The sequence below is a fragment of the Panthera tigris genome, chromosome C2, assembly GCF_018350195.1.
Source record: "Panthera tigris isolate Pti1 chromosome C2, P.tigris_Pti1_mat1.1, whole genome shotgun sequence".
Taxonomy (NCBI): Eukaryota; Metazoa; Chordata; class Mammalia; order Carnivora; family Felidae; genus Panthera; species Panthera tigris.
The window spans coordinates 25,227,100-25,515,457 of record NC_056668.1 but is presented as its reverse complement, the minus strand read 5'-3'; the positions used below and the strand labels follow the sequence as shown (position 1 = coordinate 25,515,457).

The 288,358-nt window shown below is 36.2% G+C and overlaps 2 protein-coding genes across 4 annotated transcripts; one reads left to right on the top strand and one right to left on the bottom strand.

Moving 5' to 3' along the window:
* The first annotated feature begins 109,706 nt into the window (after nt 1-109,706).
* CHODL (chondrolectin) lies at nt 109,707-141,717 on the top strand. 3 transcript variants are annotated; one of them, XM_042999238.1, is made up of 7 exons: nt 109,707-109,836; nt 109,937-110,008; nt 129,665-129,974; nt 130,857-131,014; nt 134,838-134,924; nt 136,802-136,904; nt 140,317-141,717. In XM_042999238.1, exons 3-7 carry the CDS (start codon nt 129,709-129,711, stop codon nt 140,399-140,401), a joined length of 699 nt encoding a protein of 232 aa, XP_042855172.1. In that variant the 5' UTR covers nt 109,707-109,836; nt 109,937-110,008; nt 129,665-129,708; the 3' UTR covers nt 140,402-141,717. The 3 variants fall into 3 exon arrangements, with proteins under 3 accessions (XP_042855172.1, XP_042855171.1, XP_042855170.1); XM_042999237.1 differs by lacking the exons at nt 109,707-109,836; nt 109,937-110,008 and adding exons at nt 117,316-117,875; nt 138,924-139,002 and having other exon boundaries at nt 140,317-140,402; XM_042999236.1 differs by lacking the exons at nt 109,707-109,836; nt 109,937-110,008 and adding an exon at nt 117,316-117,875.
* Nucleotides 141,718-143,832: 2,115 nt separating this feature from the next.
* Nucleotides 143,833-269,808, bottom strand: TMPRSS15 (transmembrane serine protease 15). Its single transcript, XM_042956532.1, has 25 exons — nt 269,664-269,808; nt 266,995-267,125; nt 266,617-266,684; nt 255,598-255,749; nt 250,074-250,109; nt 243,266-243,397; nt 236,950-237,058; nt 231,376-231,482; nt 230,168-230,308; nt 229,399-229,548; nt 212,917-213,022; nt 212,472-212,622; nt 209,920-210,055; nt 202,364-202,453; nt 200,718-200,843; nt 198,622-198,762; nt 186,883-186,993; nt 185,224-185,356; nt 173,584-173,679; nt 169,109-169,158; nt 168,743-168,917; nt 154,092-154,273; nt 152,733-152,828; nt 149,102-149,241; nt 143,833-144,051 (listed from the first exon to the last, which is right to left on the bottom strand). The coding sequence occupies exons 1-25, from the start codon at nt 269,806-269,808 to the stop codon at nt 143,896-143,898; spliced, it is 3,060 nt and encodes a 1,019-aa protein (XP_042812466.1). The 3' UTR covers nt 143,833-143,895.
* Nucleotides 269,809-288,358: the final 18,550 nt, after the last annotated feature.

The following is a 288,358-nucleotide window of genomic DNA, read 5'->3' as shown; positions in this document are numbered from 1 at the left end:
TGGCCTTGTGTGGTTTAAAAGCATTTTAGAAAGTCAGTTTCAGAGCTGAAGGGTGACATGGGGTGACAAGAACCTCCAAAGATTTTAGGGGACTTAAAGTTTACCCTCAAGTCAAAATGAAGTTATTCATTCATTCTTTCATTCAACATTCAGTGGAGTGTAGCATGAAGAGCCGTAATGAGTGGCCACAGTAACAGACACTAACCAATCTGTTTGAAAAAATTTATTCTTCAGATTATCTGAAGGAAGCACAAGATCAAATTATAAAAAGATCTATATTATCCAAAAACTCCAGGTTGGCAAATGGTTTTTCCATTATTTGGGATAGGTAGAGATAGCTTGGTTGTCAAAGAACAGTATTGCTTATCCCAATTATTTACATACTTATGGAATACTTTCAAATATTGAAACACGTTGAAGGATCTTCTTGGTCTGCCATATCTGCACTCCTATTTATTTTGTAACAAACCTGTCTTAGTATAAGCTACCATAATGAAATGCCATAGACTGAGTGGCTTATACAACATAAATTTATTTTCTCACAGTTCTGGATGTCAGAAGTCAGTGTGCCAGCATGGTTAAATTTTGGTAAGGGCTCTCTTCCTGGATTACACATACCACCTACATGACGAATAATTATGTGCTGTCTCTTCTTATAAGAACACCAGACCAGGGCCCTGTCTTCCTTATCTAACTACCTCCCAAAGACCTCATTTCTAAATACCAACACACTGGGGGCTAGGACTTCAATATATGAATTTTGAGGGCACATGGACATTCAGTCACAACGGTATCTTAAAATAGTGAGGTAGAAACATTTGCTTCATAGATAGGCAGTCCCACAAATTATTAGAAACATTCCAATAGGGGTGTCTGGGTGGTTTAGTTGGTTAAGTGGCCAACTTTTGATTTCAGCTTGGGTCATGACCTCATGGCATCAGGCTCCCTGCTGATGGTGTGGAGCCTGCTTGGCTGTCTCTCTGTCTCTCTCTCTCAAAATAAATAAATAAACTTAAAAAAGGAAACATTCCAATATAAATATACTCTAACAATTTTGGTATGCGTTACAAGTTATAACCCTTTTATTTAATGTAACAATAAATTAGAATATTGTAAGTGCTAATATATTGACCCTACATAAACAGCTGAATTTTCACATAGGGAAAATTTATCTTTAGTAACAATTTCTCCTATTACTTCCATCCTATAATTAAAATATTCAATATTTGGGGCACCTAGGTGACTCAGTCAGTTAAGCCTCCAACTTCAGCTCAGGTCATGATCTCACAGTTTGTGAGTTCAAGCCCTGTGCAGGGCTCTGTGCTGACAGCCTGGAGCCTGCTTCGGATTCTGTGCCTCCCTCTCTGTTCCTCCCCTACTTGCACTCTGTCTCTATCTCTCAAAAATAAATAAAGATTAAAAAAATTAAAATATTCAATATTTGATGTTCCCATCATCTTTGTTTTAAAAATTCTTAGATACTGTTTCTTTAATAATGATGAAAGTTATAGCACTACAGGTCCTGCACCAGTACTGGATTTGCCTCCCAGCAATCTCTCATCATTATTATTTAAGTTTATTTATTTATTTATTTATTTATTTTGACAAAGAGACAGAGAAAGCGAGTGGTGGAGGAGCAGAGAGAGAGAGGAGAGAGAGAATCCCAAGCAGGTTCCACACTGTCAGCACAGAGCCGGAAGTGGGCCTTGAACCCACGAACCACGGGATCATGACCTGAGCCACATTCAAGAGTCAGACGCCTAACCGACTGAGCCACCCAGACACCCCTCTCATTATTTTTTTTATATAGATGACAGCAAGAGCCTTGTAGCTGGCCTCTCTCTATCTCTAGTCCAGTCCATCTCTAACTTACTACCAACACAGCAGCTAAATCTCCTTCTTTTTCCCTCCCTTCCATTTTTCCTTTATTTCTTCCTTTCTTCTTTCTTTTATTCTTACATCATTTTTAAAAAGAATCACTTTTTCTTCTTCTTAAAAGTTATATTTGTTATAATTTTATTACTGTTCCTACTTGTTCTCCTTACCATACCTAAAAATAGATTATACAACCTTACCTCATTGACTTTATTAGTGGTCATTTGTTTAGCCAATGATGTATAAAAGAAAGCCATGTATGCAGGGCTTATGAAGAAAATGCAAATGTGTAAGGGCCATTTTGTAGCTTGCTGATTGTTCTTTTTTTCTTTGCCGTGAAAAGCCTATATTATGAGTAGCTCGTATTTTTCCAGCTTATATACTGGAATGTGGAGCAGAACCACAGTGAACCCAGCATAATTGAGTTAGAAATAAAAATTTATTGTTGTTTACTAATAATTTGGGATTCTTTGTAAACTCATCATCACCCAGAGAAAGCTAATACATGCATAAGTAACCCATAAATTTGTTTTGTTTGTATAAGAGGTAGACAATGTAAAAAAATAAAAATGAAAGCCCTTTGCAAGCCCTCACTTCTAGAGCTCTCTTCTATAGGTATCCACTGCCAACTGCTTGATGTTCATTATTTCTGGTCTCTTTTCCACGCCTGCATATACACACGTATAAATATAGAAGTTGAATAGTCTAATTCTCTGTTTTATTTAGGATGCTTTTGCTATGTGTCCCAGAAAACATCTGAGAACTTACATAAAAATAAAGTCTGTATGGATTAAAGAACCTAACAGTAAAAATTAAAAAATAATTAGAAGAAAATGCATTTACACACATATGTATAATTCACCATGTATCTCTTTCATTTCTGCATATCTTCTATCAGCTTTTATTCTGGACAATTTGTACAAAAACTATGCAACCAAATGGCCACAAAGCTCTCAGAATGTTATTACATGGACTGAGAACAAAGATAGACACAGGATAGACTTAGTAGCCTTCTGAATTATGCAAGTGAAAACATTTCCAGGCTGAGGCCAATAGTTCCTTTTACCTTTCCTTCCTCCTTCTATCCATTTAAATCCATCATGCTGGAGCTTTTATCACTTCCCTCAATGTACTTCATCTTCCTCACAAAAGGAGGAAATTCTACCTTAAGTCTTAGGAACTTAGATGACACGTCAAGTCTCAGCCAAATGCTAAGGAATCCCTCCTCTAATTAAGCTATAGAGTATCTAGGATGGTGTTTTAGTCCTTTTGGCTGCTGTAACAAAAATATTTCACACTGGATGGCTTAAAAATAACAGACATTTATTTCTCAAAGTTCTGGGGACTGGGAAGTCCAAGATCAAAACACCTACAGCTTTGGTGTCTGGTGAAGTCCTGCTTCTTGGTTCATAGATGGCCACCTTTTTACATGTCCTTACATGGCAAAAGGGGGCAGGGGAGCTCTAAGGGGTCTCTTTTATAGCAACACTAATCCCTATCCTGAGGCTGCATCCTCATGACCTAATCATCTTCTACAACTTCTACTCCTAAAACTATCACTGGGGTTGGGGGCTAAGATTTCCATACACGGATTTGGCAAGACACAAAAATTCAGTCTACAGTGAATGGAAAGTGGCATTAATTCAATTTTTATCTTGAGAGAGTTAGTCTTTGTATGGTTAGTTATGATGTAAACGTATCACACCAAGATGAAAATTCATATGGAAAAAAATTAAGTTAAAAAAATTTTCTTATTAGCCTAGCTTTGATCTTGCTTTTTTTTTTTTGGAATAGATTTTACCATTATTGTGAATAATAAGAATTTTGCTTTTTCTTGATCCCAAGCCACACTTGCTTTATAAGAGAAACCATACTTACTGTAAGTAAATCTCTCTCTCTTTTTTTCTATTAAGGTGTGATGGTGCCAGTTCTGATTAAAGTATTTTATCCTTATACAAGAGGAATGTTACATTTCATCCTGTTACACTTAGGTTCTCATTTAATCAAGTTTGCAATTTGGCCTTTGTCAATCTTGTTAATTTAATTTTCTAGCATTTTTACACACGCCCTCTTAGTTCCTGCTATTTTAAACTCCTCACAAACTCCTTACTATAAGATCTGGACATGTTTTATTTTCATGAAGCTTAACTCAAATAAAGTCTTAGATGAAACTCAAAAATACAGAACAGATAGAAACAGAGTTGCTTTTGTGGAAAAAAAAGAACCCTAGAACTCTACCCAGACATCTTCTTCCATCCCCAATTCATATGCTATCATCATATGAATTGCATATGATGCATCAGGCATCTCTTGCATCAGGCAAGACTTCTTGGAAATCTCATCTGAAGTGCAATATTCTTTAAGATGTCACAACAGTCCATTCTACTTCTATCACAGTGCAACACGCTGCTCTGTTAGAGGGAGTTCTCTCTCAATAATACAAGACCAGATAGTGCTTGAGAACAGGTACAACTTCTCCATTTTTGTCTTCCTTGTACCCCCTATAGTACTCAAGACATAGTAGGCATTCAATAAGCATTTGCTGAAAGAATTAATAGATGAATAATAATTTCTAAAATATCATCTCTGCATTAATGCTTATCTCCTTTGTATGTTAGATTTACTCACACAAATACAATCAACTTTGTATTCTTCAACATCACGGAAGAAGAATGAAATGCACAGTATTAAACTACTTTGGTTTGGAATTAGGATTCATCTCTATTCTTAATGAATAATTATCTTTGGTTTTGGGGGCAGTTGCAGTGTTTAGGTTAAGACAGTTGGACCTCATTACAGAGTTGACTCAGAAGGAACTTGTACCATGTCTAGGTTCACTGTGTATATCTTATTTAAAAACACTTTCTATATACCATATTCAGTCTGGGGATGGGGAGAATCACTTCTTAGATGAATGCTAATCCTTACTGTAAGAAAAACCACCTCCTAGTGTTTTGTCTGAACCTTGAGCCTCCCCAGAAAAATTGTTACAATTTACATTTTCACTTAGTAGTTTATCCTGCATTTGTGTGCAAGTGTGTACGTTTGTGTGTATATATGTGCTGGGGCAGAAAGTGTGTAAAATATAAGCTGTGTAGAGTTTTTACAGAGAAGCAGATATCCTTCATAAAGAAGTTGCATATATGCACATATATATGCTCATTTATGTATATGTATATTGCATATATATGGATAATAAAAATATGTAAGTAGTTTTTATTTTGAGGCACTGCTATTAACTGAATTATGTCCTTCCCAGTTTATATGAAGCCTAGCCTCCAGTGTGGTGGTGTTTAGGGGTGGGGCCTTTAGAGGTAATTAGGTTTAGATGAAGTCACAATGGTGGAGTCCTCATGATGAAATTCGTATCTCTTTGAAAAGAGACATCAGAGAGTTTGCTCCTTCGTTCTTTGCCATGTGAGAACCCAGCAAGAAGTGGGTTGTTTAGAAGGCAGGAAGAAAGCCTTCACCAGAACTAGACCATGCTGGGCATCCTGAACTCGAACCTCCCAGTCTCCAGAACTATGAGAAATAAATATCTATTGTTTAAGCCTCCAAATCTGTGGTATTTTATTATAGCAGCCAGAATTAAGACAGGCACATTGTATACTCTGTCTCAATGTGATAATCCAATTAGATGTGCTTAACTTGAACTCCAAATGCCACTTATTATGAGGCATAGAAAAAAAATTCTCCATTCATCTCATTTGACATTTGCATCACACTAAATTATCAGCTTTTATAAGATGGCAATGGCTGGTGCTTGGTATCTCCAGTGCTAAAGATGAACGATGGGTGTTTTGAGTATCCTGAGTAGCCCCAAGTCTCTTCCAATATCCACTAAAATGGAATGGCTTAAGTTCTCTGCCCACGTACGGTGTAAAACCAGCACCCTCTTCATTATTTCTTAGGGTTTTCAGGGCAATTGTGTCGTCGACGCACCTGTAATTCTGAATTTCTTCTCCCACAGTATTTTCGCTTATCCTTCTGCCATTGGGATAGGCTGTTTTCCCTCCACCCAACTTTTTCTTCGTTATTTCCCTCCTCTAAAGAAGCCAGCTCAAACTAGCTGTTTTTATGAGCATTTTAAAATTGAAATTCAGGATAATAGATGAGAACTGCAACACAGCCAACTACTTCAAGTTGAATGTGTGAAATATCTTTTCTTATGTCTCCCTACTTACAGCACTTCAACAGGCGACTTTCTCTAATAATCCACCCTGATGGTCAAGGTTTTTCTTCCTAAATTCTCTTAAATTACCTCTCTCAACCCAAAATTCTTTATTCTTCGAGAGAGTTTTACTTTCAACCTTCTAGGCTCTGGGGCTGTAAATCTAAGATGATCTATGAATGACATTCCTAAGTAAAGTTGTCATCCACCTGTGGAAAAAGTGTCGCATTTGCTTGAAAGGCGTAAATGTACTTCATTAAAAAAAATGACAATGGGATGAATGAGTCACATCAAAACAAAACAAAACAAAAAAGACAATCATAGTGTATAGGTGTATGTGTGTGTGTGTGTGTGTGTGTGTGCGTGCGTGTATCCCTTTCTAATACACCTGGAAGTGCTGGCTTTTCTAGGAGAAATGGTTCATTTAGATGGCCATTTCTTTACCATTATGCTGACTTGTGAGTATGAACATCTTCCCCCATTATACATTCATGTATAAAGATACAGTGTGTATTTTTATGTTTATCCGCAGGAAGAACATTCTCTTGCTGAGTAAAATTGCAAAAACTCAATTTGTCGCTGAGAATTTAAATATAAAAACTCCAAGAAAAAATAATTTTGTCTGAGTAATTATGCATGAATTAAAAGATGTGTTGTCAGGTTCAATTTCACTTTTTGTATGAAAAAGCATTTTGTTATACAACTTCGTCATTAAAATAAATTATTTTCCCATATATACAACAATTTATATTCTGAATCATTTTTTTCCTTTACAATACTTCCAAAATTACAACCAATCGAAAAAAGTGTCCCTTACTCTATTTTCCACTGAAAAGTACCCGTTTATTCGATTTCTTCCGTATCTGTATATATTTGGAATTTGATCACATATAAGCCCAAGGTAGGGAAATGTTTTCATACATCTTTAACTTAATATATGGAATCTTAAAGAGCTTTAATTAAACTTCAGTTGATGTAATACCTAGCTTATTTTTATAGTAATTACATTATTTTTTTGAAGTAAAATTCGATCTTCATGATAGAATTACCGCCCCCCACCTTTGGTTTAAATTACCATCAGTTAAAATATGACAAGTTTTTCTGTTATCATATTTATAGTCATATTGATAGAAATTTACTTTATTTACAGAATTATATTGATTTTGCAAGTTCCTAAAAGGCTCTTGGAAAGAACAGTAATGGAGTGGATGGGTACGTTGCCTTGTAGATCAATCAGTGAGAATTTCATGGATTGTAAAGTGAGGACTAATGTACCGAGGTCAGCATTTTTATTCCTGCTGCTCTCTCTGGAACTCCAGCCAGCGACTTATTAGTACTAGTTGCATACTTTCTGGAATGGCAAGCGAAGGAGAGCACAATACAGCAGAGTTTCTTGGCAAGGAGCTACATTTTCTTAACTGCTTTAATTCTGGTGATTGCATTAGGTGCAGTTCATCTCTGATGAAATGCTCTCAGCCAAACCCTAGGAATATATCAAATAGGAGCCGATGCCTCATTACTTTGAGCAGGGCTCCCGTTCACAGACACAGGCATGGACAGACTTAAGTGCAATTGCACTAGAAATGAAAAGGCTAAAAATAGTTTCGGTAAAATTTTACTTTATTTCCTTTAATGTTATTTCATGGAAGATAATAATGTAACAACCAGGCTGGTGTGTGTGTGTGTGTGTGTGTGTGTGTGTGTGTGTGTGTACAAGTCTGTGAATAAAATATGGGAATCTGTTCATACATGTGTTTATATCCAAAAAAAAACCTGTGTCTAATTGCAGTCATATGGCAGTTATATGTAGAAAAACATAGTTGAATCTGATGTTCAACAGTATAGGTAGGAATTTCTGTATTCTCTGGAAATTACAAGCATAATAAGACTGTGATTTAGGGAAAAGATATAGAGTGTCGGCAATGGAGGAGGACTGATTGTGTAGGTCAAGAGCCATTAGAGAAACTATAGGAGAGGAAACTGACTCTATGGCAAAAAAAAAAAAGAAAGAAAGAAAAAAAAAGAGAGAAAGAAGAAAGAAAGAAAGAAAGAAAGAAAGAAAGAAAGAAAGAAAGAAAGAAAAAAAAAAGAAAATGAAAAACAAATGGCAGCTATCAATGAAACTGATACAGCTCCCCTGATTTGGGGTGAAATTAGAGGGTTATGTGCTATAAAATGTATTATTGGAATTTGAGACATGAAAGTTCACAGCCCAAGCAACCTGAGAGCAGAGGCTGAGCCAATAGAAAGGCAATGTAATAGTTAATGGCTCATCCCAGGCAGAACTGAGCATGACCTCCCGACTGCATACAAGATTCACTGCAATGGAGTCCTGGAAAAATTGGGAAGCTAAATTCTGGTACCCTGAGGTTTTGCAAGCCCATTTAGAAAGCTAAATAAAGGATCAATGATTACAGATAATGACAATGAGTTTTGTAGCTAAAAACATCTATGAAAAGTCAATGTGTATTCCAGGCTAGAAGTTTAATGTTTGTTGTATGTGCTGTGTATTATTTTATGTTAATTATATTTATTAATTAATTTAAAAATTTTAATGTTTATTTATTTTTTAGAGAAAGAGGGAGACAGAGCACAAGCCAGGGAAGAGGAAGAGAGAGAGAGAGGGAGACACAGCATCCAAAGTAGGCTCCAGGCTCTGAGCTGTCAGCACAGAGCCCGATATGGGGCTCAAACCCATGAACCATGAGATCATGACCTGAGCTGAAGTCGGATGCTTAACTGACTGAGCCACCCAAAAACCCCTGTTAATTAAATTTTTAAAGAATACTATACTTGAATGACCAGAATTCGTAGGAAAAAAAGGGTAGCAATGGGACCGAGAAACTGTACCAATACTTAATGACTCTAAATACTAGAGAAAACTAAGGAACTATCACATGTGCTATCATATGGTGCTAAAAAGGGCTCTGTTATCCAATTAAATTATTTGTCCCAATCTCTTTCTTCTTCCTTATCTCATTGCACTTTTCCATCTTCTACTGCTTAAATTCACAGAAACAAAGTGTTAGTAAATGCCTCTCTTTTCTTTGACTTCCCAGCTTAATTTAATAAAAATGGTTAGATTTCTGGGAAAAGAACATCCTTTTCGAATCCATTCTCTTAGAATACTTTTTCTAGGATCTGAGAGTAAATGGGGAGATTGAAAAGGAATGAAAGATCTTGAACATAGATAATTAGCTTCTTGATTTTTGGACTATTTACTTAACCTCTTTAAACCTCAATCACTTTTTTACAAAATGAAGGGGTAAACTTGATAATCCCTAAAGTTTAAAAGGCCTATAATATGCACAAAGGGGATGGTAGTAAACAGGACTGTTATCCTTTCTATAAGCTTAGAATTTTATATATGTCAAATATATAACCCTTTTTATGTACCACTGTTTACTGTTTGACTTTGCCAATAGTTTGCCAATATTCCTCTTGCCATACAGCTTATAAAATTATATGAAGAGGCCTTGTGGACCCATTCCATTGAGGTGGAAGAGAAGATATGAAGCATGAAAACTGAATATTACCTTGAGAGTCTTTCCACATGGTTCACTGCTTGTTCCAGAATTAGAAAATTTCTCAGTATAATAAAAGCTTGAAAAATAGAGTCAGCCAATGGGACTGTAGGAGGGACTTTACTAATCTACATTCTTTCTGTCTGTTAGTAATGTGGGAAGTTGGTAATGGTGGTGGTATTGATGGAGCTATATGCATGTGTATATAATTATATAGAACATATAAGTATACACTGTGTACATGTATATGTTTATATAATTATATACTACAGTAATAACTATATATATAATTACATAAATTAATTACATTAATATATTAAGTTAAGCTTCTTTAAAGTATAAGAGGTATATAGGATATATGTACATGGGATATATGTAAAAATGACTAAAATAATTTAAGAAATTATAATAATTGCTAGAATTATATTGATAAAGAAATATATAGTTTCTAGAGGTAGAGTTGAATTTTAGTTGATGAGAGTAGACAGTTGATGGGGAAGAGGGATGAGAGAACTTAAGAAAGGAGCATGGAACCTAGAATATTTGAGATGAATCTTAAAGGAAAGGTAAACCTGAATTACTTTCCTTTATATGTTTCAGGTTTAATGGTACTTTCAGAGCTCCTACATTTTAGTAAAATAACCATCTGTTTGTTAATATTCCTATATTGGAGTACTTTTTTCACATTTGAAAATGTGAATTTGATGTAAAGACTTAGGTATTTGTTGCTTCATGTTAGGTGTCTACATTGAGTATGACATGAGCTATTTATTTATTTATATATTTGTAAATTTTATTTATTTTGAGAGAGAGATAGAGAGATAGGGAGAGACAGGTAGATAAGGAGAGGGAGAGAATCCTAAGCAGGCTCTACACTGTCAGCGTGAAGCCTGATGCAGGGTTCAAGTTCATGAACCGGGAGATAATGACTTGAGCTGAAATCAAGAGTTGAACACTTAACCAACTGAGCCAACCAGTAGCCCCTGACATGAGCTATTTCGATACTGCCATCAAATAGAATTATTTTCCGTAGATGTTATTGGATTAACCCAACTTGGAGTTCAGGATATTTCAGATAATGACAAAAGCATGAGGTAGAACAATGCACCAAGCATAAAATGAAGAATATCAAAGTAAGGAAAAGTAATGGAGATGAACCCAGAAAGATGGGTTTGGAGCAATCACAGGGACCTTTGAACTTTAATGGTAGTAGGTGAGGTTTAAAGCTACTGAAATTTTCTCTATGGGAAGGTTGTTTTATCATCTCTGTGTTTTAGGAATAATTTAGCAGAAGTATATAAAATAAAATCAAATATAGAGATACTGAAAATAAGGAGTATAATTAAGAAGATATTTCCATAGCCCCATCAAATATGTGAAAAAGAATTTAAAAAATTAAAAAAACCCCTGGGACACCTGGGTGGCTCAGTTGGTTGGGCATCCAACTTCGGCTGAGGTCAAGATCTCATGGTTTGTGGGTTTGAGCCCCGCATTGGGCTCTGTGCTGACAGCTCGGAGTCTGGAGCCTGCTTCAGATTCTGTGTCTCCCTCTCTCTGCCCCGCCCCCTCTCACTCTGTCTCTGTCTCTCAAAAACGAATAAACGTTAAAAAACAATTAAAAATTAAAAAAAAACAAACCCACAACATTATACCCTGGAATGGAATGGATAACAGTAGAGAAAAGACATTCTCTGAGTGTCCTTGTCTTAGTGTCTGAGAATAGAGCGAACATTAGAAGTGGGAAACACAGGGGCACCTGGGTAGCTCAGTCGATTAAGCATCCGACTTCAGTTCAGGTTACGATCTCGCGGTCTGTGAGTTTGAGCCCCGCGTCAGGCTCTGGGCTGATGGCTCAGAGCCTGGAGCCTGCTTCCGATTCTGTGTCTCCCTCTCTCCTGCCCCTCCCCCGTTCATGCTCTGTCTCGTTCTGTCCCACAAATAAATAAACGTTAAAGAAAAATTAAAAAAAAAAAAAGTGGGAAACACAGAGGATGATTGAATTTTATGGACTTTAAAGGAAAATGGTGAATGTTGGAGATTAGCAGTTGGAGGTAATAGCATGCTATGCATGGAAAACTTCCCTCTAGATATTTTTAAATGCTGGGAAAAGGTGTGTGAAATACAGATCACCTTTATGAATGTAGTGATTGGAAGAGATCTTCCTTGAGAAACAGTAGTAAGAAAAAGGAAAATGGTAATATGATATTAGAGGAAACGCACACATTTATAGATCAACAAGAGAAATGCAGCCAGAGAAACAAACTGAGGGCGAAAACTTAGAAACATTTCAAGAAATTGCATTGACTCTGACTAGCCTGCATGGAGCCAATGGCAGTTGCCGAGGTATAATTGATTTTCTGTGAATTGACCTGGACTTTACATCAAACTTGAATTCCTTAACCTTATATATCAATCACATCATATAAGGGGGTATGAATAATGAGGGTTGTAAGAAGGTACCTCCAAAGAACTTAGAGATAATAGAAACATGTTTGCTTTTGAGAGTAAAACAAAATAAAACAAAAATCAAAGTCTATTGAGAATAAAAATCATATTCTCTAGACCTACTTAGAAAAATGTAGTTAAATAAGTGGATTGGTTTGTACAGAGAAGGTCCTTTCAGAGAGTCCAATTTTAGACTTTCAGCTCCAGCAGTGTCCAGGAAGAGAGATGCAGCATTCAGGGTCTCAGCTCATCCATGAGCAAAATGTGTTCTTTGCTGTGGGCAGATGTATTTCTTTAGACCTCATCATGGTTTGAGTAAAATACTCCCCATGTCAATCCTTGAGTTTTGCCTTAATTCAGTGCCATCAATCAGCCTCCTGATCTAATTATTGGCTATAAATATTGGAGGAAATATGGACATTAGAGGTGGTATCTTCAGCTATAAATTAATAAGTTAATATTCCTTTTTTAAAAAGTAGGCTTCACGCTCAGTGTGGAGCCCAACAAAGGGCCTGAATTCACAACCCTGAGATCAAGACCCAAGCTAAGATCAAGAGTCAAATGCTTTACTGAATGAGCCACCCAGGTACCTTAATAATTATACACCTGTTTTGTGAGAATTTAGTTAGAGTCATTTTATCACTTATTTTGGGGTATAGTATTAAGTCTAAATTTCTGGCCTTGAGAGATTGAAGCCAAACTCCAGATCATGGCAAATCCACCTAAGTATATCACCCTGTGAGGCCACTTTGTGTCCACTTGCACTGAGGTTCTCTTCCTTCTCAACTTCCTACCACCCATTTTCTATTCCAAGAATTTCCAAATATGGAGTTCCTTGGTGTTCAAATGGTCTTTTCTTATTAAATAGATATGCAAATATGCTGGAAGAATCATCAGGTGTTATATGATTTTCTGACAAATATATGCAGACGATAGTTGGCTGAATGCCTAGGTCAAGTATATGATAAACACAGCTGGCTGATTGACCGGGATCTACTTTGCATTTGATGGTTGCAGAATACTTGAGTGCTTTTCACATCTCTTTGTTAGAGAGGCTCAAATATAGAAATTCCTAAGGTTTTAGATACCCAGTATAAATATATTTCAGAGTAGGAGAAATATAACCGAACTGTAGTTAAGATTTCACTAAAACCAAAGGATCCAGCAATTCTGACAGCCTGATTAACTTACCCATCTTCCCATTCCATATTTGTGTTCTCTTTCAGTGGATAATACTGATTGACTCCTAGTAAACCCTAGGGAAAAACACTTTATAAATGAATTGATAGTTACATAAATATGGTATTTGTCAAGGGACTAAGTGCTAGGAGCACATTCTCCAAGCTAAGCACCCCTAAGTTACTCCATACATATTAAACAGTCAAGGGGAGGAATACTGTAGCTATGTATGTATTCAGCTGACATGTTTATGTTAGTTGATCCTTTTTACTTTTCTGCAATATCCAATATTTCTCCAGTATCTATTTGTCCAACACCCCCTTCATTTCATTAATTATGAGATTAATGAAATTCTCATGAAATTCATGAGAAATTCTCATGATTTTAATTTTTATGGCTAGTAGTGCTTTTAATGTAGTGAGATGAAGTCCCTTAACTGTTTCTGTTAATTACTATCACAAGTGAATGGTCGTTTTAAAATGTTTATGGTTAAGTACATGGATTCTAGAGCGAGATGATTGGAGTTTGAATCCTAGTTTTCCCAAATACTACCTGTGCGACTTTGGGCAAGTTGCTTAAACTCAATGGGGTCTTGGTGTCTTTATCCATAAGATGAGAATAATAATAGCTCCTACTCCCTAGTGTTGTTTTGAGATAAAATGATTTAAAATATGTAAGTCATTTAGTATGATGTCTGGAACATGATTAATGATATATAATCATTATCATATCATTATGGCTGTTATTATTATTCAATTTGTATTTATTTGGCTATTCAGCCAATAACATCCAATTGATGAAAAATGATTTCTTGCTTATGGGTATCAATTAGGTCAGTCTTTTACAAAATTATGTACTCAACATTTATTCACTATAGTTGAATATTTCCTTCCCCCTCTCTTTTCATATTGAAGCATTATAATTCCATGAACTTTTCTAACAAAACCTAAATGACTATATTGAGACAATAACATAACTAAGATCATCAGGACTTGTAACACTGATCTAGCAATTTGATGGCAACCCAGACTTATCTGGAAGATATTTGCTTGTATTCAGTTAGAAGGCTTGCATATGATCAATAACATCATCTCTGATGGAACAGCACAAAGACTGTTTCTGTGCAAAGACTGTTTTATTTAAAATTTTTGCAGTTGTTCATAGTAAAGAAAATCACACCAGAGTTACTTGATATCTGAGAAGATAGTTCTTTATATTTGAAAATTATTACATTGCATTGTGCCACTTACAGAAATGTCCTCTGTTAATGTCTTAGCTTAAGGAACTGAAATGCTATGTGGAATATCATATTAATGTAAAGCAATAGAGGAATTTAATTTTGCCATTAGGAGAATTAGTGCAGCTTTTTCCAGTTATCACTCTTGATTTTACATACGCAACTAACCTTAAGGCCACGTTTACATGGAAGTTGGTTCGCTTTGAACCTATGTTGTTGTCACTTGCAATGATTTCTAGTCTACATCACATAAAGCAATTTCAGTAAGTGCCTACCTTAAGGTGATTTACATTCACACATAGACCACAGAGATCCCACTTAAACATTCCATCACACAACAAGCTTTCGTAAGTATTTCTCTGGAAAGCACATTTTAGATATCAGGTCTTGTTATGTAAAATGTTTACCTTTCTTCTCGCCTCTTCCTTCTCTGGAGGTTAGAAGGAAAACGCCATCTTTTCTTGAGTGTATGAAGATGCTTTCATTTTTCTTTTTACAGTATTATTGAATTCAGGAAGGCATGCTTCCTAAATGAGTTTAGAAAGAATACTGAGGAATTCTGTAATAGAAAAGATAAAAAGCCTTAAAGAAAGCAGATTATATACAGAATCATATTAACAAAGTAAAGGTGCAAAACAGTTTTGCTTTTAAGTGAAAAAAGTGTAACTTTGAAGCTTTGGAAATAAATCATTTGCCTGTCAATTATAAATGACATAATGACATATCATAAATAACTTTATTTAAATTAAGTTATTATTTACAGTAACAGAAACTTAGAGTAGTGATCTTTATCTTGTTAAAACCCTGCTTTTATTTACAACAAATACATTTTGTGGATTAACGGAAAATGTTTAACTCAGTAAAATAGAATGCTTCTATAATACTGTTAATTAAAAGCAGAGGACAGTATGATGTTGAGTTCATCTTAAACCTGTATGAGGAGTGACAGACATCCAAAAGGTGTTTTTTTCTTAAAGCTTGGTTCGATAGTGCAGAATAGAGAGGAACTGCTACAGAGAGGCAGTAAACTATCTCATTCGGAGTCAATGTGTTCGAGCAAGAAAGCCTGGGTTTTGCCAAGTTTTATGAAATATATCACTGTGTTTCTAAGACTTCATAAAGTATCTCAGAAGCTCCCAGTTTGGAGCCTGAGAGTCTGGTTTGAATGTGTTTATTGATCAAAGAAGCCAGATGATGGCTAATTTTCCTTTCACTTTGTGATGATTCCATGGATTGAGAAAGAGCTTTACACTCATGCACACTTAGACACACACACATGCACTAATGGCTCCCATGCCTCTCAACCTAGTACTCAGAGTTGTGTCTGAATGAGTCTAAGTGACTGTGAGCGTGGAAAATAATCCTGTACACATCAAGAAAAGTTTTAAAACAGGGATGGAATTTGATTAGTGCACTGTACCTACACATTGTTTGCTTATGTCTCTGATCTCTTTTACACCAAGAAAGCCTTTTTCTTATCCTCTTCTATCAGCTGTTGTAAAGAAGAATGTTTTAGAATCCGTGGCTCCATCAAAATTATTTGCAGCTTGTTGGCTTTTCTAGCATTTCTGATTAATATTATTTTGATCAAACCTGAAATGTCTACCTTCTTCCTCTCAAATTGCTAGTGTTTGGGGATCTTGGAAGAGGGAGAACAGTGACTCATCATTTTTTCCAATCCTTTTCTGATCCTTTTAGCCACATCTTCTTGGCCTTCTGTACTCTACTTGGCAAAGGGAAAGGGGCTTCATGTTCTTAGCATTGGAAAACAGTTGTCATATGTTTTAAATATATTACTGTTCTCTGGTGCTATGTTACTAGACAGGATTTAATTTGAGTTCTTCTGCCTCCTGCGTTTGAGCTTAAAAATCACTTGGAAGAGTAACTTTGTTACAGTAACATTCTGTTTGGTTACAGGGGCACAGAGAACAGGCATGATGTATGCTGCAGAGTCAACAAGCTATTCTAGGGAAGGCTTATGGTCATTTTGAAAGTGCCTAGTCTTCCACACCTATCTCCTCTCCAAATGTTAGTTGTCTGTCCTCATGACACTTCTTGTTCTTCCTTATTCCAACTGTATTCCCAATTATCTGTTGAATAATTAACAACTGGCTAAATTCATTACATAAAAAGACAAGATTCTAAAGTAGTAAGTCTTTCTGAGGATGGCTTGTAGACATAATGTCAATTATTTTCTTCTCCTAATTATAGTATGGAGTCTGCAAAGGGCCAGGTAGTAAATAATGTAGCTTTTGTTAAATATACAATCTCTGTGACATCTACTCAACTCTGCTATTGTAGCATGAAGGAGTCTTAGCCGATGTGTAAATAAATGAGTGTAGCTAACACCTGTCCTATCTGATAGCTTCTCCCTTCTTTCTTTCTGAAATGCAGTTTTTTTTCCCATTATTATGTTGGTGAGCACATGCTCAGGAAAGTAGGCTCCTTTCTCAGCTTCAAGTGATGTATTATGACTGATCTAAACCAGCAGGGATCCCCTTTTGCCAGAGATTGGTTTAGGGGTAGGCGTGTATCCCATGTGTGAACACTGAAACAGAAAGGGAAATCTGTTGGGGCCTTCTGGTAACTATTTTTCAGGAAGCCACATAAGGAAAGCATGTTCCTTAGTCAGCTACATCATGAAGATATCACATTTATTATCAATGATGACGATAGTCATGGTTTGTGCTAACTTCAAGTAAATTATCATTTTGTTCCCAAATCTGTGACACACATTGGTACTACTGTTTTTTGTGGGGTTTTTTTGGTAGATTTTTTTAAACATTTAAGAATGGATACTTTTAATTTGTTTCCTAAGCAACCAAACTCATATCAAAGATACACTTTATGTCTCCAGAAACCTAATTAAAAATCTCATGAAAAGCATAAGTACCTTAAAAAGCTATCTTTTTTAAAAATATCATTTTGAAATAACTAAATGCTTCTTTCAAGATCCCTTAGGGAATGTAGCAGTGCCACTTAATGTAATTTTTATACATATAGAAGAATATTTTCTAAGATTTAAGAGAAATGATAGAATAAAATTTAATTAAAAAGTTGGGGATTTTTGCAGAGATTTTGCAGAGGTTTTTTGGTATGTATGCACATGCATACAATATTCTTTAATTGGAAAATGGATATAGTACATCTCATATTGAGAAATTGATGAGGTGTGAGGCCATATAAACCAGCTTCCAAATATCCCTATTTATGTAAATTTCCTTGTTGGATCATTCCTTCTTTGTCCAAGAAGTATTTACTTCTGTGGCCATTTACATTACTTACATTTATAATGTTCACATGTCATTTTATTTTGAAACTCCCTACAATTGAGCAGTTTACTTGCTGACAGTGAAATCTTTCTATCAACCCCCAAATATGTCTGTTTTTGTACTTATTGTCAACACTGAAATGGAAATTTATTTCACATGTACCGCAGGTTTAAATCTTACTTCAGAATCTTGGCTGTCAAGGCGAAAAAGTTCAGATAAGGCTCCCTTACCCACTTGTTAATCATGGGATAAAGTCACCAATTTATTTTAAAAGCAGGCTTTTTTTTTTTTTTTTTTTGGCTTGGAGTGAGTAGTTTTGCTGTTAATAACTGGCTTTCCTGCTTTCTAATTAGAGAATTTATTTTTTCCTTGCTGAACATTCTGTTTGCATTTGTTTCCCTGTCCTGTTTAATTTCTTACTGATTTATAAAAGTAAAACATAACCATAAGAGTCAGATTTTGGATTCAGCTTTAATGACATTTGAAGAGAAAAACAAGAAAAGGAATGCTGTGCTTTTAAGATGAATTTTTCTCTTGCCTTTGTTTATTGTTATTCCATCTGGCAGGGTAATTGGCGGTCATGGTCAGCCTCAGGAAAAAGGGTCCTGACACTGAAAGGACCATCTTTGTACATATGCTCCTACACCTAAGTGCTGATGGAAGAAGCCTGTGCTTGGGATGTGTGCACAGCGGCTCTGTGGCCCTGGTGTTCACACCAGTGGGTGTTACCTATCGATAACCGTATCTATTAAACATTTACATAAATTTAAAGTTTTTTTTTTTTTTTTTGAGAGAAGGAATCTCTTGGACCTGTCTGCATGAAGATTCTCCTTTTGCTTATGAACACTGCAGAAGGTCCAGTCTCTCAGCTATCCTGAGCTACTTTAATGCTACAAAGTCTAAGTAGGCAAGGGGTATCTAAACTTCTATGTGGCAATTCACATCTTCATGAGAATATCAACTCAGTTACACATACTCAAAAGCTAAAAATTCCTTGAGTAGAATTGCACCATTTTGTAAAAGTTAATACCACCCACGGTCCCAAGTGACTCTCCAGTGAGTTAGGTTGTCCTTTTATAGGAAGCTGGCTAACTGGGATGAGACGATATGTATGTAATTGTGTGTCTCTTTGTGTATATACAAGTGTGTATGACTTATTGGTATCTTAGTGTAATAAATATATTTATGAAGTTTGATCAAACAGACTGTAGAATGGTTTGGAATATATGAATAATCCATTCAACAGAGAATAGCTGTGTAAAACGTGGAAGCACAAAACCAAAATGTGGCTTTTAGTCCCAATGCTACAACTTAACAGCAGTTTTGTCTTTGAAGGGTGTTTGCTCTACCTATCATCACCTATAAAATGATAGCCTTCTACTAAATAAACAAATCTGTATCAGTTTTATACTGTTGCATGACAGATTATCACCCCAAACTTCATGGCTTAACATACACCTATTTATCTTCACACAGTACTGAGTTATAGAGTGTGAGCCCTGCTCAACTGAGTCCTCTCCTCAGGGTCTCACTGGGCTGAAATCAATGTGTAGGCCAGGGCTAGGTTCTCATGTGGAGCTCAGGGTCATTTCCCAAGCTCATCAAGAATGTTGGCAGAATTCTGTTCCTTGCAGTTATAAGACAGAAGTGCCTATTTAATTGCTGGCTACAGGACAGGGAGGGGTTGCTGTTAGTTCCTAGAGGCCCCCTTCAGATGCCGGCCACACTGCCTTCTCATGATAGCTTATTTCTTTAAAGTCAGTGGGAAACCCCACTCCAGCCTGCTATGGTGGATCTTCCATGATGTAACATAATCGAAAGTAACTACCCCTCTATATTTATAGGTTTCACCAACATTCCAGAGGAGAGGATGTGCACAGGGCTTGGGGATCTTAGGCACCATCTTAGAATACAGTCTCACAATGAACATATTCATATTCAAGTTGCTACAATAATTATGAGACTTCTAGCAAATATTCTGACAGGAAGTTAAGAGGGTCTCCCAGCAAGGATGATGAGCCCTGATTTGGGGCTATATCATGGTCTTGATGTCATTGGTGATCTCTGTATTTATCTTAAGTGTCCCCTTAAATATAGCAGCCTACACGTGTTATGATTGATTGTTATTCTGGCTAATACCCTCTGTATGAGTTTTCTATCACTGCTATAACAAACTACCACAGATTTGGCAGTTAAAAAAAAGCCCACCCATTTACTAACAGTAATGGCTGAAAGTGCAGGTCCAGCCTGGCTTAATTGGTTCTCTGCCATGGGATTAATGAGGCCAAATCAAGATGTCAGCAAGGCTGATTTCTCTTCTAGAGGCTGCGGGGAGAAATCCACTTCTGGGCTCTGTTGGAATGTTGGCAAAACTCTGTTCCGCATGACTGCGGGACTGGGGCCCCAGGTTCCTCATTGGCTGTTGGCTGCGGGTCATTTTCAGCTTCTGAAAGCTGCCAAATTCCTTGGCTCATGGCCGCCTTCCTCTATCTTCAACTCACAACGGTGGACTGAATCATTTTCATGCTTTAATTCTCTTTGACCTCCCTTTTGCATCCAATCTCCTCTGACTACCACTTTTGCACTGTATTTCTGATTGCCTCTTCTCCTTTTTTTTTTGTCTGCTTTTAAGGGCTCATGTGACCATACTGGCTCCATCTAGGTAAATCTAGGTAAAGTTAGCTGACTAGTAACCTTAATTCCATATACAAAGTCCCTTCATAGCAGTAGTTAGAATAGTTAGTATTTGATTGACTGACCAGGGGACAGGGAACTTGGGGAGATAGCTTTAGAATTCATCCTTCATGCCTAAAATGAATTAACAAATGTTTGTGGCATGCCTTCTATATTTAATATTCTGCATTAAATATAGGGGACAAAAATGAGAATGATGTGTTTACTGTCCTCTAAGAGCTTAAAGTTGATGGTAGAAAAGTCAAGTCTGTATAAGAGATGGTGTGATGGAGATATGCAGACGCTGAATTTGGGAAGGATGAGAGAAGCAGACTGGGATGTAATAGTGGGCAGGCACATGGACCTCAGAATATAGTAGGGCATAGCTGCAGTCTAAAGGACAACATTAAATTAATAATGGGGATGAAAGACTTAGGAGAAGCATTTAGCAGATCTGTAGTGTGTATTGTTGTGTTATAGAGAATTAGACTGACATATTTGTTCATCCTGTTGACCCTAGAAGGGACCATTTGTAATGTCCCTGCTCCCCATCAGAATTTGGAACCAAATGAGAGATAGGATAAAAGTCAGGTTGAAAAGATCAAAGTGGCATCAACAGAATGATAAAGAAAGCAAGTTAGTATGTTAATATGTTGGACTCACCCAGTCACAGTCCCCAAGTTTGTGACGTCTCCAATCTTCCCTTGGGGGAATGTGTGCTAATTAACCCAATGGCATGGAGGAACCCAGAATTTATTTACCTTGTGGATACACTGACCATACACCATCCCCCCCACACCCCACCCAATAAAGTTTCTTACCTATTCCTCTCCAGAGAGGAGGGAATGAGAGGGTGGGACAAGAGGCCAGGAGTGTTATTCTAGCTGAACTTCCTCCATTGTGAAACCTGAGCCAGGAGAGAAGAGGTTATTCTCCACTAATTCCCCAAACTTTTGCCTTCAACTAATACTATCCACTCTCAACACATCCTCCAGGAATAATTTAAATTTAAATATGATAAAACACAAAGGAAGCTCTTTGAGGTTGTTAGAGAAACAACCTGGTGATATAAATATACAGCCACTGAGTTTGGCTAAATCATGTTACTCATGGAACACTGGGGCCAAGAAGTTAGTTATTGAGCCATCGTCTGCAATCGGATCTTCTCAGGTTATCAGCATTAGAAAGGCAGCCATGGAAACAATGATTTTGACTAGAATTGTTCTTTCAGACTGAGCCTTTAGGCTTCAATATTTCAGTCTTGGGAAGGGGCTATTGGGAGTAGGCTACTTGGTAGGAGACTACTAGATTTGATTCTAGTCCTTCTGAGCCTAGTTTAAATTGCTAAGCAATGTCAGACTAAAGACACATACTAAATAGCTTTAAAGTCTCAGGGTCATCAGTCTACGAAAAGGAAATCCTGGAACGAAGTAATTTAAAGGCATTATGAACATGGAGTACTTTTGCAGAGGCCAAGTGCTGCTATTGATGCACTGTCTGTAGTGTTAGATACTCAGAGAGCAATTGGGGGATTCTCTGCTGAAATATGGCCTAACATATTTCTTTTGACTTTGTACTCTAGGAGGGAAGCCGAAGTGACTCATTTTACCCAGAGATCTGATGAAAGCTTTGTGTGGATAAAAAGACAATAAAAAGGCAACCAATTTTCAGTTAATTTATCTTTGAGAGAAAAAGCTGCAATTAAAAATTAGTATTGACTTACAAATTCAGGCTTTGAAATGCTTATCATTTATTAAAAATCATTTTAATAAAAAAATTACCACCTGCATAATTGATAAAGCAAAATTTGTAGAGATCTGATTTTAAAGTTTACTTTCTGGATAAATGTAGAATCAATGAAGTTTAATACTAGCCATAGATTTGTTGCTGTCTTGTTTAATTTAGTGTGAGCATCGTATTAAAATGTTTGCTTATGGTTGGCCCATTTGTTCTAGTCACTTTTGCTGTGAAACAAACTAGCTCAAACTTGGTAAGTTGGTATAAAACAAGCTTTTATTGTGCTCATGGCTTCTGTTGGTCAAGAATTTCTTTTTTTTTAATGTTTATTTAATTTTGAGAGAGAAAGAGAGAGAGAGAGAAGGGGAGGGGCAGAGAGAGAGAGAGGGAGACACACAATCCCAAGCAGGCTACAGGCTCTGAGCTGTCAACACAGGACCTGACATGGGGTTTCAACTCATGAACCTCAAGATCATGACCTGAGCCAAAGTCAGACGCTTAACCGACTGAGCCATCCAGGCGCCCCTGTGGTTCAAGAATTTCTAAAGGGAGTAGGGGGGATGATCTGTCTGTAATCCACAATGTCTGGCACCTCAGCCAGAGGACTCAATGGCTGGGAGGGAGGGTGTAACTTGATGATGAGGTGTACTCACCTGATGGCTTGTTCAGTCACATGTTGCCCATGGGCAGGCAGGACCCAAAGTCTAAGTGTGCCAAACCTTGGCCTCTCTGAGTGGCTTGACTTCTTCAAGTCATGGCAGCTTACAGGCAAATTCAAGGTTTCAAGTGCAAATATTCCGGTGAACAAGATACAAGCTGCCTCAGAAACCATGCAGTGCCTGTCCCATCTCTGCTACCATCGCTATTGATTATAAGAGAGTCACACACCTGCTCACACTCAAGGGGAATGGATATAGGCACCATCTCCCAATTGGAGGAGTACCAAGGTCATATTGCAGAAGCAAGGGTATGTGTACTGAAAGATCTACCACAGCTATTTTTGAAAGTGCAATCTGTCATGATGTTTATGGTATGCATATTTATTATCCAATCGAGAGTATCTTTGTAGCTACAGTCTGTCTTGCTTACCTGCCATTATGCATTTGGGAACTATTCAGAAAAATCTTTGTGGCCACAAAATAAATGAAATGACATATTTTGATAGTAATGATGAGAAGAACAAATGTTAAATTGAAAAATGCAATGATATTTTTATTATTCAGTTTACTAGTAACATTATAGACCTATTTCATTAAAATTTCCATTTGTACATATCTCCATGAAGACTTTATTTTACTCTTTTTTTCAGGCAGGTTGTGTCAGCCAAACGGCAGATGGCATGCCCATAATGCATTTGGGCAGATGTTCTCATTTGGGCCATAATATGTGAATAAAAAATGTCATATTGCAAGCCATCTCATCATCTGTAGTAATTACTGGATAAAGTCCAATGTTTACACAGGTCTTTTCTGACTGTGTGTTATATTGGCTAGGGCTAGTACAGGAAGCTTGGTTTGTAGTAACACTATGTTGCTAAGTTTCAGAATGGATTATTTCACACTGTTCAATTTGACGTTTACCAAATGGTCACAAATCTATATACTTTTCTGTATATAGAATTTAGGCATAAGATTAATAACATTGTTTTATTCCAACTTTCTGGTTTTACCATCTTAAAAGCTATTATATTGCCAAAATAAATGCACATAATTACTGGATCATGTGATAGATTAGAAAACTGAAAACAAGTCTATTCCAGAAAAGAAGTGGAAAAAGAAAAAGAAAAGCCAGTAATCAATTGGGCAATCAGGAGAAACATTAAAGATAGTTTTACTGTATGTTTTATTTGAGGACTCTTTTCAATCACATAAGACCCTAAGAATCTTTCTTTCTTTCTTTCTTTCTTTCTTGCTTTCTTGCTTTCTTGCTTTCTTGCTTTCTCGCTTTCTTGCTTTCTTTTCTCTCTCTCTCTCTCTCTCTCTCTCTCTCTCTCTCTTTGTTTGAGTTAGCGAGGGAGAGAGCATGCACCTGTGTGAACAGGGAAGGGGAAGAAACAGGGAGAGAGAGAATCCCAAACAAGCTCCACGCTGAGCCTGGAGCCCAATGAGGGGCTCAGTCTCATTCTCATAAACTGTGAGATATCTGAGCGGAAATCAAGGGTTGGATGCTTGACCTACTGAGCCATCCAGATGCCCCAAGACTCCAGTAGCTTTTTGTTTTGTTTTGGTGTTTGTGTTTTTTTTTTTTGAAAATTCAGGTGTTTGTCATTGGTGGAACTTCTAGAGATACTAGAGTTATCCCATCTCGAGTGGTGGGAGTGAAAATGGAAGACAATGATTCCATTTCATGAGAGAGGAAAACGTTCAGAGACTGATATACAATAGGTTTTGTGTACATCATTTTCTTTCTTTCAATCTTGAATACAATTCAATCATGCATACTTTTTTCAATCCAACATTAGCATCTGCCTGAAGCTTTAAAAGGGGCAACAGAAGGTACTACATATAAAAAGTCTTTACTAGCGTTGCTTTGCTAGATATAAGACAGAAGTACAGATTATTCAAAAGACTGAATTAGAAGACAGACTAATGTTACTTTGCACCTGCATCCATCTCCATTTCCTATTCACTTCACCTACACGCTCAGGCAATATTCCTGAGAAAAAGGACATTTTAAGGAAAGCAAGCATCAGAATATGCATTTCCTTTTGAATTTTATTAGTGTATTATGCATCTAGACAAATGGAAGCTAGTATATATCACAAATACATTCATTTTTTTACAAACAGTTTGGCAGTGTGTCTGGCTTTTGTTTTCTGTGCTGTTTCGTAAATGTGACTCCATTAAACAGAGTTTATATATTTAAGTTCAGAGTACTGGTTCTCAGTTACAGGCAATTTTGAGGCTGCAGTGGACATTTGGCAATATCTGGAGATATTTTTGTTGTCACACCTGGGGGATGGGCAGTGCTACCAGCATCTATTTGACTCATATATGTCAATTAATTCTTGGGCAAACATTTGTGTTTGAATATGCTCTATAAGTATTCATCCCCTGTACCAGGGTTTGTCAACAATGGCGCTATTGACATTTGTGCTGGATAATTTTTTGTTGGGTGCGAGAGACAGCTTTCCTATCCAGTATAGGATTGGTGTATAAGGTTGGCAATTGTGGCAATTTAATATGGGATCTATTTTGTTTCTCTCTACCACCATTTAAGGTTGTCTACTGATTTGAGGGTTTTTTTTTTCAAAAAAAGGCCTTTTCAGATATTGAAAACTTGAGATTTTTAGGATAATTACTGGAGTGAATTTTCCATGCCAATGGCTTGTTTATTAACCATGAGTTGATTATTTAAAAAAAATTTTTTTTATATTATTGGAGTGAAGTTTCCATGCCAATGGCTTGTTTATAAATTCTGACTTGATTGTTGTTTTGTTTTTGTTTTTGTTTTGAAAACCAATTTACACAATGTTGTATGTCAGCTATATCTCAATAAAGCTAGGGAAATATAAATATTTATATTTATAAATATATATATTTAATTTAATATATATAAATTTAATTTTATTTTATTTATTAAATTTAATAAATTTATTAAATTTAATAAGTTTAATTAATATATATAAATTATATATATTATATAAATTTAATATAACAAATTATATTTATTATATAAATAAAATATTTTTATATTTATATATATTTTATAAATTTTATAATTTATTTTAATATAAATATATATTTAATAAAAAATTAAAATAAATACAAAATGACAACTTTCTGAAGCTTCCTATAATTGGGCATTGTTTTCAGTAATGTAGTAGACAGAATAATGCCCCCCCACCCCGGGCCCCTGACATCCATGTCCTAATTCTCAGAACCTGTGAATCTCTTGCTTTAAATGGCAAAAGAGGTTTTGCACATGTGGTTGAGATTAAGGACCTTGAGTTGGAGGTTATTTTGGTGGGTCCACTCTAATCACATGAGTGTTTAAAACTGGAGCATTTTCCCCAGTTGGAGTCAGGGCCAGATGGATGGTGGCATGAGAGGAATTCAATTTGCTGAGGCTGGCTTTGAAGATGGAGTAAGGAGGCCAAGAGCCAAAGAATACATACAGATTCTAGAAGCTAGAAAAGGTAAAAAAAATGGATTCTTCCCTACAATCTCCAGAAAGGTACATACCTTGACAATACCCTGCTTTTAGCCTAGTGAGACCCTCATCAGACTTCATACATACCTAGAGAACTGCAAGATAAAAAATTTTGTGTTTATGGGGTGCCTGGGTGGCTCAGTAGGTTAAAGCATCTGACTCTTGATTTCAGCTCAGACCATGAACTCATGGTTGGTGAGTCCAAGCCCCACGTTGGGCCCTGTGCTGACAGCATGGAGCCTGCTTAGGATTCTCTCTCTCTCTCTGTCCCTCCCCTTCTCTCTCTTTCTTTCTCTCTCTTTCTCTCTCAGATATAAATAGACATTTATAAAAAAATGGTGTTTATTTAAATCATTAAAACAGGTTTGAAAATATTAGAATTAACAAAGTTTTTTTTTGTTTGTTCTTCTTAGTTACACTGCAAGACTTTTTCCAAGCTTTAAAATGGTAATGTGAATTGTGTTTCTCTTAGAGAGTGAATATTAAAGGCAGTATTTCTCAAATTTGTTTGACAGGGAAGATTTTGTTTTTTATAAATGTGTTTTGGGCAAGTATATCTAGGAACAAAAATTCCATTAGGCTCTATACTTACTAAACAGGTACTGGATTTTTTTAAACTTTTTTTTGAATGTTTACTTATTTTTGAGAGAGATTGACAGAATGTGAGAAGGAGAGGGGAAGAAAGAGAGGGAGACACAGAATCTGAAACAGGCTCTAGGCTCTGAGCTGTCAGTACAGAGCCGGATGCGGGCCTCAAACTTACGAACCGTGAGATCATGACCTGAGTTGAAGTCTGACGCTTAACGGACTGAGCCACTTAAGCACTCCTAGATTTTTTTTCAGATGTGATATGAACTCAATTGGTAAATTGCTTAAACCTAAGAATCTCAGGAGGATGAAAATATGGTTTGGACCATAGTCTATCTACTAACTTAAATCTTGATAACGAAATATTTTGTTTTTATTTTGATTTGTTGCTCTTGTTTGAAGGATAACAAATTTCTTGAACTGTCGTCTATATTCCAATGATATACCATAGTTTGTATTTCTATAAGGGCTTCTCTGCATGCACAGCATTTCTGTGATAAAAGAGCTGTCTCTTAGAAGAGAAGCCTCAAATCTCAGCAAGAATAGTGATCAATCAGCTAGGGCTAAGCACATGCTATCGTTTTACTGATCTGGGTGTGATTAATGCTTAAAAAGGAGGAACAGCCCCATTTCAATTCCCTTTACAACTTTATTCTTAGCAGCACAATGGATTAAATGCTTGCAAAAGGAGTTGTTTCTATTGTACATCTTAAAAGAATTAAATTTTAATTACCAAATGCATTAAACCTGTGTATTAATTAAGTGGTTTGGGGTTGCTGTGCTTCAGACATCAGCACTTTCCCTGATGTCTCATTTTGCTGACTGCAGTCTGAAGGGAAGCTCATCCCAGACAGAGGCAACAGGACCAGGGCTGCCAAACAGCACTGTGTCCAAACAAAAGGGCTTGCACCCCAATTAAGTTAAAAGTCTCTGAACTGCTCTTGCATTCCAGATGGCAAGTAAATTCAAATTTACAGAGGGATTTAATTAAGATACTTTGATTGCAAGCATGAAGCCAGAAATGCAATCTCAAGCACACACACACACACACACACACACAAATGCAGTGGGGCTTAAAAATGACTGCAGTGTAAGTAGGATCTAGACCACAGTCAAAAGTCAGGAATCTGACACCGAGTAGCACTTCTGTACTTTTTGCTATCTAGACAACTTAGAAGGCTGGTTCTTGCGGCTGCTGGAGTCATTTCAGTTTTTTGTTCTGGGTGGCTAAAAGCAAAGTCTTTGGAATTAGGCACATTTGGTTTCAAATGCTAGACTTGGCAATTATTAACTTTATGGTTTAATTTCTCCCCGAGACTGTTTTCTCAACTATTGGATGAAAGTAATGCCTACATCATACGACTGTGGGGATTGAGTAAAAAAAAAAAAAATGACATTCTTTTTCTTTTTATTAAGATTTAATTTTTAAGTAATCTTTATACCCAACGCAGGGCTCAAACCCATAACCTGGAGATTAAGAGTTGTACAATCTAACTGGGTGAGCCAGCCAGGTGCCCTGAATAAAAACATTTTAATGGTTCTAAATGTCTGTCAATGGTCCCAGTCTTTCTACAGCTCTAAACTTGTCCATCCAACTGCTTAACTGCCATCTCTACTTAGATTTAATCTAATAGGCATTTTAACATTTATTTATTTTTGAGAGACAGAAGGAGACAAAGTATGAGCAGGGGAGGGACAGAGAGAGAGAGGGAGACAGAATCCCAAGCAGGCTCTGGGCTCTGAGCTGTCAGCACAGAGTCAGATGCGGGGCTCTAATCCATGAACTCTGAGATCATGACCTGAGCCGAAGTCAGATGCTTAACCCACTGAGCTACCCTGGCGCCCCTATAATAGGTGTTTTGAACTTACATTGGCTAAAACAAAACTGTTGATTACCACAAACACTGAGATCTGCCTGTCGCCAGTTTAGTTGTGGTTCCACCATCCATCTGGCTGCTCAAGGCAAAGACCCAGGAGTTAGTCATTATTCTTCTCTTCCCATCATCTCCCACGGGCAATTCTGTTAACTCTGCCTCTGATCCATATCTTGAATATGCCCACCTCTTTCCATTTTCATTGCCATTACACTAGTCCAGTGTTTCTCAAGCTTGCTACTATTGATATTTTGGATCAGGTAGTTCCTTATTATAGTGCATTGTCCTATGCATTGGAAGATGTTTAGCCATATCCCTGGTCTTTACCCACTAGATGCCTGTAGTGCTCCCAATATGAACCCAATATGTCTCTAGACATTGACAAATGTCCTCTGGAGGGAGAAAGTCAATCTCTATTGAGAACTACTCCACTTGTTGTTTTCTTTTTTCCCCATTTTTACCACATTGCTTTATTATCAATCTAGGGTTTTCTTTCCTTTCTTTCTTTCTTTCTTTCTTTCTTTCTTTCTGTCAGGTATTTCTTTTTTTTTTTAATTTTTTTAATTTTTAAAATTTATATCCAAGTTAGTTAGCATATAGTGCAACAATGATTTCAGGGGTTAGATTCCTTAATGCCCCTTACCCATTTAGCCCATACCCCCTCCCACAAACCCTCCAGTAACCCTCTGTTTGTACTCCATATTTAAGAGTCTTTTATGTTTTATCCCCCTCCCTGTTTTTATATTATTTTTGCTTCCCTTCCCTTATGTTCATCTGTTCTATGTCTTAAAGTACTTGTATGAGTGAAGTCATATACATTTGTCTTTCTCTGACTAATTTCACTTAGCATAATACGCTCTAGTTCCATCCACATAGTTGTGAATGGCAAGACTTCATTCTTTTTGATTGCTGAGTAATAGTCCATTGTATATATATATACCACATTTTCTTTATCCACTCATCCATTGATGGACATTTGGGCTCTTTCCATACTTTGGCTATTGTTTATCGTATAAACACTGGGGTGCATATGTCCCTGTGGAATAGCATACCTGTATCCCTTGGATAAGTACCTAGTAGTGCAATTGCTGGGTCGTAGGGTAGTGCTATTTTTAATTTTTTGAGGAACCTCCATACTGTTTTCCAAAGTGGCTGCACCAGCTTGCATTCCCACCAGCAATGCAAAAGAAATCCTCTTTTTCCACATCCTCTCCAACATCTGTTGTTGCCTGAGTTGTTAATGTTCGCCATTCTGACGAATGTAAGACGCCTCTGACAAGGTGTAAGGTGGTATCTCATTGTGGTTTTGGTTTGTATTTCCCTGATGATGAGTGATGTTGAGCATTTTTTCATGTGTCGGTTGGCCATCTGAATGTCTTCTTTGGAGAAGTGTCTGTTCATGTCTTTTGCCCATTTCTTCACTGGATTATTTGTTTTCTTGGGTGTTGAGTTTGATAAGTTCTTTATAGATTTTGGATACTAACACTTTATCTGATATGTTGTTTGCAAATATCTTCTCCCATTCTGTTGGTCGCCTTTTAGTTTTGCTGATGTTCCTTCGCTGTGCAGAAGCTTTTTATTTTGATGAGGTCCCAATAGTTCATTTTTGCTTTTGTTTCTCTTGCCTCTGGAGACGCATTGAGTAAGAAGTTGCTGTGGCCAAGATCAGAGAGGTTTTTGCCTGCTGAGAACTGCTCCACTTGTACAAGTCATTATTAACTCTTGACATATTAAATTAACTATCACAAAGACCACTTGAAGTATTTTATGTTTGATATTTTGATCTATTTAGATTTTTTATAATGTAATTTACCATTTCAAATAAATATAATTTTGCCACATTTCAATCTTTATCTTTATTTTATTATTTATTCTGGTCATTACTGCTGCATTTAACGAAAATCCCTCAAAACTTAATGGTTTAAAACAGCAATAACACTTATTTGGCTTACAAGTCTGCAGTTGGGCAGTAATTGGCAAAGGCAGTTCTTCTCTGCTCTACTCATGGCAACAGAAGTGGCTAGAAGTTCAGAGAATAGACTTTTTTTTTTTACAACATGGTGTCTGGCTTCCAAGAATGAGTGTTGGAAGAGGGGGAGAACTAGGTGAAAGTCAAAATGCCTATTAAGACCTAATCTTAGAATTCATATAGTGTTACTTCTGTAGTATCTTATTCACCAAGAAAGTCACACAAATCTACCAAGTTTCAAAGGCAGAAAAAATAATCTCCTACCTCTGGAAGAAGGAATGATGAAGTCCTAGAAGAGTGTATGGGCTTAAATTACTACTGTGATCTTTGTTTTGTTTGTTTTTGGTGTGTGTGGAGGGAGATTACTAACTGCCACCATATTTCAAGATGAATATTAAGTTGGAAGCAAAGATTTTTTTCTTAACTTTAACGAGAATGTGTGTTGGTTGTTCTATTCTGTATTATAAGTTATCACAGATTTAGGGCTTAAAGAAACAAAAATTCATTTTATGTTTCTATAGGTTAGAAATATTGGCTCCATTTAGCTGGATTCTCTGCTCAGTTTCACAAGGCTGAAATTATTAGCCAGGCTGCATCCTTTCTAGAACTTGAATTGCTCTTTTAAGTTCACATGATTGTTGGTAGCAATCAGTTCTTGGTGGGAACAGAAATCTTAAGGTCTGTATTAGAATTCTGCCCACCAAAGAATGTTTATAATATTTCTTCATGAAACATGACAATGATTCTGGTTTTAAGTTGTATGTGTGTGTGCGTGTGTCTAGATTTATTTATATTTCATAATAGACATTTTACTTGAATTATTATGCTAAATTGTATTAATAGATTTTCAAATACTATCATCCTGATATTTCTGAAATGAACTTGCTTGGTGTTACTGAATTCTATTTACTTTTTATTTTTTTACATTTTTATTTAGAAGTTTGTGTCATTATTTGCTGACAAGCCTGATCCCATGGAATCCTTTTATTGTGCTGTTAGTGTTAGGATTAATTTTATATTGGTCCTATAAGGAATTTTCCATCTTGTGTTCTGAATGCTTTAAATAGCAATGGAGTTTTCTCATCCATGAAGATTTGCTAATGTGGACATATGAAAATATTTAAGCCTAGTAATGTTTTAAATTTAAATTTGTGTGTGTGAGTGTGTGTGTGTGTGTGTGTGTGTGTGTGTGTGTGTGTTGGTGGTGGTGGGGAGTTGGGATAGATTTTCTTTAATTTCTTCTTTGGTAAGATAACTTGCTTAGTTTTTCTGTTTTGGGGTCACTTTGGTCATATTTAAAAAAATATTTTATCAGGTTTTCAAATGCAACTGTATACAGATAAAAAAAAGATCAATATTGGTATTCATTAGGTTTTTTTTTAAATAAAGAGTTATTTACCATTCTCACTTCTAATTCCATGTTTTGTGTATCTTTTTTCGACAGGGTGGTATTGATTTTCTTGTGAGGTGTGTTAAGATAACTTAAAGAATCAGCTTTTTAATGTCTGCCATTTAAAAATTCAATACTTTCTCTTTTTACTGGGTTATTATTTTTTTTATACTTGTTATTTAGATTGCTCTCAAAACTAGCCTATGGGGGAAGTAGGTTATTAGAACAATGTTGCCAATGAAAACACCGAGGTCCAGTGAGGCTGGATGACTAACTAGTCTGTGGTCTTATTTAGTAGGTGGCAGCACTTGCATTTGAATTCAAACATTCTGGTTCCAGAGCTTGTGTTGCCAACACTAGAACATGTGTGTGAAATGGTATCTTGTAGTTCTGATTTGCATTTCCTTAATGACTAATACTATTAAAAATCTTTTCATGTGCTTGTTGAATAGAAAGGTGTATTCAAATTATTTGCCCATATTAAAATTGGTTTTTTGATTGTTGAATCGTAAGAGTTCTTTTATATTCTGGATACCAGTTTCTTATCAGATATATGAATTGCAAATATTTCCTTGATCCCCTGGGTTATCTTTTTTACTTTCTTGATGATGTCCTTTAAATCAGTGCATTTTGTTTTTGTTTTTAAGTATCGACAAAGTCCAATTTATCTGTGTTTTTGCTTTTGTCATTGTGCTTTTGTGTTATGTCTAAGAAACAAACTCAAGTCATAAAAATTTACTCATGTACTTTCTTTAAAGAATTCTATAGTTTTAGCTCTTACATTTAGCAATAGTGATCCTTTTTGAGTTAACTTTTTATATGTTATAAGATTCTTTTCTTTGTGTATATCTTCTTGTCCAAGTCTTATTTAAATAAGGTTTTTTAATGTTTATTTATTTTTGAAGGAGAGAGAGAGAGACAGAGAGTGAGCAGGGGAAGAGTAGAGAGAGAGGGAGACAGAATCTGAAGCAGGCTCCAGACTCTGAGCTGTAAGCACAGAGCCCGACAGGGGGCTTGAACTCACGAGCCATGAGATCATGACCTGAGCCAAAGTCGGATGCTCAACTGACTGAGCCACTGAGGCATCCCTGTCAAAGTCTTATTAAAAAGACCTTCTTAGGGTGCATCCAACTTCAGCTCAGGTCATGATCCCAAGATTTGTGGGTTCGAGCCCCGCATCAGACTCTGTGCTGACAGCTCAGAGCCTGGATCTTGCTTCGGATTCTGTGTCTCCATCTGTCTCTCACTTCCGTGGCTTACACTATTTCTCTCTCTCTCTTTCAAGAATAAACAAACAAACAAACAAACAAACAAAAGACCTTTCTCCATGGTGTTAAGGTGTATTAGGTTGATTTCATATAATGAATCAACATGTGTTCTTAAGATAAACCCCAGCTGGTCGTGTTTTACGATTTTATATTTTGCTGGATTCAGTTTTCTAGTGTTTTGTTGAGAATTTGTGTCTCTATTCATAAGGGAGATTAAACTTTACTTTTATTTACTTATGATGTCTTTGTTTGGTGTTGAAATTCTGGGTAAGACTGGTCTCATGGAGTGACTTGGGATTCCCTCTCCAATTTTTTTGTAGGAGTTTGTGAAAGATTTCTGTTACTTCTTTAAATGTTTGACAGAATTCACCAGCAAAGCCATCCAAGACTTATGTTTTCTTTGTCAGAGTGTTTTGGTTACAAATTTAATCTCTTTACTTGTTATAGGTAAATTCAGATATTTTCTTTACTCAGTTTTAGTTCTTTGTGTCTTTCTAGAAATTTATCCATTTCCATTTATTTAATTTGTTGGCATGATTGTGAATAGTATTCCTGTAATCTTTACTTCTGTAAGGAGGCAGTAATGTCATCTCTTTTCTTTCCTGTTTTAGTAATTTGAGCCTTCTCACTTTCTTGATTAGTCTAGCTACAGTTTTGGTACTTACTTGATCTTTTCTCTTATATTGATATAAATCTATTCTTATGCTGGGACCACACTGTCTTGATTATTCTAGTGTCATAGTAACTTTTTCTTTTTTAATGTTTATTTATTTTTGAGACAGAGAGAGACCGAGCATGAATGAGGGGGGTGGGCAGAGGGAGAGAGGGAGACACAGAATCCAATGCAGGCTCCAGGCTCCGAGCTGTTAGCACAGAGCCTGATGTGGGGCTTGAACTCACAGACCATGAGATCATGACCTGAGCCAAAGTCAGACACTTAACTGACTGAGCCACCCAGGCACCCCCATAGTAACTTTTTTTTAAATGTCTATTTATTCTTGAGAGAGAGCATGAGTAGAGGAGGGGCAGACAGAGAGGGAGACAGAGAATCCCAAGCAGTTTCTGTGCTGTCAGCTCAGAGCCCGATGTGGGGCTGGAACTCATAAACCATGAAATCATGTCCTGAGCTGAAATCAAGAGTCAGTCACTTAACCAAATAAACCACCCAGGCACCCCTATAGTAACTTTTGAAGCCAGAAAGTGTGAGTCCTTGAAACCATGTGATTCAAAGGACAACTTCTGTTTGTTGATTGTTTCTGTTTTTCTTTCCTTTATTTCTGCTCTAATCTTTATTTCTTACTGTTGCCTACTTTTGGTTTTATTGATCATCTTTTTTTTAATCTGTAGAATTTCTATTTCGTTCTTTTTTTTAAGATTTCTATTTATTGATATTCTCTATTTCATGGGATATGATTCACATACTTGTTCTTTAGACATGGTTTCCTTTAGTTCTTTTGGCATTTGTAGTAGCTGTTTTAAAATTTTTGTTTAGTAACTCAAACATCTAGGTATCCTCAGGATGATTTCTACTGATTTCTGCCTCCCACCCCCACCACCAATGGATAGCAATACAACCTGTTTCTTTCCATGTCTTGAATTGTTTTTGTTTGAAAATTGGACATTTTAAATACTGTGACATCTCTGAAAATCGGATCCTCTCTGCATGATCTCTCCATTGTTTCTTGGTTTTGCTGGTGATTGCTGCTGCTGCTGCTCTGTATTCTTTGGCATGTGCAGCCATTGGTTTATTTGCTCGGTTAGCTTAGGGGTCAGCTAATATTGGAGAGAATTTTTCTCAAATTCCTTGAAAGTGTAAGTCCCTCTCCCACCACCTTGCCTTTTTCTTTTTTGTTTTTCTTTATTTTTTTAATTTTTTTTAAGAGTTTATTTAGAGAGTGTGTGAGAGAGAGAGAGAGAGACAGAGTGTGAGTGGGGGAGGGGCAGAGAGAGAGAGAGGGAGACACAGAATCCGAAGCAGGCTCCAGGGTCTGAGCTGTTAACTCAGAGCCCGATGCGGGGCTCAAACTCACAAATGGCGAGATCATGACCTGAGCCAAAGTCTGATGCTTAACCAATTGAACCACCCAGGTGCACTTCTTTTTTTTTAATTAAAAAAAATTAATTTTTTTAATTTTTAAATTTTTGTCTATTTATTTAGTTTATTGAAAGCTTAAACAAATTTTTTAATGTTTATTTATTTTTGAGACACAGAGAGAGACAGAGCGTGAGTGGGGAAGGGGCAGAGAGAGGGAGACACAGAATCTGGAGCAGGCTCCAGCTCTGAGCTGTCAGCACAGAGCCCGACAAGGGGCTCGGGCTACGAATGGTGAGATCATGACCTGAACCAAAGTTGGACACTTAATTGACTGAGCAACCCAGGCACTGTATTAAAAAGAAATTTTTAACGTTTATTTATTGTTGAGAGACAGAGACAGAGCCTGAGTGGGGGACGGGCAGAGAGAGAGGGAGACACAGAACCTGAAGCAGGCCCCAGACTGAGCTGTCAGCACAGAGCCTGATATGGGGCTCAAACCCACAAACCGTGAGATCATGACCTGAGCCGAAGTCAGGTGCTTAACCAACTGAGCCCCTCAGGCGCCTCATCCTGTCTTTTCCTAAAGTGGTAATCTCTGTGAGGATTGAGCCACACTTTCACTTTCTCCAACAGTTCACAATTTTGCTTTAGCCTTCACATCCTGCTTGGGAAGACTCTCCAGATTAGCTGCAGATGACAGATTAGAGACTTCTCAGGCCTTTCCTAGAAATGACCAATTTTCATGACCTTCTAGGTTCAGGAATGTCATTCTTCTAAATTCCCCTATAGCATTCTCATCCCATAACCTTTCCTTTAAAATTTTTGCACCATTTTTTTATTTTTTTAATTTTTAAAATTTTTTTAATATATGAAATTTATTGTTAAATTGGTTTCCATACAACACCCAGTGCTCATCCCAAAAGATGCCCTCTTCAATGCCCATTACCTACCCTCCCCTCCCTCCCACCCCCCATCAACCCTCAGTTTGTTCTCAGTTTTTAAGAGTCTCTTATGCTTTGGCTCTCTCCCACACCATTTCTTTTTTAAAATTTCCCCCTCTTGTATGCTTTTGTAGTTATTTCTGCCTTATGCAGGTGTATTAGACAATTAAAACTGTTTTTATTGTTCTTTTGACAAAAAAAAAAAACTAAGGATGAGACTGTTTGCACTGAGAGAGCTCTGAATCAGGTTGAATAAAGACAAGTCCTGTAAGTAAAGGTTTCTAGGAAGTAACTAGATAGATAAAATAATGCTAGTTCTCTGGGAGTGAGGCTTTTGGGTCAAAAATGATACTAACCCTATTTTTTTCCCATACAGTGGTTGCTAGGCTGCCAGTTTTTATAGCTGTCTTTGTTGTCAGGCTGTTGATTTTCAAAGGCTACTGCCAAGCTGGGGAGAAGGTGATGGGATGGGATAATGCAAGTTAAAATACAACAAGGCCAGCTGTTCTTACCAAGATTTAGCTGTTTTTCACTCCTCAGACTGGTGATTGGTGAAGTCTTTGGTTCTTTCCAGAGTTCTGAAAGTTAATTTTGAGAATTTGTTAGTGTTCTTATTGCTTTTATGGAGGATGTCCATTTTTTGGATGTCCTTATTCCCCTATAAGTCCTAGAAGATGGGACTGAAATATACTAACTCTATGTGATTAACAACCACAACTTTCAAGGCTTAAAAGATACCCCTTTAACTGTTTTGTAGGTCTAAGATCTGAACACTGCTCAACAGGGTTCTCTGCTCACTCTCACAAGGCTCACTCTCCAGATGTCCTCTTTAGCTGGCTTCTCATTTAGAGGTTGTGGTCCTCTCCCAAGCTCGTTCAGACTGTCTGTACAATTTGGTTCCTTCTAATTGTAAGACTGAGGTTCTCAGCTCCTAGGGACATTGACTCCATGGGCAGTTCACAACATGGCAGTTTGCTTCTTTGACACCATCAAGAAAGTAGCTCTCTGACTACTTATGGCCCTGACCTATAGGCCACTGTTAAAAAGCTTACTTGCTTATGCAGTCCCATCCAGGATAATTTCCCCTCTGATAACTTAAATTGATTAGGGACCTTAATTACATCTGCCAGCTTTCTTTACCTTTGCCATATAAGATAGCATAACCTAATTGCAGGAGCGATATCCCATTGCCTTTGCCATATTATACTCTTTAGAGGCAAGTTACAGGTCCTGCCCACACTCACGGGGGGTTATTATTCAAGGATCATCCTAAAATTCTGTTACCACATATAGTAATTTCTAAAAAGTTCTCATTCCACTAGTTGGTTTGGTCATTTTTAGTTCATAATCTGATCTTAATAATCTAATAATGACTTCAAGCATTATTGTAGAGTGGTAGTGGGCTGAAGGGATTCCAGCTGCCAATACAGTCAATATCCAACACCCAGTGTGACCAGAGCAAGTTCTTGTACTGTCCTTACAAGGCTTGCTTATGTTGGGGATTTGCTATGACTTACAAATATGTGCTGCCACTCTCATGGTACCTTCAACACCCTAGCCAATACTCTTCAGTCATGCTGTCTATTCTTCCAGTGGATATGCTTTGTTTTTGTAAGAGAAGATGAGAAAAATGTAAGCATACCTAATACCAAGGTTCCCATGAGTGGACAATTTTCTCAGGGTGTATTATGTGGGGGATAATACTGAGCTTCACAGGAGGATGGTGTACTTTTAGACCTAAGTAAAGGCTTTGATTTAAATGTACGTAACTAAATAAAAGTTGAAATGTACATGTTTAGCCCCACGTTGATTTGTTTATAAGGTACTTACTTATGACACTGTTATATATCCCTGATTAAAAATTTAAAAGGAAACAAAGAGTACCTTATAAAATGGAATGCCAAAATAACTTTACACAGAAAAAATTGAAATAACCAAAAATAGTATTCCTAAAAATTTTTTAAGCCAGAGTGTATGTGCTAAGCCTTTCAAAATAGCGATGCTTAGTTTTTCATTCACATTACAAGGGAATCCTTTGTTTTAAAAAAATAATGCAACCCTAGATATAGAGATTATATTTGAAAATCATATAAGTGACACACAAAGGAATTATTTCTTGCAATTAAGTCTTTTTTTCTTTTAATACTAGGTAAAGTGCTATTCCAAGAATTGGATTCAATATCTACTAGTTTTCCTTGAATCTTAATGCTAAAGTTCTAATTAAGTTAAATTTTTATTGCATCAATAATTCTAAAATTCCTTAAGGACCACATTGGATTATGGAACACAGTTGCTCTTAGCCATTAACTTTCATATTTAAGACCAAGTCTATAAGCTTTTCTTACTTTGTCATTTTTTTGAAGATACAATTTTTGCTGACAGAGCTTTTGGAAATAACTAATGGATGCATATATGATTGTGCAAAAAAAAATGTTAAATGATGAAATGGATTTTTCTAATTAGAAAGGATTAGACCAAACAGGTTCCACTTAAGTCAATGAGGGGAAAAAAATGCTCACCTCTAACCTGGCAGAGCTTGTCAGGACTGGGCAGGGATACGGTCATACTTTAATTTATGCCACAGATGTTGTCCTACAGGCTTACCTGCATGTTACATTTTTTCCCCCAAATCAAACTACATTTAAAATACTAAAAGAAATGCCTACATATTGAGATACTTGGCAGAATTGTTGTTTTAGCACACAGACTCTGAAGCCAGAATATGCTCAAATCCTGGATTTTCCCACTTTTAACTGTGTAACTTTAGACAAGACATGGATATGCCCCTTGGTTTATTTGTAAAATGCACATAATACTGCTACCCCATGTTTATAGAACAGATTAAGTAGTAATATCTGTAGTAAAGCATTTAAACCAAAGGAATACTGAATGAAATAACTACCATCTTTTATTAAAACAATTATTTTTAATGTCACTTTTCTGTTTTTATATTTTAGGTTTTCTTTTTTTAATTAAATTTTTTTTAATGTTTATTTTTGAGAGAGAGAGAGGAGAGAGCGAGCACAAGCAGGGGAGGGGCAGAGAGAGAGGGAGGCACAGAATCTGAAGCAGGCTGCAGGCTCTGAGCTGTCAGCACAGAGCCTGATGCAGGGCTCCAACTCAAGAACCGCGAGATCATGACCTGAACTGTAGTCAGACGCTCAACCGACCAAGCTACCCAGCGCCCCATATTTTTAGGTTTTCTAAATTATAATGCAGATATACTTGAAATGTAGCTGGTAAGGGCATTCTCATTTATGGTGAATGATAACTTACATGTTCATTCAGTGCTTTATTTTGCATCTATTTAGTCACTTAGCAAATGTTTTCAGAGATACCCCTATGCACCAGGTACTGTGCAAGATGCTAGATCTGTATTATTGAACAGGAAAGATATGGTTCTTGCCCTCATGGAATTTATAATCAGATAAAGGAGACCAAAGAAAAAGCACCTGATAAATGAAATATTTAATACTTGTAACAAATTCTGTGAAATGCAATACTGAGAGTATATCAGAGGAAGGTACTTTATTTTAGTAAAAAATCAGGAATGGCCTCTTTGAGGGGGTCACAGCCAAACTAACCTTGAATTTTGAAGAACTGGAGTGGTTGGCAGAGCATTCTGGACATGTGAAAGATTTATGCAGGCATGAAAGTTCCTGGCTAATTAAAAATATTAAACAAAAACTAAAGAAGATATGGTGTTGTGGGGGGAACACACTTTTTAGTGGTGGAAAAGGAAATCAAAAGTACAGTTTGGGACGTGTTAATTTTGTTAAATTTAAGACCTCTATACAGGGGCGCCTGGGTGGCTCAGTCGGTTAAGTGGCCGACTTCGGCTCAGGTCATGATCTCGCTGTCCGTGAGTTCAAGCCCCACGTCGGGCTCTGTGCTGACAGCTCAGAGCCTGGAGCCTGTTTCAGATTCTGTGTCTCCCTCTCTTTGACCCTCCCCTGTTCATGCTCTGTCTCTCCCTGTCTCAAAAATAAATAAAAAACGTTAAAAAAATTAAAAAAAAAAGACCTCTATACAGAGATGTCTAGTAGGTGGTTGACTACATAAATTTGGACCTAGGAAAAGTCTGAACATAGACAGTAGTGGGAAATAACTGTATGTGGTTTATATTTAAATCTATATGAATGAATAAGATCACCTCGGGAGAGAAAGGAGGTGAAAAGAAAGAGGATCAAGGACTGACACAGGAGGAACAGAAGCATTTAGAGATCAGTCAGAAGATGAAGAGCTGGCAAAGGAATATAAGGAAAAGCTGGTGAGATGAAGAAAACTTGGAGGGTATGAAGTCAGGTACTCTAGACCCATTATTAGGGGTAATGCTAAGACCACTGTACAGTCTATCAGTTCTATTCTTCTCACAAAATCAAATACTAGAGCCCGTTAAAAGAGTACAGTGGAATTTCATGGTCATTGTGTTTGTCTATAGATTATAAAGACTTCAATAGTTACTAGCAACAAGAGATAAAAAATATGAACTTAAACATGTAAGGTTTCCCTTTACCCTTTATACATGTCCAAGACGTGTCTACTAGAATGGGCCATTGCCTCTTTTGCACTGGCATGTGTAATTCTATCAGAGTAATAACTTAAGTTTTTGTTTGAGTTTTTTTAAGGCTTCTTTATCTGATGCCATCTATTGTCCTTGAGATCAAGCAAAATTATTTTTTTCCAAAGACAAATAAGTATTGCAGAAAAACGTACTTGAAGCAAATGTGTTTTTAAAGCAAGGCTAAAGAGTTTAAACTTCGTCAGCAATTGGGAGGCCAAAAGGGTTTATTGAAACAGAAGAACATTATAAGAGTTGTGATGTAGGAAAATTACTGTCTGGACAGGCTGAAGGAGGGAAAGAAGAAGGGAGATTGGAGGCTCAGATAACAATTGGAAGGGTGGCCATGATGTGATGAGGGTGTGACCTACATGGCAAGCAACATGAGGAAGGCAAAAGGAAGGAAATAGGAAATATGACTGTGCAAACATTCATTGCAGAAAGAAAACAAAAATGTCTTAATTGTAGGTTGTGTGGGGCTGAGGGATTAGAAGGAATTTATTATTTCCAGAGTGTTGAGCTCGGAGGTGGGTGGGTGATAACCCACAAACACAGTATGGGAAATAGGTTTGAGGAATGGAGTTAGAGGTTCTAAGTCAGATAAGATTTGTGTTCATTGGAGGTGCTGACAACTATTAATAGAAGGGCATTAATTTCCCAGCAGGAAGCCAGATTCAATCCTTACCACCCTAACATTTGTGAGTAAACCATAGAATAGCATCCACTTAGTTTGAGAAACAAGTGTATGTTGAATCACAATCCATTAATTGTTTTCTGTTTATTCATTTGAGTTTATTTCACATTGAACAGACTATAGAATTTTGCCATTCTTTATGGTATCTATTATGATTTCAGCTTCATCTGCCTGATTTGTTACCAGAATAATCCTTTTTTTTCTAAGTAATTTCATTTTCATTTGTTACATACTTCATATTATCAGAAAAAAAAAGGTATAACTGTAGTTTTCATGTATTCTCGCGGCACCTTGAACCTCTCCATAGCATGTCAATTGAACATTTGTATCCCACCCTGGACTGTAAACCCCAAAAGTATAGCTGTTTTTTCATTTGTACCCATTGAGCCTAATACAATGTTTGGGCCACAGTCCCAAACTTATATTCTAATTAATGGGGAAAAGTAAAATTTTACTCATTAATAAATATGAAAGTATTTGATACTAAAAAGTGCTCATGGTAATATTTCTAGGTACATATGATAAAAGGGAATTGTAAGTCATTTAAATAAGGGTTTTTATTATGCAAGCTCAGAAGAAAGAGTTAGAATTGGAAAAAGATTCACTACTTGCTTACCAGAGAGAATAAAAGATTTAGATGTTAATAACACACAATATTATTAAAATTAGATTAAGAGAATTTAAATGACAAGTACAACACAATTTCTGATTTATCAAAAGAGTCCAAAGTAAGGTAATAATGGTGCAAATATTAGCAAGAAAATAAATTTCTATAGCTTTCATTGTGTGCTTAAGTGCCTTGCTAAAGGATTTACATAAACTATTGTCAATCCTTCTAACAACTCTGCAAGGCAAGCATTATTAAACCTATTTTTCAGTTGAATAAACTGAGTTGAAAAAAGGTTATGTAAATTCTTAAAATTCTGAAGCAGCAAAAATGTTGAAGAGCTGAGATTTAAATCTAGGTCTTTATTACTCCCTAGTCTGGTTCCTCCCACTGCACAGATATTTGTCATTTGGTGCTTTTATTTTTCTGATATGCATTTTAACATAATTCTTGACATGCAGAATTTACCAAATTATATTTTGACCTCATCTTGATGGAATTCATGAAGGTATGAGCTTTGAGAAATTTAGTATTCACCTACTTTAGAAAGGGAATAATTTTTTTCTTGACTCAAAACTGAAATGATCAAACACCTCGTGGACAACTCATAATGCCGGAAAATGTGCCAACATTTATCAACAAAATGATGCCATAGTCAGTATATTGATTCTCTAGATTTAACTAATTACCAAAATTTTGCTGATCTTAAACTTATATAACACTATATCAATTATCTATGTTACAACATTAGTTAGTTTAAATATTGTATTTATTCAACTGGTTTAGAGTGCTCCATCAACAGTAAATTATTTAGAATGCACTTTCAGGAATAAACTTTGAGTTTATTCAGTTGGTTTAGAATGTCACTTTATAAACAAATTTGCTAACCTTTGAAAAAGCTACTGGTTTTGTCCAAATGAAAATACTTATTTTTCAAAAAGAGCACTGCACTTTTGTTTTTCAATACATTGTTTCCCAGTCCAATTCCCAGAATAGAAATGAACTTTGAGAAGTTGGCTAGGGATAAATCTCGGTCATCAAACTTAGGCTTGGTAATAATTAATTCAGGGGCCTTCTGCCTAATTGTTTACTGTAATGCCACATTTTGTATAATAGAATTCAAATTATACTTTGTGATATAAATTTCATAATTATGTATACTGGATACAAGTTATTTTCACAAGACTATTGGATAATCTATATTTTATGGGATCCCTTTAAGATTCTCTGTGTGTTTTGGGGTGCCTGGGTGGCTCAGTTGGTTAGCATCCAACTCTGGATTTTGGCTCAGGTCACGATCTCACCTTTTTTTCCCTTTCATGTCCAAAAATAACTTTCATGAGCTTTAATTTTAGATAATCACCAATTCATATCACACTCATAACTATAGTTTCATAAAAGCATGTTAGAAAAGTATTGTGGTTATCTTAATTTTGTTACTGTTAAGTTTTATCTTTATGGTACAAACTATATTAGGTTAGTGGGAAATTATACCATGTGGGGGGAAATAAAGTAATGTCTTCCGAAAGCTTCTCATTTCTCACCAATCTTCCTAAATTCTGTCTTCTGTGGAAAAGAATTGAATATTTTTAAAAAGAAAGCTGACCACGACCAAACACCCAGATCCATGCTTAGAAACTGCTTATAAGTAATTGAAACCTCAACAAACTCAAGGCCTCCAGCTGAAAATCTCCATTTGTGGAGTTTTGAAGTGGTGCAGGACACCTGGCTGCCTGGAAAAATCTCAGCCATGTTTCTGCTTTGCCCTTTATTTGTTCTACTTGCCCCTTCACCCATTTCTGGTCCATTTCTACCTCTACTCCTAATTCCTGGATTCTGCCTCATTCATTGATTCCTGTCTTACTTTGGTTTTCAGACTATAAGTGTGAAATTGTTGCTGCCATTATACTCACCATTCTGAACTGATTTAGTTTTGCCAAGTGGTTTACAATTTCAGGTGTATAACAACCAGTCCACGTCTGTTTTGTGGCACTTGCTTCAGAATTTCTCAGCAACCTACCCCAGACTCCTAGAAATTTGTCTTCGTTCCTTTATTCTTAGCTGTGTAAAGTCTGGGCAGTTTTACCCTTAAGTTAAACCCAAGAACAGCTTTTTAAAAATATATTAAATATAATTTATTGTTAAATTGGTTTCCGTACAACACCCAGTGCTCATCCTAACAGGTGCCCTCCTCAATGCCATCACCCACTTTCCCCTCCCCCCACCCCCCATCAGCCCTCAGTTTGTTCTCAGTATTTAAGAGTCTCTTATGGTTTTGGGATTAATAAATTGAGGGGCTTTCATTTCATCTTGATTCTCCTATTCTTATTACTATGGGGGGAATCAATTAGGTGTGATACTAGAATTTCTTTTCCCTCCACTTTCCTATTTTAGTTCACAAAGAACTTAGGAGATTCCTAATAAGCAAGATCTTATTATAAGATTCTTACAATCTTATAAGATTCCTAATAAACAAGGTCTTTCAGAAAATATTTAGGTATACATTTTACAAATGAATCAAAATATCTAAAAATTCTATTTATTTGGGAAATGTCTGTCTCAACACTGAAAATTTTGCTTTCTTAGACAAAAACCTTCTTGAACATGGATTTTATAATATTTAATGATTTTTATTAACTGAAACTAAATCTTAAGCGTTTGGATTTGAATAGTGGCTGACAGTATGGACTATCAACTAGTCTGTCTGATATCTTGGGTCTGGATAATAATAGTATCTGGTATATAGTATTGTTTGGGGATTAAATGAGATCAATGTAAACAACAATACTAGGTTATAGTTAGCATTTTTATGAATGTTAACTTCTATTGTTGTTGGCAACATTTTTATAGTTTTTAATTTAAATTCCAGTTAACATACAATATATTAGGTTCAGGTGTACAATATAGTGATTCAACATTTTCATACAAAACCTGGTGCTCATCACAACAAGTGCCCTCCTTAATCCCCATCACCTATTTAACCCATCCCTCCACCTACCTCTCTTCTAGTAACAATCAGTTTGTTCTCTATAGTTAAGAGTTTGTTTCTTGGCTTTTCTCTCTCTTTTTCCCCCTTTGCTTATTTGTTTTGTTTATTAAATTCCACATATAAGTGAAATCATATGGTAAGGTATGGTATGGTATGTCTTTCTCAGACAATTTCTTTTCTCTTAGCATAATACTGTCTAGCTCCATCCACATCATTACTCATGGCAAGATTTCATTCTTTTCATGGCTAAGTATTATCCCGTTTTATATGCATACTGAATCTTTTTTTAAAATTTTTTTAACGTTTATTTATTTTTGAGACAGAGACAGACAGAGCATGAACGGGGGAGGGTCAGAGAGAGGGAGACACAGAATCTGAAACAGGCTCCAGGCTCTGAGCTGTCAGCACAGAGCCCGACACGGGGCTCGAACTCACGGATGGCGAAATCATGACCTGAGCCGAAGTCGGCCGGTTAACCCACTGAGCCACCCAGGCGCCCCCATGCTGCATCTTTATCCATTCATCAGCCGATGGACAGTTGGGCTTCTTCCATAATGGGCTAATTGTAAATAATGCTGCTATAAATATAAGGGTGCATACATCCCTTTGAATTAGTGTTTTTGTATTTTTTGAGTAAATATCCAGTAGTGTGATTCCTGCATTGTAAGGTAGCTCTATATTTAATTTTTTTGAGAAATCTCCATACTGTTTTCCACAGTGGCTACACCAGTTTGCATTCTTGCTAACAGTGCAAGATGTTCCTCTTTTTATTCATCCTTGCCAAGACTTGTTTCTTGTGTTGTTGATTTTGACCATTCTGACAGCTATAAGGTGATATCTTGTTGTAGTTTTGATTTTTATTTCCCTGATGATGAGTGATGTTGATCATCTTTTCATGTGTCTGTTGGCCATTTGGATGTCACCTTTGGAGAAATGTCTGTTCAGGTCTTCTGCCCATTTTTTTTAGTTGGCTTATTTGTTTGAGTATTGAATTGTATTAGCTCTTTATATATTTTGGATACTAACCCTGTATCTGATATGTCATTTGCAAATACCTTCTTCCATTCTGTAGGTTTCCTTAGTTTTGTTGGTTGTTTCCTTTGCTTTGCAGAAATTTTTATTTTGATGCAGTCCTAACAGTTTATTTTTGCTTTTATTTCCCTTGACGCAGGAGACCTATCTAGAAAGAAGTTGCTATAGACGACACAAAAGAGATTACTGCCTGTGTTCTCTTCTAGGATTTTTATGGTTTCAGGTCTCATGTTTAGGTCTTTAAACCATTTGGGGTTTATTTTTGTGTATGGTGAATGAGAACGGTCCAGTTTCATTCTTTTGCATGTGGATATCCAGTTTTCCCAACACCATTTGTTGAGACTGTCTTTTTCCCATTGGATATTCATTCCTTCTTTGTCAAAGATTGACCATATAATTGTGGCTTTATTTCTGGGTTTTCTATTCTATTCTACTATCTATGTGTCTATTTTTATGCCAGTACCATACTGTTTTAATTACTACTTCTTTGTAATATAACCTCAAATCTGGAGTTGTGATGCCTCCAGTTTTGTTTTTCTTTTTCAAGGTTTGCTTTAGCTATTTTAGGTCTTTTGTGGTTTCATACAAATTTTAGGATTGTTTGTTCTAGTTCTTTGAAAAATGCTGTTTGTATTCTGATAAGGATTGCATTAAATCTGTACATTACTTTGGATAGTATAGACATTTTAACAATATTTGTTCCATGGTACAAGAGTTTTCTATTTCAAATACACCCTTTTTTCCCCCTATGATTTATATTCCACATCTTAATAGAGCCTAATTAAAAATACACTTATGGAAAGACATAAAATCTTATTTCAATCTTATATCTAAGGTGGAAAAAGAAAATTCACACCCTTTCAGTCATTTTATATGAACTGATTCCAAAATAAAAGCAAGGGCATTAGTCCTTTATAGTGATGGATTATTCCTTTATTTTTTTCTTTTTCTCTTTTTTTAATACAAGGCAAAAATCCCTGGCCACACTCTTATTATTCTATGGATTTTGTATAAGAGGAAGTATTCTGGGTGCTTCCCTGCCTCCTACTCACTGTCTCCACATTTGTACTAAAAGGCTTTGTTTCAACTAAAGCATATGGAGGTAGGCCAAGAGGGTAGCTTCCTGAAACTATAATTCTGAGATCACAAAACCTCTATCATACATCGTCTACAGTACAGAAAAGAAAATATTATGTCCTATTGATTAAATACAAAAGCTGTTCTCCAAAATATTTTGAAAATAGGGCAGCCATTAAAACTTTCTCATCTTGCCTTCTAAATACACTTTTTAAAGGTATTAGAATAGATAAATTTTGGGGTTGCTTTCTCACAGAATACACTCTACTTTTCACATCGGTCCATAAGTTTTTTTTTTAGGGTGGAGGAAGGGTCCTAGAACACATATTTATATTATATCTATGTTGTCCCAGTTCCTTGTGATAATAGGAGATTGAACCAGGAGTTGGCCCATCCCGTGCCAAATCATGCCCCTTCCCTGGAATTTAAAACTGGATCCGAGGGATTACAGCTGTAATTTGTGATAAATTATACTTGTTAGGGATTGTGGCATAATAATTTTCTGTTATACTAAGTGCAGAAAGAAAGTAATAAAAAGATATATAAAAGACTGGTAAGGTAGGAGGGAGGGAGATTGAGATATTAGTCCTTGAGAAGCCTGCTCTGATATCTGCCTTTGTTCACTAGACACTCATAATTTTTCTTAATTTCCTCTCTCTTCTCCCCCCCCTTACATCCTGTAAGCTGGCTTGAGTTTCTACCACTTGCAGTCAAAAAGCACTGATGATTCAAGCTCCCTAGAGCCACAAAAGGAAGGAAACAATGCTTTTCCCCTTTTTCCTTGCATTTGCTGATAGTATTTATATATCTAAGATGTCCTAATTCTATGCACACAAATGGAACAAAGAGAAATCCTTTAGTCAGGGAGTATTTGTGATAGCTTATGTATTATGCTGATGGGGAAAGTGGTTACAGAATAAGCAAGGGACCCTATATTCAACATTAGAAATTAAAAAAAAATAATAATTTGGCTGTTGTGGTGATTTGTCATCTGAAGTGAATTCTTTTGCAACAAAGTCCTAACTTTTTGAAAGTCTGTTACTTTTTTTACCCACAGAAACACCTTTCTCATGACTTAAAAAAAAATCTCATTAAAAGCATAATAGTAAAGGTTTACTTTTCCAAAGCTATTATTCTTGCATTGGACTCATGAGATTTAGGTATGTAAATTATTCATATTTGGAATTCATACTTTCTAATAATGCACTCTATATTATCTTACATAATTTTATAATTTTTTTTTGCCAAAAATATCACAAAAGGAAATTTCAACTTTATTTGATTTTAAGGGAAAAAAAGGTTTAGAGTTAAAAAGCAACTAGAAGAGTGATTTCTCCAGACGTAACTCATTTTAGTAATTGAAAGGCCTTAGGTATATATTTATCTGGTAACATTGGAATCTGGATGGTTTGCCTCTTATTTTTGAAACATAGAATATATGTAAAGACAGTATAATAAGTAAAATTCAGGCTAAGAAATTTAACTGAGAAAAATCAAGTTACAGTGCTTACTAAAAGCACATCTTTGAAGAATTAAATGAAAATATTAGGAATAAACACATTTACCTTTTGCAAAGTCTCAAGCAAACGTTGGTTTAATAAATATGTATTTGTTATGAATTTTCTCTTTAATACCAAGTGTATAAACTCATGACACTATTTAGGTTGCACTGAATCTGACTTCAAGTTTGTGCACTGCCCCATATCAAATACTATGGGAATGGAGAAATGTTTGCAAAGTTTTTGTAAGTCCCTGTATTTGAAGGACTCTGATTCTTCAATACAATAGGGGCAGGGGTGAGCCACCCTCCTTCTGAACCAACTGGGGACAGGGACTTTCACCATGATTTTTAATGCCCAGTAGCTAGTATCCAGACTTCCTAGGTGTATCTTTCAAACCATTTCTGTCTGGAGAGCCGTGGACAAATCTTCATCACTTACAAAAACTTTCAAATCTCCATGTTCCCCCTGGCCCCCTGGCACCCCTGACTTAGAAATAAATACTCACATGCGCTCTCAATTTTTGAGTTACTTTTCAAGGAACTGCCAGCAATTGCTTCTCTCTTTTCTCAATGGACCTCCAACTTCCAGATATTCTTGGTAGTGGCTTACATGTTTCAGGCTCATTCATTTGCAACCAAACTCCTTTAAAAACATAAAAGGAGTTTATTGGCTTAAGGAAATGGGAACTCCTGGGGTGCCTGGGTGGCTCAGTTGGTTAAGCGTCCAACTCTTGATTTCAACTCAGGTCATGATCTGACAGCTTGGGAGATCAAGCCCTGTGTCTGGCTCTGTGTTGACAGTGCAGAGCTTGCTTGGGATTTTCTCTCTCCTCCTCCTCCTCCTCCTCCTCCTCCTCCTCCTCCTCCTCCTCCTCTTCCTTCATTTTGCTCTCTCTCCCTTTCTCTCTCTCTCTCTTTCAAAAATAAATAAACATTAAAAATAATAATAAATGGGAACTCTCTAGGCACCATTGACTTCAGATGTGGCTGGCCTAGAGGTTGAAACAGTTTCCCTCTCTATTCCTTGCTCTGATCTTCTTGTTGGCTGCTTCTGCTTCTTCTTCTTCTTCTTCTTCTTCTTCTTCTTCTTCTTTTCAAGAGGTTTATCTCTACTAGTAGATCACCTCTAGAACAACTTGGCCGCTAATAACAGGTAATTTCTTATTAGATTTTGCAAAAGTCTCAGAATGCTGAGTATAAGCTCATAGCTAAAGTGATCATTGTGGCCAGGGAACATACTTGTTCAGACCAGGAAATAGGGAGTATGATAAATTCCATCTGAATTATGGGAATGAGAAAGAATGTGGCTCCTTGGAGAGTAACAATAGGGGGTGGGGGCATTTTCACTAAGCGTCCTCTTTAGTAGGGCCCTGAAATATAAAGAATCTATTTTTCTTTGCCTCTACAGAACACAAATGTTTGCCTACTCACTTAGGATATGGAAGGGCAAAATAGCTCTCATTTTTATCTTAGCAGTAAAATAAAAATACATATTACATCTCAATTGGTTATCCTATCATATTTTTAAGTGGATTGCATACTTGAAGACTCTCACTGCTAAACATTAAAAGGTTCTATTTGTTAGCATTTTGCTTAGTCATAGTAAATACACACAATATATCTGGTTAGGTTAGACCTCAATCTCCCTGGGACTCAGGAAGTCCCCTGCTAATTGGTGGCTTTTCCCTCAATCACCCTTTCAAATACTTTCAACAGATTGGTGCTAGATAAGTCCTCACAATGTCCAGGCTTTGACTATTTGTTTATAAAATAAAATTCATGCATTTATTTTCCAGAAGGCATGCAAGGCTCTAGGGCTCAGGGGATGTGACATGATGCCTTTGGAGAGCTTTCAATCTGTTGAAAACAGATTTATGATCAGATAACTAACAGTGAAAGTGGCAAGGACTGTAATCAAGTCATAAATGCAAAGTTTGGGCAGAATGGAGCGAGGATAATTGGTTTCTCATTTTCATGGAAATAAGGTCAAAATCATTAAAGTGATATTTGGAGACTTCAGTGTTGTAGCTCCGTTCTTCCTTTTGAGTCGGCTTCTCCTTCCTACATGCCCTGCACTCCAGTCGGATGGGGTGGGATGGGGTGGCTTGCTGCTGGACTGTCACCATTGTTACCCTCTCCTGCCTGCACTCTTTCTCATTCTGTTCCTTTGGCCAGATTGTACTTCCCATGTTATGCCTGCCACTGACAATCCTACTTCCTTTAATACCCAGCTCAAAATGCTTTCCCTTCCTTCAAAGTCTTTCACTTTCCTTTTTTTACATTTGCTTTCTCTTGGTGACACTGTAGCATTTGATGTTAGAGAGGCATTTACCATGTCATTTTGTGTCACAACTGTTGTGCTGGTTCCAGTTTACCACTTTCCCTTATTCTCCCCACCCACTCAGACCTCCTGCAGGGATCCTTCTCTTAACTCACAGTCTGAATTTTCAATGAGGAAATAGAAGCTGACAGCAGTTCCCCCTTATTCTCACCCCAAAATGACTATCTGTGCTCTCTACCTTTCTTTCCATTACCTGATGTAGAGTTATTTCTGCTCTGTTCTAAATCTCATTCCTCCATGATTTAGTAAATACTCTGGCCATGAACTCCTCTGTGCTGCCTTTACACCATTGGTTTCTTATCTGTTCTGTTTAATTTCCATCAGCCTATAAACGTTCCTTGCTGTCCTATATTTTAGAACTCTTTAACTTGAAATCTCATTTTCTCTACTTAATGTAAAACCACAAATCAGGAAGTGACCTCAACACTAACAGATTTTACTCTTGTTAAGATTGCCTATCCATCTAGGGGTGCCTGGGTGGCTCAGTCAGTTAAGCATCTGACTTCAGTTTAGGTCATGATCTCGCAGTTCATGGGTTCGAGCTCCGTATTGGGCTCTGTGCTGACAGCCTGGAGCCTGCTTTGGATTCCATGTCTCTGTCTCTCTCTGCCCCTCCCCCGCTCATGCACTGTCTCTGAAAAATAAATAAAACATTAAAAAAATTGCCTATCCATCTAAAACCCACACACACCTCTCCTTCTCTTTCCTGATGTTTAGCAGCATTAGTTAAAATTAACCACTCTCTCCTTTTTGGAACATGTTTTTCTCTTGGATTTTATGAAAATACCCTAAACTGTCTTTCTCACTGGCCACCCCATCTAAGTCTACTTTGATTGTTCCTTGCTCTCATTTCATTCTTAAAGTATTGTAGTATCACAGCCTTAATTCCTGAACTCTTTTTCCCTATGTTATTTCATTCATCCTTATGTTTGTAAATATATACAGTTCTGACTTGCACTGGGTTATTAGATTTTTTGCTATTGAATTATAGGAGTTCCTAAGTGAAATAAACCAGTTGCAAAAAAACAGACACTGCATGAATCTACATATATGAGATATCTAAAATAGTTAAATTCTTAGGATTAGGGAGTAGAATTATGGTTGCCAAGGGCTGGGGACAGGGAATTGGGGAGGTGCTAATCAGCAGTCATAACATCTCAATTGTGCAAAATGAGTAAGTTCTAGAGATCTGCTGTACAGCATTGTCCTTATAGTTAAAAGTAAGTATAACTACAGTATAATACTGTATTGCACACTTACAAATTTGTTAAAAGCATTAAAAAAAAAGGAAGCTGAAACCTTGTGAAAATCACATTGCAAATGAAAATCTTGTTTCCATTGCGGCTTGGGTGTGAGTGGAAGGCAAGAATTGAGAAAAGGTAAATGTCAAGTGTTGGGTCTTATGAAACCACCTGGGAGAACTGATGACATTGAACTATCCCTGTCGTTCAGCACAAGTATATGAAAGGGGAGGATCATTTTTCTGACTCACCTGCTTAGCTTGGAAACTTGACTTTAAGAGAAAACTGCAATTTGATCATACACCCAGTGTGAGATTTGCTGATCTGCCTCGAGATAAGTTCTGGATTTCTGTAAAGGGTATCCAGCCATTCACAGAACAGCAAGGAACATTTTGCTGTAGTTTCTAACTTGTTACATATATAAGCAAGAGAGTTCATATAAGTATTATGAACAAAGAAGAAAATAATATTATTTCATTTGAAAAAATGTGTGTACTTACCTGAAGTTTGCAGCATAAATATTCATTTTGGGTCAAAAATCTCCCATAGGGGTGACTGGGTGGCTCAATCGGTTAAATGTCTGACTTCAGCTCACGTTATGATCTTGCGGTTTGTGAGTTCGAACCCCGCATCAGGCTCTGTGCTGACAACTCAGGGCCTGGAGCTTGCTTTGGAATCTGTGACTCCCTCTTTCTCTGCCTCTCTCCTGCTCACACTATGTCTGTCTCTGTCTCTCAAAAAATAAATGTTAAAAAAATTAAAAATATATCTCCCACAATTTCACATTAAAAATGTAAATTTGGGGGGCATATGGGGTGGTGCAGTTGGGCTTCTGACTCTTGATTTTGGCTCAGCTCATGATCTCATGGTTAGTGAGATCGAGCCCTACATCTAACTCTACACTGACAGTGCAGGGCCTGCTTAGGATTCTCTCTCCCTCTCTTGCTCTCTGGTCTTCCCTCACTTGCTCTCTCCCTCTCTCTCTCAAAATAAATAAATAAATAATGTAAATTTTGAGGGTGCGTGGGTGGCTCAGTTGGTTAAGCCTCTGACTCTTGATTTCAGCTCAGGTCATGATCCCAGGAACACGGGATCAAGCCCCATATCAGGTTCCATGCTGGTCATGGAGCCTACTTGGGATTTTCTCTTTCTCTCTCTCTCTCTCTCTCTCTCTCTCTCTCTCTCTCTCTCTCTCTGTGTGTGTGTTTCTCCCTTGCTTGCATGTGCACTCTCTCTCCCTTTAAAAAAACAAAACAAAACAACAAAAATGGAACTTTTTGTCTTTATTTTTGATTTAAAACATACCTCTCATGGTTTTATAGCCTAACTTAAAAATATCAAAAAACCCAATAAATTTGTATAATCTTGCTTCTTCTATGTCTGAAACTGAATCTATCCTTTATCAAGAAGTTTCTTTCAAAGTCTTATATAAAGGGAGGCCTTAGATTATATTTTTGTTTGTATTAGTTGAGCTTATGGTTTCAAAAGCTTTCCTATTTGCTACTTTCAATAGCTTTTACTTTTTTTCCTTTTTATTTAAATCCTTGTTAGTTAACATATCATGTAATATTGAAATCAGGAGTGTAATTTACTGATTCATCACTTGTATATAGCACCCAGTGCTCATCACAACAAGTGCCCTTCTTAATACCCATCACCCATTTAGTCCACCCCATGCCCACCTTCCCTTTATCAACTCTCAGTTTGTTCTCTGTAGTTGAGAGACTCTTATGGTTTACTTCCCCTTCTTTTTTTTCCCTTCCCCTATGCTCATCTGTTTTGTTTCTTAAATTCCCCATGTAAGTGAAATCATATGGTATTTGTCTTTGTCTGACTGACTTACTTCACTTAGCATAATATCCTCTAGCTTAATCCATGTCATTGCAAATGGCAAGATTTTGTTTATTTTTTGATGACTGAGTAATTTCACACACATACCCCCCCCCCCACACACACACACACACTACAACTTCTTCGTTCATCAGTTGATGGACATTTGGGCTCTTTCCATGATTTCGCTATTGTAGATAATGCTGCCATAAACATCGGGGTGCGTGTGCTCCTTTGAATCAGTATTTTTGTTTCCTTTAGGTAAATACCTAGTAGTGCAATTGGTGGGTTTTAGGATAGTTTTATTTTTAACTTTTTGAGGAACCTCCATATTGTTTTCCAAAGTGGCTGCACCAGTTTGCATTCCCACTAACAGTGTAAGAGGGTTCCCCTTTCTTTTCATCCTCATCAACATCTGTTGTTTCCTGTGTTGTTAACTGTAGCTATTCTGACAGGTGTGAGGTGGTATCTCATCATGGTTTTGATTTGTATTTTCCTAATGATAAATAATATTGAGAATCTTTTCATGTCTTCTGGCCATCTGGATATCTGCTTTGGAAAAGTGTTCATTCATGTCTTCTGACCACTTCTTAACTGGATTAGTGTTGAATTTGGTAAATTCTTTATATATTTTGGATACTAAATATGTCATTTGCAAATATTATCTCCCATTCTGTTGGTTGATTTGTTTTAGTTTTGTTGATTTGTTTCCTTTGCTGTGTAGAAGCTTTTTATCTTGATGAAGTCCCAATAGTTCATGTTTGCTTTTGTTTCCCTTGCTTCTGGTGACATGCCTAGTGAGAAGCTGCTGTGGCCTCTAGTAAGACATTGGTGCCTGTTCTCTCCTCTAGGTTTTTTATAGTTGCTTATCTCACATTTAGGCCTTTTATTCATTTTGAATTTATTTTTGTGTATGGTGTAAGAAAGTGGCCCAGGTTTATTCTTCTGCATGTGGTTGTCCTGTTTTCCCAACATCATTTGTTGAAAAGACTCTTTTTTTCCATTGGATATTCTTTCCTGCTTTGTCAAAGATTAGTTGACTATATAGTAGTGCATCTGTTTTGGGGGTAATTTTCTGTTCCATTGATCTATGTGCCTGTTTTTGTGCCAGTACAATATTGTCTTGGTGATTATAGTTTTGTAATATAGCTTGCAATCTGGAATCATGATGCCTCCAGCTTTGCTTTTCTTTTTCAAGATTGCTTTGGCCATTTGGGGTCTTTTGTGGTTCCATACAAATTTTAGGATTGTGTGTTCTAGCTCTGTGAAAAATGCTCTTGGTATTTGGATAGGGATTACATTGAATGTGTAGATTGCTTTGGATAGTACAGACATTTTAACAATGTTTATTCTTCCAATCCATCATGGGATGCTTTTCCATTTTTTTGTGTCCTCTTCCATTTCTTTCATAAGTGTTCTATAGTTTTCAGAGCACAGATCTTTTACCTCTTTTGTCAGGCTTATTCCTAGATATCTTATGATTTTTGATGCAATTGTAAATTGTAAATTAATTGATTCCTTGATTTCTCTTTCTGCTGCTTCATTATTGATGTATAGAAATGCAACCGATTTTTGCATGTTGATTTTATATCCTGTGACTTTGCTGAATTCGTGTATCAGTTTTAGTAATTTTTGTTGGAGTCTTTGATTTTTCTACATAGAGTATCATGTATCTGCAAATAGTGAAAGTTTGACTTCTTCCTTGCTGATTTGGATGCCTTTTATTTCTTTTTGTTGTCTGATTGCTGAGGCTAGGACTTCCAGTACTATGTGAAATAGCAATGGTAAAAGTGAACATCCCTGTCTTGTTCCTGACCGTCGAGGTAAAGCTCTCAGTTTTTCCCATTTGAGGATGACATTAGCTGTCATCCTTCATATATTGCCTTTAGGATGTTGAGGTATGTTCCCTCCATCTCTACTTTGTTGAGGGTTTTTATCACAAATGGGTGCTGTGTTTTGTCAAATGCTTTTTCTGCGTTTATTGATAGTGTCTTATGGTTCTTCTCCTTTTATTAATGTGGTATATCACATTGACTGATTTGTGAGTATTGAACTAGCCCTGCATCCCAGGAATAAATCCCACTTGATTGTGGTGAATAATCCTTTTAATGTACTGTTGTATTTGTTTTGCTAGTATCCTGTTGAGAATTTTTGCATCCATGCTCATCAGGGATATTGGTCTGTAATTTTCCTTTTTAGTGGTGTCTTTGGTTTTGGAATCAAGGTAATGCTAGGCTTGTAGGATGAATTTGGAAGTTTTCTTCCATTTCTATTTTATGGAATAGTTTGAGAACATTTGGAACTCTTTAAATGTTTGTTAGAATTCCCCTGGGAAGCTATATAGCCCTGGACTTTTGCTTGTTGGGAGATTTTTGATTGCTAATTCAATTTCTTTGCTAGTCATGGGTCTGTTCAAATTTTCTATTTCTTCTTGTTTCAGTTTTGGTGGTTTTTATGTTTCTAAGAATTTATGCATTTCTTCCAGATTGCCTAATTTTTTGGCATTTAATTTTTCATAGTATTTTCTTGTAATTGTTTGTATCTCTGTGGTGTTGGTTGTGATCTCTCATCTCTCATTTATGATTTTATTTATTTGGGTCGTTTCTTTTTTCTTTTTGATACATCTGGCTAGGAGTTAATTAATTTCATTAATTCTTTCAAAGAACCAACTCCTAGTTTTGTTGATTTATTTTACCATTTTTTAAAAAATTTTATATCATTTATTTCTGCTATAATATGTTTTTTAAAATGTTTATTTATTTTTGAAAGAGAGAGAGAGACACAGAGAGAGAGAGAGACAGAGTGTAACTGGGGGAGACGCAGAGAGAGAGGGAGACAGAGAATATGAAACAGTCTCCAAGCTCTGAGCTGTCAGCACAGAGCCCGATGCAGGGCTCGAACTCAAGAACTGTGAGATCATGACCTGAGCCGAAGTTGGACACCCAACTGACTGAACCACCCAGGCGCCCCTGCTGTAATCACTATTACACTCCTTCTTCTGCTGTTTTTAGGTATTATTTGCTGTACTTTTTCCAGCTCCTTTAGGTGTAAGGTTAGGTTGTGTATTTGAGACTTTTCTTGCTTCTTGATATAGGCCTGTATTGCTATATACTTTCTTCTTAGGACTGCCTTTACTGCATCCCAAAGATTTTAAACTGCTATGTTTTCATTTTCATTGCTTCTGTGTGTTTAATTTCTTCTTTAATTTCCTAGTTAATCCATTCACTCTTTAGTAAGATGTTCTTTCACCTCCATATATTTGTGGTCTTTACAAATTTAGTGCCTGATATAATGCCCTTCTTCATCTCTTGTTACAGTCTTTCATTTAAAATCTAGTTTGTTTGATATAAGTATGGCTGCCCTGGCTTTCTTTTGGCATACATTAGAATGATAAATGGGTTCTCCATCCCCTCACTGTCAATCTGCTGATGTCTTTAGGTCTAAAAAAATGAGTCTCCTGTAGAGGGCGTATAGATGGGTCTTGTTTATTTATTTATTTTGATCCATTCTGATACCCTGTGTCTTTAATTGGAGCATTTAGTCTATTTACACTCAGAATGATTATTGGTAGATAAGAATTTAGTGCCATTGTGTTACCTGTAAAGTCATTGTTTCTGGAGATTTTCTCTGTTCCTTTTTAGTGTTTGTTGCTTTTGGCCTTTCTCTCCCACTCAAATGTCTCCTTTAATATTTCTTACACGGCTGGTTTAGTGGTCACAAATTCCTTTAGTTTTTGTTTGGGATACTCTTTATCTCTCCTTCTATTCTGAATGATAGCCTTGCTGGATAAAGTATTCTTGGCTGCATATTTTTCTTATTCAGCACATTGAATATATCATGCCACTCCTTTCTGGCCTGCCAGGTTTCTCTGGAGATATCTGCTGCTAATCTGATTTGTCTTCCCTTATAGGTTAGGGTTTCTTTTCCCCTTGCTGCCTTCAGGATTCTTTCCTTATCCTTGTATTTTTAAATTTTACTACAATATGTCTTGGCATTGGCCTGCTTTTGTTGGTTTTGAGGGGAGTTTTCTGTGCCTCCTGGATCTGGATGTCTGTTTCCATCCCCAGATTAGGGAAGTTTTCAGGTATAATTTGCTAAAATAAATCTGCCCTTCTTCCCCTCTCTTCTTCTTTTGGGATTTCTATGATACAAATGTTATTATGATTTACAGAGTAACTGATTTCCCTAAGTCTAAATTCATGATGCAATATTTTTCTTTCCCTCTTTTCAGCTTCATTATTTTCTATAATTTTCTCTTCTATATCACTTATTCATTCCTCTACTTCTTCCATCCATGTGGTAATTACATTCAATTGTTTTTGTATCTCAGTTACAGCATTCTTTATTTTGGACTGATTAGTCGTTAGGTCATTTATCTCCGGGGTAAGGGTCTCCCTGGTTTCTTCTATGCTTTTCTGAAGCCTAGCTAGTATTATTATGATTGTTGTTTTAAATTCCAGTTCTGGCATATTACTTATATCTGTTTTGATTATCCCCCCGGCCATGATCTCTTCCTCTTTCTTTTTGGATGAATTCGTGTGTCTTGGCATTTGGTCTAGGTTTCTGTCTTTTGTGTGTTAGGAAAACCTGTTATGTTTCCCGCTTCTGAGAGTAATTGCTATATTAAGAAGAGGTCATATGCTATCTATGCCTGGTGCTTCAAGAAGTGGTTCTGGTGTACCCTGTGTGCACTCTGCTATTGTGTTTTGGCTGCTCTTTACCTCAGGCCAGTCCTCTGCAGAGTTTCTCCTTGCCTGCAGTAGAGAGTGTTTGGGCCCTGTTCACTGTGTGGCGAGTTTTAACTAGGTGTGCTTTGGTCTGCTTGGTAAAATAAACCTGATCCTATTTCCACTAGAGCTGAAGCCCTGCAGCACTCTATGGTCTGTAGACTTGGTGGATGCCGAGGGTTCGTGCTGGTGTTCTGGAGGAGGGTACCACTGGTGCTCTGGTTCTCAGGTACAACTGCCCTAGTAAAGATACACCTGCAGAGTGCCGGGGGTGGGGCTTGGTGTAAGTGCCTCATGCTGTGCTACTTGCTGAAGTCTGTCTGTGCTAATGGGAGGGGTGAAAATGGCCTCAGCCCACTCTTATGCCCGGAGAGGGGAGCTTGCACTTTCTGATGTTTAGGAAACCCTTATGGAAGAGCAAACAATCTCTGCTCTTATGTCTCAGGCTTCTGTCAGATCCTTCCCTTCACCCTGTCTGTGTCTGAACCATCAGCCCACACAGCATCACTGTGCTCTTGTGTTTTATCTCAGGTGTGAGGCTGGGTTTCAAAACCAAATTCAGGGACCCAGTGTGGCACAGAACTGTGCTGATCCTCTAGGGGAGGGTCTCACTGCTGTGGCTGGTGCCAGTTTGTCCCAGAACATCAGTAACATGACCACGCAGGGGTTTGGAGTTTATGGTAAAGGACAGCAAAGAGCTGGTGTCCAGGTTAGCTGCCCTCAGCAAGTACCTTTGCTGCTGTGCCAATGAACGGGGCAGCTCAATGGCACCTGCAGGCTCTTTTGTCTCTTGAGAGTCAGTGCCACCTCTCCTAAATGCACTCTAAGAAGTAGAATTGTCTCTCCTAGTGAAACCTAGGGGATCCTCAGGGGACACATTATTTTAATAGAGGTTAACTTTAATTTTAGTCTACAACTGGAGAGATCACTACTCTTATACTATATGCTATGGCTTACTAACATTTTGTATAGTAGAAATTTGTCATAAGAGTTTTAGGCCTACTTGGATAAAGTTTTAAAAAAGTCAAGTATGAATTAAAGAAAAGTTGAAGAAAAATCCAAATACTGATTTGTATTATAACTGATATCCTGGGGGAGGGGAAATCACACAAAAAGTTAAGTTGGCCAAAAACAACACATTTAATTATTACCGGAGTATTATACCTCCCACTTATTGATTGTTAATATATGAGATACTGAGATACTAGTATTTATGTCAGGGTTCCCTGAGGTATAAAATGTTTTTTCAAGGTTGCTTCAGGATAAACATTTTGACAAAGGCTGATCTAGACAGCGCACGTTTATCCTGCTGAAAACATTTTGTAGTAATCAGTACATGGCAAATTTGATGAGACCCTTGTTTATCTTCCAGCTAGTGAATTTGTGGTCAAAATTTACAATGGTCCTAAACTTCCTTAGTTTTATGAGAAGAGAATTTGACATTCAGACCTACTGATAAAACTTTTCTTCCTCACTCTAAAAAGCTGCTACTTAGGTTTTCCTCTTGGTAAATGGCACCGTCATCCATCCACCCAATTTCCAAGTGGAAAGCTCTTCATTCTCCTGCTGCCATTTAGTAGAGGAGATCCAATCCACCCTATCTCAAAAGGATATCCAGAATCCACACATACTTCTGTCCATCTCCACTGCTACCCCCCCATGCCAACCACCACTACGTCTTACCATGATTATTCAAATAGCTCGTGAAATAGTCTCTGCTTTCACCGTTGTCCTCTGCCTGTCCATACTTCTCATTAAAGAAACCAGAAACATTGTCAAAATCTCAAACCAGATTATACTTTTGGGCCCTCCAATCTCCTCCTCAAATTAAGATTATTCAATGGTTTCCCATCATATTTAAAATAAAATAGGTTTCTTACCCTGAAGTCCCATATGATCAGCCCCTGCCCCCATCTGACTTTATCTCCTATGTTTCCCCTGACCATTGTCTCCAGGCTTCAGACAGCCTTGGCATCCTTTATGTTCCCTGAAAAAGCCAAGTTCATCCCCAGCTTAGCATCTTTGCACTATCTGTTTCATTTTCCTAGAAATATCTCCTCCTTGATCTTCTCATGGATTGCTGCTTTTTGTCTCTTAAGTCCTACCTTAAATTTCGCCTATCAGAAAGGCTTTCCCTGAGCTCCAATTTAAAGTACTCACCAAACCATTTTTTATTATATCTCTCCATTTCAATTCTCTGCCTAGCACTGGTATTCATTTGATTTATTATTATATTATACAGTATTTGATTATATCTAACATATATAATTACATAATATTATAGGATTCTGATTTACATATGACTTATTTGCTTTTGGTTTCTTCCCAAGAGAGGGAAAACTCAATGAAAATAGGGATATTATCTATTATCTGTGTTCACCACTATATCTGCAGCCAATAGTAGTGCCCGGTACAGAAAAGTACTTAAAGGATAAATAAACTTTTTTATTAATGACTGCACTAAAAAAAAAAAAAGCATATAGGTAGTGACTGGTATATCCTCTCTCATCCACCTAGGTTGGAGGTCAGAAATCTGTGTGATTCTTCTAAGCATGGTAAATTTCATATGACCTTTACAAATTATATCCTGGTCACCTTACTTTGTCATGTGTAATAAGAGGGTGTTGAATCAGAATGATGTTCAAGGCCTTTTTCAGCTCTGCAGATATATATTTTATAATTAATGTGGTAAACTCTATTTTAGGATATCAGTAGCTTTAATTACTAAATATTCATACATTAATCTCAACTTTAAACTTGATAATAAAAAAATTGTATGGTAACAACAAGAATATCATGCCTATCCTAATATTAATCCTTGGTGTCTGAGATTTTTTAAATCACTAAAATTATATTCCCTCATATGGTTTGTTACAAACTGTATCTCAGACAGATATTGGTATAAAATTTTCAACATGAAACTTTTGTTAGCATTGTAAAATCTTAGGATATTTTCCCTCTTTTATTGATATGGGAGACTTTTAAAAAAGTATTTCCTACAGCACTGATATGTTATAATTAACTGAGTGGTGACTGTTGCGTATAATTGAAGGAACACATTTTTTGGGAAGGCAGAAGCATTCACAAAAACAACATGAATCCATTTACGAAAGTGGAGTTGTTTAGAGAAATATAAATATCTTCACTCAATTTTTGTCCATTTATTGAAAACACAGTTTGAAACTAAATAAAAAAACCAATGTTCTATATATCTGCACACTAAATATTTTACCATATTAAAGCATGGTTCGATGTCTATTATTACAAATATTTTCCTCCTACTTAGTAATTTCTTCATTCCCTGGTGGCTAACTGCATCAGTTTTAGCAAGGATTCCTTAAAGGGAATTCATAACATTGTCTAGAATCTTAGATATTATTTTAGTGTAAACTATACTATTAACTATTCCTTTATATCAAAATAGATATTAAATTCTATATCAATCAGAATATCTTTGGATTTTTTTGTACTTTAATATCAGCCTTTACTTTTCCTCAGAATAATAAACAATAGTTCTTTGTAGCTGCTGATTTATGGAGCTAAGCAACAAAGCCAAAAACTAATCTCTCCCCATATTAGCAAAAGGCCAAATGAAATGTCGACTTTTATTCAAGACTCTAGTACTGATGATTGTATGCTAAGAAACACTTTCATTATTTCTTCCAAAGATGTGTGTCATTGTTTTTTTCTTTATAGTAAGAAGCTAGTTTGCTTTTGCCATTTTAATTCTCTCCAGCGTTCATGTCACTAAAACCTATGGCTGTAATCCAAAGCTCAAGTTTACATTGCCAGAAGTGTATCAAAATGTTCCTTTGGGAAGTCCAATCCCGCTTCAATCTCCATACATCCCTAAACTGAAATAATCATTGTCGATCCTCAGGTCAGCTTCCATTGTCAATGTTCCCCATCATGAGATTACTTTCCTCCTAGTCTTCATGGATAGTTTTAGGAAATATAGTCTGAACACTTGTTGTGTCTTAGGACCTGCACCAAACACTGGGAGTATAACAGACAAGATCCTTGTAGTAATGATGTATTCATACTTAAGAGGCTTCACACCAACATTAGTCTATTACAGTTCCAAGTGGTGGGAGGCAAAGAAGGCTAAGTTCCAGGTGTTATGGGTACATAAGAAGGAACACCTAACTTGGTGTTTAGATGTCAGAGGTTTTGTGAATAAAGGATATCTAAGTGGCACTGTAAAAGGATTAGTAGGAGAAGGCAAGTGAAGGAAGAAGTAGAGGTGTTGAAGTAGAGTTCCAGTGTTGATAATCTTGTGCAAAAGTTTAGATGCAGAAGAACACTTGCATATGTAGACAACTGGCAGTATGGCTGAACAGAATACAAGAGGACATGTGGTGGAAGGTATGTCTGGAAAGGTAGGTCTGGAATTGGGATTTTAGTTACTATTGAATATTTTTAAGGGGATTGGCCTTAATAGATCGATATTTTCGAAATATTCTCAATGAATCGTGAATAGCGTATTTAAGATCTGCAAGAAAGAAGGCTGTTAAACCAGTTATATGGCTGTAGCATAGAGGAAGATGACGACAGTCTTCCCAAGATTAGGGATCGTAGAGAGAGGATTGAATGGATTTAACTGGTGTTACAGGTCTGATGTCAACACACTTGGTGATCGAATTCATGTGAGTTATGATGAGACATGAGTAAATTCACTCTTGTTGGGTATCGAGGTGGAAAATGGCATATTCTCTAAGATAAACAATGCATGAGGACTTTTTAGGAAACATGGAATTATTGGGCAGACTGGAAATGTAAATAGAGGTGTTAATCAAGAGTAGAATATGTAGGTTGATATTCAGAAGCTGGAATGTCTACAGTTTCCAGGTTTGGAGTAATCAGAATATATAAGGTAGTTGAAGACCTCACAATGGGGAAGTAGCCAGAGAGGATGAAAAATGAGAAGAAAAATGGCTTAATGAGAACACTGAGTTTAGGGAATGAGCAGAAGGAGATTTAAGAGAGACTGATTAAAAGTATCCAGAAGGGTAGAAGGAAAATCATAAAGTATTGTAGCATTATGGAGACCAGAGAAAGCGAGTGTTTCAGAAATTCTCAAGATTTTCCTTCACTAAAATTCCTTTGTGTATAACACATGACTCGCTTTCCCTAATACTTAATTCCAATTTTTATTTTATACTTCTTGGCATATGTATTTCTCTATAGATTTAGTATTAAATAATTTTATAAACTTGTTAATTTCCTTTAAAATTTAGAAACAGAACATAATCTTGTATTATAGTATACATTTTTGGTAAAATATCATTTTTCTAATAATCAGATGAAAGTAATGATTACACTTTTTTTTTCCATACAGAATTTTATAATTAAATCCCTGCTATCTAAAACATACTATTGTTGGGGCGCATGGGTGGCTCAGTTGTTTAAGCATCCGACTTTGGCTCAGGTCATGATCTGGCAGTTTGTGGGTTTGAGCCCTGCATCAGGCTCTGTGCTGACAGCTCAGAACCTGGAGCCTGCTTCAATTCTGTGTCTCCCTCTCTCTGCCCCTCCCCTGCTCATGTTCTTTCTCTCTTAAAAATAAATAAACATTAAAAAAATTTTTTTTAATAAATAAAACATACTATTGTTATGGAAAACATACCATTGTTAAAGTCTGCAGCTTGCTCGCATCACCTACTAGTAATTCAATTATACCAATAATTCAATTTTACCAGTAATCATAAATTTTTTTTTTTTGGTCTAAATCCTTTAATCTATTCTAAAGCAATCATATTAGAAACCGAAAGGAAGTGAGAACTTACGTATGCAAGTCAATTCAGGAATACATATATGTGTTTGTGTGTGTGTATATGTACATGTATGTGCTTAGGCATACATATATGTGCATGTATATATATACATATACACATGCACACAAGCATAATGCTATATTTCTTCCTTAAAATAAGAAACTAATTTCTTATGTGTGTGTATATATATATATATTTACATGTATATATCTGTATATATATATTTAATGTGTATATATAGTATATGCGTATATATTAATATTGTATGATTTGAGAAGCATTTTGTAAAAGGTATAGCATCTTATAATTAACAGCAGCAATATGTTTCTGAAAATCTGATGTTTTTGATGAAAGTGCTAACTAAGAGCTTATTTCTAGTTCCTATTATTTTAAATGGGCAAACCTAGAATATATATCAACCCAAAAATCCAAACAAATTTCCTAGCACATAACTTTAAAAAGATGGTATGGCCATCTATGTGTGTGTTCAGATGTGAAATGCTTACAGCACTGTTTTCTGCTCATCAGATATTAATATTTAAAAGATTGCTTTGGGGAAACAATCAACAAAACTAAGAGGCAACCGATGGAATGGGAAAAGATATTTGCAAATAACATATCGGACAAAGGGCTAGTATTCAAAATCTATAAAGAACTCACCAAACTCCACACCTGAGAAACAAATAATCCAGTGAAGAAATGGGCAGAAAACATGAATAGACACTTCTCTAAAGAAGACATCCAGATGGCCAACAGGCACATGAAAAGATGCTCAACATCACTCCTCATCAGGGAAATACAACTCAAACCACACTGAGATACCACCTCACACCAGTAAAAGTGGCTAAAATGAACAAATCAGGAGACCATAGATGCTGGCAAGGATGTGGAGAAACAGGAACCCTCTTGCACCGTTGGTGGGAGTGCAAACTGGTATAGCCACTCTGGAAAACAGTGTGGAGGTTCCTCTAAAAATTAAAAATAGATCTACCCTGTGACCCAGGAATAGCACTGCTAGAGATTTACCCAAGGGATACAGGAGTGCTGATGCATAGGGGCCTTGTACCCCAATGTTTAGAGCAGCACTTTCAACACTAGCCAAATTATGGAAAGAGCCTAAATGTCCACCAATTGATGAATGGATAAAAAAGTTGTGGTTTATATACACAATGGAATACTACTTGGCAATGAGAAAGAATGAAATATGGCCTTTTGTAGCAACGTGGATGGAACTGGAGAGTGTGATGCTAAGTGAAAGAAGTCATACAGAGAAGGACAGATACCATATGATTTTACTTTTATGTGTATCCTGAGAAACTTAACAGAAGACCAGGGGGGAGGGGAAGGGGAAAAAAAAGTTACAGAGAGGGAAGGAGGCAAACCATAAGAAACTCTTAAAAACTGAGAATAAACTGAGGGTTGATGGGGGGTGGGAGGGAGGGGAAAGTGGGTGATGAGCATTGAGGAGGGCACCTGTTGGGATGAGCACTGGGTGTTGTATGGAAACCAATTTGACAATAAATTTCATATTAAAAAAAAGCCAATAAATGGATGCTCAGCATTACCAGAAAAAATAAAAAAATAATAATAAATTGCTTTGGGCATATTAACATGTAGACAGTTTGTATATGAAATCACAAACATATTTATAATTAAGTAAATTAAGTATAAAGTAAACTTACTTTAAAAGCAGACAAAAATGTATAATAAAATATCTGGGAGGTTTCATGAAATGAATGTTTGCCTACCAAGGGAAGCTGAAACTTGAGGCTTGAATGAAGTTAAAAAGCAAGTTGGGGAGGCAGGTTGAGGATGTTTTTATCATTTTTGAAAGAGCAGAACATGATCATGTGGATGAGTTGGGATAAAAAGGAACATTATCAGCAAACTATCAAAAGCAGAACTGTAGAGATTATCTGATTAAAATTTTTAAAATACTTATTTGTTTTTAAGAGAGAGAGAGAGAGAGAGATCAGGGGAGGGGCAGAGAGAGAGGCAGACACAGAACTTGAAGCAGGCTCCAGGCTCTGAGCTGTCAGCACAGCCTGATGCAGAGCTCGAACTCACAAACTGGAGACCATGACCTGAGCCAAAGTCAGAGGCTTAACCGACTGAGCCACCCAGGCACCCTGAAATTAATCTGATTTTTTAAGCACTTCTTGAGGGGTGATGCTGTAGATTTTCTTACTATGAAAGTTTTCCTGTATATAATATGAAATATAATATATATGTATATTTTTTATTATTTATTTATTTATTTATTTTGAGTGAGAGAGAGAGAGAGAGTGTGTGTGTGTGTGAATCCCAAGCAGGCTCTGCGTTGTCAGTACAGAGCCTGATGTGGGGCTCGGAGTCACCAACCTTGAGATCATGACCTGAGCCTAGATCAAGAAGAGCCCATGCTTAACTGAGTGAGCCTTGCAGGTGCCCCAGTTTTCCTATTCCTTTAAAGTAGGGGGTCAATGATTGAAAATGAAAACATTGCAGAATGGATTTTCCCCTTTTCTGGTGATTACGTTTCATAAAACAAGAGCCCGTTTTTAGGAGTATCTTCATCATATGACTGTCACTTTCAAGGGTGTCTACCTAGCATCCATTAGGCATCTATGTCCCCTTCAGTTTCAGCAATATCTCCGATATACCTGCCTTATTTGATACTTGGAATTCTTTTAAAAATGTCTACACATAATTCTGATGTCATCTTAATTATATCTGGATTCTAATTGAGGAATTTTCCCACACATCACTTTGTTGTGTTTTGGGAACATAGTTACAAACTTCTACGTAGACATCAACTGATTAACACTGTATTAGGGGAAAAATATACATTCTATGAAATTTGAATGTTAAAGCCTAAAAGACAGTTCTCAGGAAAACATTACTGAGGGGGATGATTTGTCAAGTGTGCATTATTGGTGTACCACTTTGTGTGGTGTTGGTCACTGTTACTCATGCATTGTGGGTGAATAAATTTATAACTACTCCAATTACCATACAACTATGACTAGATATGTTTCAAGATGTTAGATTGAGCACAGTGTTCCTTAGGGTCTTTGAGGGTACCAGACAAATTGCATCTTTTTTCTACCTCACTAGGTTCAGAAAAATAATGCAACAAAGTGTAAGGAAAACATAAAGCAGAAATATCAACTTTATTGCTATTAAAGTTTAAGATATAGTATGCAGCTTAGTGTGAGAGCCAAATGGACCTGGCAAATGAAACTTAGAATTATATAGATGTACCTGTTCAGTTATGGTAACAGGACCAGAAGAAGGCTCCCACCATGAAAGCCAAATTCTGCTGTCCTAGGAGCACAGGAGGAAGCCTTCATCCTGCAGGCAAGGCAGCTCCTAAAAGAAAAAGGGAGAGTGATATTATCATCACATTTACCAATTAGAAAAGTCACTGCATCTCCTTGTGGTCAGAGTGAGTAAAGAGTGTGGAGAGAGACCAGATATTACATTCTGATACTTCTGTGTGGGAGGAAACAATCATTTTCTTTTAATAGTTGCCAAATTTCTGTATCGTTAAATTTTCCAAAAAGATAGCATCCCCCCCCCCTCAAATGCCCTTTTCCTAGAGGAGATCATATGCATAGGTGGTTGTTATCCAGAGATGGTAAATCCTCAGTGCCAGAATTACCTTGTCCATCCTCGTGTATTTATCCCTCAGTAGACCAGATCAGCTGAATCTCCATCTCCAGCTGCCGCCATCATGAGGCCACTCCCCTGATTCCAGCCATGCCTACTTTTGGTATATTTCTGGGAACAAAGGGTTCTAAGATGGATCAGAATGGGACAATATTGAAATTCACTCCACTGTCCCATGCAACCAACACTGAGCCTTCATTCTTCAATTTCTCATCTAAAACTTTAGTTGCATCAAAGGTTCTTTATTGGAATCAAATTATAGCATAAAGAAGTTTCAAGAAAAATGCTTCTCATCCAGTAATGCTAGCAACACAGGAATATAACAAATTTGAATATAAGTCTACTCATTAATTTCATGGAGAAAATTAATATCCAGTTAATTCCTTTTGCAAGTTAAAGTCCAGAGACCAAAGGGCAGAAGTCCAAAGTTGAATTCTCTTTCTTTTGTGAGTGAAAAGTCCAAAGTACTTTGTAGTGTCTTTTCTCTGAGTCTCAACTAGAGATGTTGCCAATAGAGAGAAAGCTGGGCTTCTTCAATAGCCACGATGGTAGGCTGGAGTGGGTTCAATTACACAGGGGCTTCCACATTCACACACACACACAAGGAAACTTTCTGACATGCTTCCTAAAGAGACCAGAGTTAATAAGACAGAATTGTCACAGCACTCACTTAATCACACTAGGTTTAGAAAACAAATTACCTGGGCACCTGGGTGACTCAGTTGAGTGTCTGACTTCTGCTCAGGTCATGATCTCATCTCCTGGTTTGTGAATCCCAGCCCCACATTGGACTCTTGCTGTCAGCCTTTTGGTGCAGACCCCACTTAGGATCCTCTGTCCCCCTCTCTCTGCCCCTCCCGTTCTTGCACTCTCTCAAAAAAATAAACATTTTTTTAAAGGAAAGCAAATTGCCAACCTTTTAAAAAGGTTTATTTATTTTTCCAGTTAACATACAGTGTAATATTAGTTTCAGGTGTACAATTTATTCAATACTTCCATGCAACACCCAGTGTTCATCATAGCCTCTGCCCTCCTTAATCCCCATCGTTTATTTAACTCATCCCCCTACCAACCTCCCCTTTGGTAACTATACAAATTACCATCTTCCTGAGCAGTTATGTTCAGGCCAATTTATGTTTTCCGACCACAGTATCTTTTGCCAAGGATCATAATAGGTACTCAATGGTATTTGAGGATAACTTCTTAGTGTTATTTTTTGCCAGGATGCAAATTGCCATCAATTTTCCATAATCCACAGTTTAAAAATAAACTGGAACTCTTCTGTGAGAGGTTGGTTAGAGCACTATGGCTCTACCATAGCTGGATACATAGGGTTCCATGTATCCTGCCTGTGCATACTATCCCCTCTCTCATCCCCTCTCTCCAAAGAACATTTGGAAACAATGTTGTCTTATTGCGAAGTTTAAAATGTGCAGTGTTGGAAACCCCCTATCAGAGGTCTTATTTGTGGTTTCTTTGTTTTCCATTATGCATATTTTTAAAAGGCTTTTAACTTAATTTTTGTTTAAACTCTTGTTTCTGACATGCCAGTACTGAACTGAGTGTAGTTTGTATCTAATTAATGAAACTTGGGTCATCTCTCATGAGCAGACATTTTTCGTCCCATGACACACTGACTATTTCTACTATCTGTTCCCAAGGAGTCACTTAAGGCTAGCAAAGACACGTCCTTGGGAAGTTTACTTTCTCATGTATACTGAAACTGTATTAGAGAAGTGAGACCATGTGATGGAGAGATCTTTGATCTCTCTCTATGGACGAGCAAAAGGAATCCAAATTCAGCTCCCCTAAAGTTCATTCTTAATCTTGAAGATGGATAGTTCAAGACAACATAAGGGAGTAACTGGGTCCCTCAATGAAGGGCCTTCAAACAGGAGGGGAAAAACAAATGTAAGAGCTGAAAGGGAAGCTTTGTCTCACAAGTATTCACATGAGTATATTATTTGCAAATGCAACCAAATAAATATTTCATGGTAGTTTAAACTTACCTAAGCACTTTGGGTCACCATTAAGGAGAGAGACCTACAGTTGAGTTGATGATCACAGGGCACTTAGTTAATGAAAAGCCATTGTTATTAGTGGACTTTATTATTTATTTGAAAATAGCAAGCTGAAAGTTATCTACTGGTCAGCAAATAACAGACAATTGAAAGCACGTAGGTTCCTTTAGCATCCTCAGTTCTACTTAATTAGGTTTTTCAGTTAGATGCTATGCAGTACATTATACAAAGAACTCCACTATTCCCTAGGTAGGTATAATAGTTCGTAGAGACTTTACATTCTATTAATCTTACAGTAAAGGGGAATCAGTAAGTTATGCTTCATGTCATAGAAGATCAACAAGGTTAAAATAGGCTATTTAATCAACTATTTGTACTATTTCTTGCTTTACATCTCAAATCCTAACATAATTTATAAACTTCTATTGCTATAAGATGTTTAAAAAACAGCATTTAGTTATTTAAAATAAATAATATAATTTCACCTGAAACCATAATAAATTTAGTCCATATGATTTGACATTGTTTAGCAAAATGTATTTTCATATAAAACAAAATCTCCAAACCCCCAAAGAGTAGGGTTTCTCAATGATATGCACTTTAAAAATTTTGGTGGTGTTTGTGGTAACATTGTGGCAGGATAAAAAAAAAATATATTCTGGAGGAAAGAAACTAATATTTTTCTGGGTGAATCCAAGATGTGCTCTCAATATTAATGTCCTGTATTACTGCACAAATATGGAGATCACCAACCAAAAAAAATTGCAGTAATAACATTACCAAAAGGGAAAAAGTACATTCTATGAAATTGGACAACCCTGGAACCAAAAGAGAGGAAATAAAAAAAATAAGCACATGTTAGAGTATCGATGCTCTCATTTAACATGTACAATTTTTCTTGAAGATAAAATATTATAAAATTAATAGAATGGCATTTTTTAAAAAAAAGAAAATTTCTGCTGCTGTCTAATATCATTTTAAAGATATTGAGAGAGATCTCACAGGCCAAGGAATTAAATTAAGTAATTTCCTGTAGGATAGAAAACTTAAAATCTTAATAAGTTTATATTCAGAGATTTCATTCTCAAGTAACAGATTTGATTTATTTGCTGGCTTTTAGATATCATTGTAGCAGAGCTCCAGAAAATATGGAAAAGAGGAAAATAGAATGATTGCTCATAAATCAGGCATCAGGTCAGGAGGGTAATCCCAGATGACTCACGAGCGCTGCATTGTTTCAATCAAACTTGATTTAGGATAAAAAGAAGCACAACTTTAATAATAGATTTTAATTTTTACAACAATTTTAGATATGCAGAAAATTGACTACAGAGAATTTCCTTCCCATATATCCTCTTTCCCCACAGCCTCCCCTACTAACGTCTTCATTATTGTAATACATTTGTTACAATTGATAAACCAATATTGATATAGTTTTAACTAAATGCCATTGTTTACGTTAGGGTTCACTCTGTATCGTGCAGTTCTGCTTTTTGACGAGGTATGATGTCATGTATTCACCATTACAGTATCATAGAGCGTACTTTTATTGCCTTAAAAATCCCCTGTCCTTTACTTACTCATCCATCTTTTCCTACCCTGAACCTCTGGAAATCATGTATTTTTTTTTCTTTTACTGTCAATTTTTTCTTTTGCTGTCAATTTTCTTTTACTGTCAATATAGTTTGACTTTGTAATGCAGTATGTTTGGAATCATACAGTATGTAGCCTTTTCAGATTGGCTTCTTTCATTTAGCCATCTCCTTTTAAGTTTCCTCCATACCTTTTTGTGGCTGGATACCTCTGTTCTTTTTATTGTTGAATAATGCTCTATTGTCTGGATGCACCACAGTTTATCACTTTACTGTTTGAAGGACATCCTGGTTACTTCCAGTTTTAAGCAATTATTAATAAAGCTGCTAGAATCATTCATGTGCAGATTTTTTTGTGCGGATGTAAATCTTCAACTCCTTTAGATAAATATGTAGGAGCAGAATTGCTGGATCTTCTGGTACGACTACATTTACTTTTGTAAGAAACTGTCCAACTGTCTTGCAAAGCCTCTGTGCCATGTTGCATTTCCACAAGCAATGAATGGGTGTTCCTCTTCCTCTGCATCCTTGCCAGTATTTTGGATTTTAACCACTGGAGATTTTGGCTTTATGTTGACTCTTAGGGTATTAAAAAAAAATCTTTTCAATTTATATAGTCATAATACCATTAAGGCAATAAAATCTATTGACTCAGATAACAACAAAAAAGGTAGATACAATTATATCTAAAGAATTACATTGAAAATATGTGTAAAATTAAGAATATAAATGAATTCAATAATCTCTCCAATCGAACTTCCAAGTAAGCTGTTTACACTAAGGTAATAACCTTAGCACAGAATATTTCCACTCATTCATTTTGTTTCTTTCACAAGGAATGCACTAAGTCAGATACTTTTTCTTCTTTTTATCCTACTAGAAATATAGTTTCAGAGAGAATAAAATGAACATAAAAGTAATTATAAACAAAGATAACTAATTTTCGTCTTTATATTCTCATCCATCTCATTTCACATGTATTTTAGACATTTGATACATTTAGAAAAATCTTAACAATTCTTAGAATAGGGATTGAATCAGTTCAGTTTTTTATTCTAATTACTTAATTAGAGACTGTAGCCCATTGAATTTTGCGTCTCCACCCTCCCCAACCCATATGTTCAAATCCTAACTCCCAGTACCTGCGAATGTGATCTCATTTGAAAATAGTGTCTCTGTAGATTTAATTAGTTAAGGATTTAATTAGTTCTTATAAGAAGGGGAAAGGACACACACACACAGAGAAAGGGAGAAGGCTGTGTAAAGACAGGGGCAGGGCTTAGAGTGATGAAGCTCGGAGCCACCAGAAGCTAGGAAGAAGCGAGGAAGAATTCTCTAGACTCTTCAGAGAGAGCATTGCTCTGTCAGCACTTTGATTTCGGACTTGTAGGACTTATAGTTTCAAGCACAGTAAGAGAATAAATTTCTAAAGTTACTAAGTATATAGTAATTTCTTATGGTAGCCCCTAGAAACAGATACAGAGCATTTTTAATATCTGGAAAATATCTGGTTAATATTTCATTACCAGTAACACAATGATATAAAGAAGCAGGCTATCGGTTTAATGAAGTTGTTTAGACCTTAAAATAAAGTCACTGATCACTTTGTCATTGGTAATCGTTCCTTTATTTTTTTTTTAATTTTTTTTTAACATTTATTTATTTTTGAGACAGAGAGAGACAGAGCATGAACGGGGGAGGGGCAGAGAGAGAGGGAGACACAGAATCGGAAACAGGCTCCAGGCTCTGAGCTGTCAGCACAGAGCCCAACGCGGGGCTCCAACTCACGGACGGTGAGATCATGACCTGAGCCGAAGTTGGACGCTCAACTGACTGAGCCACCCAGGCGCCCCGGTAATCGTTCCTTTAAAAAAACAATTAATGTTTATTTATTTTTGAGAGAAAGAGAGAGACAGGGCATAAGTTGGGGAGGGCAGAGAGACAGGGAGACATAGAATCTGATGTGGGCTCCAGCCTCTGAGCTGTCCACATAGAGAGTTTGACGTGGGACTCGAAATCATGAACCATGAGATCATGACCTGAGGTAAAGTTGGATGCTTAACCAACTGAGCCACTCGGGCACCCTGGTAATCATTCTTTATTTCACTACTGTAAGTATGTTACTGCTTAAAAATTACAATACTTAGATTTAATAAACAGGAAACTGTTTAATGTTCATATAAATTTTTATTTTAATAAACTCTTCTGGTACAAGCTCTTTGATTTGAAAAAGGTAATACAAATTTAGCCTTATCACATTTGAACCCAGTTCCCAAAAGGGTAATTTGCTTATTAATTTGGTGCTAATTTGATAAGCCAGAAGATATACTGATTTGGCGAACTTCCTTGACTAAGGAAATGAACAACCAAGCATTTCACCGATACTTGTCTTGAAAAGTACTTTCTTTCCTTGACAGACTAAATGAGGACAGGAACCATTTCCAATATGACAGTAAACAACTGACATAAATTGACTAAATTCATATGTATTCTAAAAGCTCCATCCTTTAAATGCAGAGAATCATTTGAATTTTAGAGATTGTGCCCATTCCCCAATTTTTCATTTAGGGGTGGGTTTTTTTAATTCCTTTTTCAATTATATGTTGTGACTCCTCACTTATATACCAGAGAAAGGCAGAACCACATTTTGATGAAGTTTATATTTTGTAAACAATTTTTATTAAAGTTCATACAGCTGCTACGGTAACTTCCTTTGTTAGAAAGTTATATTTTCATTCTAACAATTTCTGAGAAAATAGAAAATTAGTTAGATTCTGAAATAGTTTATTTAATACATTTTAAGTTGATTCACTGATAATGTAAATGAAAAATAGAAAGCATGTAACCACATGGAATTGGTCCTTAATTGAATGCTTTATATTTCTTAGTAGTTTTAACTTTTTAACTCACTCTTAACTGAATGACTGATGCTAATAGAAAAGATGTTTGGTTTTCAACAAAGCGAGATCAGATTTTCATCTTCATTCTTCTTAGTCCTTAAAAGTATAACATCCTGTACTATTTAACATAGGTGGTAAATATTCTGCATATGTCTACACATCTTCCAAAGCTAGGTTATCATTCAATGTCAGTGATTAAGTTGAATAATTTAAAAGGAAAGTTCATCTTATAAAGTCATTGTTAGAGAACAGCATCTGATATAAATCAAAAATAATATTTTAAGTGGTAAAGATTAATCCGGTCATTAAATGAAATTCAGAGTTTTAAATTCAGTGAGTTTTAAACTTGCAAATGAAATTAGTTTTAAAACTACCAAGATTATTAATTTATATTATTTAGTGATCTTTTGGTTACAAAGAACTTTGTTTTTGATTCAATCTGAGAGAATCCTGGCTCAGATGTAATTTTTGGGATCATAAAGGAAAGCTGAGATTGAAGCAAATTCTTTAAGAGCCATTTGAATATCTAGTGGCTTTTGACACATGAAGGAGAGAGCTGAATTATCCTTCTTTTCAATCAAATTTTGGATGGAAGTTCTGCAATATTCTAAAGTGATTGCCAAAAAATGTACAAGTAAAAATGTATGCATGCATAAAAAGTAGGCATACTGTTTGCTTAAAATTTCAAACACTCTTCCAAGTTGCGTTTAAATTACCATGGAAAACATCATTATGGGTTTATAATTTCAAGTTTTGTTTCTAGCTGCACATTCCATTTCCTTGTTGTAAGTGAATTTATAAAGGACTTTCAATTATATTAATTAAAAGTCTTTAATTTGGCTTCTTAAAACTCTGCCATTCCCAAGTTTTCCATTTAATGGTCTTTTTAGATTACTTTCTTTCATCTACCACATATTTTGGAAGCTTTTGATCACCAACTAAATAGCATTTTAGAAAATAATGCATAACAAATTTTATATTAATGAAAAGCATGTAGAAGGCAGTTAAGATGGCAGAGGAGTAGGGGGACCCTGGGCATGCCTCATCCCTTGAACACAGCTAGGTGAACATCAAATCATTTTGAACACCTAGGAAACCAATCTGAGGATTAGGAGAACAGTCTGCACAATTAGAGGGATAGAACATGGCAGTGCAAGGAGCAGAGACATGAATTGGGGGAGAGAAAAGCTGCAGTGCCAGGGAGTGGAGAGAGATCTTTTTGAGAATGAGAGAGGGAGAGAAACAGCACTGGATCAGGTTTGTGCAAGAAAAACACTTCCCCCAAACCATTGACTGGGGAATCAAGAGGAACTAACTATCGCAAGTTTTTGTAAGTAGTGGAGCTCAAATTCTGAGGTTTTAGAAGTCTCAGCCATTTGCTGGAGTTGAGCCAGGCAAGCGTAACAGTGCTCCTAGGGAAGAGAATGGAGGCCCAGGAGTGGATAGCATGGTATAGGGATCTCCGGGTTGCACTGGGAGGGAATGTATACATTCTAGTTTGAGAATAATAGTGAAAAGCCATGCCAAAATGAGAATACAATGGCACTAAATTCATAGCTATCAATAATTACTGTGAATGTAAAGGGACTAATCAAAAGACAAAGGGCATCAGAATGGATAAAAAAGGATCCATTGATATGCTGCTTACAAGAGATTCATTTTAGGCCCAAAGACACCTCCAGAATGGAAGTGAAGGGATGCAGAACTATTTATCATTTTTTTTTTTAATTTTTTTTTCAACGTTTTTTATTTATTTTTGGGACAGAGAGAGACAGAGCATGAACGGGGGAGGGGCAGAGAGAGAGGGAGACACAGAATCGGAAACAGGCTCCAGGCTCCGAGCCATCAGCCCAGAGCCTGACGCGGGGCTCGAACTCACGGACCGCGAGATCGTGACCTGGCTGAAGTCGGACGCTTAACCGACTGCGCCACCCAGGCGCCCCGTCATTCTAATGGACATCAAACGAAAGCTGGAGTAGCCATACTTATATCAGGCAAACTAGATTTTAAATGAAAGACTGTAACAAGAGATGAAGAAGGGCACTATGTCATAATAGAGGGGTCTATCCCACAAGAAGGTGTAAATATTTATGCCTCCAAATTTGGAGCAGCCAAAGATATAAGTTAATTAATAACATGCTTAAAGAAACTCATTGATTGGGGCTCCTGGGTGGCTCAGTTGGTAAAGCGTCTGACTTCGGCCTGGGTCATGATCTTGTGGTTCATGGGTTTGAGCCCCGCATGGGGCTCTGTGCTGACAGCTCAGAGCCTGGAGCCTGCTTCAGATTTTGTGTCTCCCTCTCTCTCTGCCCCTCCCCTGCTCACACTCTGTCTCTGTCTCTCAAAATAAATGTTAAAAAAAAGTTTAAAAAAGGGAACTCATTGACAATAATACAATAATAGTAGGGGACTTTAACACCTCACTTAGAGCAATGGCAAAATATCTAAGTAGATTGATAAGGTAACAATGGCGTTGAATGACACACTGGACCAGATGGACTTAACAAATGTATTCAAGGCATTTCATTCTAAATCAGCAGAATACACTTCTTTTCAAGGGCACATGGAACAGTCTCCAGAATAGATCACATACTGAGTCACAAATCAGGCCTCAATGAGGACAAAAAGATTGAGATCATATCATGCATACAATGCTATGAAACCTGAAGTCAACCACAGGAAAAAATTTGGAAAGACCACAAATACGTAAAGTTAAAGAGCATCCTACTAAAGAATGAATGGGTTAACCAGGAAACTGAAGAAATAAAAAAATACATGGAAGTAATACATGGAAGTAAATGAAAATGAAAATATTACAATCCAAAACCTTTGACATGCAGCAAAGGCTATTATTAATAGGGAAGTACATAGCAACACAGGGCTTCCTCAAGAAGCAAGAAAATCTCAAATACACAACCTAACCTTACGGCTAAAGGAGCTGGAAAAAGAACAGCAAATAAAGCCTAAAAACAGCAGAAGAAGGGAAATAATGAAGATTAGAGCCGAAATAAATGATATAGACACCAAACAAACAAACAAAAACCCAGAACAGATCAATGAAACTGGGAGCTGCTTCTTTAAAAAGAACTAACAAAATTGATAAACTCTGTCAAGTTGTATTACAAAGCTTTAATCATCAAGACAGTATGATACTAGCACATAGTTCCATAGATAAATGGAATAGAATAGAGAACCCAGACATGGAACCACAACTATATGGTCAACTAATCTTCAACAAAGCAGGAAAGAATATCCAATGGAAAACAAAAAGATGGTCTCTTCAATAAATAGTGTTGGGAAAACTGGACATCAACGTGCAGAAGAATGGGGCTGGACTACTTTCTTACACCATACAAAAAATAAATTCAAAATGGATGAAAGACATAAATGTTAGGAAGGAAACCATCAGAATCCTATAGGAGAACACAGAGAGCAACCTTTTTGACTTTGGTTGGATCAATGTCTTACTAGACACATCTCCGGAAGCAAGGGAAACAAAAGCAAAAATGAACAATTGGAAATTCATCAAGATAAAAAGCTTCTTCACAGCAAAGGAAACAATCAACAAAACTAAAGGCAACTGAGAGCATGGGAGAAGATATTTGCAAATGACATATCGATAAAAGGCCAGTATCCAAAATCTATAGAGAACTTATCAAACTCAACACCCCAAAATAAATAATGCAATTAAGAAATGGGCAGAAGACATGAAAAGACATTTCTCCAAAGAAGACATACAAATGGCTAACAAACACATGAAAAAAATGCTCAACATCACTCATCATCAGACAGATACAAATAAAAACCACAACAAGATACCAACTCACACTTGTCAAAATGGCTAAAATTAGCAACCCAGGAAACAACAGATGTTGGTGAGGATGTGGAGAAAGGAGAACCCTCTTATACTCTGGGAATTCAAACTGGTGCAGCCACTCCAGAACACAGATGGAGGTTCCTCAAAAAGTTAAAAATAGAACTACCCTATGACCCAGCAATTGCATTACTAGGTATTTATCTAAAGGATACAAAAATACTGATTCAAAGGGGCACATGCACCCCAATGTTTATAGCAGCATTATCAACAATAGCCAAATTATGGAAAGAGCCCAAATGTCCACTGACCGATGAATGGATAAAGAAGACACACACACACACACACACACACACACACACACCCCACACACACAATGGAATATTACTCAGCCATCAAAAAAATGAAATCTTGCCATTTGCAAGTGTATCATGAGTGTATGATGCTTAGTGAAATAAGTCAGAAAAAGACCAATAATGTATGATTTCACTCATATGAGGAATTTAAGAAACAATATGAACACAGGGGAAGGGAAGGAAAACTAAAATATGATAAAAACAGAGGGATACAAACCTTAAGAACTATTAATTATAGAGAACAAACTGAGGGTAGCTGGAGGGGTGTTGGGTGGGGTAATGGGCTAAATGGGTGATGGGAATTAAGGAGGGCACTTGTGATGAGCACTGGGTGTTATATGTGAGTGATGAATTACTTAATCCTAATCCTGAAACCAATACTACACTATGTGTTAGCTAACTTCAATTTTCATAAAAAAGTTGGAAGAAAAAAAAAGCATGTATTACTCTGCTTTGCTCAGCCACTAAGAATCTCAGTCACTAAGTTGGTATAATTTTAGTTACAAGGAAGACCACCTAGTACCTAAGACAATCTGGGTAGCTTGATCCATAGCAAAGTTAAGCAAAGGTATGACTGTGATTGATACTTATGAAATATTAATTGTGTGCTCCATTCTTCATAGAGTCTCTCATGGAATGATACCATCTTGAGGACAACTGATACAAATCTTAGATTCTATTTGCATATCAAAATAACATATGATGTTGTTTAACGTCCAATTTTTACCCCAAACCTGCTATGGTATTTGAGAAGTGGACTCAACAAGCATATTGCAACTAAAAGGAACAAATTAAAGTCTACTATTACATGTTTTTAATATTCTTAAAAGTGATAGATCAGGGAGAAGTCAGTGACGGAAAAAAAATTTTAGAAATCTATCATCTTGCTGAAAAAATGAAACTCTGCTTCTATTTTGTGTTTTGTAAGAAATTAATTTTTAAAACTTTAGAATAAAAATCTCAAGGCATCTCTGTAGTTTACCATTTAAGATTCTGTGTACTTAAAAAATATAACTATTGAAATGGAAAAGAGATTCATAAAATCTGTCATCTTACCAAAAACTGTTAAGATATCACTATGGATGCTTGACTTGAAATCATACCATGGTCCTATAAGATTGCTTTAAAATGAGTACTACAGTTATCCAGAGAACAGGAAAATATATGATGGTAATAATACTCATACTTTCACAAACATATTGCAACTACATTAAGTGTCAGATATGCCATTATGACATTTAGTTTATTTTTAAGATAAAACAGGCCATTTTTCCCACTATAGTTTCTTATTTCCACCTGAGACACTGTACCTGGAAACATACTCAGCATCCCTGAGTGAATTTCAAAGCACAAAACACTGGAATTTGGACTGCTTTATAATAACACAGATGGAATTTCCTTTTAATAAAATATATAGAACTATTATTTTCCTTACCTTCCTTCACTTGTGGGTGCAAACAAAGCAATTCTTGGAAACTATTTTTCTGTGTTCATAATGAGACTAACTTCTATAAAGAAAACAACCTGGTCACCCCCTGTTTATGTTTTCACAGAAGATCACTGACTAAGGTTTCCGTTGAGAAAATCAGATTGCTTTGTTTAAGTGAGACTTAAATTTTCTAGAAAGGGTTTAATTTACTTAATAGGTATCATTTGGACTTTTTCTTCTTTCTTTTTCTTTAAGTTTTTTACTTATTTTTGGAGAGAGAGAGAGAGAGAGTGAACAGGGGAGGGGCAGAGGGAGAAGGAGAGAGAGAATTCCAAGCAGGCTCTGCAGCTGTCAGCGCAGAGCCCAATGTGGGGCTCAATCCCATGACCTTGAGATCATGACCTGAGCCAAAACCAAGAGGCAGATACTTAACTGACTGTGCCACCCAGGTATCCCATGGACTTTTCTTTTTTAAATTAACTTCAAAAAGAATAAATTTTTCAGGCTACAGATGATAGTATGAAATAGTAGATGCAGAGTCTATTAGTACTGTGTAATTCCAGAGGCTCAATAAGCATATGGAGAATGGAATAGAATAAAGGACAGGGAACAAGTTTGCTGTCCTAATAGTTACCCCCCACCCAGTTTTACTGAGATATAACATGTGTTAATTTGAGGTGTACACACATGATTTAATATATGCATATAGCGACATGATTAGCACAATAATTTTTTTTAACATTCATAACCTCACAGTTACAAATTTTTTTCTTGCAATGAGAACTTTTATTAAAATCTGTCTTTTAGCAACTTGCAAATCTATGATACAACATTATAGTTTAACTGTCCCACCCATGTATTTCAGGTGGATATAGTGGTAACATCTCAGTTTTTGGAATGGCAAAGGTGGACATCCCAGAATAGATCTTTAAAGTTACTGAAAATTACAGTTTTCATTAATAAAATGTTTATATGCACACCTTTAGAGTGGAACACTTTCTAAAATGTATTTCACATTTTCTGTGATGAACCTGTATTTTGAACATTACACAATGTCTTTCTTCTTCAAGGAATTAATGGTCATCCTGTGGTCCTTACCTGTTGTACTGTGATATTCTCAGGTGCCATTAAACAACATTAGTTTCCCTTTTCTCTTCCCTGAGAAGTAGGCTTTTCCAGGAAATATCTTTCACCTCACTTTAATCATGGGCAAATCTACACCTGTTATGCCCATTTGTATCCCTCTGTTTCTAGTTGTCCCCCCGTAATATCTGGGTTCCATGTAGAGTTTAGATGTTGATGGCTCTGAAATTTATGTTTGTAGTTCCAACCTCTTTTTTGAACTCTAGAATTTTTTTTAAGTTTATTTATTTTTGAAAGAGAGAGAGAGAGAGCCAGCACAAGTCAGGGAGGGGCAGAGAGAGAGAGGGAAAGAGAGAAAATCTCAAGCAGGCTCCATGCTGTCAGTGCAGAACCCCATTTGGGGCTTGATCTCATAAACTGTGAGACCATGACCTGAGCCAAAATCAAGAGTTAGATGCTGAACTGACTGAGTCACCAGCTGCCCCTGAACTCTAGAATTTGTAGAATCAATGACTACACACAGTTATCTAAGAAATCTCTCAAATCAAACAAATTCGAAATTTGGTTCCTAATATTCCCTTCCCAGAGCACCACTCTCCAGTTGCCTCCATCTCAGTAAATACACTCCTTCCATTCAGTTGTTCAGGTTAAAAATCTTGACTTCTATTCCTTGAATCTATAGTAGATCCACCCAGTACATCTTGTGCCTTAGTTCTGTTAAAAACCATATCTAGAAATTGATCATTTCTCACAACCTCTGTAGGTACCACCTTGGTTCAAGCTACCATCATGTCTTACCTGGGCTACTATAAAGTCTCCCAAACTGGATCTCTTTGTTTTTGCTCTTGACCCAACTATCAGAAGTCAAGTTACTTCAGGTTTTCCCATATTAGGCAGAGCAAAGGCTAGTCTGTGATGTAGCCTTCAAAGTCCACACTATCTGGCCCCTATTATGTCTCTGATCTGCTTCCTACTGTTCTCCTATGGCATTATGTTGCACCTACAGTTTCCTTGCTTTGCCTCAAAACTAGGCATGCTTCCTTCTCAGAGACTTGCATATCTCACCCTTTTACTTACCTCTACATGACATGTTCTTCCTCCACATATTCACATGGCTTGCTCCTTTCGATCCTACACACACACACACACACACACACACACACACACACACATATTCTTAGTTCTATTCTTGCTTTATTTTGTTCCATAGCACTTGACATTCACAAGCCTATGTTCATTTTCTGCATCCCCCTCCCTACTCTAATCTTTGGGAGGCAGATATTTTGGTCTGCTTTTGTTCAGACCTAGATCTCAGTACCTAGAACACTAAACAGGATGTGGGTGATATTCAATAACTATTGAATGAATAGATTACTTAAACTAGAGGAAAGTAAGTCGGATTAAAAGCAATCAATGGCCGGGGCGACTGGGTGGCTCAGTTGGTTGGGCGTCCGACCGGCTCAGTTCGAGCCGGCTGAGTTCGGGCCCCTCGTTGGGCTCTGTGCTGACAGCTCGGAGCCTGGAGCCTGTTTCAGATTCTGTGTCTCCCTCTCTTTCTGACCTTCCCCCATTCATGCTCTGTCTCAAAAATGAATAAACGTTAAAAAAATTGAAAAAAAAAAAAATAAAAGCAATCAATAGCCAAACAGTGAGTCCTAAGGGGATAAAATTAGCATTAGAGTTTAAGCAGATCAGAGGGAGATTTGGTGGTATGGCAGATGGGCATTGTGACTTACATTCTGGAAATTCATGCTTGAAACCTGAAGATTTCAAGATGAATAAGTGCTGATAATAGTAACTGCTTTCTAGTAGCCAGTTCTTTTGGCCATCACTCTCTTTGCATTTAATTTTCTTTTTTTTGAGGGGGTATTCCATCTGTCTACTTAAGTTGACTTTTGCTCTGGAGTTCAGTAATTAATTTTTGCTTCTACTTCAAGTGATTTTTGCTGCCTAGCTCAGGAATTAATTGTGAGAGTGAATGACATCCACTGCAGGGCCTTTAGATGTGGTTATTGAATATCTTCTCTTTATTTAGCAATTTGGTATTTTTTGATCTTTATCGATAAAAAATTGACTATGACACATGTCTCATAGCTGTAGAGTGACCTTTGGTTGAATCCCACTTTGTACTTCTGACTTATAACATTTGGAAGGAAAATTATCTACACTTTTGAAAGATTGCCAAAGTTTATTCCTTAAAGAACCTCTAGAAATGTACTGTCCAATACAGTAGCCACTAACTAGATGTACCTTTATATTTCAGTTTACTTCTTTAAAACTGAATAAAATTTAAAATTCCATGGCAGTAACCACATATCAAATGTGTAATAATCACATAAGGTTAGTGGTTCCTATATTAAAAAATATTTTTTTTCATTTTAATTTATTTTTGAGAAAAAGAGAGAAAGAATGAGCAAGGGAGGGGCAGATAAAGAGGGAGACAGAGGATCCAAAGCAGCATCATGTTATTTGCTGTAAGAGTGAGAGCCCTGTGGGGCTTGAACTTATGAGCTGTGAGATCATGAAGTTGGATGTCCAACCAACTGAGTCACCCAGGTGCCCCTATATTAGACAGCACTATTCTAGAACATTTCAGTCATCCACGAAGTTTTATTGAATATGCCCTGTAGACTTGTTTTTGCTGGTTGAAATTTTTTCATTGTAAATTTATTTGTTTGAAATTATTTATTCCATGACAAATATTTGAGAGCTTCTATGTTAAGTGTGCTACTGAAATTTAAAGAACTTAAAATTCATGTACAAAAATAAACCATAATATTATGCAATAAATGTTACATTAGAGGCACATATAGAGTGCTCTTTGGACATAAAAAAAGCAGTAATTAATTTTGCTTCAGATATGGCATTGGTTGTAAAACACATGGTTTGAGTGTCTCTTTTTGCTAGTGCTATAATAGAAAAGAAATAGTTGAACACTGGAGTCTAGTAAGTTTATATTTATTGTTGAAAAAGCCGATCAATAACAGTCTGAACATTAACTAATAGCATGGCTTTGCCACTGCCCAACAATATCGTAGTTAATAGCAATTTTAACGTCTGAAACCACCATAATTGCCCTCAGAAATCAATAGATCAATAAGAGACTCTTTTTGGTTTTAGATACAGGTATTGAACCATACATCATATTTTGAAAAGGTTACTTTTGATCATGACAGCCCAGACAAATTTAAAATTAGTTTCAAAACTAAATAGAACAAAAGAATTCTTATTTTTAAAGTCTGTAAATTCAGATTTATAACAGGACAAACATCCATTTACACTGTTGTTATATACTATTTAAACTTAATAAGCTTTTGAATGTTTTCACTGGAAATATAAGTGTATTAATACTTAGCCACAGCTAATCAATTTATCTAAATACATTTAAAACATATAAATTATAGTTAAAATAGTAAGTTATCAAAATGTATTAAGACAGATATTTTGAACTTCAATAAGAAATTTGATCATGAAACCAATTTATAGAAAGCTTTCTTTAAATATTCTTTTGCAATGAGAATAAATGTATTTAGTCCTTTTATTCTTTGTGCATAAACTTTATATTGAAGATTCTCCTATGATGAAATCACATTCAAAAATATTTGTCTCCAAAGGGAAGTTGCTAATGATCCTGCAGTGAAAATGTGTAAACACTATGTCTATTTTAGCAAGACATCCAAACCAAGATGGAAGCGGATAGCCGAAAACCATCATGTTATTTGGAGGAAGTGCTGGCATTATCATTTAAAGAGCAATCACTTACATTGATTGCATTCAGCATCCAGGAAACACTAGCAGGGATGCAATGGTTTGTTTGTTTTCTAAGTTGTTAGGTGATGTCAAACAAATTATTTGGATCCAATCTCTAACATGAAAAATTCTTCTTTTGGCATGTGTTACTGGAATTGTGAGTAACATCTTGATTGAAGGTACATCTTTTGAGACACTCTTATAATTTAGCCAGCCTCTCTGCTTTAGATTGCTCTTTGGACATTTTCTGCCTTTAATATCTGTGGGGCTTGTACCAGTGCAGACTACTTAGAGTGTTTACTAAATGGTTATTAACATGATCAAAATGCCTATAATATGAAAGGAGGCAGAAAGCAATCTTTTCTGATCTAATATCCAAACAAAATGTCCAAAAGGGTTGGATCATTGTGTTTTATTTAGTATATACCAACAAAACAACAGAATGCTATTATTGTCCACTTCTTTTTGTCTATGTTGGGACACAAAGAACACTTCTTTGCTATTACAACCAACAGGGTTTGGATATCTTAGCATGGTACCAGTCATTTGGTGGGCTAAACCTAGAGGTAGAGGAAATTAGTAAGAAGATAAAGGAAATGAAAATGTTGGGGTAGGTGTTGGTGTGAAGGGAGCCCAGCAGAGATTATATAAATTTGAACACTGTTGGGATAAGCAAGATCAGATGCTAAGAACCCTGGGGCATCTGATCTAATATGAATGTCCATCTTAAAAGCCATCTGGCATAGGTCATGGAGATTTCATCTGGGATCTTTATAAAATCAAGGCACTGGAACAAGAGCTGAGCCCAGTCAGTGGGAAATGGGTCAGGTCAAAATGAATGTATTCATCTTGTCAGGGTTTAGGTGGAACTGTATTCTCATCTCTGCAGTGAACTGGACTGAGAAAGTTGGGCAGATAGAGAGACCCACTGTAAGTGAATCGGCTAGTTACTCCTTCTCCACTGGGAAAGGTTCAACTTAGAAATTCTCAAATGTGTGGGGGCTAGGGAAAGGCTCTTCTCAAAAATGTCAAAGAATCTACCATTACTGAATTTTTTTCTATCTATGGATTCTAATAAATTTGTGACGCCAACTTTTCATCACTTATTTTCTCCCCATATCCAATTTCCTTAAACTTTCACTGCCTTGAATTATGTCTTGGGTTATTACATTAGCCCAGCATTCTCCCTTCTTTGTCTCTGAAAGTCATACTTATCCATTAAGGGAATATTAAAAGTCATCTCACTTTGAAAGGTCTTTATGAGGTTTGTTCATCATAATGAATCACACCTTCCTCTGAACTTCCTGTTACTTTACCTCTAAGTAGTACTTCGTGCTCTGGTTCAATTTGTTTCTACATTTCCCAATTAGATTGTATGCTTAGAATGAATAGAATAGAAATAGTATATTGTCTATCTCCCTAGATCCTAGCAAAGTGGTTTGCATACAGTAAGGATCTATAAATGTCTATTCAATCAAGTTACATGATATTCACACAAATTCTAAACCTGGCTTAATGAATCACCTATTGGTCTCACATAGGTTACTTAGCCTGTCTTGCTCCCGTTCTTTCATTTGTAAATTGGGGGGACAATTCACTCTCACTGAATTTGTAGATTAATTTTATATTTAAGGAATTCCTGTAAGAAACAAGAAAGACTGTTTTTGACTCAACACACATTTATTGAACATTGAAATTTGTCATGACTCTTCTTGGTATCATTCATTACTAGAGGACTTTCTGCAGGGCCAGCTTGGTGCAGACAGCATTTGAACTCTGTGCCTGGGACTGCTACATCATATTTCTGAATTACAGTGTACACCAACTTCACATCTGCCCCTGCTATAACTGTTTTATTTGACAGATGCTTTTAAAAAAAATAGTACGGAAATAGCAAAAATTAGCAACCTATGTATTATAAAAGGTACAAAGTAGATTCCAAAAGGATAAAGGTGGTAAGTTAAAATTATATTAAACAAGAAAATATAAGCAAGGATAATCACGATAAAGCAACCACAATAAGCCTAAGAAAAATAAAGCATAATTTTGGCAAAGAAGGTGCTGTGTTCTGTCATTCCATAACAACCTTGCTCAGTTTGGATAGGGCTAACCTTTCTATTCACCAATCACCACCTTAGGAGATGGGGCAATTGACCTTCACCAGGTGGATTGCAGAAATAATCTGGACTGGAAGCATTTGTTGCATGTTGAGAGAAATGTTTAAGAATGAGGCTGAGCAGAGAGGTATATAGAGTGACATGGTCTTGATACCTTTTGAATCCCTTCATCTAGCTATGCTCTGATTTAGTTCAATTCCTTGACCTGCCAGTTATGTTAGGCTACTGTAGTCTCTTTTGCCTTAGGCTAGTATGAGTTGATAAATATGTGTGTGTGCGTGTATATAATGTATAAATGTATGTATATTTTATTTACACCTGAAGGAATCCAAGTTAATATGTTCTTTTTAGTGTAACATTAGGATATTCAGTTTGGCCCCAAGTCATCTATGATTCAGAGGCCAAGTTAATTCTTGAGTTTGCCATCTGGTTTGGGTTTCTTCCTAAAGTATTTGTTTGGTTCTGGAATCTTGGAGCCCTTACTATTATCAAACACCTGTTTGTCAGGAATCTTCTGGATCAAGGCTAAAACAGTAAAGGTACCCTGTGGACTATCCGAAAAAGAAAAATCCTGAAGAAGCATAACATCTGAAAAACTTACTATTTCTAGTCTACATGTATATACCCTCAAACATCTCTTGAAGTCTCAATTAAATTACTCCCTGTACAGGGAGGTCAGAGTAGTGTTTTCATTTGGGGAAATTATTATTAAACTCCATTTAAGTAATTAACAAAGGGATATTTTTAATACTATTCAGCTTTGGAAGTGGAGTCAAATAATTAGTTTTGAATGAAACCAAGTAAGATAAAGCTTCTGAAAACACCATAATACAAGGACGTGAGGGGACTCCCTGCCATTAAATTCTATATTAATGATATGAAACTTGCAATATTTCATTTGAAGAGGAATTAAATAGAAAAGATATTAAAAAGTAAAAAGAGCCAATGTCTTGAAGGTATGTAACCACATAAGTGGAATAAAATGGTCAGAAATTACAGAATGTTAATCAGTAAAAACATGGAAATTTAGAATCAAAGCTGTTAGTTAGAAGAGCTCAATCAGTATATTTTCTAGGCTGTTCTATCTCCAACACCTTTAAAGTTCTATCACTACCACTAGGAGAAAATCATAAGAAATTTTTTTTCCTGCATTACAAAATTAAATTAATTCAAATTAAAATATGTTAAAACTTTTTAGAATGTTTTTAAAATAAATTAAAATGTGTGTGTTGGTTTTTTTGCATTTTTTGGGTGTTTTTTGTTTGTTTGTTTATTTGTTTAGAAAAGAGGGTTATGTCCACATTGGGATATGACAGCATTCCCCACCAGAAATACAATTTGTAAAAGGGCTTGGAGGCTCTCCAGGAGAAATGGCCAATGAAATTTGAGACTCACCCAGAATGCCAACATCAATACTCTAGAGTAAGGAAAGGTAACAGGAATGTCTGTAACTCCTGAAAAGTAAGCTGCACGTGGTAGGCAGACATGGTTCACTAAATACCCGTATGTGGCACTGTAATTCTCAGCTTCCTTTGCAATTAGGACTTACAGGCTGCAGCTGTTCTCAGTAGGTGTGCTTCTTCCATGTTTTTGTCAGTTTTCCATGGTGACCACCAATGCCAGATGATATAACTAGAAGATAAAGTCTATTCACATACGATTTTATGATTATGATATAAACTTGTTGCCAAAAGCCATTGAAATATACACATTAATATGTTTGTATATTATTATTATTATTATTATCATTATTATTAAGATAGTAATACCAGAAGGCAAGGAACTCTTTTCTCAAACAGAAGAGAATATATGTCTGAGCCTTGTTGGAATAATACCTCAGTGGCAAAGCCCACGGAACTAAATGAAGCCTGTCATTATCAAGAGTCCAGTGTTAGAGACTGACTGAGGGAATATCCATTGTTGGAGGAAAATTGTCTCAATTTTGGAGATTCTCTGAATTATCTGTAATACTTGTTAGAGAGGATCACAGTGGAAGAGCTGAGGAAGAACCCAACACTACCATGCTAAATCTCCTCGAACTTTGAAGAAGGACTGGGCTCCAGTTCCCTGAGTCATTGTGCCTGGAGTCCTATTACAACCTGCTGTCTGACTGAGGTCTCTCATATGCTCCACTACTTCTTGCCAAGCTGATTCTTAGGTTCTTTCAGATACTCATTCTGAGGCACTGTGGTGCTGGAGTAGACTGACTGGCTTTGAATCCTACCTCTGACACTTCCAAGTTGGATGAAATACCCTAAATTGTTTTTATCATACTAGTTCCTCTCTACCTTACTTTGCCCATCTGTAAAATGGGGATAATTATACTTAACTCATACAGTTGATATGGAGATTCAGTAAGACAATCATGTAAAGTGCTTAGAACAGTTTGTATCATACCAAAATGCTAAATAATGGTTCTCTCTCCTCATTGTTATTATGATTGCCTGGGTGACGAAAAGATGTTGAAATCTAGCATGCACCCGAAACCCTACATTTGGGATCTAATCTGTGAGATTTAAATTCTAGACACAAATATTATATTCTCTTGGTATTGGGAACTTGGACTTTTATGCCTTCTTAAATATGCAGCACTCTTTACAGTTGCATGTGCCTGTGATTTCAAACATGAACTATTTTTATAGCACTTGATAGGAAAGCTGAGAGGGCAGAAAGGTATAGACAGTGACACAGTAGAGTTAATATTTTCAGAAGTTTAGTAATTTTTCTTCAACTTCTCATAAGAGGTATCTTCCTATTTTCAGTCAGGATAATACATCTGTGTACTCTTTTCATGAGGATGGCTTTCAGAATTCTGGTAAATATTCCATTTCTTTATTAGCATACTGGTGATACAGGTAGGCTCACTTCGTGAAAATGCATAGACTGGATATTTATGATTTGTGCACTTCTTAAATTTTACATTTAAAAAAGCTTGGGGCACCTGAGTGGCTCAGTCGGTTCAGTGTTCAACTCTTGATTTCAGCTCAAGTAATGATCTCATGGTTCGTGAGTTCTAGCCCCACGGCAGGCTCTCTGCTCTGACAGTGCAAGACCTGCTTGGGATTCTGTCTCCTTCTCTCTCTGCCCCTCCCCTGCTCAACATCTCTCTCTCTTTCTCTCTTTCTGTCTCTTTCTCTCAAAATAAATAAATAAACATTAAAAAAATAAGTAAGTAAAAAGGCTTGAATAGAAGTGCAGGCCAGTGTTCTTTACACTCTGCTAAATTGGAAAATTTTTACATGCATGCTTATTTTATGATGTGTGGTATTACATAAAATCGTTACTTCTGTAATAATCCTAAACATGCACTTATTAAGAAATGATGTATTTCATTTGAATCAAACACATATGCTCAATAAAAATGTATCATTTAAAAAAGTCTAGCTCTTTTGTTTGCTTTTGAGTGTGTGTCTCTTTGATCTTGTATTGAAGAACAATTGCTTATTAATTATAGACATTATCTTATAGACTCAAAGTTGTCCACCACTGGAAAAACATCTGGTAAACTGATTATGCAACTTGATTATGTATTATGATTCTATTTTATATTTTAACTACACTTAGACCCATACAGACTTTCTTTTATTTTTTATTTGAGAGAGAGAGAGCATGAGTTGGGGAAAGGGGCAGAGGGAGATAAATTTTTAAGTGGGCTCCACACTTATCATGGACCCTGGTGCAGGGCTGGATCCCATGACCCTGAGATCATAACCGGAGCCAAAGTCAAGAGTTGGATGCTCAACTGACTAAGCCACCCAGGTGACCTGACCTTCTTTTTTATTTTTTAAAGTTTATTTATTTTGACAGAGAGAGAGAGAGAGAGAGAGAGAGAGAGAGAGAGAGAATATGAGCAGAGGAGGAGCAGAGAGAGAGAGAGAGAGAGAGAGAGAATACCAAACAGGATCCACGCTGAGTGTGCTCTAATGTGGGGCTCCAACTCACTGAGCCCCCCAGGCGCCCAATCCAACCTTCTTATATTAATATAACTAAAGCATATTTTAGTAATTTAAAAGAATTTCCTCTGGAGTTGAATGAAAAATCATCCAAATATATTCTGAATTGAAAAAAAGGCAACATAAAAAACATTACATCTGTTATCTTATTATGTGAGTAAAAAATTGGAAGAGAGACTATATATTTATTTTTCTTATATATGCTTAAAATATACCTGAAAGAACACAAGAGACTAACAAAGGTGACTTTTCTTGTGTGTGATGTAAGTGGGAAACAGGTAAATTGGGAACAAATTGGAACAAGACACTTTATAGTATCTTTATGATTTCAATTTAATGAAAAATATAGATTGCCTAGTCAAAATTAAATAAAAGACATACAAGCATACAATAACTTTCCTAAAATCTTGATTCTTTAGGTTTTAGGTCATTCATCCTCAAGATCCATATAAAACACACACCCCCAGACAATACACTCCACCTGGAGGGAGAATACTGTTAGCAAGGGAAACAAACACATTCCATAGAAAAGGCATGGAGAGAGGGGAAGTAGAAAGGGACAGGAGCCAAAGGTAAACTTTGCTGCCTTGTAAGGTATATCTTTTTAATGACTGTGAAGGCTGCCAACTTTGGGGGAGAGCTGAGGTACATCATTTTCACAAAGCTTCTTCCCCTTCATGCTTGGGAAGATGAATTGTTTGTTCCTCCCAGAGTTCCATGAGATGAACTCATTATGTTAAGTTGAAATGAGTTGAGATGGAAAGAAAATGTTTTTGCATTTTATATACTAAATAGATGAGACTCTTCCTGTCTCTTAGCAATACTCATTGAAGTGTTGCTATAATATCTTTTTTTAAAAAGTAAATTGATTTTTTTATTATAGTCCTCTGGAACTTCTCATGTTTCCTGTCATTTATAATAACACACATGCATGGAATCACATTTTTTAAACAGTTGTTTAAAGTTTATTTTAAAGCAGTAAAACTTTTTTTTTTTCTCCTGGAAATGGAGGGAGAGAGGGTGAGGGAGGGAAAAAGAAATTATGGTTACTGCCTCTGAGAAAAAGTTCAACCCTTTTCACCTAAAGCCTTTAAAAATTCTTAGGTTAGCCAGTTTTACTTATCTGCATCTTCATGCCAAAGAGATTTTAAGAAAAATATTTGACCTGGGGCGCCTGGGTGGCTCAGTCGGTTAAGCCTCCGACTTGGCTCAGGTCATGATCTCACGGCTTGTGAGTTCCAGCCCCGCGTCAAGCCCCCATAGGGCTCTGTGCTGACAGCTCAGAGCCTGGAGCCTCTTCAGATTCTGTGTCTTTCTCTCTCTCTCTGCCCCTTCCCCGCTCACACTCTGTCTCTCTCAGAAATAAATAAACATTAAAAAATTTTTTTCTTTAAAAGAAAAATAATTGACCTAAATAACATAAAATTTTCTAATTGTAATAAGTGTAATAAGCCAAAATAAATAGTTTGGCTATGAAATCAAGATTCTTCACATGAAAATTGTCAAGATTTCCTGTGCCTGATATTTACATTAAAATGCTGTTTAAAATTATTGCTTAAAATTATAGAGCATATCTGTTGTACCTTTTGGCCTGTCAGCGTAATATTCACATGAAGAGGGAAAACAATATTTTAACCTAACCAATAAATAAAATCACCTCTTATTGCAAAGTCAATTTGATTTGGATTGAGAAAATCTGGTTTCAAGTCTATTCTCTTCCAATTGCCAGTTCTGTGATGGAGTGGGAAGGCAGGGACTTGCCTCTTTCCGTGTCTTAGGTGTCTCCTGGTTAAATGCAGATGGTAGTATATAATATACTGGGTAGCCAATAGAATCAAATATGAAATTGTATATAAACATTTTCTAAATTTTGGTGACCTATAAAATATTGTTCGCTCAATTATAGATCATCTAGAAAGTTTATAAGTCTCCACAATATGTTGCTGTATAGATATAGCTACAAAGTAAGAGATAGTAACAACATCTAAATGAAAATACTGCTTTGTCATAAAAGCAGATACTCTTTTCCCCAAATTCTGATGTTCTAGAACACCAAGATTTTTGTGTTGAAGTTATTATGATGAGTATTGCTATTATAAAAACACTCAGAATCATGAATTGGCTGTGGTTGGATTATACTAATTTTTCAGTTTTGTACCTTTTCATTTGATAGAAACAAACTTAGCTATTCTATATGGTAGTTCCATTTGTTCATGGTTTTTAAAAACTATTGCAATTAATCTGACTTTCCTCAAGGCTTCTTATACCTCACATCAACATTTCACATTAATAAATTAATTTGATGGCGACTACTGCCAGTAATTTAATTTCTCAAACTGCTGGGGTTACATACATAATGTGTGGATGGTGCAACATAAGGCAGCATTGTAATAGTTTCAGATTTATGGAGGTGTAGTCATTAGGGCGTGTCTGCTTATCAAAACCTCCCCGTGTAAATTTCTTTGCGTGCCATGTTTTTTTCTTAATGCACATCTAAAGTGACAAAATGGTAGATGAATAAGCCAACAGATGGTTTTCTCTCAATGGCTGCATCATGAGATGCGTCATTAGTTTCACGCCTGTGCTACACTAGGAATGCTGGCTTTACTGTGGGCATCTGGCTGGCAGTTCCTTGGGGGGTTGTCACACACATAACCTAAGCATCCCAGCTGTGTTTTCAGTTCCCTGGTGTTTAGTCTGGCATGAAAAGGTGTTCATGAGCCAACCTAATCCTCGTGTTAATTCTGCTAGCAGCTAGCTAAAAGAGGACTTTTAAATCCTAAACCCCTAATATCTATCCTGACTTCCTTCTTTCATTTAAATTGGTTTATTTGTCAATTTTTTTTTCCTTTAGCTTGATCAATGATATCAGGATTATTGCAAAATAGAAGATACTTTATTTCAAGTAAAAACATTGATTTAATGAGATGAACATACAGGATAATTAAATAATGAGACCACCACTACATGTAATTACAAAGGGTTTGTTTAGATCACCAAATAAAAGTAATGGCTAATGCAATTTTTAGCAGTACCTTTCGAACTTGCCATACAGATTAAATGTCTATAAAACCTATTTAGGGAAATAACAAGGTTGACCTCATGAGCTCAACAGTTTATGAAATCTCCTGAAACTTCTTGAATGTCCTAGGAAAGTATGGTTAAACAATAGACACCAACAAAAAAGTATGTATTTTTTTGTAATAAAAAAGTTTTAACTGTAATAAAATAACAAGAATTACACATATCAAATATATAAAAATGGGAGAAAGGGAGAAGGCAAGCAGGTGAAATATCACTTTTGCTCTCTCAGGAGTATAGATTACTGATTTGACACGCATTGTTATGGACTTTTATATTAGTGACATTTTTGGTGATAATAGTCCAATGGCTTACATCAGAAAACATTTTTCCCTACTCACAGGTTGACAAGATAGCTGAGGCATTTTTTCTCTGGGCTATGGGTGCATTGAAATGTGTTCATTATAGCTGTCATTCTGAGATTCAGGCTAACTAGGGCATGTTCCTCTCATGGCAGAAAGGAATAGATAAAGGCCAAGCCAAAACACATAGTGTGTGTTTAAAACCTCTTTATCAATAGCTTATATGTCACATCCCATTATATTTCTTTGATCAAGGGAAACGACATTATCAATCTGAACATCAATACAGTGAAAATATATTCTCCAGTGGTGCAGTGGGGAGAATAAATATTTGTGGTGTAATTACACAACCTACACATAATTTTTTTTCTTTTGATAACAAATATTAACTTTCTTTCACCCACAGAATATATTCAGTACTATGCAGTGAAGACACCTTCCTCCCCTCAAAGTTTTATGCTTTTATGGCATCAGACTTGAAGTTCAAAATCTTGAGATAATCTCTGTATCATATCTGCCCCTCCCCTCAACCAACTTCAGTGGTGGAGTTGGGATATAATAATCTCCAAAAATGTACAGTTTCTTGGCCACCCACATCTGGTCCCAAAGCCAATGTCATAAATTTAACATTTTTCTTCAGGCAACTACCTACTTCTGGTATCAATTTATATATTAGTTTGCTTTTGCTGTATTGATGATGTATAGCAATGGATGGAGCATGCCAATGATTTACAACAACACATAGTTCTCACAAATGGTCATACGGGTTGGCTGTGTGGGCTTTGCTCTAGACTGTTGATAAAAATCAAATTGGTGCCACATGTCTGTTATCTTGTGACACAGGCTGAAGGAGTATCACCACCTCGCGAAAATCTTTACTTGTGGAGCAAAACGAGGAACTTAGAAAGAAGCACTTTAAGTTTTTCCATGGGATGTGGCTTATGTCTTACCCTTTCACATTCTGTTGGTCAAAGTACGTCAGGTGGCTGGCCAAAATTGGTGAAGTAGGGAATTCTACTCCTCCCAAAGAAATGTGCAAAAGAAGAGTAAATATTTGTGAAAGTAATACAACCTACCTCAAATGGTTAAGTTGAATACAAATGGTTGTAGCTGAATAAAATGTAATTGTGGACTTCAGGGGGAACATGTTTCGAAACTTACCTGAGAGGAAACTGTTACCTTTAGAATATCTCCCTTTGTTCTCTTGAATAATGTTCTCTTGAATAATTTTCTTAATGCCATTCAGGGTCCTCAGAGTTCTAGTTTCACACAAACTTTGCTTTGCTAGAAGATTCCTTGTAGAGAAAAGTGCTGGGAAGAGGTAGAACCATACAAATGTAAATCACTCAAATTGTAGGCCACAGGTAGTTATTCTTTTATTACATTGAAAAAATTATTTTCAATGAGGCAATCATGCATTTTAGAATTCTAAAATTAGTATTATTAGTTCCTTGGGAGATTATGACCTTTTAAATAGCTTTACATTTCTGTGATTATTAGAAAAGGGAAAGGAAATAAAAACTAAATAGAATTTCAAGTATTTAGGCTTGTGATTACTTAGATTTGATTGAATCCATATAATATGGCTTTATAATTTATTATACAATATTAAAAGACAAAGTAGGGGAAATACTAACAAATGCGAAGAAATTAACTAAGTTTGTCTAGTATCATTCATAAATAAAGAGCTTGGTTAAAGAAAATTGGAGTTTAAAGGTGGGTTAATATGCTTCTTACTAGCAGCATTATATGTTAAAATATCATTCAAAAAGGTAAAATGTATCAATCATTGACTAAACAAGGTTATAATTTTGGCATAATTTTTGTCATTATTGACCAAAGTTATTTTTATGAAAATTACGTTCTCAAAAGATAGCTGTAAAAGAAGATAAATACAAACCGCTAGAAACACAAATGTTTTTATCTTACAATTTTTCTTTCACTTAAACTTAGAGGAGGTGCGTTTCTTTGTACATATGTTCCAACCTTTATGATGACTTCGATTCAGTTCAACAAACATGTGTATAGCCTCACACATGGGCAAGACACCATGGAAATAGGAAGACAAAAAAAAAAATACCTTTTTCATTGATGATATTAAGATTCACTGGGGACAGTATGTCTGCTGTGGTTTGTCTTCAAAGAAACAACTTTACCCAGCTTTTAAGATTTAAAAAAGTGCTAATCTGTGTCAGAACAAAGTAGCAGTACTTCTAATAAAGATTCTGACAAGCTAACTGCCAGCTGCTTTCCCTTCCTGCCTACTAAAATGCTCAATATTTTTGATTCCAACATCATGAAATGACACTGCTTGGAGAGTTCTCTGCTTATTTTATAACCTATTCAGCAGAAATTATTTCCATGGCTGCCGGCCATTGGGCGTGTAGTAACTCTGTGACTTGGCACAACAATGCTTCCTTCCATTTGGCCTAATTTAAGCATCTTTTCCAGCTACACCTTCCAGTGAACCCCCGCACCTTTCTGCAAAGGGTGCTAGAAAGAGCACCCAACTGATCATTTGAATATCCACGTTGTAGCTCCGGGTGCATGGCCATGCGGCTCTGCTTTACTTTTGAATCTATTAAAATGAGGATTTGATATATATCTTTTCAAGGTCTCTTTCAATGTTATTCATCCTCTATGATTGCTTCCCTTCGTCAGTCTCTACTGCACAGTACACAAGTCCTCCAGCTTCAGAATGAAGGAAGCCTGCATATGCACACCCTGCCTACCTTGTGGGTTTGGATTTCCTTGTCTGTTAAAAAGAAGCAATGACCTTCATCTCAGAGTTATTAGGAAAAGCAACCAAATGAAGTTACTACAATACTTAAGATACTGGTTAGCACAAAGCAGTACCTTCCCTTTCCGACCCACAAGTGGGACAGTTCTCCATTTTTTTTCCATCTTTGTGCATGTTTACTTGTTTGCTCCTGGGGTTTTTACAAAAGAATATGGCCAGGTGTTCTGAGGATAGGAGGCTCATGAGATCCACTGCGCTCTACATGGGCTTTTGGTTGGTAAGACTACAGCTGAACAATGGCTATGACTGCCTTGGTGCCCCTGCATTGTTGTGATGGGAGAAAAGTTGTGGTTTTATGTAAGAAAATGGTGGGGAAGTCTAGCTACACTGGCACGGCTAGAATAATTCTGCCTTAGTTTTGCTGAGATACTCCAGGGCTGGTCTACAGGATACTTAGCTTTCTAAGAAAAGCACTACTTAGGTTAAATTTTAGCAGAATTCCATCAGTCAAATGCAGTCTTCATGGATTTTGCCCCATTTGTTTACCACCGGTCTTACTATTTTTTTACTTTAAAATGACCTGAATTATTCACTATTTTATGCAGTCTTGTTGAAGCACTATCTGTCAGGTTATATTTTTGATGTGGTAATTATGTTGATTTTTTTTAACCTTTTGACCCCCACCCCTTCATTCATTTCTTCCTCCACCTCCACCCCTCGCCTCTGGCTACCACCAATCTGTTCTCTGTACGAGCATTTTTTCCCTAGTTTTTTTGAGATTCTACATATAATTAAGATCATATGGTATTTTTTTCTCTGTATGACTTATTTCACTTGGCATTATGCTCTTGAGGTCTATCTATGTTGTAGCAAAATGGCAAGATTTCATTCTTTTTATGGCTGAATAATATTCCATTATATAAATATGTCTCTGTGTGTGTATTATATAAACTTAGCATATATATGCTTAGCATATTATATACACACAAACAATTTCATTATTCATTCATCCATCAATGGACACTTAGGTTGTTTGCATATCTTAGCTATTATAAATAATGCTGCAGTGAACATGAGGATGCAGATAATCTTTTCAAGCTAGTGTTTTCATTTTCTTCAGATAAATACCCAGAAGTAGGATTGCTGGATTATATGGTAGTTCTGTTTTTAATTTTTTGAAGAACTTCTCTACTGTTTTCCATAGCGGCTGTACCAGTTTACATTCCCACCAACAGTTTATAAGGGTTCCTATGTTAATTTCTTAATACACATACAAGTAAATATATCCATATTTCACTTATTATCATCTCAATCACCTTTGGGAAACATTGGTTTAGTTTTCCATGGAGTTGGCCAATGGGTGGGTGATGGATGAAGAACTAGGTATATGAAGTGGGAGAAAAAAAAAATCTACTGTCTTAAGAAACTAAATGGATGCTGTAGTCTTTTTTACTTCTGTAGCACAGGAGAGCGTAGGCCTGATGTTGTGTTTAAGAGTACAGATTCTACAGCTTGACTGCATAGGTTCAAATCACATCTGTCCTCTTTTAGCCATGTGTGACCATGGGCAAGTTACTTAGCATCCTTGTGACTCAGTCTTCTTATCTTTAAGAATGGGGATAGCAAGAGTGTCATAAGACCTTTATGAGGATACACGGAATTATATATATAAAACTTTCAGAAGGTAGGGGCATGTAGTAACTGTAACGTGGTATTATTCTCCTAAGAAAGAGAAGAGCAAATAAATCTCAGAATTTCCAATAGCATCCAGTGGGAAGACCTGAGTTTAACTTTAAAAACCCAGCCAAGGGGCGCCTGGGTGGCGCAGTCGGTTAAGCGTCCGACTTCAGCCAGGTCACGATCTCGCGGTCCGTGAGTTCGAGCCCCACGTCAGGCTCTGGGCTGATGGCTCGGAGCCTGGAGCCTGTTTCCGATTCTGTGTCTCCCTCTCTCTCTGCCCCTCCCCCGTTCATGCTCTGTCTCTCTCTGTCCCAAAAATAAAAAAACAAAAAATAAATAAAAAAAAAACAACCCAGCCAATATTTACTAAGCACCAAACTGAATATTTTGGATCTTTTCTTTCTTTTTTTTTTTTTTACTAAGATAATTTGGCCTTAATTCATAATGGTTAGGCTGCTTCTGGTAAAACTTTATGCATTCCCTTTTCTGCTCCTCTAAAGTGCCAGTGTAAAGATTTCATATTTAAAATTGCATTCTGTATTACTTTATATTGTGACTTAAAACAATAAATCTATCAAGGTTTAAAAGTTCACGTCTATAAAATACTGTCTGTATTCCAACCACAACTTTTAAAAAACACATTATGCTGAATGCCTGATATTTTAATTCTTTGGTGATATATTGAAGGATGATATTCCAAATTATATTATTTATAAAATGAATCAATAGAGCTTAACTTTTTAAAATGCTGGAATAACGAAAGAGATTTACTATGCTCTAAGCTATTGGTTAATTGTGTACATTAATATAAGGGCAGGAAAGCAAATCACACCTTATTTTTTTAAACTTTAAAGACAACAAATAAGCTACTTTGTGTGAAAATTGATGTGTGTCCTCATTCAAACACTCTACTTTTACTTTGTGATTGCTGTCAGAGTTGCCCTGTGAGTGAGGGTGGGCATTTGCCATACAAATGTAGATATTTATTCTCCACAGTGGGTTACCTGCTTAGGTAAACCTGTTTGTAGAAGGATATCAGGGGACTTCTTAGGTGTGTGGGGAAAAATGGGAGTATAGAATATTTTCTTTTCCTTGCCTGGTCATGAAATCTCAAGACAGCATAGCTGATGGTTAAGCAGGGAAGAAACACCTGTTTTTGTAATTGTTTCTTGACCTTTTAGCCCCTTTGCCAGCTTTCTTTATGTGCACATTTTGAGAGTATGCTAAAGTCTCTTGATGGACAACTCATGAACTAAGGGATTTTTATAACATTTATGCAATATTTGGGTTAAGAGAAGGTAATACAATTAAAAGAAAAGTCAGGGAGGGGCACCTGGTGGCTCAGTTGGTTGAGAGCGCCCTACTCTTGGTTTCGGCTCAGGTCATAATCTCATGGTTCATGAGTTCAAGCCCCACAATGGGCTCTGTACTGACAGCATGAAGCCTGTTTGAGATTCTCTCCCTGTTTTTCTGCCCCTCCCCCCGCTTGTTCTCTCTCTCTCTCTCTCTCACTCTCAAAATGAATAAATAAACTTAAAAAATATACTAAAAAAGAAGAAAAGCCAGGGAACAATACATTTCATCTTTCATTCCCCACAGGGTTTCCATACATATTATATGGGTATAAAGTGAATTAACAACGTGTCTCACTGGAAGGCACTAAGTGTCTGGATTGTGAGTTCTGCTCTGAAGGCTTTTTTTGTTTGTTTGTTTGAAAATTTTTATTTGTCCTTTATTTTTTATTGTTATTATATTTTAAAATTTAAATCCAAGTCAGTTAATATACAGTGTAATAATGATCTCAGGATTGGATTTAGTGATTCATCACTTACATATAACACCCAGTGCTCACCCCAACAAGTGTCCTCCTTAATGCTCCTTGCCCGTTTAGCCCATCCCCCACCCACAATCCCTCCAGCAACCCTCAGTTTGTTCTCTATATTTAAGAGCCTCTTATGGTTTGTCTTCCTCTCTGTTTTCATATTATTTTTGCTTCTCTTCCCTTATGTTCATCTGTTTTGTTTCTTAAATTCCACATATGAGTGAAATCATATGATATTTGTCTTTCTCTGACTGATTTCGCTTAGCATAATACCCTCTAGTTCCATCCACGTTGTTGCAAATGGCAAGATTTCATTCTTTTTGATCACTAAGTAATATTGCATTGTATATACCTACCACATCTTCTTTATCCATTCATCAGTTGATGGACATTTGGGCTCTTTTCATACTTTGGCTGTTGTTGATAGTGCTGCTATAAATACTGGGGTGCATGTGCCATTTGAATCAGCACTCCTGTATCCTTTGGATAAATGCTTAGTAGTGCAATTGGTGGGTCATATGATAGTTCTATGTGAGGAAACTCCATACTGTTTTCCATAGTGGCTGCACCAGTTTGCATTCCCACCAGTAGTGCAAAAGGGCTCCCCTTTCTCTGCATCCTTGCCAACACCTGTTTCCTGAGGTGTTAATTTTAGCCATTTTGACAGGTGTGAGGTGGTATCTCAATGTGGATTTGATTTGTATTTTCCTGATGACGAGTGATGTTGAGCATTTTTTCAATGTGTCTGTTAGCCATCTGGATGTCTTCTTTGGAAAAGTGTCTATGTCTTTTGCCCATTTCTTCACTGGATTATTTGGTTTTTTGGGGTGTTGAATTTTGTAAGTTCTTTATAGATCTTGGCTACTAACCCTTTATCTGATATGTCATTTGCAAATATTTTCTCCCATCCTGTCAGTTGCCTTTTAGTTTTGTTGATTGTTTCCTTTGCTGTGCAGAAGCTTTTTATTTTGATGAGGTTCCAATAGTTCATTTTTGCTTTTATTTCCCTTGTCTCCAGAGACATGTCAGGTAAGAAGTTGCTGTAGCTGACGTCAAATAGGTTGTTGCCTGTTTTCTCCTCTAGGATTTTGATGACTTCCTGTCTTACATTTTGGTTTTTCATCTATTTTGAATTTATTTTTGTGTATGGTATAAGAAAGTGGTCCGGGTTAATTCTTCTGCATGTTACTGTCCAATTTTCCCAACACCATTTGCTAAAGAGACTGTCTTTATTCCATTGGATATTTTTCCCTTCTTTGTCAAAGATTAGTTGGCCATATATTTGTGGGCCCATTTCTGGGTTTTTATTCTGTTCCATTGATCTATGATGTGTCTATTTTTGTACCAATACCATACTATCTTGATGATTACAGCTTTGCAATTACAGCTAGTAGTTTTTTGGTGGAGTCTTTTGGGTTTCACAGAGTATAATGTCGTCTGTGAAGGGTGAAAGTTTGACTTCTTCCTGGCTGATTGGATGCCTTTCATTTCTTTTTGTTGTCTGATTGCTGAGGCTAGGACTTCCAATACTATGTTTAATAACAGTGGTGAGAGTGGACAGCCCTGTCATGTTCCTGACCTTAGGGGGAAAGCTCTAATTTTTTCCCCATTGAAGATTATATTAGCTGTGGGACTTTCATATATGGTCTTTATGATCTTGAGGTATGATCATTCTATTCCCACTTTCTTGAGGGTTTTTATCAAGAAAGATAGTGTATTTGCCAAATGTTTTCTCTGCATCTATTGAGAGGATCATGTGGTTCTTATTCTTTCTTTGATTAATATAATCTATGTATTGATTGATTTGCACATATTGACCTAGCCCTGCATCCCAAGAATAAATGCCACTTGATTGTGGTGAATAATTCTTTTAATGTATTATTGGATTTGGTTTGCTAGTATCTTTTTGAGGATTTTTGTATCCATGTTCATCAGGGAAATTGGCCTGTAGTTCTTCTTTATAGTGGGGTCTTTGTATGGTTTGGGAATTAAGGTAATGCTGGCCTTGTAGAATGAGTTTGGGAGTTTTCCTTCCATTTCTATTTTTTGGAACAGCTTCAAAAGAGTAAGTGTTAAGTCTTCTTTAAATGTTGGTAGAATTCACCTGGAAAGCCATCCAGCCCTGGACTCTGGTTTCTTAGGAGATTTTTGATTACTGATTCGATTTCTTTACTGGTTATGGGACTCTTCAAATTTTCTATTTCTTCCTGTTTCATGTTTGGTAGTTTATGTTTCTAGGAATTTGTCCATTTCTTCCAGATTGTGCAATTTGTTGGCATATAATTTTTCATAATATTCTTTTATTATTGTTTGTATTTTTGCAGTGTTGGTTTTGATCTCTCTTCTTTCATTCATGATTTTATTTATTTAGGTCCTTTCCTTTTTCTTGTTGATCGATCTGGCTAGGGATTTATCAATTTTGTTAATTCTTTCAAGGAACCAGCTCCTGGTTTCACTGATCTGTTCTCCTGTGTCATTGATTTCCATATCATTGATTTTCTGCTCTAATCTTTATTTCCTTTTTTCTGCTGGTTTTGAGACTTATTTGCTGTTATTTTACATCTTTTAGGTGCAAAGTTAGGTTGTGTATTTGAGACCTTCCTTCCTTCTTTGGGAAGGCCTGGATTATTACAAACTTCCCTCTTATGACTGCCTTTGCTGCATCCCAGAGGTTTTGAGCTATTGTGTTTTCATTTTCATTGCCTTTCATGTACTTTTTAATTTCCTCTTTAATTTCTTGGTTAACCCATCATTCTTTAGTAGGATGCTCTTTAGTCTCGAAATATTCATGGTCTTTCCAATTTTTTTTTCTTGTGGTTGATTTTAAGTTTCATAGCATTGTGGTCCAAAAATATGCAAAGTATGATCTCTATCTTTTTGACTTATTGAGGGCTGGTTGTGACCTACTATGTGATCAATTCTGGAGAATGTCCTATGTGCACTTGAGAAGAAAGTGTATTCTGCTGCTTTAGGATGAAATATTCTTAATATATCTGTTAAGTCCATCTGGTTCAGTGTGTCATTCAAAGCCATTGTTTCCTTGTTGATTTTCTGCTTACATGATCTGTCCATTGCTGTAAGTGGAGTGTTGAAGTCCCCTACTATTATGGTATTATTGTCAATGAGCTCCTTTATGTTTGTGATTAACTGATTTATATATTTGGGTTCTCTCATGTTGGGGGCATAAATATTTACAATTGTTAGATCTTCTTGGTGGATAGACCCTTTCATTATGATATAATGCTCTTCTTCATCTCTTGTTACAGTCTTTATTTTAAAACCTAGTTTGTCTGATATAAGTATGGCTACTCCAGCTTTCTTTTGATGATCATAAGCATGATAGATGTTTCTCCATCCCCTTACTTTCAATCTGCAGTTGTCTTTAGGTCTAAAAGGAGCCTCTTGTAAGCAGAATACAGATGAGTCTTATAATTTCTTATCCATTCTGATACCCTATGTCTTTTTATTGAAGCATTTAGTCCATTGACATTTAGAGTGAGTACTGAAAGATATGAATGTAGTGCCACTGTGTTGACTGTAGAGTTGGTGTTTCTAGTGGTGTTCTCCGATCCTTTCTAGTCTTTGTTGTTTTTGGTCTTTTTTGTTTTGTTTTGTCTTTTCTCTACTCAAAGAATCCCCCATAAAATTTCTCACAGGGTTGGTTTAGTGTTCATGAACTCCTTTAGTTTTTGTTTGTCTGGGAAACCCTTTATCTCTCCTTCTATTTTGAATGACAGCCTTGTTGGATAAAGAATTCTTTGGCTGCATATTTTTCTGATTTAGCACATTGAATATATCCTGCCACTCCTTTCTGGCTTGCCAAGTTTCTGTGGGTAGGTCTGCTGCAGACCTGATCTGTCTTCCCCTATAAGTTAGGGACTTTTTCCTTTGCTGCTTTCATAATTCTTTCCTTGTCTCTGTATTTTGTGAATTTGAGTATGAGATGCCTTGTTATGGTCAGTTTTTGTTGAATCTAATGGGCGTTCTGTGTGCTTCTTGGATTTTGATGTCCTGTCCTTTCCCAGATTTGGAAAGTTTTCTGCTATAATTTGCTCACATAAACCTTCCTCTTTTTCTCTCTCTTTATCTTCTGGGACTCCTATGATTTAGATGTTAATCCTTTTTAATAAGTCACTGAGTTCTCTAAGTCTTATATTGCAATCTTTTGCCTTTGTTTCCCTCCTTTTTTCTGCTTCATTATTCTCCATAATTTTATCTTCTATATCACTGATTTCCTGCTCTTTGTCCATACTTGCCTCCATGGCATCCATTCGAGAATGCATCTCCATTATAGCATTTTAAATTTTGTCCTGACTAGATGTTATTTCTTTTATCTCTGCATAAAGGGATTCTATGCTGTTTTCAACCCCAGTTAATATTCTTATTATCATGGTTCTAAATTCTAGTTCAGTCATCTTGTGTATATCTGTGTTAACTGAGTCTCTGGCTGTCATTACCTCCTGTTCTTTCTTTTGGGGTGAATTCCTTTGTTTTGTCATTTTTGAGGAAGAAAAAATTAATAAAATTAAAAAATTAAAATAAAAAAATTAAAAACAAAACAAAAAATCAAATAAAGGAAGCTAGATCCTAGGTGTGTTTTGGTCTGCTTGTTGAAAGAAGCTTAATAGAGAAAAAAGGGAAAGGAAAGAAAAAAAAAACAGAAAGAAAAACTTTAAAAATTAAAAAAATATATATAATAAAATAAAATAAAGTGAAATAGAATTTAAAAAATTTAAAAATAAAGTAAAAAAAAAAGAGTAATAATTTTTTCTCTTTCTGTGTCCAAGAAAGAGGGAGAAAAGGAAGAAAAAAGAAAACAATTTAAGCAAAAACAGAAGCAAAGAAAATGAACAAATAAATGAACCAGCAAACAGAATGAAACCCAAATGAAGTTACATCCAGTTTCCCCTAGAACTGAAACTATGAAGCCCTCTATAGTCTGTACACTAAATAGGTGGAGTGTATTGTTCTGGTCTTCTAGGGGATGTGCTTTGAGGGTGCAGTTGGTTGGGGCTTGGTGTAACAGCTCCACTCCCCACTCAGCAGGTGCTGCTTAGCTTCCTGGGGTGCACAAGAGAGGCGGAAATGGCTTCACCCAGCTCCTGAGTCCCTGGTATAGGAACTTCACACTCTCACTGTCCCACAATCAAGCCCCTCCTTTGTCTCAGGCATCTGTCCACTTCCTTCTTCTACCCTGTCCATGTCCAAGCTGTCCACGTGCCAGGTGGCACCTCCCCCAGCCCCAGAGTTTTATCTCAGATAAGGTTGTGTTTCAAAACCCCACATTTCAGAAACCTCTGCGGCTTGGACCCGTGCCAACTCTCTGGGGGAGGGTGTCACTGAGCAATGGTCGGGGGCCAGCTTGCCCCAGAAAACATTCGTGTGACTGCGAAGTGGCAGAAGTTCAGAGATTATAGAAAATCATAACACACAGCTGGAGCCAGGTTTCACCATACTCTGGCATCTTTGTCCCAATACCAGCAAACATGGCTGCTCTCTGGGGTTCCTGGGACCTTTGCCTGAGGGGAGATTGTATGGCCTCTACCAAATGCTCTCTCAGCAGGGGAACTGCTTCTCTCCATGTGGCACATGGACCCTCTCACCCTGCTGCCTGCCTTTGGGGATTCACCCTTCTTCACCAGAGCACCAGCAAGCACTGAGCTCTGAAACTTTAGGCTCTGCACTCCACTCTTTATAGAGTCCTCATGGTATCAAAACTCTCTCCTTTCTTCCTGTCAATGGTTGTGGGGAACAAATTTCTTGTTGAGTCCCCTGTGAGTGTTTTCACCCTTTCTGTCTCTTTCTCTTCCTTTCTCTCCAGCTACTTTTGGAGGAGTGTTTTTCTTGAATGATCCTGATACACCACACTCTCCCCCTTTCTCTTTCTCTGCCCTCTCTCTGCAAAAATGGCTCCCTACCCTCTGTGGCTTTTTTTCTCTTTCAGTATGGGTTCAAGCCACAGGGGTCTCTGAAGTGTGGGGTTTTGAAACATAATTCCATATGAGATAAAAATCTGGAGGGAGGTGCCACCTGGCAGGTGGACAACTTGGACACAGAAAGGGTAGAGGTGGGTAGTGGATGGAGGCTTTTCTCTCCCCTGTTCACCTCTCTGTGCCATGTACCTGCCAAGTTCTGTGGCTCAAGTTATGCAGATTGTTGTGTTAATCATTAGATCAATTTCCTAGGTGTTCAAAATGGTTTGGCACTGATCTAGCTGTGTTTCAGGGATGAGAGAAGCTCAGAGTCTCCATGCCGCTCTGCCATCTTAACTCCTCCACCTGAAGGTCTTTTTTTAAATTAAATGAAGTCCACAATGTTGGTGTTGGGTTAAAAAAGATGTACCAGACATAGTTCTGTTTATCAATGAACTTAGCTTCCAACTGTGCAGGCAAAATAGATACATGTAAACAGCTGAGTGATTTGTGGCAATTGATAGCATGAAACATTTCATAAAGTAATAAATATATGAGATATATTCATATAGTAATAAATATATAAGGACTCTATATTTTAGGCGAAAGAGTGTGGCGATGGTGGGTGGGATAATTGGATGAACTGAGGCTGGGGAGCCTACAACCTAAATCCCAGTCAACCCTTTGGATTAATTACAGGCATGTCTGAGTTGAAGTTATTCCTTTTATTGCCTATGAACCTTAAGAGTTGTTTTAAGTCATAAAAGGGTTAAGAAGTAGTAGTCATCAGGAATAATATGATCCCATAATTTTTGTAAAAATAGAAAAATCTGTCATACATATAGCCAACTTACCATATTCCACTTATAACAAATTAGGTGTTCTAAACAGGTTTTCTACCAAAACTTTTTGAAAATAACTTTGTTGCTATGACAACTGAGAACAGCAATTGGAAACTAGAAAGTTAAAGGTGAGACAGAAAAGACAGACAAATAGTTCATATTTAGCTAGATGGTATTCCTTTTGAGTTTTTATAAATCCAGGGAGGAATTTGAAACTCTCAGGGGTTCAAAAATGAATAGTTTTTCCTCTTAAAATAATATAGATTTAGAATGTCCACTTATATTTGCATCATATGTTGGTTATTAAATGAGTCAAATCTCCTTCATTTTTTCGGAATCTCAAAAGCCTTCTCCATATTTGAGCTATGATTGCCTTTGGTAGATTCTGAACATTTTCACCCTTATCTAGGGCTTTATAGCTATTTATTGATTGAAATTCTGATTTTCAAAGTGTGCTTTATGAATCCCACGGGCTCAACAAAGTATCTCTGAGGTTTCTTTGGAAAGAAATATGGTCATGATGGCCACTTTATTTGGATGTTTTTATTTCTTTTAGGCCTCACCTCAATACCACACTAAAAATGGCAATTGTGGAGTTCAGCAAATGAGCAAGTAGCTTCATAATTCAGAAAGGTTGCGGCCACTTGATGAAAAATTATAAAATATTTTAAATCCTAATAATTTTGACATGAATTTCAGATAACATTTGAACAATAAATGCATGTTCCTATTTCTATTTATAGCTTCAATATCTGACAGTCAAATAGTGAACATTATATAAGAAAACATTCAGGTAAAATTTTATTCTACAATTACTATCTGTAGGCTTTTGAAAAATCTTAATTGATGTCAACATGTATTGAATTCCTAATACTAGGTACTGGGATACAGTATCTTTTCTAATGTGGTATCTGCCCTAAAGTGAACTGATGTGTGCTAATGTGGTATCTGCCCTAAAGGAGACTGATGTGGGCACATAAAGGGACATAATGTACTTGCCTGACTACTGGGGGAGAAGTATAATGTAATATTTTTAAAAACCAGAGCAAGAAAATATTCTTTTCTGGCTATTAAAAAATAAATTTCAGGGTGCCTGGCTGGCTCCATATGTTAAGTGTCTGACTCTTGATATGGGCTCAGATTGTGATCTTGTGGTCCTGAGTTCAAGCCCTGCATTGGGCTCCACGCTGAGTGTGGATCCTGCTTGGGGTTCTCTCTCTCCATTTCTTTCTGCCTCTCGCCACCCTCTCAAAAAAATAAACTTAAAAAAATATACAAATAAGTTTCATATAGATATGAGGTGATAGTCACATGCAACATATCAAGGTGTAGGTGGGCACTATTTGGGGCAAATTAAAAGTTTACCAGGCAAATTGGGACATGTGGTCATTGTATTCGTGGAAGATGTTACTGACAGGAGCATATAGCTGTGTGATAGTAAAAAACAAAATTTAGAGTGTCTGACACTAAATTCAGATGGCTGAATTTTGGACTCATGTGCACACCGTCTCATTAAGAATACTTACAGCTGGGGCGCCTGGGTGGCGCAGTCGGTTAAGCGTCCGACTTCAGCCAGGTCACGATCTCGCGGTCCGTGAGTTCGAGCCCCGCGTCAGGCTCTGGGCTGATGGCTCGGAGCCTGGAGCCTGTTTCCGATTCTGTGTCTCCTTCTCTCTCTGCCCCTCCCCCGTTCATGCTCTGTCTCTCTCTGTCCCAAAAATAAATAAAAAATGTTGAAAAAAAAATTAAAAAAAAAAAAAAAAAAGAATACTTACAGCTGAAGTCACACTGATTCCACATTTCTGCAGAATAGGAAGATATATTTAAACTAAGATTCTTGAATCCAAGTGACATGGATTACACTTGAAAACTTCCCCCCTTGCAAGTCTGACATCCTTTACTATTAGTAAAGGAAAGGAAAGTTTGGAAATTTAGAAGACTTTCATCTCTGCCACAGGAGTAACCAAGTGTGGAGGAGAGGAAGGTGTCTTATGCTGGATGAAGTTATCCAAGTTTCCTCCCTACCCACCATTCACGTAAGCAGGAAAAGAAAAAGGAGAAGTTACAAAACCTGACTTCAGGTGAAGGTAAAAAACTTAATTCAGAGATTCATTCATTCTTTCATTTATTTATTTATTCATTTATTTCATTTATTTATTTATTATTGTTTATTTATTTATTTATCAGGCACCTACAGATAAGGAATAAAATCAGCTCAAATCTCATACCATCTAGTGGGAAAAGGCAAACATTAAACAGGTAAACAAGTATAGCCCCAGTTGTAACAATAAGTGTGATATGTGCTCACTAAATGTATGTTGAATGAATAACAGCTGCAGTCATAAATATAGGCTGAGAGACGGATAAGCAGGGGAGGATTTGGATTATATTACAGAGAAGGTCATTCTGTAGATGTACGCAGAGGTAGAAGGACAGTGTCATCTTTTCTATCATGATCATCATAAAGAGAAGAATTCTTAGTGCCCTGAACTTTTAACTTGAGTTAAGGAAAACAATACAGAGTGTGGGAGAAGATTGCAGGGTTCCGGTGGCCCTCAACAGGTTAGAATAAACCATGCGGAGTAACATGTTTAGGGAGACGTTGAAGAGTACAGGTGGGAGGATTGATTAAGGGATTAAGATATTGAGGCTTTCATTTTATTGCCAATAAGTGTTTTTTCAAAAGTCATTAGAATTACGTGGTAACGAGCTCTAGTGGAGATGAACTTGAATTCACAATGATTACCCCAGTCTTGTTTAGAGAACTTTATATCTTTTTGTAACTGTTGTATTACTTGACTTCATAAATATTTAAAAATATAATCCATTCTTCATCCTTTTAGTTTCAGATTAAATGACTCCAACCTGTTAGGGACAATAGGAGGTACTTAGCTACCTACATTCATGATGATTTCTTGTCTCTCTGATCTTGAAAGCTCTTGAAAGTTAAAGCTGCCTTATGAATCTTTGTGTTCATTCTCTAGACAGCAATCTTATAGCATCATTTTTTTAAAATGTAATATGGTAATTAATTAATTAATTTTGGGGGGTATAAAGAATTTCACAATAGAAATGTACTTACTTTTATTATTTTTTTTCCCTTTCTTCAGGTTTCTTTCAAAGGGGTTTCTTTGGAATACAGAATATATAGACTATATTACAGGTAGATGGTAACTTTTACATATAAAAAAGTGTAGTCCAGAGGATAAAGAGACTTTTATGGGTGCTGATATCTATGAGTTATCTGACACCATGTTCCTTGCTGCTCCCCAAATTTCCATTTTGCTGTGCTGCAGTATACGCACGCATTTGGCATGTAAGCCACTTACCCTTAGAAACAAACAGTATATGAATAAATAGTGAAGCGACAGATGTACCTCCAGAAGGATATTTAAATTGATTTTTTGTCCTAATACCTTTGTTTTCTTTCCCAAATTCCCTCTAACTTGATATGTAATCCTACATTCCCCAGATTATTGCTATTGTGGTTGCTTTGACACCAGTGTTTTGTAGTTACTTGGTATTTTTGGAGAAATGCTGAATATTTGTGAATATCATAAAGGCATATTTTATGTTTTCTAGGTCTTTAGCTATTTCTCTTCCTGACACACTTTCCTTTTCAATAAAGTAGAGCACTTTTATGGAAAAAAATCTTGGCTTATCAAATATTCATTCATAGTTTTATGGTCTCTTAGCTGGATTTTCTTTCACTCGACACTCAGTTTCAGTTTGCTTTGTTTGAATTTTCCATTTATATGGCATTTGTGGATATGTTGATCTGTTACTCAAAGGACCATAGCAGATTTTCCAGGACTGCTCTTTTCTGATGTATTTGGAAATCAAATAAGAGAGTGTACCCATTCATTATAAATTGGCATAGTCTTTTTTATAGAAACAGAGAAAGAGAGGGAGGGAGGGAGGAAGGTAGAAAAGGAGGGAAAGAAGGAAGAGGGGGATGAAAAAAAGAGGAAAATTGTTAGTCTTTCTTAATGTTAAAGAAATAGAACTTTATGCAAAGCTGAAAAGGCTTTAGAAATAACCTAGCTTAGTGTTTCCCAACTTCTTTGAGCATTTTTAACATGCATATTTTTCCACGATACCTACATAATAACTATTGTTTTTCAACAAGTTTTAATAAAAAAATGTGGAAAAAAGTTTTATGAATTTAGTGACATTTAAAGATTTAATTTTCATCTGTATATATTTGAAAAATTAGTGAATATATGCAGATAAGACTTATTATGGCTGGGGATGATTTAGTGCACATAAAGATTAAGATTTGAAAAATTTGTGAAATAACAATATTTCTGGGGCAGAATGCCATCCAGTCAGGAAGCACAGCATTTCTCCAACTCATTCTTTTTATATTTTATTTATTTTAACTTTTATTTATTTATTTTTTTTTATTTTAGAGAGAGAGAGCATGAGCAGAGGAAAGGGGCAGAAAGAGACAGAAAGAGAGAGAGAGAGATAGAGAATCTCAAGCAGGCTCCGTGCTTGGCACAGAGTTTGAAATGGGGCTCAATCCCACTACCCTGGGATCATGACTTGAGCCAAAATCAACAGTTGGACGCTAAACCAACTGAGCCATCCAAGCACCCCTGCATTCTTTTTATATTTTAAAAGTAAAAACTAAAAAGGTGAAGAAATGTGCCCCAAATTATATTAACGGAAAATTTAGATTATGATTCTGCTAGTTAAGTAATTCTCCATAGCACAATACTCAATGAAGATTTTGTCAACTACATACCTAGATAATTCAGGCCAGACTCTTGAAGTAAGGATGACCACAGTTTATCCTTTCTTTTTTTTTTCAGTTTAATTATCTCACTTTTGTTTACTTGTATACATGTATATTAACACCAGATTCAGTAATTGAGAAGTATTGGTTCATGCTAGATTGATAGCAATGGTACCCAATTGCATTGCTTTAAATTAATAAAGAAGCGTTAAAAGGAAAATTTAATTTACTGAGTTGATATTTAGTTAGACATTCACATAAATTCTGATAAGATATAATTGAACTTTACAAATATTTTTAACTGCTCACCTGAATGGTCAGAGCATGTAACAGACTCAGTAGTTCCTAAATTTAAACTTCAAAGGATAGGAAAGCATGTTTTTGAAGTGTATATAATTCTTCATTAAATCTCTAACAACCTTATGAACATTAACACTGTCTTAAAAAGCGCTGTCAAGGCTAAAACTTCTACTGGAATTATAAAGAAGAGTCGGACTGGCTCCTGAATGAGGTAGGTCATGTATCCTATTGCACAGACGTGTTTTGAAAAGAACGAGTAAATCATGGGGGAATTGGTCCAACTGTTCATTCTTACAATGAGCCAATTACATGCCTGCACAGATGTCAAGGTGTCATTTCTGAAGAATAGGGAGGATAAACCTTGGATTCAATGCTGTCTTCCTGGAAATGACAACTATTATTTAGAAAATAATAAACTGTTTTTGCCTACTGCAAAAATGGTTATATTGTAGTCATTTTATTTTTTGACTTTCAAACATTTGTTTTATTATCTCACGGCAATATTTTGATAGTTGTCAAGAGAGTTATTAACCATCATTAAATAAAGTGTAATAGAATGAATAAATTAGTTAATATTGGATTTCAATACCATTTCAGATATATTAGTTATAATAAGTTTAAGCATTCTAATAAATCTCTTTTGTAGGCCAGTGCTCTGGACTGAATGTTTATATGCTCCCCCCAAATTCATATGTTGAAATCTAACCCCCCAGTGTGATGATATTAGGAGGTGGGGCCTTTGGGAGACAATTAGATCATGAGAGTGGAGACCTCTTGCGTGGGACTGTGCCCACAGAGAGCTCTTTAGTTCCCTTTTCATCATATAAATATCTAACCGCAAGTTGGCAGTTTGTAACCCAGAAGAGGGTCCTCAATGGAACCCTACCATGCTGGTACCCTGATCTCTGATTTCCAGCCTCAATGACCGTAAGAAATAAAGTGCTGTTGTTTGTAAGTCACTCCGTCTATAATTCTTTATTATAGGAGTCTGAACTAAGACAACCATATTGGTCACTTTTTGCTGTAGAACAAATATGAATGAACCCTGCTGTGGCTGTGGCTAAAACCACTGTACAGAGCTGCTCAAGTGAGAAGCCACTGAATGCAAATTGGTGCCTGGAATTCAGACTGTCTGTCCTTGAGGCTTATTAATGGACATAAGAAACAGATGCTCACCGGGAGTTGCAAACATCTGAAAGGAAATAGGGACAGTGAAGGAGTAAGTTGTATATTTGGGACAGACAGATTCCACAGCACACTATTAAGAGGCCTGATGTCACTTTTCAAAACTTTGGATGTTGCTTAATTGATGTTTTAGAGCCTCTGGAGACTCAGTGGTTGAATAATGCCTGAGATTTCTTTGGGACCATTCTTATTGAGATTACCTGTCTATTTTGGGGCTTGAAAAGACACATTTTAAGTTGTTGAGTCAACGTTGAACTTTTTAGCTTAAACAGTTTGAAGTTCTTGTTTGATTTTTTTTTTTTTAAGTGGTCAGAGAATCTTAACTTGAAACCTCTCAGGATTGTCACTGATGTGGTGTTATCACACCTTGGTTTCAGGAAATCTGGAGGCTGAACTCTACACATGTGCAAAAATTCCTCACATAACCCTAGTTTCTCTTGGTTGCCCTTAAGGGAACTCTTATCTCCTGATTGATCAGAAAGCAGTTCTTAAATTTCTGGAACTGAAATGTGTTTGCTATAAGAAAGTCCTTTGTCTTTTATGATAACTTATGCATACTCACAGGGAAAAACAGCCATTTCTTTAAAAAATTAATATCTGTTGCTATCCCCTAAACCCCAGGTTTTTTAAAATGGAATTTTGTTGAAAATTTTAAATTTATATCTCCCACTTTGCTATATAAAAAAAATTATTTCAGAGAGTTTCCCCCCCTCCCATACTCTCCGAAGAGAATATCAGGTGCCACTAAAATTCCATATTTATGACTATCCAAAATGTGCTCTCTGAATTTATTTTAATGATGATTCATCCAGATGTTTTCTGGTGATGGAGAAACAAAGAAAAAAGCTGGTATTATTAACCAATCCCTTTAAAAGCATTACATCTAAAAAGACCTTTTAATGATTTGTTGTCTTGATAAGTCAGACAGCTCCTAGGATAACTTCTGAGTAGCCTTAGTTAATGGGTGCAGCCACTCTGAACCGATATAATCGTAGCCTAAAGATAACAAACTATATTTTAGAAGTCTGTGCAACCATATTGAGGATACAGTTTTTACTGCAATTTGGATTTTCTGGAGTACTAAAACAACAGAGCTCCCTCTTGCCAATAGTAGCTTCATGGACTGGCTAACTTTTTTGGCATCTGAGCCATTTAGGACATTGGGGTGTATGGATATGTAGGAAATCCACTGGTATTCCTTCCCAAATAGAGAACTTTCCACGACAGCCCTGGGCCATGTGAATATCTGGGAATAGGATGGCACAGGAGAAACGAGCCCCTGTCAAGAATCCTAATTCCGTAGGCATGTGGGGCACTCAGGTAATCAATCAGCCATTGAGGGTTATCATGCTCAACCTGGACAAATGCTAGAGAACGCCTACGAAAATACCTAATTCCTCATTCCTCTATGCTAACCATGACACTGCATTCAGACTTCCACTCCAGTCATTATTACATTTCTTTCTCCACACTGGACTCTGAGTCCCTGGAGCAGCTTTCTGACCACAGCCACACCCAGTGACACTATGACAGGATTTACAGGGCTGAGCTATATACATCTCCATGCCTTTGAGGATTTATATTTTCCATTTCCATTCAAAATCCCAGCAGTTCCTGCTTCTTTTGGACATCCAGCTAGTAGTGAAACAATATCCATACTCTCTGTAAGATTTACTAATTGCCCATGGCCCTGTGACAAATTAGTAATTTAATAGTGATACAAGGAAAAATAAAGTGATAGACATTATTATGATTATTGTGAAATTACACTTTCTTGAGTAGGGTGGATTTAATAATCCTTAAGGTCTTTATAAGTGAAATTTTTATTCTGCAAGACTTGTTCTTACTGTAGCAAGATTTACCTTCTTTTTCCCAAGAAAGCCATTCAATAAATATTCAGAGTGTACTTGTGGCTTATGAAAACCAAAGACAGGGAGGTGTTATTGGAAAATGCACCACCCATTAAAACCAAAGGATTTTATTTCACAAATCTTGGTGCATTAATTTTTTTTAAATTTTTTTTAATGTTTATTTATTTTTGAGACAGAGAGAGACAGAGCATGAACAGGGAAGGGGCAGAGAGAGAGGGAGACACAGAATCTGAAACAGGCTCCAGGCTCTGAGCTGTCAGCACAGAACCCGACGCCGGGCTTGAACTCACGGACAGTGAGATCATGACCTGAGCCGAATCGGACGCTTAACCGATCAAGCCACCCAGGCGCCCCAAATCTTGGTGCATTTAAAGCATCATAATGAGAAAATACCAATTCTACCGAAGCTCATTATAAGAGTATCCTCAGGGTTCCTATCAGGGACTAGATATAGATGAAACACCTTTTTTTAAAAAAAGTTTGTTATTATTGAGAAAGAGAGAGAGACAGAGACTGCAAGTGGGGGAGGGGCAGAGAGAGAGGGAGACAGAATCCCAAGCAAGCTCCACACTGTCAGCGCGGAGCCCCAATGGTGGGCATGAACTCACAAACTGCCCAGATCATGACCCGAGCAGAAATCAAGAGTCCAGTGCTTAACCAACTGAGCCACCCAGATGCCCCTCGATATAGATGAAACGCTTGGGAACTTCTTTCCAATACTGCAGGTTAAAATCTAGCATCCTTGGCGGGACTGAAACAATGAAGACAAGTCAGGTAAGGGAAAAAAAATGTCTTTGTGGGTTTTAGAATGCTTTACTTTTAATAGAAACCACAGGTCAGGGAGAGATGAGTGCAAAGAAATACATACATTTACATCCAAGAAATTCCCAAGTATTCAGAATATTTGCGTTAATGGTTTTCTCTGGAGCTGCAAATACTGAGATGGAAATCATTTGGGAAAACCGTGCTTTAAATATTCTTCTCTTCAATTTGCTCCTGTGGCAATTTAGTTAAACAACCTGCTTGGAAGTAATCTATTTGCAGAACCTAGGTGGGGAAAAACCTGCCACGTTATATAATTCACCGAGCAGGTTTTGGCTCCCGCTTCGCCAATCCATCTTGAATAGTGGCTAGTGCCCTGAATCTAGCAATACATATGATCAAGCAATTTAGCACAAAAAGAGAAAGGCCCCACAACTTGGCATCCCCGTGGACATTAATCTTTGAGAAAACCAAATGGATCCAACTTTTGCCAGAGTTTAATAGCAAAGCTGTCACATTTCACACAAACGAGTATCGGGTCTGTTAGCGAATGGGAAGAGGGCACCCGGGGAAGCGGAGGGGAGGAGGTGGGGCTGCTGACTGCACTCTTTTTCAAAGTGGCTCTAGTTTTTAGGGGAGGGGCTGGGATGCTCCGCAGAGCGGGAGAGACGAAGTAGTTAAAAATCATTGCTAGCGAGAGGGGCTGGAACCCTGGGATGTGGGTATATAAGACCGCGCCTGCAGCACAGCGCCGCCGCCGCCGCCGCTGCTGCTGCCGCCGCTGCCGCCTTGAGAGCCGGGACTAGGCACACGGGCTCATTCCTACGCTAGCCAGAGGCCGGGGAGAGGGGCACAGGGCGCGAGTGGGGTCCAGCCCGGGGGTCCAGCCCGGGGCTTCCGCTTCACCTCTGGGGCAGGCGCGGGACCCTCTAACTTCTACTTCCTCTCCTTCAACGCGTACCCGCCGTGTGGTCCGCTCTAGCCCATCACACCCGCGCGCGGCACGAGCGCGCTAGGCTGCAGGCCCCGCCGAAGGCAATGAGTGCAGGCGGCCGGCCAGCTGGGCTCCGGCGGTGGGAGTAGGGCCCGGAGGGGAGGCAGGGAGGCTCAGAGGTTAGAGCTACCGCTGCGCGGCGGGCAGAGGCCGTCTTCGCTCCGCGCAACACCTGCTGCTGTCGCCGCGCCGCGATGAGCCGCGTGGTCTCGCTGCTGCTGGGCGCCGCGCTGCTCTGCGGCCACGGAGTTTTCTGCCGCCGGGTGGTCAGCGGTGAGTCAGGGGGCCGCCCGTTGGGCGGATGAGCCGGGAGAGGGGACCGCGGGGCGCGCGGACGAGGGTGGTGCGGGACCGCCCGTCCTGGGGTGAAGGCTCTCCTGGAGGTTGGAAACCTGTGCAGGGTACGGGGCCGAGATGAGCAGGGGGCGTGGGGGTGGGGGGAAAAGATCGTATTCAGCTTTCTTCCCCTCCCCCACAAAACACGCACAGAGAAAAGTTTCAATTTTTTGGAAGTGCCTGGTTCCGTAGCTGTGAAGCGAGCTCTGCTTCATCATGAGCACTACAGCGTTTTCCAGGAGTAATTTCCACCTTCTTTGTAAGGGAGTTGGCCACCGGGCAGGGCTTGGCACCTGCAAAAAGGGGTGGGGTACCATGGAGCAGGCAGAGGAAACCCAAAGCCGTAAGAACCACTGCAGAAATGTCACCCCCTGTTGGTCTGGCTCGACTTCAGTCTCCGCACGGTGTTCACTCGGATGATTTCCCAGCCCAGACCTGCTAGCTGTGGGGCGCTCACAGACTCCCGGGCGCACAGCCTTTGTTCTCAGGGAGCGCTGACGAAGAACGGGGGACTGACCGATCATTGTAGACTCCTTTCCTTTGCACGCCTTATTCCAACTTAGGGACTTCTCAGAAAATGAAGTCAGCTCGAGTTGGGCAGAGGTGTACATGGTAATGACCGCAGGTCCATGCACACGGTAGGTGCCCATTTAGGTGGATTGAGTCAGTGTCAGGGAAATGGGTCAGAATTGGCAAGCTTCCCAGCATTCGCTCTGATTTTAATTTTTCTTCGACTTCTGTTCTGTTGTTGAGTAATTTATATCGTATTCACCCTTCCTTACTTTTGGGCAAGGACTCTTAAAGAAAACACGAAGAGTTTCAAAAGCTTAGGGTGAATGAGTTGGGCCTTACAGGAAACTTGAGCATAACCATCCTTATTGAAATTTCTTGAGATGTTGATTAAAGTGTTTCTGTAAAAACGGGAACCCTCTTGCACTGTTGGTGGGAATGCAAATTGGTGCAGCCACTCTGGAAAACAGTGTCGAGGTTTCTCAAAAAATTAAAAATAGATCTACCCTATGACCCAGCAATAGCACTGCTAGGAATTTACCCAAGGGATACAGGAGTGCTGATGCATAGGGGCACTTGTACCCCAATGTTTATAGCAGCACTCTCAACAATAGCCAAATTATGGAAAGAGCCTAAATGTCCATCAACTGATGAATGGATAAAGAAATTGAGGTTTATATACACAATGGAGTACTACGTGGCAATGAGAAAGAACGAAATATGGCCCTTTGTAGCAACGTGGATGGAACTGGAGAGTGTGATGCTAAGTGAAATAAGCCATACAGAGAAAGACAGATACCATATGTTTTCACTCTTATGTGGATCCAGAGAAACTTAACAGAAACCCATGGGAGAGGGGAAGGAAAAAACAAAAAAAGAGGTTAGAGTGGGAGAGAGCCAAAGCATAAGAAACTCTTAAAAACTGAGAACAAACTGAGGGTTGATGGGCGGTGGGAGGGAGGGGAGGGTGGGTGATGGGTATTGAAGAGGGCATCTTTTGGGATGAGCACTGGGTGTTGTATGGAAACCAATTTGACAATAAATTTCATATACTGAAAAAAAAAAGAGAAAGAGAAACCAGAAAAAAAAATAAAGTGTTTCTGTAAATATTTGTTGAATGTAGGTGAGCATGTGTTTTAAGTGTGGAAGTTATTTTTTTTTTTTAATGTAAAAAGCACAAATTCCCTTTCACATTCTGTGCATCTGTATAACAGGTGTCACTAGAGGTAGAGATAGATGACAAATGACATGTACTTAATCAGTAGTGAAGCCAGACCTTTAGAAACTGACATATTAAGCTTAATTGTTGCTGATCTTCCCCTCAGCAATATGTGATGTTCTGCATCTTAAGAATATAATTCTTAAATGTCTAGTTATCAATCATTTTCCACTAACTTTTGGCCCTCTGGAGACACTGGAATTAAATACACTGATACACTGTGAACTATCATTTGGACATACATGCTGCTTATATAGGGGGTGGGGGAGGAGAAAATCAGAGTCTTTATATTTATAAAATGAAAACTTTACAGTATCAGGTAAGGATGTCACAGGAGCCATAATATTAGATCCTTTCCCCCTTAATTTGGCTTTGAAGAAAAAGTGTATTATATAGACCTGAGTGTGTCAGTTACATATTTGGCTGACTTTGTGTTTATGAGAATTACTCTTACAAATAAATGAACAGCACAGACCAGGCTTTTAGCATATGGTGTTTTTTAAACACATAGAAACACTCCATTGACTTAAGTAGTATCCATTTGGCATATTCTTGTTTATATGCCATAAACTTTGCGGAAAAGAAATATATAAAGTAAAAACAGAACTTAAAAGATTATTAATGAGAAGTTTATTTTGTGTTGTATTATTGCATAAATTGTTGCAAACCTTTTGCTGTGTTTTCCTATTAAATATTTATAAGCATATTGTAGGTGACATCTGGAAAATTTCTAATTAACTGAACATGATTTATTTGATTTAACATAAATGATGATGTTTACTTGATATCAAAACAATTATTTAGTTATGTTTTTCTTATGACTATTTTAATTGCCTTTGGCCCTAAAAATCACATTAAAATTCGATCATTATAAACTTGTGACTTTATCCTTTGAAGACAAATTTTTAAAAATATATTTTCGCCATAATAGCATGAGTGCAGACAGTCTAAAAAATGACATGTTGAAAGTTGTAGGTCTACTGTCTGCCTGATCAGTGTTAAGTTTTGAGGTATGCATCAACTTTTTCCTGCCACTGGGGGCTATTTACCAAAATTCTAATCGAGTGTCTGCCCAATGCAAGAAGCTTTCAGGGGCCATTATTAGGAAAATACTTATATTCTATTTGCTAAATATCAGTACAGCTATTAGTAATTAAATACTACTAATTAAACACCAGAAAAAAGGCAGGAACTTGCAAAGTAACCCTCTATAAAAATTTTCTTCGTTTTAGCACTTTAAAATATTCAATAGGATACTCTCCAATACTTTTAAATACATCACTGTTTTAAAAATAGAAAGCATTATTTATAAATGAAGTTAAAATATTTTAATAAGAAATTACATTTCAAACTTCATCATCATAATCTGTCCCATAAGGGTTAATAGCATCAAGCAGTAATAGTTAAGTGTTTTTATAGGTTAGTGGTCATGCTTATTCTGATGCACAAATATGTAATAAAAATAGATAACCACGAGAGTGATTTCATGAATTAAAGAGTATTTAATGCAAGACTTAATGAATTTATGAGTCAAAGTTGTGAACTACTTTTAGGATCTGAGATTTGTACTGATTTGTTGCTGAACACAGATGTGTAGAGAATATTTGTAGGAAGTACAATCATTTAATTCTGTGACTTTACTGGTAGATAATGACATCTTTAGGACAAAGATAAGAGGATTTTACTTATGGGGACATGGATACATATGAAAAAGAAGTGTTCAAAACTCAGGTTTCTAAGATGGGAAGATATGTCTGAAGAGCATGTGGATACTTTTAAACATTTTAAGTGTTTTAAAGTAATGAATTTTTTTAATTCTTGCTTTTTCTTTTTAGTACACATAGCGGTGATCCCCCATTTGTTGATGCAGCAAAATGGCACTAAGTGTATTTCATGGTGCCTCCAAATTTCTGCAGAAAAATGTAATATGTATTAATTTGAACTCATTAAAATTGGCATGCATTTTACATTGGAGTCTGGGTGATTTAGACATATTTCTTTTATTGTGAAGATGCCACAGAATTATGCAAGTGCGTGGGTGGTGACCAGTAGTCCATAGATTATTATGATAGCAAAGGAGATACAAAAAAAATCTGCTGAGCATATCTCAGCCTGTGGTACTATTGCATGACATCATCAAAAGCATAAAGTGATGACAGAGCAGTTTTCAAAGATGCAATTACTTTAAGTATCTCTTGGGCAAGAAAGGAACACATTAATCTTATTACTAGTCATCTAATAAATTACACATCTATCGTAGCCATTACTCCTTAACTGCTATTTTTCATTATTTTATAGTTTTGTTTTTATAACTCTTCTTCCTGAGGAAGGTAATATCTATTACATTAATGTTAAAAAAGAGGTAGTATTATATAAAGGGGTCCAGGGTGGAAACCCAGCTGATGTTCTCACTAGATTTTATAACAGCTTTCTGTGCTAGGCACTTGGCACACAGGTGGATGGCTGTACACAACTTTCAGGCGGGATTGTTTCTTTCACTGTGGTAACATATTACTGGTAATATAACATGCCTGACAACTTGACTGAAGTTACACTTTTTGTAACTGGGAAAAATTCATTTGGGCTTTGCTTTATTTGGAAAAATGAAAGAACTAGATAAAATAATTAAGGCTGCATGTGGTTTGAAAATATGAGATAGATGTCCCAATATTAATCCCATGTCTAATTGTAGAGTAATAGAAAATTCACAAGCTGCTCAGAAAAACAAACTCTCAAGGCACAAACCCTTGCATATAGTAGCAGTGCTAATCAATAACAGATCAACACTAATAATTATAACAAGGAAAACCCAAATAATGTGTATTCATCAGTCCCTTTATTTATTCATTAAATATTTCACTTTAGAAAAAATACTACATTTGAGACACATATGGAGGCAGCATAGACATCTGGGTGAAGGCATGGACTGAGGGGCTAGACTGCCTGATTCACAACCCCGATTTATGAGCTGTGTGAATCCGGCAAATTATCTAACTTTTCTATGCCCCCTTGCCTCATTTTTAAAATAGGATGAGATCTACGTGATGAGACCAACAGCACAGGATTGTTGGAGGGTCAAGGGGTTTGAAAAGATTTGTGCAGATTGTGTCATGCACAGAGGTGTGTCCCAAGAAGCTGAGAGGGAGCTCAGTATGCAAGTTCTGCGCCTGGAGCTGAGGCCACCTAGAGGAAAACACTACTTTTTCTAGCTCAACAGCCTGTATCACCAGGAAAGAACAGCTTTTCCTAATTTACCCAAAGGTGTGGATTGCGCTAGCAGTGAGAACATCCATGCTAAACTACTGATAAATGTCTGGCTATTATTATTTATCTGTATTTCTTTAGAACTCCTAACCACGCTCCCTTTAGGTAAGAAAACTGAGGCCAGGAACATTTAAGTAATGTTCCCAGTGTACCTACAATTCAAGTATAGCTCTGGGATTCAAAACCAGTTCTTTCTGATTGAATGCTTGAACTTTTAGGTCACAAAGTTACTTGGTTTACCATTTGCTATTTAGACCTCAATTTTAAATATGCATAGTAGGGGTGCCTGGGTGGCCCAGTTGGATAAGTGTGAGTTTGAGCAAGGAGTCCCATTACCTTCTCAAAGCTTGTCGTATTTCCCAGTGGGAGAGGTAGGGCCTTGCAAAGCTGGCACCACCATTCACGAAATGACCCAGGGTTCCAGTTTTGAGTTTGTTTATTAATGTAAGAAAATAGATTCCAGCACACTCATAATAGCACATTATGTTTTTTTTTTAATTTTTTTAACGTTTATTTATTTTTGAGACAGAGAGAGACAGAGCATGAATGGGAGAGGGTCAGAGAGAGAGGGAGACACAGAATCCGAAACAGGCTCCAGGCTCTGAGCAGTCAGCACAGAGCCCGACGCGGGGCTCGAACCCACAGACCGCGAGATCATGACCTGAGCTGAAGTCGGACGCTTAACCGACTGAGCCACCCAGGCGCCCCGCACATTATGTTTTTAATTGCACTATAAAATCTGTTACAAAAATGAGAGTTTATTATAACAAAACTTTTTTTTTTTTTTAAATAAAGAATAGCTCTTAAGAAGTAGGTGTAATATTGAACACGGAATGCTTCAAAAATTTTTTTTAGTTCAGAAATGTTGGTATTGTTATCAGAGGTCATGTCACTCTGTATAATGTGGGATCTACCCATTTATCAGTTTGATTTTGAGGAGGGGTAAGAAAGAATTAGGAAAAACAAATTATTTTGTGGGATTCTGGTAACATGTCCAAAGTTCAGTCAGTCTGCTTTGGGAAAGATTTATCATGTAGATTCTCTTTTGTACAATTTTTTTTCTTTTTGTAACAAAAAGTAGATCATGATTGAGCCATAGGAATTCATACAATATCTTCTATATTTTTATTAAAAATTATGATATAAACTTAATACTCAATATTGGTAATATATGATGATAGTGTGAGGTATAAGAAAATGTTATTACTTTACTAACAGAGGACTCAACTGTCAGAAAGTTAATAAACATAAGCAAAATAAAGCTAAATCATAGATCCTTTCTATTCAGAAAGAAAAAAGTAAACTGCCATAACTTTATGAATTTGGCTCCAATTTTACATCAAGGTCAAAAGCATTTACTGCCAATATTTAGCTCTAAAGGAATTTCATGACTATGACAGAAGACAAAACTATCTATTCATGGGAATAATAGAATAGCAGAATCTTAGCTGTGACCGTGATAGGAATGTTTACTCTAGTAGGCAGTCCTGAGAATTATCTCTAAACGAAAGTGCATGTGGATATATGTAGTTCTGTATGCATGTATGTATAAAATTAACAGGTGCAGAATCCTAGGTGGAAAGTCTTTTGTCATGCTTGTATATAAAACAACAATCAAAGAATGTTTGTCCTTGGAGATGCTAGGTGACATTTAATAAATTATTGTTAGTATCAATGTTGCTTTGTGTAATAACACTGTGATATGGTTATTTGAATATTCATCTAAATATTTTATGGGTAGTAGAAAAGTAGATGGAAGTCAATGTTGTGGGTGGAAGCTTGTAGAATTCTTATTGTTCAAAACAGTCAATGACAGATTTTATTTGAATGTAACATTTAAAGATCAGAGAAAAGGATTCTCCATGTGATCTCACAGAATGAGAAGAGAGGTCATCTCAATGGTTCTGTAGGAAGATGAGCCTTTACAGAAGTGGGAAAAGTTGCTTCCAGAAGATTTGTATTAATGGAACTTTTCTGGGAATTAGGGCAACATTTGTTTCCCAGCTGTTGGAGTTCCACTGCCATGACAGCCAAATGTGACCATCTGAAATGGTGGTGAGCATTCAATAGCTGCTTTCGCTGGTTTTGCTACAGCTTGGACCAAATCTGCACACGGAAGCTGTAGTCAGTAGTGAAATAGAATTGGATGTAAAGAAATTCACACTGTCAGCTTTACTGATGATATACAAACGGTAGTAAAACTGGACAATGTGTGTGTATCCTTTTGTGAAAACAGACTTGGTAGATCTGAACTGCTAGTGACTTTTCCGTTCAATGTCTGAGGACACAGCTGATATTCGGTGGATACTTTGGAGTGAATATCTGCCTGTGCAAGTACCTGGCCCCTGTTCTGATCCCCGGAGGGTCCCTCTGTTGTGCAGCCACCACAGTCTCTACCTCCTCACCTACGACCCTGGACAACTCCATCCTCCACAACTAAAGAGAGAATACCTGTCACAAACAATGCCATGCCAGCTACCACTTAGGGCCTGTGCAGTATTAGTAATTAGTTTAAATATAATCCCTATCTTAGGTTTTTCTTATATCAGCATTATTTCTCTGTGGACTCACGTAGTGGTGTTACAAATTTCCACATTGCACTAAAGTTCTCTTAAGCATTTTATTCAAATTGCTATCTTTTTAAATTAATTAATTAATTAATTTTTAGAGAGAGAGAGTGTGTGCACATGAGCAGAGGAGGGGCAGAAAGAGAGAGAGAGGGAGAGAATCCCAAGCAGGCTCCATGCTGACAGCATAGAACCCGATGTGGGGCTTGACCCCACGAACCATGAGATCACTACCTGGAGCTGAAATCAAGAGTTGGATGCTTAACTGAGTGAGGCACCCACATGCCCCTCGAAGTGCTATCATATTTTATAAATGAGTTGATTCTTATCATCATTTCTGTGCCCTCACCATAAATAAATCTGTGTTGCACTTATATTTTAATACATTAAAGATCATGAACAGAGACTTTTAGCATATCAATCCCACGTAGGCACCCTCTGAATTTGTGCTAACCTTGTTACATAAATAATGTTTGCTCTTTCAAATTTCTGGTGATTTTTTTTTTTAAGTCGGCTTCTTTTTGACATCTTGCAAAACAATCTTGTTGGACAAGCTTAATATTTCAGAAATGCTGGAGTCAAATCCAAGTCTGAGAGTTCTTGGAGTGAAAAATTGAGCAAGTTGAAAACTCAAGGGAATGCAGTTACGATATATTTTGAGACTTAGAAATATGTAAAGGATGTAGGAGATGAAAATGGAAATAGCTTGTGTTAGAAATGCAGGCACAACACTCACTGGGCTTAATGACAGTTTTAGAATATCATCAGGAACAACCATTTTAAACAATGAAGTCATCACAAAATCTAATAATAAATTAGGAGAAATTAAAATAAATAATTGTATTAGAATCAGCCACTGGGACTTCCATGATCATCTCTCAAGGATTATTTATCTGAGACTGATTTGTCCTCTTGAAGTCTCTTTAATTCCATTTTCCTATGGTCAATCATACTAGCATTTTCATTTTCATTAACAGTTAGTTGGGGAAGTCTGTTAATTTGTTCATATTATTCAGTGTGTTGCTTCTGGGTCCAGATCACAGTTAATGAGACAGAGAGGACTACTGGGTGTTGTGCTTGCGTTGTTCCAACTGCTATTTTATTAGATGGCTGTTCTCAGCTTGTGTCATGATACTGAATGCCTATCACTCAAACACCGTTGTGAGGTTAATGGCCTCTGGATTTCTGCTCCCTCCTGACTTGAGTGTCATCATAGGTCATTAATTGCTGATTCTGGGGGAGAATGGATGTGGTACCAATGTTGACTCAGTGTGGTGTACTATAATTAAGAATCCAATGTTTGAATGCTGTAGTTTTTAGCCAGTGTTTAAGTACAATAACACTCCCTCCCTCCACTACCGACAAATTTTTTTGATCAGCCACAAAATTAAATATCAAGTGAAAAAAAACCTTCAATCCCAACAAGAGTAATGTTCATGAAGATGAATCTTAAGAAAGCAGTAAAGCTATGCCTTAGTTTCTTAGCATTTGACTTTATTTTACATTTACAATTTGAATTTATTTTACATTAAGTGCTTCATAGTCTGTTTTCTGAGGCCAAATCTAAACTGAACTCAGAAAAAGACTAAGAAAGGAGTGGAGGCTATGGACAGTGGGTTGGGATAAAGAAATAACAAACAGACAGAGAGGGATTCGTGGCGGTTTTTAAAGTTGATAGCAGAGATCAGAAGTGACCCAAAGAAGCTAATGAAAAACAAAATGAAACAGGTTGGTCATTCTGGAGATTGTCTATCATTTGGCATACATGTCTGGTGATAATAAGGGGGCAAATCTAAACAACAGAGCGATAGGACTTCCCTTGCTGGTAGTTAGCTGAATCCTGTACACTCTAATATCCCTGATATGTATGTGGATTTATTATGGCCTGATGTTATTATCATCCATAGTGTAGTTAGGAGAAAGTCATTCTGCTTAATATGTAGACAAATGTGAAATTCACATGTAGAGGTGTGTGAAATTTGATTCTGAGAGATTTTTTTAAATCAAACTTTTGCCTGTGTCTTTAAGTCTTCACAGATGTTGTTAGAGCAGAAGTAAACTAGTGATGTCACACAATGAAGTTTTATAAAAGATGATATTCCATTAAGAAGCCTCAAAAATTATTCTAAGCTTCATTTGTTGTTCTCTGTGTGTGTGTGTGTATACACACACACACACAAACACATATATGACTTAAAAATATATGTATATATGTGTATAATGTACACACACATATTTATGTATATACTGTGAAAATCTTTAGAGATATCAGAATAGGTGGCTTAATCAAACGCTGTAATTCATAAAAACCTTTAAAATACAAGTATAAATATAAATTACATTTTAAACTTCCTTTCCAAATTCTGATTATTCTATTTATTTATTCATGGATTTTGGACATTTTGTGGTCCCCAATCTTTATTCCTAAAGAAATATGCAATAAAACTAGCAATAGTTAAGATTACCTGTAAGGAAAGGTAAATTTAAATGAATTTGGATGTGATTTTAATGAAATTCTAATTTAGGGAAAGTTTAAAAGAAATGCAGTGTTACCCCTTTCACACTCATAAAGGAATTAATCTCAACCAGTCTAATAGGGCATTTTTTATAATAAATTTGAAGAAGTCATTTTTATTTGGTGTGTGTTTAATACATAAATGGAGACTCTAAAGCTGAAAAATAATTTGTTCTCAAGTCTGCTAAATATTTATCACCTAATTTGTTTTTAGCTCATTGTTTAACCATCTTTGAAAGATGAGTTTCAACAAATTTCAGCTTACTCTGCTCTCTATCCAAGTTATAGAAATTGACAATAATTAGCAATTGATGAGATTTTTATTTTTTTATTTTTTATCTTTTTAAACTTTTTAAACATTTATTCATTTTTGAGAGACAGAAACTGAGTGTGAGTGGGGGAGAAAGAGAGAGATGGGGAGGCACAGAATCCCAAGCAGGTTCCAGGTTCTGAGCTGTCAGCACAGAGCCCGACGTGGAGCTTGAACCAATGAGTTGCGAGATCATGACCTGAGCCAAAGTCAGATGCTTAATCAACTGAGCCACCCAGGTGCCCCATCTGATGAGATTTTTAATAGCTCCTTTATTTCCTGATGTGTTTATTCCAACCCTAAGCCATTTGGCTTTTTAATATTTAAAATGCCCTTCTTTTCTGTTTGTTTGTTTTAAGTACTTGATTCTCTAAGTTCAAATTTGGGAAATTTTATTTGGAGTTTATGACTCATTTGAGCTGCCTGTGTAAAAAGAGAAGTCATTGGCTGAGCAATTGACACTCACACATAGCATGTCCTATAAAACCAGAAAATATTCAGAGAATTGATAATGAGAATTTTTTCAAAGAGTACTCTAGAAATCTCTCTTGTCACTTTTAATGCTGGATATTAATAAGTTAATTATTACTAGAGTTACCTTCATTCTGGCCTCTATTAACTTTCAATTTCAATGTATTTGCTTTCAGATATATACAATAAAAGCAAATGTTTACACCTTAAATTTTGCCACCTTGTATCTTTTTTATGGTACTTTCTATACATTGGTTTTTACTTGTTTTAAAAATTAAGTTCTTTTGTGAATTATTTTTCTTTCATAACTTTGACTTTTTAGCTCTCTTTGCTCTAAAAGAAAAAGCAATTTCTTTTGCTGGTTTTGTTTGCTATGTAATTGGTTTGTATCTAAGCCAGAAGAATCATGAGTTCTCTTAACAAACATTTTTTTGGAGTCCTGTGTCTAAAAGTTCATATTACAAGTTTACCAGGGAATCATTTTGCTTTTATAAATTGATAATAATAATTAAAAAATAAACTCTATAAAATGATTCCATGGAGGAATCATTCTTGGGAGAGTGTATCCTGTTTTGATCGGTTCTTTTTTTTAATATTTATTTATTTTTGAGAGAGAGACAGAGAGTGACCAGGGGTGGGGCAGAGAGAGAGGGAGACACAGAATCTGGAGGAGGCTCCAGTCTTTGAGCTGTCAGCACAGAGCCTGATGCGGGGCTCAAACTCATGAACTGTGAGATCATGACCTGAGCCGAAGTTGGAAGCTCAACCGACTGAGCCACCCAGGCGCCCCTTGATTGGTTCTTTAATCCTAATTCATAGTAGCATTATGAATATAGTTCAAAGAATCAATGCATGCTATCTTTTTTCCAGGCCAAAAGGTGTGCTTTGCTGACCTCAAGCATCCCTGCTACAAAATGGCCTACTTCCAGGAACTGTCCAGCCGCGTGAGCTTTCAGGAGGCACGCCTGGCTTGTGAGAGCGAGGGGGGGGCCCTCCTCAGCCTGGAGAATGAAGCAGAACAGAAGTTAATAGAAAGTATGTTGCAAAACCTGACAAAACCAGGAACAGGGATTTCTGATGGTGATTTCTGGATAGGGCTTTGGCGAAACGGAGAGGGGCAAACATCTGGTGCCTGCCCAGATCTCTACCAGTGGTCTGATGGAAGCAGTTCCCAGTACCGGTGAGTAGGGATCTTGAGGAGTTAAATGTGCTGTGGGGGACTCGAAAGGGAGGAGGGACATTTCTGGGTTTTTTGTTTTGTTTTTTCTTTTTTTTTTTAAATTCAAATAATTTCTATAAATTGAAAAAAAATTAAAATTGTATTTAGAATCAAAACCCTTTTGTGATGAAAATCACATGTATTTCTAGGTGAAGGCAGAAATATTTCTAGGTTAACAAGACCAGATTTGACTTTGGACTTTATTCTTTAAACAAATTGTAAATAATGGAGGAAGAAATAGGTTATTTACAGAAAGTATCTACATATGTACTGAGAGGTACAAATTTGGTGACAGAAGAGACTTACACACATGCTGGCATCTTGGAAGCAGTTCTCGAAGAGCTTGATTTTATTTTGTTGGATTTTAAGAATGCCTAAGGTCCTTTTTCCTCCTCAATCTTGGGAGCCAAATAGAGCCTTACATGTACGATAGCAGCAATTTTATACTCTACAACAAGGGGTCCATCTGCAGACGTACTGAGTGTTACTGTAGGAGAGAGTGCTGGGCTTTTGTAAAGAGGTTCGGGTATCTCAGTGCAAAAATCAGCTGAACTGGCTCATTCATCTCTATGGTAACAGCTTCTTCCTCTTTATGGACATTGCTTGGTTGAGGATGTCAGAATAGAATGGGCTAAATGGGTGATGGATATTCAGAAGGGCACTTGTGATGAGCACTGGGTGTTACATGTAAGTGATGAATCTCTAAATTCTACTCCTGAAGCTAGTATGATACTATATGTTAACTAACTGGAATTTAAATACAAAAAAACTTGAAACAAAACCAAACCAAAAGAATAGGATGGTTGAAATCACTTAGAGGTGTTCCTGCTGCTCTGTTTGCAGAAACTGGTATACTGATGAACCTTCCTGTGGAAGTGAAAAGTGTGTTGTGATGTATCATCAACCAACAGCCAATCCAGGCCTGGGGGGGCCCTACCTTTACCAGTGGAATGATGACAGGTGCAACATGAAGCACAATTACATCTGCAAGTATGAACCAGGTAGGAAGTCCTGTAAGGAGGTACAGCAGATGTTGGGCATATTTGCTTCTATTTTTATCTTCACTATTTGTATTTAGGCTTCACTTCCTTTGGATCCTTTTGTTTCTCTGCTATGAAACGTGGAATTACTTTGTACCTTGTCATATCACTCAGTGTACTGAATTATACTTCATGCTCTAGAGCAAAATGTCCAATCAGTCAAATAGAAGGGAGTAACTAGACACATCTGGAGTCATGTCTTTAAGAGAAAATAACATTTTTCTGTGAACGTCAGAGTGTTTTGGAAATAGGTTTTACAAAGAACATGTATCTATTTTTAAATATTTTAAATAGTTAGTGTAATGTGTGTGAAGTAGGTATAAGTCACCAGAGCACCTATAGATTTACACACGTGGACAGCAGATCTTTGGGTGATTATCTGGTGAGTTTAAGGGAACAAAGCAACTTTCTCCTGGAACATTAGCTTATCATTTGTTGGCATGTGCTCCTCAGTGAAAGTCAGACTGATTATGGCTCATTGAACCGCAGTGGAAACAAAAGTGGGGACCTGTGCCATGTTCCTCCCATGATTGTCATTCTTTGGAACATACCTCCTTAGATAGCTTTTGTTTGAAGTCTCCACCTTCTTGCCCGTGAAGCACGTGGGAAGATTGCGTTGACCTGAGCTACACTGGTGTGTTTTCCTGTTGAAATAGTAAATTTGAATTAGTGTGAAGAGGACAGATCGACTAAATTAAAATTTGACCAAAAGTAGACACTCAGCAAAAACTATGTAAAGTAATTCTTTTTAATGACCTAATAAAGTCAAACTAGATACTTAGGCTTTAAGATTTTTTTTTTTTTTGATGTTTTTCTCCTCCTCAGTGTTGGGAAGTATCATTTTAAATCTTTTGAGGGGCTGTCTACTTGACCTCATAATGTGTTCATGGAAGGCAATTACCATCAAGTACTGCTATTTCCATTATTCTCTTGAAATTACATGATTCCTTTTCTCATAAGACCTTAAAGCCCAAGGGATTATTTGGATTAGATTTACCCTTCTCTTATATTTATCCTGCTCTTGAGTATATTAGCCAGCTTTCTATATCCCTGGTGAGTTTATTCTTTAAAGCCCTAAATCCATCATTACCATCCTAGAAGCCTTTGCAAAGCCAAATCTGTTATGCACTTATGTTCTTTGTCTTTATTTTTTTTTATTGGAAAAATATAAAGTTGAAATTCTCTGATGTTTTAAATTTGTGACACTATGTACTTGAATGCAACAAAGTATGTTACAGAGCGTTCTTTAATACAACATCTTTTTCTCCTCTTTGAGCTTTTAGGTAAACTATTTGACCCTTTGTACATTTGTCTATTTTCTTTTATTTTGCATTCATACTTGCCAAATTATTCAGGACACTATCAACCTCAGAATCTTCTTTACTTGTTTTATATTAGGTAATTTAGGTTCATATTACTCAGGAAAGAGCATTTAAGATAAAAAATATTTTCTTTTTTATCTTCTATATTCCACCTAAGTCTTCAAATAACCTGTGCTTTGTGAATAAGATTCCTTTGTGTATTTTTTGTTTTTGATGCACGTGTACAGTTTTATAGTTACAAATATATAACAATGTGTATAGCATTTTTATTCTTTATTTTAACTGGAATATTTTCATCTTTGTTTATTTTCTATGTGTTAACCTTCTTTGAGCTTAGTGTTTTGTTTTTATGGGATGCTGGTTTGATGAAATTTCTTGCTTATATGGTCAGTGCTTTTTAGGTGGAGAATGATTAATTTCTGGTGGCGAGGAGTTAAAGGAGTAAGCAGTGGGATTTATTAAAATTTGTGAATTAGACCACTTATTTTGAACTCTATTCTCCAGTTACACCTGAAGTACTGTGTGATTTGAACTTCATCTCCTCTTTCTGCCCCTGCATGCCATCTAATAATATGAGCAATGATATCTGAAATAATAAACAATTAACCTAGTAATTAGTGAAGAAACTGAATAACTCACTACTTGATTTTTTCACTCTTCTCTATTTTTTGTTATTGTTCTGTGAGTTACATATCTACCCTTTGTGACTGTCAGTGTTTTCCTAAGACATTTTTAAGGGGATATTGCTGAATCTAATTTTTGTATTCATTAAAATTGCATTATGCACTCTTGTTCTTAGACATTAAATATAGTATACATGGGATTAAGTTTTTAAAATTTTGTTAATCAGAAATTACATCAATTTAAAGATTTTTAAGAGTATTTTCAAAAATAACCAGTTCTGGGTTGCCTGGGTGGCTCAGTTGGTTAGGCATCCAAATTCAGCTCAGGTCATGATCTCATGGTTCACAAGTTCAAGCCCTGCGTTACGCTCTGTGCTGACAGCTCAGAGCTTGGAGCCTGCTTCAGATTCTGTGTCTCCCTCTCTCTCTGCCCCTCCCATGCTTATGCTCTCTCTCTATTTCTCAAAAATAAATAAAAATATTAAAATTTTTTTAAATAACCAGTTCTGTGTTAATAAATAGAATAATATCTGTATTATTTATTCAGCAAATACCAGTTGAGCACCGACTGGCATAAGGTGCCTCAGTTCTGTAGAAAAATGAGTGTAGGAACCTCCAGGAGGCTATTAAAGTGTTAGGGTGAGATATGTACACAAGGGTAATAAATATTCTTACAGGATGGTGTATGGTAAACTTCCAATAAAGAGAGACTACGTGGCCAAATAAAGAGTAGCAAATATGGTATTAAAAATAACTTAACATTATAAACTAATTTAAAATGTTGCATGTGTTTTTTCTTCTCCATCATTTGACAAACATAAACAAAGAATTATATTTTTGAAGCAAAAGACAAGTTTACAGGTTTTTTTCTTACTAATTCAGTTTACTTTCACTGAACTGTTAATTTAACAAACAGTGCCCTAGGGGGAAAAATAGGTGGCACAGCAGTATCAGATCATGGTAAGAAATTTTGACATTTTTTAATTGCATGGCCACTGAGGAGGTCTTGTCTCATAAAACCAGGAAAGAAATAACCTGCAAGCCTTAATTTATTATTGTTTTTTTAAAAAGAAATAGACACTACTCGAAAGCAAATCTAAGTATGGCATTGTTTTTCTAGGACAGAAATGTGCTTTAGAATGTTGTTCCTTGAATCATCAATTCCCAGTGCAATCCGTGTAGTCATCTGATTATTACTGCAAGGAGAAATCTAAATATTATACTGATATGCTTGTCTTTTGAATTGCAGTTAGCGTCTCACATTCTTTTATTATTTTTTTTAATGTTTATTTACTTTTGAGAAAGAGAGATAGAGCATGAGCGGGGTAGGGAAAGAGAGAGAGGGAGACTCAGAATCCAAAGCAGGCTCCAGGCTCTGAGCTGTCAGCGTAGAGCCCTACACGTGTCTCGAACCCACGAACCATGAGATCATGACCTGAGCTGAAATCAGACGCTTAACAGACTGAGCCACCCAGGAACCCCAGTGTCTCACATTCTTATGCTCCCAATTCCTGCTTCTCTTTGCCTTTCTTTGTACCTGCTTGGTTTCATTATTGCCAAAGCAGGCTGTCATCAGTATAGATGCGCTGTTGATTCGTAAATGCAGATTTGGGTTGCAAGGATTCACCAAGTAGATCCAGTTGCAAAGATTCACCAAGTGGATACTTTATTCAAAGATAATTAAATGATGACTTTACAGTTGAATAATTTCATGTACCTTTATTACTCTGAAATAAAAGCTATGATGTTTACATTGTTTTATAATAAACTTTTATTTTCATCTACATTTGTATTTCTTTTTTTATCATTGTATATGTTGTGTGTACTTATTATTTACAGAGATCATTCCAACTTCTCCTGTAGAAAAGACGTATTTTACAAATCAGCCAGGAGATACCCATCAAAATGTGGTTGTTACTGAAGCAGGTAATGAATTCACGTGTTTTTCACTCCTCTATCAAGAGCAGAAACTGTAGTTTTAAACTCTGCTTCATGTTAGCCCTAACTTTTCTTATTGCTTATTGATGGGGGCAGTAAATTTGGCCTCTGGAATTTACTTTTGAACTAGGTTAAAACAGATAATGCTAAGCTAGTTTTTTGAATAGAAGAATCTATTTTGTTTCCTTTTGATTTTTCACCTCAGGTAGATGTATCTAGTAATAAACCAAGTAATCCACATGGAAACCTGGATTCACAGGGAATTTCCCCAACAACATGTAAGCGTTATGATGTACATCAGCACATTCAGCGGCCGGCAGACAGTGGTGTGCCGGTAAATGTTTAGGGAGAGACCAGTATGGGAGTGGATATAAAAGAAAAAACCTGATTTGTAGCCTTTGCAGATTCCTGTGGTATATTATACTCCCACCGTGGCTGATTTCAAGCTATCAAGGTGACATCACTGGTGAACAGGGTGGACAGAGTACGTATAATTAGCTCTCAACCCAGCTGCCCTGAGCACACCAGTCTGCAAAAGAAATCATGAAATCCCAGTGCAGATTGCACATTCCCTGATTAGGATTTGAATCCCAGTCAGAAACTGCTCTAAGAATTAGTTTGGTGCTCCTTTTTGCATGGTCCTGTGATTTTTGGACAGAAATCTTGATATTTCCTAGTGGCTTTGTGAAGATTGAGCCAAAGAGCCAAAGTCTCAGAATCTTTCCACAGGTGATCTAAAATGTGAGGAAGAGTAGGACATATTTTCTCTTTTTCTTTACTGTTATATATAAGGGATCATGATGGTATTTTGAAAAGGAACGAAAATATTTCCTGAATCCTTAAAATGCTTGCAGTTTCATGTCAGGGGCTCAAGAGTAGGTAAAAGCATAGCAAATTACTCTCAAAATACCCCATCACTGGACCTCAGATAATAATATATTTTAGTTAATAAAGGACGTTATGTACAGTAAAATGGATAGTTTGATCTAAGTCTGGTCCATTTTGAACAGAATTATTCAGATTGGTAATGATGACAACTTTTGATTTGCTAGCTAAATGCATAGTTTTTCGATTTGCTTTTCTTGTATGAACATGACATTAAACCTTAGTGTTTTTTACTTTTCAGGCGCCTGATTTTAAAATCATTCAGAACATCTAAACCTAACTAAAAATATTAGTAAATAATTATATTAGGAATATTTTCCCTTTTATGACATTGAAAAAATGTTCAATAAAGTCATTTTAGTCTGTATGGGACTGAAGTGTGGCAGTTTTTACTATTCCAAGAATACTTAATATTGTGTAATGGAACAGGACTAAAAAATGATTCATTTTAGAATTTAATTAAGATCAAGTCTTTATGCTTCTGGGGTCTTGTGTCTCTGGCTTATGACTGTATCATCAGTTAATTTTTTTGTATTTTGATTTAATCCCAAAGTCTTAAGTATCATCATGGCACTGACCTTATTGGTTAGGATGATTATATGACCAATAAATCAACAATTATTTTAATAATCAGTGCTTGTTTTTCTAAGTAATAGCTGAGAATTAATGAAGTGAGATAGATAAGATTATTAATATGTTATGAAAACTAGCCTCTATCTGAACTGTAGATTTAATCGTAGTTTTAGAAATATAGACACTGAATTGAAGCATGGCAACCAGTGAAATATGATTTTGTTTTTAATTTTTATTAAACCTGAATATATTATTTTATTAGGTTATTTAATATTTTGGGAAGAAATTTATTTGGAATTTAATTATAATAATTTTATTTTACCTTGAATTTTTGGGCAATTTTATATAATGTTAGTGTGAGAATTCTGCCTCTGCCATCTTTTTTACTGACTGTTTTACTTCTGTAGGCATAATTCCCAATCTAATCTATGTTGTTATACCAACGATCCCACTGCTTTTATTGATACTGGTCGCTTTTGGAACCTGCTGTTTCCAGATGCTGCATAAAAGGTAAATAATTCATATATGCAGAGACAACTTAAAAAGTTTTATGTAGGTTTTTATAATTCTTTAAAAATATTAGTGTCAATTATAGTTTTACTTTGTCTCAAGAAAGTTCTGAATTTTGGAGCACCTGGGTGGTTCAGTCAGTTAAGTGTTTGACTCTTGATCTCAGCTCGGGTCTTGATCTCATGGTTATGAGTTCAAACCCCAGGTTGGGGCTCCACTCCCACTTAAAAAATAAAGAGAGAAAGTTCTGATTTTCCTATCTGTCAGTACACACCCCGTGTATCCAGTCTAATAAGATAGGCCTTGAATACAGGATTCATGCATTACCTCACTTAATATTCACAAGTCATATGAGGTAGGTGCCCTTTTGTTTCTGTTTTTCGGTTGAGAAGATGGTGGCTTAGATGGGTTACACAATTTTGCTTTGGTTCTCACAGCTTGTGTGGGTGGTGGATCTGAAATTTGAATCTTTGTGAGCTTACAACATATGCAGCTACTCTATACTGACTCTTGTTTCTTACATATAAGCATTAATGCTAAGCCTTTCAATCTTGACCCCAAGTTGTATGCAAGACTTGATTTTTGTAAGTGCACTCTATAATACTTTTTCAAAAATTTAAGTCATGGGCTTTTGTTTATTTCCAAAGGGTCTTCTGAGTAGAGGAAATAAAGTACAATGGTAAAAGTAGGTCACTTTTAGTATGCATCTTCAGCCAAAATGATATATCTTAACAGCAAGATTCTTCGGAGTATTCTTTTATATCTATTTAGCCATATACCCTTGAGTGAGAGGTGAAATTTTTTTCATTTTAATATATGAAATATAAATATATATTAAAAGAAAAAGGAAAAGATGTTGGATTTAAATAAGAACATATTTGCTAGAATAAACTAGCCATGTTTGTCAGTATTTTAAACAACAGTGCCGCCATCAGGGAAGGACTGCAAATGAAGTCATTTTTCTCTTTGGATTTTAGTTTATCTTCATCTGTTCTGAAATAGACCATAAAGAATCCACTAAGTAAAAAAAGCCCCAGAAAAAAACAATTAAATAGATATAAACTGTAAATGGTTCCCATAAATTGTTTAAAGGATCCAAAGTGTGATGTACAGGCTGTTTAAATAAGACATTTTGAGTAATGATAAATAAAGCCTGGAAAATTAATACTACACTTTGTATCCTCTGGGTTTTCCAATATATATGTGAAGCACAGTTAGAAATTTTGTAATATTTTGTACAGAAAAAAGACGATAGTAAATATCTCATTTCTTTCTTCACGTCCTAAGACTAGAGATGAAAAGATGATTAGTCATTGTGAAAAGCAGAGAAGTAGAGGAAGGAGGTGATATAAATCCCCCCTTAACCCAGAAAACTGTTAAGGAAGAGCTGTAAATAACAAATCAGCTTGAAAAACCGATTTTAGGGTGGCTCGGTTGATCATCCTACTCTTGGTGTCAGGTCAAATCATGATCCCAGGGTGATGGGATCAAGTCCAGAGTTGGGTTCCGCACTGTGTGTGAAGCCTGCTTAAGATTCTCTCTCTCTCTCCCTCTGCCCCTCTCCCCTGCTCATGCTCTCTCTCTAAAAAAAATGTTTATATATATATATACACACACACACACATATATATAGATAATAGATCTATAGATAATATAGATCTATAGATAGATCTATATTATCTATAGATAGATCTATTATCTATGGAAAAACATTTATAAAAAAAGAAAAATTGGTTTAAAAATATTATGCAGGCATTTTCATCTCTAAAATAAAAATTACTATAGTGCCAATAACTGAGTTTTCTTTAAAGTTTGTCTTCCTTCTTCCAAATAGTGTATTATTGTGGAGATTCTATTCATGCAAAAGTCTTCCAGGTGTTTGAAGATCTATGGAGTTTTCACTTGTTTGAAATTCCCAGAGTGAGAAAATAAACCAAAGTTGGGTACCTCCAGATGCCCAACTTAGATGTAGTGCTTAATTCATTCGTTCTTAGATCCTCCCCTTTTCCTTTCTTCCAGGAAAGCAAGGAGAACCTTCATCAAAGACTCAACTCCATTATCATCTGAGTGCCTTGCAGAAAGTTTAAATTCCAATCTGGTACACATGATGGTTTATATCATTCCATGTCATGTTCAAAATAGTAACTCTTGTTTCCTTAACTGGTAGTAACTCTTAAATGAAATACTAATGCTCCACAAAAAAGTTACCTTCATAACTTAACTGCCTTTATTTACCATTTAAAAAATGTCATGTTATTTATAAACTTTGCTTGATTTGTTTTTTTCCTTCATGTTAGATGACTTCATAGATAAAGATGTGTTGATCTTACTTATTTGCAAGCAAATCTCCAAGACATATAATTTGGACATATTTTATTAGTAGTAAAATCACAGTTAAACTGAAGTCAATTAATATTATAGAATTGTATTGTTCAGGCTTGTTAGGAAGAGTTCTTTTCTTTCTTTGAAGGAGTTCTGCCCTCCCCACCTACACTGAGAGTAACTGGAATGCAGTACCTGTGGAGAGTGGGGCAGATGCGGGGGAAGGGAGGTCTGTGTGGGACAGGAAGTGCATGACACAATGTACAGGGACCAGAAGTGGTTACTTGACCCAGGTGAGGGTTCATTCTCTGGAAACTAGACCCAAAGGAATCTAGATCTTGATAAGTAGCCTAGAGGAGGATGACTTACATAAACTCAGGAATGGGCACTTCTGCAGGAGCCTGAGCAGTGGCCATTTTATGGAAAGAGTGAGGAGACAGCCAACTCTGATACAGGGGCTGGAAATGTGGGCTCAGATTCCACGTCCAAGGAGAGTGAAGTTCAGTCTCAGATCTAGAGGAACAAAGTTATCAAGGCCTGAATCTCCTTTGAACTACATTGGTTGCAGAGACTGAAGTCAAGCCAAACTTTCAGGGATTAAGTGACTTAACTATAAAAAAGGAAAACTGAGGGATGGAGATTAGGAAGGTCTTTATACTTAGGACAAAAACACTGTTTCAATCCTTTAGCATTAAATGCAGCGTATGTGAATGGAAGAATATCCACAAAGCAAAATTTTAAAATCACTTATCAAATAAAATGAAGATTTATTGGTGATTATAATGAAAATTGTTGGTATTGTTTCAGACATATTTGTGGTGTGTGTGTGTGTGTGTGTGCGCGTGTGAATGTGTCTGAATTCTGTACTACAAAGGGTCAAACAGAGATCATTCTATTTTTTTCATTATTTTACATGGCTTATTTACCATCTTCACATTCTAGAATAATCTGGAATTTTTTGTAGATGTGCTGGTGAGAGAAGAAAGACCCTTTCATAAGAAGGGTTTGCCATATTTCCCCTGGGACCAAAACATGCCTATTTCAGTAAGAAGTCTCAGGCATTGAACTTACTTCTTCTTATGTTTTTCAGTAAAGGAAGAACAAAAACTAGCCCAAACCAGTCCACCCTGTGGATTTCAAAAAGCACCAGAAAAGAAAGTGGCATGGAAGTATAAGAATCCATCGACTTGGCTCCAGCACAGAAAACAGAATTTTAGAATTCTGGATCTGCATAAGGAATGGCATCTAGAGCATTCGCTTGGAATGGCTTGAAATCTCAGAGGATCTGCAAGATGAACTGTAAGCTCCCCCTTGAGGCAAATATTAAAATAATTTTTATATGTTGATTATTTCATTTACGAAATACGCTGTGCTAACAATGGAGTGAGACATGCTTATCGCTAAAGGATGCACCCAACTTCAAGTAAATGGAATGGACCTTGCAAATAAAGTTGCTGTCAACACATTAGAGAAGTGTATGTGTTGGAGGCAGTTATTTTTGTTTCTTTCACCTTTCATAAGTTGTAATCTAGTTCACGTAATGTAAATTGTATTAAAGTTTACAGTGTGCAAAAATATTTTACCTTTACATAAGTGTTTGATAAAAATGGACTGTTCTAATATTTATTTTTATGGTGTTTCATTTTTCAATACATGCTGTTTTGATTAAAGAAATTTATCACTATTTTCAGCTGAATCCACACACACATAGATATATTACCACAGAAAATGTTTCTTTTCTAGAAATGGTTCATCTTCTTTCAGTTTCTCTGCTCTGGGGTCAGACAGTGTTTAGGAAATCTCTTCAGAAATAAGAAGCTATTTCATTAACTGTGGTGTAAATTTACTCAAATATTTTACTTAGAGGCAAGAACTGTCTAATTTCAATTGTGCAAGACATGTGCCTTACAATTATTTTTAGTTTAAAATTCAACAGATTTTGTAATAACTTTGTTAATAGCTGTATAAACAATATTATACTCCGTCTAGAACAAAAAAATGGCATACACAATATAAATCATATGTCTTCACATGTTGCCTATATAACCACAAGTAGCTCTCTAAGGGGTTCTGGAATCAAGTTGGTCCTTCCCTTGCCCACAAAACAAAGACAGTTGTTGGGGGTGGGGATTAGCAGTGAAAGCAGCTGCAGAGTGTGCCTAAGGTTTTCCATAGCTCTGTTCAGCCTCCATTAGCATGTAAGGTGGTCTTATGGTTGGGACCAGGTGCGTCGTCACCACCGTCCATGTGGAGGTAAGCACAGCACACCGACATTTCATGAAGGAGAGAAACTATGATTTAGTGTGAAAATGGGTTGGAGGGCATCAGTGATCATGTGTTCGTGTTGAGGATTCGTCTGAGAGAGTGAACTGCGGCTCCTCTTGTCTTCTGCTAGTTTCTTCAATGCTTGTGTCTCCTTCTCAAGAGACTTGTAACTATCTGGTCTTCAAATGTCCCTGTGTTCCTTTTAACTAAATAAAAAGTTCTTGTTTCTGACGAATGGCCGTGGGTGTTGTTTAAATCTTTTAAGTGAACAAAATATCGATCTGTTTGCATCAGCACATGAAGATGAAAACAAATTACTGTTAAAGTATGGTATGAATGGAAGTTGGAGTTATAGAGCATTTTAAACCTCATCTTTGTTAAACCTTTGATGTTAGAAAATAAAGAGCTTTCATTAAGGCAATCATGACTAGTGTTGGTTGGTGAAACTTAAAGACAAATAGAGATGAGTGGGCATTGGCCCCCTTTCTGCTGCTTGGAGACTGAGGGCATGGACAGCTGTATTGTAAACTTCCATCTGCCCACACTTAGCACCCCCTTTCTCTGCTTGGCTACCCACATTGACTGGGATCTACCTCTTCCCTCCAAGCTCCCGCTGTGCATTTCTTCCTTCAGTCAGGACTTGATGGAAAGGAGACAGCGCTTTCCCCCATTTCTGTGCCACCCATGACTACAACAGCTGCAGGTCAGGAGAGGAAAGGCAATGGGCAAGGGCTGTGGTTTTGCCTTTTGTCTTGATCCAGATCCGCGTAACTGTTCCAGTATCAATTACTAACCCCATACATTACGAGGAGTGGGGCAATCAACTTCCCTTTTATTAAAAGATGACAGTGACACTGTCCTTAGGGCTTCTTAAAATTTTAGCTGACCTTTGAAAAATGAAAAGGAGTACATGATGTATCTGTTGTGTTTGTATTTTCAGAGCATAGTTCTGATACGTGTTTTGGAATGTAGGTGAATTGTGGAACAATATCCAGGTAGTAAAATCAAACAATACCTGCCACTTCATCCTTTCCAACTGCTCCTAAGATCAGGTCATTGGAAAGGTCTTAAAAAGAGTAGTGTGTTCAGAGACTCCTGACTTTTGTCCTAAGAATAAATACCATGATTGTTTACCAGGAATTTGTAGTCCCCGATTATCTGGCCACACCTTTTTATATGACATTGTTTTCTGTTTCTCTGTTCCCCCCAAGATAGTGACTTTTGGTACAACATATGAGTATCCGAACTTCCCTAAACTTCCACCTACACAGAGGCCCTAATTCTCTTCAATACCCCAATAAGAATCATTCCTTTCAGATGTAGCCCCATCTTGTTTCTTGTTTGGTAGGGCCAGTCTACAATCCCTTAACCTTATTCTTTCTTCTATTACTTGTGATTATATAGACGTGTGTGTGTGTGTGTGTGTGTGTGTGTATTAAGTAGGTGTAGATTTTATCTTCCCAAATAAATCAGTAGATTTTGTGTGGAAAGCTAAATAGAAGTTTGCACATACTCTGGAAATGATCCAAGAGATTAAAGCAGTGAAGCAAATTCATTTATTCCACATTTTTGGCCTTCTAATGGGTGATTCAGCTGTGTCTAAGTTTTTCACATGTTAAAAACATCCACTGTAAGATCAGAAAAAAAAAAACATTTGTAATAGTTGCATTTTTTGGATATGTCTGATTACTTTTTGGAAACTTAAAAAATATTAGCTTAAATGGATGGTGCGATTAAATGCAGGTAAAAAATGATCCAATAAAAGAATGGAAGTTTCATTTAATTTCCTTTTTATTTTGATACAGGGGTGATCTGTAGACTTGCACTTGTTTGCTGTTTAATTATCTTGAGAGGAATGTGTAATCAATTTAGTCCAGGTCTGTGACATGAGCCTAAAGTACATATTTGTTATGAGTGGGGAAAATATTAAGGATATGCTCAAGATGAATTGGAAATTGGAAATGCATTTAGATAGAAAATCAGGAAGACTACTGAGATTCTGAAAATAGCAAGGTGGAACTAGATAATTTATAGCAGTCTACTTCAAAAAATAACATACTGTGCAAAATAGTTTATTTTACTTCTTTTCTTAATTTTGCCAAAACTTTAAGAATACAATATATGCTTTAACATAGCATTCCTTTAAATAAGAAGAGTATGATAAAGATAATAATCACAAAGGAAAGATTGTAAAATCTCTGTGAAAGATTAACTGTTCACAATGAAAAAGTTACTTTGTATGGTACAGATTATTTTTTTGTCTTCACCCTTAATCCTCAGCATTTCGATGGCTTAGGTAAGAATAAAGCCTTTTAGAAATCTTTTTTGTCAAACTCTCAATTCCCATGCTCTTTAGAGTGGAATGGGAAAACCACATGGCTTTCATGTTGGTTTAGGAAACACTCTACTGCAGAAAACTTCGTATCCATTCTGTGAACCTCGGGGCCAGGGCATACACCCCTGGACGATTAGGCCGTGCGCATTGGTATCCAAATGATGTCACACCAGCCAGGAACCACCTGTTGTTTTCTTGGCACATCAATGGTCCTCCTGAATCCCCCTAAAGAGTAAATTGCAAAAGAAAATTGTAGATGTGTTTTCTTTTTTTTTTTTTACTTTAAAAAAAAATTTTTTTTAACGTTTATTTTTTGAGACAGAGACAGCGCATGAACGGGGGAGGGGCAGAGAGAGAGGGAGACACAGAATCGGAAGCAGGCTCCAGGCTCGGAGCCATCAGCCCAGAGCCCTACACGGGGCTCGAACTCACGGAGCGCGAGATCGTGACCTGAGCTGAAGTTGGACGCTTAACCGACTGAGCCACCCAGGCGCCCCGTAGATGTGTTTTCAATTGATATATAAGATTATTTTTTAGCAAATCAATTCAAAACTACATGTCAAAAATATGCTTTAATTGAAAGTCATCTGTATACATCTTCACCAGCACTCTCTGTCAAGAAAGAGAACCTTTTGCTGCTTGGTAAGGACCCAGAGAAACTATGAGAACTAAAACATAATTTATATGTAATTCTTCATGATGTACTTTCATAGCAAGTTTCCTTACTTTCATTATGGCATTTTAATAGGGACTAAGAAAATCTCCAAGGCACAACTATGAGGAGCATCCTAACCAAAATATATATTAAAATCTGATCATTTAGTAAAGGAGGTATGATGATTTCATTCATGTAGAATTTAAACGAAGCAGATGAACATGGGAGGAAAACGAGAGAGGGGCAAACCATAAAACAGACTTACTACAGAGAACAAACTGAGGGTAGCTGGAGGGGAGGTGGGCTGGAGGGGAGGTGGATGGGTTAAAGGGGTGATGGGTATTAAGGAAAGCACTTGTGATGAGCACTGGGTGTTAGAGGTAAGTGATGAATCACTAAATTCTACTCCTGAAACTGATATTACACTATATGTTAATGAACTGGAATTTAAATAAAAACATGAAACAACAAAAAAAAAATAAAACCAAAAAGAAGTATGTTCTAAGTATTAGGGGTGACTTTGCAGAAAAGGCACTTATTACACACATTGTGTGTTTACAGAAACTAAAACTCACACATGAAGTTGATTTTAGTTCTTTCGGGTAGCATTAACTTTTGGGCATTAGACACCATCCGAATTGAAAAAAATCTTAACATTTCAACTGAAATTGGCCTGTCTATGATATAACCTGTAGTGATAGGCACACATATTTTCGTAAGAGATTTTAACTGATGAGTTGTTTTTAATTTTTGAAAATCTTAATTATAGCAGTTTCTAATAGAGTTAATTACATATATTTGATTTGCACATGAATATTTGTGTGTAATGCAAAAGAACATGATACAAACACATAGTGCCATTATTTAATGATGGAATTGACAAATATCTCTCTTATACTAATTGTGTAATACTTTTAATCTTTTCTTATATTTAATATTTTCTTATATGAAGGAATTAAAGCCTTGTGTACTTTGGTTGCAATCATTGGTGCAATAGTTCATCCCAAGTTTGTCTTAAACATTTTCCTGAGAGACTTTTTGCCTGAATCTTTATTGTCTTTGGGATCATATTTAAGGGGAAAAAATGCAGCATGTGGTGTATAAAAGCACCTTTTCTTGCTTGGGTACAGAGGAACATAAATTGTACTGGCAAACACAGGTTACCTCTTTTCTAGATGTAACAAATGTGTTCAAACTGTTGGAAGGCCGGGACTGGGGGTTTTATTTCTGTACCCTAAGCCCTTAGTTTATAATATGGGTCCAGAAATAATTATGGAACGATTAAGGATAAATACAGGCTCCAAGTTGTATGTAACTTAGAAATTATTAAAAAATAAACTTTAACAGTCTGGATATTTTTTAAAGGAGTCATTTAGTTTTCTTCATATTTTCTAATATATCTTAATTTTGAAAAAGACAATAGAATCTAGACCTTGATTCCATGAACACGGATTTTAAATCTCCCAACATGTCAGTTGGAGGTTATTTCCAATGAAGATATTTCCTTCTTCTACTGAGAGATAAGTATGTACTTAAAAAATACGAGTGACTGTCCAGAAAATAAAGCGTTAACCTAAAATTTATGTTTCTATACCAGTGGTTTTAGTATGCTAAAACACGCATTGCTGGGCCCCAGTTTCGAGTTGCTGATTCAGCAGGTCTGTGCTGGGGCCTGAGAATTGGCACCTAGAGCAGGCTCTCAGGTGATTCTGATCTGCTGGATTGGAAGCTGTGCTTTGAAAACCCCTGGTATATGGGGTTCAGTGGGTTAAGCGGCCAACTTTGGCTCAGGTCATGATCTCATGGTTCACGAGTTTGAGCCCCATGCCGGGCTCTGTGATGACAGCTCAGAGCCTGGAGCCTGCTTCAGATTCTGTGCCCCCCCCAGGGGGCTCTCTGCCCCTCCCCAGCTCGTGGTCTCTCTCTCTCTTAAAAAATATACATTAAAAAGAAAAAGAAAACCACTGGTACAGAATAAGGCTCTACATAGCAAAATGAGTTTGCTCTTTGTGTCATTCACTTAGTTTTATATAGAGAGGACCTCTACAGCCACTTGTGGTGCCTTAAAATCCAGACATCTGCCCCCAAAACACAGCCCTTGGTAAGCCAGAAGATATTTGAGAATATATGGAGGACTAATAAGGCAAATTCTTTGCAACTATAGGGGGAAAATAATGCTTCGTAGAGCTTATTCTAGTGATATATCAGTAATGGCATATTCATAATTTTAGTGTATTCTCATTGTTAAAAAAACTTAATGTTTACTATTTATTTTTTGAGAGAAAGACAGAGTGTGAGTGGGGGAGGGGCAGAGAGAGAGGGAGACACAGACTCAGAAGCAGGCTCTAGGCTCTGAGCTGTCAGCACAGAGCCCCATGCGAGACTCGAACCCACAGACCGCAAGATCATGACCTGAGCCAAAGTCAGATGCTTAACTGACTGAGCCACCCAGGTGCCCTACTGTGTTCTTATTTAGTTAGTTAATCCTCTTGTATAACATAGTATTAAAGTTGAACAAAGAAAATCATGTGACCCTCTAGACTACTGATTACTCAATCACGATACCATGTTACACAAGACATTTCCCTGTGTGGGAGCTTCCTTACTTGCTAATGAACAACATACTTAGACTCCCTAGAAATCAGAGCCAAATATAAGGTTTCAGAGATTTGGCATGAGTTACTGACTTAATGTAACACTAATATCAGTAGCATCGGCAGCCTTATTTTCTACCCGGTGCATGAGGCTCCTGCCACACAGCCCCCATTAACTGTAATTGACGTTGTACAGCTGATTTCCCTCCTGAATGATAATTCTATAAATCTCCCTCTAAGTGGCAATATATCTTACCTTTGCACACTTTTCATTTTAAAACGAATAAGATCCAGAGATAAATTTTAAACAAGAAGAAAGCTATCCTATCTGGCTTGAATTTGCGAGTGTTCATGCAAGCAGAATAAATGTAAAACCAAGCTGAAAGTTTAACGTGATTTGAGACACAGACTTAACTATATAGATACATATAAGATATATATAAAGATATATATAAAGATAAAGAAGATATATATAAAGATTCATCTGCTTAAGTGTATGTGAAAAAAGTCTTGTATCAAGTCGAATTATGGGTGACATATGTGTGTTAATATCTGTAACAAGTTGTTTACACTTTAACAAAGTGAAAAATTTTCTCATGGTATAAATTACTATGTTTGCATTTGTATATTATTCATTTCCTCAATACTGCTATCAGGTTTAATCTAATTCAGTAAATGTTAATGCATCAATCTTATTAATTTTCAAATACAAAAAAAATGCCAGAAACTTTATTTACAAAGTCTTATAATGAAAATTGTTAATATTTTTGAGTGCTTACTTAAATGCCTTATATGTGTTACCTCATTTTTAAACCTCTAAATAAAACTTAAGTGACTTGCCCAAAGTCTCACCCATAAGTATTAAGGCAAGGGTGAAAAATAAGTGTAATCTGAGCACAGAATCTACGCTCTTCGTGACTACTTCATGCTGCACCTAAAAATTAATAATTGTTCTAAAATCTCACAGAATTTACTTTTTATTTGTTGAGTGCATGTGGATTGCATGGTGCTAACAGATAGCTACATTATTTCTAGGTGGTAAGATGTTTTTGCCCTCAATGAGGGTAGCTTGTGGGTAGAAGTTTCTCTGATGGTCACACAAGTCAAAAGCTATGGATACTTCAAATATATTGCCGTGTTGGCATTCAGTGAGTTCATGTTATTACATCTCTAAAATGGCATGTAAATGATAAGATGAAAATTCTACCATAGGTGTTCCAGATCCAGAGTTATGCCAGGCTGTTGAGTAAGTTCTATTTTTTAACCTTCCTACAAGTGGTTAGCTGCAAACTGGCTCTAGCCAGTTTATCCAGGTTGGTTCTTGTGCAGAAATTATTTCTTGCCACTGGAGGGGCGTCTGGGTGGCTCAGTCGGTTAAGCATCCGAATTTTCATTTCACTCAGGTTATGATCTCTCCGTTTGTGAGTTTGAGCCCCATGTTGGGCTCCACACTGATACTGTGGAGCCTGCCTGTGATTCTCTCTCCCTCTCTCTCTGCCCCTCCCCTGCTCATGCTCTCTGTCTCTCAAAATAAATAAACCTAAAAAATTTGATTGTTACAAAAAAAAATTATTTTTTGTCATTGGACCTTTGGCCCATATTCAAAAACAAAAGTTGAAAATTAGAAGCCATTAGGTGATATTGGCCTTCAGATTTACTTTTTGTTTGTTTTAAGTTTGTATAGGGTTTTAAAGAATTAGAATTTGATTTAGCTAAGATGTATACTCTTCAGGTCAACAGTGGGCCCAGCACTACATATTTGACCTATCTCACATGTTCAAATTTTATGCCTCGTCTCTAAAGACTCTATCCGATTTTAAATACTTGTTTAAAAATTAGTTTTATTTGTAATGCTCACATCCACCCAGAAGTTCTATGCTAGTAGGCCACAAATAAAAAACAAAAAGTCACAGTTTCGTAAAAGAAGAAATGACGATTTTTTTATTCCCTAATCATTGTGAAGCAATCAAATGATTACATAGCAATGCTTTCTGGAAAGGTAGGATGAGCAGTTTTACATATTTACCTGACAAGAATCTATTCCTCCTTCTTCGTAGCCTGCACATACCATATTTTCTGTAATGTTATATTCTGGCATCTGTTGCTGGCATTTCTCGTTTGATAGAAGAGGAACATTAGCTTCTTGTAATATGTTTGCAGTAGGACCTGTTCAAAATGGTAATGCAGCCAGCCAGTCAGAAGTGATCGACATGCATCACTGAATGAGCCACCATCAGTCTTATTTATTCCAACAGTTCACTCTCATTATCGAGTACTGTGTGTATATATAATGGAACTAAATGCTAAACCTTAGTATTTTAAAGCACATAATAAAGCCCATCTGTGGATCTTGCCAAATGGATAACAGTAAAGTACTTCTTTAGTGCCCAAGGGCTAGCAGGAATGGTGGATTGGACTAGACAGTCTTTAGGCATTTTCAGTATTTGTAAACGGTTACAGTATTGCTCATGGGGAAAAAAAGCCCACCAACACAAAACGTTTCATTTACGGAAATTAGCAACAACTCAGAAATCCAGGAGGCTTTTCATTTGGCACCTGAAGAGGTGCTCCCTCATAATGGCATTCAGCAACTTGGTGATGCTATGTGAATGAGCAGGTGCACACCGAGCAAAAGACAAAGCTCAAATGAGCTGTGCCCTGGTCTAAGGGCAATCAGCTTGTCATCCATGTGCAGGTGAAGAGAAAGGAGGCGTTTTGTAACAGAGTGTATTTCCATGCTTTTTATAAAATGACTCATCTATTGCAAGCATGGATCTCTGTTTACTGAAATACTACTCCCAAGAGGGATGTGAAACAAGCAGGTGTCTGTCTAGTGCCTCAGAAAAGGCACATGGTAAGCACTTTCTACTAATTAGCAATTCTATTTGGTTCCTCAAGAAATGCAGAAGGTTGATGATAACTTAGTGCATATGACAGCTAAATGTATGTGACTTCATATGTTGCAGTAAATGTTGCTGCAAAAATGTATGTGATTTCATTTCCAGCTAAGTTTAATCCACACACTAAAAAGACAGGAAACAAGTGTGTGTGTGTGTGTGTGTGTGTGTGTGTATGACTCAGTGGTGTGTTTAATGTTTAATAACTGGTTTCAAGAAAAAAATCCCCGATACGTATCATTTGCCTGATGTAAACACTCCAACCATGGCCAATTTCAAGGTACCAGCATGACAGTGAACAGGAGTTGGGAGAAGATATGCACAAATGGCAATTTCCGGCTGGTGCCGGTGACTCCAACAGCATACCGCTGGTTGACTTTTGAAGTCTGACAATGGGTTTTGAAAGGTGAAGATGGAGAGGCACCTGGGTGGCTCAGTCGGTTAAGTGTCCGACTCTTGATGTTGGCTCAGGTCATGATCTCATGGTTTATGAACATGGAGCACTGTGTGGTCAAGCCCCGTGTTCTGGGCTCTGCACTAACAGCACAGAGCCTGCTTGGGATTCTCTCTCCTGTTCTCTCATTCCTTACCCTGCCTGCTCTCGCTCTCTCTTTCTTTAAAAAAATTTTTTTTAAATGTTTATTTATTTTTGAGACAGAGAGAGACAGAGTGTGAGTAGAGGAGGGGCAGAGAGAGAAGGAGACACAGAATCTGAGGCTCCAGGCTCCGAACTGTCAACACAGAGCCTGAGGCAGAACTTGAACTCACAAACCACGAGACCGTGACCTGAGCTGAAGTCGGATGCTTAACCGACTGAGGTGACCCAGGCGTTCCCCTCTCTCTCTCTTTCAAATAAACATTTAAAAAATTAGTAAAAGAGGTGAATATGGAGGAGGAAATTCAGCATCTCAAAGCCATTCATTCATTGAGGATGGACCAGTAGTTTTTATTGTAAACTATTATAAAGTCCAAGGCAATTTTGCTACTTGTCAAGGAACAAAAAATGGTTAGGTCTAGGACAAACTCTTCGGTAAAGAAAAATTTGAGCAGTATTTTTATATTTAATATTTATTTGCCAACGTGAATTGCCATTAGGATAATTAAGAATGCACACAAAAAGATATACATAAAAATATCAGTAAAGTTATTTTAAGTTTACTAATTGCCTTAATTTAGTCAACTAGTATCATTTCATTTCTTCCTAGTAAAGCAATGTTCATGGTTTTCCTAGATGATTAGTGTAATATATTCAAAAGGTGGAGGGGAACTGGGTTTTACACAACTAGGTATCTGGAAATCATAAGGCAAAATTCATAAAATTCATTAAAATTTCCATTACCCAGGAAGTATTTAATTATGACCTGACCATTTATTCCTAAATGAAACTGATCGCAGATGCAGATTTCCCTTGGCTCCATACCACTCTTAGCGACATTTTTAAGCCAATTAAATGCGTATCTTTAGTAACAATAAATAAATGAGTCAAGTTTACTCAGCTCTTAAAAGAAATACCCATTTCCTATGGAATAAAGAGTCTTAAACTTTGTTAGTGGATAATTTGTTTTTGAAGAGTCTACATCATGGTCATAAATGTCTTTTAGTTTGAAGTCTGATAGAGAAAATATCTATCTAGGAATCATTTTTACTCTGTAGCTTTCAAATTTAATAAATCATGGCATTTTTCAAGTGGAGGAAATACAAGAATATACAGTCTTTGACTTCAATATACTTTATGGACAGAAGACATGAGGCATTTCAGCAACATAATGTAATTACAGTGGAGAACCTTTGTCGAAATCATTAGGCAAAGATTTGACTTAGAACATCATCCTTTCTTTTACAAGGAATATGGGAATTTTAACTCTGGATGCTTTGCTTCTGGTATCTGCATCTCTCCACACGATTCTGTGGCTTTTCATCTTGTACAGTTAAGATTTTTAAATATCTTGGCCACGATCTGTTGGGACTCAAGAGGCCTAGTTCTTCCACCAGAGTATATAGTGCCTTTCCTTTTTGCTTAATATTTAATAAGTTGCCAAAATTCTGTTCTAGATGGAATAACTCCTATTAGGAATCCAAAAGCAACATGCCTTGTAGTTACATTTAGAGAGAATAAAGTACTGGAATGTTTAAAAAGATATGTTCAGTTAGTTTTAATATGCATTTTTTCTGTGTTTGGAAAACATCTTATTAAATAATGCTAACAAATCAATTTATAGTCTTCAGTGTAAGATTTATGCCACATCTGAATCTGCTCATCAGTAGAGTGAGTCAGAATGTTGAAAGGGATTCTTTTCTCATTTCTTAGGAAATGTGAGTATGAGGCCTTTATGTGATAAATGAAGATAGTTTTATTGATTTGGAAAATGAAACAGGTAATAATTTGGCTTTTGATCAGACTTTATCTATGTGATTTACAAAAATAAATTTTATAACCTTTGTAATATTCATTTAAATAGATGTATCTTTTCTCTTTATCAGAGTATTTATAATACTTAAATTACATACTAAGTTTGGGGAATGCTTAAACTCTCTTCCAAAAAATATCATAGTTTTATAATATGTTCTACACAACCTGGATTAAAATATATATATATATATACAAATACACACCATATGAATATAAACCTGACAGTGCTTTTAAGAGCTATTGCAAAACTTGTTCTAAGAGTTGCAAAAAATATTGAAAATATTCACAGGATAGTGCAATAGCATACTTCTTAGTAGTGACATTTTCTTTTTATTGAGTCTGATAATTACCTTGATGTATAAGCCTCCCCCAGCCAGCAATGGAACAAATTCTTCCTGGAGGAAAAACGTGATTTTCTTCCAGTAAACAAATAGGTTGTATATAATCTGGAAAAATAGAATAAGAACAGACACACATGCATTTCTAACAGATTTTAAAAATCAATTATTTTCAGCACGTTATCTAAAAAACCTGTATTTTTGTTTTTGTTGCTTAAACATTTTTTAGACATCAATTGCTTGAACATTTTTTGGACATCAATCTTAGGGGAGAGAGGCATCTCCAGGAGGCTCTCTTTGATAATGGACTAGGTATCACTAGTGGTCTTTTGGGATCTTTTTCTACATTGTATCCTAATTGCTCTTTAATAATGTAAACAAGGTCTTAGTTCTAGAGTTGATCATTTATATTTGATTTTAAGTAATCATGCTATTTACAGTGTCAGTTCTGTAAAAATCTTGGTATGGCTCTTCTTTAGGGTCAATTAAGACACTTGGACAAATGTTCTGATTTTCCCCAGTTATCTCCACATTTAAAAAAGCTTTTAGGTGATTGTTTTACAGGGTACTTATGGAAGCATTAGCATTGGTCACTGACTTTTAAAGCCCCTTTCCAACAATTTACAAGCTGCCTGACATTTATTAAGCACCCACTACATGTAAGACCCAGGGCAGACACAAAAATAAGATATGGTGCTTACCTTCAAGGACAGGGCTACATAATTAATAGTCTGCCTTTAATAAGTGCTCTAACGTGTGTGTAGACCAAATTCCAAAAGAGCACAGAAATGGTAGCACTTTCTCTTCACTGGGGGTTGGAAAAGTCTTTGGAGTAAAGGATGGAGTTGAGCAGAACCCTTCGTGTAAAGTTCACTGCCTCAGATGATTTCTAGCATGTTATCTAGGTATTTGGAGGAAGTCTTCCAGCTGCCACTCTATTAATATTGTTAAAACTCCTTTAAAATCTTCATTCTATGGATATTTTAATTTTTACTCACTTTACTCTTAGTTCTTCTCTGTTTGTCCTACACTGCCCTTTGTGGTAGATGGACCTGCCTTTCTTTGAGAAATACAGAAGGCATGCATTGTAATGACCTATTTTCTCCCAGCTGCTCCTTTGAGTTTACTATTACAGAGAGCTTGGAATGTTTTATTCTGCTGGCCAACTTTCTAGAAAGTTGGATTTAGACACCTTGATGAAGATAATTGAATATGTTCCACTCCATTCCCCAATTCCATTTAAGTTATAATGACTTCTATAACAAATTATCCAACTTTTATGCACTATTAATTCATTGGTACTAATAATATTTCAAATCTAACTTTGAATGCATTTGGCCAGATAAGATGACTAAAACTGATTTCTTTTACCTGTGTAGTTCACTTTAAAATCCAGATGCATCATGGCGATGTCACTGTCCTTTATTCGTTTATTGTAATGTGGGTTTATGACAATTTGATCTATCAACCGAGTTACTATGTGAGGAGAAGTCAGATTCGATGTCATCTGCAGTCCTAGGATTGCTTTCCACTTAGATGGCTCAACATTTCTCCTGAAGATTGTGAAAAAGACATATAAGGAACTTTCCATCCACCACAGTTACTTTCTACAGATCTTCGTAGTAGGTATTTCAGAACTATGTGTGCCCATCCTAAAATATGCTTGAATTTCTCTGAACCAGTCTTTAAAAACATTCCTTTAACTTTTATTCTTCTGATCAGATCATAGAAAGAACCTCAGTTAGTGCTAATTTCTATCACTTATCTTAAATCATCTCGATCTCTAGCTCGATTGTGGTTCTCAACTTCAGTTTCACAATAGAATCACCTGGAGTATTTTTAAATAACACTGTCGCCTGCTTCCCTTTCTCTATCTCTGATTTTATGAGTCTAGAATGGAGAGAGGGCTTTAAAAATATATATTATTTTTACATTAAATCTCTAAGTTTATCCTAACATATGGCCACGTTTGGGAACCACGCCTTAGATCACATTCCATTGTAGAGATTGCATCTTGGTCCAGGGTTTCATCAGGCAACCACAACAGCTATGGTAGTAAGGGAAAGGGGTTTCAGGAGAACTCTCCTGTTTAGCGGCTCACTGAATTTACACACAGTTAAAATCAGCAAATAAAAGCTATTGTGATGCTTACAATCTAACCTAAAAATTTGAGTAATTTTCATATGCAACAAAGTTGAAAAATTTTCCATACGTAATGTCCTTTAATAGTGTATTGGTCAAGGCTAACATTTGTGTTATATGCAGATGAAGTTACAGTTCGAAAGTGTGAAGGGACTTCTAAATGTGCTTTTGGCCTGCAACATCTTCACACCAAGAAACTACTAGTGAATAGCTGGAATTAAGCCATTTAAGCCATATTCACAATGAAGTCAAAATTCAGTAACTGCAATTTTAGCAGAGCTAGTGATTTAATTCTTCATAGTTACAAGTGCCTCGTTTAATGTGGCATTTCAACTGTTAGAATCACTTACAAATCACTTACAAATCACTTACAAATACACAAAGGGCATGAAGTTATTTCAAGTCCGTTTGTTCACCTTTTTACCTGTCTATTCATTATTTTGTTTAAATTAAACAAAGGATCATGTTTGATTAAGTCACAGTCATCAGTAAAGCCAATGAATGCCCAAGCATCCAGGCGACATCCACGGATAACCACACTGCATTAAAATCAGAGATAACTTGCTCACATACTTTATAGCAATAGCCTAACACCCATTTATGGACAACTTATTTTGTGCCAAGGCCAGTGCCCTGTACTTCGCATCAACTCTTTTCATTTTTGCTTCAGTGCTATGGATTTTACAACGAGAACAAACTGGGTACTGACAATTTACGTGGTGGGGCAGAAACTTGAACTGGGGCTGTCTGACCTCAGAGGTTGCATCTGCACCAGCATACTGGGGTGCCTCCAGTGGCCATGGGTAGGGTTCTGTGGGCAGGGTTGAGAACATGAAGGGAGGGTTGGGAGAGAGATAGGATCTGCCACTGAATTATCTGGGCTCAGGTAGGGAGGATGTGTCTGCTCTTAGGGGCTGGTGATAGCTCCTTATGTGCCCAGATGCCGGGACAGGAGGGTATTATGGTGCTGTAGAGGCCCTGTTTGCTTGTCAAGAGGGCTTTTTGATTCTTCCTGTCTGGGTCAGAGGAATCATCAGTACTGACTGGACTGGCCAAACTGGACACATTGATGTTTTCAGACATTCTGCCTGCATGCACTCCCACTGTACCCTGGGACTCCTCTGCCCACACTGGCCTACTCAAAGACGGGATAGAATGAAATCTCTTTCCTGGTGTCCTATCTCTAAACTTCTTGCTGTATCACATATTTAAACATGTTTCCTAAAGCTCAGCTGGTCATGGGTGTCTCTTGATTAGTATACCTGTTACGGTTGATGGGTAACAGGTAGCTACTCTTTTTTAAGAATTGTGTTTTTTATTAAACATTTAATATATACCTAATATTTACAAAAAATTGATTTTACAATTACCACACCATGTTTCTTACTTTACCTTCAATTATATCTACTTATACGCTTTACATTTTACATTATCATTATATTTTACATAAACAATGTGTAATATTAATATTTCATATCATAAATAATATTAATCACATTAATGGTATCATGTTGAAAAAATAACTATCAAAATCTGCTCAAAAGGCGTATGAGCCCATTACAGAGGTTCAATTTTAAAGTTGCCAGAATGTATTTATTTTCAAAAATGATAGGATTGTCTTCTTAAGTGCTTTCTACATATTTTATCTTCAGCAAAACTTACATGGAAGTTCAGACAGATAATGCAGTTATTCGCTATAGGTTTAACTCAATGATAAAATAATGCAGTTCCGTAGCTAACCTCCTCTTTTTTTTTTCTTTTTTTTTTTTTTTATTTATTTTTTATTTTTTTTTATTTTTTAATATATGAAATTTACTGTCAAATTGGTTTCCATACAACACCCAGTGCTCATCCCAAAAGGTGCCCTCCTCAATACCCATCACCCACCCTGCCCTCCCTCCCACCCCCCATCAACCCTCAGTTTGTTCTCAGTTTTTAACAGTCTCTAATGCTTTGGCTCTCTCCCACTCTAACCTCTTTTTTTTTTTTTTTTTTTCCTTCCCCTCCCCCATGGGTTTCTGTTATGTTTCTCAGGATCCACATAAGAGTGAAACCATATGGTATCTGTCTTTCTCTGTATGGCTTATTTCACTTAGCATCACACTCTCCAGTTCCATCCATGTTGCTACAAAAGGCCATATTTCATTTTTTCTCATTGCCACGTAGTATTCCATTGTGTATATAAACCACAATTTCTTTATCCATTCATCAGTTGATGGACATTTAGGCTCTTTCCATAATTTGGCTATTGTTGAGAGTGCCGATATAAACATTGGGGTACAGGTGCCCCTATGCATCAGTACTCCTGTATCCCTTGGATAAATTCCTAGCAGTGCTATTGCTGGGTCATAGGGTAGGTCTATTTTTAATTTTCTGAGGAACCTCCACACTGTTTTCCAGAGCGGCTGCACCAATTTGCATTCCCACCAACAGTGCAAGAGGGTTCCTGTTTCTCCACATCCTCTCCAGCATCTATAGTCTCCTGATTTCTTCATTTTGGCCACTCTGACTGGCGTGAGGTGGTATCTGAGTGTGGTTTTGATTTGTATTTCCCTGATAAGGAGCGACGTTGAACATCTTTTCATGTGCCTGTTGGCCATCCGGATGTCTTCTTTAGAGAAGTGTCTATTCATGTTTTCTGCCCATTTCTTCACTGGGTTATTTGTTTTTCGGGTGTGGAGTTTGATGAGCTCTTTATAGATTTTGGATACTAGCCCTTTGTCCGATGTGTCATTTGCAAATATCTTTTCCCATTCCGTTGGTTGCCTTTTAGTTTTGTTGGTTGTTTCCTTTGCTGTGCAGAAGCTTTTTATCTTCATAAGGTCCCAGTAATTCACTTTTGCTTTTAATTCCCTTGCCTTTGGGGATGTGCCGAGTAAGAGATTGCTACGGCTGAGGTCAGAGAGGTCTTTTCCTGCTTTCTCCTCTAAGGTTTTGATGGTTTCCTGTCTCACATTCAGGTCCTTTATCCATTTTGAGTTTATTTTTGTGAATGGTGTGAGAAAGTGGTCTAGTTTCAACCTTCTGCATGTTGCTGTCCAGTTCTCCCAGCACCATTTGTTAAAGAGACTGTCTTTTTTCCATTGGATGTTCTTTCCTGCTTTGTCAAAGATGAGTTGGCCATACGTTTGTGGGTCTAGTTCTGGGGTTTCTATTCTATTCCATTGGTCTATGTGTCTGTTTTTATGCCAATACCATGCTGTCTTGATGATGACAGCTTTGTAGTAGAGGCTAAAGTCTGGGATTGTGATGCCTCCTGCTTTGGTCTTCTTCTTCAAAATTACTTTGGCTATTCGGGGCCTTTTGTGGTTCCATATGAATTTTAGGATTGCTTGTTCTAGTTTCGAGAAGAATGCTGGTGCAATTTTGATTGGGATTGCATTGAATGTGTAGATAGCTTTGGGTAGTATTGACATTTTGACAATATTTATTCTTCCAATCCATGAGCAGGGAATGTCTTTCCATTTCTTTATATCTTCTTCAATTACCTGCATAAGCTTTCTATAGTTTTCAGCATACAGATCTTTTACATCTTTGGTTAGATTTATTCCTAGGTATTTTATGCTTCTTGGTGCAATTGTGAATGGGATCAGTTTCTTCATTTGTCTTTCTGTTGCTTCATTGTTAGTGTATAAGAATGCAACTGATTTCTGCACGTTGATTTTGTATCCTGCAACTTTGCTGAATTCATGTATCAGTTCTAGCAGACTTTTGGTGGAGTCTATCGGATTTTCCATGTATAATATCATGTCATCTGCAAAAAGCGAAAGCTTGACTTCATCTTTGCCAATTTTGATGCCTTTGATTTCCTTTTGTTGTCTGATTGCTGATGCTAGAACTTCCAGCACTATATTAAACAGCAGCGGTGACAGTGGGCATCCCTGTCGTGTTCCTGATCTCAGGGAAAAAGCTCTCAGTTTTTCCCCGTTGAGGATGATGTTAGCTGTGGGCTTTTCATAAATGGCCTTTATGATCTTTAAGTATGTTCCTTCTATCCCGACTTTCTCAAGGGTTTTTATTAAGAAAGGTGCTGGATTTTGTCAAAGGCCTTTTCTGCATCGATTGACAGGATCATATGGTTCTTCTCTTTTTTTTTGTTAATGTGATGTATCACGTTGATCGATTTGCGAATGTTGAACCAGCCCTGCATCCCAGGAATGAATCCCACTTGATCATGGTGAATAATTCTTTTTATATGCTGTTGAATTCGATTAGCTAGTATCTTATTAAGAATTTTTGCATCCATATTCATCAGGGATATTGGCCTGTAGTTCTCTTTTTTTACTGGGTCTCTGTCTGGTTTAGGAATCAAAGTAATACTGGCTTCATAGAATGAGTCTGGAAGTTTTCCTTCCCTTTCTATTTCTTGGAATAGCTTGAGAAGGATAGGTATTATCTCTGCTTTAAATGTCTGGTAGAACTCCCCTGGGAAGCCATCTGGTCCTGGACTCTTATTTGTTGGGAGATTTTTGATAACCGATTCAATTTCTTCGCTGGTTATGGGTCTGTTCAAGCTTTCTATTTCCTCCTGATTGAGTTTTGGAAGAGTGTGGGTGTTTAGAAATTTGTCCATTTCTTCCAGGTTGTCCAATTTGCTGGCATATAATTTTTCATAGTATTCCCTGATAATTGTTTGTATCTCTGAGGGATTGGTTGTAATCATTCCATTTTCATTCATGATTTTATCTATTTGGGTCATCTCCCTTTTCTTTTTGAGAAGCCTGGCTAGAGGTTTGTCAATTTTGTTTATTTTTTCAAAAAACCAACTCTTGGTTTCGTTGATCTGCTCTACAGTTTTTTTAGATTCTATATTGTTTATTTCTGCTCTGATCTTTATTATTTCTCTTCTTCTGCTGGGTTTAGGCTGCCTTTGCTGTTCTGCTTCTATTTCCTTTAGGTGTGCTGTTAGATTTTGTATTTGGGATTTTTCTTGTTTCTTGAGATAGGCCTGGATTGCAATGTATTTTCCTCTCAGGACTGCCTTTGCTGCATCCCAAAGCGTTTGGATTGTTGTATTTTCATTTTCGTTTGTTTCCATATATGTTTTAATTTCTTCTCTAATTGCCTGGTTGACCCACTCATTCGTTAGTAGGGTGTTCTTTAACCTCCATGCTTTTGGAGGTTTTCCAGACTTTTTCCTGTGGTTGATTTCAAGCTTCATAGCATTGTGGTCTGAAAGTATGCATGGTATAATTTCAATTCTTGTAAACTTATGAAGGGCTGTTTTGTGACCCAGTATATGATCTATCTTGGAGAATGTTCCATGTGCACTCGAGAAGAAAGTATATTCTGTTGCTTTGGGATGCAGAGTTCTAAATACATCTGTCAAGTCCATCTGATCCAATGTATCATTCAGGGCCCTTGTTTCTTTATTGACTGTGTGTCTAGATGATCTATCCATTTCTGTAAGTGGGGTGTTAAAGTCCCCTGCAATGACCACATTCTTATCAATAAGGTTGCTTATGTTTATGAGTAATTGTTTTATATATCTGGGGGCTCGGGTATTTGGCGCATAGACATTTATAATAGTTAGCTCTTCCTGGTGGATAGACCCTGTGATTATTATATAATGCCCTTCTTCATCTCTTGTTACAGCCTTTAATTTAAAGTCTAGTTTGTCTGATATAAGTATGGCTACTCCAGCTTTCTTTTGGCTTCCAGGAGCATGATAAATAGTTCTCCATCCCCTCACTCTCAATCTAAAGGTGTCCTCAGATCTAAAATGAGTCTCTTGTAGACAGCAAATAGATGGGTCTTGTTTTTTTATCCATTCTGATACCCTATGTCTTTTAGTTGGCGCATTTAATCCATTTACATTCAGTGTTATTATAGAAAGATATGGGTTTAGAGTCATTGTGATGTCTGTATGTTTTATGCTTGTAGTGATGTCTCTGGTACTTTGTCTCACAGGATCCCCCTTAGGATCTCTTGTAGGGCTGGTTTCGTGGTGACAAATTCCTTCAGTTTTTGTTTGTTTGGGAAGACCTTTATCTCTCCTTCTATTCTAAATGACAGACTTGCTGGATAAAGGATTCTCGGCTGCATATTTTTTCTGTTTAGCACACTGTAGATATCGTGCCAAGCCTTTCTGGCCTGCCAAGTTTCAAAGGAGAGATCAGTCACGAGTCTTATAGGTCTCCCTTTATATGTGAGAGCACGTTTATCCCTTGCTGCTTTCAGAATTTTCTCTTTATCCTTGTATTTTGCCAGTTTCACTACGATATGTCGTGCAGAAGATCGATTCAAGTTACGTCTGAAGGGAGTTCTCTGTGCCTCTTGGATTTCAATGCCTTTTTCCTTCCCCAGTTCAGGGAAGTTCTCAGCTATAATTTGTTCAAGTACCCCTTCAGCACCCTTCCCTCTCTCTTCCTCCTCTGGGATACCAATTATGCGTATATTATTTTTTTTTAGTGTATCACTTAGTTCTCTAATTTTCCCCTCATACTCCTGGATTTTTTTATCTCTCTTTCTTTCAGCTTCCTCTTTCTCCATAACTTTATCTTCTAGTTCACCTATTCTCTCCTCTGCCTCTTCAAGCCGAGCCATCGTGGATTCCATTTTGTTTTGCAATTCGTTTAAAGCGTTTTTCAACTCCTCGTGACTGTTCCTTAGTCCCTCGATCTTTGTGGCAAGAGATTCTCTGCTGTCCTGTATACTGTTTTCAAGCCCAGCGATTAATTTTATGACTATTATTCTAAATTCACTTTCTGTTATATTATTCAAATCCTTTTTGATCAGTTCATTAGCTGTTGTTATTTCCTGGAGATTCTTCTGAGGGGAATTCTTCCGTTTGGTCATTTTGGAGAGTCCCTGGCGTGGTGAGGACCTGCAGTGCACTTCCCCTGTGCTGTGGTGTATAACTGGAGTTAGTGGGCGGGGCCGCAGTCCGACCCGATGTCTGCCCCCAGCCCACTGCTGGGGCCACAGTCAGACTGGTGTGTGCCTTCTCTTCCCCTCTCCTAGGGGCGGGATTCACTGTGGGGTGGCGTGTCCCGTCTGGGCTACTTGCACACTGCCAGGCTTGTGTTGCTGGGGATCTGGCGTATTAGCTGGGGTGGGTAGGCAAGGTGCACGGGGGCTGGAGGGGCAGGCTTAGCTCGCTTCTCCTTAGGTGATCCACTTCAGGAGGGGCCCTGTGGCAGCGGGAGGGAGTCAGATCCGCTGCCGGAGGTTTGGCTCCGCAGAAGCACAGAGTTGGGTGTTTGCGCGGAGCGAGCAAGTTCCCTGGCAGGAACTGGTTCCCTTTGGGATTTTGGCTGGGGGATGGGCGGGGGAGATGGCGCTGGCGCCTTTGTTCCCCGCCAAGCTGAGCTCTGCCGTCCGGGGGCTCAGCAGCTCTCCCTCCCTTTGTCCTCCAGCCTTCCCACTTTCCGCGCAGAGCTGTTAACTTATGACCTCCCAGACGCTAAGTCGCGCTTGCTGTCGGAACACAGTCTGTCCGGCCCCTCCGCTTTTGCCAGCCAGACTCGGGGGCTCTGCTTGGCCGGCGAGCCGCCCCTCCGCCCCGGCTCCCTCCCGCCAGTCCGTGGAGCGCGCACCGCCTCGCCGCCCTTCCTACCCTCTTCCGTGGGCCTCTGGTCTGCGCTTGACTCCGGAGACTCCCTTCTGCTAATCCTCTGGCGGTTTTCTGGGTTCTTTAGGCAGGTGTAGGTGGAATCTAAGTGATCGGCAGGACGCGCTGTGAGCCCCGCGTCCTCCTACGCCGCCATCTTCCGGAACCCCGTCCCTTTTTTTTTTCTTTTGAGAACGAGAGAGAGGGCACAGGAATGTTTTGAGGAACGTGAGCGAGGGGCAGAGAAACAGACAGAGAGAGAGGGAGAGAGAGAGACAAGAGGGGCTCACCCAAAGCAGGGTGGGAGCTCACCTGATGCAGGACTCAAACTCATGAACCATGAGATCATGACCTGAGGCAAAGTCAGATGCTTAACTGACAAAGCCACCTAGATGCCCCTAACCTCGCAAATTCTTGTCTTTTATAAGTACTATACTCCTTCTGAGAACACTAAATATTAGTTACTGATATGAGGGAGCTTGCAGGCAGCACAAAGCTTAGTAATCACCATTTTGTCTTGTTATTTTAAGGTTTGAAGTAGAAAACCAATCCATGATGCGTGAACTATGAAAATTAAACATACATGCTTCAAGCTACTGGTCTAATTAAATACAAGTTACAGCAATATTAATCTGACACATTCTTAACGATTTCTGAAGTTGTTATAGCACTACACGGAAAATAGCCTTTTTTTCATGTTTTTATTTCTCCTGTATCTATAGACCGTACTATAGGAAGGAGATACCCCTCCAACTTATCATTTGCATTTCTCCCTCAAGTCTTACTCCACATGGCTTTTCATGTCTATATGCTTAGCTTCCCCACCACAAGCCCACATCAGCACAAGCACCATTAGAACAACTACATCCTATTGCAATCTTAGTGCCTTCTCTCAGAAGAAAGGCTTGAGAATACAGAAGTTATAGCCAATGGTACTCAATTTTATGTATCACCTGAAGAATTTTGCTAAAAATCTTGAATCCTAATTTCCACTTCCAGAGACTCTAATTTGGAAAGTTGGAGGGGGACTCAAGAATCTTCCCTTTGTTATTACTGTTGGGATAGTGAGCAATACAGAATCCTCCCTGGCTTTTCCATTCACCCAAAGCTAAGACAGAGAAAGAAAGGCCTCAGAAAAATCAGTGTAGATGAGGAAGGGGTACTTATTATGTTTTAAAAACATATTTGTCTCAAAATATCTGCATTCTAGTGAAACAAGAAAAAGCTATAGGACAGGAGACAGGTGCGGATGGAACAGGAAATAGCCCATTGGATAGGCAAGTCCCAATCTGGCACAGACTAAAGAGGGCAGAAGTGAGTACCTTAAGGTAGGGAACGTTGGTTGAATTTCTGCTGCATTTCGCCTGTGCCTGCCTTGTTCAAGAAAAATATGTTTCTTAGTAGCAAAAGAAAGAAAGGCACAGGTTTGGGGGCAACAGAAAGGCATGTATTCTTGACTTCTATAACCTCAAAGACTAGCACACTTCCTGGTGCACAGTAGGTGCTCCTTCGATGCTGCACCAGATGGGAGGACTAGCACTATGCCCACTCTAGGTTGCCATGTGCTGGTGTATAAATAAATTCCCTACTCAGAGTATGGGACCTTCATTGTGGTAAAGGGTAAATATGGTAAGACAGTTATGATAGAGCAAGATGATATGCCGAAAGGAAGAAAAATCAGTGGGAACCTGGAACTCTGAATTGCAATATTTTTCCGTTCTACCATTAGCAAAGATGGTACTTTAGTCAAGTCCACCCATGGCCAACCCCAATGTTTACCCCCAGCACAGCATTGTAGGTCTCTATTATTATTCTCCACTGAATGGAAAAAAGATTCCCATGAGGATACCCAATTCCATTTTTTAAGGCAAGGAAAAAGTAGAATGCCTCTGAAATATGGTGCTGTCAGAGAGTAAGAAAGTCTTCAAGGAATAGAGCCCAAAGGTCCATCGACTGATGAAGGGGTAAAGAAGACGTGGTAGATATATATACAATGGAATATTTCTTAGCCACCGAAAAGAATGAAATGTGATCTAGATGGCATAATGCTAAGTGAAGTAAGTCAGTCAGAGAAAGACAAATACCATGTGATTTCACCCATATGTGGAATTTAAGAAACAAAACAGATGAGCATAGTGGGGGAAAAAGAGAGGCAAAACAGAAAACAGACTCAACCATAGAGAACAACCTGAGGGTGGATGGAGGGTAGGTGGATGGGGTATGGGCTAAATGGGTGATGGGCATTAAGGAAGGCACTTGTTGTGATGAGCACTGGGTGTTGTATGTAAGTGATGAATCACTGAATTATACTCCTGAAACCAATATTACACTGTTTGTTAAATAACTGGAATATAAATAAAAACTTGAAAAAGAATGTTTTCAAGAATATCAGGGGTAATTTTAAAAGAAAAGAGGAGCTAGATTAAATGGGATAATGCTGGTCAGTTTTAGTACTTTAAGTATCATATGGTATCACAGTAATATTGAATAATGAATTATTTCAATAAGGAATGAAATAAATGTATTTGGTCATCTCTAAAGAGCTAAATTAAAGAATGGGAGATTGGCAAGAGGCCTCTCTATGGATAATTTCATTATTGATGTATGTCAATTTAATAGCTGTGATCCGGAGTATAAATCTATATATACCTGTCCACCCAAGAGGCTGAGTAGTGGTTGCTTCTGGAAGCAGGGATGGTGATTGGGAAGGGGGAATAAGAGAATTCTGCATGTGATGGAAAGTTTCACGTCTTGATAGGAGTGTGGGTTACACAGGCATATGCCTTTTCAAAATTCATCAAATTGTGCACTTAAGATTATGCAGTTGCTCTCTGTCAGTGGGAAAAAACAAATATTAAACTCTAGGTGGTGAGTTTGCTTAACAGCGGCAGGGTTAGCAATTCTCAAACTACTTGTGTTCTAAGCTTGAACAAATCCATAAATATTTTGTGGATGGTAGGAACAGGTTTCTCATTATTGGAGATGAGCTAGAATGGATCTTGCGGCAATCTATTTTCATTGGAGCTGCCACTTTGAGTTCATATTTATAGGTATATGGCTGTATCTATTGAGAGGGTCTAGGAGCTCGACACACCAGCAGTCGCAAGGAGCACACAAGATCTTGATTTGTAAAATGTAGAAGAAACTAAAATTACCTAAACAGAACTGGGGTTTCTTAGAAAGTTTGATTTGAGGACTGGGGGGGGGGGGAAGAAGCACAAAATGAACCTGGAACATCTTATTTTGCAGAAAGTAAAGAAATTCTCAAAGAATGGACATACATCAAGACCAACGCGGGGGCAAGCTTAAAGGGTTTCACCAAATATGAGGACTTTCTATAAAATAACTTGCTGTAATAAAAAATATCAAAGACAAGAAAGACATAAAGATAGCAAGCCTGGCAGAAAGTCTATTCCAGATTGAAAAAGATGAAAGAGTTGTAGTAACTAAATGCAGTGCATTATCCTGGATTGGTTCTTGGGTGGCAAACAGACAAACAGACCAAGAAGGCTATAAAGGGCATATTTAGGACAGTAGACAAAAATGAACACATATTACAGATTAGATAGTGGTATTGCATTAATGTTAAATGTCCATGACTTTCTGTGATTATGTAGGAAAATATCCGTGTTCTTAGTAAACATACAGAGTAAAGGGGCACAGTGTCTAATCCACTATAAAGAGATTCAGAAAATAAATATTTCTCCAGATTGGAGAGAATGAAAGAATATTTCTCCAGATTGGAGAGAAAGATAAGAAAGTTTTCATAGCGTAAAATGTAAGCAATTGACGAATCTCAGTGAAGGTACATAAGAGTTCTCTGTGCTAGTATTTGCAATTTTTGTTTGTGTTTGAAATTATAGCACTATAAAAAGTTTAGAAAATAAATATGCTGAATGTCTCCTGGGCAAGAATCAGACTCTGGACCTTTTCTGCACAGGAACAACAGGACAATAAAATTTTTATTGCACATTTATGTAATTCACAGTACGCAAAAGTATTGCATCATCTTACTTTTGTCCTGATAATCACTCTAGGGGGTGGGCATCCTTAGGAACCCCCTGTGGGTGAGGATACCTAAACAGAGATACCAAGTCACATGAAGTCAGTCACGTAAGTAGGATCAAAATTCTATCCTCTGGTTTAAAGTCAACCTTCCTTTTAAGGCACAGTAAAGTTGGTCCATACTCTCCAAATCTCTGTTTTAAGGTTGGAAAAGAAGACAAATCAGTGACAGAGAAAAAGAACAGGCATAAGGAAGCTTAATGACATCCAGGAACACTGTGGCTGATGGATGGGAATAGGAGTGTGGACTGTGGTAGACAGAGAAGAGCTGTCCAATTAAACCATTTAACCACCTGCAGATTAAAACGCCTGGACCAGGTTTACACTTTTTGGGAAAGAAGAAATACTACAACTGAATGGGTAAGGAGAGCAAAATGCAAGGGTGGTGAGGATGAGTTTGAATTCATCACAATTCTATTACAGTTTACACTTGTTTGCTTGTGTTCCGATTGAAGCTGTGTGAAAAGACATTTTATGTCCTATATAACTAAACATGTGTTTATAGTAGACCAAACTGCTTTTCTATTTCGTTTGAATATTTGTGGTTTAAAAAGCTATGATATTGGTATCATTGACCTACAACAAGTACATCTGTAAGGTAGATAAATGAAAGATGCCACTAATATTACTGTAAGCCTGGTTGACATTTAGAAAGCATATGTTCTGCAAGAACATCAAACGGACTAATTTACCAAATCCAAGGTTAATGTGGGAGGTTGCTAACTTAATAAGACCCATCTTTGTGCAATAGAAAACAATGAATCTGTAGGTAAAGACACCTTTCGCTTGTAAATTGGGATATAGGTTACCCACCTGTGGCATCTGAAGGTATAGGTTATGTACAGGTAAAAGTTAAAGTCATGTTTAGCAGGGGATGGGAAAATATTGACTGCTATGGACATTTTTTTGTGGTGTGGCTGAAAACAGATTAAAATATTATTATCAAGAGGCAGCAGAGTCACGAAGGTGCAGTTTAGCTATGGGACAGGCTGTAGTTTACTCATCTAGATACAGGGTGTGATGCATAGAATAGAGAGCTTGGATGTAGATGGGCAGTAACTTGGGTAGTCCTTTTGGAGCCCAGGTGATTAGTCCAGATCTGGCTATGGGTCCTTATTTCAGATTCCTCGGGTTCTGCGTTCAAGTTTGCCCTCACGCTGGTCCAATGGGATCAATCCTTTAATACTCTGCTCCCCGCCCCCATCTCCCAAACAACTATCATAACCTTCTGCATCTGACAATTTGTCTCCATCCATCAAAGAACTTTCACTATCTGGGTTGGTAGGGAGTTAGTCTTTTGATCTGATTATAGCTATATCTTACATTCCTGAGCACACATGCTTCATTTCTCAGAGATTCTGGACACTGGCCACAGAGGCTTATTCTAATCCTCACAACTCAGGCCATTCTCTGGAGGTTCCTTTTACTCAATTAAGGACAGTAAATTACCTTAGGATCAGGGCTTATGAATCTTCTATGAGGAAGCTACCTTTTACTTGGGCCTAATTCAGAAGTGTCAGAATGAGACTACCTAAGAAGGTGCCTTCTTTCAGGCAGAAGCAGAGAATTAACACGTTCTTGGGCCCAAGAATAGTTCTTTTCTCCTCCTTTTCTCCCCGTCCCTCCACTGTCTCTGTTTTTTCCCTGTGGCACTGCTTTGGGAATGGCTGCTTCTAGAAGGAGAAGACAGATCCTAGAATTCAACATGTATTTTGTCATACTACATAACAAAAAAAGAGTTAGATATGGTTGATATTGTTTCTAAGATTCAGTTATGGGTAGCATCAAACTAGATGTGACTTGAGAAGGAAATATTTTTATTCTAAGTCACAACAAAGTCCTTACGCATGAATTTCTAGAACACAGTTTATTAGTCACTTAAGGGCTATTTGAACGTGCTTTTTTTTTTGATACTGACAATTTCTGACGCTATTGGCCTGATTGAACGATAACCAGCACAATTTATGCATTAAATACGAATTTCATGCCTTTAAAAGTGCTTACCTTGTGTAGGTATGAATTTCAATTTTCATGTATGTAGGAAACATAATGCTTGATGCAAGTATCTAATGAAGAATTGATTTTTAATTTAGCGTTCTCTATGTTTATATATGATTTTAATGGGAAAAATGGTACTATATAATGTCAGAATGGCAGGAACATTTCCCCGAGGGGATGATTTTGTGAGGCTGCAGGAAATGGCATGCAGAGTGTCTGCTGTGGTCATCTCATCTGGGAGAAGCCACTGTGATGTCACACTCACCCATACACACAGTGGGCGGCTGACACCAGCCAGTCATCGCTGACGAGAGATGCACCACAGAGCAGTTGGCCGTTGTAATAAAGGGCGACGACCCAGGGCCAGGCTCCTTCTTTGGCATTATTTCCTCCAACAATCTTTGGGCTGACTCGTGGAGTCACTAGTTTTTTCCCACATGCTATTAAAATAAATGAAGAAATAAAATAAATGAAGACATAAAATAAGTGAATTAAAATAAATCTATTTTATTTTGGTGGATTTCCTTTGCTTACGAAAATTTAGTGGATCACTACAAAATAGTGATATACCAACTCCATTCGGAATTTTAAACGGAAGGCATGAAGGAAGAAAACGTGACAAAATACTTACGTTTTTGGTTACATTGTAACTGAATCAGTGAATCCTGTAAACACTGTTTACTGTAATAGAAGAACAATTATATTTCAGAAAGTGTGCACCTAACATTTTAAAACAAAGTATAGTGTATCTATTTTAATCTTATTATCTTATTTTTTTAGTAGAATTAACCTTCAGATGTAAGTAGGTTATATGAAATGTGGGGACGCTGACAGGCACAGCAGGAAAATCCTCAGTTTAAAGTCAAATAGAACGGAGTTTGAGCCCTTAACTCTCTACCACTTACATTTAGTGATTTTGGATAAGTTGTTTAGTGTCCCTGGGATTCAGTTTTGTCATCCATAAAATGGGAGCAATAGTAGTTACTTTGTTGGAGTTTTGTGAGAAGTTAAATAAACTGGAGTTATTGTGCCATATACACAATGAACATTCAATGAATGATAGTTATCGTTAGTTTGCTTGAACCAACCTTGGATATCATCATTCTATAATACAGAACATGTCTCAGTATTGCTAATCAGGCAACTATAAATGCCTCGCATTGTGTGTGAGGCTGTGTACCTCATTCAGAAAATTCACTGATTGATGAATCACAGGCCCTGCTTTCAAGGGAGATAAACATATAAACAGCAAAATATAAGACAAAGTATAGGCATAAATAATTTAAAAACTCACTACCTGTTTAAATACTTGGATACCAACTTTTTTCAAAGCCAAGAATTCTATATTAAACAAAAATTTAAACAAAGGAAGAGTTAAAAAATGTGTTATACTTATTGACCACTAGAGATCAGTATAATACAAGGAATTAAAGTACTTTCCCACACTGTTTCCTGATTCTGCCAGGGCAGATACTGGTCACATTGAAACAAGCACATACACACATATATAACTTTAATAATTTCTATTTATATATTTAGCTACATATGTTGTGCATATTACTTAGGTGTTTGAAATTTCAGGTAAAAACAAAACAAAAACACAAAGCAAGACCCAAGATTCGTATGCGATCACAAGTACAATCAAAGCAATTCAGTGTTTCTGGAACATACATGATAAGGCTTATTTGAAACCACGTGCATTCATACTGTCCAATCGACATATCACTTAGAATATAAGTTAACTTCAATTGAAATAAAAGAAAATATACTTACATTTTATTAATAAGCAATGTGGATGTGATGTGGGAAACCAAGGCAGAAGGAAATGGTAGATAAAATAAATTTCCTTATAACCTGCAGCCTATTGACAAATGCTTGAGGCAGGGGAGGACAATATTTCTCCAGGAACTCCCTAATGTCTTAATGTTAATGCTTTGCTAGAGACTGACAATAGCTAGGCCTCCATATAAAAGTCCTTCTGGAAACTCCTTATTGCCTTTACTTCCCCTAGCTCCAAAGTATATAATCAGTCACCCTTCACAATCCTGGGGAAGCTCTTCCTGCCCATGGGTCCTGTCCCCATCCTTTTATAAAATTACTGTTTTGCCCCAAAGACGTCTTAAGAATTTTTTCTTGGTTGTGGGCTCCGAACCACACCCCCTCCCCAAATCCACAACCACATCACATGCATGTATATCTATCTAAATATGGGTATATCAATATATAGTCATAATGAACTCCCCTTCTATTATATACTCATCGTTGGGAGAAAAGCAGTTTCTAGAATGCTTTCCAGCATACTTTCAAGTTCATCCAAACTCTTTCTATATCTATAGTACTCATCAGTGAAAATCCATATTCAAAATGGTTCAGCATTCTTAGATATTAAAGATGCCTAATACTCTGTGGTATGGACAAAACTGATGAAATTCTTTTTAGCAAGCATAGAAAAGCTTAATAAACTTTTAAAACAAAAAGTAACTATTAAATTAACCAGAAAATGGACCTGAACTTTGCCCCTCATTCTCCATGCATTTCAGCCAGTCAAACTTTTCATGCATAAACACACACATGCAGTTTCTCAGTGTAGAGGAATAAATTCCTTAGTCTCTGGTCAGAATGAGCAGTGACTCCACACTTTGCCCAGGTATATTTAGAGAGATTGGAGGGAAACAGAATTATTGTCCCGGCCTTTGGTCCTGGAATCAGAGCTAGGTCAGCCCTCTGGACAGGAAGAAAGACAAGAGCAGGATCCTGTGTCTTTCTCTCAGCCCCATTAGTTGAGGGGCTATTGCGATATAAATGGATGGGTTTATATCTATTATATTGACAAAGTAAACGTTTCTCTCCCATATATGGCCATCAGCATGGTCTTTTTTTCTCGTTGATTGGCTATGCTTTCTCTTTCTTTCTCCTTTCTAGAACTGCTATTTATTTATTTCTTTTTAGTTTTTTTTCTTTTTTTATTATTTGAGAGAGAGAGAGAGAGAGAAAGAGAAAGAGAAAGAGAGAACAGGAAGGGGCAGAGAGAGGAAGACAGAGGATCTAAAGCTGGCTCTGTTCTGTCAGTACAGAGCCCAACCTGGGACTTGAACCCACAAACCACAAAATCATGACCTGAGCCAAAGTCAGAGGCTCAACAAACTGAGCCACCCAAGCGCCCCTTCCAGAATTGTTATTTAAAGTGAGCTGTTGCCTTTGGCAATTTAGAAGATTGCAAGGTAGAGTGGAAAATAGAGGAATGTGGGGTTGCCTATGGATTTGTGAGCATGTCCAGGTCATGCTTTAGTTTCCTAGGCCTTAGAGTAGAGTAATACTAAGCATATATATGATAACATAAGCATACGTACAATAACATAGCATATGCACAATAACATAAGCACGCATACAATAACATAAGCATACATACAATAGGGACATCAATGATACTGTCATTTTGTTGATAAGCATGGAATAACAGACTTCTGCTCTGAAACATGCACATAATTGAGATGAATTTTTAAAAATATTTTTTCCTTTGTTCTTTTTCTTATCCTTAAAGTCTATAAGATATAAACAAAAGAACTTTTCGGTGTACAAACTGCTTTTGATCTACAATTCTAATGTAAATTTAAACATGCTTATAGAAGGAAATCTAGAAATCTGCTTTCTCATTTGAAAATGCTTTGCTTCACCCCTTATGAGACTAATAATATCAGTCAAGGCCCAGCAAACATTCATATAAAACATTCAATTGCAAAGTCCTTGGTACTGAAAATACTCCTTTATCAATTTGTTTTACTGGTTGAGCTCACAGATATAACGTTTCATGAATAGCTGAATAATTACATAATTTCATTTTTTACCATTAAGTATGTTATACAAAAAAACCTGCAAGCTAATGTACCAGCAATGACATCTTAAATCTTTGTCTGTAGTTCTGGCTTCTTGAAGTTACTCTCTTCCTACCTGCAGCTGGTCTTTAATGGAACTTTAAAATTCAAAAGCCAGGGCGCCTGGGTGGCGCAGTCGGTTAAGCATCCGACTTCAGCCAGGTCACGATCTTGCGGTCCGTGAGTTGGAGCCCCGCGTCAGGCTCTGGGCTGATGGCTCCGAGCCTGGAGCCTGTTTCCGATTCTGTGTCTCCCTCTCTCTCTGCCCCTCCCCCGTTCATGCTCTGTCTCTCTCTGTCCCAAAAATAAATAAAAAACGTTGAAAAAAAAATTAAAATTCAAAAGCCAATCTCAACCAAAAAAAATATCATGAATGCCCAAACAGGAGAAATGACATAATTTAAGATAAAATAGACGTTTGAATACAGGAAGGAGGTTGCTTTTTAAACAGTAGTAAAAATTATAAAATGAACCTAATTTAAAACTTTTTTTAATGTTTATTTTTGAGAGAGAAAGAGAGAGAGACAGAGAAAAAGAGAGAGAGAGAGAATGAGCAGGGAAGGGGCAGAGAGAGAGACAGACAGACAGAATCCAAGTGGGATTCAGGCTCCAAGCTGAGAGCATAGAGCCTGACAGGGGGCTCAAACCCACAGACTGCGAGATCATGACCTGAGCTGAAGTCGGATGCTTAAGCTACTGAGCCATCCAGGAGCCCAAAAATAACCTAATTTTAAGGAGCATAAGACAATATGCAGACACAACTAGAAGTCTAGACTCCTTCCCTCAATATTCATGTTCTATTTGCTAAATACCGTGACTTTCGCCCCTCTCTTCTCTTGATAACTAATTTGTGTCACCCTTTTTAGTCTGACTAACATTGGACCAATTTATCCCAACTCTCAGAATTTTTTTTGGGGGGATTTACTTGTTAATGAATTTGAAGGTAAAGATAGAAAGGGTATAGAAGTAAACTTATTGAATCTCTATCTATGTGCTGCACAATTTTATATGCAATATCTCATTTGACTGCCTTACCATATACATGAGGGTTAGATAATGTTATCAAGTAGGATCAGTTAGGTAGTATTTGAGATTACCTGAATAATAAAAAAAATAAATAACTTTTAAGATTATATGGCTAGTATGTGGTGGCATTAAAATCTGATTAGTTTTAAAATCTATCTTCTTTCCAGTCCATGTACAAATTAGTCCAAGAACAGATTTTGGGACCCACCTTGGTGTTAGTATTAAGCTGCCATTAGGGGCTGTGTTTAATTTTACAAATGGTCCACTTCCAGTAGAGAAGATTGGCATCGATGAGTTTCCACTCCTAGGGAAAAACACATAGAGACAAAACAAAAACACAAAGAACCAAAACCTTAATTTATAGTTATTTATTGCTGTGGACATTGAAAGAAATGATGGGATTCCATACAAAAAAAAGATGAACATTTTAATATAACCCTTCAAAAGTTTTGCTGTCTAAAAGATGGAACAAATCAGAATCATCCATAATAACATAAAACGTAATTTAAGTTTTTGTGTAATCCCTCTAGTTCTTGTTTTCATGCTCATATATTATTTAACAAAGTTAAAATTCAGTGCATGCATCACTTGAGTATCTGATTTTTTCATTTGACTCTTCTATGTTCAATAAATTCCATAATGATCAATTTTAATAACCACCTCATAGAATTGCTGCACCATAATTTATTAAACTTTTTTCCTGTTGAGTGTAATCCATCTTTTAAAAAATGCATGTTGCCTGAGAACAACCTAGAAAAAGAATGTCTTCAGTATTTACTTTTCCAAATGTTGCTTTGTTCTCGGTATCTCATTCAATTTAAAGTCTAACAAGCCCTAATTTAAAGCCAGAAGCTACGTGACTGCTCTAAAAAGGGAGTCTGTGGCCTGGCCCTCTAACTCTAAACTCATGGGCCAGCGTGAGATGGAGAAAGACACATTCTGCATGTAACAAAGACATTAAGTTTCTAGTCTTTCTTATCCCTGAAAACATGTTATATCCACGCTCTCCACTGTGAAACTTAACTGAAGATTTCTCTCAATCATCCTGACCCTCTTCCGTAGGCTTAGCTGGAAACATTTAGCTTACTTCCTAATCTTTTTTTCCTGCCTTTTATTTATTCCAGATTTTAATCCTCATATAAAAATACGCTTTTTGATTGGAAACATCCTGATTCCTGCTAACTTCTTCCGGTTGGCAAGGAGAGGATGCAGTTCTTATCTTTTGGAATAACATGAAGTTTCCACCAACTGCATCTTCAAAAGAAGGTCCAATGTCTTGCCTAGACAGTCCCCAACACTGGCCCTTTTCTGTCTGTGTGTAGGGAATTTCCAAGGGAACACCCATGACTGTTGTGATCAATAAGAAGAAAAGAGGTTGAGAGTGTTTCCTGTCTCTTTCAGATGGGACAGCATCTTAAAAAAAACTGAAAGTGTTTGTTTCATACCTTTCATCCACTGAACAGAGAACTGGAACAATGGAGCCTGTATTTAATGTCCCAGAATTCAGCATGTTGCACTTTAACTTTATAAACAGATAAAAGTAACTCTAGCACACAAATCAATGACTATTCATTTAATAATACCCGAAATGAATTTGCCAAAGGGAGAATAAGTGCTGTTACTGTTATTATTAAAGATTAAGATATTCCCTCTAGAGAAGCAGAAGCATCATCTTATTTAAGTATTTATGTAAAGTGTATTTGTTATAGTTCAGAAAAACCGAATAGGCATAAGGACTTCACAACAGGCAGGGGTGTAGAGGTCAGAAATGCTCTGCTCAGGAAGGACAATAATGCAGGAACATTATATTTAAGGACTCCCATATTTAGGGAAGACAGAGTGTGCATCAAAACAGATCTTAGAGGACTTTGAATTTACCATTGTTGCAGCTTTTGGTAGAATTCATCACACCAGTCTTGGCTTTTCAGACTATCAAGGAATACCTATCCAATTTGAAGAGGCTCTCATTGAGTTGACTTTGCTTGAGGCTTCAGAAACATCCTTAGTATTGGTTGATTGTGCTCATCTTTGCTGCAAGGGTGGGTCTTAGTTACTCTCTGTTCTCTCTTTTAGACTCTCTCTTTTATTGTTTTTGGTCATATTGCCAGTGTCCTTATTCTGCTGAATTCCTACATGTGTTGGACATTCTTCTAGGTAGTTTTATATGTTCCCGACTCTCCATGACCAAGGATTTCCAAAGTATGTTCTCCAGACAAGCAGCAGAGAATATATTAGAAATGCAAATTGCCTAGCTCCACTCCAGACCTACCGACACAGAAACTCTGGAAGTAGGGTCCAGCCATCTATGTGTTAACATACCCTTCAGGTGATTTTGACACTTGGAAGTCAGGGACCCCCTGTCAAAGCCAAATATAATATCTATTTTTACTTGTTCAGGGGGGTCTGCTTTTTAGCTTCTGAAATGATTTCTCGTTATTTGATAGGCAATTCATTTTAAGGCACTGATAAAGTTAATTTGTATTTCAGGACCCACAAAATGGAGCCCACTGCAGTGGCCCAGTCCACTTCACAAATCTAAACCTGTCAGCCCACACTGAGGAATGGCCTCATTGTCAAGAAACCCTAATATACACCAATCACAATCTTCCAACTCAGCTTCTGCTGGCTTACTTTACCCTAAAATAAGACCTGCTAGGGTTAACAGGAAATCCTGATCTCCTAGCCAGTCATGCCCCGTTGCCTCTTCTAACAGTCCATAAAACTCTCTCTCCCCCAAATCACTCAGGAAGTCTGCTCTACTGCTTGTGAGACACTGCACTCCCCCAATCAGTGGATCGTTTTCCCTTCAATAAAGGACATCAAACTCAATACTAAATTGTTTTAGTTTTGCCATTTGTCCATATTCATAAATATGTGGGGGAACATCCTCAAGGGTAATTCATTAAAAATACATCTCAGAGACGTGGGTTTAACACTTTTCCATTTTTTCTACCTGTTTTTCTTCCATCCCTTAACTATCTCTCTCTTTTTTTTAATTAAGTAAGCTGTACAAGCCACTCACGACCCTGAGAGCAAGAGTTGCATGTAATCTTAACGACCGAGCTAGCCAGGTGCCCCGACTAGCTCTTTTAATACAGACCCCGAGAAGATGCATTAGTATCTCTGGAACTTCAAAACAAAATTTGGACATAATTCTTTTCCTTTTTTTTCCCTTTTTTTAAAATTCGGACATAATTAAAGTGAAAAAGTATTGAGGTGTTATTTATAAATCAGTTTTTTTTTTTAAATCTAGTGTCTATTTATTACACATTTACAACTGGCATTAAACTGTGATGGGATTGGCAGGTAAATTTTTAAGCCTATTCTAGGAGAAAAAAAGACTAGAGGCAAAGCTTTAAAGAATATCTGGTGAATGCCAATTCTTCTACTCTTGGAGTCTCAAATGCAGTCCCACAGTGATGTTTTCACTATCTGGCAGAGGAAAAAATAAAGATTATGCGTGCATATTGAAAATAAAAAAACAGACACACAGTTTATATTCTGAGATCGTCTTCTCTATATTTTCACTCTCAAAGTTACATGAGGAAACAGACTGCAATTAATACTATAGATATATTGTTTGGAATACAGAATACAGAATAGAATATATTAAATGCTATATAGAGTATACATAGATATATCGTATATAAACGCTATGTATAGTAAATGTAGTCTATATAGTATATAGAATATATTAAAAGCTATAATATAAAATAATTAAAATGCTCTTTTGGAAAAAAATTATAAAGTATTCACATAATTAATTTTTTGTCGCTCATACTGATGTCAGCAGCCTGCAAGTGCTATATAGAGACTATCCGTTCATACAAACATTTCCAGGTGTTAGTGCTGGATGTTAGAATTTGGAATTTAATTTGAGAGTGGCTACTCGTGTTTCAAATCCTGCCAAATTCAACTCAACCTTTTCCGGACTGAACACAATTTATTCCAGCTTGTATTCACAGCACACAGAAGATAAACCGCAGAGAAAGTTTACAACAAACTATTTATTATTTTAAGAAATGATGGAGATAATAAAAATATATTAATAATGTGCTTGGCAAAATAACAGGCTAGCAACCTTTTATTATCACATTTATTTTCGAAAAGCAAAATCTCATAACAACGAAAAATTGAATTGTTGAGAGAGAATAAATTATATTAAGTTCTGCAGTTAAAGCATGTCACTGAGTCTCTCCCTGCCTCGGTTTCCTTTTCTTGCAACAAAACGAGCTTTTAATTTTTAGAGACGAATTCTGGCAAGGTTATGACTGGGGTTTGCATTTTTTAAATCCTGAAAATTTTAGCTCTGCAGATTTAGATAACTCTACCCACACATTTGCACAGCTGTCTGAAATCTGTACAAATTTGGTATCACATAGAAACATGCCCATATAGCATTACCTTGTTGACATGCTAATGCCTCCTGACTACCTATTTCTAAACCTTTATTACCATTTTTATAGGTTATGCATCCTGAAAGGGCTCCCCTGGCTTCAGGAAAACCTTATTCTATGTGAGAAAAGAAGCATACAAATGCAACCCACCATCATTATTTTTTAAGGTCATATATGGAGTATAAAAATATACTCGGAGATGAATTCTAGGGAGAAAAGGAAGGATATCCTGGGGCGTCTCGTACAGTATTAAATCTTCTATGTCTCTTCTCAGGCCTGCTTGGGTTTCCTCTCTTTTGTCTTGCTCCTCAGACTGTATTTGCTGTGATAAGAATTCCTCCCTGAAGCAGAAGCTTAGGTAGGAATGTTTGAAGCTTTTGGACACACTAAAGCTAGAAAGAATAATAACAAATGTTGCAAATACTGCAGCCAGGCACTGTAGCTCATTTCACACCCCAAAAGGTTTAAGTAATGAATGGAGCCAGGTGGGATTAGTTTGAAAAGGGTTTTAGAGAAGGATGGACCTTCTTTTTTTCAGATTGGAGGGAAAGAAGGGGATTGATTTGGCAGGACAGAAGGTGAGGAGAGCACTTTAATAGGCAGGGGAAGGGCGAATGAAAGGAGTTTGAGGCAAAGGATGGCAAAGCATCCTACTAGAAAAGTCAGGACATACAGGCGGTTAGGTAAATAGCATGGCTGAACTGGACACACTTCAACTGCAATTGCTTATTTCTTATCATGTTTATAGTAACACATGTAGGCACTTCCCTAGAACTATGGTAGCTCTTAGCAAACAGGTAACCTGAATTATTTTTAGATTTTCTGACCTCGACTCCTAACATTTTGTGGTATGCAGAAGGAAAAAAAAATGCCACTAGAAAAAATTATCTTCACCTAATCAATTTCCTCCTCTGTGCAAGCTGCTGTATTAAGAACAAGAGAGAAATTGATGGGTCAGCCTGGTAGCTGTTCTACATTATCCTACAAATGTAATGGTATTAGAAAGGAAACAAGTTCCCGGCATTTTATACATCAAATGCGGCTGAGAGAAATAATACTTAGAGGTGATTGTCAGAGACAGGATCCTCATGGTTAACATCTTGGAGAATGTGGTCTTACCCCTTTGTAGTAAATCCTTGACTCATTCCTAACTTTATTTTCTTAGCTGCCATTGGAGTTTGTTTATTTTTCAGGAAGAAGAGTATGACATTCACCTCTACATTTACTATGAAGTTTTCTCTGTGCACATGTGTTTTCAATGCATTACTACCTTATAAGGACATGCATGCAAACTTTCCTTTAGAATTTAATGCCAGGAGAAATGTGTCTTCTCTATGGAACTGGTAGTGTTTATCTTATCTCATAATTAAAGAGATGCCCTTATTGATGTTTTCCTTTTTTTTTTTTTTTTTTTTTTTGCGTAGGTTTCCAGGAATCTCAGACACAAATATTAGTAATTATGTTGATCCTGTATGTTTTATAGATTTGCCTCCTTATTTCTTCAGACCTTATTTTCATTTACTATTCTATTAATGTTACTATATGTACTCTGTTACAAATCACCTCAGATTCTTTTGAAAAGGTAAGGGTATAAAGAAAAAAAGAGAATGGAAGGCAATAAAGGAGAAAAGAAGGAAGGGAATAGGAAAGTGAGAAAGGAAGCAAAAAATAAGGAAGAATGAAAATAAGGACAGGAGGGAGAAGGAAAAAATATTTCTATTTTTTAAATTTTTTAAATGTTTATTTATTTTTGAGAGAGAGAGAGAGAATGGGCGAGGGAGGGGCAGAGAGAGAGGGAGACACAGATCTGAAGCAGACTCCAGGCTCTGAGCTGTCAGTACATAGCCTGACGTGGGGCTGAAACCCACGAACTATATCATGACCTGAGCCAAAGTTGGATGCTTAACTGACTGAGCCACCCAAGTGTCCATCTCATCCATTTTTTAAGTTTATTTATTTATTTTTGAGAGAGAGACAGACAGAGAGACAGAGAGGGCAAGTGGGGGAGGGGCAGAGAGAGATGGAGAGAATCCTGCTCTGTTGTCCGTGATAAGAAGTTTGTAGGTAGAAAGGAAATAATTACATACTAACTTTTACTAATCTTTAATTGTAGTATTTCCTTCTTATATAAATGTAAGTGACTAATTGCAACACTGATAGCAACACCTGTAATTTTGTCACCAAAACGAACATTGCAGTTGCTGCATACACCTAAAAATATCATTTATGCTAATTTTTTATCTTACAATAATCATTAGAACCACCAACATATCTTATTGAATACTCCATAAAGAAATACATATTACCATATCACATTTATAACATTTTGGTAATTATTTTTCAAGGTGGTTAGTTTCCTTTCTAGTCATGTGTATTTTATTTTATTGCACTTAAATATATGAATCTAAGAAGAGGTTGGTAAGTTTCAGCAGACCACCAAAAGTGTTCATGACACACAAAAGAAGGTTATGAAAGCCTTCCCTAGAGTGCAGTTCTCAAACTTGGCATCAGAATCACCTGAAGGGCTGGTTCAAACACAGACTGCCGACACTACTCTGGACTTGCCTCTGGGTAGGACTCAGGTGGAGCTCCAGATTTTGCATTTCCGTGCTTGCATCCCAGGCTTTGCAGATGCTGCTAGTTTGATCTTAAAAACACCCATGTGAAAGCCATGGACCTAAACACTCCTGATTCCAAACATCTGGGAAAAAGACCAGGTGATTCTATCGTATAGCCAGGTTTGAGAGCTGCTGAGCCAGCCCTTGGATTACAAGTCACTGGTATGCTTGCTTTCAGTCCCTCGCCCACAGCAGACAGAATTTCCTAACCACTGTGCTTTTCATAACCTAGTAATATGAATCTTGGAAAGTTATAAATTTACTATGCATTGTTATAATTATTTTCTCTTTACCTATTTTTAGTTAATTCATTTCTAGTTTGAAATAGGAAGAACAGGGGCACCTGGGTGGCTCAGTCGGTTGAGCGTCCGACTTCAGCCAGGTCATGATCTCATGGTTCATGAGTTCGAGCCCCACGTTGGGCTCTGTGCTGACAGCTCAGAGCCTGGAGCCTGCTTCGGATTCTGGGTCTCCCTCTCTCTCTCCTCATTCCCCACTCACGCTCTGTCTCTCTCCCTCTCTCAAAAAAAGAATAAACATTAAAAAAAAAACAAAATAGGAAGAATATGAGAGTTACAGTTTGTATATCAGGCAAATGATGAACTTTTTAGGTTGGTCAATTAAACTAAGTAAAATAATTTTTTTCCCACCATCTTTCCCATAACCTGCCCTCCCCCTACCATCCCACCTAGGAAAATAGATAAGAATACCTTTGGTGTTGAATTTGCAAATTAAAAATAACAGAAAATAGTATTTAATTATTTCTGTATAAAGTTAGCAAATAAAAAGGAAATCATTTAAAGTAGAAAGTAGTAGTTACATTTTTTCTACTGATTCCCATATCTTATCTTTGTTGTTGTTTTATGTTAAGGCTTTTTCCACATAGTTGAAAATTTGAGGACAATGACTGGAAATATGGGCAAGAACAGGAATATTTTTTGCCTACCAATTTTTAAAACTAATATGAAACACTGGTTCTATATTTTCTATGTTTCAGTTTTCTAAGACCCAGTGTTAAATTGTGGATACAAATTTGTGGTGGTACTTACACAGGGTATTAAATCATTATGCTCCGTTTATTTGGAAGGCTTATTAAAACAATATTCCCTCCCCATCCCACCCCCAACATTTTCAAAACCCCTCTGAAGTGGAAGACCTTGCAATAATTCCATTTCTTATTTTGGATTTGAGAATGAGAAGCTCAACATGAGGTTTCTGACATTTGAATTGAGGGCATCTTGCACAGGACTATTGTGGGATTTAAAAATTACCAGCAACTCCTCACAAGCAGGCTAAGAGGGGTATGTATAACCACCTCTATTTTAAGACATTAGCCTTTCCTAAATTCTGCAAAGCTGCACAGACCTGATGACTTCTAGTTTTTAATGGCTTAGTGGGGCAAGTCAACCACATAGTTCATTTATTGGGTTAGGAACGAGGTAGTGTGCTTTCCTAGGAAATGTTTTAAAAATCAATACTCTAAGTTTCTTTAACATTTATTCTTTCATCAGTGTAAAATGTTTTCTTTCATACTTTGATCAGAGACCTGAAAGTGTTATTTAAAGTACTTTTTTACTTACGCATGCTATAAATGGCAGGGAATGAAAATGCTTCATTTAAAAGAAGGAAGGCTGATGAAATCCACCTCATATGATTTACTAGAATCTTTGGGGAATTGCATTTTGTACCCTATCTGCATAAATAATCTTGAGAGACCACAGTGCTTTTTTAATAAATTGACTCCTAAATTACTATCCACTGTACCAAACACATCATTTTAAAGTCACTAAGTTTTCTTTCGGGTACCATGCGCCAGTCTAGACACATTCTCATTAAGGCTATAACTTCCGTTCAATTACTAGGGCACTGTGGAGACTGTTTAATAAGTGCAGGCTCAAAGATTAAAGTCTTTGAAGAGATTACCTGACTCATTTCTGAAGAAAGCAAGTGCCTGAACTTCATCAAAAATATTGTATCTAAGGCAATGGGATGTACTATTTGCTTTATACACACTAAAAAGTCTAGTTCTTTGTCCCTGTCTCCTGCTGGAAGGGCTGTGATTCATAGGAAATGAGGTCAGTGAACTAGACAGTAAAATCTGGCTGGGAGAAAAACATGTAAATAGATAGTATACAGTTGTGTGGAATTGGCTGTCATCCACTCAGCTCAAGCCATTTTCTAGAAAGCCTTCCTTGACATTCCCAAATTGAGTGGTTCTCTAATAGCATATTGCATTTATCACGTTATATTGTCATTATCTACTTACGTGTCGATCCCCAACATATCTGAAGTAAAAACCATGTGTTACTCATCCATGGAACAGACACAACATTGTTGCTAACGCTTCAATTTCTGATCCAGGAGTAATTAAAATAATACATTTATATTAACAACTGTTAAAAAGTAATAAGATATATGTTCCCTTTCCAACACATTCTCTCGTGCAATTGCAGGAATCAGTATTGTGCTATCCCTCAACATATTTCAGTTAAATTTTAAAAACTTCTGTCAAAGAGGATGTTGATCCTTTGGTCTTTGTAAATGATTCATCTTGAACCCATATATCTCCCCGGAAACTATTTTAGTTAAGATTCACAACCAGAATGAAAACACACTCCTGTGTCTATAACCATATAATGATGCTTGGCTAGATGGTGAATTGGAGCACAAGCTCCTGTGCATTGAGAGCTCCATCATCTAGATCATTTGGATTTGTCACTTGTGGAAATAAGGTCAAGTTACCAATCTCCTTAGCTTAATCTTTACTAAATTCCTGAGTCTATAAAACAGTTCCTAAGAATTACTGACAACTTCAGTAGTGACAGCAAACAACTTCTTCGGGCCTCACCTGTACGAACTCACTTTTGAACTAAAATCGGAATTAAAGCAGGAATCTGGAATCAATGCCACTTACCCAGTGCTTTACTTGAAGTGGGAATAAATCAACAACTGTCAGTTTCAGTGTTCTGTTGAGTCTTCATCAAAAAACACTCTTCCCTCTACAGCCTCCCCTCCTCCAAGACCCTTTATGTCTCAAAGCCTCCCATTTTGAAAGAGTTTTTGTTAGAATACAGGCTATGATGTATTATAAAAATGATAATATATATAAAGTGCAGAAAGCTTCTGATTAATGCACATAAATCAAACTGATGATTATTTACATAATGGGTGACAAATCACATCCTCCCTTTGCTCCTTGTAGGAATTGTCTTCCTGATGAGGCTGACATCACTTGAATCTGGGGCTGACATCACTTGAATCGCTTGAAACTGGGGAGCTCACAATCTTAATGACAGCATTTTAGGAGGTAAAGGGAGTTGAAAACTCTCAATTCAAACTGCAAGAAATTATGGGGTGTATCTGATACCCTGAGTAGGACCTCACACATTTTCCTATGGTAAAATCTCACTATGTGGTGGTTAGGTGCTAGCCTGGCATTAGTATACAATGTAACTCTCCCAGTCAATTAGAAATGAAACAGCTCTTACAGATTACACCAAGACCTAATCACTCATTAATGTTATTCTTGTGGAAAATATGTCTTGGGCTAAAAAAATAAACATTTTGAAATAAATTTTGAAAACCTGTGTATTGCATGAAGACTATATGATTATTAATCAACTAAGGAGGAGTCCCCTTATAAAGAAAGCACTCAATTACTTTTGATTTTGAGGAGCTAGGAAGAGCTGGGATAATTGCCAAATGCTGAGGGTATGTGTGGATGTGGACTTAAATTATTTTTAATTTTGTACAAAATTCCCCAGTTCAGGACAGAATAAAATGATAATGAGTTATAGTTGGGCAACTTTGGGCATTTAGATAGGTACGTATTTCTATATTTATATGCACACATATATTTATATATAATGAATAATTTATTACTTCAAATGTTTATTTAGTACCTATGTTTGGAGACAATGATAAGTTTGGGTGTTAGCAATGAAGTAATGGATAAAATAGGCATGCTTCCTACATTTAGACTTTATAGTTTAATGTGATAAAACAAAGTGGTAAATAATATAGTGCTACCAATGACCAAATAACCATGTGTAATCTAAAATGGTTAAATCTCCCAAATTGTGATTTGGTAAATCACAAATACCAATGGATCACAATGCTGAATTAGAGTCGACTATACAACTAAAAAGAAGCAAATTATTGCTACTGTTCCTTTCTATTTTAAACCTCATTACTTTTGAGATTACGGGAAGGTAAAAAATGAAATTGTATATTTGATGCAACATGTTATGACAAACTGAAAGTATAATAAATTTTAGTTGAGTCATTGATATGGAATTATCATTTGCACTGCAATTCTTGAAAAAGTCTTGAAATTTTTCATGTCTTTTCTCACAATAATTATACTGTTACAGATTTTCCAAAGGAATTATTGTAGAAATAGTTATAGCTATTTGCTATAGAAAGTTATAGCAAAAGCATGTTCTCTAGGGACCTTTGTGATTAGTTATATATATTATGATATAGCATAAAATAGAATATTTTATTTTCTTAAAAATGACAGTCTATAGAAATTTAATGACATGAGAAATGCTCATGTGTAAGTATGCTACAAAACGGAATAGTCTAATATTTTGTATGATTTTATAATACAGTATTTCTATATACTTATATTTATATCATATTTATAAAAAGGATTTTAAGTGGTTATTTTTGAGAATAGCATTAATCAAGATTTTTATTTTCCTCTTTTTGCTAACATGTATTTTCTAAATTCATAACTTCCATAAATTTTAAATGTCTTAATAAACCCAGTTTCATACCAATAAGAAAGTTCGAGACTTGCTTAAAACAGAGCTGAGTAGAATTACTTACCCTAATCCCAGCAACTGACAGACATCATTTGAAATCTGTGTGGTCCAATTGTCAGCACAAGCTTCATGCCATGTGCTCAGGATTCTGAACTGCACCAAACCATTGTTGTTCCTGGTGCCATTGAAAAGACGCACTAAAGAAATTAGATCACACACAGGGTCATTTTGACCTAAGTTGTTAAAAGTAAATGATGGGTTGTAAACTACATGGGCAATGTTCTTAATGTTTAGAGTTTAGAGATTGTAATTTTTTAAAGAGTGTGTTAGAGGGTGCCTGGGTGGCTCAGTCCATTGAGTGTCCGATTTCAGCTCAGGTAACGATCTCACAGTTCTAAGCTGGATCCGTGTGTAGGGCTCTCTGCTGTCAGTGCAGGGCTTGCTTCAAATCTTCTGTCCCCCTACTCCTGCTCTGTCCCTCCCCCACTCACGTGCACTCACTCTCTCTCTCTCAAAAATGAATAAACATTTAAAAAAGAGGATGTTAGAAAGCTTAAGTTGAAAAATATAAATTTGATAGACTTTACATTGCTCTTTTCATATAACTACAAAAATGAAAAAGGCAGAGAGATATGGAAGTTTAGTGCATATCAAAATAGAAAATAAATGGAAAATAATATTTATTGTGAGGAATATGTCTCACAAGCTTGGTCTCTAAAACAAGGAAAATTCAAGTTCATAGGCACTTTTTTTTCCTACTTCTTTCTCTAGAGGCTATTTTCTTTGGACTTGTTCTTATGCTATTTGGTTTTCATCTCTTCCCCACCATCTTACAAGCATTTTGGATACAGTATAGAGGCTATTAGTGGCTAGGTAGGGACTGGGCCAAGCTAAGCTAGTTTATCAAACAGGTAAAAGTTCAGAAACAATAGTTTTACCCACAATGGGTAAATTTCATGTTATTGTTTACAATTTTCCCCCTATTCTGAGAAAAGCAAGAGCATTGTTAGAATTAGACAGACTTAGGTTGAAAATGCAACTCTAGCCCCTACTATGTATGTGATCTTTGACAACCACTTAACTTCTCCAAACCCCAGTTTTCTCATGGCTAAAAAGAGCTAATTCTTCTCCTGTTAAGATTGTTTTGCAGCAATCAGATATAGTGCATGGCATGTAATAAGCAGCACTAAGTATCTGCTTAGAAATAAAAGCAAGATATGGTGAAAGTAGCCACAACTCATTATAGAGGTTCGGAAGCAGATGAGACTAAAGACTCAACTAAGCAGGAGGAGAAGTAGATACTGAAGAACCAAGAATGCAAAGGAGCAAGTGTAACATAGTCAGTTATAAGTAAACATGAGGGTGCCTCCATATGCAGGCAAAGGGGTATCATAGTCAATATGGGCGGTGCTAGAGGGCCTGGTGTGGCCATTGTCTCCCAGTACTACTTTATGCTTTCTACCTGAATACGGGTTGTCCTAGACTTAAAGTTACTAAATGTAGTCAAATTTAAATAAATAAACTAACAATAAACAGGGGTCTGCTTGTTAATTTTTCTCCTAACCAGAGTGGCATCCAAGGTGCGGAAGTCACAAGGGGAATGATGATACACAAAAGGAACAAAACGCGTCCTGATAAATACATTTCTGATCTTTCTTTTACATTTGGAGGATCCAAGTGTAGAGGCTAAAGTGATGAGTGTTTTCTTAAAATCAAAACATACCGCAATGTGCTTCATCTGAGCCATCCTTACAGTGTAGATGACCGTCACAGAGATTCACCAGTGGAATACATTCTCCATTCTTACACTGAAAATGGTCTTCCTTGCAGGGCTCTATGGGGAAAGAATATTAACATATAGGATAAAAAGGTGACAAATAGATGATCCTGTAATATCCATCCCGTTTCTGCCTCTTTACACATCAACCTTTTTCTACAGTGCATTGTTGACCTCGATCTAATATCAAGTGAGACTATATACACTTAGTTGCTCAGAACGCCTCCACAAGAGTAGTGTCAAAGCCAGAGATGTGGCTTGAGGAAAAGGTGGATAAAACCTTAGACATCTTCTTTATTTTTGTTTTAATTTTTCTTAATACTTCTTTATTTTTGAGAGAGAGAGAGAGAGAGAGAGAGAGAGAGAGAGAGAGAGAGAGAGACTGAATGTGAGCAGGGGAGGAGCAGTGAGAGAGAGGGAGGCACGGAATCTGAAGCAGGCTCCAGGCTCTGAGCTGTCAGCACAGAGCCTGATACAGGGCTCGAACTCACAAACTGTGAGATCATGACCTGAGCTGAAGTCAGACACTTAACCAACTGAGCCACCCAGGCACCCCTAGGCATCTTCTTTACAGCAGAGCACAGAGCAGTTCCAAGGGATGGCTGAGAGGTCTAGGATATACCCCTCCCTCATAAACTCTGTTAGTTTCTCTTCAATAAACTCCTCCACCTCATATAAATATTCAAGCCTCAACCTTTGGAATGTTACACAAGCATAGAAGATCTGTTGATTTCGCCCTCCAAATGATACATCCAAACCTACATGATTTAAAAATGTGTGGGGCGCCTGAGTGGCTCAGTAGGTTAAGCATCCGACTTCAGCTCAGGTCACGATCTCACGGTCCATGAATTCGAGCCCTGCGTAGGGCTCTGGGCTGATGGCTCAGAGCCTGGAGCCTGCTTCCGATTCTGTGTCTCCCTCTCTCTCTGCCCCTCCCCCGTTCATGCTCTGTCTCTCTCTGTCTCAAAAATAAATAAACGTTAAAAAATTTTTTTTTTTTAAAAATGTGAAAGTTGCCTTTTGGTGGGACCAAAGTTGGATGAGGCTGGAAACTGAGTTCAATTAAATCATGAGTCAGGTGGGGAAAAGTAGTCACAAAGACATGGAAACTCTGCAATAACAGTCGTTTGAAAGGAACTTAAAGATGGGGCCCCAAACAAGTAAATCAGGATTGGAATTGGGAGAATATAATTGGCATGTGAAGAAATAGAAGGAAAATGAAGAAACTGGACAGGGAAGAAACTGAATAGATCTGCAGGCAGTTGGTGGTTTCCAGGATTTGGGTCATGCAAAAATAGGCCAACTGGAAATATTGTTTGAAGAAAGTGGTGCTGCTGTTTCCTGGACCTGTTTGTTTGATCTTACAGGGTTTTGCCCTGGGTGACTCCTCATGTCACAGGGAGAGAGGGGTTTGCTCCCTCAATGTTTTGTAATTATGGCTTAGGAGGGATAGCTACATGGCAGTACTAGGACTCTGTTGAGGCCACGTGGGATTTGACTTCCCTGAGAAGGGAGATATATAGTGGCTGGGTATGGAGAGGCTTAATGTTTCTTCCCTTTCATTGTGCATGGATAAGCATAATGGGGAAGCAAAAGCACTTGATAAAATCAAGGAAGAGGGAAACCTGTATTTTGAAAGCTATTATGAATATTAATTATAAATGATTATATTATTTTCAAGGAGCCACAATTCATGTCAAAGTAGGTTCAAAACTGAATTGTACTAATCTCTGTAGAGACTTTTTCAATTTATGATGACCACATGTAATAGTACTTGAAAGGAATCATTCCTGTTGTTTTAGAATCTGGGTTGTAGCCCCAAATCTGAGAGTACTGATAAATATTGTTACACTCTAAATAGAAGTACTAAATATATCCATACTACACTTAACTAAAAAATAGATCAAAATTGGTCTAGCAACTATTAACACCCATCACCTATTTCCAGCTCTATTTTTATATAAAAGAAGATTAAAGTTTTTTTTCTAAAAGAAGACTGTGTAATGTCCTTGAAGAAGAGTGGGAGAAGGGAATATGGTGCCATCTAACGCACCAGCTGAGGAATGCTCCAAGGCAACCATTCATATTGAGTTGACTTAAAGGGAGAAGGCCATCCTATCACTTTCAGCCTGAAATTTTTTCAGCCTAAAGAATCACAAGGGCCAGTGCTTCCATGGGATTAACGCAGGGACTTTCAGATTTTTTTTCCCAACAGATGTGTGTTTCTGTGTGCTCGTGTGTGTGTAACTGAACACAATTATTTTGTTCTATTCTATTCTAAATTTTATTCTATTCCATTTTATTCCATTCCATAATAAGAAATGTTTATTGAAACCAAATAAATTGATTTCATGATCCACTTTTTGAAAACAATCAGACTAAACTGAAGTATAGTGAATGACTTCACAGAAGACTGTGACTTTAGTTTCTTAAGGTTTGTGGACATATAACTGTATAATTAAAGACCTGTGTTCTCTTCCTATGTAATGAATTCAAAGTCAGAAAGTTAGGCTGGAGCATCTCTTGATGGTAATTAGGGGCCAGGAGAGAGAGTGGCAGTGGAAAGAACCTACATTTTCTCCATGCCAGAAAAGTGTGTCAGTTTTTTTTTTTTTTTTAATCAGTGGACACTGGACAATGTAATGGAGGGACAGCTGCCTTACAGGACAAGCAGGCTCAACACAAAGAAGTGGAGTGATGGAATCTGAGGTGGGTTAGGAACTCAGCAGGGCTAGAGATTAGCTAGGAAGAGTACCACCCCTACCTACAGTGCAGTAGGCCTGGGGAAGGGGGGTGGGAGAGGAATGCTCTGAAGAACTCACAGTTCTGTTCTACAAAAGAGCTGGCTAGCATTTGGCCAGGAGCCACTGTAGGCCAAAAGAAAAATACAGTGATGGTGGATTTTTCTTGCTTGCCTTTCCTCTGACACTACAGCTATAGGAAAATGGAAGGGAAAGAAAGTGAAAAATGAGTCAAAGGCAATATTTCTACCTCCTCTACCTTAATTTATTAGGTTAGGTTATTGGTTTACAGAGTTGGGAGGTAAAAGAAACTTTGAACTAGATGATATTAAAGTTTGGATGCTGTATTTGACAGTACATCTTAATATCCAGAAGTGAATCTTAATTAACCAGTTAAGAAAATTAAAACCTAAAATAACCGGAAAAGTGAAGAGATCTGTCTGAAATATCCAGGGGCCAAAAGAGAGATTTGAAATAAAGTAGGTGGAGAAAAAGAAAACGTTTTCTGTTTACACTCTTGTTAAATCCATTCTTTAAATTGAATATACAATTTACTAGCTACAATATCTATATGCTTTGTTTGTTCATCTTTACATGCCCAGGGCTTGATCCAGTGCCTGGCACATCTGATAAAGTGAATTAATTTATGTCAAATGAGTGATATGCCTCAAAGATCAGTATGAACCCCAGTAATAGAGTTGACACAATATAAAGCAATCTTTAAAAGTACAATTTAAAAAATACATTTTTAAATTGGGCAGTTGATCTTCTAATGGTAACTCTATTGAAATGTAAAATAGGAATTGATTCCATGAATTACCAAGATAAAATATACTTGTTTGTTTTTGAATGGTGGCTAAAACATAAGCTCTGGAATCTTATGACCTTGGTTTGATCCGCAGTGTAGCTATTTTCTTTATGTTTATTTTTAACCTTGAGCAAATAAGTTAATCTTTCTGAACCTTAGTTTCTTTGACTGTCCAATGGGAATAAACAATATTATGTCTTAGGTATGTTATGAGATTCAGTTTAAAAAAAAAAGAAATTTAGTATACCAATATGAATATATTGAATGCTAAAGGAATAATATTAACAGCAAAAAGAGTAACACTTAGAAAGCATCCCTTTCACTAACTTTCAGATAACCATATCAACAACAAGAAATCATACCTACTCTCTTTCTCTGGGTATCTTAAAACAACAATTGGAGCTGTTTGTAATTTATTTTGAACTTTGAAGAATTCTATACTTTGCAACCCAAATCTAAGTTCCATTAATAAGAAATATTTTAAGGAAGACATGGCTGGTCTAGTTGTTTCTGTAAATCTTTACCCCATGAGAGAAGTACGTTACATATATCAACCATAATACTATTAAGGATGTTCTTGTAAATGTAATTATCAATTTGTTTCACAAACACGTATTTTTTAACCAGATTAGTGAGATGATAAATGGGCGAAGACAATTATATATTCTACAAGCAAGCGTTAATGTTTTAACTGACTTTATATTTTATCTCTCTACTATTGATTTTCCTTTACAAAGCAGGAAGGCTTAAAACTATGTATATATGTGTTTGTATTTGTATATTCTATTTTAAATCTGTGCTTTGATACATATTATATTTATTTAAAAAGTTGATAGCCTAATTACATATCCCTTATTAAATACCTTAATATAGAAGGGTAGTCAGCATGAGTTATTTTAAAATTATCTCATTATTTTGTTTTCATAGCTTATTAAAATCATTATGTAAAAATTGAGTTCTCAATAGCAATAATTTATTTCACAGATAAGTTTATTGATAATTTTACTCTTTTACTAGGGTAGTCAGGCTACATTCAATTGGAAAAGCACATGTTTGTCAAATGGAAATATAAATTTCTGAATGAAAATATGAGTGAATACATGCATAGAGATCTGAAATTGTAATTTATTTTTGTGCTGTAGCCTGAAGCTGTTAGGGTTATACCCTGTGAATCCAAAAAACTAACTTCTTTCTGTAAAATGGATGCATTGAATGAAAAAATACTGAATGGGACAAAATGATGTATTGTTGCTGACCTAAGTAGAAATTATAAATTCTGAAGAAAGTTGTGAATAAACTCTTTCAAAATTTTCCTTACATACATGAACTGGATTCTGATTCTTTGCCACATATAACAGTTCAGCTTCATTAAGAAGTCTTTAGTCCCAAAGTGTAACTCTCTGTGGCCTCTGAAATCTTACGTCTGATCATTTTATGCCCATAGAGAGAGAGGGAAAAAGAAATATTGCTAAGAATTGAATTTTCCCATCTTCTTTTTATGAAGTCTCCAGTAGCCCTGCCTCGTTTAGTCAACATATGCTTGGCTTTAAATGGAACTGAATTGATCTCTAAGGCACATGCCACACAATCTGGGGAGGGCTCTAAACCCCTAAATGTAATCAGCTGCCGCTTCCACAGTTGCCTGATAAGCACTATTGAATTCCGAATTAAGACTCTGAGTATGAGAAAAGAGCAATAAGGGGACGTTTATGGGAGACACATCTTAATAAATCTATATTTCATATGCTCTAGTTTAATTTACAGGGAAATGTTAAAAATAGGGTAAGGAAAAGAGATACAAAAATGTGTTATACAATTGTTTTATATTTCAGTTGAATGCATTGGAAGGTGCCCTTAAAATATCACACAACATAAATGAAGTACATAAATGCTGAAAATTTGTGATATCCCTTTCATACTCCTTTCTAAAATGATCACCAAAGCAGGGCACCATATAAACAGATAAGTGTGCTCGAGCTCTCTTTCCATTATCAGCTTGATTATCTTCCACTGCCAATTCCCTGTTTCTATAATTGCTTTTTAGTCTTTTGGTGTAAAAATCTCTCTGGGAGACTATGCTGATGACGATTCATTCACTCCATTTTCTACTCCCCAACAGCATCTGTCCTGTGTCCAGGAGGGATGAAAAATCACATTCCCAGCATATTCACCATACAGTGATGGTCATGGAAGATTCCATTCTAGCAATGATTGGGAATTCTCTCTAAATGATTTATTTCTTAAATATCATAATCACAGTAACTGAAATCTAGTGAATGGGCAACTATGAATAACCCCGTCACCAAAACTTGGTATCTGTTTTGTGTTGAAAGTAACAGATTGTGCTCTTTAGGCTTTTATCTTGAATAGGATTACTTGTAATATTTTTCAAAATCCTAGGTGTTATATTTATCTCATTATACAAATCTAACAAAAACCAGTAACTAATATTGTGTTGGAAGAGATTTGTTCCATATTCCTTTTCATAATCTATTCTCTTTCCACTTTTCTCCTCTCTTAAATGTTTTTTAAAAGACCTACATTTGTCTAAAATTTTGTTGCAAGATGATTTCTTTTTGCAGACGGTGGAATGCCCAATAATTATTCTAATTGTTTGGAGACATGAAAAAAATCCATTTCCTTATTGATAGAGTTGTTAGTTATTTTATCTCATGAATTCAGTTGGTTTTACAGTTCATCTCCGTTTCTTTAAAAATATACATTTTATTGATTGATTGATTGATTGATTGATTTTCTTTCCATTTCTAAGAGTTTGGCTTTTTTAGATTCCACCTATGCAATATGCTGTAGTATTTGTCTTCCTCTGACTTATTTTATTTAGCACAATGCCTTCAAGGTTTATCCATGTTGTCACAAATGACAGGATTTCCTTCCTTCTCATGGATAAATAATATTCCACTGAATATAATATACCACATCACCTTTATCCATGTATCTGTAGATTGGCACTGAGGTTGTTTCTATCCCTAGGCTATCGGAAATAATGTTGCAATGAATGTGGAAGTACAGATATGTCTTTGAGATTCTGATTTCATTTCTTTTTCATTCTTACCCAAAAGTGGGATTGCTGGATTTCATGATAGCTTTTTTTTGTTTTTTTGTTTTTTTGTTTTTGTTTTTTTTTTTTGGAGAGAGAGTGAGCACAGGAGAGGCAGATGAAAAGGGAGAGAGAGAATCTTAAGCAGATTCCATGTCCAGAGCCAACTAGGGGTTAGATCTTCACACACATAAGATCACGACCTGAACCGAAATCAAGAGTTGGTTGCTTCACCAAACAAGCCACCCAGGCACCCCTGGGTTATACGGTAATTCTGTTTATTATTTTTTTATTTTTTGGAATTTCTATTTTTAAGTTTTGGCGGAAACTTCATAATGTTTTCCACAGGGACTAAACCAATTTGCTTCTCATCAGTAGTATACAAGGGTTCCCTTTACCTCACATCCTCACCAGCACTTGGTTATTTACTACTTGTCTTTTGAATAATAGCCATTTTAACAGGTATGAGTTGACAGCTCATTGTAGTTTGATTTGCATTGCCCTGATAGTGAATGATGTTGAGCATATTTTCATGTACCTATTGGCCATTTCTATATCTTTTTTTGGAAAAAAAAGTTTGTTCTGCTCTTCTCCTCTTTTTCCGAAATTCAGATTGTGTGTTTTTTTATTAAGTTTTTAATTTTAATTGCAGTATAGTCAACACACAGTGTTTTGTTAGTTCAGTGTTGTGTTAGTTTCAGGTGTACATTATAATGATTCAAAAAAATATAATACTTTTTTCATAAGTTCTTTCCATGACATCATTCTTGGAAAAAATTTGGGAGGCCCTCTTTTCCAGCAGAGTAGTTACTGGGTATTTTCTTGCACTATTTTAAGATATTTTGAAGAATTGAGCACTTAATTCTTTTGCATTCAAATATAGATGATATTGATGCTTATACATTTAATTATCCACAAATCTTAGAAATATAACCATATCGTTTTTAAGTATCATCATGAAATGAGTAATATATTGTTGAGAGTGCTGCTATAAACATTGGGGTACAAGTGCCCCTATGCATCAGTACTCCTTTATCCCTTGGGTAAATTCCTAGCAGTGCTATTGCTGGGTAATAGGGTAGGTCTATTTTTAATTTTTTGAGGAACCTCCACACTGTTTTCCAGAGTGGCTGCACCAGTTTGCATTCCCACCAACAGTGCAAGAGGGTTCCCGTTTCTCCACATCCTCTCCAGCATCTATAGTCTCCTGATTTGTTCATTTTAGCCACTCTGACCAGATGGATGAAGAAGATGTGGTTTCTATATACAATGGAATACTACTTGGCAATGAGAAAGAATGAAATCTGGCCCTTTGTAGCAACATGGATGGAACTGGAGAGTGTGATGCTAAGTGAAATAAGCCATACAGAGAAAGACAGATACCATATGGTTTCACTCTTACGTGGATCCTGAGAAACTTAACAGAAACCCGTGGGGGAGGGGAAGGGAAAAAAAAAGAGGTTAGAGTGGGAGAGAGCCAAAGCATAAGAGACTCTTAAAAACTGAGAACAAACTGAGGGTTGATGGGGGGGTGGGAGGGAGGGTAGGGTAGGTGATGGGTATTGAGGAGGGCACCTTATGGGATGAGCACTGGGTGTTGTATGGAAACCAATTTAACAATAAACTTCATATATTGAAAAAAAAAGAAATGAGTAATATATGAGGCTGATCTGATTTTTAACACATTTGAAAAATGATTATATTTATTTTGCTTAGAAATTTGCCAAAAAATTTTCCTCTTGAATTTAAAAATGTAAATAGGAAATTTTATAATACTAATTCCTGCTTATTAATATTTTACAGACAGCAGTAAGACTTTGTGATTTTTAGTCATTTAATCAGATCCAAAAGTTTTTTTTCCCCTTTATAGCTTCCCCTGTTAGTTTCAACTGGTTCTTTCCCTTTGGGAATGTTCATTATTTTCAAATTGTAGCTTGGTGTTTTTTCCTGCGTCCTCATTCTAGACTTTCACATCTTTCCAACTTTTTATATATTGTTTTTGCATTCTTTTTTATTTAAAAAAATTATGTTTGTTTTTGAGAGAGAGAGAGAGAGAGAAAGAGAGACAGAGAGAGGGGGAGACACAGAAACCAAAGCAGGCTCCAGGCTCTGAGCTGTCAGTACAGAGCCTGACCAAACCGCAAGATTATTACCTCAGCTGAAGTCAGACGCTTAACTCACTGAGCCACCCAGGCACCCCTGTTTTTGTACTCTTGATCACGCTTTTGTGCAGCAATTATTTGTGGAAATGTGGGTATTTTGGTGCTAGAGTATTTGAATTGGTATGCAAGCAACCAAAAAACTGTGCCTTTTACACCATTAACAAAGACTTCTAATCAAACCAGAAAAAAGAATTTGGTTGTGCTAGAGTTTAAACAGGAAATTCCTCTGCCTCAAATAGCCATGGTTTTCCAAATATCTTAAGGGGCAACTAATTTGTAATATCATTTTTGGGGGGCAGTGTTCAGCAAGATATTAGGAGCTAAAATTAAATATTAATATTTTGTAAAAAATTACAAGTCATAATTTTAGGTATAAAAATAATGTTGAAACCATTTTGTGTTTTCTACTATTAGCTAAAGTTCTTTATTATATCATTTGCTTTCTATTAACAGTAAGAACCAATTAGGTTTTATCAATAATATACATTCAAAGTCTTTTTTACCTTAGAAGGACTAAATATTATATACCAAAATTTCCTTATCCATGTCCATTATTCATCTACACTTTAAAAGTATCATCAGAAAGTCAAACTATTAACCTAAGTTAAATCAAATGTTGGATTATATTAAAATATTAGGTTCACTCACAAACAGAAAAAAACTGGAATAAAATACTGGCAGACAAATATAGTTACCATAGTAAAATCAATAACAACACAATTATCAGAGAACAGAATCAGTAGCTTAATTCAAAATGATGGTCTCTTTTCATAATTTGGCTACTGTTGATAATGCTGCTATAAACATTGGACACAAATGCCCATTGATTGATGAATGGATAAAGAGGATATGGTACACACACACACACACACACACACACACACACACACACTGGAATATTACTCAGCTATAAAAAAGAATGAAATCTTGCCATTTGCAGTGATGTGGATGGAGCTAGAGACTATTGTGTTAAGTGAAATAATTCAATCAGAGAAAGGCAAATACTATATGATTTCACTCATATATGGAAGTTAAGAAACAAAACAAATGAACATGGGGGAAAAAAGAGAGAGAGAGGCAAACCATAAAACGGACTCTTAACTATAGAAAACAAGCTAAGGATTGCTGGAGGGGAGGTGAGTGGGGGGATGGGTTAAATAAGTGATAGGGAATAAGGAGGGCACTTGTGATGAGTACATGTGTTGTACGTAAGTGAGGAATTACTAAATTCTACATCTGAAACTAATATTATGTTGTATTTTAAATAAATAAATCATTGGAATTTAAATAAAAATCTGAAGGTAAACAAAAAAAAAATAAGACAAAATGCTAGTCTCAAAATTGCCTTGATTAATATTTTTCAGTGATATGATTCTTTACTAAGTTAGTTCCTTATTATATGTATGTATATATCATACAAATATATATGTCATAGAAATATATATTTATAAATGTATACTTACATAAATATATAGTATCTATTGCTATTTTCATGTCACTATATTTTCTTTTTTACTCCTCTGAAAAATAATTATAAGTATGACTTTAAAATAGTCTTAATTTATAAAATAAAAATAATTTAAATCATGTCATTTTCTCCATTTTCTCCTTTGTCATGGACTGTATTTTAAGATAAAAATCTAATTTTCAGATCTTAATTTTTAGATCTTAAAGTCTTTATTCCCATCGTTTTATATTACATATTTATCATAGGTTGAAAATATTCAAATTGCACTGCAAATATTCAATTCACTAATTGAATATTTTGATTGATATATGTCACTGTTGCTTACAAGTCACAAGTCGCTGTGTCTAAAACCAGTCACAAAATCCAGAAGGACAGGTCAGTTGATTGGGCTACCACTCACTCCTACCTAAGTAGGTTGGCTAATAATTGATGTGGCTTATTTTCATGGCAGGTTGGTAGACAAGATACAGATCAACTTTGCAGTAAATCTGAAAGCATTCAACTTTCAGAGATGCAGTCAAAGGTTTAGGCCAGTTGTAAGTGGAGGAACAGATATTTGCACAGCTGGATCTGAGATTAGATAACAAGCCAGATGAGGATCAGTGCCTTGACCCCTACCTCTTTTCTAGACATTATGGTCAAAGACAAACTGACCACAATCTCCTATGGAAAGGAAACATAGATAAAGGAAATGGCATATATTCTGTCTTCCTGACATATTATCCCCTTGGAGAGGACCACAGAGTTGTGGGCAGAGGTATAAGAAAAATCACACTCCAAGGGGAGAAGCAAGTGATCACAAATTCACTATAAATTGTCAAATGCAAAGAGTTATACCATATCCTCTGTCTGTGCTTATAGAGATACAGATACATGATAAGCAGGCAGGCAATTTTGTTTTGGCCTGCTGATTATGTTATGGTCTAATAAAAAATGTAGGATTAGAAGATTATATATGCCAGTAATATCAGCATCAAATTCCTTCATCCTTCACGGCAGCAGCTTTACACTGGTTTGTCTTTAAGAAGTTAGTGGTGTTAATTTTTTAATTGGATGTTGTTGGAATCCAAACAGCTCACTTGCCTGATTCCCCGCTGTTCTCTGAAAATGCTTTTGGCAAATGACATGACAGATAATCCTCCTTCCTCACAGTCCCAAGTACCCTGCTTTTAACATTTTAAATGGCCCTCTTCACTGAACAAAATTCATGACTCTACACCCCAGAGAAGTACAAGTAGGTCTGCTGAAAATACAGATTCTTTCTTTGAACTGACTTAAGCAGCAGTTATACAGATGTAAAGGCAGGAAGAAAATCTCTGATAAAATGAAGACAGATGAATGTATTTGAATGCAAACAATGAAGTCGTATTTAGGCTTCAAAATACTGTCTGGTTGTATCGTTTTGCTCCAAAAGTTACAATTCAACATGTAACCCTAAGTGCACATACCTGGAATCCCCAGGTAGTAGCCAGTAGTGAAGTTTGCTTTAAATCCCCCTTTTGCCAACAGATCGTCAGTGATGAAAAGCACAGTCATTCTACTGGTGGTTGAGAACACATCCTTTACTGGACCAGGCCCTGTGTACACAGCTGCTCCAAATGAAAACAAGATAATTATTGAGGGGATTCTTTGAATCTAGAAGAAAATAGACTCGTTTCTGTCAGTTCCACCTTCTAGATGTATGCTACATGCAGCGTAGCTTGCTTGGGAAGCGACCACATATAAATAACTATGCTTTCTTTTAGATTTTGGACACTGCTTCTAGGAAAGCCAACTTCTCTATTGATCTTTTCCACTATTGCTGTGGCTCTATAATTTAACGATGAATTATTTATGTTATCTGGCTTAGCACCACTACTATTCAAAGCTCATGTTATCCCAGAAGAAATGATTATATGTCTGTTTTAAAGACCTTTAGAAAATAATGGAGATTATAGCTTCCCTTAGTAAATTTTTGTCCAAATTTATTTGGTTTTCTTTTGTGTGTGTGAGTTGAATCATTAAACTAAGCTGAAGGATTGGATTAATTAGAGACAGATAATATAAACCTAAATTATGGTTTTCAAAATGTTTCCCACTGGGCTCTGGGGGTTTCACAAATAATGAAATACTCTCTACTACACAATAAAGACTTAAGCTAATTAAAAATATGTTCACATTATTAGATATTTTATGTATTAGAATCCCCTAAAGTGATTGTTTCAAAACAGCTTCTTGCCTAAAATTTTGAAAATTATGATTCTGGGATCCTCTGGAATTCTTATTTACCTTTCAATAATTAATGTAAATATTAAGAGGTGAAATGACAAAAAATAATTTTTCTTAGATCATAAGAACACTGAAATTTTCATTAGAGGGGCAATATAACCTAAACATGGGAAAATAACTCAAAATGTGTTCTAATTATGTATATAAAAATCAAATTTGAAGTTCCTCAGTTCTTATTAGCACTAGCCTCCCAGCCCCACCGAGATTTTCATTGTTGATACGTTCTTTGTGTGGCTCTCAAAATCTTCTAGGAAGACTGTACGTTAGAACTTTGTGGGATTTTGCTGAAGAACCCTGTGTAAGCAGCAATGGATTAGTATTGCTGGGAACCCTCCCCACCACCCTGCACCTTTACTGTAGAGAAAGTTCCCTCTGGTCTTCTCCATTGGTTGCAGTGTTCATGTGATTGCACCCTGATTGCATAGTTACCTGGTCAGACTTTGTAGGAAATGATTAATATGAGTCCAAAGCACAGTTAGATAAAACACTTTTACTTGTGAAGTGTGTTGTTTCATGCATTCCAGTTGACTCTATAAGCATTTTCATAATTTAATGTATCACTTATCAAGAGACACTTTCTTAAAATATTGGTAGTAGTTAAGTAAGATAATAGCTATCACATTTGACTGATAGATATTTATTATGTTACCATATATTTTATGACCTACATACAAGAATTTCCTCTAGAATAGTACACTTTCTCCCATGTCAATTAAAAAAATAGTAATCAATAGAAGTTAGGGAAAAATCAACTTTGATCAATATTCAAATCATTTTCAGATACTTATATAGAAGCAGCTGGTACTAGAGACACAATCAGAGTAATACTGAAATGTAAATAAAAAATCATAAAACATTTTTGCATAAAATACACAATTTGTTCCTTTAGTTTGAAGTGAAACAAAACTGGGTTTAATAGCTACTTTTGGAAATATGATGTATACATAATGCATATTAAACTGAGTAATGCATGTTTTTAGCTCTTAGTCTCCAAGGTATAATGCTCACTGTAGTGAATTAATATAGCTGGTAGAAACTACTCATGCAAAAATATTAATTCTGGTTTGCCAAGAGTGCTCAAGAAGAATCTTACTCTCTCATTATTGCAAACACTCTCATTTTGGAAGCTCCACATAAACTTTGACATGTTACTCTGCTGTTGTAATGTCATTTTGCTTGTTGTAAAAGACTGATTATTTTTATTGGGAAATGCTTTCTCTATCATTCCAACATCTTGAGCCATACAACCTTCACAATACTTAAATTGCAGACTTACCTAAGAGCAAAGAATCATCTCCTCTACCATCTCTGATTTCCACTACGTCTGCAATATTTTCTAGGTCAAATTCTTGAAAATGAAGTTGTATATTCTTTCCCTTTTGTGCATTTAAATTCCAAATACCTTAAAAGTAAAACATGACAACACAGTTTAGAACACACTTCTTTTGATTTCCCTCAAAAGCTTTACTCCCTTGAGAATTTCAAATTTCTCTGAACTTCCGTATATTAGGTAAATATCATGTCCCTCCACAGCACCCTGCCATTCCTTTTATTGTTACACTACCTTGGGTATTTTGTAAAGCCTGATAATTTATCTACATCTTCATCTAGACCATGTCATGTTTGTTTCTTCTTTTCTCATTTCAGTGCCTAACAAAGTGCCCAATAATATTTATTTAATAAATCAACAAATTTAATAAATTTATTCAAATTGTTCTTTTAATATTCCACTGATGTTTCAGAAATTTTGGACCATTCCTTTGTACAAATGATATGTTTAAAAGATGTCTTCAATGTGGAGTAGAGATGATAATCTCTGGTTCCCCCTACAAGTCAAATTAGATTCATGGTTGTTTATTTTTTTGGATCAGATAAGCCCCTGGAATAGTGACTTTATTCTCCTATGAAAGTGATATTTACTTATCTCTGGGTCATTTGAAGGAAGAAAAGCTGACATTTTCCAACAACACATTTTTCACTGTCATTAGAGCATTTCTTTTACTGGTAGATTTTCCCATTTAGATTGGTGTTGCTATCTTAGATGCGGCCATGTGAGGAACATATCTGTTTCCCAGGCCTACTGAAGTGGAATATTTGTAGGATGGGCTGGGGAATTGGCATCTTTAACATAATTTCTATGCAGTTTGAATGAGCTACTCTACTTAGAAATATTGACCTAGATATAGGCTCTGTTCAGTTTTAGCAAACTATTCTTCCCTCTACACTTAATGATTTTCTAGTGAATCCTCATTATTTCATCTTTTATACTGAGAAACTAGCTACCTGACTCTAGCTGCCTGCTTTATTGACACTGGTCTATATTTACAAAAGGTGTGGATGTCACAGTTGGCCCTTTACTTTTTGCACTTTCGCTGACTTTATTCTATGAAATTGCAAACTTGTTATATATAATATAGACATTGTATGTATAATCAAGACAAGTGATTAAGAGAACAGTATCTGGAGTAAGGTACTTCTACTTACTGGTTTTATTAAATTTTTAAATTTTAGAATTATAATAATAACACCTGCTTCAAAGAATTATTGTAAGAATTGACTGAAACAGTATATTAAGCACTAGCACAGTGCCTGGCATGAAATAAATGCTAAGTAAGTTAGTAATCATTATTGTTATTGTTGTTATCATTATATTATGCAATATTACAGATGTAATAGTTGTAGTCAGGTTTGGAAAATTTCTAATCCACTTTTCTGTGTCAAGGTGGGAATCTAGCCTTGATATATATATATATATATATATATATATATATATATACATATATATATACATATATATACATATACATATATATACATATATATATGTATATATATATGTATGTATATACACACACACACACACACACACACACACACACACACACATCTGTTTCTCATGGCTTGGGAAAAGAAACGACTCACAAAAAGCCTTATTAGGGTAGTTGTTTGGAAAGTTCATAGAAGTGAATGTTGTATTTGGCTCCCACAGTTCAAAAGGTCCTCCACAGTCCGCTGAAAAGGAAATAACAAAAAATCATTAGTAACACAATGCTTATTTCAGAGAAATAATATTATATCTTAGCAAATTTCCAATTATATTTCTTGGAATACTGATTTTGACAGATAAAATGCATAGTGTGTATAAAAGAAAACCTTGCAACTTAAGTAATGAAAAACTACAGGTAAACTGGTCTCCTTACTGAAGAACTTCTCAAAACATTAAATATTCTTATGTTATTTATGAATCTCCAAGAAGGCATAATAGTATGCAGCATTTCCCAAAATTATTTGGGTAAGGAATAATTTTTCTGAGCATCTTTTATAAATAGGCTTCATGAAATAAGGTATCAGATACTCCTTGCTATAGAAAAAAAAAGAATCTTTATAATAAAACAGATCTTATATCTGCCCTTCTGAGAAGGGCTAGTAAATGACTCATTTGGCCATTTCTTACGTTTTTTCTTTCTTTTTGTTTTGCTACTATTTTTCCTTTCTTTCTTTCTTTCTTTCTTTCTTTCTTTCTTTCTTTCTTTCTTTCTTTCTTTCTTTATCTTTCTTCTTTTCAGTAGAGAGGAAGCCTCACTGTTCTGTATATTGAGTTGTTTTACTGTCAAGAACAGGAGACAAACTGAAATTTCACTTGCTAAATAATTGGCCTAGACTGATCTGTACTTAACATTGTCTAGGAGTCAAGTTGAGGAAACACTTATTAGAAAAAATAGAGCACAGGTATCCTAGTGAAAACTAAGATGATTTAAGTAGGCATATTAACTTTGTGAAATTCTTAACCTATTTTAAATTTATCCTCCTGCTTAGGAAGAAAATTCTAGAATAATATAAAATTTTACCAGCTAGTTTAAGTATCCTTATTCTATCTTATTTTTATTAGCATGTTACATTTAAAATCAAGAGGATAAAAGTAACCTAATTCTAAAGATACAGGAAACTGAGATTAAGTATATATTTTTACTGTTATTAAAGGCAGATGATACTGAAGTTATTTACTCTCAATAAGATAAAAATCAGATAATAGGAGGGATAATTAAATGTGTCTATATCTACAGCAGTGCCTTCAGTCATACCCTCTTCTTTGGTCCCTCTTTTATTTCTGTTTTATTTCTTAAAATTTATTGTATTTATTTTTGAGAACGAGAGAGAGTGCACATGGGGCAGGGGGAAAAAGAGAGGAAGAGAGAGAATTGCAAGCAGACTCTGAACTGTCAGCATGGAGCCTGAAGCAGGGCTCAATGTCAGGAAGCATGAGACCATGACCTAAGCTGAAATCTAGAGTCAGACACGTAACCGACTGAGCCACTCAGGCTCCCTGGTTCCTCTTTTATATGTTATCCATCTCGTTTATGTAGATCTTTGCAATTCATGTGCTTCTTCCAAATTTGCATGCAATGAGCCTCTTAGGTTTGCGTGTCATGATGTATACGACTGGGAGGAGAGGGGCAGTTGCCGTGGCCCAGTAGTAGTGTTGCCATCCCATCCTGTTTTGTAAGGTGTGGAGCCTGGTCTACCTTACACACTCTCCTGGGCAGGCTGGGCCAGATCCGGATGAGCTTAGCAAGAGTAATATAATCTCTTATAAAACGTTATCATTTGCACATTGTTTCCATGCACATCGTCTCATCTGGGAGGGAACATGATGTATAAAAGGAAGATGTGCTGGAGCTGGTGGATTAAATTTGTGCCCTGAGTTAGCTACTTGTCTTTTTGAGAGTTGGTTTTCTCATACATAAAATAGATACATACTAGATATTTTCAGGGTTGTTTATAAAAATTAGACATAATTATGAAAAGTGCCTACACATTACCTGGCATATTCAGTACTGATTTCCAATACATACTTGTGGGTTAGGTAATTACTTTTATTATTTCAATTTTAAGTGGAAATAAAAGCATTGGAGATATTCAGTTACTTGCTAATACTGTACACATCCATTTAGTGTCAAAGTCAAGACTTCAATTCAGTTCATCTCAAGCTCATCCCTCAATATGTCTTCTGATTAAGTTGATTAAACCCTGCATTATTTCCACTGTCTGGTCTAAGCTATAGACAGGGTTTGACTGTGTCTCAGTAAGTGCCACTTGATGATAGGTGACATAAAACTTGTTAGGCATAGACAGAAAAAAGGAGGGTAGAAAGGAACATAGATGAAAGTACTAACAAGTAAGGTCAATGATGGATAGATCTAGAAGAAAGAAAGTACTGTACATAGGTTGTTGAAGAAAATACTTAAACCAAAGAAAGAGTGATAATGGGGAAGACGAGCAGGTTCTCCACTGGGCAGGGGGAAGGAAAGGCAAGAGGATTGTGTGCTCCCATCTCTAAGGCTAATACTCTCTTTGATTATGTGATTAATTGTCCAGTAAAGATTTCTGAAGAAGGATCTATGGCAATCCCTCCAACCCCACTAACATACAACTCATTTAATTTTAATAATTCTTAGTGCCATGAAAATCTCCCATAAATCCTCTGTGAAACTAATGGGAAAGGGGAAAGTATAATTGCAGGGGCAAAACTAACATTGCAGATTGCAGATTGGGGAAAACCAGTTCTTCCTATTTCACAGATTTAGACGTGGCCAGTGGATTTGTTTTTGTTTTGTTGTTGTTGATTTTAAACCGTCATTCATATTTTCTTTTCAAGGAATAGGAAAATCTCAAAATGTATTCTTCTAACGGAGTAAAAAGCTGACATTTTGGAGAAGGTATTGAATTTTCACATAACTGAACACAACAGTACATTATATTAGATATAGATGAGTAGGTAGCACTTTAATAAATACACAACTAGAACTAAAATGTTGTCAAGCGTAATTGTGAAGCCTGTCAAGGCAGACAGTTCACTTAGCATTTCTCCACTAAATAGAAGTCTTAGAAATTCATTATTCTGAAATACTTAAAAATCCCTTTTTTGAAATTCATCTCACATATAATTTCATATCTAATAACTCAGTAGTAAGATATCTCTGACCCTTGGCCTGATATGATATGTCAGTGACTCTGTATACATATGATAGTAACGAATTGGAAAAAGCACTTTCAGCCATTCTAAATACGAAGAGACAATGTATTTTAAGAGTGGTGTTGCTATAGTAAAGACATAGCTTCTTAATAGAGAGGCTGAAGACTCATAAAACATACTTTCGGGTATCACAGTCATACTGTGTCGTTAGATAAACTCTCTCCACCCAGAGACTAAAGAGTTAAATTGTCTGGTACAGGGAACTCTATTCATTTACAGTTGTTAAATTTTTTCATTTTTCTTTTTCTTGAAGCTGTTCTCTCAAAGATTTGTATTCTGATTAATTCCTTACTATGCCAGCAGGGATTTTCACTCCATACAGTATGTAAATAGCATGCAGTATTTTGCAAAGTGGTTGTCAAGGATAGATATTTCCCTTGAGGTATGTCATTTTTAATCCATGCTGAAGCCTCTGACGTTCATGAGATATGTGTCAGTGTGGGGTGAAAAAGAAAAAAAGCCCAGCTCTCACTTACAAGAAGAAGGTTCAAATTAAAGGTATTTGTGGAAAAACAATAGATGCACCTTGAGAAATAGTATCTCTCATTGATGTTTAAATAATGTTAAAGTCAGCAATTACTTTTCATCATCATAGTAATAGACAAGTCTTACACTATTACATGTAACATTTAAAAAATTTAGGTTGTAATATAAAATGGAGTCTCCCATGAAAATTTTGTGTTTGGTTTCTCAAAATTTATATTCCATTCATATATTCTAGTGACCTATGAATGCATGTGAGTGCAGTTAATATGGAATTTGCTAGGGATTTAAATATCAAGTCATACTAATGATATAAAAGGCAAGTAGCTCTGCTAGAATATGAGCCTCATATAATTATAAGACAAGTAGATAGGTACCGATTCATTTCTATAGAAATGAAGAATTTAAGTTAGATTATTTAACTCAAAGTATAACGTCCTGTCTATGAAACTTTCCAAATTAACTTTGATTTGGTCTTTGGACATGGAAAATGGCCTAAATGATGGCCAAATAGAGCAAAATTGTGGAAATAAAGAGTGACTATTAAAATAGCTGAAACTATGGCTTATAATTTTTTTTTCTTAAGTAGTTTTAACAGTCGCAGAAATAAGTTAGGGACCTGAAGTGTGGATTTCTTTTTGTTTATTCTTATTCTATTTAGTAGGTATCTTGTCACGAATCACCCAAATTGTGTTGCAAGTTGACATGATATTTGTTTAATGGAATGTGTACTTTTTAAAAGTGTTCTCAATACAATCCCCACACTTAAATTATTTGTGTTAATGTCAGAAAGCAACAATTGTAGAGCTAATGCAACAGCAAGTGATTGAAGCCACAAAATGGAAGAATCCCTGTACTTACGAAAACTGAACTTAACAATTCTCCAAACTAGGCACAATGTGGATGCCTAGGAACAAAGGAGGAATTTTGCTAGTCAGCTACTGGTCTGGGATTATTTTCTTATTTAAATGCTCTATAAGAGCTAAAGAAAGGCTATTAGCCAGTCAGCCATGGTTTCCTTTTATTCCTGCTTAAACAAATCAGTGATCTGGAACCAGAAAAGCTCTGCTCAAATAAGAATTTCACTGAACCAATTGCAAATGGCATTAGAATGAAATTGTTCAGAATGCATTTGATGGTAATTAACATTTTCTGCTGTGCTAAATATTGCCCTGAAGTGAACCATTTGGAAACTGGAACAAATATACTTTGGGAAAATTCTAAAGTTAATATTTTAAAATCAGATAGGTCATTCTACGTTATAATATCCCTATTGTTAAAATATGCAAGGATATCATGCTTCCTTGACATTGAAGTATTATTTTTTCTCTTTCTGACTAGAATAGATATGAGGACTGAATGGCTTATGTAGTTAAAGTTTTAATGTGGGAAATTATAATGAAGTTTTACTTGTATGTATGCTATTATGAACAAAAGTTATCTTGCATTTTTGATTTCAGATAATGATGAAATTATTATTTTAAAAATATCAAGCCTATGAAACTTAATTCCACTGGAAAATTTTTCTTCTTGACCACTTATCTATGAATACAGAAACACACCAGCAGAAAGGATTATGAAAATTGTTTTTAAATGATTGAAATATCAAAATAGCAAGATGTTGGGGCACCTAGGTGGCTCAGTCGGTTAAATGTCTGACTATTGATTTCAACGCAGGTCATGATCTCATAGTTCCTGGGATCGAACCCCCTGTCAGGCTCTGTGTTGACAGTGCAGAGCCTGCTTGGGATTGTCTCTCTTTCTCTCTCTCTCCCTGCCACCCCCCTGCTCTCTCTCTCTCTTTCAAAATAAATAAATAAACATTAAAAAAAGGCAGGATGTTTCTAATATTTGATATCCATAGGAATTATTTATAAAACCAGTAGTAATTTTAATAATTAAAATGTGGTGGGTGTTTTTGCATCAGAATGTTTTATATAAGAATGTTATAGATAAGTTTTATAGACAGATAAGTTGTGGGCTACCAACAATGAAGTCAAACAATTATTTTTAAACAATGCTGGATAGCCCAAATTATTGTATTCATGGTGGTTTTTTCTCTATCCCATCCCTTCCTTCATTTCCAAATCTTAGTTCTGGTATCAAAATTTTGTTTTACAAAAATGTTTGTGTCACAAAAGAAAATTACAGTCAACATAAAAAGAGAGATCGGTTCAGGTCTAGTAATATTTATTGATCTATTTGTGTGATGTTAAGAACCAGTCAGACAATTGTGAAGCAAAGGTGAGTGAGAATCAGAGTTTCGTGCCATGAAAGTCACTTCTTGCCACAATCTTGTGGCCAAATTATTATGTGAGAATGCATGCTACTTTTCTGCCTTTGTTTCAATTTTATAAGTGTTCTACTGTCTCTTAATGTTTCCTTAAAGACTTCTCTAGTTCACACTTTCTTCTCCAAAGTCTATCACTTACTTTTCTAGTTTATTACTTTTAGGGGTACATAATTATATTTTGTCTTAAGTATTTATTTACATAGATTATATTTATTTTTTCCATGTATTGGTTACTGCTATGTATTACATTTATTATGCAATGCTTTTTACATAGTAGATATTTATAAAATTTGAATGAACATTTGAAATATTGAGGAATTTATGTATAGTATATACAAGCATCTAAACCTGTTAATAGGAAAGATGGTAAGAGTAAACTAGCCTTTTGGTAGAATGTAAGTACATTCACTATGGTGGCATGGAGCCAGTGTGACAATGTAATCACTATTCTCATCTCAATTGCAGCTCACTTGTTATATGCTCTTAAACACCAGTAATTTATCTTCAGAACTTTTGAGTTGTTAAAGCCCCTCATCTGAAAGTCTGCTTTCTTTTTCTTTTTTTAAGGTAAAGATAGAAAGCAGAAAAACATGTAGTTTTGGAAGTAAAGTCAAATTTGGATATGTTCTCCAAGTTGATTTGCTGGTGTGATTATGGGAAGAGTTTCATGTGCACTTGGAAGGAAATGGGAAATGGAAAAAGTGCTGTCTGTGGGCTCAGATCCATGGCAGAAGAAAAACATCCATGAGGTCTGATACAAGCAAAGTTGTAGAGCTAGCTCAGCTTCCAAGTACCATAATCCAAAGAAGGATAAAAGGTATGTTTTTTTTTTTTTACATCAAAACTGCAATACAGTGAAGACATCTCAATAAAGGCAATACCTGTTTTATATAATTTATCATTGTACCTTTTTTTTCTGCCAAATCCTGTAGTCTGAAAGTAGTATGTAGTTATGGTCTCCTTTGACATGCTAAGATGGAGAATAATGCCCCTTTTTCCTCTGAAATGTCATGTGTCCAATTTGTATTAAAAACACAGGTAGACACAGGCTCCATTTTGTTTTTTTGTCTTAAAAGAATCCATAAGACAAGGGAAATCCTGGTCACTGCTCAGCTGAAACACGGTAGTGGCCCCACGAAGGGAGCACATTGCAGGGCCTTACGAAGGCATCATTTCAGGATAAAAATCTTTCATGTGATCTTGGTGTGTATAGTCAAAGTCCAGGCCCAATAATTACTATTAAATTATTCCAGAAAAAGGCTGGGTGGGTTTCAAGCTTAACTAAACTCTTCTTGAGATCTAACATCATTTTTTAAGAAGACCATGAGAATCTTAAGGTTTTTTTCCCCAAAGATTCTCAGCCATGCCACATGGTCAATACAGCCTTAATTTATATTTTAGTGAAATCAGGATGGAAATCAACATCTTCATTATTAAAAAAATATACTAACATTATTATAAATATGATGCATAACAAAGTACCAAATGATTTCTTTATGAGTGTATGCATAACATGTAATATTTTGTTAGCTTCCATTTTACTTATATTTTGAAGTCTTAGATTTTCAGTGAAAAAATATTAGACTAAGATAATTTAAAAAGTCAAAGGAAGATCTACCTGAAAATATTAACGATTTAATTGGTAAAATACACGTTATAGTTACTTACTAGGAAGTTCTGGTGGAGCAGTTGGGACCAAAGTTGGTTCTGGATAAAGACTCACATTGCAAATCCCATACGTTAGGCTAATGTCATCCAAAGCTATATCACTCAGGAACTGGTTTTTAAAAGCATTAAAAGCAACCTGCAATTCAGAGAAGGATATGAAATCATTCTACTCTAATCTTCTCTGACTTGGTTCTTGTGGCCCAACATTCTCTGGAGAATCAGTATTACCAACTCTAAATATAAGAGGGCAAGTGTCTGTACAATGGAATATTGATAGATCACGCTCTTTTATAATCCTTCTGCTGAGTCCACTCCTTTACTTATGTCCACTGGTGTCTTCCTTCTGAGTTAGGCAATATTGTCACAGTTTCTCTATGTCTCTGTCTGTCTCTCTCTCTCATGATTTGTCATACTCTACTGGATTCTGCCACACATCCACATTTTCTGGCATTTTCTTCTCACAGATTCCTCCCTGCAACACTATTAGAAATCCAGGTAGCTGTCTGTCTTCTTATAGCATACAAACCCTAAAGGGAAGACACACCAACTGAATAATTTAAATGAGAAAAGAAAGGGACAAGGGAAAAATGGGTATAATATGATCATTCAGGGCCAACTAGTTCTGATATAGTTCACCCAGAAAGCTGGTGTGAGTTCCTGTGTGAGGGTAATGCCCAGAGGACACAGACCCAGACTTGGAAGAAAGTTTCAAGTGGTCAGATGAAACATATTAGGTTCTTAAGGACAGTGAGTATTTTAGCTGAACGTTCCTGGATCCTCTTCTGTAGGAAAGACATAAACAGAATACCTGCTATACGCTAATTGCTATGCAAGGCACATTGTATACATTATCTCATTTAATTCTTTCAACCCTATTATACAGTCATCCATTCACTCATTTGTTCATTCATCCCACCTACTTTATGCTAGACATAACTCCAAAGAAGGATTATTTTCTCCCTTTCATGTACGTGCAGGTTGAATTTCAAAGAGACTAAAGTGACTTAAGATTTCACAACAAAGTGGCAGAGGCAAGGTGCAACTATTTGTTGAACTTGCTGCTCTCATTCTGCCTGATAAGCTAACTTGGAAGAAGTGGGTGGAGTTATACTACTTTAAAAAAAATGTTTAATGAGTTGAGACAGATTTTGCCACTGCAATGCAGCTGTCCCCCCTTATCTGAGGTATTACTTTCTGCTATTTCAGATCCTCATGGTCAACCAAGTTCTGAAATAGATGATCTTTCTTCGGTATTGTTAGAAGGTCAGTAGTAGCATAAGGCCATGTCACAATGCCTATAACATTCACTTCACTTCACTTCATCTCATCACATAGGCATTTTATCATCTCACATCATCATAAGAAGGGTGAATAAAGTACAATAACATATTTTGAGAGAGAGCAAGAGGCCAGATTCACATTACTTTGGTTATGGTATATTGTTGTAATTGTTCTATTTTTTTATTATTTTTGTTAATCTCTTACTGAGTCTAATTAATAAATGAAACTTTTTTGTAGGTATGTATTTATAGAAAAGTACACAGTATATATAGGGTTTGATAGTATCTATGTTTTCAGGCACCCATGGGGGTCTTAGAACATATCCTCTGTGGACAAGTCGGGTACTATACTTATTTTCCTGCTTCTGCCATTTCCTAGTTCCCTTGATGTCCTATTTTCCTTTATCCTTCTCCGAATTATCAGAAAACAAAGTTGGAGAAGAAAACTTCACAGAAAAAATAAAAAAGACTTCAGAAGAAAGAAAAATGGAAGGAATGCAGACAAGTGTGGTTGATTATTGCCTGCCTTACATGAAATCACAGGGGAGAACTGAAGCCTTCACAATGACGATGTTTGTCCAAACAGACACCTACTGAGAGTTACATTCTCTTGTCTGAAATGACCCGATTCAAACATTGTTAATTTGGTCTGACTATTAGCCTGTATTATCCTGTATTTTAATTGCAAACACCCTTAGGAAGAGAACACATTAAGCTGTTATCTGAAAAATTAATCCACTTTAATGTGAAATAAATGATCAGAAACTCCCCAATGATATAGCTTGTACAATTTGTTTCTAAAGGAAATATATAGATTAAGTCAAAGTAAGGCAAGGTGGATGGATACTGATGGGTGTGGATGTTCTAATAGGAAAGGATGATTCCCTAGAAAGTGCAGGGTTGATCTAGGTGGTGTTTGTGAAAGCTGAAGTCCTTGGTATGTAGGGGACATGGGAAGACATGGTCGACTTGTGCTAGAAAGTTGCTGAAGAAAACTGAAATAGATCATAAAGTTTCTATGGATTTTATCGCTCATTATAAGCAATAGTTTCATGTAGTAAGTTGTTTTTCTATAAGTGGTCTTAAATAAATGAATGGACAAATGAAAATGTAGACACTCAAAATTAAAAAAAAAGATGAAGCAAGTAGAAAAAGTGACTTGGCTATATTCAGAAAAAAAGAATTTTTTCATCATGTTACCTTAGATTATAATTGTATCACCATTTGTAGAACACAAATACATGATTATAAATCACAAGGTATTTTGCCAACCTTAAATTCCACTGTTTCATTTAATGTTACTTGTCCATAATTCCAATTTTCTCCATAATTTCCTTCCTTTTGGAAAACTGTCTTCTCCATGTTTTGGTTACTGCTGATATTAATGCTTAATTTATAGACATTTTCACCATACATGTAATACCTAATTGGGAAACAAGCAGAAATGGTTGGATTTCTACAATATTAGAATAAATGGAACTTAGGATTTTTCTAAATCCTTTACTTTCTCTGAAATACTCTATTTTTCCTTGAGTGTGAGAGTTCCTAGAGAAGGGGAGGGAGTCTCCCATCATTTTGCTATTTTATCAATTGGATAAATAATAGCAAATGAATTAAAACTTGGGTGCCTTAGTAAAATCAGAGTCTGGCAATGTGACAAAGGCAATGTTACTCATTAAATAAGGCAGTATTTATTTCACATATGTCTATGACATACCAGAAACTGAGGCAGACTGGTTCCAAAGTGGGGTCTAAAGGGAGACTTAAGAGCCCTACTCTTTCTCGTCTCCCTCCTGGTCCAGTTGGGGTGGAAATGTAAAATCCTATAAAAACAAAAAAAAAAGTTTTACTTCATTTAAATTTCAGCAATTTCATTGTGTGAGATACATCATGTATAAGCAGAAAAGAGCAACTTTAAGGTAAAAATGTAAAGACGGAAAGGGTAGTAGATGTGAATCCAGAGGCCACTATCTCTGCCATAAAAATTAGTATTTAGGAACTCACCTCTCAACTTCCCAATTTATAAAACAAGACCCTTGAATTGGAGTATCACTAAAGGTATATCAATCTCTGACTTTTTATGAGTCCAAATGATTATTTCATCATATTATCATATCTAAATGCCACTTTAATTCCCATTTACTAGATGTTTTGATCAATTCCTTTCTTTAGAGACAATGAGTACATGAGAGTATTTAGATATGCTACTGGATTAACTCATGATATATGCAAGTATTTATGCACAAATTTGAAGGCAATGTTAAGAGTTTCAAAGACAGTCAGTTTTTTCTTTCATGGACTATACTGCATTTCTCCCTCTAAGAAGTTACCTGATTTTATAATGGTTTCATCTTCTATATTTCTTTGAATGAGAACTAATCAGATCACAGAAGAGCAGGAAGCATGCTAATCTACATAAAAGCTTTCTATTATAGCTCAAGCCACTGCATAAAGTCCTTTCTGGTCTGGAATTCATTAACCAACCAATGATTTGAGTTATTTGAAGTGTGGGAAGAGTTGCTTGACTGAGATCATCTTGAACACTTTCTTAGGGAAATTTATTTATTTATTTTATTCTTAGTTTGCAGCTTCTATATTATGACAGAAAGCAGGAATCATGTAACAAAATATGAGATAAAGCAAATGACATATTGGGTAAATCTAATTTTATTAGAATGTAGTTTTTTATGAAACACTGAAATTTAGTGTTTATTTGAAATCAAGCATGTTCTCTCTTTGTGCTTTCCAAAAGAAATTTTTATTTATCTATTTATTTATTTATTTATTTATTTATTTATTTATTTATTTATACTTATTTTTTTTAATGTCTTTATTTATTTTTGAGAGACAGAGAGAAACAGAGAATGAACAGGGGAGGGGCAGAGAGAGAGGGAGACACAGAATCTGAAGCAGGCTCCAGGCTCTGAGCTGCCAGCATAGAGCCCGATGTGGGGCTCAAACTCATGGTCTGTGAGATCATGACCTGAGCCGCTTACCCAACTGAGCCACCCAGCTGCACCCCAACAGAAATTTTTAAAAGCAATGCTGTATAAAATTCAACTCATTCATTTACAACATGCAGCATAAGGACAAGATACAAAGTAAAGTACTAGTAAAACTGCCAATAGATATATCAATTTATATGTAGGTAAGTAAGGCAAAAAATTCAGAATAAATTAGTCTTTTATCAAGGTGAAATCATAGTCAAGTATATATATTTAAAAATTTTTTTGAGTGTTTATTATTTTTGAAGGAGAGAAAGAGTGTGTGAGCAGGTGAGGAACAGAGAGAAAGGGAGACACAGAATCCAAAGTGGGCTCCAGGCTCTGAGCTGTCAGCACAGAGACCCACGTGGGGCTTGAACTCACAAACCATGAGATCGTGACCTGAGCCAAAGTCGACGCTTAACTGCATAGTCAAATATATTAATAAATGTAATATTAAGTACATTCACTCAACTTAGATTATAATACGTAAAATGGAAATGAATGAATGTTTAACCTTTTATATTAACATGTTACTAATACTTTATATAAGGCTGTGGCATTTCATAAGTACTTATTTTAGCTTTACAGTTAGTGCTCAATTATTCAACCTAATAAAAAATGTAACATAGGAGATGATCCAGAGTCCATCCTTTAAATGCCAAATTCCAAAACCCGTTTGAATTGACCTTAATTTTAGTTGATTATAATATAGTTGGGGAGGAAATGATTAAAATACTATTGAATGCCATGAATCAATAGTGAAATGGGTACCTTGCTCAGAAATATTTCTAGTTAGCAGCAATTATATACCATGAAAACTATTGTGCTTCTATTTATGTTTGGCCATGTTCATAGTCAATTAGTTATAAGAAATATTTTGAACCTATTGTTTACTCATTGAGCAGTAATATATATGGGAGTTTTAGTCTCATAAAGATATCATGACGCTATGGGTTTTGTACCGCTGTTCAGATAAAACTATTAATCATGTGGCTCATAGTACCATATGAATTTTGCATAAATACATTTTAAAAAACACAATATATTACATATCACATAGAATTGCATGTTTTGGAATATAACATAAAATAACATATTAATAAGTATATAATAATAAAATAAAATGGAAAAATAATATATTAAATATTTCTGTGATATCAGCTAAATTCTCTACCTAACAAATCAGAAGATGAAGAAAATTCTTCATAAAATTATGAATTTTTAAAATAGAATATTGTTTACATAAAAATTTACTTGTCTACCTCATGTCCTTAAATTTCATCTACAATATTTTCCTGTGGGGGTCATTTGACCTGTCTTTAACGTTTGTCAGATTTGCAGGAATCATTGCATTCAAGGCAGCCCATTCCATTTCAACACAATTAGAAAATTCTTTTCTAAGAGTAAGTTATCATGTGCTTATTTTTTCAAATTTTGCTCCTCAGCCCATTAAGGATAAATGAATTTATGTTAACTACAAATGTTTAAGCTACTATTTTGACTTTTCTAAGTCTTCTCAAGCTTTTTTTCATCCTTTTTGCCTTCAATAATTTTAATATGGCACAATTTCAATTGCCTCGCATTTGATAAGCTCTCAGTTGTACATCCGTCTGGTTCCACTCAGAATATGGAAACCAGAAGTTCACACAATATTTCTGTTGGAGTATCTTAGCAGGTGGACTAATAAGGACATCATACCTTGGGAGTATAATTTAAGTTATAATATCATTGACACTATTTATTTTTAAGCGTGTCTCATTCATAGTTCTCTAACTCTCCATGAGAATTCTTCACCTCCTCCATCCTTGCCCTATAATGCCTCCTTCTGCACAATCTAATTGGTCCCTTATTTACCATCTGTTTATTTCCTACTAAACAAACATAAATTTACAATGATGGTTGAAACTACTATACTATGACTTCAGTGTCATTTTCTAGCCATAGTTCTTATAATTCATCTATTTACAGGTAGCACTTCTACAAAATTACATTATTTTTATTTTTTCAACCCCCAGAAATGTTAAGACATATGGGCCTTTTTTTACCCGTTTTTCTGTCCCTCGACTTCTCCTTACGATTGTACCTGTCAAAATCTTACTAATTTTTTGAAATCATTTAGCTCATATTGCCATTTCCTTTAGAAAGTGCTTATTGATCCTCCCAATCATATGTGTCCACTCCTTTTGAATTGTCTGTTGCACATGTACTTTCTCTGATGTCACTTAGTTTATCCGTTTTTCTTTTCTTTTTTTTTTTTTTTTAGTTTATTTATTTTGAGAGAGAGAGAGAGAGAGGGGCAGAGAGAGAGAGAGAGGGTGGGAGAGAGAATCCTGAGCATGTTCTGTACTGTCGGCGTAAAGCACCACATGGGCTCCTTCCAGCTCACGACCTGGAAGAGATCGTGACCTGAGCAGAAAACAAGAGTCAGATCATGACCTGAGCAGAAAACAAGAGTCAGATGCTTATCTGACTTAGCACCCAGATGCTCCTCACTTAGCCTATTTTACTGTGTATTATATTCATATTCATATGTGACCTTTAAAACTGTTAGATTTGGGGAGAAAAATACACTTGGTTCATTTTTGAATTTTCAATATGGATTAGCTGAATGTTGCTTAATTTATTCTTATTACACCAATTTGCCTTGTTCATTTTAAATTTGTTAAAGTAATACACAAAAGGAATGATTAGATAGATGTTTTTCATAATCACATGGGAATTTCTATCGTGAAATGATAATTTCTTCTAAAATCTTACAAATTTCTTGAAATGTCTTCAAGAACTCTTCAATTAGCCTCATAGCTTAAAACCCAGAAGATTGAATTTATTTTGTTAATCTAAGTATATAATGAACCTGTTTGTGGAGCTTTGGTTTTTCTTACTTCTTTCTATCCCTTTTACTGCTTATTTCCCCATGAACCAAACCTGTTTCACACCCAACAGGTTTGGAGAACAGGAGAAAAAGTGTTGGACACGTGCTAATGTGATATAGACACAGCAGCAGCTGGACAGTCTGTAGAACTTTGTGGAAACTTGGAGATCCCTCTCAAGAGGAAATTAGCCTGAAACAGACCATTTTGTGGGTTGTGAGCACCTATGTAAAATTAACTGAACCTAGGAGATAAATATTGTAAGTTTTACATTACAGAATGGTTCAAAGTCAAGTCTATCAATATTAATAGACTTTCTATTAATGAATTTCCTAAAATTCAACATCACAGGAAAGCTAAGGGAATAAAGACAAATATTACTTTGAAAACACTAAAGTCATACTTATGTTAGAAGACAGTATCTGTGCTACATGAAATGAAGATATCTAAAAGGCTTAATATACTTTCGAAAATTGAACAGTATAACTATTTTTCTCCCTAGCCTAACACTGAAAACAGTTCTGCAGTCAATTTTTATCTGTTGAATGCTTTTGCAACATGAAAAGAAAATAGTTATAATCCCTAGCATTTCTACAGCACTTTTTGCTTGCCACTTTCTTATTATATTTATTTACTTATTTTTTGTAAACATAGTAACCAATTTAATGTTCAAAACATGCCTCTAAAGTCAGGTCCTATTATCATCAGCCCACTACCCAGATGAGGGAACTGAGGCAAAGAGGACAGATACCTTGCCTAAAGGGCAGAGCTGATTTAAACCTAGCTGGCTTCAGAGTCTCTATTTTAATGATGTTTTACCACTACACTACACTAGCCCCTAAGCATTAGAAACAATTATGATTTCTCCGAGAAAGACCAACAAAGAAACACTTGCTTTGAGCTGTCTAGCCCTTTTGTGACCCCTACATTTCTGAAGTTTTCACATGTTACTGACCTCATTTTCCCTGAATGTTCTGAACAAAGGAACCACTTCTGAGCTCCCCACGATGCCGCCCTGTATCAGTGCCACCATTTCCACTGACTCCCTTTGCTTCTAAGAGGTACAGAGAAACTCTGAGCATCCACACTGCACACATTTGGAGCCGGTGCTCTACCAGGAGACAGTTCTTTAGAAGGAACCGAAAAGTTAAGGGGCTTAGATGTTCTTCCCTAAAGCAATGTTAATTCAAAGTTTATCTATTTCATTTAGACTTTTCTGTCATTTAAAGTGAAGGCAAAGAACAAAAATCCCCTGCATGGATAAGAGGAACAGCAGGAGAGATTTAATTCTCTTCCATTTCAGAGGTAGGATGTTCTGACACATAAAAAAGCAGGTTGGAAGAAAAATGCCCCTGGGGGCGGGGAATGTCTGGTAGATTATGAAATCACTGGTAGGAGAGTTGGAGAGAACCTATTAAATCCTATCATCCATTCTCATTACACCACTGCCTCTGCTGGGCTCTGAACCGCCCTGACTTGTCTCATTTTAAATAACTCCTGCTACATGACTTTCTCCTGAGACTCCATTTCCGACCCAACTATTTAAAATCTTCACCTGACATTCAACCTGTTTCACTGTGGTCATTTTCATCTTATTTCTTTAGTTATTTAATCTGTTGGCAAGCTGAAACCATTTTTCACCTGTAATGTACTTATATTCTTCAAATATCAGTGGAATTATTTTATCTCTTATTATGATGACATAAAAGTAGAAAAATGATCATTTGAACATCAAAGACTTCAACTACATAAAAGGTATCTGTCATAGTCAATAGATATAAATGCTTTCTGTACTTTCCTCTAACTACTCTTGTCCAAGTGTGGTACAGACATTTTTTTTTTTTTTTTTTTTTACAATAAAGACAAAAACTGGTCAAATGATTTAACTGTTTTAGACCAGGCTTCTTCAGAGGGTTGGGGTGATTATCGCTTTGGGGTTAGTCTTTAGCTGTGCAGATTACTAATTTATCCATAGAGATCAGGCTCTGGGAAATCACTTATTCAAAGAAGAGTAACTATGTATTATACTATGCATGTCATAATTTTCAATACTAAACATGTTTGGTCTAATGGGATTGGCCAGCTACACAGAACACATTTTTGTTCAGAGCTCTGTATTGGTAATTAATTTAGCAGAATCCTGTTGCCTCTCCTTTCAGAACCTGACCTCTTCTTACTGTATCTGGTCCCACTGATCTGAAAGTCCTATGGCCTCTTCTCTGGGTGGGGTGATAACTCTCCTCTGGTCTCCCTGACAACACTCTTGCCCTTCTATTCACTATTCTACGAGCCAGTGTGAATCCTATCACTTCTATGCTCAAGGACCTCCAATAACTCTTCATTTCACTAAGGAAAGAGCCAAAGCTATAGAAGACCCATCATTATCTGCACTCCACTGGCCCTGTTTACTCCACATCAGCCATGCTGGCCTCCTAGCTTTTTTTCAAATAGGTCAGGCATACTCCCTTTAAAGTTTTTGCTCTTCTTCTTCCTTGTCTGGAATAATCTATATAGTTAATTCCTCCCATTCCATAAAGTTTTCTTTTGAATGTCACTTTTCTATGAGATCCAACTGATCACCCTCTTTTAGTCTACACCAGCACTCCTGCATACCTGCCCTACCCGCCGTCCTTACCAAACTCTACATTTTCTCAGAGCACTCATTCACATTTACAATACCCACAAGTTGTAATTATTTGTCATGCGGATTGCTTAGTTTCTATTTTGTAAGGTTTTAAATTAAAATTTTTTTCCCCTTACTATATATGTTACATAATCTCAGAAAATCTGGTTTCGTTTTACTCAAAGATATATACTGAGTGCCTTGAATAGGCACTGGGGCTCAAAAAAATATTACTTGAGTAAAGGAGTGGAAGAATTATTCAACTGGGGCTTTTAATGATGACTATGGAAATAGATTAAAAATAGATCAAAAGTAGTCATTTTTTATCATGCAATATTTTGATCAAGTTGAAGTAGTGTGATGAGCCATATTTTGTTATTCCAGGGAGGCCATTGTCCAAAGGAACAGGACTAGTCAGATACATTTTTGCCTTGAGAAAACGAACTCTTTAATGTCCTCTTTCCAGATGTCATTCCAAATAGACATTAAATCAGCTATTTACTTTTTAGGTTATGAAAATGAGAATATTGATGTCTGCAATAGAAATGGCCACTGATAATATATTTAAAAGAAATTTTTTTAATGTTTATTTATTCTCAGAGAGAGAGAGAGAGAGAGAGACAGTGCAAGCAGGGGATGGGCAGAGAGAGAAGGAGAGAGGGAAGCAGGCTCCAGACTCTGAGCTGTCAGCACAGATTCCTGATGCGGGGCTCAAACTCAGGAACCATGAGATCATGACCTGAGCCAAAGTTGGATACTTTGCTGACTGAGCCACACAGGCATCCCAGCATTGATAATATATTTAAATGCACATGTCATCAGGTTATTTTTATGTTATAAGCAATTTCTCACAGTCAATAACTCATTCAGAAATTACTTATTGAGTCAGAGTTGAAGACATTCATTCATATATCCAAATATTTTTACATGTTAATTAGATTCAGGCACTGAGAAGGCACTAGGAATTCAAAGATGAAAAAGACAAGTTCCTCATTTCTGAAGAGAATACTGTAGTGAAAAGAAAAAAAATAAGTAAGAAAATATAATACTACATAACAGGAAAAACAAAAGAGGTGTTTAAAATGCTTAACAGAAAGAAAGATTTTGACTTGGAGGTTCCAGACAGGCTTTATGGTGATAAGTAGTGATATGAGATCTGTGTGTTCAATGCCTAGAGCCCTATCAGGTTAGAGGCAGATTATAATATGTGTTTTTGGAGTTGAACCATATTCTCATCCGTAACCTATTGACAAGTCATATTGTTGGATGGATTTTGTCTAAGAAAATTAGCTAAATTCCAAAATTGCTATTCTGCCCTTTCTGTAATTTTCCTTACTTTGTAAAATATGCATTACTTCTAGATTTGAATTCTCCATTCAGTGATTAATTTGGTATTATAAATACATGCTTCTAAGGTTTTCATGAGCAGTCTTCCCAGTATGATTTCCTTATCTTCTGATAATTCCCCATGATTTCTGGACTTCTCCATCAACTATTATCATCTCCAATGTTATCTTTCTACCTGAAATCCAACTGATATTCACATGAAGAGGTATTTACTAATCACAACCATTTCTCTCAGGACCATGCTTTAGAATCAGCTCTTCCACAGTCTTTTTTCTATGACTGATGTTTGTGTCTCCACAATTTATATATTGAAACCCTACTCATCTTGTGACGGTGTTTGGAGGTGGGTAATTAGGTCATGAACGTGAATCCCTCATGATGGGATTAGTGACCTTATGAGAAGAAATAAGAGAGAGTGCTCTGTCTCTGTCTCTCCCTGACTCTCTGTCTCTCTCTGTTGTGTGAGGACACAGTGTCAGGGCAGGTGGCTGTGGCCCAGGAAGAGTGTTCTCATCAGAACCTGTCCATGCCGCCACCCTGACCACAGACTTCCAATCTGCAAAACTGTCAGAAATCAATTATTGTTTAAGCCAAGCAGCCTTGGTATTCTGTCATAGAGGCTTACACAGACTAAGACAGTTCCTCAGAAGAAGGAGATCTATCTCTATATCTGCATTCTAAGATAGCATGACCTTGTATACTGAAAATTGTAGGAAAGTCTTTAAAAACTATCAGAGTTAGTAAACAAATTCAGCAAAGTTGCAGGGTCCAAGACCAATATACAAAACTCAACTGTATTTCTATATGCTAGCAATAAACAATCAGAAAATGAAATAAAGGCAAAGTAAACCAAAGTTCAGGAAAGTTGATTGTCTCCTATGCATCCAGTTAGTAAATAATTAGTGGTAAATCTAGGACAAAAACCTATGTCTTTTTTTTTAACTGCTTTTATTTTTTATTTTTTAAAATTTACATCCAAATTAGTTAGCACATAGTGCAACAATGATTTCAGGAGTAGATTCCTTAGTGCCCCTTACCCATTTAGCCCATCCCCTCCCACAACCCCTCCAGTAACCCTCAGTTTGTTCTCCATATTTATGAGTCTCTTCTGTTTTGTCCCCCTCCCTGTTTTTATATTATTTTTGTTTTCCTTCCCTTATGTTCATCAGTTTTGTCTCTTAAGGTCCTCATATGAGTTAAGTCATGATTTTTGTCTTTCCCTGACTGACTAATTTCACGTACCCTCCAGTTCCATCTACATAGTTGCAAATGGCAAGATTTCAGTCTTTTTGATTGCCGAGTAATACTCCATTGTATATATATACACCACATTTTCTTTATCCATTCATCCATCAATGGACATTTGGGCTCTTTCCATACTTCGGCTATTGTTGATAGTGCTGCTATAAACATGGAGGTGCATGTGTCCCTTCGAAACAGCACACCTGTATCCTGTGGATAAATGTCTAGTAGTGCAATTGCTGGGTCGTAGGGTAGTTCTATTTTTAGTTTTTTAAGGAACCTCCATACTGTTTTCCAGAGTGGCTGCACCAGCTTGCATTCCCACCAACAATGCAAAAGAGATTCTCTTTCTCCGCAACCTCGCCAACATCTGTTGTTGCCTGAGTTGTTAAAGTTAGCCATTCTGACAAGTGTATAGTATCTCATGTTGGTTTTGATTTGTATTTCCCTGATGATGAGTGATGTTGAGCATTTTTTCATGTGTCAGTTGGCCATCTGGATGTCTTCTTTGGAGAAATCTCTATTCATGTCTTTTGTTCATTTCTTCACTGGATTATGTTTTTTGGGTGTTGAGTTTGATAAGTTCTTTGTAGATTTTGGATACTAACCCTTTATCTGATATGTCATTTGCAAATCTTCTCCCATTCTGTCAGTTGCCTTTTAGTTTTGCTGATGGTTTCCTTTGCTGTGCAGAAGCTTTTTATTTTGATGAGATCCCAATAGTTCATTTTTACTTTTGTTTCCCTTGCCTCTAGAGACGTGTTGAGTAAGAAGTTGCTGCGGCCAAGATGAAACAGGTTTTTGCCTGCTTTCTCCTCGAGGATTTTGATGGCTTCCTGTCTTACACTGAGGCCTTTCATCCATTTTGAGTTTACTTTTGTGTATGGTGTAAGAAAGTGGTCCAGGTTCATTCTTCTGCATGTCACTGTTCAGTTTTCCCAGCACCACTTGCTGAAGGGACTGTCTTTATTCCATTGGATGTTCTTTCCTGCTTTGTCAAAGATTAGTTGGCCAGATGTTTGTGGGTCCATTTCTGGGTTCTCTATTCTGTTCCACTGATCTGAGTGCCTGTTCTTGTGCCAGTACCATACTGTCTTGATGATGACAGCTTTGTAGTACAGCTTGAAGTCTGGGATTGTGATGCCTCCTGCTTTGGTTTTCTTTTTCAAGATCGCTTTGGCTATTTGGGGTCTTTTCTGGTTCCATACAAATTTTAGGATTATTTGTTCTAGCTCTGTGAAGAATGCTGGTGTTATTTTGATAGGGATGCATTGAATATGTAGATTGCTTTGGGTAGTATCGACATTTTAACAATATTTGTTCTTCCTATCCAGGAGCATGGAATCTTTTTCCATCTTTTTGTGTCTTCTTCAATTTCTTTCATAAGCTTTCTACAGTTTTCAGTGTATAGATTTTTCACCTCTTTGGTTAGATTTATTCCTAGGTATTTTATGTTTTTTGTGCAACTATAAATGGATCATTCCTTGATTTCTCTTTCTGTCGCTTCATTGTTGGTGCATAGGAAAGCAACCTATTTCTGTACGTTGATTTTATATCCTGCAACTTTGCCGAATTCATGAATCAGTTCTAGCAGTTTTTTGGTGGAATCTTTTGGGTTTTCCATATAGAGTATCGTGTCATCTGAATAGAGTGAATGTTTGACCTCCTCCTGGCCGATTTGGATGCCTTTTATTTCTTTGTGTTGTCTGATTGCAGAGGCTAAGACTTCCAATACTATTTTGAATAACAGTGGTGAGAGTGGACATCCCTGTCTTGTTCCTGACCTTAGGGGGAAAGCTCTCAGTTTTTTCCCATTGAAGATGATATTAGAATTGGGTTGTTCATATATGGCTTTTATGATCTCGAGGTTTGCTCCTTCTATCCCTACTTTCTTGAGGGTTTTTATCAAGAAAGGATGCTGTATTTTGTCAAATGCTTTCTCTGCATCTTTGAGAGGATTATGTGGTTCTTGTCCTTTCTTTTATTGATGTGATGAATCACGTTAATTGTTTTATGGATATTGAACCAGCCCTGCATCCTAGGTATAAATCCCACTTGGTCGTGGTGAATAATTTTTTTAATGTTGGATCCGGTTGGCTAATATCTTGTTGAGAATTTTTGCATCCATGTTCATCAGGGAAATTGGTCTATAGTTCTCCTTTTTAATGGGGTCTCTGATTTTGGAATCAAGGTAATGCTGGCTTCATAGAAAGAGTTTGGAAGTTTTCCTTCCATTTCTATTTTTTGGAACAGCTTCAAGAGAATAGGTGTTAACTCTTCCTTAAATGTTTGGTAGAATTTCCCTGGAAAGCCATCTGGCCTTGGACTCTTGTTTTTTGGCAGATTTTTGATTACTAATTCGATTTCCTTACTGGTTATGGGTCTGTTCCAATTTTCTATTTCTTCCTGTTTCAGTTTTGGTAGTGTATAAGTTTCTAGGAACTTGTCCATTTCTTCCAGATTGCCCATTTTATTGGCATATAATTTTTCATAATATTCTTTTATTATTGTTTTTATTTATGCTGTGTTGGTTGTGATTTCTCCTCTTTCATTCTTGGTTTTATTTATTTGGGTCCTATCCTTTTTTTTTTTTTTGATCAAACTGACTAGTGGTTTATCAATTTTGTTAATTCTTTGAAAGAACCAGCTTCTGGTTTCATTAATCTGTTCTACTGTCTTTTGGTTTTGATAGCATTAATTTCTGCTCTGATCTTTTTTATTTCCTGTCTTCTGCTGGTTTTGGGTTTTATTTGCTGTTCTTTTTCTATCTCCTTAAGATGTAAGTTTGGTTTTGTATCTGAGATCTTTCTTCCTTCTTTAGGATGCCCCAGATTGCTATAGACTTTCTTCTTATGACTGCCTTGCTGTGAACCAGAGGTTTTGGGTTGTGGTGTTATTATTTTCATTGACTTCCATATACTTTTTAATTTCCTCTTTAACTGCTTGGTTAGCGCATTCATTCTTTAGTAGGATGTTCCTCAGTCTCCAAGTTTTTGTTACCTTTCCAAATTTTTTCTTGTGGTTAATTTCGAGTTTCATAGCCTTGTTGTCTGAAAATATGAACGGTATGATCGCAATCTTTTTGTACTTACTTAAGGCTGATTTGTGTCCTAGTATATGGTCTATTCTGGAGAACGTTCCATGTGCACTGGAGAAGAATGTATATTATGTTGCTTTAGGATGAAATGTTCTGAATATATCTGTTAAGTCCATCTGGTCCAGTGTGGCATTCAAAGCCATTGTTTCCTTGTTGATTTTTTGATTAGATGATCTGTCCATTGCTGTGAGTGGGGTGTTGAAGTCCCCTACTATTATGGTATCACTATCAATGAGTTTCTTTATGTTTGTGATTAATTGATTTATATATTTGGGTGCTTTCACATTTGGCACATAAATGTTTACAATTGTTAGGTCTTCTTGGTGGATAGACCCCTTAATTATAATATAATGCCCTTCTTCATCTCTTGTTACAGTGTTTATTTTTAAGTCTAGATTGTCTGATATAAGTATGGCTACTCCATACTTTTGTTGACCATTAGTATGATAGATGGTTCTCCATCCCCTTATTTTCAATCTGAAGGTGTCTTTAGATCTAAAGTAGGTCTCTTGTAAACAGCATATAGATGGATCTTGTTTTCTTCTCCATTCTGTTACCCTGTGTCTTTTGATTGGAGCATTTAGTCCATTGATGTTTAGAGTGAGTACTGAAACATGAATTTATTGCCATTATGTTGTTTGTAGGGTTGGAGTTTCTGGTGGTGTTCTCTGGTCCTTTCTAGTCTTTCTTTCTTTCTTTCTTTCTTTCTTTCTTTCTTTCTTTCTTTCATCTTTTCTCCCCTCAGAGAGTCCCCCTTAAAATTTCTTGCAGGGCTGGTTTAGTGGTCACAAACTCCTTTAATTTTTGTTTGTCTGGGGAACTTTTTATCTCTCCTATTTTGAATGACAGTCTTGATGGATAAAGAGTTCTTGGCTGCATATTTTTCTGATTTAGCACATTGAATATATCCTGCCACTCTTTTCTGGCCTGCCAAGTTTCTGTGGATAGGTCCGCTGCAAACCTGATCTGTCTTCCCTTGTAGGTTAGGGACTTTTTTTTTCCCTTGCTGTTTTCATGATTCTCTCCGTGCCTAAGTATTTTGTGAATTTGACTATGATATGCCTCGTTGATGGTTGGTTTTTGTTGAATCTAATGGGGGTCCTCTGTGCTTCCTGGATTTTGATGTCTGTGTCTTTCCCCAGGTTAGGAAAATTTTCTGCTATGATTTGCTCCCCTACCCCTTCTACCCCTATTTCTCTCTCTTCCTCTTTTGGGACCCCTATGATTCTGATGTTGTTCCTTTTTAATGAGTCACTGATTTCTCTAATTCTTAAATTGTGCTCTTTTGCCTTAATCTCCCTCTTTTTTTCTGCTTCATTATTGTCTATAAGTTTGTCCTCTATATCGCTGATCCTCTGTTCTGCCTCACCCATCCTTGCCGTCTCTGCATCCATCCGTGATTGCAGCTCAGTTATAGCATTTTTATTTCATTCTATTTTTTACTTCTTTTATCTCTGCAGAAAGGGATTCTAATCTATTTTTGACTCTATCTAGTATTCCTATTATTGTGATTCTAAATTCTGGTTCAGACATCTTGCTTGTATCTGTGTTGGTTAAATCCCTGGCTGTCGTTTCTGTGTGCTCTTTCTTTGGGGGTGAATTCCTTCATTTTGTCATTTTGAAGGGAGAAAAGGAATTAATGATGTAGAAAAATTAAAATGAAAAAAATTAAAATGAAAAAATATTAATATTAAAAAATTAAAAACACACATATACACACACATCTAATAAATGATGCTAGATCCTAGGTGTGTTTTGGTCTGGGTGTTGAAAGTGGTTTGACAGATTAGAGAAAAAAAAGGTGGGGGAAGGAAATTGTTTGAGAATTTGAAGAAATGAATACACGGAAGTAGACTAAAATGAGATGATGGGAGTAAAATAGAATTTGAAAAAATTTACACAAAAGTAAAGAATATAGTAGAAAAAAATTGAAGAAAAATATTTTTAATAAAAATAAAAAATAAAAAATGAATTTTTCTCTTTCTGTATTTAAGAAAAAGAAAAGAAATGAAAAAGAGAAAAAAGAAAAAATCGTTTGAAAATTTGAAAAAGTGAATACACTGTAGCAGACTAAAATAAAATGATGGAAGTAAAATATAATTTGAAAAAAATTGCATAGGCAAAAAAATAGTAAAAAAATTAAAGAAAATATTTTTAATAGAAATTGAAAGTAAAAATGAAGTTATTGTCTTTGCATTCACGAAAAAGAAAATAAATGAAAAAGAGAAAAAAGAAAAAGTTAAAAAAAAGGAAATCGTTTGAAATTTTGAAAAGGCGAATACACTGAAGTAGACTAAAATAAAATGATGGAAGTAAGATAGAATTTGAAAACATTTACACAAAAGTAAAAAATATATTTAAAAAATTAAAGCAAAATATTTTTAATAAAAATTGACAATAAAAATGAATTTTTTCTCTTTCTATATTCAAGAAAAAGAAAAGTAGTGTAAAAGACAAAAAAAGAAGAAAAAAACAAAGAAGGAAAATTGAATAGATGGACCTGCTAACAGATTGAAATAGGACTGGAATTACTTCATTTTCCCCTAGAAGTCAGACTATGTAACACTTCATAGTCCTTAAACTAAGTAGGAGGTGAGACTTGTGTTCTTGAAGAGCAAGGTTGGTCCAGTTGGGTGGGGCTCAGTGTAATGGCTCCATTCTCCTCTAGATGGCGCTGCTAGCCTACTGGGGTGGATTGTTGCCGCACTGGTAAGTGCATATGCGCATGCGCGGGATAGGTGAAACTTGCGTCACCCAAGTATCCAGTCTCTAGTGTCGGAACTGTTCTCCGGGATCAGCAATCGCGCACCCATCCTCTGTCTTCAGGTTTCATCCACTCCCTGTTTCTTCACTGTCCGTGACCAAGCCCCAGGCCGTACCTCTTTGCCGAGTTTTGTCTCAGATGCGGCTGTTTCCCCGGCCCCTTACTTCTGAAAGACTGCGGCTTTGACCCTTTCCGCCCCTCTGCGGGAGGGTCTCACCGAGCAATGGCTGAATGCCAACTGCACCCAGGAAAGCTTGCGGGACCCTGCTGCTGCCGGTTCCTCGAGACTGCAGCCAGGTGCCAGCCCACCCAGAAAAACTTCATGCGATAGTGTAGCAGCAGCATTTCAGGGATTATGGGAAATCACAGCACACATCTGGCACCAGGCTTCACCCTTAAAGACCTTGTTCCAGCACCAGCGAATGTGGCCATTTTCTGGGATCTGTTGGGACCAGGTGGCTTCAACAGTCTCCACCAAATGTCCTTCCAGCAGTGGAACCACTTTTCTCCGTGTGGCCCGAGAACCCCTGGACCCCACTCTGCTCCTGGGGATTCGCCCTTTCCACCCAGAGCACCTACAGGTATGGAGCTGTGGAGTTGCAACCTTTGCGCTCCCCTTGTTTACAGTCTTAATGGAATTTAAACCCTCTCCTTTCTCCTTTCTCCATTTTTAGTTTAGTCCCTGTGGCTGTTTCTAATTTTCCACTTTCTCTCCAGCTGCTTTTGGGGAGGGGTGCTTTTCCCGTATGCTCCACCCCTCCCCCCCCAGTCTCCATCCTCTCTCCACCTACAAACGCAGCTCCCTGCCTGCCGCCGGCTTCTGTCCCCAAGTTCACCTCTCCACACCATGTACCTGCTGAATTCTGTGGTTCAGGTTGTGCAGATTGTTGTGTTAATCCTCCAATCAGTTTTCTAGGTGTGTAGGACGGTTTAGTGTTGGTCTGGCTGTATTTCATGGACGCGAGACACACAAAAAACTTCCATGCTGTTTCGCCATCTTGGCTCCTCCCAACAACCTAAGTCTAATCTGGAATAGCCTCTGTGTACTTTTCCATATTTCATCCATATACTGGGTAAAATAATATATCTTTTGAAATATTCTCATTTGCTGGCCTATTTGATTACCATTTTCACTTCAAAACATTTGTTAGTCCATGATTTTTTTTAAAAAAGAAAATCTGAAAAGACTATTTTTAATTTAATGCTGTTCACATTAAACTGCAGAAAACACCAGCTTCCCTTTAATTTTGAATTAAATATGAATTATACCTGAATAATTGCCAAAAGTATGGTCGAAATTTGGTCCAGTAGAAGGAGGAAAGGTGTTTCTCTGAATCCTTTCCCATTCGTTATCATCATTTAGATCCTGGACCCAGAAACAAAAGCCATCTTCAAAATCACAGTTAATTTTCTCATAATCTGTGAATTAAAAAAAAAGAGAGGAAGAAAATACTTCAAATTTAGTCCACAGTGTGACTAATTGTAACTGATTGCATCAAAAATAATCTAGTCTTATACAGTCTTGTATATCTATAATTGCCATGCACATAGTCTTTTTTAATTCATCTTCATTCTGTTTCATTCCATTTAGTTGAAAAAAATAGCTTTTTGTTGCCAACTGTCTTAAATTAATATGCTTCCTATATCCCAGTAGGCCTTTAGCAAAGCAAGCTTCTTTTTCTTAGTATTCTTTAATTTTACATCTGATCTCTATTGGTTTACCCAGAATATTGGTCAATATTCTGGAATATTCTCAGAATTAATTTTATGCATATGTGTGTGTATACATATATGAAACTTTGTAATTTTTCTGGAATTGATTATTTGATTCTTTTGAAGAACATGAACTATTTTCTAATTTCTCAATTTTCCGAAGTATCAAGGAGAGAGAGCTATACATGAGATACTCATTAAAGAACCTGCATAATAAAACAAATTATGACATTGTTCTAAAACTTTAAATTCTGCTACTTTTAAAATTCCATTACAATATTAAAGCATCTTAAAATTCAAAGGCTAAATAATAAACAATACTTACTATTAAGCTCTGTGCTATTAAATGCAGTATATGTCACAGTAAATCCAATATAATCATTTTCATCAGATTCTATAAGGAAGGTGGCAGTAACCTGGTTGGAAAAGACCCTAATTGTGCCAGGATTGGTTTCCCAGAGAGAAGCTACAAAAAAAAATGAATGACTATTATATACTTATAGATCTGTTCATCCATCCATCCATCCTTCTGTCCATCATCAATTTATTATTCTATCAATTGATTCATCAATCTATATTATACCATTCAGTATAATGAGCACTAGTAATGATTAATTGGTTAATTGAAATATCTCTTCTCCTAAGTGTTAGAAAACCTCAAATTATTATACATATTTATGGTTTGAAAAAGCTATATTTTTGTTTTTAATTATTAGCCGCACAACACTATATACTCATAAAAAGAAAAGATGCATCCCTTTATTGAAAAAGTTCCTCTAAGAAACACACAAACTAAGCAGTTATAAAACTAAAAATTTGGCTCTATCAGGTATTGCTCATGCCACACTAATAATGGCTAAAGTTTGGTCACAATAATAGAAACGAGTATTTTTTTGTCTTTCTACCCATATAACGGTTGGACCAGACAGAATACAGTGGGCACGTGTATATTAGTGAATTCCCCGCCCTCTATTCGGCTTCTATTACTGTCCATGTATATAATGACAATGGTTATGAAAGGACAATACCACCTATACCTATCATTTAATGAGCCTACATCCTGGGGTAGCCATTGTTTTACTCGCTGTATTCATAATAGTCTTGCAAAAGACTGAATAGTAGAGTGCATGTTGAAAATAGGAAGACAATCTGTGAGTTTATAACCAATGCAATGTTAGGGAAAATGAGAACAATGGTTTTCGAGGTTTGTCTGAATTTTGCTTAATGGGGAGAAACAAACAAAGCATAGTAGCCGAAGACACAATTATATTTCTTTGGAAAATTCCACCTTATTTTAAAAAATAGTTAGAAGAGGGCAATGTGAAATAGTAACCATTTTACTACTAAGAAGATTGATCACATAGGGAACTAAATTGTTCATTTTTATAATGAAAACCAGTTTTGCCTTTTCCTTTCAGTAACTTAAATTTCAAGTCCATATTCAGTTTAAAATCAAAGTCAAAACACATCACTTCAAAGAGTTTACTACATATTTTCATTTTGATAATGGATTGTATATTTGTTTTAACTTACCTCTTAAAATCTTGTTTGTACCCACACCTTCATAAATATTTAATACATCTGTATAATATGTATTAAAGTCATCGAAGCTCAGTTTAATGGAGAGTCCTTGATTTACACTAAATTAAGCAAAAAATAGGTTACTACACTCTTAACAAGTTGTCAAAACTCTTCATGCATTCTAAAATTTGGGTGTATTTTCTAATTGTGATTTAAAAATCACATAACGTGAGATTGATGCTCAATGAATTTTTAAGCTTATGATCCAGAACTGTTATCTATAAGCACAATGTTGTACAGCAGATCTCTAGGACTTTTTCCACTTTGTGTTACTGAAACTCTATACCATTGAACAGTAACTCCCCATTTCACCCTCCCTCTGTCCCTGGAAACCAGCATTCTACTTTCTGTCTCTATGAATTTGAATAGTTTAGATGCTTCATATAAATAGAATCATGCAGTATTTGGCCCTCTGTAAAAAGTTTATTTCACTTCATATGATATCCTCAAAGTTCACCCATGTTGTTGCATATGACAGGATTTCCTTCCTTTAAAGACTGAAAAATATTCCCTTGTATGTATGTACCACATTTTTTTTTATTCATTCTTCGGTCATGGACATTGAGGTTGTTTCCACTCCTTGGCTGTTGTGAATAATGCTGCAGTGGGAGTGAACATGGGATTGCAAATATCTCTTAGAGATTTTGATTTTGACTCTTTTGGATAAATATCCAGAAATGGGATTGCTGGATCGTACAGTAGTTCTATTTTTAAAATTATGAAGAACCCCTCTGTATTGTTTTCCATCGTTACCACACCATTTCACATTCTATCAATGGTGCACGTGGTTCTATTTCCTCCACTTCCTCACCAAATTTATAACATTCTGGTTTTTTTTAATCATTGTGATTTTAATTTGCATATCCTTGATGATTGTTGATGTTGAACAACTTTTCACATGCTTGTTGACTATTTGTATGTCTTCTTTGGAGAGGTACCTCTTTGAGATTTTTGTCCATTTTTTAAATTAGATATTTGGTTTTTGTTTTGTTTGGTTTTGGTTTTTTGCTATGTAGTTGTAGTAGTTCCTAATATATTTTGGGTATTATCACTTTATCAGATATATGGCTTGCAAACATTACCTTCCTTTCCATAGGTTGCCTTTTTACGCTATTGATTTCTTCCTTTGCTGTGTGGAATGATTTTAATGTGACATAATGCCACTTGTCTATTTTGCTTTAGTTGTCTATGCAACTAAAGGAAATCACTGTGATGACTAATGTTATGAAGAGTTCTATTTTTTTTTTTTTTTATGTATGTGAGATATGATTGTGTGGTATTTGGTTGATATGGGTGTGGTGGATTTGTGGTATGTGTGTTGATTGCATATTTGTTGTTTATGTGTGGGGTGAATATGGTGTTTGTATGTATGTGTGTACTGAGTGTGTCTCATGTGTGTGATATGTGTGGCATTCCAAATGGTGTTCGTGTATGATACATGCTATAGGTATGTGTGTTGTATTTGTGGTGTTTGTTGTATATGTGTTGTTTATATGTTTATATGTGTGTGTGGTATGTGTCTTGTGTGAATATTATGTGTATTTGTATGCTATATGTGTGATTCATGTGTGGTATGTGGCTGGTGTATGCATGATGTATTTCCTATCTTTTCTTCTAGGAATTTTATGATTTCTGGTCATACATTTAGGTATTTAATCCATTTTATGTTGATTTTCTATGGTGTAAGATAAGGGTCCAATTTTAGTTTTCTGTATGTGAATATCCAGTTTTACCAACACTGTTTGTTGAAGAGACTGTTGTATCCCCATTGTGTAGTCCTGGAACCCCTAACAAAGATCATTTAGCCATAGGGTGTGGGTTTATTTCTGGGCTCTCTATTCTGTTCGATTGGTCTATGTACCTGTTTTTATGTTAGTACCATGCTGTTTTGATTACTGAAGCTTTGTAATGTATTTTATTTATTTATTTATTTATTTTTTAATTTTTTTTTTAACGTTTATTTATTTTTGAGACAGAGAGAGACAGAGCATGAACAGGGGAGGGGCAGAGAGAGAGGGAGACACAGAATCTGAAACAGGCTCCAGGCTCTGAGCTGTCAGCACAGAGCCTGACGCGGGGCTCGAACTCACGGACCGTGAAATCATGGCCTGAGCCAAAGTCGGCCGCTTAACCGACTGAGCCACCCAGGCGCCCCTGTAATGTATTTTAAAACCAGGAAGTATGAGGCCTCCACCTTTGTTCTTTATCTCAAGGTTGCTTTGGTTATTTAGGGTCTTTTATGATTTAATATGAATTTTAGAATTCTTTTTTTCTATTTTTGTAAGAATATGCCATTAGGATTTTGATAGAGATTGTATTGAATCCATAGATCATTTTCAGTAGTATGGACATTAATATATTATTACATTTTAATAATATTAAGTCTTCCAATCCATGAACATGAGATGTCTTCCCATTATTTGTGTCTTCTTTAAATTCTTTCAACTATGTTTTGTAGTTTTCAGTGTACAAGTCTTAACCTCCTTGGTTAAGTTTATTCCTAGGTACTTTATTCTTTTTGGTGCTATTGTAAATAGGTTTATTCCTTAATTTCTTTTCTGGACTATTCATTGTTAGTGTATGGAAACACACATGATTTTTTATATGAATTTTGTATACTACAACTTTGTTGATTTATTAGTTCTAACAGATTGTCTGTGTGTGTGTATTTTTATGATTTTCTACATATGAAATCTTGTCAGTTCTTATGTGATCTTGCAAATGGTGGCAGCCATTTATACAAATTCTGCCTCAGTTAGGTCAGTTTAGAGGTGGGTGAGTGAGACTGCTAGCGCGACCTCAGGACTCCAGTGTCAAAGTTTAAGAAGACATGGGAAGAAGAAATGAAGTAGGCTTCAGAGTGATTTCTAGTTTTTTAATTGAACTTTTGATGTCTTTAGGGAAGAATAAAATGAATTTTCCTTCATGTGTTATTTTTAAGCTATAAAGCTAAGAGATACAAGAGAAGCTCCTTAGGAAATTTTGCTTTCAGGATTCCTTTACTTTTCTTTATGTATAAAGTTGAAGGTACAAGAGAGAAACTAGTGAGTATTTCTTCTGACTCAGAAAAGCCAACTTGCAATAAAAATTTGGTCATTTATAGATAGAAGACTAATTAGAAAATATAATATCTATTTTTTATAATGTAGACATGGTTATCTTCTGATTTTTAAGGGAATGGGTATTTTTCTAAATATAACTTATGCATTTTGTATTTTTGTATCAATAGCTAATGTTTTTAAAGCCCAGTTTTTTTGATAATTTAATATGGGGCTAAGCCCTTTACATTCATTACTCCATTTAATAATGACTTTGGCCTCTGAATTTAGAGATGTTGAACTCTAAGGATGTAGAAATTTTGGGTCAAAGAGATTTAGTTATTAGCTAGAGATCACATATTTTGAATCTGTAGAGGGAAGATTTGAATTCATACAGATTGTCTCGAGTGCTCATATTCTTTATATTTGATTCTCTGCTAAATGTAGTTTTAATATAATTCCAACGATGGGCTGGTCTAGCCCAAAATATAGTTTAATTGCATCTTAAACATTTCTCCACCATTTAATGGTCTTCAAGCTTATAGGAAACATGATTATCTTTATGACCCCCTTTGATCATCATTAGGAAAAACAAGCTATCAAAGACAATGCATCACCATTGTAGTAATCAGTTTCAAGAAGAAAAACAAAATACTTAGGTTGTTTATATGATTAATTAATTCATGATTTCATCTTGAAGTACAGTGTTTAGGGTAACATTTTAGGTCCTTTGGGGTTTAGAAATCATTGCTGCACTAATGGTGTATTTCTTAAAAATGGTTTTAAAAATTAAGTAATGGAAAAAAAAGTAAAAAAGAATAGAACCATACAAATCCTTAATTAACATAGTGTGATTGTTACATAAATGATATTACTACTATGGCAAAAGTTTGTTGGGTTCTCCTTATAAACTCTCCTACAAGTTTGATCCAGTTTTATTAAGCATTTAACAATTAAATTTAACAATTAAATTATATTTATTTGGTGTGAATAAAATTTCAAAGATTGCATGAAGAAATAATTTAGGATTCATGTTCTTTCCATTTTCAGAGAAAGTAATTTAAGATTTTTCTAAACCTTTCTGCTGACATTTTAAGTAAGGAATAGAATATTTTTATTTTACTTATAATCAATGCTAATAGCCATTTATAAATGCTTCTTTTTAAATTTGATCTGATTCTATTAGAAACAATATCCCCCAAATTGGTTAATTCTTCACTTGACAAGTGAGCTGTCATTTTTAATACAAAATCTTATCTTTGGCATACAAGTAACATGTTGTCTAGAGCATGAAAACATATCTTACATGTGGCTGAACTCCAAAATAGAAATTATTTAAAGAGAACAGAATGTTCTTCCCTTCATGAATTTGAAGGGAAATATGAATTTCCCTTCATATCCCATCTTATCTCTGGGGTATGTCTGCACTGGGAAACAACACTGTGAATCTTTATGGAACCATTTTCTATCATACATGGTTGGCAAGAATGTGTTTGGCATTGCCTTATAACCTTCTTTAATCAGTCGTAATGTTGATTCTCCTAGTTTTCTAGTGAGTCATCACAATGATTAAAACTATTATACAGTAAGTTGGATCGGGAAACCACAGTCCTACCCAGCTGTTAAGAGAAATGAACTAACTAGAATGTCATTTATCAAAGTGAATTCCAGAGAATGTTTATTCTTCATGCTCTGTGGAGAAAAATGATCAGTGGCTTAAGATGATTTTTTTTAATTTATATTGCTCATTAACTTATTTAAACTGAACTTAAAAAGTTATAATGAGTTTATTTCAGCTTTGCTTTTATTTATTTGAGTACAAATTATTTTCCTTTGGAATCTGGGAGGAACATCAGATTCTGCTCCTGTGTGCAAAATGCTTAGATAAACATTAAGGTCAATCAGTCTTCAGCAGTTTAATTATTTGGATCATCATAATGATTGAATTAGTGGATTGAATTAAGAGCTTGGAGGTCAGTATCATGTATTTGACATGCTAACTGATCTTAGTGTTATTCAAGATCTAGCTACTATTGTCTAGTAGGATGTGTATAGAGGGTGTCCCCAACTCTTAATCTGCCATGACTAAATCACATCAGAGGACATTTTCATATAGATGCTGGCATAATGAGAAAAGAATCCTTGGTGGCCAGGATGCAAGTAATGGGAAATATTATATATTGCAGTATATAGATATAAATGTGTGCTGTTCCCTTTGGCAACCCTTGATTTGTGCCAATCATAAGGGGGGGAAAGTTTGCCACAGAATCCTACGATGGCCCCATTAATTAGACAGTATTACCCATAGGATAGAACACCTTTTTGAAGAATGAGAGAGAAACTTCTAGGACAGGTTATCAGTTGGGAAGACTGCTTCATAGCCAGTGAAAATGATTGTTAAAAAATAGACTACAATAGGTGGTAAGACTTATTGTATCAGGGAAAGACTTTATGACTTAACAACAGGGAATAGAAGATGATATATTACCGTATAATCCACTGGCAAACAACACTTGATTTAGAAGGCTTTGGGTAATGAACAGCCTGGAAGGACCCAGAAGTTCCAGTCAACAAAAACCTGCCATCACAAGCTGTGGCTGTGGAAAGAAATGAGAAGTTGTGTTAGGCAAAAAACAGTCCTGGAAAGTTTTATCAAGTGAAATGGGATTCAAATTGGCTAATGAACCCTTCACAGAACAGTTATGACTGAATCTGTATGACTGAAATGATCCAATAGGAGTAGATCAAATCTCATGTTTAAAATCTATTGCCAATTTTCATATACTTGCTCATAACTCACCATAGATTCCTTTAGAAAAGCATTTTACTTCTAAATGCCCATACCTAAACTGCATTTTTAGTATTTATCACATTTTTTTTTTAAAGTGAGTACCTTTCAAAAAAATTTTTTAATGTTTATTTATTATTGAGAGATAGAGAGAGACAGAGCAGTGCATGGGAGAGGCAGAGAGAGGAGAGACACAGAATCCGAAGCAGGCTTCATGTTCTGAGTTGTTAGCACGGATCCTGATGCGGGACTCGAACTCCCAAACTGCAAGATCATGACCTGAGCCCAAGTAGGACACTTAACCAACTGAGCCACCCAGGTGTCCCTATTTTTTCACATTTTTAAGGAAATAAATATATTTGAATTATAAACTCCTAATTTAGACAAATAGCTACTATTTTTTGGTCTTATTTTCCTGATTAAATTTGAGGAAGGGTGAATTTTAAATATATGCATGCTGTGCTATGTCCTCCTGAAAATGATCACAATATGGCCAGGCAAATGATATATGTGGTGCCAGTGGCCTGTAGCAAATTCCATCCATCTGATCTATTCCACCCATCTTTTAAACTTCTTGCTTCTTTTGTATGAATTTGCTATCTCAATATTGTCATTCAGTATTCCTGAATATGTCTTCTGTGTTTCATGACTACTCATTTTCCTCTTTTAATTCTTGTAGCATATTTACTTCATATACTCTCTTTGATGTCTCATGTTATTAGTTGTCTTTAACTTATATCTGAATCATTTCCAGCTAGTTTAAAATCTTACTGAAGGCATAAACCAGGAACCATACCTCACTAACTTTTGTGTTCCCCTTACAGTTACAATGCATACTATGTGTTAAAAAATAAAAGCCATTTTTTCACAATCTTTAATTTTTCTTAGATTATTTTCTATATACTTTTTACTTAATACTCTTGATACTACATTTTAAAATAATTACTCCTAGAATGTGTCCTTTTTCTATTGGTAGGTTGTTAATTCCTTATAGGCCAGAAGAATGGAGGATAGGGAGATTAAAAAATATTACTAAAATTAAATTGCTGCTCTTAGAACGTGAGACTTAGAATAAGCTAACGGGTGGAAAACCTCATTGTAACATTATACAACATTTCTGTCAAGTAATTAAATACAAGCTATTATAGGACAACAAATATTTTATATGGACAAAGGAAAAAATTGACAAATTAAACAGCATATAGAAATATTGGCAGAACTCTCTTGCTTTTGGTTGGCTTTTTGCTATTTTTGGCATTTTTTTTAAAAGCATAAGAAATCACTTTATGATTGTAAGAGTGTAAGATTGTAAATTGTAAGACTCAGTCTGTTTAAAAACAATGAGCTAGGAATTAATTGCACTGGATTATAACTTGATAACCTGACTCCCAGCTGAAGACAAAAAACAAAACAACAAATAAGCAACAAACTTGGAGAACAGAAAAGATAATCTAAGATAGAAGCATTAAGCACTGAAAAATCTTCGGAGATCTGGGAAAGGAAATGCAGAGTACTGTGACTTGTTGAGAGAACTGAATCTCCTTATGTGTAATTCTTACTGGAGCAAATAAAGATGATTAAGGATAATTTGTATGATTTGAAAATAAACAGCAAAATATCTGATTATTTAATGCAGATTTAAGTAATTTTCTAGTTGTAAAAGGAAACCTCTCATTCACCCTCAACTCTCTGCAAACCATGCCAAATAAATGGGACAATTAATCCCTTAGCTTCAATGATTAGAAAAGTGAAAATAGTGCCAGCTTATATTTTAGGTGATATATGGAGCCTTCCAATCACTTTGTCAAAAAAGCATATGGACTTCAAGATTACAGGCAGTGCAAGCAAGTCCACTGTTATTTTAAATAGTTTATATTTGATGAGCAATCAATCTTGACAGTCCTAAAATGTAACTGCTATAATTGATGGAGTATTTACTATGTGCCAGTCACTATTGTAAAGGTGTTATGTATGTATTAATGTAATCTTCACAACAACCTTACAAAGTTATGGGTGGGAAAAGTGAGGCACAGAGGGGTTAAGTAACTAGCAAAAGTTTTCCCAGATTATTAGTGACAATTCAAAGCCAGGCATTCTTACTCCTGAGCATACAGCGGTACACTACCTGATACCTCAATATATACAGCTATGGTGATGTTATCATTTGCTCTTTGAACTTAAAAGGGGGGGGGCATGTGTGTGCAGAACTGTAAATAAAAGAAGAAACAGGATTTTTTAAAAAATTCCATAATTTTCACTGTTCTTAAAATTAAAATAGGGCACATTGCAAAAGAATTCTATGATAAATAGAAAGAAGCAAAAAAGATAGAAGGAAAAGGGAACAAAACAGGACTGGCTTAAGAATTTATAAAAGCAACTCGCAAACATTTTAGGGATTCTTCACTTCTGCATACCCATTCACTACACATTTGGGAGGTGGATCAGCGGCTCTGTTGTACAACAAAATTCAAAGTTTTCCAACAACCTGAGTTATGTCCCTGGTGGCAGGATAGTTGTAGGTTTGTCACACCCTTTTTCAGTCCCTTCTGGGTCCATCACTAGGCTGCACTTCCAATAATGGGCCATGTAACAGATCCTGGCATGAAACTATTGCGGAAGTCATTATGTTTATTTCCAGATGTGATTCCTAAAAAGATCTTCTGAGACAGTCTTCCTTGTCTGTCAGTGGGTTGCAAAGGATCCAGGGGAGGACAAGAGACAGAGGGGATGAGAAAGGAGCTGGTTTCCTGGATGCCTACACAGAGGGCAGCCCCTTGGATCAGGACGTGATAAATAAACTGTTATCTTAAATTGCGAAGATTGTTTACCATAGTACTTAGCTTATCCTTAGAAATATGATCAATTTTTCCAGTGTGCTATGAATTTCCTGACTTTCAGTAGGAATGGGCAATCTGCACATCCAGTTCTGGTCTAAAGGGTCATTGATGAATTCTTGCATGCGACTGTAAGAGTATTCTTAAGAAGAATATTCTGAAAGCATTTAAAACAAAACAAAACAAAACAAAAAAAAACCACGATAGTATTGAGGTACTTATAATAGAAATGTTCAGAATGCCAAAATATTATTATTTCAAGGTGTCAACTCGTTCTAGGGGCCTTCTCATACATTCTTTCATTTAATTTCAGGACGTTTCTGGAGAACCTAATATTACACAAGACAATGAAGGGGGATAGCCTTTCAGCAAAATAGATCTAACCCAGCCATGGATAAGTATGATAACTGGCGTTCAGGATTATAACTTTTTAGACTGCATAGTGATTTACGGTGCAGCATGAAAAAAAAAAAATCCTGAGTGGGAGATAAATGAGCCTGTCAAATAGTATCAGGCATTTACTGAGCTCTCTGAAACGTGCCTGTAATGGGAGGGGATTCCTAAAAGTTATGCTCTCAGAACCTACTGAGAGCTCCCTCTGCTGGCTGAATATTTACTAGTTGTGCACTTGCGTAGGGCACTGAACTCTCCAGGATATATAAAACAAACATGATCTATGCCCATCCACCGAGGTCTATTGTGCACACATACAGAGGCATGCAAACAATCTATAGAGACGGTTGACAACTTCCAAATAGGTCTGAACATTGGTCTAAAGGCTGTGAGTCAGCATCTTTCCTTCTCATAGGTCAGCTAAAAAGCGAACTTTCCTGCTGATGCCATTCTAATCAGAGGAGAAAAACAATTTTAAAAACTCTTGGTTCAGCTACAGTCAGCTATAAGTTGCGTAAGACCTAAATAACTAAAGACTAAAAAAGGAAGCTATGTGAGGAAGTCAACATTAATGTGACTCTATTAATAACACATACTAGAATTAGAGCTCACAGCTGGAGAAAAAAGAAAGAGAGAGTGCACAAGGGTCAATTTCATAGAGAATTCTCTTAAATTAATTTTTTGGGAATGTAGATTGATGGACACAAGCTTTCACATAGAAATTATGCTATTAGATGATCAGGTTGGTGCTGAGGTGAAGTGCGCTAGGCTTTTGGGCTCACCATCATTAAGGATGAATGATGAACAAAACAACTTATAGGCCTGGATCCTAGCTGGATAAGGATAGATTAACTGATTGATTAGTCCACATTTATTCCACAAAGGCTTTAAATTTGTTTTCCAGGATAAATATAATGCTAATTTTAAAAATCAAATAGCGAAGAGAGCCAATAAAAATGAAAAATGAGCATCTAGAGACTTAAGAAAGTTAGTGACATGGATGGTTTGTTGATACTAAAGTTCACTTAACACAAAACCCCCATGACGTTGAAAACTAAAAATGCAGTCTGATATGTGCTTAAGGCCAATTTAAAGAATTAATTCAGTTCTAATGCCAAGGCTCATGCCATTAATTTATAGTGACTTGGAAAAAGAATTCATGACCTGTAACTTATTTTAGGACAAATTGTTATACTAACATGATACTTCCACGGTTATTTTTGGAGATGCACTGACATTACTTTACCATGAACGTTATTAATTCCATGACATTGAAGACCAAATATTAATAGGCGTAGTACATTTTCTGATTATTGAACTCATCTTACATATTTCCCTCTACTTAAGTTTATCAATTATCATTATATAGGCTTAAAGCTATGTGTCTAACTTTAGCATTCATTATTCTTTTCGAAATATTAAGAAACATCACCTTTGTTACCTCATGATGGCACACTTGTATCATATTCTCCCTGAAAAGCTTTTGGAAACTGCCTGGAAACCATAGCAAAAAAAGAATGTTGCTTTCTTCTTCTTTGAGTAACTTAGTTATATAAAATAGATTAAAAAATATTCTGTAGCCTGCACTTTCTTCCAATATGCTCTGAGTGCACTTCAAAGTATGTAGTTAAACTTTGAAGGTTTGAATTTTATCAAAGAACATTTGAATTGGGATTGCTTAGTAGAAGCCTCTTTAGTCAAGTTGCCTTTTTTTGAGTCGCTCCTGGAAAACAGGCCAACTGCCTGTCTTTTAAAGGTGAGTACAGAGTGGATAGGTAACTTTTTAAGCTTTGCTTGTTTTTGGAGCACTCATCTTCAATTAATGTCATACAAGAAGCACAAAATGCAACAAATAAAAGAAGAGCAAGTGTAGAAAGTTGTAACTACAACCTTTGTACATTTCAGGAACTAATTGTGCTCATGGTCAATTTTAAGACTGATTATAAACCACACCAAAGATGTGTTCAATTCATGCTGTTTGTTTAAGAAAAAATTATAAATTAGAATTGTTCATATAATTCTTCACCTTGCTTATCAATCTATATTTGTAGTTATGTGATAATCTTTCATATGTATGCTGCACAACTATCATATGAAATAAGTCAAAAAGTAAATATGTTTAAATCACTTAGAGTCATGCTTGGCATATAGTAAGTACTACTTAAGTGTATAATAATTAATAATAATAATAATAATAATAATATTAACACTTAAAACAGATGCCGAAGTTTACAAATAAAACATGGATGTTTTATTCATAAGATCTTATTCATAACTGTTTCTATTATTCATAGAACTACAACTCAAGTACATTTTTTGTTACTTGTCTCCATGTCAAAGATCAAATAGAAGCAACAATCAAAATTAAGGAGCAGCAATTACTGAGTTAGAAGCCATTGAAATCACACACACAAAAAAGATTGATATTATGGTGTAATGCTAAAAAAACATGAAAGTGCATTCAAATTCATAATAGTTTGGAGTAGTTTATTAAAGGATGAGAAACAATGACATTCTCTTCCCTCATTTATGACAGACATTAATCACAGCATTGTTTCCATAAACATCAAATAGAATTCCACTTAATCAGTGTCTAATATTGCATAAAATAGATTAGAAAAATATTAATATAATTATTTTTTTAGATTTTGTATTAAATTATAATCATGTGTACTGGAATATCTCTTTCTCCAGTAGTTTCTGGTATCTGAGGGATATGTGTTTGTGTGTACACAGTGAGGGAGAATGAAAAAGCAGTGGGGTGAGAAAATGTGGGGGACATTACTTACCACAAGTGTCATTGTCTTCATCAGAGCCATCTGGACAGTTAATTTCTCCATCACAAAATAAATCATTTGCTATGCACTTTACAGCATCAGCACAAGGACTAGAACCAGGAAGGCATTCTATTGAGACATTTCCTTTAGAAAAAAAAGATTGAATTTGTAAATTTCTTGCATAGTACATTTAATTGCCAACCATATGTACAACGTTTGGATATTTATTACGTATTTTTTGTCATTTAGGTCTTTACTCAGAGCATGTATTTCAATTTCCAAAGTAAATATTCATTTCATTTAATTAATTAGTCATTTGTAAAAGAAGTTTAGAATTTTAAATTTGGAAAAGAAGATATATATTCCTTCATAGATGTTGAATATGAATGTTTAATTTCTTGATTTTAACCTTGATAAATTAATACTATAGTTTGGACATTTAGCTCCTAATGATTACACCTCCTACGATTGTTTATACGTGTTCTGCGGGGCAATTTGTTGGAATGTTTTTCACATTATCTGCAGTATCCAGTAACCACTTCATTTACTTATAAACTTATTATTTTGAAAATATGGGGGCTGAAGTAACGTTTACATTCTGCAGAACAAAATTTGTTGGTGATGGCCATTTTATAGTAGAATAAAACACTTAAAATTCCCAGTGCATGGCTACATTGAGCAGTGAATAAACCCAATCGCTACTTCCATTCAGTATTTCTTTGCTTCTTGAGTCAGAGATTCTTAGTGGGAGAGATACAAACATTGCCCTGAAGAATTCTATGCCATTCTCTGACCAGAATCTGATCCATTTGCTCTCCTCAGCCTGTCTTGTGCTTCACCTGCCTCTCTTCCATATGCCTACATGCAGGCGTGGATCAAGAAACACATTTTACTTCTAGAAATTAACTTGGAAAAATTAAGTGCGATTCTTAAAAATGGAATATTCTGCACTGCACTGCCATCTGCTGGGTTTTAAAAATATATTTGATTCTGAAATTTCTCCTTGTGTTCCACAAAATTAATTGGGAAAATGAAAGTGCACGTGTCAATTAATCTACTAAGGTAATACGTACTTTGGGACATTTATGGACAGTATTGCTGGGGATATATTGAACTAAATTAGACTTTTGTAATTGGCTCTAATTAAAATGAATATAAACCAGTGGGAAATTCATGGATCGATCACCTAACATCTAAAACAGGACACGATAAAGATCACAGCCATTGTAAAGGACAGAGCACCCCCATTTAAGGGAATAAAAAAATGGTAAACGTGGTATTGAATAAGCCCAAAAGCATATTACAACTGTTGATATATATGGGATACTTACATAAGAGTCCTTAGTCATTGAATCCCTAATCTAAGAAAGGCCTAGCATTGATAGTATTCCATAAATGCTTGCTAAATAACAAAAAAGCATTATTCTAGGAAATCAATATATAATTTTAACAGTAGTTAATAGAATTCTAAGTATTTAGCATTTAAAGGAACAATTGAGGAATAGAGCTAAGAAGATGTATAATTTTGTCTGTCCTAATGCTTCTCATGGGAACTTCATGATGATTCACATGTCTGTCTGTGGCTTACTGAACTCTATAGATTGAGCATCAAAGCCACACTTGCAAGTGATAACAATTGGGATCTTTTGATCTTATTAATGATCATTTATTCACTACACAAGTATTTATTGTTTATTTAGGTCAAAAATTTTTAAGGAATGGAGATAAAAGGATGACTAAGACATAGCCTCTATTCTCATGAAGCTTGGACTTTAGTGAAAAACTAGTTCATTAATTTTTTTTTTAAAGAGGTATAAAAAAGTGCAATGGGAGCACCAAGGGTTACGCAATTATTTTCCTTTTGAGTCAGAAACTGAAAACATCTTCATATAAACTAGGTTTTAAAGGATGCTTAGAAATGTACCAGGAAGAGGGATATATGGAATGCATACATGGTGATGTGACAAAACACATCAATATATGGAACACAGGTAAGTCTAAACTTATCTCGATATTTGTGAAGGCCATGGCAGGAAGGGAGTTTGGTGTCAAGTCTAAAAGACTTTTCTTTAATTTTTGTTAAATGACGGAAATAATTTTTCTGAAATTTTTTGCATATGTGTGGTATAGTCAGTCCATGTGTCATTAAGGCAACCCTTAATGACCAAGTGGACCAAGTGGAAAATCAAGTAGAGTAAGGAGGCCAACTAAGAAGCTGTTTTTATGGTCAAGGTGAAAGTGGTTAAGGATTGGAACTCTGACGAGCTCCTACTAGTGGATAAGGGTAGGAAATTTGCCCTGGTAGAGGAGAGTACAGTTGCTATTTTACAAGTGGAATAGATGAATTTTGGTGACTAGATGTGCTCCTGACTGGAGAGGTGGAAAAAAGGACACTTTTGGAGTGGCCCATTGAATTATTCATGGTCATTAGTCACCATAGTAATTATAAGAGGAACCCCTGGGGGGATTAGAAAATGATTCTAATTTGAAGTATTTTGATTTGAAGGTGGAAATATTAGGTACTCTAGTTTGGGTTGTACTCTATTTTCCCAGACTCTGTTTCACAAGAACCTTTCAGCTGCCTTGGTCCATGAAGAAAGAGAAGTTCATATCAAAACTGTTACAGAAAATATAAATATAATTGTTACATAAGGATGGAACATTTGGAGATTTTATCAGATTGTATTTTTACCTTGTGTTCTGTCTTCCTTTCATCTCCTTGTATACACATATATGATGATAATTTCCAACAAAACGATTCACTACATTAACTTTCACAGAAATTAGCCAGTTTTTAAAAATGACCTTCCATTCTTAAAACTAGAGTTCTTCAATTTGTGTACTACTTTCTTTGCCATTTCATTCCACAATTTTTTGCTCTGGTATTTCTCTTTTAAGAAGTCTGTACTGTACTTCTCAATAGGGAATTTCTAGGAAAGGAGTTAAATAACTATATTTAAAGAAATGTGCACAGAGAGAATAATAATTGGCTCTGTTTACTAGAACAAATTACCTGAATATTAATTACTGTTATCTTGAGTGGGCAAAAAAGGTGTGCATGCATTTTCATATCTATATGGTATTTTATCATTGGCATACTATTTTTCTTTTGGCATTTTGTAAGAACCTACCTACTAATTAGTATTATTTAGGATTCTGCAAATGGAAAGTTTTAATTGTCCATTTATATTTGTACCATGAAGCATTCAGTATAAACCGAATGTGATAACTACAGAATGATCCAAAGCCACAACAATTTTCAGTGATTTGTGGTGAGGAATCTCCTGTGCTTACTTTGTGCAGGCGCTGTACTAGGCAGGTAGAGGATAAGAAGACAGAAATCCATTTATTTTGTTTTTGAAACCAATTACAAGGAGTGTTACCTACAAGATAATAATTTTTAAATCATGTTTTGGAAATCTTGGATTTTTATTTTTCCTGTTACTTAAATGGAGATAATAATTCTTGGTGGACAAAGCTGTTTGAGACAAGTTCAGCCCAAGGCCCTTATAACATACTTAGCAGTGAAAGTGGAGTCTGAATCCATGTATGCCTGCCTTTAGAGACTAAGTTTATTTCTCTACACTGTATTGGCAAAATAGATATCCCCTTACAGAAATTCTTATCAACTTCGATGTAACTAATTTCCTCTTTTTAGCAAGACCATGGCTGGTCAATCCAAATGAAACTACAGTGGAAAAATACTTTAACAGTTCTGGTGTCATATGCAAAGGGATGTTTTAGGAGTGTGCTTAGCAATATACATGCTGTTCTCTCAAATGCAGAGAAAGAAAAATACTTAAAGTTCCATTTGGCGTTGGATAAAGTCCCTGTGTCTTAGTCCTTGGGCAATTCAACTGAAGAGTGTAATTCTACCTTAGCTTCTCTTGACCCAATTTCATGTTCTTTACTAAATCAGCCAATTCTTTTCTTCCAATCCCCAATCCCCTCCACATAGTAGTATTGGAGCAAGATTGCATTTTGTATGAAACTGAGAAAGTCCAAAATAGTGAAACTTTTGTTTTTCTGCAATCATTGCCTACGTAGTAAGCAACAAAAGACTAGAACAAGCTATATTCTAGAAATCCTTCAAGCATTTGAACAATCGCCCAGAACAGCCCCTCTTGGCTGTAGCAGCCAAGAAATCAATCAGTGGAATTCAATCCCTGTTCCCATCTCCCTCCTCCAGTGTTCCAAATGGGTTAATAAAACTTTACAGTAATTGGCAACAAAGGCAGTTGAACAATAGGACATAATCCTCATGGACTTTGTACCCGCTATCATACAAAAATTCTCTTTGGCAGAATTTATAATAGCACTAATGCCAGGTATATGATGCATGCATTTGTTGATTTTTCTCAAACTCTGTCTTCCAGGCACATAAAGATGAGAATAAACTTAACATCCCTGAAAGGCATATTCATAATAAATTACTGCTTGGAAACTGTGGTTTTCAAGTTTAATTGCCTCGTTCCCTCTATAAATCGATAGCATCTTGCTGTATGAGAGGCACAAATGGAAAGGATGACTGGGGACTCATGGATCCAGTAAAAAAGGGAATATAAGATGTTCCCACTTCCTTACCTTAGTATGATTCTTTGAGGATTGATGAAAGTAATTCAATACAGTTTCCAATAATTATAAAGCTTTGGAAATGGAGTTCTTTTAGTCAAATAAAATATCAGATTAAATGAACATTACTAGGTACAATCATCTTGTTTTAACCTCAGTTTAGTTTTTGAAATATTTCTAAAAAAAGTATCGCAACTGTTTTTTTTTTTTTTCTGTTTAACTCAGAAGGGGAAAGGGAGAAGGAATCTAACTTTGCATCAGTCATGAATTGAGACAGTGCAGTGTTATCAATCTTATCTCTCTTTTAATTCTCATGATTGTTCTTTCAGATATGTATGTTAGTCTAAAATTAAAAAATAAAGACTAGGTAGCTTGTTGAACACCACATATAGTGATTGATGCAATTAGTTAATGGTGGACTTGGCTATGCCTTTTCAATGATTGTATGCTGGTTTTTTTTGGTCTTCATTTTAAATATCCAGTGCCTAAAGTGTGAAAGATAGGACTAAATGTATATTGATCCCATCCCTGTAGCTTACATGTGGGAAAGGAGATTTTTGCTTCACTTCCCAGGAAAGAAGGGTATGAGGGAAGTATCACTCCCATGATCTTTGTCCCCCGTTCACCATCTCCTCTGGACGGAGAAAACTGATCACGGAGTTCAACCTCTTCTTGTATTTTTGACAAGTTTGTCCTCAAGATAGGAGGGGAGAAACACTTACATTAAGTCCAAGGCTTTCTTGCTCTAACATGGATTTTTTTCCACACATTTCTTTTAAGACATTTTAAACACTTAAGATGTCCTCATACTATGGTTTATAGGAATCACTCAGTAAACCAATCGGCAAATAGAAAACTGGCACAAATTTGGTTATTTATTGCTGACTTTCAAAGTTTTAGAAAGATATTTCTGAGGGGTGCCTGGGTGGCTCAGTCGGTTGGGTGTCCAACTTCGGCTCAGGTCATGATCTTGCAGTTTGTGGGTTTGGGCCCCTCGTTGGGCTCTGTGCTGACAGCTAGGAGCCTGGAGACTACTTTGAGTTTTGTGTCTCCCTTTTTTCTCTCTTTGCCACTCACCTGCTCATGCTCTCTCTCTCTCAAAAATGAGTAAATGTTAAAAATTTAAAAAAAAATACAAAGAAAGATATTTCTCAAAATATACTAAATTTACTTTTTCAGCTTATTTTTAGGCTAAAGGAATTAACCATTATCAATCCTAAAAGCATTTGTTTGAAAGTGTATTGTAAGGTTGTTTTAAATGCTGTAAATAGTCTTCCACATTGGAAAAGAGATTGTGTGATAAAGAACAACTTTATATTTTAGTAAGCTGTATTGCTCTATGGGTTCACACCTAAATACAACTCCAGGCAGCCTTTTCCTACTGTAAACAATCTCTGTGGATTTTGAGGTGTGATGGATTGGTTCATAAAGGATTTTGATTAATGATTCATGTATTGCTTTGCTTTTCAAACATCATGTCAACCAGTTTACTCAAGAATTATTAAGTCTTACTCAAAAGGGCATTTATAGTTTTACAAATATTCTTTCTTTGCATGTATATAACATTTGATATGAATTCTAATGACATAAAAATGACAGTATTACCTTAGGAGCTGAAGATATGTACAATATTTCCTTTTTGGAGTTTATCTGAAAGGTAAGGGACACACCCAGGCCATTCAACATGAAGATTAAGTTGGGACCTGAGAAGGCACTTTAGTTGTCAAATAGACACAGTAGACAATTACTAGGAATGCAGAGAAATGGGCACATCAAAGGTACATATTCAGAGTTAGCACAAGGTAGCCACTTACTGAAAACGTGTTGAATGAATGAACCTAAGGTTATTTTGGTGTTGGTTTGGCAACCTGGATTGTGCTGAGAGAGCTAGGATTTCTACTTTGTATGGAGACAGAATAATCAAAGAAGAAAAATCCCTCACATCTGATGAAACCTACATCCCTCTAGAAAGCATTTTGATCCTATTGGTGGCATTCTTAGTGTCAGATAATAACCAGAGTTCTAATGGAGGACTAGCGTGAGGTCAGATAATCCAAGCATAAGCCTTAAATTATTGCTCACTTTTGGTGAAATCTTAGGCTAAAGCTGCACACTTTTATGCTGCAATTTTATTATTCATAAAATAAGAGTAACATTAACTGCTGTGTTAGCAGAGAATTCTCAAGAGCCTAAAATAAAACAAGTAAAAACTTTTTAAAAAGGTATAAATAAAATTACTTAAACTGACCTGGAGTTGCCAGAGGACGGCCGGTTGTTAGCCTGCCTATAAAAAGAAATGGTGTTAAGATAATTATTACCTTTTTAAACTGATTATTAACAATTTATTGTGTATTCTCTGTGTTTAATATTTAACCTGAGAGTTTTTAAAGTTACTGTGAATTATGATTATCTATTAACTTAAGAAAATGTCATTTGTATCTGGATCCAAGAATAAGTCTTTTATGTTTTCATTGGTTTTTAGAATTGTAGAGCAGAGGTATTTAGATTTTAAGTCATCTTTTATTTTCTAAATAGAGAAGATGTTATTCAATGATCAATAACCAAACACAAGGATTCATTAATATCTTAATGATATTAAACTTAAATTTTCTAGGTTAATCTGATGTTATGTGAAGCAGAAGCTTGAGATATGCTTAGACCATGGGCTTTGAGGTCCAAAGGAATTGCTTTTAATTCCTCAGTTTGACACTTAGTAGCTATGTGACTCTGGGCACATTGCTTATTATTTATTTCTTTTTAAGTGGAAAAAAAATATTACTTCTCTAAAGGATCATTCTGAGGAATAAATGAGGCAATGCTGGTAAAATATACTACCTGGCCCAAGAAGACACTTAAAAAATGTAGATCTTTCAAATATTATAAAAATGGTCATGATAATAGATAATGCTGAAAGTAATATATTTATAGTTTCTATAACAATTTATACTTTAAAAATCATTTATGTATAAATTTGATATTTGGGATGACTTTGAAATATTCGGAACAATTTTATTATCTGCAATTTATGGGCAGTAGATTTTCAGAGAGGTAAAGAGATGTGTCCAGTGGTTCTGGTAATTGGCAGAGCCAGGATTGATGTTTAAATCTCCTGAATTCGATTTAAATAATTTTTCTACAACATAATAATTTTACATTATAAGATCAGCTAGGTTAATTTTAGAATTATTAACAATTTCTCAAAGCAAACTCTTTTGATAGTGGTATGATCTTGGTGAGACAAAGTGAAGTTCTGAATTTTATGAGCAGTAGTAATCAATTATAGTTAGAAAGATGGAGTAAGAAAATGCTGGAACAGAGCAAAGGTAACATTAAGCTTTGGATTTTCCTTTCTCAAGAATGCAATATATTCTGAAAGTCATCATTTGTTTCTCTTTTAAATGCTGTTTTCTTTATTCCTAGTGATCTTATAAATGTTAGGGATTCACCTCCAAGCCTGTAAGATTAGAGCCACATTTTAGAATGCTACACATACATACACACACAAACACTCTCACACATACATACGTACACTCATACATACACCATATGTAAATAGAGTTTAAAATATGAAAGGAACATTGAAATTAAAGATGCATGCCTTTGGTATGTGTAACTAGGTATTATGAACTCTGCAATATTATGAACTATATTGTTTTTAACCAAATGTACACTTCTTAATATGAAGAATAAACGTCTTAGAAAGGGCTATTAAAAATAACCTTTTCTAATGTCATGGAGCTTGATGACCACCAATATATGCATATATGTGTGTATATATATGTGTGTGTGTGTGTGTGTATATATGTGTGTGTGTGTGTATGTGTATATAATTTTGTTTGTTTGTTTATTTATTTTTGAGAGAAAGAGCATGAGAAGGGCAAAGAAAGAGAGAATTCCAAGCAGGCTCTGTTCTGTCAGCACGGAGCTCAATGTGGGGCTCAAACTCACAGACTTTGAGATCATGACCTGAGCTGAAGTCCAATGCTTAACCAACTGAGCCACCTAGACACCCCCAAATTACATTTAAAAAAAATGCCATTAGTACTTACCTGAAGTTGTGGCAGGAATTACTGTAGAGAAATTCTCCAAAGATGCTGGAATAAAGCAAAGTTGATTTGAAGTTTGGGATTATAATAGAAATATATTACAAAACAGTGAATGCAGTTTGAATATTGTTCAAAGGACAGCTGATCCTATAGAGTTCCCATTTTATCCTATCTTATGCTGGATGTTTCTATTATTATTTGATTGTGATACATTTGATGAATTTCCAGAATCTGTATGCGCTGTATGTAAAATTTACCTATGCAAAAAGTTTGCTTTGTTTTACTCATTTAAGAAAGATATCTAGATCTATTTTTAATTTTTTGAGAAACCTCCACACTGTTTTCCAGAGTGGCTGCACCAGTTTGCATTCCCACCAACAGTGCAAGAGGGTTCCTATTTCTCCACATCTTCTCCAGCATCTATGGTCTCCTGATTTGTTCATTTTAGCCACTCTGACTGACATGAGGTCATATCTCAGTGTGGTTTTGATTTGTATTTCCCTGATGAGGAGTGACGTTGAGCATCTTATATACAATGGAATACTACTTGGCAATGAGAAAGAATGAAATATGGCCTTTTGTAGCAACGTGGATGGAAGTGGAGAGTGTTAAGCTAAGTGAAATAAGTTATACAGAGAAAGACAGATACCATATGTTTTCACTCTTATGTGGATCCTGAGAAACTTAACCAATGACCATGGGGGAGGGGAAGGGAAAAAAAAGAAAGGGAGGGAGCCAAACCGTAAGAGACTCTTAAAAACTGAGAATAAACTGAGGGTTGATGGGGGGTGGAAGGGAGGGGAAAGTGGGTGATGGGCATTGAGGAGGGCACCTGTTGGGATGAGCACTGGCTGTTGTATGGAAATCAATTTGACAATAAATTTCATATTAAAAAAAAATATCTATTCATCATAGTTATATAGGATAACTTATATTTAAGACAGCTAATATAACATTGCACACCAGAACATGTCAAAATTAGAATCAGTAGTTTTTCACTGAAATATATAGAAGATATCAAAATAATCTTGCACACAATAATATCTACTGAGAACCAAGTCTTATTTAAATAAAAAGTTTTTCACACAAAAGATAAAAACTAGCTGTTTTATTCTCTTTTTAAAATATTTAATAGTTCTAAAAACATAATGACAACTATGTACAGTATAAAGGAAACCAAAGCATTCCTTATGAAAAACTCCCATCTGGTCAATTTGTTTTTATTTAAAACTGTATTTAAGATAAGTATGTTATGAGGTATATTCTTTTCTACTGGCTAGGTTATTTATTCCAGTATTTCTTCATTTTTACATTGTCTCATTCCTACAAGATCTATAGCAGCTCCATAAACAATTTTTGGTAGATTGATGAAGACAACAAAACAAGATTTATAAGATTTTTTCATAAATAATTTAATATTTTAATTTTTTATGATTTGATTTGGCTGTAAACTATATAAAAATTCCAGATATTTATAAAAATTTCAACCAATTTTAAATGTAATAAATTAAACAATTCACATGATACAAGTAAATATTAAACTCATTAAACTTAAATATCTAAAATTAAGCTTGCTATCATGTTCATAAATATGTGCTAACAGAGTTCAACAAATTAAATGTAACTTCTATGTGTGGAGCATATTCTTGAGTTGATGATATAGTTTATTGCATCTATGATATTTATTTCAGATAACTCAAATATATACTTTTATTGAATAAATAAATATTTTTAAAAACCACCCATAAATAGCCCAACTGTAGGGAGTCATGAAAATAAGTTTCAGCATATCTGTTAAAACATTTGCCAGAAGAGACTTTCAGAAACTGATGCATATTCAACTAAAGATAGTAAGAACCCAACTTTCTAGAAGAAAATGACTATTGAGACAGTATCGGTCAATGCTGTTCAAAGATAAAACCATCGTAAACAGGGCTGCCCAGGTGGCTCAGTCAGTTGAGCATCCGATTCTTGATTTTGGGTCAGGTCATGATCTCACGGTTGTGAGATAGAGCCCCGATTTGGGATCCAAGCTGAGCGTGAAGCCTGCTTGGGATTCTCTCTCTCTCCCTCTCTCTCTCTCTGCCCCTCCTCTGTTCATGCTCTCTCTCTATCATAATATAAATAAACAAACATTAAAAGAACATTGTAAACAAACTAGCATAATGGTTAAGAGCACAGACATTGGGGTCAGATCAGCTGGGTCAGAATCTTCCTTCTAACTCTAAATACCTATGTAATTTAAGGCTATTTATCAAAATTATCTGTTTTTGTCTTCTCATCTGTAAAGTGAGGGTTAGTAAAGACACGATGTAATAAGATTAATGTAAAGGTTAAATGTTTTGTAGATAAATCACCTATTCTAACTCATAGTAGTAGTTTTTAGCTCAACTGAATCAAAGATCCACAACGTCCCTGCTCCAGGTTTTGCGCCAGAGGGAACCAAGCTATCAGTAGAGGAAGCTCTTAAGAGCATTAGTTGTCTTCTCCCTAAACAGCAGGATACAGGAGGAGACTCAATGAATGAGAAAACTATGCTTGATGAGCCAATACTGTAAGGAGAAGCAACTTTCATATCTAGTATTACAAAATCAAAAACAAGACAAAAAACTTCTGCATGTTTTTATATATTTGATTTAGAGACAAACCTGTACTGACTGATCTCATTCTATAGCAAAACTGCTTCAACTGGTGTTAGGCTATTTAAATTTTGTCTTTATTCCACTTGATGTGGGTATTTATATACTGGTTAACTTTCTGAAGTCCCAAAATTTCCAAATTCCGGAACTTACCTGACTCCAAGGTTTACAGGTAAGGGATGGTGGACCTGGATAGATCTGGTAAATTAGTAGTATTGTTTTCAAACAAAATGAAGGTATATGTAAATGTTTGTTGAACTGAATTAGATGGAGGATAACTAGAATGGAAAATTTAGAATAACCTAGGTGTTGATAGACATTATTGTCCTACTATTATTTTTAATGCCTTATATCTCTTCCCCTTTGATTTATTTTTATTTTAAAATTACTTATTTTAGGGGCACCTGGATGGCTCAATCAGTTAAGTGTCAGACCTCAGCTTAGGTCATGATCTCGCGGGTCATGGGTTCAAGCTCTGCATTGGGCTCTGTGCTGACAGCTCAGAGCCTGGAGCCTGCTTGGGAATCTGTGTCTCCCTCTCTCTCTGCCCCTCCCCCACTTGTGCTCTCTCTGTTTCAAAAATAAATAAACACTAAAAAAATTAAAATTACTTATTTTAAAAATGAAGCTTTATTTTTTATTAATAAATAACTGTGATGAATCAAACTCATTGAGCTTTCTATGTTTTTTCCTCTCCTTGTAAGTTCTTAATTAGAGTGGGCTTGACATGTGACTTTGTAATTTAATAACATCTATGACTATCCGAAAGTAATGAGTGTTACTATCAGAGGGTTCCTGGAAAGTTAGGGTGAACTTGACAAATGCCAAGAATGTGATGTGACCCACAAACATTTATGTATGCCAATATTTTCAGAACCTTTTTGATATTTTACAAACTTTTCCTCACTGGTATTTTTCTTCAAATATGATTTCTCCATATTTCACATTTCTCATGTAAATGTGTTACCTCAGGCAATAAGACATGTTCCTAAAGTCAAGGACGATCCCACTGCTTCCCTGGTATATAGCTAGAATTTTAATTTCATAGCTTAATGATTCAAAGAAATCAAATAATGTTCACAGATACCTGTGATATCAATGCTGTTTAAATCAATATGGAAAGTGACCAGTTGGCTGGATTTATTTGCTTCAATGCCTTGAATCAGTTCTTCTTTTACATTTTCATCTGACACCCACTGGGCAAAGAAAAGGTCAAATATAACTATAATGCTGCCATTTCTGTAAAGCAAAAGATGATATAAGAGGAAAAAGTCAGCCTTCATCAAATGATTCGTATTTAATTCATGTAAGGGGTCTTTGAAATTCTCTACAGTTATCACCTTATTACACTTGTGTAGTAAACCTTGGTAGGTTATGTGAAATATTACCTTAATTTACAGGTGGAAGAAAAGGGGATTGGAAAACTAAGTGTTTGTCCAAGAATACAGACATATCCGGAATTAAAGTTTCTGAGTTCTACATTAGCACCCTAATCCTCAGGCCAGGCTCTTCCCTAGGTTACCTGTGTCAAATTAAACAAAATCACATGGTATCATGATATTTACTCTTAATTTACTGTGCAAAGGAAAGAAAAGTGTGGATCTGTAATTTTTCACAGATGATTTCTAAGTTGGGAGAAGTCTAAGATAGTTTCACTAATTTCAGAGTTTTCTATGTACTTTATAAAGGCCTGATAGCAAGCTTAGAGCAATGAATCATATCTACTTTTTCTTCTCTATTCTTAATATAAAAATATCAAAATATGCCCTGATTTCTAGGGATAGAAAGAAGATTCATACATGTGGGATTATTGGGGAAATGCAGTCTGTCTCATAGTCAGGAGTTGGGATTATTTTGCCTACATTATTTCTGACCATAACATTAGAATCCAATTATATGGCCCAAATTATATTCCCTTTTATTTACCCCCTGTTCTGAAACATCCATTTAAAAAGTTTGATTAATTGGTGATTTGTTTACAGTTTAAACAATAAAAAAATGAATAAATTTTTGGCCCAACAGGGATACTTGAGAGACTTTTGCTCTCCTGCCTACACTTCTGCTTGGCTCATGGTATTCTTCCGGGGTAAAACCACTTGGGAGCCAAACTCTAGTCTTGATCTCCATTGTGTGCCCCTCAGAAAGCTGAGGGTACTCAGAGTATACTTGGACCCTAAAGAGGAAGCCTAGAGAGAATCAAATTTTCCATTGTATGTTTGCTGGTTCTGAAATTTGGGCAGTTACACTCATACCCTGTGGTATCTATAAGTTAATAAGATTCTTCAAGGATTTCCTCAACTCTAAAAATGTTCTTTATCTGTCCATACCATTGTCTTGGTAGAGCTTGCAATTTTTTTCCCCCCAGGACTATATATTGAATCAGAACATTCCTTGAATATCATAGTAGATCAGCATGTCCTCCAGGTACAATATTCTTTCTTAATATCTGTGCCACTATTCAGGTTTCACAGTTTAGCAGAGGGATTGTTGTCTTTGTAGCTAGTTTCTCATTTTGGAAATAAAGTGGCTTACTCTGATGTAATAATTTCACACTTTACCTCTATTAAATAAGTTATTTTTAAAAGTCAGAATGTTTAACTTCGCATAAATCATAGTAACCCAATCTTGTAAATGAGAAGATTCCTCAGTGACTGTTTAGTTCAGAGGTCCCCAAATTTACCCCTACATGGAACCACTTGCAGTCTTTCAAACAGATACATTTTGTCACACATTGTCTTTTTATCTACTCTTCCACCTTCATTAATTTTTCCATGCTGACTGATCCTTAATTTTTTTTGAGAATGACTCTCCATTTTCTCAGGAAACATGATGTCTTCTCCAACCATTCTTCATGTCAATGGCAGTTTTATCCAAGGCCATATGAATGAAACTTGGTGAATGGAATCTGAGGGGACACTGGTGAGAAACTTCTGGAAAATTTGTCCATATCTACCTGGAAAAAAGCTCATAGTAGACTACTACTCTTCTTTGTTCAACATTATTATATTTACATGTGATTGTCAGAACTGCCACTACCATCTTGGGACCTTGAGACAAGCTATGGTTGATAAGCTAAAGATGGCATAGTGAAAGAAGAAAAGCACCCAAATTCCAGCTCATGTCATTGTCATTGTACCATTGACTTAACCTCTGCTGAAATCTCCAGTTTTCTTGTGATGTCAGATGATAACAGCTTTTGCTGTTTATGGCACTTTATGTCGTGTGTGTGTGTGTGTGTGTGTGTGTGTGTGTGTGTGTGTGTGTGGTGTGTTTGGGGAGACAGCAACAGCATGAACAGGGGAGGGGCAGAAGGAGAGAGAGAGAGAGAGAGAGAGAGAGAGAGAGAGAAAATCTTAAGCAGGCTTCACATTTTGGGTGGAGCCAGACATGGGACTTGATCACAACTCTGGGATGACCTGAGCCAAAATCAAGAGCAGGATGCTAAACCAACTGAGCCACCCAGAGGCTTCTGGTCATGTGTTGTTAATTGGAGTTCTAAAAATCCTAACTGGCCAAAGAATTATTCACCGTGATCAAGTGGAATTTATTCCTGGGCTGCAGGGCTGGTTCAATATTTGCAAATGAATCAATGTGATACACCACATTAATAAAAGAAAGGATAAGAACCATATGATCCTTTCAATCGATCCAGAAAAAAACATTTGACAAAATACAACATCTTTTCTTAATAGAAACCCTCAAGAAAGTAGGGTTAGAAGGAACATATGTCAACATCATAAAGATCATTTTTGAAAGGCCCACAGGTTAATATCATCCTCAATGGGGAAAAGCTGAGAACTTTCCCCCTAAAGTTAGAAACAGGGATATCCACTCTCACCACTGTTGTTCAACAAAGTACTGGAAGGCCTAGCCTCAGCAATTAGACAACAAAAATAAATAAATGTTATACAAATTGGCTAAGAAGAAGGCAAACTTTCACTTTTTGCGGGTGACATGATACTCTAAGTGGAAAATAAGAAAGACTCCACCAAAAAACTTCTAGAACTGATATGTGAATTCAGAAAATCCAGGACATAAAATCATTGTACAGAAATGGGTTTAATTTCTATACAACAATAATGAAGCAGCAGAAAGAGAAAACAAGGAATCTATCCCATTTGAAATTGTCACAAAAACCATAAAATACCTAGAAATAAACCTAACTAAATAGGTAAAAGGTATGTACTCTGAAAAATACAGGAAGCTTATGAAAGAGATTTTAAAAAGGCATAAAGAAATGGAAAACATTCCATGCTCATGGATTGAAAGAACAAATATTGTTAAAATGTCAATATTACCCAAAGCAATTGATGCATTCAGTGCCATCGCTCTCGAAATAACACCAGCATTCTTCACAGAGCTAGAACAAATAATCCTAAAATTTTTATGGAACCACAAAAGACCCCGAAGTAAAAGTAATATTGAAAAAGAAAACCAAAGCGCTGAGGCATCACAATCCCAGACTTTAGCCTGTACTACAAAGCAGTAATCATCCAGACAGTATGGTACTGGCACAAAAACAGACACAGAAGTTAATGGAACATAATAAAGAACCCAGAAATGGACCCACAAATGTGTGTCCAACTAATCTTCTACAAACCAGGAAAGAGTATCCGATGGAAAACAATTCAGCAAATGGTGTTGGGAAAACTGGAAGGCAACATGCAGAAGAATGAAACTGGACCACTTTCTTACACCATACACAAAAAAAATTCGAAATGGATGAAAGACCTAAACATGAAACAGGAAACCATCAAAATCCTAGAGGAGAAAATAGGCAGCAACCTCTTTGAGTTCAACCACAGCATCTTCTTACTAGACATATCCCCGGAGGCAAGGGAAATAAAGCAAAAATGACCTATTGAGACCTCATCAATTTAAAAAGCTTCTGCATGGTGAAGAAAACAATCAGCAAACTCAAGGGCAACCAGTGGGATGGAAGAAGATACTTGCAAATGACATCAGATAAAGGGTTAGTATCCAAAATCTATTAAGAACTTATCAAACTCAACACCCATAAAACAAATAATCCAGTGAAGAAATGGGCAGAAGACATGATTAGACACTTTTCCAAAGAAGACATCCAGATGGCTAACAGACACATGAAAAGATGCTCAACATCACTGAGCATCAGAGAAATACAAACCAAAACAACAATGAGATATGACCTCATACCTGTCAGAATGGCTAAAATCAACAACTCAATAAACAAGAGATGTTGGTGAGAATGTGGAGAAAAGAGAACACTTTTGCACTGTTGGTGGGAATGCAAACTGGTGCAGCCACTCTGGAAAACAGTATGGGGGTTTCTCAAAAAATTAAAAATAGAACTACCCTATGACCAGGAACTGCACTACTAGGTATTTATCCAAAGGATACAGGAGTGCTGAATCAAAGGGGCACAGGCACCCCAATGTTTATCTCAGCACTGTAGACAATAGCCAAAGTATGGAAAGAGCCCAAATGCCCATTGGCTGATGAATGGATAAAAAAGATGTGATATATATACACAATGGAATATTACTCGGCAATCAAAAAGAATGAAATCTTGTCATTTGCAACAACGTGGATGAAACTAGAGTGTATTATGCTAAGTGAAATAAGTCAGTCAGAGCAAGATAAGTATCATATGATTTCACTCACATGTGGAATTTAAGAAACAAATCAGATTAACATAGGGGAAGGGAAGGAAAAATAAGATAAAAACAGAGAGGGAGGCAAACCATAAAAGACTTAAATACAGAAAAGAAATGGAGGGTCTTGGGTGGGGGGATGGGCTAAATGGGTGATGGGCGTTAAGAAGGGCACTTGTTGGGATGAGCACTGGGTGTTATATGTAAGTGATGAATTACTGGGTTCTACTCCTGAAACCAATACTACACTGTATGTTAACAAAGTTTAATTTAAATAAATAAATTTAAAAAAAAATCCTAACTGGCATACAACTTCCAGGCTTTATTCCATGTTTATTTAAACAGAAGCTCCAGAAAAGAGAGATTACTCTGTTTTTGCACCTAATGTTGGCCAACATTGTTATTTTAGCAACAAGGAGATTGAGGCCTGGACTAATGTAGGTAACTTTGCCCAGAGTTACACAGCCTATTACTCTCAGAGATAGGAATGAAGTCCAGAGTCTCTGTTTACAGGTGTGGTTTTGTATAGTTCCCATTCCCATACTGTCAACACCATCACTATCAACACCATAGGAACTATTTGTTGAGAGGAAAGACAATACAGTACATTTGCTTAGATGCAGGTCCAGGTTTTCATTTTGCATTTTTACTAGATTTTTATCTCAAATAAATGGGAAAGGTAGCTAGTTGGGTTTGGGGAGGAACAGATAGATCATTTTTCCCTGCATAATTTCAGGAGATAGAATCTTCTATTTTTCTCTTCCTTCACACTTCATCTCTATTAAATAAATAATTTTTAAAAGGCAGATTGTTTAACTTAATTTAATCATAGTGACCAAATTTTATAAATGAGAAGTCTCTCTCACCTTCTGCTGCTCTCCTTCTTCCTCTTCTCTCTGACACTCTCCTCCCTGTCCTACTTCCTTCCCACCCCATCCCTCTACTCTCCTCCTCCTCCTGCACTTCTTCCTCCTCCTTCTTCTAATTATGCCTCCTTAACCGCCCTTTGCCCCCATATAGTTAAATGGACAGTGTTAAATATGGACAGGATTAAAATACATTTCTCGGTCTTCATATCAAAATTTTAAACTTATCCTTGATTGCACAGTAGATAGTTTAATTCTTTAATTCAATTCTGATTAAATCTGAGCCGTTTCTTTAAAAAAAATGTTCATTTATTTTGAGAGAGAGAGAGAGAGAGAGAGAATGAAAGAGTGAGCATGCATGAGTTGGAGGAGGGGCAGGGAACCAGGGAGACAAAGAATACTTGGCAGCCTCTGGACTGGCAGCACAGAAACCAATGGGTGGGGCTTGAACCCGTGACCTATATCGCGACCTGAGCCAAAACCAAGAGTTGGTTGCCTAACTAACTGACTGAGGCACTCAGGCACCCCTACATCTGAGTTGTTTATGTAATCCCCACATGTTAAATTTGGCTGAATACTTGTGTTTATTTTATTTGAGTTAGAGAGTGAAGAAGTAAGGCATTTTTGTTAAAGAAAATACAAGTCTGGCATTTTCCTTCATTGCATGGAAAATGACTATATTAGTTCATAACCCGGCATAAAAATACATAAAGGTGTATCTTCTTAGCTGCAAATTATACATTTTATTTAGTTATTTGTACTTTAGAAGAGCAAGAGTTACACATTCTATATCTACTTTATTTGTTTATTTTTACAAACATCTTTTTGTGTTTTTAAGCTTTTTATTTTAATTCCAGTTAATTAGCATATATCACATACGGTTGTATTTTTTAAAATTTCTCTTCCTCAGTGTAAATCTTGAGATACAAGACATATATATAGAAATCAGGAAAAAACATAATAAACATTTGTGTTTTACCTAATGAGAAAGCTAAAGCTGTTATTTGATTGGTATGATACCAATCTCTATCACTGCTGTGAGATTGATTTTATTTATTAAAGTAAATGAGAATTCTTCCTTTAGGGAAATAACAACAACACCAACAACATAGCGATGGCTGTTTTCATTTCAAAGTACTTATTCCAGTGGAATATCTGAGTTTTTTTGTAAAGCAGATAAATCCTATCACTGTACGGAAAGCCTGTGTGCAATAAATCAAAATGTTTCTTATCTCTTATTTTCTTAATGATATTGATAACCTCTAGGGTTGCTGAGTAAACAAAAGCCTTTCCTTTCCTAACTTTGTGACTTGTCTGTGCTCAAAGGGCAAAATAAGCTGCATATCGCCACAAAGGGTAAACAGCACTTTATTAAAAGAATCAACTGCTAAATGCTCTCTGAATCAAAGCACTTTCCACAAAGCAGAATAACATTAAGTGTTCCCAGAGGAGAGCAAACCTGCAGAGTGGCCACACACACACACATACACACACACACACTTGAATAGAGGAGCAGGAGTTGATATTAAGTAACACAATTTTTTAAATGTTTATTTTGAGAAAGAGCATGTGCAAGCGAGGGAGGGGCAGAGAAAGAGAGAATCCCAAGCAGGCTCTGTGCTGACAGCAGAGAGACTGATGGGAGACTTGAACTCACCAACCATGAGGTCATGAGCTGAGCTGAAATCAAGTCGGATGCTTAACTGACTGGACCCCGCAGGTCCCCCGATATTGAGGGATATTTTTAAAAGGAAAGAAGGATACCTTGATGACTAAGTTTAGTTTTCTGAGTGCTATAATGTGACCATATACATGTGAATATAATGTGAGTTTAATTGAAATCAGTAAGAAAAAGGAAAATAGGTATTTTAAGGGATTTTTTAATCCACACTGTTGGTGGGGATATGGTTAGTTGAGAATTCAGTTATTTCTGTTGCCCGTTTTATCAACTGGAATTTAAAATTAAAATAATTTATAAAGGTAATTAGGAGTCTGCCGCTTTATTCTGAGTATGTCATTTTATAAATGATTATTTAAAGTAAATCTAAATGTTTGCTAGTTGCTTTCTTTCCTGCTTCTGAATTTCTTTCTCTTCTCAGTCTTGCAAAGAACTGACCTATAATTTATCTTACAGACATTTTCATGAAATTCTTTTGCATTGCATCTTTCAAATCTTTTCTTCTGATTTAAACGTAGTTCCGGTACAACTGGGCGAAAGTATCTCTACATTGATACAGTGTATTATTTGTGAATCATTATAAAATACATAGCAAGATTTAGGTACTACATTGGTCTTCTAGGTAGCTATGAAGAAAGAGAAAGAATTAATTCCTCAGCTCAATAATTTATGGTTTCCAGTATAGTGGCTTTACCTTCTAGATAAATAAAAGATTACTTATTAAATATCAAAGAAAATGCTGGGTTTGATAAATGGGGTTTTGATCATCCATTAGGCCTATATATATAAAAGTCTATATTCAGCAATTTTTCCTCATCTAGTAAAAATAAAGTTATCCAGCATGTTGTAAACATGTGGATATGAAGACTTCCATTAGCAAAACTATCCTAATAAACTCTGCAATGGACTCTGTGCTTTGTATGGATTTCACTGAGCAGAGCCTGATATGAGAGGCAAGTACCTGGGGTAACTCTCCTTAAGGAATGCTAAAATACTTGAAAAAACTCTGAATTAAGGCTTTAATGCACAGATCCACACTCAATCCTCTACAAAACTGGAAAAGAGAAATTGAATCTACATACTCCAAAATAGATTGCTTGAAGTGACAAAAAAAAAATCTTGCATGCATGTTTTTATTATCACAGAATATTGAATAAATATTATAAAAATACTCTTTTGAGAAAGACAAAAAACAACAACAAAAACCTAAACCAAACAAACATACAAACAAAAACCTTTCCTAAGAGTCCACATGTCTCCTTCCAGTTCTGATATTGAGCCCATAAAAGAGGCTCTTGCTGATGATAAGTCCTGGAAAACAAGGGTAGAAGCCTCTGTATTGTAGGTAGGAATGAAGACAGTAGATGGGTGTAGGGTTGTTGGCCATTGGGACTAAGATGTCATGAATATACAATTCGATCAAGAATAAGTACAGATAAATAAATAGATGAGAAAGAAGTAAGAAATGAAAGAAAGAGCAAAAGAGATTTTTAAACTTTTTTTCTATTGTTGTTGTTTTCATTATGACTTCCACTGATAGGATTAGTTTTGTTCCAACAAGAAATGGCAAGTCCCCGAGTTTTCTTCTGCCCATTAAATAATCCTCATTTGACCTTGTCATTGTTTTTCTTTTCTTCTTCTTTTTTTAAATGTTTATTTACTTTTGAGAGTGAGAGAGCAGGAGTGAAGGGGAGGAGCAGAGGGAAAGGGAGGCAGAATCCAAAGCAGGCTCCAGGCTCTGAGCTGTCAGCAGAGCCCCACATGAGGCTTAAACCCACGAACTGTGAGATCATGACCTGAGCTGAAGTTGGCTGCTTAACCAACTGAGCCACCCAGGCACCCCCATACCTTGTCATTGTTTTTCTAAATGAGATCTCTGCCTTTGACCTGACCTTCCTTCCTCTATTTGGTCACTAGGACTTAAAGATTCTTTTACCAAGTATCTTTGTCACAAGGCTCTCTGACTCAGTTGTTCTTGATGTGAGGTAGTAGATGAGACTCACTTTACAGTTAGACTCGCTGAATTTCTCCAATGACCTAGAGTCCCTTATGGCTTCCACTTGAAAAAGGTTAAACGTCAGACTCCTAGGCTTATATTCAACACCTTCCTGTTGTCTCAACATCTTGTTGGACACTCACTGACAGACAGAAAATGTCATTAATATGCAACAATCCTTTCTGTAACAGAAATAGCTTCCCTTTTCTCCTCTCCTGAAGTAGTCTTGTCTCATGCTTATCAGACGAAACCTTCCATGACTCTCCTTTCCAACCCAAGGGGCTCTTGAATTTGTAACACTTCTGTGCTCCCAGAGAACTAGTTTAGATTTTTTTTTAATTAAAATTCTATGATAATAAAAAGTTAACGCCCTGGTCAGAGTATAGTTATCTTTATATCTGTAGGACAAGAGCTAAATAAAACATGTGGCACCTAACATAGTACTCAGTATATCAACATCAGGTGCCAAGGAAATGGTTTATTTACTTTCTAGGACTTTATAAAGTGCATCCTCTGAGGCAGACATTAACTAGGTTCTGGAAATACAGGTATCAAAGATATTCTTTGCCCTGAGGGAGCTCATAGTCTAACAAAGGAGACACATTAACGATTATATTATAGTATGACAGTTGTTACTTTATTTGTAGGTACAGGATGCTAAGTGAGCAGGTCTGAGACATACCTAACTGGGGCAAGAGTATCATGTGACCATCCCTGTGGGAGATGCATGGACTGGTTCTTAATGGCTTGTAAGGATGGATTGTAATGATGGATGCAATATATAGTAAGGAAGAAATGCAGGTCTAGGCAGTGAAAAAGTATACAAAAGAGAGAAAGCAGGATATTTTTGCGAGTGTACAGGTGATATGGTAGGGCTAGTGCAGAAGCCTACACGGAGAGGGGAAAGAAAAATAGAAGGTCAGAGTGCTTTTCTTAGACAAAATCCCAGAAAGTACCTACCTGCATTTAAAATGGTAACACTAGAAACAGTCTTCAGGTATTTGAAAGACTGAAATCTAAAGATAGAGATATATTTATTCTGTAAAACTTTAAGAACTACCATCAGGATCAGTGGGTGAGAGTCAAAGAAATAAAGGTGTAGTTGAGAATAAGAAATAATTTTCTAGAAACAAATTATAAAGAAACAAGTAAAACACCTCAGTAACAATGATGTTCACAGCAACGTTGAGAATGGATTCCTAATTTTTATCAGATATCCTTGTATAATGGAATCCATTTTAAGCAGTGTGAATCACTTTCTTTTGTTGGATGACAATAAATTTCCCACTGAAGCTGTGGGCATTCCAACGTAAAGCAGGCAAGCAAAGGCAGACTACATCATTTAAAGTCTTTCTCTCTCCTGAATTCCTATTCTACTAACTGTATATACAACTTGCCATGTAATGTTTAGTAACATTAGTCAGTACACAATAAATGATATATGTGTAGTAAATGATAAATTAATAAAAGTAAAATTAATGAATATTCACATTTTATAGGTAGTGACTTTGCTTTCTGAGTGCAGCAGTGAATAAGTGTCTTTTCTCTGTGACTTTCAGTGTAAATGGAGTGTGATGAATAAGCACCTTTTACACATTCAGAGCAAATGAAACACTCTGTGTGCATTTGCATACATTCAACCTCAGCCCTATCCATGTGTTTTTGAAAGATTTTACTCAGGAGAGAGAAACATGTTGACTTAAGATAAATTATCCAGCGTTATTATTTGCTACTAATATGAAAGTTTATGCTATGCCACTTTCCTCATAAAATCCTTAGAAAAATGTTGAAAATTTTAAATATTCCTTTTTCTCTTGACAGTGGGTCACCCTGTTTTACACTTACCAAATATTAGTAAAAAATAAAATAAAATCACTATTTTGTGATTCTGGGCCTTCTTTCTAACAGTAGAAAATTTTTGAGCTGTACTTACTCAAATCTTAAAATTCTTGAGTTTTTATATTCATTTTTCAGATTACTTGATTGAAAGACATCATCTATCTAAAAAAAAGTTTAAAAAACAGTGTATTTAAGATTTAAACTTTTATAAAACATTTTAAACAAATTGATCTTTTTTTTTCTGTTTAGAATTGGATCATAGGCAGTTTTCTTCTCTGTGGTGATAGGACTCATATATTTAAGCATTCTGGGCACATTTATTTACTACATGTATAATAAATACATTTATTACATTTATTTACTAATTTTCTCAAAGTAAGAAAATGGGATCTATGTATCTTTTGGCAAGTAGTTAGTGAAACTATGTTTTGAAATTTTAAATCAGCTGAAAAAAAAAAAGACAGTCTCCTACCATTTGCTGAAGGTCAAAAGCAAGAATTTTGAAATCCACTGAGAGTTTGTCTTGCAAATTAGGATTATACATGGCTCCAGCTGTTATTTTCAATGTCCCTCTGGCTTTGTGACTTTTTCCAAACACTGCATCTAAATGAATTAATAAGAAATAAAACACTAACAATATGAGTCATGAATAAAAGAGAATACGCACATTCCGGTTGATACTTAGACCTAAGGTTCTTGCTTCCTGTGTTGGAGTGGTGGTTCTTGCTTTTTCTTTGCAGACTTCATGTTCCATAATTAGGTGCTTTTTTTTTTTTTTAAAGCTATATGGTTGTTTTACAAGATTAAAAATAAACTTCTTTATCCTACCATTTTTTTCCTTTTCTTTGAAATCTAACCCACAGTCTAAGCTCCAAGTGTTATTTTATTTTATTTTATTTTATTTTTTTACTACTGAGATTCCTGTTGGAAGATAAGGGACAAACTTTCACCAATTTGGAGAACTGATCCAGGGACTCATGGTGAGAAATGGACCATTAAAAGTTTTAGAAGTTTGTAGTTGCTTTCAGATACTTCTTGAACACCCAGCATCCAGGGACACTGTTGGTTTTCTACATGCGGATTGCTGTGAAGATTTCAGTGTATGTGTTACTTTGAAAGATAGATGTGAAACTACTTTTTTTATTCTAGTAATTATAAAGTTGGCATGTATGACCTTTTGCCATTAAATGGTGACTGTTTTTATTGGAAAAGTTGTTGAGAATGCTGCAGGAAATATATTATCCCATATAATAAAAAATGTAAGTGGAAAGGTAATAAATTGAATATAAACATGGGTAATAAAATGCGCCATCAAGTTTTGCATAATCCCTTTACCAGAATATCTTTTTTGACATATGTTTAAATTAAAATGAGACACTTCAACTGAAACACAATGATGAAATCATTAGTAAATATGGTAATAATGATATATAATTCTTACATTATGGTATAAGAAGATGTTAGTTCTCCTTTTCCCAGATGGGGAAATTGGGGCTAAGAATCATTGTGAACACTTCCCAAGGTGATAATGGCACAGATGACAGATCTGGAATTTGGATACTGAGTGACATACTTTAGAACCCGGGATCTGTCATACATCGACACCAAATTTCCCAGACCAGAAAGAACATTAGAAACTATTTAAGCAATAAAGTTGCATAAAGTTCAGTCTAAACAGTTATCATTGCATAATTGGTGGAATATATTATCATTCATGCTATTTCATTTGTTTTTAAAAACTCAAAATTACATTTAGATTTGCATATTAAAATTTGAAATACAAAGAAAGACTGAGGAACTGTCCTGCACTGGAGGAGACTGAGGGAAGAAGTTAACAGTTCCTGTGTAGAAATCTGGTTTGAATCCTGAGCAGGTAAAGGACATTAGTGGGAAAACTGGCAAAATCTGAATAAAAATGTGTGGTTCAGTCAATAATATTGTACCAATGTTAATTTCTTGGTTGTAGCAATTGTACTACGGATATACAAGATACTGACATTAGGTGAAGGTAGGCCAAGGTTATATAAGAACCTACAATTTTTGCAATCTTCTTGTAAGTCTAAAATGATTTTTAATAAAAAGTAAAGCAATGCATTAAAAGTAGCATGGCTTTGTCCTCTAATATTCTATTTAAATGTAACTCAACTCCTTTTTTATATTCACTTATTCTATTAAATCGCATTAACATTTATAAATATTTATTTTTGTTTTGCTTGTAAAATAACTTTTCTAACTTCATTGAGCATTAAGATTCCAATGGACTCTTAAATGATTACACATTGTTCCAGTTACTTTTAGCGTTTAATTAAGACCAAAGCAGATGCTTTTCTAAAAGTCTAAGTGAACCTCTGTATAAAATATCCCAAATCTTCTTTTTCTTTTAAATACATCCCTTGTATACAGTATTTAAATGGAATTATATTGGACTTATTTTTTAAAACTATAAAGTATTGATACAAATTTAAACAAATTACTTAACTTTGTCTCCGATACCTCACCTCTAAAATAAGGGTAACAATAACAACTAAATCATAGATTTGTTGTAGCAAGAGAATATATTTGAAGATCTTTGAAAAGTTGATGATATAGATAATTTAGGTGTAAATAATAGTTACCTTTCTTTATTTCTGTTTATTAAAAATTGCTATTCAGGCAGTTTGAGACCTAAGTCTACAATTATATCTAAGTTCCCTTGTATTCTTGTAGTGCAAAGTCTACAATTATATCTAAGTTCCCTTGTATTCTTATTGTTGGACTAATAAGAAAATGAAACTGTTATTCCCTAGAAATAAATAATATATTTCCTTTAACCTTGCCTACTTACTGACTTGAATAGTCAACAACATTTTAATATATTTATGATTTAAATTCCATCAGAAGAAATCTGGGCTATGAAACTTACTTTGTTACATGTTAAAACTAAAAAAAAAACTTACTTAACATCTTTTATTTTAAAAAGCTTAGTTTCATGCTTGAATTCTGAATTAAATTCCAAACTTGATACCGAAAGCATCTGAATGCGACATAGGTGTCTTGTCATGAGAGCACAGAAATGGATAAGACATCCTGGTGGGATAACTGAGATTAACCTGGGCACATTCATCAGAGAGTCTCTTCCTAAGCCAAAGCCACAGGGCTTACCTCTTTCTGATCCCTCGATTGCCAGCCAGGACACTGCAAATAATCCAGCACAGAGTGCCACCAGTAAGGCAAAGAGAGCTGCAAACAGGACCTCATAGGTGCTGAGAGAATGGTGCCTTGAAGGTATACCTCTTTTTGACACCATTTTTGGGTTTTGAAAGTATGCCAGTCTAAGAACTGTGAAAGAACATAGACCCCTGCACCAACTGAAGAGCAAAACCTCTCAAGTTGTCAAAGATTTGTAAAGCAACAACATAGGTCTATCTTACTCTTACTGGCTGGTGTAAATGAGTTATGCATGACCCTTTAGCAACATTATGCCTCTATACATTGAGTAGCTTAAAAAGGGTGGTTAATCTTTAAGAAGATATTAATGAGTAAAGATACGGCCAGAGTTATAAACGTTAATCACCTGAACAGGCCATTTGTTGAGGTGAATGAAATTAAATGCATGTTGTAAACAAAAAAGACCCCTTATCATTTCCGGAACTATTAGGAAAAATAGGAAATTCATGGCAGGCCAATTAGTAATTAGGCACATGCAGTTGATTATTTGTGGCGACTTTCTAACAGATCAACTTTGTACTCTCTGGCTCACGTCCTCATTAAGGCATTTCTACTGTTTTATGTAGGTGTAGGCATTCTAAAAATAACTTTTATGTATAGGTGTATGCTAAGCCCAACACATATATTGGTACATCTCTGTACATCTCTGTCTCTCCCTCCCTCCCCACCCTGTGTGTGTGTGTGTGTGTGTGTGTGTATACACACACACACATACATGTTTCTTACTGAAATAATAACACATTTTGTAATCTTTGTTATATTACCCATGTGAAGTTATGCAATGTAAGATAGTACTGATTTAACTTAAAACAAAGTCTGTTTTAACAAGGCATCACATGGCTATTCTTTATGGCCTTGTGTAGTTACCAATGAATGGGAGTAGCTGCTGAGACAGAAAAAAAACACAAAACATTTGTTTCTATTTTAAGGAAGTATTCTGGGTGGGGAAGACATTGCTCACTTGTCCTGAACTTTATCTTTTTAAACACACTAATTATAACAACAGAACAGGTTAGAGAACAAGTCAACCATAGCCCTTTGCTTTATATGAAGATCAAGATGGTTTTCTGATAATTAAAGAACAGTTTATCACTGACACTTCCACATTTTGAATAAATAATGAGTCTAGAATTAAAAATTAATAAACAAAACCTAAATCTATTTGTAAGTAAACCAGTTTGCCTCCCATCCTGTCAGGTGAAGCTGGCCAGAGATAAGGATGTCCTACGTCAGGCTCAGTGCTTGAGCACTGAAATTGTGGCATATTATAATTGGCTGCAATAAGCATCAACCACTTTTCTTTCTTCTTCTGTACCTTTGAAAGAAGAGAATTTTATGTTGCACTCTGAAATTCTTGCTGATAAAAAGTAAGATATAAATAAATACATGTCATGGGATACATTTTTGGTTTTAATTTATCTAAATTAATACTAACTAAATTGTTAAACTCTTTCAAATATGCATGAAGTGAGAGATACTACTGATAGAGTTGGGAGAGGTTCATTTTACTTTTACCCCAGGAGATGATTCTAATAATAGACCAGACCCCTCAATAAAATTGGAGTTTGAAGAGGGACCCATGAATCTGGGGAACCAAGAATTTGGAAGTGAAATTGCTGTTTTCTACATTACAGCTGATGCAGATGCGATTGCTTTTGAGAAATCAGGTAGAACTTTGTTATAGTTCTTTGGACTTTGTTATATAAGAGAAGAGACAAGAGCACAATACGTTCACATGCTCTGCTCCAAGTACAGGGTAAAATAGATTAAATATAAGATTGAATACCAAAAATTATATACTTGGTTTCAGAAATGAAATCGGCATTTATATTACAAATTCTCCTGAAATCATATGCTTTAAGTAATTTACTTAATACATTCACATAAATGAGTGGGAGAATAGCTTTCTTTAAAAGAGACAATGATTTATGAAGGAAAGACTAAAGTAGAACAAACAGGTTAATGTGAAGAAGAAGAAATCATATGTCTTAAAATTTAAACAATTACTAAAATAAAAATGGAATTTACTGTATAAGATAATAAAACTCATTACAGAGTTATAATAATAGTGTATGATATTGGTCCAGGAGTAGAAAACATCTTGGTGGGGTAGAATAAAGAGCCCCCAAACATTCCATTCACATATGGAAACTTCATGGATCAAAAAGATAGTTACTAATAATAGGTGAGGAAAGGATGTCTATTCTATTCAATAAATGATGCTGGGTTGGTTGTTTATTCCTCACAGGAAAAATAAAATAGACCTTTATCTCACACCATAAAGAAAAATAAATTCCAGGTAGGTTACATATACACAAAAAGTGTAGAAAAAAATTTGAACGAAATATTGAAATATGTCTTTCTGATAATAGGGCACTGAACGAGTTAAAAACAAACAAACAAAAATAATATAAAAACAGGGAGGGGGACAAAACAAAAGAGACTCAAATATGGAGAACAAACTGAGGGTTGCTGGAGGGGTTGTGGGAGGGGGGATGGGCTAAATGGGTAAGGGGCATTAAGGAATCTACTGAAATCATTGCTTCACTATATACTAACTAATTTGGATGTAAATTTTAAAAAATAAAAAATAAAGTAAAAAAAATAAAATAAAATACTGATACACAGCCAAAAACAACCGCGAGGCTTTTTTTGAAGCAAAAGATATCAAAAACAAAATAAAAATCAAGACACATACTAGATCTTTTCTTTTCTTTTTTTCTTTTTTCTTCTCTTTTATTTTCTCTTTCTTTTTTTCTTTTCTTTTTTTTTTACTGTGAATGTTTTAGTTTGGCTACAAACAATACAGAATTGAGGCAAAGATTTTTGTATAAATTTCTCAAATTTATTTGGGGGATTACCAAAGGAAACTCTATGAGAGGAGCTGGAAAATAAAATGGGAGAAAATAAAGCCAATAAAGGGTCTATAATCAAGCCATTTACTACCATTGACTCAGGAACACAATCTTGCTGGGGACTGTGTGAGACAGTGAGGAAAATTCTCTGACTTATTCCAACTAAAGGGTAATAACTTCTAAGCAGGAAAGAGAGGAGGATAGTGTAGGAATGGAATACCAACCATGAGGGCTTCAATTGTATTTGTATTGTGCTCATTCTCTTAAAATTTTTAAAACAAATTAATGAACCATTAATGGCAGAGCTAGATGATTAAGAAATATGAGTTAATACTATTCTGTATTTTACCACTGTGTGTGTGTGTGTGTGTGTGTGTGTGTGATTGAAGTTCCTGTGATATTTTCATTTTTAGTAAATGCTCTTTAAATTTTTGAAACTTTATGTGTAGAACTTCCTACTTTGAGAAATACAGAAGTTACAAAAAAGCTCCCGTTAACTTAAGTCTTTGAATATCAATGGGAGAGCAAACATTTATTTTAAATGTACACTTAAAATATTTAACCATAAAGGCTAAGTAATGATCTAGATAAGTATAGGTATAATATATTTGGGATGGTGAGTAAGAGAATATATAGCTTTGGATAGGCAAGCATTACTAACACTCTTTTTTTTAAAGTTCATTTATTTGAGAGAGAAAGAGAACAGCATGTGTGGGGGAGGGAAGAGAGAAGGAGAGAGAGCATCCCAAGCAGACTCCATGCTGTCAGCACAAAGAACCCCACACAGGGCTTGATCTTACAAACTGTGAGATCATGACCTGAGCTGCAGTCAAGAGTTGGACACCCAACTGACTGAGCCACCTAAGGGCCCCAGCATTACTAATATTCTTAATGATGCTTTCAGTGAGGATATAAAAATTGTGGCCATCTCAGTGATGGGAATGACAGTTTCTGGTTTGGTGAATAATGAAGGAGGAAGAGACTTGAAGATCATGAGAGATGGCGTAGGTAGGGCCAATGCTGAACATTTGGGGACTTCTATGAGAGGGTTATAATTATCTTTGTCTGGAATGAATGAAAGGATAAAAATAGGACAGCTAAGAAAATTAAACTCTTCTTACTCTTATAGAAGCAAAAAGACCAGAAGGTTAAGTTTCATGGTGCACACCATAATCTATGCATTTGCTCAACAAATACATGATTTTATACCCTGGCTGTCCTAGAGAGCAGTAGTAATTGCAAAAGATCTCTAAAGACTAAGGCCATGAGCACTATAGAAATTTTCTTTCCCTATTCAACACAATGTAAGAAACTCCTGGCAGCTTTCACCTTTAAATAATTTCCTGTGACTGGGTTGTTATCAAACAAATTTCTTGAATTAGGTTAAACAAAAAAAAATATAAAACAAAAACATATATATTGTTCAACAAGAATACTTTTGGAGTTTTTGCAGATAATTTTTGTCTCTGAAAACGTGCCCACATGCCCAGTGTTATAAATCAATTAACACTTAGCTTAGTCCTGTGATTCATGGTTCAAAGGTGACAGAACCTTAAGAAATTCACATTTGCTTCTCTCCAAGACTGCTGTATTTCTTTTCTTTGATTCCCATACAATTTTAATACATTATCCTAATATCTAGTTGATAAGCTTCTTCATATTCTAGGTATTGCAAGAGGACAGCGATCTTCCTTTGTATAAAGTTGGGGGACTATTTAATAAACGTCTTGGGTTAAAAAAAAGGATAGGAGGAGTAGGCCTTTAAATATTACTAAATATCTTTTCAGTGAGGATCCTTAGGTACTATAATCCCAGAGATTTGTTTGCTAAATAATGTTTTCTACTGTTTTGACAACTTGAAGAAGAAATGTGTCTGAGTATAAAAATGTGGTGGCATCTTGTTTTTCTCTCAGAAGCTTGTAGCTGTTTTTCTGCTTTCTCTAGCCCTGGCTATTGAACTAGTCCTCTTTTATGACTGTTCCATTCATCTTTTGTTCACATGTATGTCATCACCAACCAGCTGTTTGTTTGCTGGTTTTTGTTTTTGTATTTTTTTTTTAGAAGGGCAGGCTGATGGGTTCTATATTACCTGAGTTCCTTTGTATATGACAAACCTTTCTCTTTTCTTTTATACTTGACTGATACTTTTCTAGGGATAATATGCTTGGGCAAATGACAAGCTTATTTTTGTCTTGGATTTCTGAAGATATTTTTCTTATATTGTTTTTCTAACACAGAACATAGTTGTGGAAATGTCTAGAGCTAACCCTGTAACTTACTTTTGTATGTGACATATTTTACATTTGCATGAATACTTACAGAATTATTTTTTCATACCTGAGGTTCAATGGAGAATCAGTTGGCATTGATTATTCTGAATGGGGTTTTCTTGGAATGTGTGTATATACCTTTGCCAGTTTCCCCTTCACCTGAAAATTAACATCCTTTATTAAAGTTTTGAAAAAATTTTTTGGTTCAATTTACCAGATGTCTTACTAGGGTTGGGGTCTAATTGTCTTGAATTCTCTTCTCATTCCTTTATACCTATACTTTTCTCCTAATTGTTACAGTACCTATAACTCCCTTACACATTTTAATTATATGCAGTGTTCAACTCTGTGTTTTCTGTCCTCTGCTGCTTCTAATTTATTGTTTCTTTGTGTAATATTGTTGATTCAGATTGCTATTGGTTTTCTTAATTATAATCTTTCTCTTTTAATCTAATTCTGTGTTTTATTATGTTGTTGGAGTTTTTAGTGTCTTGACTTATTTTCATATTAACTTATTCTATAATAAATAGTGCAATAGAAACTTTTCCTTTGGCTGAATTTGATTCCAGATTCATTTTTTTTGGCAATATTTTACATACTATCCTCTCCCTTCTCCCTTTCTTCCTTCTGTGGTATATTTACATGGCCACCATACTATTTCTTCTTATTTGGTTCATGCGTCATTTAGACAGCCCTGCTCTTTTCCATGGTTCCCCCAGAGAGTGGGTAAATTATCCTTGTGTTTGTATGAGCTACAGTTTGAGGTATGCATACTATATGCTTTTCCTTTTTTTTTTTTTTTTTTTTTTTTTTTTTTTTTTTTTTTTTTTTTTTTTTTTTTTTTCCAAACTGAGGGCTTAGGAGAGGCTTGTAAGGAAGGAGCCTAAGCTCTGGCAGCCTTCCTGTGGTGACTCACATCCATTTCTCTCCCTGCAATTTTGTTAAACACTTTGTACTAAGGTCCCTATGCAGTAATGTGGGGTTTATTGTATGGGCGAATGTGTAATGTGTGGGATGTTTCTGTGCTGCACAATATTCCTGCAAGTAGGTGAGTAGCCTTGAGAAATCACAAGCCCTTGTAGTTTCCTCTCATCTCCACTGAGCTGGCCACTAGGAGTTGCTAGTCCTGAGATATTTTCTCATGCTGTCTACTGACCAGTCTGACCTGCTTTCCTGCAAACTGCAAGGTATTAATAAAAATTAGAACTCATTCGAGTTTTTTTTCAGCAATACTGATGGAAAGAAGAGGTTTGTAGGCCAATGATAAAAAAGAACCATGTTGAGCCTCTTAATATTCTTGTTATTGGACAAAGTTTATGCTATGAACTTGTTTGTTGTTTTGTTTTGTTTTTTTTGGGGGGGCTGCTAGTTTGTTTTTGACTAGCTCATAACTAGTTTATAACTCATTTAATTAGATTCTAGAGAAGGATGTTTTAAGCTTCAGCTCTACTTCAGACTTGATGCAAAAGTCCATCTAATGTAATTTTTTTATATTGAAGTATATTTGACACAATCCTGCATGAATTTCAGATGCACAACACAGTGATTCCACACATCCAATGTAATTTCTGGCTTAGAGAAGATATCAATTTTACTCAGCTAACACGATACCTAAAACATTAATTCAGATGTTATCTCAAAGCTTTTTGGCTCTGGGAGGTCTGAGTTAGACAATATAACTTAGTTCATATATGTACAATATTTTCAGCTTAATGCTATTCTTAAAAAAAGTTTTATTTATTGATTTGAGAGAGAGAGAGAGAGTGAACGAGCAGGGGAGGGTCAGAGAGAGAGAGAGGGAGAGGGAGAATCCCAAGCAGGCTCTGAGCTGTCAGCATGGAGCCCAATGTGAGGCTCGAAATCACAAACAGTGAGATGGTGACCTGAGCTGAATCCAAGAGTCAGATGCTTAACTGACAGAGTCACCCAGGTGCCCCCAACTGAATACTATTCCAAAGAAAGATACATAAAAACTGAACACAAACAGATTATAAATCTGTTTAATTAATAGTAATCTCTCACATCGTTTAACAGTCCTGTCATGTAGGAATCGGAGTCCTCCACTACTTGCAAATTGATAGTAAAGAAAGAGCTTAAAGATGTCACATTCTGGAATCTTCTGTTTAAAGTGGCAAAACCGCACTCCTTCAATTGGGAAGAAAATATGTTTGCCATTCAGAGGTGGTTGTGCCATGATGTTGTGGACACAGCATTAGATGTGTAGACAGTGGACCCACCTTTGTGTACAGGTACTGGCCCTCACTCCGCAACCGTGGGCATTTCACTAAAGCTCTCTCTGAGCTTCAGTTTTCTCACCTGCAGAACGAAATTACTGGTCTTAAAATCACTTTCATCTCTAAAATTTCGTGACTTGATGATTTTTATGGTCCCTTCCTACCTGTAAGGATTTATGTCTCTTCACGTTAAAAAGCCTTTCTTTCCCAGATTCCTTTCAGAGATTCACCTAAAAATCACCTATGTGAGACAATGTCCTTTAAAACATTTTCCTAAGATCTTTTCCTCCCTTCATACCTCCCCCTGACCTTCAATTGTCATTGCAGCTTCTTTTTATCCTTCTCTTGTCTGACTACAGGAGCCCATATTTACTTCCCCCTTGCTAATGCAAATTCTGTTTCATTCTTTCTTCCTGCTCCCCATGCAGCTTCTTACCTTGTCATATGAAAGCCACTCTCACCAAGCAGATCTCCCTAATCTACTTTTGTCTGTAAAGTGGATTATGAAACTTTTGAATAAAAGGTATTATGCCAGAACATGCTGAACTGTATAGCACTGAACTGTTCCAAGGGAGGGAACTCTATTCATGGTAGTGTTCAAAAATAGACTGTATTTCAGGAAAGAAAAATGAACTAGGCTGGGAGAGATAGGCTTTTCCTGGTAGGGGTTACCACACTTTTTATAGCATCTTAGTTGGTTAGTAGGGAGCTTTGAAAAAATATCAGCATGTTCTTCCTTATCAGCTGCTAGTTTAGGTCATTTTCAGAGCACCCCCCTTAAATATCCAGAATCCTAACCAATTCACAGCCCCATGATTTTACATTGTTGTGCCAGCCACATCTGTAGCTTAGGCAGGCTTTATCTTCTCACCGTGTTACTTTTTAACTTAATCATCTTAGTGCCTGGAGGTCAAAAGAATTTTTTGATTTTGAAAGAGAGTCAGCTTACTTGTCAAATTTTCTCGTAGCTTTTTAATCTAATTGCCCTGCTATCATCACCAAAGTATTAGATCGGCTTTACTTTTTTCCGTAGAATAAGTTTTCCACATCAACTTGCTAAGTTTTCATTGTCTTGTTGTTACAACAGTTCCAGAAGCTCATCTTCTTTTCTTTTCTAACTGAAAGAATAAAGATAAGATCCAATTAGGACATTATCTAGTTAAGGAAACTGAAGTTTCCTGGCCTGATTTGGGCCTCAAAGTTCTCAAGTACAATCTTGCATTTCATTTTTATGACTCTGCCTTTTTGTATCACCCAAATAAATCCTTTAGGTATTTTTTTTTTTTTACTGAGGTTATGCAGAAGTTCTTTATATGAACGTTATTTGCCTCTTTCTTATTATTAAGAGTGTCAGTTCCTAGATGAAAGTGGCCAGGTATTTGGGGAGGTTTTGCTTAAGTAAAGCATTGCACCTACAGTTCTGTATTTGATGAATGTTTCTTGCTTCTGCAGCTAAGAGTTAGGACTATTAATATTAAAAAGATAATAATTCACAGCAACTAGGAGTATAGCTTTATTGTTAAGTTATTAGTGAAGGATGATAAAGTCAATGGCCCAGGCATGAATTTGGTGAAGTTGGTTAGACAGAAGGAATTAAACATGACCAATTTATGGTATGTTCGAATTTTTACATTAGATCCTTGGAGAGAGTGTGTAAAACTAAGAGAAGTTTTGTATAAACATAACCCTTCCCTGTTTTCATTCTCTCCTTCCCCTTTTAGTGATGAAATTCACTGAGTTTCATCTTGGGCCACCAGCAACCGCTCCTCCTTTTCATTCTTCTTTCAGTTTAGTGGCCATGTGATTAAAATCAAGAGGATGGGCTATGGCAGAAAGTGATATGTGTAACTCCTGGATCATCTCCCTGAGGAGCCTTGCTGGAATTTTCTTCTTTCCTCCTGAAGGCTATAAAATGGGGAAAAGTAGCAGTGTTGGAAACTACTTGCTGGGAATAGCACAGTCAAGCCACAGGTCCTGACCCTTTGTATCTGCACTATTATGTCAGAGGAAAACAAACATCTGTTTTATTTAATTGACTTACTACTTCCTTACCTTGCTTTTACAGTAAACCCTAACTACGGGTTTTGGAGTTCAAATAGGAGGAGTTCAAATAGAATTCATGATGCACTTTAAAAAAAGTTAAAAGTCATTTCTCTAGAAAGTACTTAATTAGTTGAAGGCAGAAATTCTTTAATTATAATATTTTAATGATGTTTTTCTTTTCCATGAATAAGCATGCCAATGTAAGAATGTACTAGTTCTGAACTTAATAGATTGCCATAGAATGTTAATTAATATATAATGTAGACTGATGAATGGATAAAGAAGATGTGGTACACACACACACACACACACACACACACAATGGAATATTGCTCAGCCATTAAGAAGAATGAAATCTTGCCATAAGCAATGACATGGATGGAACCAGAGTGTTTTATGCCAAGCGAGAAGTCAGTCAGAGAAAGACAGATACCATATGATTTCACTCATATGTGGAATTTAAGAAACAAAACAGATGAACATAGGGGAAAGGAAGGAAAAATAAAATAAGATAAAGACAGAGAGGGAGACAAACCATATGAGACTCTTAATTATAGAGAACAAACTGAGGGTTGCTGGAGGGGAGGTGGGTGGGGAGATGGACTAAATGGGTGATGGGCTTTAAGGAGTGTACTTATTGGGATGAGCACTGGGTGTTATATGTAAGTGATGAATCACTGGGTTCTACTCCTGAAACCAATATTATACTATATGTTAACTAAATTGAATTTAAATAAAATCTTAGAAGAAAAAAAAAGCTATAATGTCTATTTGGTTTTTTCTTAGTTTCTTTTAGAATTGTCTTAATCCTTATAATTTTAAAGTATTTATAGTCCTTTGTAAGCTTTCACTCTCCAGAATATTCTATATTAGAATTTAGTCATCCTAAAGAGCTTTTGGACAGTTGAAATGTGTGTACTTACCGTTAATATAAGGCATTTGTTTTAAGAGGACAGTGTGCCATCTCCCTGGTTTGCAATAGTGTCCCTGGCCCTCTGTGATTTGTCTATATCATTGACAAAGCAGAGATGATATTGGTTGTTTCGCTAAGTGAATGTTTATCCAACATGTGAAATCCTTTGATAAAGTGACAAACTATAGCGTATTCTAAAGCATTAAAAACATGTCTTTCTCTTGCTTTTGGCTTTAAAACGTCTAGAGCTTTTGACTTTATCTCTTGTCGTTGAACATGATAAGCTTAGTCATTCAAGAATATATACATTTCATAGTGTAGCCGTGCTGACAATACTGACTCCATCTTCGTCTCTCCATCTTGCTCGTGTTCACTCAATGACCTCTCTTGGGGCTATGTGTTCTGAGTCCCTTGGAGATTTTAATAAACATAGAAATGCCGGCCAAGGCTGGAACAGGGGGAGGCTTGCCTTGAGCTCTCATGAATCTGTGGGAAAGAACACAGTCTTTCCCCTTCCTGATGAACAGGTTGGGCGACAAGATCTAATGAAAGATTAGTTCTCAATTATCCTTTGAGGTATGCATGAATCTTGATCTCACTACAGTGTCCTTCTGTATGTCCCGTCACTCTGTAAAATCTGTAGACTGAGGTCAGGACTTTGTGGAGAATATCTATGCAGCTGCTTGGATCATCACCTGCCTAATCTCCCCTCTCAGTGAGTTAGCCTGACTAAAACTCTGTGTATGGAGTCACCTGTATGGAGCCACCTGCTTTGTTGTCTGGTCTCAAAGTGCTTTATCAGTTTGGGGGATAGTCTACTGTTCCCCACCCCACCTTCTAACACATATGCTTCTAACCCCTTAGATAAACTTATCTATTGGGAACAAATTTTCTGTAATTGTTATGTTGTTTTAATGAGGTTTTAAGACATTCACTTTGAAGACAAAAGCTTTTCATATCAGGTTGATTTGAAAGAAACCAAGCCAATCAACACTCTGTGAAGAAAATGGTAAAATGACCACATCAGTTTATATTTTGGTTAATTATAAGATTGATGTTTATGTGTGAGGTAGCCATTTTAACTTAGAATGAACATAGAGCAAACAGTAATCAAAAAGAAATCATATCAATTGTAACATTTCAGCCAAATTTTATATAAAACACTTCAAAAAATAGTATCAAGATTTTTTTGACATTTTGGTTTTAAATTTTTTACCTTTTCTCACCAAAAAATATGTTATTAAAAATTCAATCCAAAAGTCTACACTTTGTGAAGGTAAGAAGGCAATGATAAACCATTCCATCATTTTACATAATCCTACTCTTGTCTCCCTTATGTAAAAAGTTCTGCCAAAGAAAATAAGCAGGTTCAGTGAAAGCTAGACTGAGATCTCTGGAAATAAAGAAAAAACAGAGATATTATGGAGAGATCCCAGAACCTTATATAATTTAAATGTGTAATTAAAGCATGCAATTAAAGTAGCCAATACATTTCCTTTCAGTGGCAGGAGTTTACCAATTATTTTTTGAAACATTTTAAGATTCTTACTACATGAGCTAGTATCTATGCTGAACAGGGTTTTGTATGTTCACAATTCAATTACATTCAAGCTCAATAACCCTGTAAAAAAATAGAGCCTAAAAGCCCTTCAGATGTCTATATCCTTTAGATGTTTCTTAACCAGAAAATAAAATGAACTCTTCAGTGAAATGATCCAAATAGATTGTCAGGAACTAATCTTGCTCAATGTGAATTGATCCAAATTAGAGAAATAATTAGGAGAATGCTATTATATGCACATATATAAGCAGCTCTATGTATCAGTCAGAACTTCAGTCTGTGCCCCCATAAACACACACATGTGCATATACTCACATGTATAGGCATACACAGAAGCACATACACACATGTAAACACATGCTCAGAATTATATACACATTCACACAAAAACAAATACACATATATTTACACACACTTAATTGGAATATAATTGTCAAAAATGCTATACCTATTTCACATGGAATTTTTTAGAAAAATTTAAGGAACTTACCTGTTCTTGGCAGAATTGCTGAGAGATGTTGACTTTGCCTAGCAATGTCAATAAAACAGCCAGTTTGCATCCTGGTCTTTTTTTTTCAGCTAGAAGGTAACTAAGTGTGTTACTCATTTGTTTTCTTGGTCATGACCAATCAACACAACAGAAATGATACGTTTTCTCCCTCTCTCCCAAACATACCCGCCCCTCTGGTTTCATTTCATCTATTAATTTACACTTCATACTTGCTGGAAGACCATATTCAAAATAGAGGATCTAAGCGTTCCCTGCTTCTGTGGATTATACATAAGGGAGTTAAGTGCTTTATTCTGAAAAGTGTCCTGTGGTCTTTTCTGCATCTCTTGTCATTTTTATCTGCTGTAGTTGTGGTAACCTGAAGTGCGAATGTCATTTTGAGCAAGGGCTATTAAGATTTTATAGGTAGGTCCACATAGGTAGAGGTGACAGTAGTCACATATTTGCGAGAGTGGCATTATCCACTTGTACACATCTGCTGGCTGGGCTATAACTTAAATCTGAGTCAACCTAACTTAAATCTGAGTCAACCTAACTTAAATCTGGTCAACCAACCTTCCTGAGTCCCCAACCTTTGGGGGCTGCTATCTGTGCCTTGCTGACACAGGGAACATGGCACCTCTCCAATCATCTCTCATCCCCCCATTTCTGCCCATTCATCTTTTTGATGTGATCTATGTATCATTTTGCTCCATAATCTACTAATTCTAAAATGGTATAGCTGCTACTTATGGCTGTTTTCTTAGTCCACAAGAGAGAATATTCCCATTTAAGTACTTTAGAATGGTTTTGACCCATCTCTTTTAACAGAAAACTGTTAAAATTGGAGCCACAGGGAAGGAAGATGTCATGAATATGGGCTGTTTGCTGAACGTTTGCTGCAAGTGTTAGATCCATGCAAAAGCACCAGAGTTCGTACCATTTGTAATTGGACAAGATTGTATAATTTAAAAGTACTATTTCTACTACCCTGGTAGAAAAAGTATCCTTCTCTGTTCCACTGACATCAAGGTTGACCATGACCCTTGGAGTGTTCCTCCCTGCAGGTGGAAAATACATCCTGACATTTAATGTGATTTTCTTGATTAATGAAATGTGAGTAAAAGTAACTCATTTTTCTTCCCTTTACAATGGGAACAGCCATCTCCCAGATAGGGCTCTTCTGTCAAATTGGGTCACAAAACGAAGATAACATGAAGCAGAATCACAACTGAACAACAGCGGGTATGCAACATGGGCAAGAAATAGACATTTGTGTTGTGTGCCTCTGAGACTTGAGAGTCATTTTCTAATGGAGCATAACCTAGCCTATTCTGACTGGTATTGTAACATTGGGGGTACATATATGCAAATGGGGGACTGTTCTTTTCTAAACACCAGAAGTCAAAAATCTAATGTTCTCTTTTTGATTTTGTTAATTTTACCTTAAACAACTTACTGAATTCTCTAAGTGTTAGTTTCTGCATTTATACAATGAATGGTTTGGACAAGACAATGTTAGTCAGCTTTAACATTGCTGCATCTATGATTAAAATAGCACTAAATAGCATTACTAAAGTCATTATTTGTCTAATTTCAGCCCGCTACAACAGAATACCACAGAGTGGGTGGTTTATAAACAACAGAAATTATTTTTTCCATTTCTGGAGTCTGAAGTCTGAGATCAGGCTGTCAGCATGATTTGGTAATGGTTAGGGATCTCTTTCAGGTTGCAGACAGCCATTTTGTCATTGTATCTTCACATGGTACAAGAATAAAAAGAGGTCTGTGGTCTCTTTTGTAGGAACACTAATCCCATCTGTGAGGGCTTCACCTAATGAATGATCTAATCATCTCCCAAAGGCTCCACCTCCACATGCTATTGGGGGGTAGGATTTTCACATATGAATTTTGGAGGGGACACAGTCCTTAATGCCATTATCCAGCTTTACTGGAATTTCTTTTTTCTTTATTTCTTTCTTAGGGAGCTGGGAGGTATTTTGTGTTTGTATAGAATACAAATTGAATTGAATTTGTTATTTCTATGTGGTTAACAAAATATCTTCAACATTTGGAAGGTATAATAAAAATTTATGGGTTTTGGGGGTCACATTAATCACTATGAGTACCTTGCATGTGATAAAACCTATACATTACTTAAAACAATTTGCAGTGTGATTTAGTGATAATTGTTATTCTTAATGACATCATACTATATCAAGATGCATAACATGTAACAAGCATATTTCATCTTGCTACTGAATGAAATAAGCTTTTGATCTTTAATTTCCTAAGTATAAGTAGCATGGCCAGGCTTGAGCAGTGAGGAAAATACAGCCAGTGGCCTTCATCAGGTAGATTTCACTTTGGGTCTTGGTCACATTAGAGACATCACTGCAGTGAATTCCAGCAATATATAACCAAAGAGTTTCCTATGCATGTACTTTCTCCCTCTCACCCCCAAGAAGTATCTAGAAAGAATGTGAAGAGGTCCTATCTTCAGCACTCAAAGTTTGGTCTCTGAACATCATCTGCAAACTTGTTAGAAATGCAGAATCTCTCCAGAATTATTTACCAAGGATCTTCATCTTAACAAGATCCCCAGGCTACTCATATGCACATTAAAGTTATAAAAGCAGAGAATTATCAAAGAGTAAGCTTGGGAAGAAACTCAGAAATTCTTTTTTGTAACTGTTATTTTAAATATCTGACTAAGGACTACTATGTGGTTAAAAACCACAGCACTAATACTGGAAATCATTACATACTAAGAAATGTTAATATTGAAGATATTAATAGTAATATTAATACTAATAAATACTAGTCTTGGGAGACAGCACTAACATGGGATTAATGTGACCTACAATGATATAAAAATATGCAGTATATTAAACATTTCAAATGGACACTGAGTCTTTCCACAGAAGAATCTGGAATTTGATTTTCAAGACCTTGGTCACAGTTTTCAGTGCTATATCCTGACTGTATAAGGAAAGACAATTTGCATAGTGGTTGAAATCATGGGCTTTGTGTCTTATTATTTAGTTCAAATTTTGGCCTCCTATTAACTGTAAAACTGTGTATAGTTGTTACGTAATTTCTCTGAACTTCAGTTTCCTCATCAATATAATGGGGATAACAATTACCTAATTGTTAAGGGGAAACCTTAGAAAAGTTCTCCTGTGAGACCAGATCTTCTTATCCTTGGCCAGGTAACAATTTTCTCTTTCTTAGGGTTCACTAATCAATTATACCCAGTATTCTTAATTTAGGCATGTCAGAAATCAGTAAGTTTCTTGTAAGATCATTATGCAATTTCATTAAAGAAAAATAGACAATTTCCATGCCTTTTTGGGGGAATTGTAGTCTCATTCTACTGAATGCACTTCTCCTTACTCTATTTATAGAACAGTTTGCTCCTTTGCTTAAGGTCTGAGTAGGAATTTTTGATATAAAATTTTACCCAGGAAGATAATGGATTAAGTCCCATGGAGACTGTAAGTAGATTTCATCGCCTGCTTTAAGTTTAACCTTCATTGCCCTCAGAAAAATTATTGTTGACACATCCTGTCAGTTATGTCCACTGAAAATTACAATACCAGCTTTGGGCAAAAGACTTCTCAGACTATTGGTGCTTCTGCCTTCAGGTAGAGGGCTGAAAGCAATATATTATCCTTAATAGAGCATAAAAGGAAGGTGAGACCCCTGGCATGTTGATATTTTGTCATACATGCTTATGATTTTTAAATATTGCAGTATGCTTTAAAAAAAAACATGTAATTTAGCAGCAGATCCCAAGGCATTACTTCATAAGATTATTTAGAAAATAGGGTAACATAAAGTAAACATATAAAGATAATTACTTACATGTAATGGGCACTTACTATGTTATGTGTAATTCTAGGAACTTTACATGTACTTGCTTATTTAATTTTCACAATAATCCTCTGGGTTAAGTGCTAATATTGTCCCCATTTTGGAGATGTGGAAACTGAAGCACAGAACATTTAAGTAAATACCCTAAGATCTCAGAGCCGATAAGCACCAGTTTCTGAAAACAGATTCAGGTAGTCTGGATCTGAACCCTAAACTCAATGGTTTCATATGTGTCATTTTAGCTGAACTCTATTTTCCAAATGTTCTTTTGTGTATGGTTCTGGGCTAGACTGGCCACAAGAAAAACTTGTGAGATTTAGTAGAGAATTGTGAAATAGTAGCTGGTAAGCTGGGAGGCTGGTGCCAGGGCTCCGGGCATCACTGCAGATCTCCTGTGTTGCTGATCTGCTAGCTCATCTCATTGGCCTGGGGCTATAGTGAGCACAGAGCTCCTTTGGGTTCTTTAAGTTGTGGGTCAGGCTCATATGCAGCCCCAAGGTGAAGAGCAAGGTCCTCTGCAGGTCACCCAAGGCAGGTCAGTTAAGACTTCATGTAAGTTCAGAAACAGTAAGAAAAGCAGTGAATGACAGGTGTGGGTTTCCACTGAGCCTCCTGCATCCAGGTTTCCTCTCACGCATTCTTATTTGGTTTTATATCTCATTTTAGGTTCAGACTTTATTCACCATGATTCTTGCCCTGCTGATCTACAAGCTGTCCACCCCAAAGAGGCAACAGTCTTCTATCGACTTTACTGGCCCTTGTCCATGATTCCTTGCTAGTTAGTGGCTTTTCTCTGATCTACCAACCATGTCTTTCCTGATTTTTCCTTCCATGGGTTCTCTAAAATAATATGGAGATTCTAATTCCTAAAATATATTCCTTATCTCATAGTGCTCAGCGGTTCTCCTTCCCTGATATCCCTCACTGATACACACCTTCATAAAACATAGGTCTTGATTCTTTGTAAAATGAGCTCTTTCTTGATATTCGCAGATTATAGCTCAGATTTGTTTAGCAAAATGCCAGGAACATTACGATCACTTAGCTGCACTTGGTATTGTCCTCACTTCCATCTCCATCCACATCTTTCTCAAAAAACTCATTGAAGTATCATCATATTGTAAACCAAAAGGAGAGGCTAAAGTCTGCTTTAGTTAAAGTAAAAATAGTTTCAGTGTGACATCAAGGGTTTGCCTAAATGTTTTATATCATTTTTTAATTTATTTTTTAAGAAATTTACTTCTTTGTTTATTTGAGAGAGAGAAAGAGGGGCAGAGAGGGAGAGGGAGAATCCCAAGCAGGCTCCATGCTGTCAGCACCGAGCCCCATGCTTGGCTCGATCTCACAAACTGTGAGATCATGACCTGATCTCAAGAGTCGGACACTTAACTGACTGAGCCACCCAGGCGCCTCAGTTTGCCTAAATACTTTAATGGAAAGAGAATTCGGTTCAAGTTCTCAAATGGAAAGCCACTGTATTTTCTATCTCTAAAGCAAGAATTTTGTTCTTTACTGATAGGTTTATAGTGTTATCTGAGGTCTTTATTTCTTCTTTAGCCTTCTCTTTGCCTTAGCAATAATTTCCAAACATCATAACCTCTGCTACCTTGAGAGAAGATTCTATTTTCCAGCTATTTCACACTTTCTTTCACCCCCTTCAAATCCTGAACATCTTGCTTAAACTCTGATGCTCAAAGTTCTCCCGAATGTCTAATAAACTGGAAGTCCAGCCAAACATTGTGGAAAACTATATAGAAATTCTTTTATGCAGCACTCTTGTTTTGACATCTCAGTGAGTCTATTTACACGTAGTAATTTCCCAGTGCCAGTTAAAGTCAGAAAAAGTGATTCGCTGTGGCATTCTTGCAAAATATGACAGATGGGCTCATTAGTCTTTTGATTCATAAAAACCATGATTGTTTTTGCTTCAAATAGGGAGCAAAAAATAAGCAAGTCCCTGATAGGTTTAATTCAGAGTCAGGGCTAAGTAATGCCAACTCTGCAGATTCACGTAAAGAGCTGACAAAAGGAACAGAGAAGGGAAAAAAAAGACTGTATAAATGATTACATTATGCTTTGTGAAGTTACGAGCTATGAGCTGATCCAATGGCTAGACAAAAGAAATAAGGCAAGAATGACTGCTAAGTTACATGTCATTTGTGTGTTCTTGATAAATGCAGAAGCAGGAAGAATGAAGAAATTAAACAAATGAGCCATAATAGAATGCAAAAAAATAAGATGCCACAGATTTTAAGGGAAAATAAATCCCTATCAGTGATGCATGATACAATACAGAATAGTATCTGCTCACAAAGAAGCCAAAATTAAAGGAAGATTTCTTTGGAATGTCAACACTAGATCTTTTTAAGGAAACTCCAGTAGACTAG

Coding starts and splice junctions, on each gene's coding strand:
- TMPRSS15 (XM_042956532.1), bottom strand. CDS start 269,808: ATGGTGTCAAAAAGAGGTATACCTTCAAGGCACCATTCTCTCAGCACC. Junction 267,126..269,663: donor AATCGAGGGATCAGAAAGAG/GTAAGCCCTGTG, acceptor TAATTCATTTAG/ATGCAGTGTTTGGAAAAAGT. Junction 152,829..154,091: donor TTTTAAAGTGAACTACACAG/GTAAAAGAAATC, acceptor CTATTTTTCCAG/ATTATATACAACCTATTTGT.
- CHODL (XM_042999236.1), top strand. CDS start 117,797: ATGAGCCGCGTGGTCTCGCTGCTGCTGGGCGCCGCGCTGCTCTGCGGC. Junction 117,876..129,664: donor CTGCCGCCGGGTGGTCAGCG/GTGAGTCAGGGG, acceptor TCTTTTTTCCAG/GCCAAAAGGTGTGCTTTGCT. Junction 131,015..134,837: donor CATCTGCAAGTATGAACCAG/GTAGGAAGTCCT, acceptor TATTATTTACAG/AGATCATTCCAACTTCTCCT.